This window comes from Phoxinus phoxinus, assembly GCF_949152265.1.
Source record: "Phoxinus phoxinus genome assembly, chromosome: 10".
NCBI classification, from domain to species: domain Eukaryota; kingdom Metazoa; phylum Chordata; class Actinopteri; order Cypriniformes; family Leuciscidae; genus Phoxinus; species Phoxinus phoxinus.
The window spans coordinates 22,834,082-23,118,450 of NC_136885.1; the positions used below are offsets into that span (position 1 = coordinate 22,834,082).

At 38.4% G+C, this 284,369-nt stretch overlaps 6 protein-coding genes and 1 long non-coding RNA gene across 12 annotated transcripts; 5 read left to right on the forward strand and 2 right to left on the reverse strand.

The window, feature by feature from the left end:
* The first annotated feature begins 98,756 nt into the window (after positions 1-98,756).
* Positions 98,757-101,891, forward strand: LOC307005537. The gene is made up of 3 exons (XR_013799294.1): positions 98,757-99,003; positions 100,001-100,112; positions 101,853-101,891. It is a non-coding gene; the product is annotated as an uncharacterized lncRNA (long non-coding RNA).
* A 486-nt stretch (positions 101,892-102,377) lies between these two features.
* Positions 102,378-239,564, forward strand: sema6cb (semaphorin 6Cb). 4 transcript variants are annotated; one of them, XM_079625123.1, is made up of 21 exons: positions 102,378-102,619; positions 122,965-123,057; positions 166,829-166,938; positions 191,121-191,317; positions 195,667-195,781; positions 196,255-196,312; positions 199,455-199,511; positions 200,788-200,889; positions 205,326-205,416; positions 205,691-205,813; positions 205,887-205,975; positions 206,601-206,818; positions 206,990-207,121; positions 208,129-208,284; positions 208,501-208,674; positions 211,139-211,276; positions 213,671-213,748; positions 222,318-222,376; positions 223,428-223,478; positions 228,176-228,328; positions 237,822-239,564. In XM_079625123.1, the coding sequence occupies exons 4-21, from the start codon at positions 191,179-191,181 to the stop codon at positions 239,096-239,098; spliced, it is 3,210 nt and encodes a 1,069-aa protein (XP_079481249.1). In that variant the 5' UTR covers positions 102,378-102,619; positions 122,965-123,057; positions 166,829-166,938; positions 191,121-191,178; the 3' UTR covers positions 239,099-239,564. The 4 variants fall into 4 exon arrangements, with proteins under 4 accessions (XP_079481249.1, XP_079481251.1, XP_079481252.1 ...); XM_079625125.1 differs by having other exon boundaries at positions 228,176-228,253; positions 237,822-239,555; XM_079625126.1 differs by lacking the exon at positions 228,176-228,328 and having other exon boundaries at positions 237,822-239,555.
* A 12,522-nt stretch (positions 239,565-252,086) lies between these two features.
* LOC307005224 (cortexin-2) lies at positions 252,087-257,947 on the forward strand. Of its 2 annotated transcripts, XR_013799236.1 has the most exons (3): positions 252,087-252,275; positions 255,399-255,698; positions 256,449-257,947. XR_013799236.1 is itself a non-coding variant. In XM_079625141.1 (2 exons), the coding sequence occupies exon 2, from the start codon at positions 256,533-256,535 to the stop codon at positions 256,764-256,766; it is 234 nt and encodes a 77-aa protein (XP_079481267.1). In that variant the 5' UTR covers positions 255,563-255,698; positions 256,449-256,532; the 3' UTR covers positions 256,767-256,916. The 2 variants fall into 2 exon arrangements, 1 of the variants encoding a protein (XP_079481267.1); XM_079625141.1 differs by lacking the exon at positions 252,087-252,275 and having other exon boundaries at positions 255,563-255,698; positions 256,449-256,916.
* A 2,244-nt stretch (positions 257,948-260,191) lies between these two features.
* On the forward strand, positions 260,192-264,661 carry tmem79b (transmembrane protein 79b). 2 transcript variants are annotated; one of them, XM_079625136.1, is made up of 5 exons: positions 260,192-260,390; positions 261,675-262,271; positions 262,835-263,029; positions 263,152-263,374; positions 263,627-264,661. In XM_079625136.1, the coding sequence occupies exons 2-5, from the start codon at positions 261,686-261,688 to the stop codon at positions 263,820-263,822; spliced, it is 1,200 nt and encodes a 399-aa protein (XP_079481262.1). In that variant the 5' UTR covers positions 260,192-260,390; positions 261,675-261,685; the 3' UTR covers positions 263,823-264,661. The 2 variants fall into 2 exon arrangements, with proteins under 2 accessions (XP_079481262.1, XP_079481263.1); XM_079625137.1 differs by having other exon boundaries at positions 260,246-260,390; positions 261,660-262,271.
* A 96-nt stretch (positions 264,662-264,757) lies between these two features.
* On the forward strand, positions 264,758-267,083 carry LOC307005223 (uncharacterized protein). Its single transcript, XM_079625140.1, has 4 exons — positions 264,758-265,006; positions 265,322-265,486; positions 265,760-265,882; positions 265,994-267,083. Exons 1-4 carry the CDS (start codon positions 264,913-264,915, stop codon positions 266,041-266,043), a joined length of 432 nt encoding a protein of 143 aa, XP_079481266.1. The 5' UTR covers positions 264,758-264,912; the 3' UTR covers positions 266,044-267,083.
* A 1,688-nt stretch (positions 267,084-268,771) lies between these two features.
* cct3 (chaperonin containing TCP1, subunit 3 (gamma)) lies at positions 268,772-276,429 on the reverse strand. The gene is made up of 14 exons (XM_079625134.1): positions 276,177-276,429; positions 275,517-275,578; positions 275,382-275,432; positions 275,211-275,273; positions 275,024-275,120; positions 274,647-274,764; positions 274,308-274,494; positions 271,366-271,515; positions 271,080-271,212; positions 270,903-270,984; positions 270,158-270,338; positions 269,623-269,868; positions 269,369-269,500; positions 268,772-269,188 (listed from the first exon to the last, which is right to left on the reverse strand). Exons 1-14 carry the CDS (start codon positions 276,202-276,204, stop codon positions 269,090-269,092), a joined length of 1,629 nt encoding a protein of 542 aa, XP_079481260.1. The 5' UTR covers positions 276,205-276,429; the 3' UTR covers positions 268,772-269,089.
* A 563-nt stretch (positions 276,430-276,992) lies between these two features.
* On the reverse strand, positions 276,993-283,020 carry pdia7 (protein disulfide isomerase family A, member 7). Its single transcript, XM_079625135.1, has 13 exons — positions 282,707-283,020; positions 282,297-282,375; positions 282,036-282,153; positions 281,564-281,671; positions 281,271-281,400; positions 279,958-280,071; positions 279,685-279,810; positions 279,431-279,613; positions 279,200-279,308; positions 278,985-279,113; positions 278,546-278,625; positions 278,363-278,420; positions 276,993-278,285 (listed from the first exon to the last, which is right to left on the reverse strand). Exons 1-13 carry the CDS (start codon positions 282,847-282,849, stop codon positions 278,196-278,198), a joined length of 1,467 nt encoding a protein of 488 aa, XP_079481261.1. The 5' UTR covers positions 282,850-283,020; the 3' UTR covers positions 276,993-278,195.
* Between the last annotated feature and the right edge of the window lie 1,349 nt (positions 283,021-284,369).

The window sequence follows — 284,369 nt, forward strand, 5'->3', positions numbered from 1 at the left end:
AGACGAATTTACAGCGTAACTTTCGGTAATTATAGTGTACCAATAAAGTAGGCTACCAACATGTAAGTTTAAGGTAACAATATGTATACATTTTGGGGAATAAAGGGGTAACAACCTGGAGAATTATTTAAAACATTATTTATACTGTAAGTATTATAGAACTAAGGGGTACTTATTCTACTATTAGGATACAACAATCTTACATTTGGGATAAATTTAGCGAGAACATACACTGTGTACCTTTTTGTAATAATGGTGTACCAATACATACAGACTTATATATATTTATATATTCATTTCATGTTTTTTTCCCATTGTTTTTTTATGGACAAAAACATTTTTAAATTTTCATTTAGAGCAACATGAGTGAGTAAATGATGACATGATTTCTATTTTTGGTGAACTATCCCTTTACAATTGTTCATCATCATGATGCATCTTAGTTTAATTTTCATTATCATTGACATATAAAACCCTTTATCTACAAACATTTCCATCTGAAATTTCACGGACAAGATTACTCAATTACCACTGTTTTGAACTACTAATTTTTATGTACAGCTTGACGGGGTTAGAGATGGAGTTGGGGTGGACCTTCATGCTTGTTTTTTTTTAATAATATGTTTTTTTGTATGATTCACTTGAACTTCACTTCACTTATATTGTTCACTTAAACTTCACTTATGTAGTTATGTTTCTCTCTGCATACTACAGAGAATTAAGCATCTTCGGATGCAGGGATTGTTAGAAATCTGTTTGGTGATGCTAGTGGCACACAAATGACACAGTAATCCTTGTTCTCTATCATGTAAACAACACAAATCTGGTTTGTGCAGCAACGGAATGAATATATTTAGAGAATGTGGCAAATGGAGCAAAGGTATGTTATTAAGCCGACTGACATTACAGTGAGCAATTCTGTGATTCTCTCAGTGAGAGCCCAGATTCTGCCTCCTTTTTCTTCCTTAGCATTTGGTTGTAACCTTTCCAAGAGTCCTGTGTGAGTCATTGAGACGATATAGGTGCCTCTGCTCGTGCTGAATGGTAAGGGCACCAAGCCTGGGCCTTTATGACTCTGACCTTTAGCAGACAGCTGTGAGGATGAAACCACAACAGTGAAATGAACAGCAAGTGTGCTACCTTTGCAAAATGAAAAATCATACTCTCTATTGCACAGATTTTCTTTTCTTTTTTTTTTTTGGCTGGAGGAGGTCAGTGGCTCAGGCTACGCGATGTGTTACGTGTCAAACAAATTGTGTGGTCCCAAATGGCAACAAATGGAAAAACATTTCAGCTGAAGCTCGGACACATGTAGTCTTTCAGGGGAAGATCGCTTGAGTGCTAAGCACATTACTTACCTGTGGTTTTGCTTCATTGTTTGTGTACATGTAAGTCATAATGTTGCTTATATAGTAGATTAATCTCATATTTGTTGTACATATAGTTCCAACATATCATTAGATCAGGGGCTGTTATTCAGGACCCTTTGCTGGATATACAAATGGATGCCCCATTACTTATCAGCCAATTACACAGCTTTGAAATTCTAAACTATGTTGCTGTTAGAAAAAGTGACTCTTCAAACCCCAGTTGACCATCAAATCGAAAGCCACTTAATTCCATTTTGGAGTCCTCTTTTCCCCCCATTGTGATTGGATTCATAATCGAAAGATGCTCTATTTGTTTGTTGGGGTTGAATCCGTTGGGAAAGCAGTACTGAGATTAATATTTGATGGAGCATAGCTGCACCAACCTTTCCAGCTTCCCTCAGGTAGGAGACTCCTCACTGACCTTTCAATACACACCTGTCACCATGCTTCTGTTAGCCAAGCTGCTCCTCTGAATCTTAAAGATGAACTGAGATCAATATGGAGCACTAACTGTAACCACCTGAGGACAGAAATTTTGACTTTCCATCAATACCAAGCAAGGTTCCATCAGTCAGAATCCATTGGCACTATGATTTCACATGTTGCATAACCCAGAGTGTGCCTGGTTAGTAAAAAAATTTACATTTTTGGCAAAATATTTTTGCATGCATTGTATTGCAGATATTTTGGTGTATAGTATAACTATAGGCTATATGTTTTATCAGCAGTGTCTCATTTTGAAAGCTGTGCCCTTCTGGATGTTGCATTTGTCAGTTGCATACATCATTGAGGCTGCCTCATTTCAGAAAAGTAACCATGTCAGAGCCATGATCACGTGGAGAGCGCTCCAACATATAGCATAACAGTGCTTTGGGCGGCCTGAGTTCTGGTAATCTTGGTCCTTTCCTGGTCCCACTGCCCTCTATCCTCCCCTCTAGACCTTGAGAGCAGCGCCATGACAGGTATGAAAGCGAGGATGTGAGGTTTTCAGCGTGTTTTCAGTGGCATCTGCTGTAAAAAGCTGTTTAAGGGGCCGTTCACATATCACGTCCAAAAATGCGTGGAAAGCGCGGCCGTGTCGGCCACATCAATATTGCACTCACAACAAGACCGATTCCCATACCCACAGGCAGTGATATGGACGCAGTAAGGTATTGTAGTAATAAGAGTGATTAAAATCATTTAAACAACCAAAGCGGTCCAAAAACAATAAAAACAATTCATACTTACAAGTCACACAGGACGCAGCCATCTTGGATTCCGTATCGGAATTCTTGCTCGGTGTCCTTACGGTTGTCCGACTTCTGAGCTGGGAAATCCGAAGAAAGGGGGCACGTTGGTGCGTGTTGCTATGCAACGTCTGTCTTCCTAGTCGGAACTCCGACACAGATAAATAATAGAGCGTACCATAATACCACACCGACCAACCGCCACATTCTGCTTGTGCACAATAACGGAACAAAATAATTTAAAACAAGAGCCAGAGAAAATACGTTACATTGTATCGACATTTTAATATAGAACCAACACAGAAACGAAATATGTGTGAAATGAGATACTAACACTTTCACGGATATTCCGTATCATAACAAGCAAAGTGTCTCAACTGCCAAAACGCTCTCAAGCACATAGGCGTTTTTAGCAGAGCGCCTAGCGTTTTCAGCTGGCTAAAAATGCTTTGGTGGACACATGGCCTAACCTTCTTTCAACAAGCGCTTGCTTGCTGTATCATGATTCATGACGAGAAAGTATCAGCAAAGGATTAATTGATTTCTAGCCCTTGCTAAGTAATTAGCTTTACTACTAGATGTATCTATGGAGAAATAAAATCCCGCCCTTTGCACCCTGTACAGCTATGATCAGCTGTTGTTCGGCCGAGCTTTCGATGTTGTTACGGAAAGGTCAATTGTTTTTGTCACATGACCTGTGGTGCGCTTGCGGCATTCTGAAAAGTTGAGATGATTTTATCTCGCCGAGGCATAGGCGAGCCTGGACAAACGAGTGCGCCGCACTGCATGAGCGCCGGCTCCTACGTTTCAAATAACGAATTTGAACACACAAAACACGATATGTGAACGGCCCCAAAAGCTAGATCACTAATTTTGAGTTCTCTCTACTGTTTTCTCAAAATTAAGCCAAAAAAGCCTTAAAGTATTAGCCTACTTAAAAACGAAAAAGAAAATAAATTTAACCATTACATTCTAAGGGGCTGTTTACACGACAACGTTTTCAGCTAAAAACCTAAAACGTTTTATGTGCTTTGGCCGTTCATTTATACGACCATGGTGTTTTGGGGTCCTGAAAACGCAAACTTTTAAACGGGTTTTAAAGCGCAAGTTTTTGAAAACAGTCTCTGTGTAAACAACAAAAACGGGAATCTCTGAAAACTATGGTCATGCACATGATTATTTTGTGTTCAATCTATAGTGTTTCATCACCATCTAATGGCCTAGTAGCAGAATACAGCGTTTTTAGTGGTTTTGAGTGTAGTGGCTAGTTCACGTTTGTGACAAAGAGGTTTTTGGGGACCCAGGATTAAGCCAGGCTTATGTCTTGCAATTTTCTAGAACGTAATTAAAATGTATTATGGTAGCAATAATATTGTTTTCTACCTCATTTCTGCTTGAATTATTTTATTAAAGACCCTGCTAGATGAATTAATAAAGATGTTACAATCCCATTATCGCTTTACTTAAATAAAAATACAATAACAAATTGTATCCTAAAAATGTTCATAATAATAATGGATTAAGAGTTAGTAATTTTGTAAGTTAGTGAATTCATTAGTGAATGAATTGCTAATGTGTTCACGATTTATTCTGTCATTGATCAGGCCCATACGATAAGGGACAGGCATGTCAGACTGTTAACCTCAAACCTCAACCGAATCAATTCTTGCCATCTCGGTGCTACTTTGTACACTACAAGGACAACATAATAATTGGCTTTGCCCTTTTCCACTGCCTATCTGACACCTGCATTTTATCTCTCTGTGGGGAAAGTTTAAATTAGGGTGCGAGTTTGCTAGTCCTGAATGAGGGCTGTATGTTATGTCACTGCCATATGATGGAATATACTAAAATTACCAGAGATACAAGCTTGCTGTTTCTTGTTGTCCCATCCTGTTCATCTGCTTTTTCTATATTCTTCCTCTCTATCTCCTTGCCGCATAGGGAAAGACCCTTCTGTAAGGTGGCAAAAGAGAAAGATGCTGCAGACTTGGGATTTGGGAATGATTTCTTCTGACAGCTTGGATGTGCAGCACTGTGAAAGTTATAAAAACATTTTTTAACATTTCATTTTGTGTTTGAAATTAATAAAGTCCCCTGGTGAACCCTCAAAAATAACTTTTGGTTTCACTAACAAATAGATCACTTGTCTCTTTGAGTGGAGCTCAGGCTTGTGTAGAAAGTAACTAAAGTGTCCAGACGGAAACATTCTCGAAATCTCAACCTATTGTGTATCCTTTTATTTTATTTTTATACTCGTGTGATCATTGATAATGCATTACAAAGATGCACACACATAGAAAATTAAATTAGCACTGAACTGAGGTGCCAATGGTGAAATATCAGAAATTGACAATGCTCACTAAATTTGGAGCCAATGTTGACGGGTTGGATTTCCATCCATCCATCCATCTTTCCATCCATCCATCCATCTTTCCATCCATCCATCCATCCATCCATCCATCCATCCATCCATCCATCCATCCATCCATCCATCCATCCATCCATCCATCCATCCATCCATCCATCGAGTAATGTTGTGGGATTTTGCCTTGAAATATTTGATAATGCTGTAAACTTTAGGTTTATATTCTCATTATTCTGCATTTGGTTTTACTGTGCACCATTTTTGGGAAATACATTTGTGCTTTGTTGTTACTTTTAGTTTTTTTTTGGTGTGTGTGAGGGATTCTTTCTTTGATTTTAGTCTGTATTTTGCTTCAGTCATACCTGAGTCTTTGAACTTCAGTGGTATTTGACCCACAGGCTAGAGTTGTGAGGACTCCCCAACTACCCCGTGCACCTGTGTTTACTCGCATTTCATTAGAGGAGGCAAACAGCTCTCTTGCAAACAGCACTCATGGATATTTAGGCATGTTTAGCGCACAGTTCAAACAATCACCATATTTGCTCTAAACCACCGTTAGCAAGCAAAGCGTCTAGTGGGGTCTGTGTTGCAGAAGGTATTAGACATGATTTGCACTGCACTTTTGTCTTAAAACATTCACTTAGCGGCTAGTGCCGCTGATGAAGTGAAAAGCACGTACTGTACAATAATAAGGAGGTTATAGAGAGCTCCACGCAGTCTTTAATCGCTTCTGCTGCAGCTCATGTAGCTAATGACAATCCCTCTTTATTCTCTCTGATGCCTAATTGCTTGGAATGGACAGTAAATCATAGATTGTTCCCCTCAATGCACCTTTTGAATCCTTTGCTCTGAGAGAACAGATGTTCACCACCCGTAGAAAATACTCTGATGGTTTATAAGTTAAAAATCAACTGTGCGGACAGAGTGTGTAACGCTGAGCAGTATTCTGCTGTGTTTTATTAGAAATGTTTGCCTCTCTTGACACAATGTTTAAATGTGTACTCTGATGGCAGAGTTATATTTAGTTTTATCACGTTGACTCTCTAATCATTGACATCCAGTTTAGTGTGCCAGATATTTATATTACTGGACAATATGTAGCCTACATTTTAATAGCTTACTGTAAATCCATGTGACACTAAAAAATTGGCGGAAAAGCAGCTTTTCCATCACAGGAATAAATACAATTTTAAAATATATTAGAAAACAGCTATTTTAAAATTAAAAAAATGTACTGTATTTGATCAAATAAATGCAGCCTTAATTAGCATAGAGACTTCTTTCTAAAACATAAAAAAAAAAAAAACTTTTGAACATTGTATTAATACCTCAATGGCTCATATTAGACTTTAAGGTAATAATATGCACATTTTAAAGGAAGATAAGAGACAAATATGTACTTTTGAGGGTGGTGTTACTTTTGAGGGTGGTGAGACAATCTGACTTTTTATGGTTTAAAACTACAAGAAAATAAGAGATGAGTTCAAATAAAGCCTTCATTTAAAGCTTTAAAGCAAAGTGATGTAAAATACAGGTTAAAGATTCTGAAAAGAGTGAAAGATAAGAAAGTTTGCTGTGAGAGAAATGGTAGATGTGAGTCAGAGAGACGGCTCTATTTGTTCTAGGGTGCATGATCAAGCATGTGCTATTTCAGAACTCTTCATCTCCACCTAAGCTCGTAGCTCCTCTTCCACAGCGAGAAGCTTCATTTTTTGTTTCGTTATCGGCCGGGGCAGGCCTCATTCTCATCACACAGGAGGAAGGAATCTGATTTGAGAAGAACATTTTTTTTCTCCAAGCCTCATTAAAGGGAGGGTGAAGCTACTTCACACTCCCTCTGCTGTTCACCCCTTCTGTCGCCAAAAACCCTCTCATCGGAAAAAATTCTAGGTTGGAAAGAGAGGAGAAGATACGACAGCGATCGTGCCAGGCAGGATGGATCCGTCTTCCAAAAGAGGTCCAGCATCAAAGAGACCCATGAGGGGAACACTAACTCCTGCCAACAAAAGATGGAGAGAGAGAGAGAGAGAGAGAGAGAGAGAGAGAGAGAGAGAGAGAGAGAGAGAGAGAGAGAGAGAGAGAGAGAGAGAGAGAGATCTCTTTGAAAGGAAACCATACAATAGCATTATTAAGACTGCAGAGAGGGAGACCACTGGCTACTTTTAACCTTTGAGTGTAAGCACCATGGGAGGTCGTGTCAGGATGTGGATGTGGATGTGGGTGCTTTCATACTACAGCTGTCCTTCAGAGTTCAACACCTTCGCCTGTGAAACACTGAAAGGGGCGTGGCATTCAATTACTGTATGCTAATTCAGCCTCGTTTTCAATCACTGCCACAGAGTTTATTTAGTGAATTAGACAGTCTGGACAAATTATCATAAAATTATCACTCATATTTAATAATGTCCATAGTGAAAAAGATATTAACAGCATCAAAATAAATGAGGGTAGTCAAGCAAGGCATATAATTAAAAAGATATGAATGACGAACTTGGAAAATAAATATGTATAATACTTTTTTGCCAGGTACTTGTTTTCGACTTACTTGTGATCTCAACATACCAAAAGTCTTTTTGTAGATCAGAACATGATTTTTCTTGACACATCTATTTTACTTTCTTTCTTCATTCACTTATTTACTAATCCAGTGAAGGGATAGTTCAACAATGAAAACTAAAATGGAAATTCTCTCATCATTTACTCACCCTTAAGTTGTACTAAACCTGTTGGTAACTGAACAGTTGCTGGTCTCCATTGACTGAAATGGAAGGTTTAAAACAACAGGAGGGTGATTAAGTGAACTTTCCTATCAATGTCTAATTTTAAGTATATTTTTATATGATTTTATATGAGTGATTTTATTCAATGGATATTGAATGGATATTGATATTTTCCTAACCAATCAGGAACTATTCCTGAGTACACAACAGTACAACCGATTGAACAGACTGTACATCTCATTTTCTTTCTAATAGAAATTAAATATGACATCTACCCTGACCACACTGCTAGTGCTGAGTTTTTATTAATTTGTACTCTGTTTTGTGTGTTTTTTAGGTCCAGATCCAATTTCTGAGATGCTTTTCCATATTTTTGAAACGTGAAATTCATCGGGCTTCAGAAAATCATAATTCAAAGACTTGTTCTTCCCCTGGAAGCATAAAATCCTGAGCTGATCCCAGACGTCTCATGGATCTGAGGCAGAACTGACGGAGGAGCAAAGTTGAGGTGTGAGCGATGCAGACAGAGTGAGAGAGAGGGAGGAATAATGCCAATCAGATTGTAAAATTGTGTAACCTCCTGCTGCTTCTTCCTTGCAGCTGTCAATTTCACTTACCACCAAGAAAGAGACAGCGTATGCGTGTGCCAGGAAGCTGTTTGTACTGCCTGATAATTGGCCAGTAACCCCCGGGACCATAATGATCAAAGAGGGACTTCTGCGGTGGTCACAAAGTTAAGGTTGTTTTCTGTTATGAGTCGAAACCCTTTCTCTGATTCATTCACTTGTGCCAACATCAACTGCAGACCTGTGATGGACAATAACTAAATTCTCTCTGTTCAGGTTTGTCACAAATGACTCTATATATTCATATTCACAACCCACATGTAACAGTTAAAGCTTCTCAAGATTACTTCACATCCATTTGATGGAAGCTCTTCAGCTTTGAAACATTCACTCTTGAATCACTAAGTAATGAAACCTTAAAATAGGCGATATTTTAATGGCATTTTGAGCAATTTCTACTCTTTTTTCTCTCTCTCCATCAAATGCAGCTTTTAAGGTGTTGTTGAAGGAGTCTGCAGTTATCCAATAATTCGACGTTCAAAATTGCGAGTTTAAAAAAGCGGACAGTCTGGTTTTTATGTTAAGGTAATTGTCGAAAGCAATTGTTTTAATGGCTTCTTCAACCTTTCTTCTAATGGCTGACTACATTTTTCTGGTTGAAGTCACATAACTGCACAACAAAGGAAGTCTTTGCCTGCAGTGTGAATCCCTATTGTTAAAATATCCCATTAAGCATCTAAAGGTGACTTTTCTTTTCAGAGAAAAGACACGTAGAAGCGCACAGAGAGGCCGGAGAGAGAGTATAAGGGGTATTGATTGACTGTATTCGCCTCCATCTCGCTTCTGTTGTCCACTTCCTTTTTGTTCGGTTGTAGTGATCATCCATCCCCTCTTTCTTTCTCTGCGGGAATGTTTTGCTCATTTAACTTCATTACAGTGGCTGACAGCCAGAAAGTCAACAAAACAGCGTACAGCCTGGTGTGATCACCTGCAGACCCCCGTCCCTCCTCCCACGGGCCCATCTCGGCCCCTCCTGGGTTATTCAGGCCCGTTTCCCTGCAGTCCATTGCTCAATTGCATTGATAACAGTCTGACAGGCCGCAGCAGAAGCCAGGAAACATCGTCCCTCCTTCTCGCCGGCAAACCCGTTCAGCAAGGTCACCGATCCCCAACTGACAGCCAAACTGCCAGCTACAAAACTGCCTCCAAATGAAAGAATTTCTCTGAAGTGTCGAGCATGCCTGTCTGCCAGCCTCTTTCTGAAAGGAGGAGAGGAAGCAGGCCACCGCGGAGAAAAAGTCCAGGCATCCTTCCAGCAGAATTCAGTATCAACAAAGCAACATTTCTACCCCCATAAAGAACCTCCCTGAGTCAACATTTGCACAAAACTGAACGTCCGATCCATACATACCCGCGGGACTAGGGTGAATGTCAACGTTATGGTTATGAGTTATTTATAAGATCACATAATACCTTATTCATTAAACATGAAGTCGTCAATCTGGAATGAGGAATTGAGAAACTGCAGTTCCATAATAAGGCCCTGACATAAACCATGTGCCGAGTGATTTACACCTCAGCAGGTTTACAAATAGATGGACTAGGGCATGCTGGGATTGTGGACTGCATTTTTCGAATGTATTTTCAGATGTTTTTGTTTAGCTTTATTAAAAATGCATGAAAAACTTAGAGCGGCTTTAAGACTTGTTTCGTGACTGAGAAGTTGCTGTTTTTAAATTTAGAGATGCTGTTACTGCAGATCTCACTTTTAGACTTTGGGATGAATCAAGCATGTGTAGCCATCTGTTCTGTCATCAAATATTTATTTAATATTTGCTCTAATGGTCACAGGAGAAGCCAAATGTCATGTTTAATAACATTGTTTTGTAACGTTGTCTAATTCAGTTAATCCTATGCAACACATAACTGTGAATTTGGAAGTTAGTATTAAAGCAGTGGGTTTTGCCTCAAACTGACTAGTACTATTTGCAGGACTGTTTCCTTAAAGTGATTTGAGTTTTGTCATGAAATATGTGGGTAGGACATTAAATACTTTTGGCTATTTGTTTTAACGCTGATAAATCTGATTCATTCTAGTGAATCAGTTCATCCTAAATTACTCTCATATAGCATTGGAAAGTTTAATTCATTCTAGTGAATTGGTTAATTCTAAATGACTCTCTCTCTCTCATATATGTAGGATTGGAAAATGGGATTCATTGTATTTAATGGGTTCATCCTAAATGACTCTCTCACATATATGTAACATTGGAAAGTTTGATTCATTCTAGTGAATTAGTTTATCCTAAACAACCCTCTCTCATTTATGTAGCACTGGAAAGTCTGATTCAATCAAGTGAATCAGTTCATCCTAAACGGCTCTTTCTGATGTGTACTATTGGAAAGTCTGATTCTTTATAATGAATCGTTTTATTCTAAATGTCTCTTTCTCTGACAGCAATGAAAATTGTGATTCATTGTAATGAATCAATTTGTTCTAAATAGTTCTCTCACTCACAGCATTGAATTTACTCCCATTTGGACAGACTTACAGAATTATAGTTATTAAACATTGTGAGTATTCTAATTCTAGTTGCATTTTGTGTAAGTTCATCAGTTCAAGTTTGATGTTTTCACCCTTGAAAGTGTAAACGGCAGCATCAAAACAGCCTTCCCAACTAAAATTCTTTCAGCATTTGTGTCACAATACCTTGATGCCGATAAAAAAATAAAAATAAAATATGGACATGTTATGCATCAAGTATTATTATTCATGATAAAGGTCATTTGAATCGGTCATTAATACAGTAACAATATGTGACGTATGTGACACTTTCCTGTGATGGAGGGGGTGATTGGTCGTTCATGACGGGACAGTGACACATTGCTGCACGCTGACTCTCTCTCTCTCTTTCATTAATCACTCTTTATCAGCATGAAGAGAGAACAGATCATGCCTCTTCACAGAATGCAGGGGCTGCCTGGCAACATGGTGATACTCTGTCATAAATAACAACCCACTGTGTCTCTGTTTCATAAGCCATTTCAGCCTTGTGGCTCTATTTTTGTTTGCCTCTCAGGACGACTGCTGTCGGATAAACATTGAAAATTTGGGAGAATGCGAGATGCAGGGGCTATTCTAAGCTCCAGGCTTCTTCGTGTTGAAGTTACAACATTCAGGCTTTACACTAGAGAGGTCTCTGCAGGGGGTCGATGGCAGGCTCGCACAGTATTCATAACAGTGCATTTATAGTTAACATGCCCAAAGAAAAGAAAGCAGATCAAGTAATTGTGAGTCAGAGTGGTGTTTGTGGCACATCTTAACAACAATATATTCCTTCAACCAGCATGGATGGCCAATATAATTAAAGAGATTAAATAGATATATCAGAGAACTGCGAAAATCTTTTCATGGAAACAGAACTGACTAAACAGCAGCTTCACCCATAAAGAAGGGCTCGCCTCACTCACACAGTGAAACCTCATACAACACAGTTCCCCCCTAAGGCTGAGAGAAACATTATTCCATCTTCCCTACATGATTTAAAAAAAATAGTAAAAACTTTATGGAATGCAGGGCAGAGCCGAGGGCCGTGATAATGAGCGTCACCTGCACGCCACACCGGCCTCATATCTCTCACGGAACGGTAGCATAAAAGTAGGAGCGACAACAGTGAAGGACAAGAGAGGACCAGGCCTGGACATTTTAAGTTATGTTTTGTTAAATGTGTGCGGCAGTCGTCCGTGAGGGGCTGCCACTTTTATTTTTGTTTTGTGAATATTATAGTGTTTAAACGTTCACCAGTTCCCGCCTCCTCAATTAAATTAAATTCACATTCGCTTCACATTTACTTCACATTTGTTTCAATTCACATTCGATTCACATTCGATTAAAATTCGATTAAAATTCAATTCAAATCACATTCAAATCACATTCAAATCACATTCAAATCACATTCAAATCACATTCAAATCACATTCAAATCACATTCGATTCACATTTGATTCACATTTGATTCAATTAACATTCAATTCACATTTGATTCAATTAACATTCAATTCACATTTGATTCAATTAACATTTGATTTACATTCGATTTACATTCAATTCACATTCAATTCACATTCAATTAAATTCACATTCAACTCAGTTCAATTCACATTCAATTTAATTCACATTCAACTCAGTTCAATTCACATTCAATTTAATTCAATGCACATTCAATTTAATTCACATTCAATTGGATTAAATTCAATTCCCATTCAATTAAAATCACATTCGATTCACTTTAATTCTGTGAGGAAATAACAGGAGGATGCAAGATGCAAGTAAAACTCAGTTTAATATAATGTGGTCAGATGTAAAGACACAGGTCGGGGACAAACACTCAGGTGGCAAACGAAGCAGGGACGAGATGGCGATCCGGTGGTGGTGCGGTGATCAGCGTGCTCGAGTGAAACCCAGGAACCGTGGAACATCCAGACGACACGAAGAACTGACGAAATCCAGATGAAGAACTTTACAGACAAGGCACGAGAACAGGACACACACCGAGGAACAACCACAACGATCTGACAACATGAGAGGGAAATTACTGGGCATATAAAGGGAACTGGAATTAATGACAGCTGGTGACACTAATCAACACAACGAGTAACCACACCCACACAATTACACTCACTCAGACACATCAGCATGAGACAGCCGATTCATGAACCGTGACAGTACCCCTCCCCCTAGGAACGCCTCCTGGCGTTCCCAGACAACCTTACCTGTCGATTGTAATCATCGATAAGGGAGTGATCCAGAATGTCTCTAGCAGGTACCCAACTTCTCTCCTCCGGACCGTAACCCTCCCAGTCCACCAAGTACTGAAATCCGCGTCCCCTCCGTCTCGAGTCCAGAATGCGGTTTACCAAATACGTGGGTTCCCCATCTACGAGTCGCGGCGGGGGGGGAACCGGGGCAGGCGGATTAATGTGAGAATAAAACACGGGCTTGACTTTAGACACATGGAAGGCGGGGTGAATTCTCCTGTACGCAGGAGGGAGTTTGAGTCGGACTGTCACCGGACTAATAATTTTGGTGACAGGAATTGGGCCAATGAATTTGGGAGCTAACTTGTTAGACACGGAGCGGAGTGGAATATTCTTGGTAGAAAGCCACACTTTTTGACCCACGACGTAAACGGGAGGCTTTGACCGGTGGCGATCGGCCTTGGCCTTCATGCGCCCCCCCGCTTGGAGTAGAGTCTCACGGGCTCTAGTCCAAGTACGGCGGCACCTCTGGACGAATGCGTGAGCGGAGGGGACCGCGACCTCGGATTCCAGACTCGGAAAAATTGGTGGCTGGTAACCTAAACTACACTTAAATGGCGAGAGGCCCGTGGATGACACTGGTAACGAATTGTGGGCGTACTCCACCATAGAAAGCTGTTGGCTCCAGGACGACGGATTCTTGGCAACCAAACATCGCAACATTCTCTCGAGGTCCTGATTGGCTCGTTCAGACTGGCCATTACTCTGGGGATGATAGCCCGAGGACAGACTGACCGTGGCCCCCAGTAACTTACAAAATTCTTGCCAAAATTTGGATACGAATTGGGAACCCCTGTCAGAGACCACGTCCATCGGGAGGCCATGTAACCGAAAGACGTGATCTATGACTGTGACCGCTGTCTCCTTGGCTGAAGGTAATTTGGGCAAGGGGATGAAATGTGCCGCCTTCGAGAACCGGTCCACTACGGTTAAAACAACCGTCATGCCATTGGAGGGCGGGAGGGCGGTGACAAAATCTAGAGCGATATGGGACCAGGGTCTCGAAGGGACAGGCAGCGGTCGAAGTAACCCGTCTGGGGGTTGGTTAGATGTCTTACCAGTGGCACAGACTGAGCAAGCCAAAACAAAATCGTGAATGTCGCGAGCCATCAATGGCCACCAGAATCGTTGCTTAACTAGAAAACTGGTGCGAGTCACTCCTGGATGACAAGCCACGTTGGAGCAATGACCCCATCGAATAACGTCGGACCGTAACCCCTCCGGAACAAACAAACGACTCGGTGGGCAACCAGGCGGAGGCGTTACCCCTTCTAAGGCTGTCTTGACCTTCGATTCGACCTCCCATACCAGAGTGGAGATGACAACTTTCTCAGGTAAAATACACTCGGGAGTCACCGGGCGTTCGGATGGATCAAAAATACGAGATAAAGAGTCGGGTTTGATGTTTTTGGACCCCGGGCGGTACGAGAGAACAAAATCAAAACGTCCGAAAAAAAGAGCCCACCGAGCCTGCCTGGAGTTGAGTCTTTTAGCAGATCTGATGTATTCAAGATTCTTATGATCGGTCCAAACGATAAAGGGTACCCCCGAACCCTCTAACCAATGACGCCACTCCTCCAACGCTAACTTAACTGCCAACAACTCTCTGTTACCAATGTCATAATTACGTTCGGCAGGCGATAGTCGATGAGAAAAAAACGCGCAGGGATGCATCTTGTCGTCTGAGGAAGCGCGTTGTGAAAGCACTGCTCCTACTCCCACCTCTGATGCGTCGACCTCCACCACAAACTGACGTTTGGGATCAGGGGTGACAAGAATGGGAGCCGAAACAAAGCGACTTTTGAGGTTGGTGAACACTGCCTCGGTAGTGTTCGACCACCTGAACGTCGTTCGGGGGGAGGTCAAGGCAGTCAGAGGTGCGACTAGTTGGCTGAAATTGCGAATGAAACGCCGATAAAAATTGGCGAACCCCAGAAACCGCTGTAGGGCCTTACGGGAATCTGGACTTGGCCAATCTACCACAGCCTTAACCTTGTCAGGATCCATGCGCACTCCCTCAGAGGAGATGATGTACCCTAGGAAGGGAACAGACTGTGCATGAAACGCGCATTTCTCCGCCTTGACGAAAAGCCCATTCTCTAACAGTCTCTGGAGCACTCGTCTGACGTGTTGAACGTGTTCCTGGAGAGACGAAGAAAAAATCAATATATCATCCAGGTAAACATATATGAATTGATCTACCATGTCTCTCAACACGTCATTCACGAGTGCCTGGAAAACCGCTGGGCTGTTGGAAAGCCCGAAAGGCATAACCAAATATTCAAAGTGCCCCCTAGGGGTATTAAAAGCGGTTTTCCATTCATCCCCCTTCCTGATGCGAACCAAATGATATGCATTACGTAAGTCCAGTTTCGTGAAAATGGATGCTCCCTGCAACCTCTCGAAAGCTGAAGACATCAACGGCAAAGGATAAGAATTCTTTACCGTGATGTTGTTCAGCTCTCGGTAATCAATGCAAGGTCGCAGAGAACCATCCTTCTTCCCAACGAAAAAGAACCCCGCCCCCGCAGGAGAAGAGGAAGGCTGGATGAACCCAGAGGCCAGAGAATCAGAAATATATTTCTCCATGGCCTCCCTCTCAGGAACAGAAAGAGAGTAAAGTTTGCCCTTAGGCGGAGATTTACCTGGCAGTAGATCTATTGCACAGTCATAGGAACGATGTGGAGGGAGAGAAGCAGCCCGAGACTTACTGAACACCTCCTTCAGGTCGAGATACTCCGCGGGCACGTTAGACAAATCCGCTGCCTCACTCTGAAACACAGAACCAGACACAGAGGGACAGGCAGACACTAAACAGGACTCATGACAGTGGTTACTCCATGTGGAAACAGTGTTGGTGCACCAGTCGACACGGGGGTTGTGTCTGGAAAGCCACGGGTGTCCCAAAACCACTGGTGCAAGTGGTGAGTCCATGAGTAAGAATGAGATGAGTTCTGTGTGATTGCCAGAAGTGATGAGGGTGATGTCTTCAGTGGAATGTGTAATCCGGGGAAGTTCTTGACCATTGAGTGCGTTGACGGTAATCTGGTGCGAGAGAGGAGTGACGGGGATCTGAAGCTTAAGTGCAAGTTTGAAGTCCATGAAATTACCCTCCGCTCCCGAATCCAGTAGTGCGCTGGTGCAGTGCGTCGACATTCGCCATCTCAGTCTTACCGGGAGGAGGGTCGATGATGGTGATGAGGTCTTCTCGGCGGAGATCCCACCCGATAGTAGCCTCATACTTACTACCGGGCTTGCTCTTTTACTGGGCAGGAGTGGATGAAGTGGCCCGCCCGGCCACAGTATAGACAGAGTCCTTGGGATCTCCGCCTTTCCCTCTCCTCCCGGGAAAGCCGAGCTCTCCCCACCTGCATGGGCTCGTGGTCGAATGCGGGGCTGACCGCGCTCGCACCACCGGGCTGGTGGGCCTCCGTGCTGGACTGTGGACGGCTGGGGCGCGTCAATCTTGTCACACGGTTCAGTCGAGTGTCTACTCTCAGAGCAAGTTCCACCAGTCCGTTCAGCGTCTCCGGTAAGTCCATCACATAAATCTCCTTTTGAACGCGGTCAGCCAGCCCATGCAGGAACATATCCCACTGCGCCTCCTCGTTCCAACGGCACTCTGCGGCCAGGGTGCGGAACCGAATGGAAAAGTCCGCCACCGAGCCTTCTCCCTGTCGCAGTTCGGCGAGTAATCTGGCCGCCTCCTTACCCGCCACTGCACGATCGAAAACTCTCTTCATTTCTTCGGAGAGTGCCTGGAACGAGGTGCAGCAGTTGTCTCCGTTCTCCCACACCGCCGTTCCCCAAAGCGCTGCTCTCCCTGACAGCAGGGTTAATACAAATGCCACCTTAGCCTGTTCGCTCTGGAAAGTGCGTGGCTGTAAGGCAAAATGCATGGAACACCTCGTGAGGAACGCTCTGCAAAATTCAGGATCACCGGAATATCCCTCTGGTGTGGGTAAGCGTGGCTCTGGTCTCTCTGCTGCTGCAGGCGCTGGTGGTGGGGGAACGGGCGGCGTGGGGGGCGCAGTGGGAGTCCGTAGAAGTTGTACCTGTTGGGTGAGCTCGGACACCTGCTTCATGAGTGCTTGCACCGCTCGACCTGTGCCCGAGATGCTCTCCTCTTGTTGGTCCATACGTGAGATGCTGTGAGCAATGAAGTCGTTGAGCTGGGACGTGCTTGCTGCATCCATGGTCTGGTCAGATCGTTCTGTGAGGAAATAACAGGAGGATGCAAGATGCAAGTAAAACTCAGTTTAATATAATGTGGTCAGATGTAAAGACACAGGTCGGGGACAAACACTCAGGTGGCAAACGAAGCAGGGACGAGATGGCGATCCGGTGGTGGTGCGGTGATCAGCGTGCTCGAGTGAAACCCAGGAACCGTGGAACATCCAGACGACACGAAGAACTGACGAAATCCAGATGAAGAACTTTACAGACAAGGCACGAGAACAGGACACACACCGAGGAACAACCACAACGATCTGACAACATGAGAGGGAAATTACTGGGCATATAAAGGGAACTGGAATTAATGACAGCTGGTGACACTAATCAACACAACGAGTAACCACACCCACACAATTACACTCACTCAGACACATCAGCATGAGACAGCCGATTCATGAACCGTGACAAATTCACATTCATATTTGATTCGATTCATATTCAATTCAAATTCAATTTATTTCACATTTGATTCGATTCACATTCAAATAATATTAAATTCCATTAAATTCATATTTGATTCTATTCACATTCAATTCACTTTCAAACCGTTTCACAATTAATTTAATTCAATACAAATACAAATTCAATTCACATTGATTTAACATTTTAATTCAATTCACATTTTAATTCAATTCACATTTTAATATAATTTCAAAGCAGCTTTACAGAAAATGTATCTGTCTACATTACAAACTGATCTGTTATTAGAGTTGACTGTGTCCAACCAATGTATTTCAGAAATGATTTCAGAATTTCAATATATTCAAATCACGCAATTATATATATATATTTACCTGTCATGCTTACCTCTTACCTGTAACAGTAACCTGTTGTCGCTTGCATCCCTTTTTTCTTGCTCATTACATGTGTGCACTCTTTTGTTAAAGGAGAACTCCAGCGCAAAATGAACCTTTGGTCTAATTACACATTGTTACCTAGTCAACCGTTATCTGAGATTTGTTTTCATGATTGTCGAATGTAAATAGTTTTATCTCTAAAAACAGTTTAGCCTATAACGCTAGTATAACGCTAGTAAATGGGGCATGGAGTAATGACAAATAAAAATCGCTTGTTAATACCACTAACAAGGCTCAAAATAGCCCCACACTAACACGGTAGCATAATGAGGGTCCCTACCTTCAAACCGAAGCATTGAGAACTTTGACAGTGTCCAGACAGTTTAATAAGAAGATATTTTATACATACAGTCAACTTCACATATACAAGCAGAAGCCATCTTAGAAAAACAGACTCGATCAGTCGATCAACGAAACGCCGATCCAAATGCGCTGAACTGTGTAGAATCTCATATGGTCCAGCGCATTTAGATCGGCGTTTCGTTGATCGACTGATCGAGTCTGTTTTTCTAAGATGGCTTCTGCTTGTATACGTGAAGTTGACTGTATGTATAAAATATCTTCTTATTAAACTGTCTGGACACTGTCAAAGTTCTCAATGCTTCGGTTTGTAGGGACCCTCATTATGCTACCGTGTTAGTGTGGGGCTATTTTGAGCCTTGTTAGTGGTATTAACAAGCGATTTTTATTTGTCATTACTCCATGCCCCATATACTAGCGTTATACTAGCGTTATAGGCTAAACTGTTTTTAGAGATAAAACTATTTACATTCGATAATCATGAAAACAAATCTCAGATAACGGTTGACTAGGTAACAATGTGTAATTAGACCAAAGGTTCATTTTGCGCCGGAGTTCTCCTTTAAGCTAACATGAAGTAAAGAAAATCATGCAAAATGTAAATCTGCCTTTAACTGGCCCCTCTACTTCTAAAATTATACAGAACAGACAGGTTTAATGTGTGCACTCACCATCTTTAAAATTCCATTATGAAGAGCCTAACTGAACAAATATATTTTTGAAATTTAGGAACTATTACATCAGGATATACATTTTACATATTTTATTAGCTTCACTATAACCAGGGTTAGGAAAAAATCTTTTGGTTTTGGTAAGCCACTTTGATACCAGCCCAGAATAGACAATTGCAGTAAAAGATTTCATCTCGGTCTGAGAAAGTATGAGTATGATTTTATATGTCACAGGCGCGGAATGCAATTTCCCCCACCCCCGGAGGTCTGTGCATGCTAGGTATTTTGTTTGGTAATTAGAGTTTCAAATAATTAGCGTAGCTTGTGCCATGTGTAACTGAAACTTTTACCAAAAAAGAGCACTTTAGACATTAACACTATGAGATTCCATGTTTTTACGTATTGAGACATGCCAAGCCTCCATCTTACATAAAGAATTTGTCTCTTGTGTCTGTGTGCGTGTTTGAACACTGGATTGATTTGTGTCTGTGGCTACAAGTAAACAGCTTAGGAAAGAAGTGCTTCGCATCTGATTGACAGTTCCCATGACGCCAGGTGCATTCCAATAAATGTCATCTAATATCCAATGGAGATGTGTTTCCCCAACAGAGCTAGATCCACCTCCGCCCAGACAGACTAACCCCAGTGCAGCTCTGTCTCCTACCTAAACATTTATGACATTTACAGTGCATTATCCAGTTCGGAAGTACTGAGGGCAGCGTGAGGGAGAGAGAAAGGAAAAAAAAGAGTGTGTGGAATTTTATAGGACTGGAGGCACCACTCTTCTACTGGTGGAGGACAGTAAGGTGTAGTCAGGGATGAACAAAAACAGCCCAGGCGCTATGGCCTATCAATCCATCACAACTCACGGCTGACTATACTCCACTATGTGTTTTACATATGCATACATATATGAACTACTGCATTAACTAGCTTAGAGTTTTTCAAAGTGGAGGCTGTAAAGGGGGTGTCAGGGGGTTTGTGGAAAATTCGCAATTGAATTGTTTTTCAACTGAGAAATTTTACTCAGTTAATTTATCCACTATGAGAAAAACATACCAAATCATAATAGTTATTGAACTGGATTGAATTTATTTTTCTCTAATATTTTGGGTATGGGTATACTATTGGAAACATAATAATAACAGGAAAAAGATATGTGTAACGATCATGTTCTGTTTTTGTACTTTTAGTTTGTATTTCATTGTTGCCCTGTGTTCTTTTCCTGCTTCCTTTGTTTTTTCTTTGTGGAAGCATTGTCCTTCCGCTTCTTTTCCTTTTTCTATGTTTTATTATTATTATTAATCCTTTATTTATGTTACTGATTATGTCCTTGTTTGTTGCTATGGTTACCGATTGCTTTGTGCACCTGTTCCTTGTTCAGTTTGTTTTCCCATGTATTTAAGCCCTCAGTTTATTTATTTTACTGTATAAATGTGTATTTGGATATTTTCCTATCCAGTTTTCAAATATTTTCCAGATTTTAATGTTTATGTTTTAGCTTCAATACAATGACAATTTTGGAAATTGGAAAATGTTTGTCTTTATAAACACTTGTTATATTTCGCACATAGTATGAATGGGTTTACAAGAATATATTGCCACCTATTTCAGAAAGGGCATCCTTTGCAAGGCCTTATCATATTTGGTGGTCCTTAAAGCATTTAAAGGACTTAGTTTATATTTATATTGAGATAGTTGACATAACAGACCAGAGAAGTCCAGAAGTCCACTCTATCAAAACTTGACACTCTTTACCATTCTGCTATTAGGTTTGCTATAAATGCTCCTTTCAATACACACCACTGCGCACTATATTCTTCTGTTAACTGGCCCTCCCTTCACAATCGCCGAAAAATTCATTGGTTCACCTTCATTTACAAGACCCTACTCGGCCGTTCACCTCCTTACTTAGGTCACCTGCTGCAGCCAAAGACTGTCACTTATAATACTCGATCCTCAATTAATTTTGAATTAAGCGTTCCCAAAACCAACTTTGCCTTTGGTCTAGCATCTTTTCAATCTGCTGCCGCTCGCGATTGGAACACGCTGCAAAATATTATCAAACTGGAGACATTCATTTCAATTGCATCATTCAAAACTATTATATCATCCTTGTTCACGGATATATGCAGCTGCTTCTCTACATAGTTATTATTATTTTATTTAATTTTTTTTATCATCCATTATCACTTCTATGTACCTATACACTTAGCTGGTTATAAGTCTCTGTTGTCTACTGTGTTGTGTTTTAAACTGTATCTTGTATGTATTTAATGTATTTATTTTAGCCCTCCTTCCCTTTCCCTAAGTGGTCATTCCACTTGTCAGGCCGCCATTGTAAATAAGAACTTGTTCTTAATGACTTGCCTGTAAAAATAAAGGTTTAATAAAAAAGAAAAGTCTCACGTTAGATTTAATTTGTTTTGCAATTTAAATTTTTTCATGGGCAGATAGCAATAGTTTGATGGGACGACCTGCAGAGGGAAGGGAAATATAGTACAGCCCCAGAAAAGCTGAAAAAAGCATTTTTTTAATGTGAACATTAAAGGTAGGGTTGGTAATCCTGTTCAGAAACATTTTTTATTATACTGGGTGAAATGGTCCTTCCATTCTGATAGTAGTCAATACATTATGTGTTCAGAAAAAGGAATGAAACAAATCTGACCTCTGTAGCAGCTGTAGGACAGTAAAAACTCTGACCAATCACTGCCATTCGGTGCGAATGTAAAGAACCAATCAGATGCCTTCATGTCTCGTGCCCGAGCACCACTGCGTGCACAGCAGTGATGCGCGGGTCAATGTATAAACAACCCGCAACCCGACGTTTTCAACTAACCCGCCCGCAACTCGGACCGCAAAAAAAAGAAAGAAAATATTGTACCCGACCTGCGTTTTTTAAAGTAGCGAGTAAATGCTCATCGCGTCATGGGCCATAGACGGAGGAACTAGGGGTGCGCATTTTTCAGAATGCTGTATGATATAGCCTAGTGTTTTGTAATAAAGGCTTGATTTATTCATTTATTTCGTTTCATTTTCTTAACAATTAAGATGCTGCATGTGTTTATCCAGCCTAATCGACTTGTGCGTCTCTCCCCGGACTTTCCCAACAAAAATCCCGCCCCCTCTCAGCAAATAGGCTACATAAAACTGACATTACTGAGCTATGTGCGTTTAAAAGTAGCCTATTAAAATGGCACAATGGCATTGCTCAGTTCAACGCGTTGGGAAATCGGGCATTTTGTCCCGCGTCAGCTTTTATTCAAAAGTTAATAACGCGCTCAACATTCAAAGGGTAAATAAGGATTTCCCACTTTCATCTGCAGACTGAGCTCGTGCGTCATCCTCGCGCATTCAGACAATAAAGTGTAGACCTATGTATTTCATAGAACATTGTGTCTAGTAGCCTACTATATAAATTACAAAGGTAAACGACCCGACCGACCGCGACCCGAATATCATTAAAAATATTTTTGGATGACTCGTAACCGCGGGCGCAGGCACCCGCTCATTTTGGATCAACCCGCGCATCACTGGTAGGTATATGCAGCTGACTCCAAATGTGGATGCGCGTTCATGTTTGTGGGGGGGCGTAGCTTTGGACGGAGCACTGACAGGAGGGGGCGGAGCTTAGAAGAGGTGCCACTTTCAAATCTGGCTAGCTCTCCAACATTACCTACTCTAGCTTTAAGTGAGTGTTATCCCAAAAAACTGTTGTGAATGTGCAATAGAGTAGCAGAGACTTCAGAAATAACACAACTTTTGAGAAATGATAATGGAAATCATAGTTAAGACCGGAAGTTATTGATCTTGGAAATGCTGACATGAATCAAGTTGGCAGATAACATTTCTGCATCTGTGCATCATTACTGTTTGTGCTGTAAATCATTAGCACAGTTCTTTCCAGTTGATTTCTGTTTTGGTTTGATTTACAGTGGGATAATTGCCTCTCGTTCAATATATAGAGTCAGGGAGACGTACTCCCTCTTTTCAAATTATTTTGATACTTCAGTGTTCAATACGCTAAGATCGAGAGTAGCAATTATCACATGCACATCTGCATTATTCAAGAGTTTGGAATGGAACCGTGCAACTTACAGTTTTGGTGAAACTGTGGCGTTCTGTCAGGACACAAACAAACATGATGGAGTGCTTTCTCAAAGTCAGGGGAGAGGACACGGTAGCGAAGGAGGGTGGTGATAGATGGCCGTTCTGTCATCGAGAGGTAGGCTCTTGGATTAATATGAGGAAAATGGTGCTCTTTCTCACAGGAACAATAAATGAATAAATAAAAACAAGGATTTGTGAGCACTCGCAGCACTAGCAAATAGACAAGTGTTTGTATCTAACTCATGACACTTTAGTACTCCTGCCCAAATTGCTGCCAAATGCATTGTTTTGCATTAAGGTTAATGCTTTTAAACAAACATGCTTACCAGTCATATTTCATCACAATAAAGCAGAAAGCCATTTTGGTATTGGAGACAAAGAGGCTGTCACGACTCATATTAATTGATCACTCCATTCCTTACAAGAGATCATTGCGGGCAGGGATGAAAAACTTGGGGTGAGTTTTTGGCTGTCTAGCAGATTCTGATCCCGAGGTCTATCGTGTTCGTTGCAAATCAATTAAAAACTCTCACCCCCTGAATGCGCACGGTCACTCTCCTGGATATTGATTCTTATATTAAACTTGGTGGTGTAACTGTCTGTAGTGAGTTAGGAGACATTTGTGAATTTGGAATTGAATGTTTGACATTTGAGAATTGGACAGACACTGTATTAAGCTGCACTGAACAGATAATCGCCTCAAAGGCCAGGATGTTGCGTAAAAACATTACCTATAGCAAAGGACTGAAGACAAAGGGCCTCCTCATTCACTAATGATGTTGCATAATTTGCATTTTATGTGCTCAGAAAGTGTTCTCAATAAAATTTGCATTATTGTTTTGTTAAATTTTTTTTGTTATTGTTTTGGTGTGTTTACAGCACTTGTTACTCGTAATGAATACTTTTGAGTCACTTAGCTTTTCCAGTTATAATATATATTTTTTAAATGTTGGTTTAACAAATGACTTGTTTCTAAGGCCATTGGGAGTATGTGATATTTGCATATACAAGTGCAGTTGGTTCTAAATTTGATCATGCATTTAGAATGATTTTGCAGATTTAGTGAATGAGAAAAAGATTAGATCTAAATATGTTATAATAAATAATATATAATATGATATTTTTCCAATTTCAGTTGTCAAAAGAATCAAATCTAATCTCATTGTGGCCTCAATAATAGTGGAATCTGATTGGCTGATATAAATTCAAGTCATTAACCATCTGGATTACTCATCATAATGGGAACCTGCCATTAAAATCATAAAGCTCCTGTGAATAATGAGGCTTCTAAGAAAAATACTAAATATTGTCCGGAAATGAGGCATGTTATGGAGTAAATTGTTACTGGAAAGGTATTTGGGTCCATCTCTTAAGTTAAGTATGTTTTATTAGTTTGCCTTGGTGAATCATTGATGTGATTTAGCAGAACGAAACAAATCTTATTTGAAACATCCTCTTTCATCCCTTCAAAGCAACAGCTAATCCTCTCTTGTCCCTTAAAAGGGAAGACAGACTTTCTCTCCTTTCAAACAGGGAGGTTCCATCTACCTAAGTGCTGGGTGATTTTACAGTCACTTTGAAATCAAGGTTACATACATACTGAACTCTCCATTGTGACTCCTCCAGATCCACTCAGAATTTTCTCACACTCGTGAATTAACTGAGCCATTCATTTACATCAGCAAGGCAAATTAGGCAATCCATTACGGTGCTCTGTTTAAACAAATTACTCACTGCACATCAGCCTTGGTGTGTTTACAGCACTGTATGGGGGAAAGGGGGGCTGCGGGGCAGAAGGTCATGTGTGCATTAATGAGATAAGGTTGTATTTAAAGTGTGCGAGTGTGTCTGTGTTTTCAGAGGAGGATAGATGGATGTCCATCGGAGTGCTGATGCAGCAGTGTCCGTCCTCTGCTCATCCTTTTCCAGTTTCTCTCATCCTTCTTCATCCTCCTCCACACAATCTATCGCCATGTTTGCTCATTGATCTGTGAGCCTGACATAGATGCAAGGCGAAAGAAAGCTTTCCCTCTCCAATAGAGAGAGGAGTCAATGCCTTTTAAAACATTCCCTGTCTCACTTGCATGAGTGAATGTTGCTTTGCTGCAATAAATAGACTATTAAAAAGGCAGGGAGACCAAATGTAATTACAGAACACTTGAATGACCTTCCTGATAAAACTCACAACTTGAATCCACTGAACTTGTTGTTTTAGCTTTACATTTGAAATTCAGGCTCTCAATTACATTTTCCACACTCCTATCTTTAAGAGACGAGATTCAGACAGAAGACAGACAGACAGACAGACAGATGATACATAGACAGACAGACAGACACATTTCTTTAGTGTACTAAACTGAAGACATTTTGAAGGCTCTCAAGAAAAGCTGATTTGTCAGATGTAATTATATGGCATATGTGTACTGTGACGGCCCCATTTGGACAGGTCAGTCATGCTGTCCTAACATGTGCTTCAGCGATTAGATGAGCCTTTTGACGAGAGTATTCTGGGCTTAAGTGTGGACCATAGTAAAAAAAAAAAAAAAAAACTTTTCCGCAAGCAATAAAGAATGTTGTTTCCAACTTAATGTCAGCATTGTTGATTACCACAGATTCATAGGTGTGTAAACGAGTGGGAAATGTGTTTACAGATGCTAACATAATGGAAGCAAAACATAAAAAATATGCATCCATCGCGCCGTTTCGAAAGTATTAGTATCCACATTTTTTAATGTAGTTTATGAAGATAGCTTGCTAAAAAAGTGAACCTTCTTTTACATGATCCATAAAACACAGTTTATATGGAGTTTTACAGACTCAGATTACATTGCTTATACATAACCAGAAGTTATTGAAAAGAAGTTCCTCTTGAAAATTAAGATTTATTTAGACAACTTTACAGCTCAGGTAGCATTATTTCTCCGGAAGATTTTTATCTAAGCTTAACATTTCTGCTTTTAAACCCTTCCCCGCTGCTAGGTTCTTGTTGAAGTTGTAAACACATTACCGGCTCATTTTTGAGCTCATTATTGTCTGTGGTAATCGACAGCACACCACAGATGCTCCCCGTAGACGCAAAGTTGCAAATAACCCGGAATATTCCTTAAATGTCAGCTGTAGTCTGAAATCATGATTTAAACCGCAATATAAAGTGTTTTCGAAATAATTATATCATGCAGCACAATGAAAAGGCAAGCGTTTGGCACTGCATTAAAGAACTGTAGCCTCTTAACATCAGGCTATTCACTGTGGCCTTGAACGTGTTTGGATCTGATGTCGAAGCAGAAGCAGTGAATGGATAAGCAAACAGCCCTTGTAAATAATACTCAGTTTATTGGCCTTGAATTCATTGAGCACTGATGATTTAGCCCACTGCCTATTTAATGACCACCATGTTTAAAAGCCCCTGATACTGTAAATCTTCAGCTTAAATTCGCCTGCAGTATGCAGAAGTCTGGCAATGTGTGAGTGTGAGGAACAGAGAGAGACACAGTCCACACTTGCTGTCACCTCGTTCCCCACCTTGTCATTCCCGCCAAGGCCTGAGTAACTCAGAAGATGAAACACCTGTGGGAAGCTTTGTCCTCATATTAAAGCACAGCGTCAAATTGAAAGACTGTTCTTTAGCACACACTCTGCTGACTTGGGCAAAACGGACCACTCGGAGCGGGAATGGAAAAGGGGTTTCTGGAAGGCAGGCTGTGAGCCTCTTTAATACATTATACAACATTAATGAGAAATAGATGGAAAACAGGAAAAAGGATTACGCCAGGAAAGACTTACGGTTTTACTTAATACCTAAACAAAACAAAAAAATCGGATATATATTCCCCAAGGATTTTCAATGAATGAGCTAGAATCATCAAATTGCCTCTCCACATTCCTGCATTTTGAATAGCGGCAGTGATGGAATGGCGTGGGGGGTGAATATGAATCTCTTTGATTATTGTGTAAAGAATTTCATTTTTAATTAAGCTAAGTATAATCACTGAATACAAGCTCATTCACATCGAACGGTTAATTATTGATTTCTGGTGAGAAGTGACAATGTAATTATTGCGGGCTGGGAAAACTGATCTAAGATGTCCGTCAGGCATGTTTAATCAAGAAGGTTAGTCTTCTCTGCAACCTCTCATGTTTAATTAGGTCTATTTTCACTATTCTGTTTATGAGTTAATGAAAGAATTTCATTCAGATTTTGCTGGACAAAAGGTTTGATTCCTATTCTAGCATCTTTAAATACACATTCAGATCTGTGGGGCAGTTCACTCATAATGCAAATGTTCTCATTTATTCACCCTCAAATCAGTTTGCTGCTTGATAGAGAGAACCAAAACTTCCTATGTTCCATTTAACACAGTGCATATATAGTATAAAGCCAGTCAAGATCCAAAAAGGTAAAAAAATAGCAACTTCCTTCGATCTGTAACAATGTCCACTGAAGGCAAGTACCAAGTGCAGGATTTATTAGACAAGACAAGATCAAACATAAAACAAAGGTATGGCGTGGCATGAAGACATGAAAAAAAAAAAAAAAAAAAAAACTCTTACAACTTTATAAAAGGGCAAAGCTTGCAAAAAATATCTAGGTCACATTCACCCTAAAATCAAAACAACAACATAAAATATTATTACTTATTAAAATTATTGTTATACAACTGTATGTATAACTGTAATATAATATAATACATCAATGAAGCCTAATTAGTACGTATGTATAAGTATAATATAATAATACATCAATGAAGCCTAATAAAGGCCATTCATATGTTTTGTATTATGGCATTATTTTGATAATTTTTGGACACGGACACGGACACGGACACGGACACGGACACGGGACACGGGACACGGACACGGACACGGACACGGACACGGGACACGGGACACGGGACACGGGACACGGGACACGGGACACGGGACACGGGACACGGGACACGGGACACGGGACACGGACACGGACACGGACACGGCACTTACCAAAGAGATCACAGTGAACCAATACTTTACAAAGAAACATGGCAAACATGAGGGTTTAAATACACAAGACTAATGACTAGACTAGGGACAGCTGTGAACAATGAACCAATGACAACATGACAACACAGAACACATGGCAGGATCACATGACTAGAACAGGGGATCACATGACAGACATGAAACAAAACCAAAACGTGAGAGAGCAATGTGGTTTTGTCACATACTAGAAGTAGAACCAATTATGTTTGATGTTACTATCATCTATATTGCGTCATATTTATTATGAGAATAAAACTGCTTTGGAACTATAACAATATTTGTTATTTAAATTTTTTTTATTTTATGCATCTAACATTACCCGTATTCTGAAAATATCAGGGATTTACTTTTCATGATCTTGCTCTCAGTGACTGCATCCATCCAGGTGAGACACGTGTGCTCATAAAGATGTCACTGCAGTTTTTCTTTTTAAATTGGCACTCTGCTGACTGCATCCCTCAGTGCACGAGAGAAATTGAATATGGATATTCGGCTCTCAGTCTCATTTATCCCTCTGGCTTATAGATGGATGTGTATTCAGTGGAAATGAACTTTTGGTGAGTAAATGGAATGGAAAGTGCATGAAGAGGATCCACAGGAAGAGAGGGTGCCTGCAGTTGGAGGTATGAGAATTGACTGGGCTTTGGTCTCTGGATGTATTATAGACATTAGGATTATTTGACTCGAATAAATGCAGCAGGAATTCCAAAATGATTCCAGGAGTGACGAACTGTTTATCCCATGTGAAAGTGCCAGTGAGTGTTTACTTTATCGCACTCTCTTATTACAATTTGAACATGATTGCTCCCACCAGACTCGAGTTAAACTGAATATCAGAGCCATAGAAATCTGTCTGTATTCATTGTGTTCATGTAAAGGTTTCTGTATCACAAATCAGACGCTAAAATACCAGGGAAAATTTTACAGCACGGCCCATTTCCAAAAGGACACGCTCTGCCCGGCTGTCTGTTCTCTTTCTGTTTGGCTCATCAGTGACCAGGCTGTGAGGTCAGATGGCCGTTGGACACTGGACAGCCTTGTCCCTCAGGGTTCGTAGCTCTGTGGACCAAAGATGATTAAATGTCTAATGAGTCCAGTGTGAAAATCCAACACCATCTGGAGGGTACGATCATCCTCTGTTCATCCAACAGTTCTGGAGGATCACCATGAAAAACAGGCCTGTGAACTTTGCGCGCATGTCCATGTGCGATAATGGGTTATGTATTAAAAAAGAAACTATATTTTTTCCTGTTAGGCAAAAATACATCTTGGACCAAAAAAAATCCCAAGGAGAAAATAATGAAGAGAGTATTGAGGGCACACAAGTTTAGCTGTGTAGTTTTAATCCATTTCTCTGATTGTTTTGGACAGTTGTAAAACGAGCATAGGAGCTGTTTTCCGGGCGTTTTACGAAATTCAGGATCCACTTACTTTCTTAGGAATAGTAATCAGGACCTATGAGATTCATTCCGACTCTGTATAGGTCAAATGCTGAACTGAACAACAAAGAAATCATAAAACTGTGGAGAAGAGAAAAAGGAATTGAGTTCTTGTTGAGAACATTTGATAGCGGTAATGAAAGGCTTGGGGGGAAAACGGTGAGAAAAATGGGACGCTGTATAGCCAACATGGAGAAATTAATGGATGATAAAACATGATTAATGAATTGGGTAGAAATGAAAGACTTCTCTAAAATGAACATTTACAGGTTTTCAAGAGTATCTAATATTGCGGAACTACAAATTGTGGGTCAAATACATAACAACTGAGTTGTAAATTAAATATTGATCCTTAATTCTGTTAAAAAAGCTGTGCTTTATGCACATTTATCGTTCATGTTTTTGTTTTTTTGTCAGTGAATTTTTATATTTGTTGCAAAATAGATAATTTGGCACACATTTTATTAGTGGTAAACACTGCATTCGTTATATTGCATTCAAACTAAATAATTTATGAAACAGCAACAATGTAAATATGTCCAACCATTGTTTTGGCCAAAAGTATTGTAATTAATAAACTGTACTATTTACAAAACATTGTGACACCTTTTAGTTTGATTTTACTATAATTTAAAGGGATAGTTCACCCAAAAAAGAAAATTCTATTATCATTTACTCACCCTGATGTCATTCCAAACCTGTCACTTCCTTTCTTCCGTGGAACATAAAAGAAGATATTTTGAAGAATGTTGGTAACCAAACATTTGGTTTTGGTTGTTCACTGTATGGAGAAAAAAAATAAATAAAAAAAAACGAGACATTTTTTAAAACATCTTTTTAGAATTGCCATTGTTTGGGGGGAAACGTAAGAGGGTTTTGGACTATGTTTGAAACTAACAAACAGTATAAATTCACTGCTAGGGAAAACATATATTTTTCAATCAAAACCGTAGTTACTGAACAATGAACAAACTCTTTGTCACACATTTCAACCTTAAAGCTACAATGTGTAATTTTTTAAGTTGATTTATAGCAAAAAACACTTTGTATATGTAGATGTGACCAGTCACTAGAAAATTTTAAGTTGGGGAGGTTAGAATTTTTTACAGTGAAGAGGGACATACCTGGAATTGCAAGCTTTGCCTTTCACATTTTTACACTCAGTGGCACCGTGACGAATGCGAGGGGGAGATTCCTCGCGACTGCCGGCAGATTTGAAATAATACCGTAGGAGTTAAAACGCCCTCGGAATGGGAGGGGCTAGAATGTAATATTCAGTTGGTAGTCATATACAATTTCACCGCTAGATGGGAGTAATTCCTACACAGTGTAGCTTTAACATTTAGCTATAGACTGAGCTTATTTTCAGCACATTCAAGTTTAGATTTTAGAGTACAAGTGTGTGTGTTGTGTACTCGGTTTTGTAACGTCTTTAATACAGGTGGCTGTTTGCTCGCTCTATGTCTTATTCAGACAAGCCTTTTAAGTTATGAAGACACAGCAGCTAAAAGCTCACTGTACTCATCACATTTTAGACCAGAGTGTCAGCAGACAAACCCATTTTGTCACCCACAGCGATGATTACTCCCTCAACTGCTGATGTCATTCTGTTGCATCCTTACCTCATGTTTTCTTCCTCTCATTTATTCTCTCGCTCTCTTTGTCTCTGGGAGATAGTCTTCTTTGCCAATTGTTCTCTTCTATCTGCAGGCTGTCAGCCGTTGGTGCCCTTGACTCGCGACCTTGATGGAAATGATGGACCTTAATACAGGAATGTATTTTTTTGTTTAATCAGCAGGCATGTGCACTAGTGAAGGGTCTTGCTGGAGCAAAGGCCGCCCCCCCCCCCCCCCCCCCCAGTTGAACAGAACTGTATTATTGCCCTGTGGGCAGCCGCATGCTTCTCCAGTTTTCTGTTTATTTCATCTCAGCTGGTTCGCACATTAAAGCAGTAACGTCCTTTCAGACCACTTGCATGAAAAAATGTCATATTTAATAGATTTCACAGGTTGAATTAAATAAACAATTGCAAATTCACAATGATTCGTCAAACAATGAAAATAACAAACAGCCATTAATCCTGTCTGGGCATGACTCTTTCCACGCCAAAAAAGTCTCTCAACTCCATAGTCTTGGGAAAGGGGTGCAGAGCTGCTGAACATGTGGTGGTGTCTAATCACGCAGCGCTGTTATCCCATTAAAAACCGATGCTGTAATTTCATTTATGAGACAGAACAGCAGTTGTCCTCCTTAGCAGGAAACAAATGAGATAAATATCTATTTATCGCTACACTCTGACATGAAGTATATTAACCAATGAATTAAATCCATTTAATCTGTTAATATGAGCTTGTGCATGGGTGTGAATGTCACTTTGACATCTCTTCAATCAGATACGAAAAGATGAGTGTAGATGCCACAGCAACAATAAACTAAATAAGGCTATTTATTTAAAATATTATCATATGCCATGTGTCAGAGCGGGTATTTTTTCATCATAAATTATATAGAAATTCAGTTTTCGCTTGCACATAAAAATAAAAAAAGACAGTATTTACAGTAAAATTATTTTTTACCGTTTTAGGTTTTAACTGTAGCATTTTTTTTTTACAGTGCATGTGGTGAAGAGAAAAATTGGGGTGTGGCGGAAATCTTACCTCGGGGGGCATTTCATCCCATCTTACCCTATTTGTGTGAAAAAGAGAGAATTATGAGCCATATCTTGGGAGGTAGCCGTCAGCAGTCTACCACAGACAGGTGATCCTTTTGTTTTATCTCATGGAGAATGAGGGGTGAACGCTTGCTTTAAACTGACAAAACACTGCAGTCAAATATCACATCATACACACACACTCCATTTCTCTCTATCGCTACTGTCAGAGCTGAATGTCTCTTCCTATTTCATCAATCCTTCATTTCTCTCCTCTCCAGTTCCATCCCTCCCGCCTCTCCTCCTTCGTTTGTCCTCACGTCAGTCTATACAGAGCAAACAGACATATTGCTGTTACATACGCTGCATTCGAAAAAGCCTCTTCTCGCTCCCACAACACTATCTTTTAATTAGCACCCACTTCTTTACAATTCATTTCTCTCAATTTGCCCTATTAGCGTAAGCATATAACTAGCAAATCTTTGCTAGTGCTAATTTTATATTCACTTATTAAGGGGCTTATTAGAGCTCATATTAAATTATGGATTGAAAAGCTACTTGAGAAAGGAAAAGAGGAGGGTGAGAGAGCAATTTTGTGTATCAAGTGCATCATTTTCGATGTTTTAGTCCGTTTTAACCAATAGGGACTGAGGGTATCTATACAGTATGTTAAAAATAACGTGTTAAACTCAAATTTATTTTTAGACATTTAGCGTCTTTGTGCTGTTTAGCAAGGTATGTTTTGATGTATGGGAGTATTAAAGGCGCACTCTGCAACTTTTTGCTAATTAAAAAATTGTAGGCTAGGCCTACACATAAAAATAAATAAATAAATAGCACTTTGAGAATATCATTCAAATGATGTACACTTGTGTAACAACCCTAGATGTAGGCTATCAGTCTAATAGAAAAGGCTAAATCCAAGAATCTCCATTTCATAATTTGGTGTATGAAGATGGAGATGGAGATTTAACAGACATAAAGGCACAAAACGAAAGCTGTTTAATTTCATGCATCCAGGCCACTAGGTGTCAGTCCAAAACCATTCATACCACTGGGATGAATAAGATCCAGCGAAACTTATATAGTAGGAATGGCCATTTGTACTGGTGTTCAAAACGAGGCTGCATTTTAGACATACATTCGTGAACTTCCCTTAGCACTTCCCCTCAGGAGAATCCCCAACACCATTTTGAAGTGCGTTCAATTTCGTCAAGTGGACGAGGGAAGTTTATTGGGACAGACCCTTGATTTTGACAGAGGAAACGCCTATTCAAAATGTTTACTTGACCACAATGATTGTGACGTCACAGCAGGTCTCGCTTAATTTATCCCCACACCACACAACTCTGTATGATATTGGAGTTATTTGGACATTTAACCGCATGTAATACTTTTTGTAGCTACTTTAAGCTGACTGACGGTGGGGGGCGGTGATATATTTAAATCTGCATATTATCTGCACCTTTAAAGGGCACCCCCAGTCTCATTAAATGTATGCGTCATATTTCATTTTTTATTACTAAATTCTATCAATAAATTCAATTATTTAGAATAATAAGACATCTGTTACCCTATAGGGCTGATCAAATTAGATCTTTTACACTGAAAAATAACAATTGCATTAAATAATGTTATGAGATTGTTTTAAATATAAGTTAATTAATAATCATTGAAAAACATAACACTAAACTGCCAGTAGGTGGCGGGATGCGACTGTCTTAATGAGTGAGCCATTGATTGATTCGTTCAAACGACAGATTAATTAATGAATAAGACAGATGTTTATGAATTGATCATTGAATCTTTGACTTAACCGATTCGTTCAAAATGCCGAATCATTCAGTAATGAGAAAACACAAGTTGTTGTGAGATGCCCAATAGTGAATATTATCGAGAGCACTCAATCACATAATGTACTGTTGCTGGTGGACTGCATGTCCAAATTCGCTTACTCGTTTTTGTTCATTTATTTTGTGGACATTTTATTAGTCAAGTAATGTCATATGAGGGTATGGGGGGGCGACCTTTCTGAGTTAATTTTTAATGTTTCAACAATCTCCTCCATCAAAACCCAAAGCTTTATGCTTTGTTTTTATTCACTGATTGCATAAAAAACAGTTGTGGGTATTCATATTTGTGTTTAACAAAACACTATAATGAAAACAAATCTTTATATGTTGTGTATAAAATGTGTCCATCTTGAATGTTGTTTCCTATTTGAATTATATCTATTGCTTGGACTTGGAAATCTTTTCTGATCCTTGCAGAAAAACAATATCATGTGACCAATCATTGCATGCAGACCCATGACCCAACCAATAATTTCAGAGATAGTGAAAGGGATTAGTTCAGGCTATATATACCAACAGTGGGATTTGACTTGAGCCACAATTTTCAATCTTTTCTGTCTCAGTGTCTAATAACCAATGTATATTCACAGTCATGGGCAGCAATCTTGTTATTTTAGTCAGTGAGTTTGTATAGTGTTGAACATTTTTGTTCCATTGCTCAGAGTTTGTAGACAGTGATGCCTGTTTGTGAAGCTTAGTGAAGTGGTGTTAATTATTATTTAATTTTTTTTTTTTTTTTTTTTACACCTATAAGGTTTGACCTCTATGTAAAAAGGACATAAAGTACATAGTGAAAAAGCTAGTTGGTTAATAGTAAGCCTGACAACACACATTTTTGAGTGCCCCCCCCCAAACACGTTATGATACAGAATAAAAATAATGTTCGCAAGTGATATTTACAGAATTATATTATCTCAATCTCTTCAATGACACTTTGGTTTCCTTTTGTTGCCTTGACTTAGTTAGTAAAGTTCACTAACTTTGGATAACTTTATAAGTAGCAAAACTCCTGTTTGTAGTTTAAATGACACATAATTTAAAGGTGTAATTAATGTAAATATTAAGATGAATATTTTTTACTTTTTTACAGTAAACATTACAATGGTTTTGACTCTTTCACTGTTTGAGATTATAAATTATTATATCATTAAATGATCATTAATTGATGAGAGCAGCAAATGCATATTTTCCTATAGATGTGAAATACGCATATGCTGCTCTCATGCTCTCATACTCTCAATAATAATTTTTATATTAATATACTAATATTTTAATTAATAATTTTCATATTTTAAAACTGAAATGTAAAAAAAATCTATTCATAAAAGGCATTGAGGTGCTGAGAGAGAAATATATATATGTATATGCCTGAAAAGTGTATATATGCTCCGGAAAGTTTTGAATGTAAAAATGTTGTGGTGTGTTGTAAAATAAACAATGATATTATAAAATGACACAGCCATCAGTAAACTCACCATGTCCATTGTTTGCTAAAAGCACTAAGAACTTGCGTGGGACTCTCTTGAAACGCTATAATATTCTGCTGTCAGTGACACAATGAAACCGCCTGTATGAGTAATCTAGCCCAAAGCTGCTCTCATCTCGGGACAAGCGCCTCTGCTGCTGAGGGCACAATTTATGAAATGTGCTGAACACAGCTTTCGGTCTCTCATTTGCATGAGTTGTTATTGTTTGAAATGATAAATAAATTGAAAGCACAGATGAAAAATGGCCAGTCCTCAATAAGACAGAGTATGTTTCTAGTGGAGCATGAAGCTAATCTGAAGCTTTTCTCCTTTCACCATTACCCATAATGCAGAGGAGACAGAACGCACTCGCATAAAAACATGCACTGATGGCTTTCTGACGCCTTCTCCTCATTTTCTTCCTTCGCAGAGATGTGAGGAGACTGCATAAACTTCTGTGTGGTAATTCACTCACTTCAAAAAGTCTGTGGTATTAAACCGGTCATCCGATTCTGAAGCGATCCGCAAATAAACAGATTGGTTTATTGAATTAGTGGAAGTTTGCTTTTCTGACTGACATTTTATGCTCTTTATGTCATGCAGCTCTTTGGCCAGATGCACATATTGATGCAAATGAGAATGTCAAGTGGCGAAGAATCTTTTCACATTACTGAAAGCAAAAAGAGTAATGGTGACAGAAGTGATCATTATAATCGCCCTGTGTTGACCCGAAGAACTATGAACAGGTTATCAGCGCCAAAGTGCTTTATTTTATTTCTTATTTTTTACTTTGCAATTTGACTGAAACCTGTTAGTAGACGGAGAGGAATGAGAGAGTTAATCAAATCCCTCCATAATTTCAAGAGCGTCCAATCAGTCCAGACCAACCACCTCTGATTTCACCAACAGGTCTTGATTAACGTTAATCTGAATCCCAAACGAAATCACAAGCCTAATCAAATTCAACATTCACCAAGAGCCATTGTACAGATCATTAGCAAATCCTCTTGACTTTGTCTCAGGTCATTTGAGCCTCAAATTAGACTTCTTAGATTCCTGCGAATTAAGAAGCAGCCATGAGATCAGTGCATTCGGCTAATGACATTAGTCAATCTAAAAAAGTTGCCAGATCATTGGACCTGTATTAATTTTTTTAATGGATACTTGAGTAAAGTCTGCCATGTATAACAGGAGTTTTCCACCCCTCCCTGCGGGCTCTCGCCAGCTGCGGCGGGAGAGGAAACATTGGCAGAAAGTCTTCGCCTAAAGAAGCGACATCCATCACACTTGTTTGTCTTTCAACTCGGCCATCTTGGCAGACATAAAGAAAACCCTTCACCAATTGTGAAACAACAGCAGCACTTCTTGAGTTCCTCTCCACCGCGTCATTGACAAATCACTGGCTCACAAAAACTGCCACCCCACTTGTACCGAAAAACACATTTCTCGCTCTCTCCCACCCTCCCCGGGGGTCATGAGGTTGTCTGGTTGACAAAGATGGCTGGGATGAGATTTCTCTCAATGGGACCGGGACACATGATAGACAGCACATGACTAAAGACTTCACTGATTGACGGAATGAGCGAGAGAGAGGAAGATAGCGAAAGGAGAGGGACTCACGCACACCCACGCAGATAGACAAAGGAAATAGATGAGTATGGAAAGAGACAGGCCGAGGGAAACGGAGAGAACAGGGACGGCTGTGTGTGTTGCGGTGAGAAGGACGTGTCATCAGCAGACATGTGTCTGCAGCACACAATGGCTGTCTGCAGCTGGAGCCTGATGTTGCTATCAGAGCGATTGTGTTGCTCCAGGGGGAGCCTGTGAGCTCTGGGACGCAGGGAATCACGGAGAGGGAGAATGAGCCTTTAGAGATGGGTTCTGTGGAAATGCACAGGAGACATGTGTCAAACGTTCCGAGCAGAAATTCTTCTGAAAGGCTTGCAGCAAATACACACGATTTGGTTGGATTTGACTTGTGTGTGTGTTGTTCGTGCATGAGATTCTGTAATGCTTTGCATTTTATTAATTAAATATTAGATATATGATAATGTTATTTATACACTACGTTCAAAAGTTTGGGTCGGTAAATTTATTTAATGTTTTTGAATGAAATCTTACCAAGGGTGCATTTATTTGATGAATAATACAGCAAAACAGTAATATTATGAAACATTGTTGCAATTTTAAAGAACACTTTTCTAATTGTAATGTATTCCTGTGATGGCAAAGTTGAATTTTCAGCATCATTACTCCAGTCTTCGGTGTCACATGATCCTTCAGAAATCATTCTAATATGCTGATTTTTGCTCAAGAAATATTTCGTACTATTATTAATGTTTAACAGTTGTACTGCTTGATATTTTTGTGGAAACTGAGCTTACTTTGATTGATACGTTCAAAAGAACAGAATTTATATGAATCAGGATGTTTTGGAACATTACAAATGTGTTTAATGTCATTGGTAATCAATTTATTACCGTACATCATGGCAGAATATAAGTTCATTTTAAACATTTTTGTACATGCATAAACATCAGTAGAAATGTGATCTACTGTCCATCTTGGCATCTGGCTAAGCGACAGTTGGGTTTGTGCCAAAATACTCTAGAGTTTACTGGTAATTAGACAAAGCCTTTTTTTATTCTCCATTTATTTTACGATCCATACAATTATGCCTAATTTTATGGCTAGTTGCATTGCTCAGTTTGGACTTATCATGGTTTCCCTTCAGAACAGCCTTGCGATACATTTTTAAGGTCGTGACCCACCAGTTGAGAACCCCTGCTTGAGGAAGAACCATTGCACTTGAGACTTGTGGACTCTGTAAGAAGCTTTAATGGAAAGTAGTGTTTTAAGATATTTAGCCATGCGGACCGATTAGCGGGAGTTGAAGGATTATCTAAAAACGCTCCGAACGAACTTTCATTTTAAACTCCACTTAATATGTCCCCACCCGCCTCTGTTCCTCCCTCCATCTCTTTCTGCCCCCCTACGCTTCTCATTTTCACTCGCTTAATGACATGTAATAGGGATTTGTTTCAGGCTTTCACACTTCATTCACAAAAGCTGAAATCCTCCGGGTTCAAGGCACTGTGACAACCAATGCGGCGTAATTTTCCTCCCTGTCATTATTAGATTAGCACTTGTAACATCGGAAGAATAAATTGGAGCATCTCCCAACGAACGCTAGCTGTAGGGGTCTAATGTGCATCTCTGCTGTTTGTTTTCTGGTGCAGCAGATGGAAAAGCCAGAAAAGCCAGAGGTGCTACATACTCTGCAGAAAAGTGATCATCATTAGCAACTCCATGAGTGAGTTTCGCCTTCAGCAAAGCATTTGAGAATTCAGTGTGACCTCAAGTTAGAATCTGAAAGGTTATTTTTTTTAATTTTTAATTTGGACACAAAAATGATGAGTAAACATGTTAATCAATAATATTCCTATCCCATTTGCAGATTGTTTGTCCTTGTCTTAAACGTAAACCTCATTAAATGTTGTTAGATTTATGCTTAATTAGAGAATAATGCAAAAGAAAAAAACCTTTAAAAGATCAAGATGCGTTATTAAATATGATCAATATCATATCTGAATGTATTAATATATCAAATGTTATGATTGCACAGTTTTTGGACCACAGTTTGGACCTCCATGCAGTCACACATGGCATTGATCTTAAATGCAACTGCTTTCACCTTCAGCACAGGTCTGGCCAAGAATAGCCGACAGGGTTGGTTGATTGACTTTCTCTGTGAAGGGTAATTGATTGGCGGGGGATTACGTGGAAAGCTTGGCCCTTGATAAAGCGGGAGGGGAACCGTGGATGAGCAGCCAAGTGATTTGTCCTGTCCATACATGTCCCTGTCTCACTTCATTACCGTACGGCTCTTACCTCCTCCTCTATCCAGCACAGCACGGGGGTATTTGTTACATCCTGCTGCACTCATTGCTTTCTCTCTTGATTAAAAAGTACCTACTTCACTTTTCTCATTCCTTTTCCAACCCAGACTGAGATGTACGGCCGGAGGGGGAAAAGCCGCAGAGGAGCCTGTGGATAAATATTTATTTAATAGCTGCCAAACGCTCTCCTTTATTGTTGGTCACTGCTGAGATGGGCAGAGGGAAAAAGACTATGAGGCGATCAGACAAAACGGGCTCATAAATCACATGCCGACCAGCAAGCTGCCGTGTATCAATGAGGGGGTCATTGAGGTAATGACATAGACTGAGAAAATGTTCCCAGCATGGGAAAAATCACATACAATTGCAGTTAATACTACACTTTGTTATTTTACGAAAATTACAAGAGCTCTTAAATGTGATACAGAGAAGGCGATTATTTATATTAAAGTGGTCCTTTTTTTAACATACTTTGAAATGAATTCATTTCTTTTTCTTTAGGCACTTTATTTGATGGAAGGAGGCATTAACTTGTTGCTTCCAAGTTCTCCATCTTGATGGAGAGTATTTGAAGGACATCAGCACCTTTTTTGTTTCGTTATTGTTAAAATTTTTATTATTGACACATGTAGGCTACAATATAGACGCATGCCCATTTTTCAACAAAATGGGGTTTGGGGTCTGTCAATTGTTTCTCTTTAACTTTTTTCTCAAGTTTCTTATTTGATCAAAAAATACAGTAAAAATAGTAATATTGTAAAATATTATTACAATTTAAAATAAAGGCATTCCAGTGTCACATGATCTTTCAGAAATAATTCAAATATGATTTGATGATCAATAAACATTTCTTATTATTACCAATGTTGAAAACAGTTTTCATTTTCATAACAATACATTTATATCAGGATTCTTTGCTGAATTGAAAGTAAAAAAAAAAAAAAAAAAAACATTTATTTGAAATAGAAATCTTTTGTAACTTTATCTTTACTGTCACTTCTGATCAATTTGAAGCATTCTCGCTGAATAAAAGGATTAATTTCTTTAGTACTCACTGTGCAGCTCTACACCTCAGTGTTTGCCATGAGAACAATCTGTAGATGACAATAACTCGAAGCTTTTTACTGGGAGAAAGCAGAAACATCCTCGAAACATGGCCCAGATTTGTGCTATATTTACTCAAGCGAGATGGAATTCCGCATTTACTGAAAATCTCACAACCTGTTTTTCACTCTCTTGAGACACCAGAACTTTTGCCGGTAGATTTGCAGTAGGTTTGTCCTTTTGTGTGCGAGTGTGTGTTCATGTACGTGTGAAGTTTGTTGTTGGGGTTTGCGGTGATGGCTGGGATTTAAGTATCTTGAGAGAATACATCTGCAATTACAGCTTTCCCCAAAACCTGTTGGAAAAGAAAAATCTGTGTGCTGAAAACAGAACATTATAAGATTTCCCCAGGTGACGTCGGAAACATCTGATTCATCTGCATATTAGTGTTAAAGAAATACGGCACTGTTCAGATTAAAGCTATTCCATTTGGAGAGAAATCTGTTGGTAGAAAATGCTGAAAAACATGGTCAGTATTCCAGTTGTATCTGTGAGTGAAATATTGCTTTCTGTTTGTGCGCATGTAGCATTAAATATGTTTATTCTTAGCTTCTAATGGCCCAGTCGCTGCTTTAACTTTAGCTTGACATGGAAAAATATAGGCCTATTTTTCACAATAATTGCTAAAGCTTTTAAAATAAAGAAAATGGATGGATGTCAGATCACTGAATTGCAGCTAGCACAAATGCTACGCAAAAGAATCTAGTGATATATCAAAAGTTGATTGAAGACCAAGAGTAGACACTTTTTAATAAATTATAAAGGGCAGAAGCAATTCCCTAAGGGTCCATAATAACCCATATTTAAAATTCCGTTTGCTCGAATGGGTTATTTTTGCGAGGGTCAAAGGTCATTTAAATGAACTATGCATGAATGTGAATGACTGTGTGTACTGGCTGTCTTAATCTTTCAAACAAACAATAATTCTTGCCTTGTAAATTTCTTGTCATCCTTAGTGTCTCTGCCTTGCGACTCACAGCCATTGCTGATTATATCAGTTAGCTTGTAAAAAAAAATTATTGATTGGCTTTACACCATATTAAAAATCCTGTAACACATTGATTTCATGCTGTCTGTGCTACCATTGCACTCCACTGCAGGCTAGCCATAATGCTAACAGTACAGACCATACAGTTAATGGCAACCCATTAGTGATTATTTTACTGCTTTGGTTGAAGTTATATAAAGGTCGTTGGCCTCATGTACTGTATGCACAAAATGAGCATCGCAAAAGACCCCTGACCTTTAGATAGCTTTAACCAAACCAGTCAAAATATGAATCACTAATGTGCTGCCATTAACTGTGTGGTCTGTAATGTTAGCATTACAGGTTGTATTCAATGGGTTAGAGGATTTTTCCCTTTCATTTAATTCACCACATTTAATAAAAGTTAAGAGTTAAGCATGAAATCAGAAGTAATCATCCAGGTGATGTAAATTTATATTCATTTGATGTAACTAATTGAAAAGGTAATAAAATATATTGTATATCTAACTATAAAAAATATGACTGTAAAGATTTTGATGTCTGAAGTGCTTCGAATTGTGCTTTAAATTGCAGAAACCACTTTCTCAGTTAACCCTTAAATGCATAAACGTTTCACCAATCATTATTGCATATTCAGGTCTGTAGCGACCCTAATCTATCTAACATGGATGGTTATCTACCTGTCGCAATATTATAAAACTCTTCTGATATTAGAGTTACAAACACAGAAGAATAAACTAAAGCATATTTTGTTACCTTTTGGAGCTTGGAGGGTTCAGTTTGAACAGATGTTTTATACCATCATCCCTGTCCTCGTCAGAGCCCATTTCCCAGTACATGTAGCATCTGGCTCATATACGTGATCTCAAACATATTCTCGGAACGGCGTGAGGCCAGTGGAGGGATTGATGATGAGCGACACCTGTGCGCTGCACTGGTCTCGAATCTCTGATGGAGGAGCGGAAACATAAAAGGAGGAGCGACGACAGTGAAGGACGAGAGAGGACCAGGCCTGGACATATGTCATGTCATGTCATGTCATGCTATGCTATGCTATGTTATTATTTTATAACATAACATAACATAGGTGGTGTTATGTTATGTTATGTTATGTTATGTTATGTTATGTTATGTTATGTTATGTTATGTTATGTTATGCTATGCTATGTTGTGCTATCTTATGTTATATGCTATGCTATGCTATGCTATGCTATGTTATGTTCAACCTGATCTCAGGCCACAAATTTTACAAGGTGGCTAATTCGTAGCAATTCATACAACCTCACTCATGCGAATTTGTAAGATTTGTGCTAAATCGTACATATTTTACGAGTTGCCCAATTCGTATGAATTCATACGAATGACCTACCCCTGACCCCGCCCCTAAACCTAACCGTAACTGGGGTTTAGACAAATCGTACGATTTTGTACAAGTGAGGTCGTACGAATTCATACGAATCAGCCACATTTTACTCACTCGTACGAATTTGTCGTGAGCTAGCGTTGGTTATGTCATGTCATGTCATGTCATGTCATGTCATGTCATGTCTTGCTTTGTTTTGTTAATGTGTGTGTGTGGCAGTTGTCCATGAGGGGCTGCCGCTTTTACCTTTGTTTTGTATTTATTTTTTAAATAAAATAAAAAAGTTTTTAAATAAAAAAATAATAGTTACATTTATATAGTGGTTATAGTCACCACCAATGTGCAGCATCCACCTGGATGATGCGACAGCAGCCATATTGCGCCAGAACGCACACCAATGTTTGTAAATGTAAATGTTTGCCAGTTCTCACCTCCTTCTTCCCACAACAACTTTTGTAATGGTATTTTTTTTTTCTTGTTATGGGCTATTGTTTATAATTAATTGATTGAGGACTGCTAAGAAGATTGATGTCTAACTTCAATGACGCCCCTGTTCACTAAAGACCCATAGTTTGTTTTTAAGGGTTAAAAAAGCTTTCAAATATAGACACAATCTGTGTTTTGACTCTGGCTAATAGTAGACAGTAACGTGAAATCTTGCAAAGTTTTATACATGGCATCCCTGCAGTAAACAGGTAAAATATTAGAGATGCTAATAACCATCAATGTCATCAGGAGCCCAAACTAAACTTTTTGAATGTACAGTACACATTAGTGGTACTAAACTAAATTTATCCTACTGGTGGTAATGTATCTACTAGTTTGGAAGGCTCAAATACTTTTCACCTAGGTATAAATAAATAAATAAATAAAATCTGTATAAAAAATCTTTATAATATTTTGCTGGAAGCAATGTCTGAACTATTATGAACTGCCTTTATGAACTATTTAGACTTAGCAGGAAAAGTTTGGTAAAATTAATTTGCAGTAACATTACCAAGTCAGGTGATGACAATAGAAGGGAATCAATCATTGACCAGCTTTGTTCTCATTGTCTGCAGCCATTGACTGCATGTTAATCGAGATTCATCTCATGACTAAATCACACAAAGAATCCGAAACACCTGTCAAGTGAAAAATGAAAACTCTTCAGGTAGGAGTTGCACAAGTGTCAGGTTATTATTATTTTCCTCATTTTTAGCATTTTTAGAAGGAAAGATTACAGCTTTAAACCCACATTGGTGCCGATTTAGACTCGATTTTCATGGAAGTTTGATGTCATTCAGACCCGCAGCGTGTGTGATGTCAGACGGCTTCAGACAGGCTTTAAAACTCCTGCTCCTGAATCATTCTCTCCTGGGAGCTGGAGGCGGCCTATCGAAGGTATAACAGATGTATGCTGTTACACACACACACACACACACACACACACACACACACACACACACACACGCACACACACGCACACACACACACACACACACACACGAGAGAGAATCAGAGTGAGTGATAGCACAGCATTAGGCAGAGTAAAGAGACATAACACAAACTGGATTTGCATACTGAGATGTTTGTGAAGGCCTTTGGGATCTCTTCTCCATCTAAAGTTGGCTGTTGCCAGGCAGCTGCTATATGGCGGACTAATGGAGAGTGTTGACTGGGGGATGAAGAACCACTCTGTGTGCTCTAAAAAGTCATCAGATCATTCCTGGATCATTTGTGTTCAATTCATTATCTGCTATGATCAGCTCTTCTTTCTTTTTTTTCTATTTCAGGGTCTTTGCTTTAATCATCACATTCTTTTTGGGCTCTCTAAATTCTAGCTAGACTTAAATTACTTTTTCATAATCTTATTAGAAATTATTATAAACTTGAAATTTTGACTTGATAACAGGCTTAAACTGTCCTTTATGAATAATAACTTACGTTTTGGGCTTTAGAGAGCCTAGATATGAAATATGAATAAATGCAATGAATTTTCACATGATAAGAATGTCTTACTGGTATTTGTGTTGAGATTTTTTTTTTGATTGTATTTCTTTGCTGATGGGGTCAAGCTGACCTCAGACAGACACAACAGTACTTATACAGATATAAAACAGAGAGATAAAGCTTCAGTAATTACTGTCTGCTTTGATTAGGTCATAGGAACATATTCTGAAGTGGAAAATAAAATGTTTAAAGGATAGTTCCCTCAAGAATTACTCTTCTTCTGCAGAACCAAACGGTGACCGCTGACTTCCATTGGGGACTAAAACACATTAATACATTTCTCAAAATATCTTCTTTTGTGTTAACACAGAGGATAGAAACTCATACAGGTTTGGGACAACATGACGGTGAGTGAAGAATTACAGAATTTTCATTTTTGGCAAAACTATCCCTTTAAATCTTTAATCAAATTACTATTATTTTCTTTTTCACGTGTACAAACACAAAAATTGTAAGTCAGTCTCAACAGAGCATGAGGGTTAAAACTTGAATGACACCTTTATAGCTCATATCGCATCACAATATGTGAAGCCACAGATCACAGGATATTCACTGCATTTATCAGATCAATGTTTATTTTCAGCCGGAGAAAATTCTCAACCAGATTTGCTATTATATACACCGTGAGACTGAGTTGGATGTCTTTTAATCTTTAGAACTTTGATGATAATTCTTTTGAATGTTGAAAGACCATACCAGAAGACAGGATGCGTTTAAAAATAACGCAGTCGTGAATCATACAGACTAGTGGGTAAACATCATACAAACAATATCAAATGATTCAGGCTGGGTACCAGGCAAAGATTTTAGTTTTTCCTTTTTTAATATATTGGGGAAAGCACAGAAATAAGGTAGTATTTTATTTAGTGTCTTGATGATAATCAAACTTATCATTGTACAGTAACATCATAAAACATATATAAATATAGGAATTGTGTACATTTATAATATAAAATTAACCCACCTATATTATGAAATATTAACATTTTCAAATTCTTTCTTTGTCCTAATCAAAACAGATATTATTGAAGCGTTATCCATCTATTTTACCACGAATTAAACATGCCATAGATTACCATTCTAGATTACATTATTTATGTTTGAGGTCAATCTGACTCCAGGAAAACACATTGTTAAAAGATACAATGAAAGAAATCATACAAACAACTGGCGGGAATGTACAGTATGTCTATCCAGTCAGAGAATCCCTGTGAAAATTCGATGTAACACTTAGTTGATTGGTTAGTTGATACACTAAAAAATGCTGGGTTGTTTCAACCGATGTTTGGGTCAAAAATGGACAAACCCAACCATTGGTTTAAATATATTGTGTGTGTGCGTGTGTGTGTGTGCGTGCGTGCGTGTGTGTGTGTGTGTGTGTGTGTTTGTGTGTGTGTGTGAAGGTCATGTTATAGTCCTGTTGTATCTGGTCTAGATAAAGTAGACTCTTTTTGTAATCAAATGATAAATGTTAAATCTTTCTTTATATGTGAGGATTTTAATCTCAGCAGATGCTTCATCCGGTATTATGCCATTTCTGTTCACTTTGTCAGTGCTGCCAATACTTTCTTATGTTCATTATGTATATTTTGTGTGAAATCTGGTTAAAAAATCATTTTATTACATTTCTATCCAGACCCAAAGGAGGCCTGCAAAGCTGCTTATGGTTAATTTTTTTTGTTGTTGCAATTTTACCCAGATAACCCGGCAAACAGCCAGTGAGCCATCAAAGATTATTCCCAAAGCAATAAGCTTTATCTGTTCAGTGAAAAACAGATTACAAAAGCCTGTAAATGCTTCATCACAGCTTATCACACAAACATTGTACAGATCACAGCCATCGATTCTAATGGAAAGACACTTGGAGAGGCTGAACCGGAGAGCAGAAGACGTCAATACGAGCAGGAGGAAGTAATTAAAACAGGTAATCCCTGATGGCACGAGGTGTTGATTCTTGCTTGTGCATGAATCTGCGGTTTTCACTTGGCTATATTTAGCATCGTCTGATTGTTTTTGAGGCTCTGGGACACTGCTGGCATCCGTTGTTTTGTCTCTGCCCGGACATTACATTTCTAATTTATGTTTTGCCCTCTAGAGACAGACTGAAGGTTTTTATTAATTTGTGAGCTTTGCAAATGAAATTTACCATAACACTGTTTCTAAATCATCTGTGACCTTTTGGCATGTACGAAAACTCACTTTAGCATCTGTCACGTTTTATGCTTATCTTGTGACTGTGTACCTTATAGTGATAATTCACCCAAAAATGAAAATTCTGTCATTATTTACTCACCTTTATGTATGTTCCGAATCTGTATGACTGTATTTCTTCTGTGGAACACGAAAGAAGATACTTTGTTTTTGTCCATATAATGAAAGTCAGTGGTGTCCAAAACAAAATGGTACCCATTGACTTTACAGTTTTTTACAGTCGCTAGGACACATTTCTCAATAATTAGGTCACTTTTTCAAAACTCTTCACACAGTGAGCACAACAGAAGTATATGTGAGCTAAACTGTGGATAATTTATCATTGCTTTGGCTCAAAATGTATTCAATGACTACATCTTTCAAATTACATTAATTCTTTTCTCACTTCAACACAACAACCGCCACAACTCTGTGTGCCTACAGGCCAATTTGCACATGCTTACATACTGATTTCAAAACTGTTAAACTTAAGTTCAAAACAATAACATAATACAAAACTGTATACGACAGCATTTTGCCACATTTCTACAGTAATATTGTAATGAAATATATTTTGAATCTAAAAATTAAATGGTATAAAAACAATTGGACCGACCACAGCTGATTCCTATTGTATCTGTATCGGTGGATGGTGTGTAGTAGACAAATGTTCGTACTTTGGAATTACTCAGTGCAAAAAAAAAGACATATAATAAAATCATATTGGAGCATACTGCATCATGTCTGATTCCTTCCAGTAACATATATTGCAGTGAATTCTAAACAGTAGAAAGGTATAAGAAAGAAAGCATTTACAGAGGAAAACATTGTATAGAGTTACCTGTTGTTAGTGTTTTTTACAGTAGGTCATTGTTTTGTGGGTGATAAAGTGTGTTTGTTGGCTGTCAACCTTTGCTAGTGTTATGGAAGAATGTGTTGATTTGAGACATGTATGAAGCGATTTGGTAGTTTTAGTGCATTTTGAATGTGAAATGAACTGCTGTGCCAAGCTGAAAGTTGGTTAGAACTGTGTGAAGAGTTTTGAAAAAGTAACCTAAGTATTGAGAAATGTGTCCTAGCAACTGTAAAAAAAAAAACTGTAAAAAAAAAAACTGTAATTGTATGGACAAAAAAAGCTATTATCATATTTTAAGCCATTTATTTTTAGTTTGGCTGCTTTTCAGAATGTAGTGTAGGCTATGACCTTGCTGTATTTTAGACTATTGAAGACTGCTTCATTTTCATCTGAGCATATCCTTTTATTATTACAAGCTATACGTGCTTGTTGGATGTCTTAGCAGTTTCTTTAGTATTGAGAATGTGTTTGTTTGAGTAATTAATGAACGCAGACGTGATGGCTGCCTCTTTTCTCTGTTTTATTCACATTTTAAGATGGCATCAAAAGACTCAGGATTCTCCATTTCACTGTATCATCCTCCAGTCATTGACCTCCTCAAAATGGCAATTTGCTTTGACATTTGCACACTCACAGATTATGTTTTGTATCAATAGACCACTTCTGTAAGAAAAGAAAAATCAAGCCAGTAGATCATCATGCCCAAGGTTATAGCACCACAAACAAAATGTCCTGTGCAAGGTTGCATATGCTCTATAGAAGCTCAGTTTTAATATAAACCATGATGGCATTGGGCCATTTACCCATTTTTGTTGAGATGGAAAAGCTCTACTGCTATGTTCATAGCTGCATTTGAGATATAAGTTCAGTGTTAATTCCAAATGAGAAATGATAAGTAAAAGAGAGAGGGAAGAAAAGGTTGGGTGTCTGGAACTGAAAGAGCTCATTATAACTTCAGTTATTGCTCCTCAGCCCTCCGCTTGAGCTTTAAAACCCTCAGACTTTCCTTTTGTGCTCCGTCAGCGACTTCTTTATATGAGAGCTGTGTGTGTTGGCTTCACGGAAGACTTATCGTGAAGAAATTTGTGAACAGACAGTAAAATATCTTTGATGTTGGATATGCACGCTTCCCTAAAACCATAAAAGTGTGTTAAGATGAGAGAGTAGAGTCCCGAGAGATAGAGACAGAGAGAAATTAGAGCACGGAGAGATAGGCCTTGGGTAAGAGCTGGACTTTAATGGTGAGAAAATCGCTGTACTAACAGCAGCCGAAGAGCGGGAGAAGGTCGCCCCTCGGATCCTCCACTCCTTACGGTTAATCCGCATGGACTCATACCGATGTTCAAAACATGCTGCATCCAAGGTCATTTCTGACAGAATTAGCATTTAATATTGCATCTCCTCCTGTTCTCGGAACTCATACATATGAAGTAATACTGTTGGATGAAGTAAAAATCTTCAGGTGTCAAAAGAAATGAAAATAAAGTAAAGTGGGAATGGAAAAAAGGGAAAGGAAACAGGAAAAGAAATGGGATAAGGACATGAAGGGGGAAAGGGGAATAGAAGAGGTAAAATAAAATGAAAGATTAAATGAAAATGCATTGAGGACAATTGAATTGGGAGAAATAAAGAACAAAAAAGAAGGAAAGGGAAAAGGAAGAGGAAATTGAAATGAAAAGAGATGAAGAAATGAAACTTAGCAGTAAGTTCATGGATCTGGTGCTTGGGCTGATGATGTGCGTTTAAATCTCGCTTTAGCCGATTCCCTTCCCATTCTTCTCCTCACAATTTCCTGTTCTCTATCTGTTATCACTTCCATAAAAGTTGCAAACCAATAAACATCAGCCGTGATATACTCTGGAGCAGTCAGGGCTCACAGTATTATTTAAGAGAAAATGATTGATGAGATTTTAATTGTGTGTGCACACATGCATGAGAGCAAATGAGCATGCTTGTATCTCATTATTAAAGACATCATTTTTCAAAGTTCTCATATTGATTACTGTCGTGCGATTTAATTGTGGCTGTAAAATATGATGCATAATGTTGGAAAACCGAAGGCTGAAATCACCAGACTCTCATAATTCATCCGTATGTGTCATTTTAATGAAGCAGTAATTCTTCACCAGCTTGGCATTGTTAAAGAGACTTATTTGTACCTATAATTTGGTGTGGTAAGATGACTCTTTCCAGAGGAGAACGGGCCCTGCTACCTGCTGCACAGATGGCTGATCACTTCTCTTTCATTATCTCTCCTGCCTTTAAAAAAGCCATAACACAATTACAGAGAGAGCAATTAGAGCCACGCTGTCAACATTAAGAAGCTGAAGGTCGTAATTACTGCCGTGTAATTTGTGACGGCTTGGATGGCACCAGCCTCACCCACTTCTGTATTTTCTGTTCTTTAACATCGAAATGTGTGAGTTTGATAAGCTGTCGAACCACATGAATGGATGCTTTCTGCCATAGCATTTTAGACAGACAGTGTTACTATACACCTTAAAAAGTGTTTAACATTTTTTATCTGGTTAAATAAAAATGTTAAATCACTGAATTTACTAAATAAATAAGAGTTGACTAAATCAACCTGACAAATTACATTATGTCAACAAAAGTAATTTGTATTGGATAGATTAAGTAGCAATAGATTGTTAAGGGTAGCTTCTCTAGGTTACTCATATACAGTATTATATCACATGATATATGTCACGAGTGATAGGAAGCCAACACGAAGAATACCAGAATACATTCTTAGTCGTCTTTTAATCCAACAACAGGAATACGTAGGAGGATCTCAGGAGAAACATAAACACTTTCCATCCACAATGTTAATTAAACTGACCAAGAACAGAGCAAAACAGGAGGTACTTTTACACAGAGAAAACAAGGGAACTTAGACAACAGGTGAATGTAATGAAAAAAACTAATAAGGATAATGAGAACGCTGCACTGAAAGGATGCGGGAAGCCAAAACATATGAACAAAAAGCACAATGAAACTAAACATAACTCTGACAATATTGTTTATCTTTTTTTAAATGTGCATTCAAATTAAAATGGCAGTTCTATTTCTCCCTATATGTAAAAGAGAAATACAATTGTGGATTTTTTCCACTGCGTTGTGTGTTCCTGCATTAGTTTATTATGATGGTGTTTTTTTTATGATCTTTCATGAATATATGTGTATGTGACAAAACAAGCGAGTGTGTTAACCAGAACACTGAAGGGTCCTAAATCTCTAAAATCAGTGGTGCGTGTTTGAAATGGCCCAAGGTGCCCCTATCACCTCATTAGAGTAGTATGTTTATCAAAACGGCAGTCTTTCTCCTTCTATTCAGCGAGGCGGAGGGGCCTCATGTTAAATTTATGGTGCCATTGCTCTCAGTTATAGACCTAAATGTCTTCTCTGAATGAGAGGGAAGTCACTCCATCAGTATAGGCCATCAGCGCTAACGTTGATTGATTCAAGGAAATTTGCTTTGCCTGCTCAGTCACCCACAACCAGAGCGCAAAATGGCACCATGTGTTTCCGCAGCCCTCTGCAGGTTCTGTCTCGCCGGACTGGGTCTCTGAACGCCACAATAACGTGCATTTAAACTGACTTCTGATGGGTTCATGATTATTTATTTTTCTTTGATAGTGACAATGTGTATCACAGACTGAGCTAATTGAAGTGTAAGGCAGTCATCTGTGCCCACATCTCCCTCTGACTGAATGCTTAAGTGCGTTTGGCAGGGCGATCCGTCCTCTGCGTTACTGTGAGAGCCACCAGCTGAAGCTCCCGCAGATGGTACGGAGTCGGACTCTCCCTGTTTTTTCAGCCGCACCATTCATGGACAATTGCAGCCGCTATTTTCTTCCCTCGCTATTGACACGCTCAATTACTGGCCAATTAGTTGGTTTCTGGGAGTCGACTCCAAAACTTACTATTTACCAGAAACTGCTATTTACGGCTCTGCACACTAGCGTCTTCAGTGTCAGAGCTTCAGTCTCTGACAAATACTGGTGTCAAAGTATATTGGAGTGTCTGAAATAGATGCTAGTTAGATGAACACAGAGCTTTTTGAAGAGACCTGGATCAATACAGACATGATGATATAAAACATCCCAACTTTGTTCAAGTTTTTGTTTGTCTTTGCCCAGATCTGTTTTGACAAGCAGAACAGTATAGTTTGCGATGCACAGAATATTGTTTCCTGAATACAACAGCTGCATGAACAGTCTTATGGCTCAAACAGACTTAGAGAGCGTCATAAATAAGGAAGGATATCTTTAATCTCCACCATAATCTCCTTAGAGCAAAGATGATTACTACACATGAGATTGAGGTCTCTGATTTTTGCTCTTTTTTCCCCCTCTTTCTGTGGCATCTGTTAAACATGTAAAAATCGATTATTGTCTCTATGCTTTAAATCCCCTGGTTAGTATTCAGGAAGGCGGCTTTAGCTCAGTGTGAAATATTGAATTTCTGTGCCCCGGCAGTTCTGCATGTGATAAAAGTGCTGCTAAACTCTGAGGTAATGCCTCCCTCCTCTCAAAATACCCACAATGCACCCTCAAAGCCTATTGTAGAGAAACTCTGCTGTGGCGACAGGGGGCGAGCCTGAGAAACAATCGAATGCATTACACACCACACAAGACAAGGATGTTTTTACTGTGCAGTGGGGAAATGAAATTAGGTAAGGCTCAAGCGAATACACACCTCCACAGATTTACAGGCGGAGAGCTCAGTAATCAATTTACACAACGCCTTTGCTTTATAAGCTCCCCACCTCAGCCAGATGGTCAGTTCTAATTAGGGATGCCAATTTACATAAATACCCATAATCGATGGTTGTTTTTAATTAACGTTCAATTAATCGATTAATAGTTCATTTTAACCTCTGAAATCTGAAGCGGGGGGGCGCTACCAAAGGTACTTAAAGTCACCATGAAATCAAAACTGAAGTTTATGGCTTTTAGTATGAATGCTAGCTTTAAGGTTATCTATAAGCTATGCTCCAAAACAATATAATTCGCATCAGCTTCAGCACTTCAGCTTCTCATCCGATTTTCTCTCCAATCAAATGCTAGACACCAGACATTAAAGCTGCGGCTGAAAATCGGTCACTTGTTCACACAATTACTATTTTCTTTGGTAAATGGCACTTAATTCTCTATATTGGGGGTAGGAAACAATTCAGACAGTGTAGATATGCTTTCCATCAAGTGAATGAAGTCCGGTTTCACGTTAGTGCTACGCGCACTACACACACACAGCATGTGCACAGTCTTCTCCGGTCCAGAGACAAGATAGCACAGAGCGGATCATTGAGTTGGCACATATTGGACCCATTTTAAATCTACACAGAATGCTATATTTTAAGGTGATATGGATGAGATTAGTATGAGAAACAGTTAGACAGACTAGTAGGCATTAGAAACAAAACTAACGTGTAGAAGTGATAACACCTGTGCCATGCACCAACATAAATTACACTCTTTTCAAACTACACAGCCTCACAATGACTATCACTGTTTTGCTTTAGTAACAGTTTCATATTAAATCTAAAGGGGAATCTATTAGACTGTTGCTGTCATATGCTGTCAAATGCAGCTTTACCCAAGCTCAACGGCTATGGCTAAGTTGGGATATAAACAAAACGGGTAACGCTTTAGATTACAGCCCGGAAAGTACTGCGTAATTACAATGAAATTACAGTGTAATTTTCGGTAATTACAGTGTACCTATAAAGTACTTATGTGTAAGTATAGGGGAACAATATGTAAAGTCTTGGGAATAAAGGGGTAACAACCAGGAAAATACTGCGTAATTAAAACTAAATTACAGTGTAACTTTCGGTAATTACAGTGTACCTATAAAGTATGTACGTGTAAGTATAGGGGGACATAATGTAAAGTTTTGGAATAAAGGGGTAACAACCAGGAAAAAAAAAAATTTTATTTAGGCAAATTATTAAGTATTTTAGAACTACGGGGTACTTTTGGGAGCAATTTAGCGAGTAGGCTACATACACTGCACCTTTTTGTAATAATAGTGTATACAAATACATAAAGGCTTTTTTCAAATTACGGGGTAGCCTATATATCAGTGCATTTACAAAGTAGGCTAATTTGTTATTATTGCAAAGGTACACTGATTAAGTTGTTTCAAGGCAAGTAAAACTATTGCAACTTTTTTTTTTTTTTAAATGCTGGGGAAATATACTCTTGTTTCATGTAGTTACAGGGTAAGTATGACATTGCGGGCCGTAAATTAAAGTGGTGCTTCTTACCCTCTTGTTTCTTGTAGTTACAGGGTAAGTATGACATTGCGGGCCGTAAATTAAAGTGGTGCTTCTTACCCTCTTGTTTCTTGTAGTTACAGGGTAAGTATGACATTGCGGGCCGTAAATTAAAGTGGTGCTTCTTACCCTCTTGTTTCTTGTAGTTACAGGGTAAGTATGACATTGCGGGCCGTAAATTAAAGTGGTGCTTCTTACCCTCTTGTTTCATGTAGTTACAGGGTAAGTATGACATTGCGGGCCGTAAATTAAAGTGGTGCTTCTTACCCTCTTGTTTCATGTAGTTACAGGGTAAGTACAATAAAAACACATGTAAACACACAATCTGATATCACTTGGAAAACTTTATTTGAAAAACAACTTATTTTAAAACGGATTTACAACACTTTCTCTTGCTTGGTTTCCTAGCTTGTTCCTCTTCTTCTTTCTTTCCACTGATAAATCTTAAGAAGGAATCCCATGTCTCTTGCTATTCTGTATTATGTGTTAAAAGAAAATACAGTACAGAAATGTCCTCACCATTTACTCATCTTTTACCCTCATGTCATCCGAGATGTATATGAATTTCCTTCTTCAGATTAACACAAAATGTTTTTTTAGAAAAATATATAATCTCTGTGAATGCATAATGCAAGCCCATGTGTTCCTAAAAGTTGACATCAAACAGCACATACAGCAATAACTAAAGTAATCCATACGACCCCAATGGATGAATCAATGTCTTCTGAAGTGAGACGATAAGTGTTTGTAAGAAAAATACCAAATATTTAAACATTTTAAAGACTATCGCTTCCGTTCCGACCAACTGTCACTTGCGCGTGCATGAGAGGGTTGAGTTCAGGCTTGACACGCGTGACGTAAGCGCGCCGAGAAACCGAATGTCAATTTTTTTTTTATTTTTTTTTATTTATTAATGCTCACAACAAAATACAAACAATAACACATAATAATAATGAAAAAACAAACAATACAGAAGAACAGAGATGGCAGTTCTCGCGCGAGTTTCACATCTAACTCCCGCGAGAACGTAATGAACGCGTGAAGCTTCACCAAACACGAAGCCAAGCCGACTCTCATGCACTCGCTGGACGCTGGTGACAGTTGGTCGGTAGCGAAAAGATGAGTAAATTACGAGAACATTTCTGGGTGTACTGTATTTTCTTTTAATACATAATACAGAATAGCAAAAGACTCCTTCTTAAGATTAGGCTAATCAGTGGAATGATAGAAAAAGAAGAAGAGGAACAAGAGGAGGAGGAGGAAGTAGGAAGCCATGCAAAAATGTATACTTTCTGTCAGGACTTTAGTATTTGAAATGAAAAGTTGATTTTAAAAAAGGAATAAAGAATAATAAGTGTAATATGTTGTAAATCTTTTTTGAAATAAGTTGTTTTTCAAATAAAGTTGTCCAAGTGATATCAGATTGTGTGTTTACATGTGTTTTTATTGTACTTACCCTGTAACTACATGAAACAAGAGGGTAAGAAGCACCACTTTAATTTACGGCCCGCAATGTCATACTTACCCTGTAACTACAAGAAACAAGAGGGTAAGAAGCACCACTTTAATTTACGGCCCGCAATGTCATACTTACCCTGTAACTACATGAAACAAGAGGGTAAGAAGCACCACTTTAATTTACGGCCCGCAATGTCATACTTACCCTGTAACTACAAGAAACAAGAGTATATTTCCCCAGCATTTTAAAAAAAAAAAGTTGTAGTTTTACTTGCCTTGAAACAACTTAATCAGTGCACCTTTGCAATAACAACAAATTAGCCTACTTTGTAAATGCACTGATATATAGGCTACCCCGTAATTTGAAAAAAGCCTTTATGTATTTGTATACACTATTATTACAAAAAGGTGTATGTAGCCTACTCGCTAAATTGCTCCCAAAAGTAAGATTGTATTATAGTATAAGTACCCCGTAGTTCTAAAATACTTACAGTATAAATAATTTGCCTAAATAACATTTTTTTTTTCCTGGTTGTTACCCCTTTATTCCAAAACTTTACATTGTTCCCCTATACTTACACGTACGTACTTTATAGGTACACTGTAATTACCGAAAGTTACACTGTAATTTAGTTTTAATTACGCAGTATTTTCCTGGTTGTTACCCCTTTATTCCCAAGACTTTACATATTGTTCCCCTATACTTACACATAAGTACTTTATAGGTACACTGTAATTACCGAAAGTTACACTGTAATTTCATTGTAATTACGCAGTACTTTCCGGGCTGTAATCTAAAGCGTTACCACAAAACGCTATTGGCTTTCGCATGTTCGTTTAAAATATTCTAGCTGAGCCCCCAGCGTGAGTTTTTTAAGATGATTTATTTTAGAATGTATCACCTTATTATTTCCATTGCAACGCATCATCCTTGTCATGTGACACACAGCAGTCACAATAGTGCAGACATATTGGAAATGCTCTATTTTTATAGCGTGAAAAACAACAACTTCTTTACATGAAAATGTGATCTGTAAAATCATAGTACAGAACAGATAGACTTGTGTCATTTATTATTACAAAGTTTTCAACTAGCAGAATACAACAAGCATATTTGTATATCAGAGACCAAACTATACTAAGGCCCTGTCCCAAATGGCACCCTAAACGCTCAGTCTTTCTACGAGTCCGCACTTTCATGACGTAACGTAATATATCAAAACACATAATTTGCTCCAAATATCATGCATTTTATCATGTTACAATACATCATGCCCTTTAAATGTGTAACTATAAATAGACGCAATACTATGTGTTTAGACTACAGACTTCATAAAGATTGCTGCCTAAAAGAATTGTAAAATGTTCCACAGGAGTTGACCTGTAATGCCTTATCTAATCAAATGTAATCATTTGCTAATGAGCATTTCTGTCTGGTATAAAAATGGCCATATTCTGCTGCAGATATCAAAATATGTTATATTTATGAAGCTTTTGAGTGAATGATATGTTCCTGGTGCCTGGGTGTCTGATGTTAAATGCATCAGGCTAATTACATATTTTATAATGAGGCAATCAGGCAAAATTTGCAGTTCAGTTAATGATGTGTATAGCTCTGCCAAGCCTCAAAATTGCAGGACTGACAGAGTTTTAAGGATAAAAAGTTCAAAGCTCAGACCAGTCAATCTTTTTTCCCCTTTTTTTTTGCAGATGGAGAGAGTGTAAGAGATGAGCATGGAGATTTTACCCCTCCTCCATCCCTCATTTTCACATATTCTTCCATCATTTTCCCCCAGTCAAAATCCAAATCAGTCTGTATTGTCCTTCTGCTGAGTGGAGACTTCTAACGTATGTTTATTCCAGTCGTTCTATTCAGCGCTCTCCATCTCTCTTGTGTCTTCACAGTTCAACAGATTTCTTTTGATAAATCCCAGGCAGTGAATGAATGTTCAGTTAAAGTCATTCAGTCGCCACTGGAGTGATCACGTCCTAAATGCTATTTGCCCGGCTAGGTAAAAATAGAAGAACGATGCACCTTAGAAAGAGTTTTCTTTTTCATTTCTGCTAGTTCAGGGATCAGTGCACCTGCAGCTTCATCATGACCTCTTGTTTACCTCCCAACCCAGCAGGAATGTTTCTTTTGGAGTGTACAGGGTTGTTTTATTATGAGAATGAAGAGTGAAAATGAAGAGCACAAAGTCAAAGTCAAATGATCTGATATCTTATTTTAAAGGGGTCCTAATATACCCTTTTACAAAGGCTTGATTTAGTTTTTGGGGTGTACTAGAATATGTTTTAATACTTGATTGTTCAAAAAACGCATTATTTCTAAAATATTTTACATTATTACAGCTCCTCTCTCTCTAGTCTTAGTCTTCATCGTTTTCGATGAAGCCCCTCCTTACGAAATACGAAATGTGCTGTGATTGGTTAGCTGGTCCAGTGTGTTGTGATTGACACCATAGAGCATCACAGTCCCGCCCACAGCCCGAGAGAGCTCTGGTGCCGGAAGTAAATTTCCCATTCATTTCTCCCATTGACTTTTGGAAAAATCTGTATCTAAAGAGTTTTAGAGCATGTCTGAGGATATCCAGCTACGGCTGAACTCATAAGCATACAACATATCATTTCGAGTGAAAAAACGAAGAGAAAATCCAAAAAAAGGCAAAGGTACAAGACTGTGTACATATTTTCATTTCCGAGCGAAGGAACTACTCATCCCATAAACCACCGCGCCTCACTGAAGTCGACTGAAGCAAACCGCGAAAGAGCCTTTTGAGTGAATTTTATATAGTGAATGTGTAATTAATAGCAGTTATTTCAATAGTAATCGTGTAAATAAAAATAATAGTGTTTTATATAGGTATTGTGTATTGAATTTTATATTTATCATCGTGTGCGTGTGTGAAAGCGGTTAACGATAACGTTAGCAACATGGTGCAGTGCTTTGTACCTGACTGCAAATCACCGCTCAGTCTCAGTCGTCAACACATGGGTGTTCAGTCAGTGTGTAGTTTGTGTGTTTATTTCAAAGCCCTTTATGACACAGGACACTCTGCTGACAGGACAGGTTGAGGTCCATGCTCATTTTCATGAAGTTATAACGTTAGTTCATTCTTAATTGTAATAACATTTAATGTATTTTCTTAATATCCACAACGAGTGTAAATTAAAAAGTGATGGTCAGCAAACCAGAAAGTGCACAACGCCACCGGTCTGATGCATGGTCTGCTCTTGGACCATCATATTCAGTTTATTAACTTGCCATGAATTATTATACAAATGTTCAGTAAATGCATGAAGAGGTAACGTTAACGTTATGCCTAGGTTAAATATTGTTTTGACAGCGGCATCATAAAATGCTTGATATGACTCATACCATATGAAGGCTACAGTAGCCTATCTAAAGTGAACGATAAGTAAGGGATAATGTAAAGCGAGGCGGTTGTTATAGCGAATACAACTCCCGAAAGGCTAACGTTAATTAACGTTAACGTTATGAGCCCGACGCAAAGCGGAGGGGTCTTGAATCAGCCTGTATTCGCTATAACAACCAACTCGCTATACATTATCCCGCTTATTACATGGCTACCTACCAAATAAATCTATAATTTGACACAAAATATTAATTAAAAAAGGAATGTATTGATTTAAAAACTATTTATATGGCTTCCGCTAAAGAAAACAGTCCGTTCCGTCTCTTCTGTTAGAATCCTGCTTCCATGGCAACGCTCTGTTTTTTCCACGGACCTTCGCGGGGTTTACACGATTTCCACCAATCAGATGCATCACTGTGGGATTGTGGGATTGTTTAGGATTGTGGGTAATGAAGTACTTATCCAAGACATCGCGAATAAAAGGCATTTATCTCAAAATAAGGTTAGTGCCCCATGAACTTTTGGCGTTTATATGAGCATATACAATCGCTTAGTACAGCCGTTGCTGGTTTTAAGTCTACCATGTATGGTTACGTTTTTATGGCTTATACCCCAAATGTCTATGGAGAAATTGTATTGAATTTTTACTTCCGGCACCGGCTGTGGGCGGGACTGTGATGCTCTATAGCGAATACAACTCGCGAAAGGCTGATTATGAGCCCGAAGCGGAGCCTGAAGGGAGTTGTATTCGCTATAACAACCAACTCGCTATACATTATCACGCTTATTACATGGCTACCTACCAAATAAATAAATAATTTGACACAAAATATTAATTTAAAAAGGAATGTATTGATTTAAAAACTATTTATATGGCTTCCGCTAAAGAAAACTGTTCGCTCAGTCTCTACTGTTAGAATCCTGCTTCCATGGCAACGCTCTGTTTTTTCACGGACTTTCGCGGGGTTTACACGACATCCACCAATCAGATGCATCACTGTGGGATTGTGGGATTGTTTAGGATTGTGGGTAATGAAGTACTTATCCAAGACATCGCGAATAAAAGGCATTTATCTCAAATCAAGGTTAGTGCCCCATGAACTTTTGGCGTTTATATGAGCATATACAATCGCTTAGTACAGCCGTTGCTGGTTTTAAGTCTACCATGTATGGTTACGTTTTTATGGCTTATACCCCAAATGTCTATGGAGAAATTGTATTGAATTTTTACTTCCGGCACCGGCTGTGGGCGGGACTGTGATGCTCTATAGAGCTGGTAAGTCCCGCCCCTCCGTAAAACCCCGCTGGACCTCAAAGTTGAAAAAGCGTCAATGCAAATGAATGGGAGAAAATAATTATTTTCTGGTCCCGTTTGAATTGTGCCATGAATTTGAACATATGTTGTCTGTGAATTTTTTATATAATCTTTCGTGTGAAGAATGCTACAATTTAGCGGGTAGAAGTTTGATACGGGTAGACTTTGTGTGAGAGCACTTTGTGGACTACAACTCTTCGCTGCTTTCGACGCGTTTGAAACGTCAACACCACTACCTCACGGCTCTAGCTCACGGATCCCGCTAGACATGGCTGTCTTTGGTGCACTTCACCGCCTTCTTTCAGGGAGAGGACAAAATCGTTGAGGTTGGCGAAAATCACGGGTAAGTCAACTTTATGGGGTGACGTCACATAGGCGACATGTAGTCTTTCTCGTTATGTCTTTTCCACAACTGCTAGCCGACGAATCATACCATATACTGTCAAACTTGTAACATGAAAGATTATATAAAAAATTCACAGACAACATATGTTCACATTCATGGCACAATTCAAACGGGACCAGAAAATAATTATTTTCTCCCATTCACTTGCATTGACGCTTTTTCAACTTTGAGGTCCAGCGGGGTTTTACGGAGGGGGCGGGACTTACCAGCTCTATAGATATTATATAGAGACTAGATGCCCTATTGGCCGCTGGGCACCGAGAAATACGGCCGCCATCTTAAACCGGTCGCACTCCTAGTTTCGTTGCTTAGCAGCAGTCAGATTCCAGAGCACTGTGGAGCATTTTCCTGTTCTAATCGGCGGACCAGTGCAAACAGGGCCCGGGATTACTTTTAACAAGTAAATTTTAACATTACCGTACGTTTGGTTGTATTTTGTGAATAGAATATTACCAGATAATTGAGGAGGAGCAAGGATCTTTGATATTACTGTACTGAAATCGTAGCCAGCTAACGTTAGCTAGGCTGTGTTTACTGCACCAGCTGTGTTCACCCGGCATGGAGAGGTGGGGTAAAGTAATAATTACAAGAGCTTCTCGGTTATCAGATACAAGCATTCAATTTGTGTTTGCGCATGTGATATCAGGAAGCAATGTAACGTTAATAACGTTAAGTTACCTGTGTAATACACACATGACGGCGTCGGCGATGCGCAAATCGAGTGTGTGTGTGTGTGTGTGAGAGAGAGAGAGAGAGAGAGAGAGAGAGAGTGTGTGTGTGTGTGTGTGTGTGTGTGTGTGTGTGTGTGTCACAAATTATTATTGTTTCTTCAACTTATTAAAATATCTTACTTTACTGCAACTCTGTTTCTGCTTCTTTATCATATTTATAGTGTGTGATTCATAAAATACCGGTACCTTATATCCTACATCACATATTATGATTTTGGACGTCTGGTCACTTTATATCTTATATCAGAATATTATATTACTGTTAAGCCTACTATGAATATTAAAATATGCCGAACCATGTGTCCTGTATCATAGCTACATGAATGACATTTGCAGAAAAAAACCCGCATGAAAATCAGTTAGGTATTCAGTGAGTTATGATTAATTAAATGCGCTGACAGCTCATTGCACCGGCCATACAGAATACACTGAGTGGAGCGGGTGACCGGTTTAAGATGGCGGCCCCACGGCTCGACCGCGCTAATAGGCAGTAGCGGTCGATAGGGCGTCTATCTATATGATGTCTATGATTGACACTGCTTTGCGCGTGTTTGGGAAATGTCCCGCCCCGTCATAACCGCAAGCTCTACTCAGATGTAAATATTAATTATGGTGTCAATTTCAAATTCGAGCCCAAATCAGACCCTGACAATAATGAAGATCATTGTGCAGAATGGATTTTGACTTTGCAAGCACGGATTTCACAAGACGTTTCAGAGTGGTATCTTTTTTCTTTTTCTTTTTCTTTCTTATAGATATGATGTTATCCGCCATTTAATAATATTTGTCGGAAAATATAACTATGGTAATACAAGTAATTGATCACAAAATTATGAATAATTTTCCTAAGAGGCGGTGCAGTCTTACAAAAGCATACAAAAGCTACAGTAAACACTACATCAATACTGTAATGTTACTTAGCAGGCTATTGTGTAGCTGTTATATGATACACAATAAGAAATAATAATAAAAGAAGTCAAAGTTTTTCTTTTTTAAGAATTTCAGTCTTTCAGTGAGGCTTTTCTCTTAATTATGATATCAAGACATCTGCATGCAATGAATTAATAGAAGGAAAAACTAGTCAAAATATTCATGACCCATTTTAGCATTTCTACCATTAACTAGCGTAAATCATTTTAATTTAAATCAACCCACCTTCCGTAATGTAGTTTAACAGTCACTCTGCTCCTGAGCTCTCTATTTGACTTCATCAAGAACACTTGGCCTCCCTTGTCTTCTATGAATTGAGAAATAATGACATAATGTACCATAATAACGGAATAATCTGAAGCATATTGTCATGATGTTGGATGGGGGCCTCTTTAGAGCAAACATTTGCGTGGAGACAATGTGAGTGTTTTTGCTGTAATTAGCCATAATCAATTTCGTGTTGTTGTTTCCTTTCTCTTCTTCGGTTCCCCCTGTGGGCTGTGGTAGAGGCTCGCTCATGGGACCCATGTTGTGAAATTAGTTTTTTAACACTTTATTGTATCAGATGAAACATAAATGATTGAATGGTAATGAGTGCCTGCTATAGGTGAACATACGGAATCCATTTAGCTTTATTGTGACTCGAATTGTCTGTAGAGGGTTGATTGCATGTGCTCAGTGGAGTTCTGCATTAACCTCTTCTATAAAGGGCCTATTAAATCTCTTTATTTCCAAACAAACTGCTGTAAATCAATAATAGTATTCAGCACAGTTAGCACAGAACAGACTTTTATAATCACCACTGCAGGACTGAACTCGGGTGAACTTGATTTATGAAAATGAGAGGCAATTAGTCAAGCTTATCAGCATGGTCAAATCAATGAGAACCAGGAGCAATACACCCCCCAAGACCAACTCATCATTTTGAAGTCTTCCAAGTTATCCAACAGTATTTTGCACAGACACCTGAGGTTTTCCAGAAACTGAAATGTACTGAAAAGCACATTTATATTGTAATGGCAGCATCAAACAAAAGCTTTTTACATATAAACAACTACACGTGACAGTCAAATGTTTCTGAATCCTTTTTGGTTCATAGAATATTGAATTCATGGAGTTAGTTTGATTTTATTGTATTTAATCCAAGAGGTATTATTCAGTGACATTGTGTTTATTTAACCCATTTAACCAGTTTGGCATTATAATGGTTTCATTCTGTTCAGTGTGATTTCCGGTGCTGCATTCAACTCATTAAGAAGTTTTCCATCACATTACCCAAGCCTTTTTAACTTTAAAATGTTAAAACGAATGAAAATTTTGTCATTATTTTATCATTACTTAATCATTTAAGTTGTATTTTGTTTGCTGTGGGACAGCTACGGGTAAAATGCACCATTAAACATTCATAAACATCATATTTCAAGTCTTCAGAAGCCATTTAATAACTCAGTTTGAAGAAAAGCTGAAGTTGGGGACCCAAAAATGTCAATTTAATTGTAAAATGAACTATAAATATATTTAGAATATACATTTTAGTCATTTGGCAGAATGCTATTCTGATTTTATCTGTTAATGCATTCCCTGGTAATCAAACCCATGAACTTGGCATTGGCTGTAAACATAAGCAGATACTTTGTATTTTAGGTGCTGTCAATATGACTGTATTATACGTTTCACCATATAAATGTATGAATACCTGTTTTAAAATAAAGGTTACAAAAAAGGGTATTTAAAGCAATGCGATAGAAGAACCATTTAGGGTTCCATAAAGAACCTTGCAGTGAACAGTTCTTAAAATAACCATTTTATTAAAGGGGCTATATGTAAGATTTTCATTATTAATCGCTTTTTTATTGCCTGTGTGAACAGCTTATAATAATAATAAAAAAATAGCTAAACCTTCCTCGACTTCATAGGTTGTCTATGAAAGTCTATAGACTGATTTTTATGTGAAGGACTCATTTTTGCTAAAATCAAAAGGATATGATGTTTACACTCCCGAAAACCTTGTCTGTTATGAATTAAACGAATGCTTAAACAAAGTTAAGGATAATGGCAAAAGAGCCATTCTGTACTTTAATGTCAATGTGTCATGCAAAGGAAAGGGATTAATTTAATCTCACAGCTATGTATATTTTATAGTCTCAAATATACTTAATCAAACTATCTTAACAGTTTAAATAGCCTTGTCTGTGGACATGATGGCAGTGAATCGCAGAGCTGGTGCAATCACACATCGCATATCTCACCACTGTCATTTTTATTGAGTGTTTATTTTGTTATTAAGAGGAAAGAGCACAGCACATGTTTACGTTCATCTAAATATCTCTCTTATCAGCGTGGATGATGTTGGGATGTTCGCTAAAAGTATGTTGCTGCAAAGGTATTTCCTTCTTTTTACTTCTAAACAAATAATTAAAGAGAAATTTGCTGTGAGTTATCGGGGCCTTGTTGAATTACTATCAGTTTCTTGTACATCATATGCACAAGTGTGAGCAGTGTCGCTAATAAGGGTTTCTGAATTCTACATATAGATATAGCACATTTAATGTGAGGAATATTTTAATAATCTTAAAGAACCTTTTTGTGCAATGAAAAGGTTCAATGAATGTAAAGGTTCTTCATGGAAGCATAGATGCCAATAAAGAACCTTTCTTTTTTTAAGAGTTCTAATAAGCTCAGTCAGGGGTAGATATTTTTTGCATCTTGTAAAGCCATTAAATGTCTCACATTTATAAATATGTGATCATTTAATTTTTAAATGAAAGCTGTCAATCTAATCACATCATTTGAGATTGAAGATAATGTCATCCCAGCAGGATGGATAATGACATTATTATCCCAAAAAAATGTCTAACACTTCTTGCATTCAGTCTTTGCAAAGGGAGATGGTTACCAATCACACTGCCCCCATAATCCCACTGTGATTACAATAAGTAATACAAAATGCACAAACATAAACCATTTAACCTGGACGTTTTATCTGTCATAAAGTCAATATGCCTGTCCCCCGTACTGTACAAATAAATGGAAGAGACAAATGATGAAACATACTGGTCGAGGATGAGCGAGGGATTTTAAATCTGTTGCAGCTGATCAAATGAAACGGCAGAACAATCGCATTACCAGGACAAACAATTGGATTAGAGATGCTGAATGACATTTCCTCCTAAACTGATTTATGTTGGTGTCTGCGAGGCCTGTACACACACACACACACACACACACACACACACACACACACACACACACACACACACACACACACACACACACACACACACACACACACGCACAGCTGTGAGAACAGGCCTGAATGTAACATGACACTGACGCTACAGTGTGTCTCTCAGAAACTTGCAGTCATGTTCTGTAGCACAGTCAATTTGTTTAGTGATATATCGCCCATTGAGGCTAGTCATTTTTACTGTCCTGTCTGATTACAGTAAATATAGAATAAGTGATTAAAGCTACTGTAGGTTCATTCAAATAGGTCTAATACATCACTGTATACTACTGTCTGTTTAATATTTCACTATTCGTTTACATCCACTGTAACTCACCTAAGAGAAAATATTACTGTTTTTAGGCAGTCCAGCTCCATATTTCACACTTACACCTCATCTGTGTGCTGCCATCTATATGTATCAGACAGCCAGTGACTTCACTGACCATGACCTGCATCCCTTTAAAGACTCCAGAATACAATTGAATCTTAAAGCAGTGGTTCTCAAACCTTTCAGCCCATGTACCACCTTTAATCAAATCAGAACATCCAAGTACTATCATATTGTTCTTAAAAATAAAATAAAATAAAAAATTAGAACGGAGAAAATGAATTTCTCTTTCACTTTTTTTTTTACTTTTCTTTTCTTTTCTTTTTTTTTGGTCTAGAAGTGCTTGGAACTTCTCAGACTGGTTTAAATATTAATACCGTGCTCAAAGCTGAGTGTGGTGATGCCAGTCAAAAGAAAGCCTTCATGGTGTCAAGCATCTTGTTACTTTCAGGGCAAACAGAATAATATCTCGCCTGCTCTGTTGATCACAAACTCTTCTTAGCACCACATAAAACAAAATTGTGGTGAGTGAACTCTATCAGGAATTAGAAGTGAGTATTAGACATATTATATGTGTCAAAAGTTTGGGGTAGGTAAGATTCTTTAATGTTTTCGAAAGAAGCCTCATATGCTCACAAAGTTTGCATTTATTTTATTTATTTAATCAAAAATACAGTAAAAACAGTAATATTATATACAATGCTGGGGAAAGTTACTTTTAAAAGCAATGCATTACAATATTGTGTTACTCCCTAAAAAAGTAACTAATTGCATTACTACGTTTTATGGTGATGCAGTTACTAAGTTACTTTCACGTTACTTTTCCACATTTATGCTGGGCTTGCTTGTTTTGTTTTTTAACAAAAAAAGTTATATTTTTGCCAAATGTAAAGGCCCTTTCCCACCAAAAGTGGAATGAATAAGCCTCCGCCTGAAGTAAATGCAAATTCCCACCTGTACAGTAGAGGGTGAACCTCTCAAACAAACCTTTCAGTTTTGCTGCTGAAGAAAGTTCAACACTCTTACATCATCAATGTAAATGTGATGTTTATTTAAAGTCATTTTTGTATATTAGTATAGTATAGTATATAGCCATTACTCCAGTCTTCAGTGTCACGTGATCCTTTGGAAATTCATTCATTCATATGCTTATTTATTAAAATTTATTGTTGAAAATGGTTGTGCTTCTTAATATTTTTGTGGAAAATGATAATTTTTTTTCTGAATTCTTTGATGAATAACAACGTTAAAGTCTTTAATGTCACTTTTGATTATGGTCATTTGTTCATTTATAAAAGTATATTTTCCACAAAGAAAAAATAAATTGAACGGTTTCATTCCCATATTTTTGTCAAATATATATTTTAGTCCTGTAATTGAATCAACATGAGCAGTGAAGTTAATGTTCGGAAAATTTCTTTGAATTGCTCTCTTAGTGTGCTATAAGGCACCATTTTCTGTTTCCATAACAATATGTTGGGAAAAGCAAGTAGGCTACAAGACAGCAGACTAGACGCATCCTCATTAAACAGCCTCTCTTCAGCGAGGTGACTGCTTTTGACTCCGCATTCATCCTCTAAGGTCTGATTTATTCTGTCTCTACCTCATCACAGCCCTCTAACAATCCCTCACTGGTTGTGGGCACCGTAACCTGTCTGTCCTCTGCTCTGCTCATGCATAGCTAACTGATCGTAGGCAACCACACATTTGAAAAATAAGTTTGACCAGCAGGGGAACAGGCAAAGATAAAGCCTTTGCTCAGACTGCAGGCTGAGCGTAGCCATCACTCTCCTCTCCTCCCTCCTCTTCCTCTCTCCGTGTGGCTCTGATTGGGCGGGCGCTTTGCCGCGCACGTGTTGTGATGGCTTTTGTCTCCAGAGGTAACAGAATAAAGGCAGACAGCTGGATGCTCAGCCCAATATTCACCTGTCACACCGGGCTGCCTGTGACAGGCTCCCCTGCTGCCGCAAAGCCACCGCAGAGAAATGATGCTAAATTAGGATGCTGCTTCGCTCTGTTGTCTCTGTCAGAGATCTCTCAGAAAGCTCAGATATTCTCAGCTAGCTCGGCTCGGATAACAACTTACTGTATCACAGCTCTTAATATTGTGGTAGTATGGCCTCCGCAGGTCCTCGCTCGCGCTGTTAGCGCTTGGCCCGGTAATAATAGGGATTCCGCCTGAATGACAGTATCTGTAATTGTATTTGTGGGACAGGCGTAATTGGCCCAGGGTCACGTTTAACTTGGCACTGTTAGTGCCCGTGGCGTTTTCATAATGAATATGCAGAATCACTTGAAAGGACAAGAGAGATAGCATTCTCTCTTAATGGATCCATTTTTAAAGCAAAGATCAGGCCATCAGTGAAGAATACAGAGGCATTATGTCTTATTGACGGTGGCGGGCGTGTTTAGAAAACCGAGAGCGAGCAAGTGAAGGTGAGGGAGAAAGGAAATGAGAAAAAGAGAGTGAGAGAAAGGAGCAGAGAGGGTTGCGGGATGTTTGTAAGAGAATTGATTTTGTATACATTTTCGCCGATAACAAGGAAACAGACCAGGAACCCAACTAATAAGCTATTAGAGTGGATGCTCCTCCAAGGGCAGTGCTCGGGTTTGAGGGGTTTTTAAAACAAGGATGTGTTAATTAGAGGGTTACACAGAGGGGAAAAAACAGAAGCTTCCATCCTTCATTTACGCATGGTGAATAATTCCTTTTTCCTTTAATTTGACTTCCTAATAGAACAAGGTTTAAGTGGTTGAAGATTTATCATGCAGGTTTTATAATTTTGCACTCCACAATTAAATATGCAGTGTAGTTAAAAAGGGATTTTGACCAATAGCACAGTTGCAAATGTAATATTGCTCTTATTTGCAACTGTTAAATAAACACAAAGAGTGCTGCAGGGATGACGTCAAAACTCGGAAGACTAATTCGCCACTGGTTCCCTGTGGATTTCCTATGGGGTTTTATAATGGGCTTTTTCAATTTATTAGTAAAATAAGGTCTGTGGTAAACAACTCAGCAGGCACAGGATATAGACTCCAACGTCGGTCAGATGTTGGATTTTGGTTGAAAATGAAAGTTGGGTTGACGTCTAAATCCAATGTTTGTTTGACGTCAAGCTCCAACGTTGGACAGTTGTTGAATTTTGGTTGGAATAAACCAAACCAAAAGGTGAAATGCATGGCCGTACACTTATTACCAGCTTTACTTAAGGTTTCTCGAGTCCCTAGTATAGTTGCTATATAGGAAGAAACTGTGAAAACAATGGCAGCATCCTACTATCGTTTCTAATAATATAGTATGAATGCTATAGGATGCATCCATTGATTTTAAATGAAATGGTTGACTGAATAAAGAATAAAGGCTTGTTTCGTTCCCGAATCAATCATTATTGAAGAAACCCATTAAGTGAATGATTCACAAATCAGATATGTAGACAGTCACTTGTTTTGTTCTTGAATGAATTATTGTTTTGAACGAATCAGTTGAGTGAATGAATCAATGACCCGCTCAAGACTCATAAGGTCACACAAGGGCACCTACTGGAGTAATAGTGCAACCAAAGAATCAATGAAATATAGATTATATAGAATATAGTTATTATATGGAATATATTGGAATGTAGTTCATAAGTATGGGTACTTTTATGGTATTTTTGGAGCTTGCCAGCCTGTGGTCATTATGGACTGTCATTTTTTTTTTTTTTTGCTATTCTGGGGTGCGTTTCCCGAAAGCATCGTTAGCCAACTATGGTCGCAAGTTCCGTCGTTATCAGCATAGTTCAACGATTTGGTGTTTCCCGAAACCATCTTTCCAACGAACGTTCGCAAACAGCATCGCAAACTTGTGTGGTTGGAACGACTGCTCTCGAGCTGTGGTTAGAAGCATAGTTTCTAGTTTACATGAGATGTAGACTGAATAAATCCTTATCTTTAGCAAAATAAGCAAGCTGACATTCAGTACAACCCGTGTTATTTATTTAGAATACATACAAATGTAATTTACTTCTTTTAGTTTGTCAAGAGATTTAAAACACCGTTTTTGAAGACTGCGCATGTGCGAACGCGCTCTACTATGTAAGAACGAGCCAAATATTGAGTCTGGTAATAAAGCAAAATAACTGAAGAAATGGTCTTCAGATGCCATGTCTGTAACTTATATGACAAAATCTAGCGTTAATTCGATCTCAAACAGATTAATTAAAATAATTTATTAGTCCACCACGTGCGAGACGTCATAAACCAGCGTGGTTGAACGATACTTTGCGACATATGGTTTCGGGAAACAGTCGTGACGAGCTAGTTGATTTCTCCAACGATGCATCATACTATGGTAGTTAAGCAGTGAGCTATATAGTTGTACGGGAAACGCACCCCAGGTCTGCGATTCCCAAAAGTTTATAGTTTATATAGGCAAGTTATAGCAAAACATCTAGCATTAATTCGATCTCAAACAGTTTCATTAAAAGAAGTTATTACTCCACCACCTGCGTGACGTCATAAACCAACGTGGTTGAACGACCAATTTGCAACAATATGGTTTCGGGAAACAGTCGTGATAGCTAGTAGATTTCTTCAACGATGCTTCGTACTATGGTAGTTAAGCAGCGAGTTATGTCGTTTTTTGGGAAACGCACCCCAGCATAGGTTCGGCAGGTTTGGAATGACATGAGTAAATATTATCAGAATTTAAAATTTTGGTTGAACTTTCCATTTAATCTGTCACAGTTCTGTCTTCTCTCAGTCCTTTTTTCTCTCCTCACTCAATCTTCATCTCTCTACAGGCCTGCTTCAATTTCACCTCGTTTTCGGTTGCTCCATCACTCTCTTTGCCACTCTTCCCTTCCTCATCCTGTCACATTTGTTCCATTCTCAGGTTCCCTCTTTATTTTCTCGTCTCCATGGCACACGCACGCATCCTCTCCATCTCTGTCTCTCTTTTGTCCTCCTTTTTTCACCTCTGTCACCTTCACTGCTCCCTTTAACAATCTTTTTGTGATTCACTGATGTATTTTTCCTGCTTATTCAGATTTAACATTCCACTCTTCCCTCACCCCGTCATTTTTTTTTTTTTTTTTTACTCCTGGCAATGTTCTGTTGCAGAGGCAGTGTGTGCTGCGTTTAAAGACGAAGACACACGGCACATTCACTCTCACCCTGAAGCAGTTCTGAACATCAACTTGTACCTCACAGCTCACCCTGTTCCCAGATGAGAAGCAACGAATCAATAGGAAAACCAATCAGCTGCTTGCTTAGAGACAGGGCTGGACATTTTTCATTAATGAATATAATGCATGGCCAATAGAGAGAGTAATCAAAAGAGATGTTTTTGTGAGTATCATCCTTTCTGAATCAGTGAAACCCATTCAGTTTTTAATAAAATAACTGCTTCTAATTTTACTTGTCACTGATCTAAAAAAGCTGGCTCATTACTGTTCTGCTAAACTAGGTTTGCAATTATATTTGTTAAGCTTGCTATTTGAGCCAAGTTATTTCTATAAATCCTCTTGACTTTCCCCTGATTTCTCTGAGACTTTAAGTCAAACCTCTTTGCATGACACTCAATTGACACTCAATTGATTTCCCTGCTGAAAAAAAAGAAGTGGTTTAAACCAGCATATCAGGGTCAGATGGTTTTCCAAGCTGGCTCTCTAGTCCTTTTATGTATACCATGATGTTGTCGAGTTTATGTGTACCAGTCCATTACAAAATGAAATGTTCTCAAAAAGCTTTCCAGCTCACATTGTTATTGCAATGATTTAACGCATTAGCTGATAAATAAATAAATAAAAGAGTAGGCCTGACTATTTTTACACTGAGATGAATCCAGCCCTTTTAAGGCCAATATTTGTACAGAGAAAGTACAGGACATAATGATCCAACACGAGGTGTTGCAGTAAAAAAAGAAGAAGAAAAAAAAACCATCAGTCTGGTTGTAATCAGAAACCCAATTTGGAGATGATTAAATAAGAAACGTTCACAGAGTCAGGGATGTTCTCAACTCAGAATTGAACTGAGGATTGATGCTTTTTAAATTCAAGTTCAGTTTTTAAATTGCACAAAATTGATATACAATAGAATTGGAATTGGAATTTAAGGAAGTACATTAAAATGGTTTATAAAAAAGTCCTAATTTATGATTTGGGATGTCGTTGTTGCGACGTCAGGTAGCAAGATGGCAATGTACCTTTTCTTTTTACTTCTATAACTTCTATAAAAATGAATAAACAGATTAGGTGTAGTTTTGCTTTTTATGTTTTTATTCAATTTATGAAGATTGTAATTGTACAGTATTTTCATATTTTGTGCATGCTAGTTAGCTAGTTTCACACACATTACACACATTCATACTGAATGTAATGACTTATTCAAAATAATTACCAACTCGAGTTTATGTGATTTCAGACAAAGAAGGCATCCATTGTGTCCGCCATGTTTTCTCACTGACACAACCCCAATTTGGAAAGTAACCCAGGGGTCAACTAGTAACTATGACTTTGGTGCCGTTCATGTGCGTTCAACTCATGAATACGATCTTTCTGACATGACTTGAACGCACAATTGATCTGATGTTTGAAGGTTTTATAGTCACTTTAGACATGGATGGATGGATGGATGGATGGATGGATGGATGGATGGATGGAAATTCTAATAAAATTGATAAAACTATCAGATCTATATTTATACTAGACAGCAGCTGAAAGAAAAAAAAACTGTTAACTTTATATTAAATGTATACTCAATTAGCAGTTTTGTCACAAACTGCTAATGATTTAGCGGAACTGATGTTCAGCTTGCAAACAGTCGATCTGTCGTAATTTGAATGCTCATAATAACAATATAAACACGTAAATTCCTCTGGGCTCAATAATCAAACTTAATTATCCTATTCCACCATTGTGCAAGAAAGCCGACACCTCCCACCCAGCACACGTTTCTTGAGGAACGCTCTTTCCGTCAGCTGTCAGGTGTGAGAAAAGAAATGTATCAAACCCAAACAGTGTTTGAAAGAACATAAATCAAACAGGCTGTGCAATAAGGTGGAACCGTCTCGGCTCAGGAGCTGTTGCTGGGTGTCAGTTTATGTCCAATAGAAGCCAGGCCGCCTGGTGACATGTCGGTTTTATGCGGAGGTGGCTGAGGTGAGTTTTCTCTGAAAGGTTTTGGCTGTTTCAGTCGTGATTGACCAGGATTCATTGTTCTGTCAGCGTTCACGCACTTCTGCTGGAAGTACCTGTGGATGCTCTGTTGCGTTGCTTTTACCGGCTGTCTCTCGTTCGACGTGGTCACAGCCTCAAATGACTTAGTATCCAAAAGACTCACACTGGAGTGTCTGATTATGTATGCATTAAAACAGCTTGCGGACAGCTGAAAGATACTGGACAGCCAGCATGGGAAATCCAGACAGGAGAGTCTGATTAAGTTGTCTGGGCATCTGGAGATACCACACACGCACCTCTTCACAAACATTTGCATGCCTTTGCTGACCGCTAAATGACCTGTATTCATGCGAATGTCAAGATTTTACTTGAAAGTCTGTCCTGGATATTTTCATATGTTTTCTGCTTATACACTGGAAACCAAAGCAGAGAGACAGAATTCAAGGTCACAGTGAAATCCAAACTGACAATTCTTGTTCCTGTCCAAAGCTATCGCACGACCAATTCGTACGAATTCGTACGAGTGATTAAAAGGTGGCTAATTTAGACAAATCGTACGAATTCGTACGAGTGAGGTTGTCTAATTAGTCTAAACCCACGTGATGGGTAGGTTTAGGGGCGGGGTCAGGGGTAGGTCATTCTAACAAATTCGTACGAAATTGGCTACTCGTTAAATATATACGATTTAGCAAAAAAAGTAAAAGCCACCTTGGGTTGGTCGGGTTGGTCCAACGCTATCTTACGACCAATTCGTAAGAGTGAGTCAAAGGTGGCTAATTCACTCACTCGTACGAATTCGTACGATTTGTCTAAACCCCATGTAATTATGGGCGGTGTCAGGATTAGGTCATTCATTCGAATTCATACGAATTGGGCAACTTGTAAAATATTTACGATTGAACAAAATCGTATGATTTCATACGAGTGAGGTCGACTGAATTCGTATGAATTAGCCACCTCATAAAATTCGGACGAATTGCCGTATCGGGTTGTCCTGTCTGATGTATCAAGTCTTCATTTTTCGAATAAGTTTGGTTTTAGTTTGTTATTTGATGCTATAAAAAGGGATAACGTCATGATTGACAGAGTGCTTGCGATTGAGTCTGTGAGATTATGAGCGGGACCTTGATACCAGGGCTCTACCGCACAATCACTATTGCGCAGACCCGGGCTCGCAAGATGTCACTGGCCCGCAAGATGTCAGACCCACAAGATGTCAATGGCCATTTCTGGGACATTTTAGCTTGATTGTTCTACAGTGAAAGGAAACAGAGACACGTTGTTTATCTTTTTCTACAGCCTATAGTTTCTTGACAACTTTAAGCTGGTTCAATATTGTTGCATAATATGTCATTTAAAATGGGGAGACCACTGTAAAAAAAGGGGAGAGGGGTTGGAAGTGGGGTGCGTTGTGGTGCGACCCTACAATTTCTCGTTGAGTATGAGTTTAGTGGTTGAGTGTTAAAGTCTAGTACCCTGGACACGTGCCCGGTAGGCCTATGCGTTAATCCGTCCCTGTATCAGCATTATTCTGCTATATTTCTTGATCAGGATATCCTAGGCAACATTCAGGATCAGTACAGAAATCTCTTAAAACTGTCAGTTAAATATTCATTCATTACTGAACAGTATGAAATAGTCCATAAATACAAGCATCAAAAGATGGAGGGCTGTGGATGCAAAACAACAACAACAACAAAATCCCACGGTCTGCCACTGACAACCTCTTTCTCGCATTTCCCTGTTCAAAGCTTTAAAAAGTTGAAAACAGGCTGTGTTAGTGGAAGATGGCTGGGTTGTTCATTCACATGGATCTCCTGGGCCGTTTATGACAGTTCTTTGTTGGGCCCAGATGGCGGTTCTCTGGCGTCTTCTGTTGCTCTTTCTTGTGTTAGCATGCTGCATGACATGAGTACATCAGTACAACTCAACTTCATTTATTTTTTTGCAGCTGTGATACAAACTGCTTTGCTTGCCCTGAATCAAACTAATAAATGTGTGTTTTCATTATGCAGCGATGGGATTTGCTGAATGAGAAAATATGAGATGAACTCAACTGAGCATGTAGCATTCATGCTGACTACACACTACTGCTAAAATGATTTCAGATCTTGCTGATGAGTTTCACACGTCCTATTTTTTTCTTATTAGATTTTATGTTTATTTATTTTTATGAGGGTTTCAAGTAATAAACAGAACAGCAGATAGAGATACAGATAAGGTGAGGTGAAGTGGAGAATTTGCTACACATGATTGGTGCTCCTACAAAATAAATAATAACTAAAATAACTAATAAATAAGCAGAATAAGCAGGGGTAAGAACGTGGGGGTGAAAAGCAAGACAAATGTAATGTTTAAGTGTAATATTTATACATACAAATGTCCAAAAGTAATTTTGCAACAAATGAAAAAAAGAAAATGAAAAAAACTTACAAGTATCTTTTATCCATAACAATTTCTTACCTGACAAGAATATGATTGTTTTTTGTTTTATGAATAAATATATGTTAGTTTTTGTGGTTTAACGTTAAGAACGTGACGCCACAGGAGTTATGAAAATAAATGGGAAAAAAATTGTTTAGGGCAATGACCAAAGAACTTTTCAGCTTGCCATTTTATTAATTGATAAGGTCAATTTTTTCCTCACATCTGAAACTTGATGAATGTTAATTTTGGACTTGTGAATGTAAGATTAGAAATTTATGAAGCACCATGTTAATTAATTTTATTTAAGTTAATAGAGAGCAAAAGTGAGTTACAGTATGTTAAAATAGAGTCATTTTTTTAATATTTGAGAAAAATAGTGATCTGTGTTGATATGGTTCAAGAATGAATGTGTTGTATTGAGCACAATACTGATAAAACCAATAACTAATAATGATTTTTTGTAACCACATAGGAATATGTGAAGATGGGGAACTATGAGGAACCGAAGGATGAACTAGAAAGAGACTATGAGGATAGATGAGTGGTTATTTTCACTTGTCCGCCATTAGCATTCCACCGCTAGCTGGTATAGCATGCCGTTTAGTTCTACATGATCCTACTTATGAAATGACCAACTTGTAACAATCCTTTCCCATGACTTTCCTCAAGCCAAACAAGTCAGATCCTGTTCAGCACACTAGGGACCAGCTTTCACCTGCATAACTTTGTGATAAATGACTACTCAATTTTCGTATTTTACTGAATTCTGACTGCAGGCTATTTTAAGTTTTCATCATTGCAATACCTCTCCAATGCCTTGCATAAGAAATCTTTACTCTTGAATATGAATGTGAAGAAACATTTCTATCATTCTGACAGACATTAGGTACACAAGTGCTATGCTGGAAATTCATGTTTTGGTTGTAAAAACAAATGTGGGAAGATTTGGACGTGCATCAACACAGCGGCCTGACAGCAGCTGGCTTTGTTGACAGATTCTGGTTAGCACATATTCTCTGCTTTACATGAGGGGGGGAAAATATTTTATAACTAAGCATATTTATATAAATCTTTTGTGCGCTTTTAATTATTGCATAAGACAACTGTGCATAGTCAGGGACTTTGTGTCTGCACCTTTACCTCTTCCTCAAGCCATCTAACACAGCCTTGGCTCAAGAACATTTGTTCCTTATTATTTTAAGTCATTTATTGGCTGGCCTGAGGCTATGCCAATACACGAACAGCTCTCTAATGGGACCCAACTGTGACAAAAACAGAGAGACTGAGAAAGAGAGGGCAAGACAGACACAGAGAGAGACCAAAAAAGAGGAGCGGACGAATGGGCTATATAAATCTGAGGCCAACTCTAGAAGAGAGTTCTGTTTTTTTACTATTATTATTAACATCGATTGCTCCAGGCTTAGCAAGTTTGTGTTTATGTGCTTCCACATTTACAGCTCTATATAAAGTGTAGACTTCTTTCCAAACAGAGCTGAGAAATTCACATTCATTCTGTTTGTCATGTGTGTTTTATTGCGGGGAGAGATGTGACCACTGCAGGCACAGCTTGAAAGATCCTAAAAATGTTAATTATTGCCTCATCATCATGTTGTGAGGCAAACAGTGACTCATATTTGTTTAGATAAGTTTACATTCATATTTTTTTACTCTTACAGCTTGCATAATATTCAAGATGTTTAGCATTTAAAAAAAAAAATTATATTAAATATGATTCATATTTAGTTCTGCCCTAAAAAAGAGTTGCATATTTTATTAGCATATAGAGCAGACATAAATATAAGCCAAAATTATTTCTTAATTTACACACACACACACACACACAAAAACTTTCTTTATATATAGATTGCATATCTATTGTTCTTAACATCCGCTTCCTTGAAATTTTAACAGGACAATTTGTATATATATTAATATACAAATGATATAAAATTTTGTGAACTTATGCGAGGGCTTAGCTAAATGTTCTTTATAAAATAACTAATTCACAGAACTACAGGACATCATGAACACAGAGCTTGAAATGAAAACCCAATTATCAGCAAGAGCACCGAAGGAATGGTTTCTAGTCATATAGTAATTCTATCCTTATTCTAAATGACACAGTCAGCCTATAATTTGCACTGAGGATCCTTTTAGTCCAGAAATAGGCCTAATCTGCATCTAAGCCACTTTCTTAACACACAGAGAAAGTGTATGCTGTTTTTTCAGCCTGTCTTCCTCTCAACTGAGCTCCTTAATCTTGGACTCCCTCTTTCCCTTCTCTAGCAAAGTCTTCGTCCGATATCTATAGTGAGTAATGAAGTAATTTGAGCCCTAAAGCACTGCCAACTTCCTTTAATTCAGGCTGTTTCAAGAGACGCAATTTACCACATCTCAGCCGATTGTCCTTAGCGAGGCAGCAAGGGCCTTTTACAGAGCTCCTGCTGAATGTTGCTGTCACCCTGATTTGTGGTTCTGCTTTCCGCTCCGAATTACACTGGTAGAATTAGTGCAGGTTTGGCAGTTCCCCATCTGCAGTGTGACTATAAACAGAAGCTAACAATGAACAACAAGAGCTTGGCTACAGAATTTTTATATATTTCTTTGTGCATAAAGACTATGCAGTCAGGATAGGAGCTCTGCTCTCATAAATACAACTGATTTCTCAGGAGGCAGATGGAGTCTGGTATTGATTGATTGATTATTCTTTATTTGATAGGGACAAAGCATGTTGATGTACATTTGTACAAAATACAAAATGTAAACAAGCCGGATTATAGCAGTATTGCTAATTTACGTCCGTAGTCCCTAGGCAGGTATACACAATAACAAATACTACTCAATATACACAAAACTCTACTAAAACACAATACCTAAAATACATCACAAAAAAAAAAAATTACTATGAAAAATGTTTACACACTTGATTTTTCAAAAGCCACTTCTTAAGATGTTCTTTAAAAGTGTGATAAGTAGAACATTGTCTTATGGACTGTGGCAAACTATTTAAATATTTACTTCCTATCACCGATAAAACTTTCTGGCCAAAAGATGTTCGCCTATTTGGTACTTCCCAATCCCCTCTACTGACAGATCTGGTTCCAATACCACAATCTGCCCTCTGTTTAATGAACTCCTTCAACGGAGGTGGAGCAAGCCCATGCCAGACCTTATAAACAAAGCACGCGTAATTAAAATTTTTAAAATTTTCAAAACTCAATAGATTATGTTTTTTTAGGATTTTACAGTGGTGGAATGAAAGTTTTTTTTTATCAAACACTTTTATCGCCTTATTATACAGTGTTTCTACTGACTTAAGAATTGAGTCACTCGTGAATGACCAACTACTGAAACAGTACTGCATATGTGAAAGAATCATTGAATATAAATACAACCTCGCAGCACCAACTGTCAAGAACGACCTAATGTACCTAAAATTTTTTAAATTAAATTTCACAATATTAGACAACTTTTTTACATGGCTTTTAAAAGTAAGGGTAGCATCTAAAGTAACTCCAAGGTACGTAAACTCTTTCACAACTTCTAATTCCTCTCCTCCTAAAAAAACATTTGAACGCGTCATCTCTACTAACCGTTTTGAGAACATCATACACACAGATTTTTTTGTGTTCAATATTAAGCCAGTCCTGTTAAGCCAATCCTGTACATTAGTCATAGCAGAGGTCAAAGTACTCGAAGCTTTTTCAAAGTTCTTTGCATGGGTATAAATAACTACATCATCTGCATATAACTGAATATTTACATCTTTACATACTTCAGGTAAGTCATTAATGTAAAGAGAGAATAAAATTGGTCCTAAAACAGAACCTTGTGGAACCCCCTTTGGGCAAGCAATATAAGAAGATTTCACACCATCAATACATACACATTGTTTCCTATTTGAAAGATAAGATTTTACCCAAAGTATTGCTTCCTCTGAGAAATTAAAATTTGTTAGTTTGGATAAAAGCACCTGATGGTCAACAGTGTCGAATGCATTCTTTAAATCTAAAAAGACAGCACCAACACACGCATTTTTATCTAATAGGCATTTCACTCTCTCAACAAACAAACAGTTTGCTGAATCTGTTGAGTAATTTCTACGGAAACCAAATTGCATTGGATGTAAAGAATTAAAACCCTTGTTTAGATGATTAGACAAAAGTTTTGATACCCATTTTTCTGCTACCTTAGATATAATAGGAAGAATACTAATTGGTCTATAATTTTTAAAATTTAGTTTGTCTCCAGATTTATAAATTGGGACAACTGTAGCCATCTTCCAAGCAGATGGAACAACAGCTTGTTTGAATGATAGGTTTACCATGTGTGTTATCGGACATACTAAAGAATCTTTATTTGTTTTTAAAAATGTTGTGTCAAGCCCATACGCATCCTTTGCTTTGGAGCTTTTTAATGCATCAATAATATTTACTACGTCTAACTCAGTTATTTCATCTATTTGAAAAATCGGTTGATCAATTTGTATAGGTCTATATGTAGTATTTTTTACAGTAAAACACTGGGTTAATTCATCAACTGAATTTCTAAAATGTGAATTAAAATTAGTGGCTATAGATAGAGAGTCTTGTACTAAAATATTATTAATTTTAAGTTCAAATTTTTTTACATTGTTCTTTTGTTTACCAACTAATTTATTAATGGTTTGCCAAATTTTTTTCCCATCCCCTTTTGACCCCTCAATAATGTTCATAAAAAAACTTGCTTTAGCCTTTCGTAAAGTCTGTATTACTTTATTCCTCATAGAGGTGTATTTGTAACGATCAGTTAAAAGACCAGAATTCAGCGATTTTTTAAGGAGCTGATCTCTCTCCTTCATCAATTTCCTGCAGTCATTGTTAACCCAGGGTAATGTATTCTCTTTTGTTTTTGTTGACCGTCCCCTTCTAATAAACAATTCAATCACCTCTTTAACCTTTCCCAAAAAATAATCAGAGCCTCTCTCCAAATTTTCACTTTGCAGGACTTCATCCCAATCAATCTCTTTTAACGCTATTTCAAGATTGTGTTGCTGATTTTTAGGGACTATATCACGATGTGCAGTGGTTTTAAATAAATTTAAAAAACGTTGCTTTGTTAGTTTTCTTGAAAAAAAAATTACATTATGGTCAGACAGCCCTGTTAACAAGTTGTAATGCTTTATAATTCTTTCGGGTTTATTTGTAAACAGTAGATCTATTCTAGTTTTTGAATGCGAGGTTATTCTAGTAGGCTGTTCTATCAGTTGTGTAAAGTTAAAGTAGTCAAAAATCTGTTTTAAATTTTTTCTGTCCTTCCTTTCATTCCAATTAATATTAAAATCTCCCATTATAATTATTTCTTTTTTCAAATCACAGTGATTAAGAAGTTGTTTCAATTGATCATAAAAATCCAACTTTGCAGAAGGTTTACGATACATACATATTAAAATAAAAGACATTTCTGCAGAAAGTGAGATATCCACACCAACACACTCAAGACTAACTTCACTTGGCCATTCAATTTGAGTACATTTTAAAGTGCTTTTTATATAAAGTAAGACCCCTCCACCCCTCCCCTGCTCCCGATCTTTTCTAAAGACATTATATCCAGACATATTTACTACTGAATCTGCAGATGAACAATTTAACCAAGTTTCTGATAATCCTAAAAAGTCAATATTTGAATCACAGAGTAAATGCTCAAGTTGTTCGCGTTTGGGAGTCATACTACGGATGTTTAAATGTCCGCCAAACAATCCTTTCTTTTTGCATCGTGTATCCCAGACGATTTTAGCCTGATTCAGGGTTTGGAAAGAACGTGTTAATCGATGCCTTTTCATTACCGGATTCCTCGGTTTTGAATGTAGACCTACGTTCAAACAGCTAGATGTTGTAGGTAACCGAGTCAAGCACTCACCACCAACAGGTTCGGCACTTTGCAAACTAGCGTGCACATCAGACAAATGCGCTGGATCCAGTCCACTACGCAGATTCCGCGCATGAACGCCTCCACGGTTAGACACACCAGCAGCAGAAATGTTCGGGAACCCCATGAGAGCCGGCACCGACAGTCCAGCAGAATCAGGCCGCAACGCCGCCCGCGCCTGCACCCCCGGCAAGGAATCCACACTCAAGCCAACGGCACCAAAGAGATTACACCACGACACGGGAGGTTGAAGCCCATGGGAAACCAGGAGTGGAACAGACGCAGCCGGACCAACGAAACAGCTGTCCTCATGATTTGCACAGCCGAGGACCATTTCTCCAAAGGGTTGTGGACCAGGATTGAGTTCTACATCTCCAGCCAGAAGTAATATTGATGCTAATTGAAGACATCCCAGTCGCGAGTCTTTGTTGGATGACAAAACCTTCTCGCGAGGCACTGAGGTACAGACTGACTTTACATTCCCATTTTTTAGAATCTTAGAGTACAATACATGTTGACTCCTCAGAACCAGAGGGAAAACGCCGTCGTTTCTTTCTTCAACATATCGATGTCGCAATGATAGTACCAATATTGTTAGGATATACAATATTATAATCCAATTAAAAAGAAAGGGTTTTACTGATAACTTAAAATTTGTTGACGATTCTGATAAGAAAATTTGTGGCTTGTTTAAACCACACGCAGCACCTGCCAGACGCGTGTGATCTTTAGCCGCCATAGTGAAAAAAAAAAAAAAAAAAAAAAAAAAAAAAAAAAAAAAAAATGGTATATTCTTGTTATTTGTATAGAGTGTTCTCATTAGTATGGAGCTTTACAGATCACCACAACTAAAGACAGAGAGCAGGTAGGATTCTAAGAGTCTGCTTGAAAAATGAGTGACAAACATCAACACAACTAGCTTAAAACGGTATTGTAATTTTGTTAAACTCAGAATACACAGATATTATAAATAATCTTAGAAATAAAGATTATTTTGATTGAATGATTTGTCCCATGCATGACCCCTTCAGAAATGATTCTAATCTGCTGATTTGGTGCTTTAGAAACATTTCTTATTATTATCATATATTTGTGCTGCTTAATATTTTTGTAGAAACTGTCATTTTTTTTCAGGATTCTTTGATGATTTGAAAATTGAAAAGCATTTATTTGAAATTTTTATCTTTATTTATAAAAATAAAAAATAGAAAAAATCTTGACTGTCACTTTTGATCAATTTAATACGTCCCTGGTACCCACACTGTCTGCCTGCCAAATGAAGAACGAATAAATGACGAGGAGAATGAGTTCATTAGCATCATGGTGAGAAACAGGCTGGGGCATCATGGGTTTCAGTTTAAAACAGTGGTATCTAATCAGCGTAAAGTGCAACTCTTATTACCACCAACATTAAGTGTCCTGGCTGTTTAGTATCACGCTACACTGCCTCAGTACTCCTCCTTTTTGTCTAATAAAATGGCAAAAGTCTCTCAAAAGGTCCTGGTAGCATAATGTTTTTGTTAGCTTCCGCTTGAATAAATAGGCTATCTCTTCTTCTGCATGCTTCTAGTCATTCACAATCAACCACCGTCAGTCTCCACGGATTACAGACCTCCTGCTTGTAGAACCATATTGGACCACCAGCCCACCTGGCATCTGCTGCAGAGGCAGACAGAGAAGGTGAACCTGGTACCCTGGCTCTCTCCAACCTCAGCGCACCTCAAACAAACTCCATCTAAAGCTTGAGGTTTATAGAGTCCAGCTCACCAGCATTTCATCCTAGGGTTGCAGAGTCCATTTGTCAAGTTGCAGTTTTGATCAAATCTGTAGGCGAGAAAAATCACAAATGAGGTCTGTTTAATACCTCAATTGTGGTAAGAGAGCAAATTGAACTCCAGTAATCTCATATGAATTCCAGATGAGATCTCTGCAGTGTCTTAAACTTTGCCCTGATATCAAAAGTTTGAGATTTCTTTGTGAACATTTTTCAAAACATTCTTTCAAAAACCGAAGTACTTTTATAGTAAAACTGCATGATAAATCGATTAAAGGTTGCAATCTTGATTCAAACACCCATGCGATCTGATTCCTAAATGACAACGATTCAGCTATGCCTATTAAACCTTTAACAAGTAAGATCACAGCAGAACATTCAAATCGGTGTTTGCTAGCAATCAAAATAGAGTAAAGCACCTTTTGAAAGTAACTTGATACTTTAAATAAATATTGTATCAATTACATCGTTACACCAGTAGTTGGCGACAAGTGACTATTAAAATTTGTATTTGTCATTGAATCTTTCATTCAAGAGATTTGCTAAAAAAAAATGCTGATTCATGCAGTAATGAAACGAGTAGAGTCCTTATGATTGAGTAATTGAATCATTCATTCAAACCTCTTTTTCCCCCAAAAAATAATTAATTCAAAATGAATAATTTTTTTATATAGACTGCAGAAAGTAACATTTTGTCAGAACCTCTAAATTACATATTTTGTTTAGTTGTTGTTCAGAATCGTGTTAGACTCGTGATCACTGATCTCTCTTTTTTTTTTTAAATTGTGAATCTCAAATTTATCCAGAAATGTGCAGCTATATTTATTATATGGAAACAACTGTAGCTAATCTTTTTTTTTTTTTTTTTTTTTTTCTCCAAAGGAGATTTAGGAGAAACATCTGAAAAGGAGTTTTAGGAGAAACAATCAAAGTTAACAAATTGATTAAAAGAGCCCTAAATTATAAAAATAATCTGAGCAAGAAATTATCATTAAACATGCTCTCATCTTTGATAAGGAAAAGAGAAGTTGCCATTGTTTGCCATATATTAACTTTTTACCGGTTAGGCAGTAGTTGACGAGTTTGCATTTTGACTCTGAAACAAGTGCATTAACGTGTATGAGTTTTGTTATAGGTTTATACTTGATTATTCAGTCTGATTTATAAAAAAAGGGGGTGATGATACATTAATCTTTCGCCCACCATGGTGCTGATATAAAGAGATGCGCTTAGTTGTGAAAATGAGTGCAGTATAGTGTTTGTGCTCGGATAGCGGGGTTGGATGGGTCACAGTCTGCTGAAAGCATTAGCAAAATGAGAACAACTAAAGAGAGGGATGGACAAGTTAATGACAGAACAACAGCACAAATTTCATCGGGCAACACTGAGGATTCCTTAAATGGATCCAGCAGAGGCCATTGTATGTACTATGCATTTCTCCGCCTCCAAAATGCATTAGCTCTCTGCTTTGTAAACCAGAGATCGTGGTGAAGGCCCATTAAAAGTTCAATGCTTTTATTAGGTTAAAATATTAACATTGAAATGTTCAAATTGTCTTGCATGTAGGCTATTAATAGATCCACAGCTAGCAGCTTTAATGGGTATAATATGAAAATGTTTCTGTCACGTGTGCATTTGATGTATATGGTGGTCACACTTGACTTTTATTTTAATTTTTATTTATTTTTATTATATTTGACTTTTTTTCTGATATGTGATTAATGTAAAAATGTTGTTTGTTATGTGCAAGAAAAAAGTCCACTCTACAAGTGTGTTTCCATCATATTCACATTTTTATGCTATATTTTCATGCACTTTAAGACACTTCTGTTATATTGTGCAGAAATGCTATTTGTGCTTTGTAGTTGCCTTGCAGTGATGGAGGAGTGTGACGGAGGAGTGTTTTATGTAGCCCCAGAGATGTCTCTGTAATGCAAGTTCAATGGCATCGACAATGATATAGAGCGGTGAAGTCAAAGGCCTTATTACCGCACCCCTAAAGTCTAATCACCTAATTGGTAATTAACCACACACCAAGCTTTAAAAGATTTTGAGAGAAGTGAGATTGATCGTGGCTATCACTAGTGTTTTGACACATAAACTAATGGAGGACTCAGAACACCAACAGAGAGCAAAGAGAATTGAGGACGCTGACATTTTGCTTTTGAAGATTCGGGTTCATCCAGGGACTTGCCATACTGAGCAGATGTGCTGTTTTATTGAAACACTACACTTTAATGGCAAAATGAGATGAAAAGATGGTACAATGCCATTTATACGGCAAAAATAGTTTTTGCGTGCATATGATAGGCCCTACGCAGTTTTCGCGTGCATTTGATACGCAGTTTTCGCGTGCATATGATTCGCACTTTATGGCGTGTAATACGCACGCACTCCTCACCCCTAATCCAAGGGTTTTCAACTTTTCAGAGCGTAGCATATGCACGCAAACATTTTTGCCGTATAAATGGTACGAGAAATAACATTCGTGGTATAGATACGTATTTTCATGAGATCGTGTTGTCAAACCTTGTAGGCTACTAATAAATGTAGGCTACTAAGTTAATTTATTAAGACAAAGTAATCAGAAATATATAATTTGGCTCATTAAATTAATAATTTAGCTCAATAATCTGATCAGATTAGTTTCATTTGAAGTTGTGGTAAAAAACTTGATATGCACTGACTGTACATCAAATCAATTAATCTGAAAATGTATTACATTTGCTTTATTACATTGGCAACCACAAATATCCTATAGGTTATTTTTGATGTGTAATTATTATATATACAATCTGTGAAATTAATAATTAAATATTAAATATACATTCACAATTTTAGGGTCGGTACGATGTTTTAAAAGGAATTTTGTATTATTACCGAGGCTGTATTTATTTGAATAAAAATACAGTGAAATTGTAATAATCAAATAAAAAGTTGTTTTTTATTTGAATATACAGTATTTAGTAAATTAAAATATATTATTTTTTAGAATTTTCAGAAGATATTACTGTCTTCATTGTCTCATGATCCTTTAGAAATCATTTTAATATGCTGATTTTTCAGTTGTGCTGCTTACTTTTGTGGAAAACGTGATAATTTTATCAGAAATCTCTGCAAAAAGAATAGTGTTTATTTGAAAATAGATTTTTTTTTATCATTGTAAAGGTCTTTACTGTCACGTTTGATCAATTTGATGCATAATTGCTGAATTATTGATTTCTTTTATAAAAAAAAAATTATACTTACCCCATGATCCGTATAGTGTTTATATATAATAATTATGGAATATTTGTAAATGTTACGTGTATTTATTTTCTATTTTCTATATGTATTTATCAAACTATTGAACACTATCACATTACATCATATTGCCAGTTTATAAAAATAATAAGCTACAAGAGGCCAAGCATTCATGCCTAACAACAACCATTTACCAGAGTAAAATCCCCACAGTGTCTCATGGCTTATTGCTTTAATAACTTTATGCCAATGAATATGCCCACTTCAACATGATCTTTGGGGACCACCATTATTAGCTTTGTCCCATGCAGTTATAACTTTGAAGTCTGCACATGTTATTGAAGTCTGCTGATTACAGTTATTACTCACCCACATATAAACGGACCAATATTTTCTTCTGATCTTGGTTGTTATTGGCACAAAGACCCGTGGTCTGGAACATTCTGAACCTTTCCAGTGCATTTCCTGAGGCCCAAAAGCTTCATCCATCTTCATATCTTTAAAATTCCTGCAAACATAAAAACATATTAATAAACTACTAATGGCAGATGAATAAACCAAATCATTTGATTGTGAAATGTGCAATGCATTCAGTTTGTTTATGTTGTGAAGATGATTGCCCACTGTTACAGTGTCTTTTAATCATTTATTTTAATCCTGATCAATGCAAACTGTAAAGGTCAACCAAGCCTGTAATCCTCTAGCAGGAAACACTTTCCCACCAGTTACAGCCTCACCATTGTGGATATACAGGGGGACATTTATGCAGTTGTTGTTTTGGTTTATGATGCAGGTGAACCATAATTGAGGTCAGAAAGTGAGGTCGTCACAAACATTTTCTTCTCTATCCACTAACAGGAATCATTCAAAATGAATCATATGTTCCTTCACACACACACACACACACACACACACACACACACACACACACACACACACACACACACACACACACACACACACACACGTTATTGCTTGCTCTGTGTATAAGAGACACGTGTGTGTGTGTGTGTGTGTGTGTGTGTGTGTGTGTGTGTGTGTGTGTGTGTGTGTGTGTGTGTGTGTGTGTGTGTGTGTGTGTGTGTGTGTGTGTGTGTGTGTGTGTGTGTGTGTGTGATTCTTTCTCAAGAATCTTGAAAGAGATTCTTTCTCTTCAGTTTTATTTTTAAAGTACTTTACTGGCATGATCATTCTGCATACAATAGCAATAAAACACATACAAAAAAAAATAATAAATTAAATTATAGATACAAATACCGATACATTAAAAAATAATAATAATTTTAAAAAAAATTACAACTTTACTGTAATGTAATATAATATAAAATAAATGTCAACTAGTTAATTCATTGTTTAAACAAAGCATTTGAATACTTAAGTCACTGTTAAAGATATTATTTTCATATCTTCATTTTGCATTTCATTTTATTCATTGTTTTATTTGACATTTATTTTATATTATATTACAGTAAAGTTGTAAAAAAAAATACAATTTTTTTTATTTTTTTTATGTATTGGTATTTGTATCTATAATTTAATTAATTAATGAATTTATTTTTGTATGTGTTTTATTGCTATTGTATGCAGAATGATCATGCCAGTAAAGTACTTTAAAAATAAAACTGAGCTGAAGAGAAAGAGGAAAAGGGAGAGTGGGAGTTAGCGAATAGATGCCATTACTTATTTCTTCACAGGTAGTATAGATCAGTTTTTTTAGCACAGTTTGAGGTTCTCTGCGGGTCCATTCTTTCCCACACCCTCTCTGGGCTATTAAATGACCTGCCTCTTGCTGCCCACAGCGGGACGTGGGATGGCAGCGCCGGTATGGAGACATTAAAGCCAGCATGGGTTCTCATAAAATATATAGATTTTTGTGATACCCACATCGACAGCATTACGCTGTTGGCTCTGCATTTTATTCAGAAAAGTGTTTTCTGTGCAGCCATTTCATTTTGAACACTGCAAAGTGGACAATGATAGAGAAGAACAAAGAAACCGCAGGTCGTCATAGCTCTTATCGGTGGAAGCCGTGTAAATAGCAAAGGGTGTGTGGTAGGATTGCTTTGTCACAGGGAATGAATATGCAGGGTTGAAGGGAGCATGTCTACTTCAAGATCCCGCATGCATTCTCAAATGTTCTCTCCTCCTCTTCCCAGCATTTTACCAAGGACGAAGGGGAATATGTACACACACGCCGCTTCAGGTCAGGGATCCCATGTAAATTGCATCAATCAGACAGCGCCCTATTGTCATGCAGATGTACCTTGTGCGGAATAAAGGCTCTGGTGAAGTATCGCTACAAGATAAGTATAGTTAGATAGAAGCGTACATGAAGTGCCTGCCAACCGAGAGCATTGACAACAAGCCGGGAATGTTTGGCACATCGGAATGTGATTAGGTTGAGCAGTTCGGGCAGATTGAAAGAGATTGTCCAGATTGTCTCATCAGATTGCACCTCTGTTTTCCCGCACCCGCGCTTGCGTGGGGTTGAGCGTCTCAGTTATTACTGGGAGCTGGGAGCCATATTGCGAGGCTGTTTCTACAAATAGCCGCCTCTACAAAAAGCCTAACAGATGTCACTCTGCGTTTGCACCCTTCCGTCCTGCTGTGTCTGGTTTATCTGTCAGTGGAAGAACGCACCTGAGGAACAGTGAGGTGTCATCGTAGCTGTCACCTGTGGGAGCAGGGAAGCTTCCCCCGCCGTCCTGTTCTGCCTTTAATTGCTGTCACAAGAGTGAAGAAGGGAGGGCTGGCGTCCCCTGACAGCCTAATTAGTCTTCTGTAGTGCGGCTCTGGGCAGTAAACAGAGACAGACTCTGATGCGCAGGTCCATAGGCACACCGGTTCGGCGGTAGTGGAGGAGTGGGAGAGGCTCCTGGTGTGTTACGGATCATCAGACCTCTAACACTCTTATTAATAGCTCTATCCATCCTACTGCTTTGATTTCATTAACACCATGTCACCTCAAGGCCCCAGCCAGGCCCACAGGCACTGTCCTCACACACACACACATCCTTCCTCACACACGCTGTCTCCATCCGCTGACCTCCCCCTGCTGTACAAATGCTCATTATGCAAGGGACTCATTACGCCATTATTAAATACATGGCCTCACATATGAGAATGCCGCTGAATATTGATTAGATTCAAGTACGATTTGTGTATAATTTGTAGGTAAACCGTGTGATAGGATTTCAATTTGCAAGGAAGACAGAAGGCTGCTGTTTTTTATAGGCACGCGCTGAGCGCAGGAGGTAGCATATGGAAGATTGTTTGATTAATCACTGAAATAACTTCAGACATCCTCTTGAACTGCATTGCTTGACTTGGCAGCATGTCCAGAAGGCATTTATGAGAATTCAGTTAAATCCGCAGATTTATGTTGTGTGTATAATTAAAGGTAAAGCAACAAATTATTTTGATGTTAAAATACTTTCTGTTCTAGTTTAATGGGTAGAGACAATGAAGTAAGCCATTCCCTGACAAGTGAAAACACTGTCACGAAAGGTAGTTGATCATACACGACAAAGATGAGGAAAGTCAAAAGTCTTTAATGAATAATCCACACAGAGTAACACAGGAGATAGCAGGCACTGCAAAAACTATCACACATAGACGAGACCGGACAAGTGGGAACAGAAACAATAGAACGTATATAGAGCGGATAAACAAAGGTAATCAAACATGCACAGCTCAACAGAATGGCTAGTCAAATGAGAAACCATGGTAACTAATAACGAAACTGACAGGCAGGAAGAAAACAAAGACAGAAAACAAACTCAAACTAAACATAACTGTAACAGTACGCCCCCTCCCAGAAAGGAGGGACCTCGCACCGACAGTTCCAAAGAGGGAGAAGGCTGAGGTGGAGGACGTGAAGTAGTTGGACAGGAACCCAGGAGAGGTGATGACAGGGTAAACCAGGGTGTTACAAATGGTGGGAACTCCACCATTAAACAGGGTGTTACTCCAGGGAGAAGCCTGGAGCAGGAGGAGTCCAGCCAGGATGGAAACCCATGGCAGGGATCTCCTTGACGCAGCCATGGCGATGACCGAGGGTAACAGAGCCGATTATGGTGGAGCCCTAGGTGCAGATGGAGAGCAGGTGGACCCAAGCAACCCCGAAGGCTTCGGTGGCTGCGACGGAGCTGCAGCGACGACTCCCTGACGTGGAACCGGGGGGCTGAGGCAAAATTGGAGCGACTGAGAGCCAAGACATAGTCGGAGGGAGGGCGGAGCCAGACAGAGCTGTAGGGGTGGAGAGCAGGAGCGCAGCAGATGGCTTGTAGGTCCATGGCGCAGGATGGGTGACATCTGACTGAGGTGGAGCCGGTGGTCCGAGGGAGCCAGGTGGAGCCTTAAGCTTGATGGTCCCTTTTGGAGCCGAGGGATGGAGAAGCGAAGGTGAGCAAAGTCAGGGCAGCGAGTTGAGGCGGAGCGACGGGATCAGCAGCTGGAGGCGGAGCCCGGGGATCCACTTTCCCTGTCTCAGGCAAGGCCCAAGGTGGATCCATGTCACCAAGGGGAGGCAGAGGAGGAGCACAGGGGGTGACAGGAGGATGCGAAGTAAATTCAAATTCAAATGTAGCTCCTACTCAGACAGTATATGCTAGTGTCGGACGCAACGCAATTCTCGAATGAATGAGTCTGATGAGATGATTCTATTTTATTAATCTAAAGCTGCGTGTCATTTCAAAGGCTGTGTCCTCCGGAGGTTGTACTTGTCGGCTGCATAAATCATTTACGGTATCTCATTTCAGAAAAGTAGCTATTATAAAATGGTGTGTTATTGCTTGTGAAGCGTAAATTGTTGTAATTTCTTTATAACTTTGAATCTAATGGTTACTTTACTCAAACGAGGCAGCCTCGATTACGTATGTGGTCGACAAATGTGACCTCCAGAGGATGCAGCCTCCGAAATCAGACACAGCATAAAGCATACAGTGTGACAAGTAAAGTTTGAGTCTCAAGCAAATGATTCTTATTAGCCGGTTCTTTTTTGTGAATCGAAAGCATTCGGCACAAATATTAAAGTCAGGTTCTTGAGCCAATGACTCTTATGAGCTGGGGTTTTTTTTGTGAAGTAGCGCAATCAGTGAAGTCTGATTCTCGAGTGAATGACTTTGAGCTTGTTCTTTTTCGTGAATCGAAAGGATATAACGCGACTAGTGAAGTTATATTCCTGAGTGAAAGACTCAAATGAGCCATTTTTTGTAACTATTTACAAACATGAATATGAATCGGTTGGAGCCATTTCTCAATTAATCTAACTCACTTACTGAACCGCAAGTCATTCATTTAATGAAACAAGAACTTAAGTCAGGGTAATTAAACAACTGGTTGTTCATATCACTAAAGATGCATATTAGGAGTTTTGACAGTGATGTTTTATAAAAAATAATAAATAAAGGAATTTATGAAATATGAATGAAAAATATTTATTGAAATTAGTATTTGGCAAAGGAAATTTATTTTTTCAGTATATTTATTAATGGATGCGTTAAGGAACAGGAAGCGTTAAATTCTTTATTGGGACATGAAAATCTGTGACTATATGGTCTGAAAACATCACTACTTCTTTGTTTTTTCAATTCTTTTGGAGAAATGAGAGCATCATTTTGCCGTCCTTATGGCCTGGAAAGACAGCTCAGCCCATAGCAGCTCAGGAATAGGGCAGCTGATGTCAGCGGGAACCAGACCGCAAAAAAAAAAAAAACCCAGACGGCTCAGAGAACCAGAGACAGAGTAGCACTGACCCCTTCTGCCCTCATGCCTTCCAAAAATGCTTCTTTATTACCATTCATGTGCCCCTGGGTTCCCCAGCCCTGTCAGACCGAGAGTGGGAGCTGGAGACACAGATTCAAAATACCATAATTGTTTTTAACGCACTTAAACAATAATGTGTAGTTCTTCCTAGAAACAAACAATGTCCATGTTACCGAAAACTCCATTTGGATGACAAATGATTGTAGATGCAGGAAAAATGCCAATGCTGTTTAGTCAAATGAAGAAGATCAGCTTTGAGGAGCTCATAGAGGCTGAAATTTAATTTTGACATTGAGAGATGAGGGGAATTTAGATTTGGTCCACCAAACTGCTCTTCAGGGTCAACTAATTTTCTTCAGCTATAGGCCTAGCAGGATGTGAACACAATACATGTGCAGAGCACGTAATTTAATTCCATACATCTTAACAGAGAGCTGAAGGTGACAAAACACACACTTGTTGATAAGTTACGTTGTTTAGAAACAGTTTTAACTTAGGACAATAACACACACATCTAACACATGTTTCTCTGTGCTCTGACATCATGAACAAAAAGGTAACAGAGACGTGATTTGTATTAAGATAATTGTTTATGATCGCCAAAATAGTTTATAGCATACTAGCTATTTGCCATACTTGACAGAATCATTGGTTCAGCAAAGTCAAAAAGGCACATCTTTTCAAGTTTTAGATCCTGCTAGGAGAGTGATTTTCCATGTGGAGCTGGCTGCAGAATTGATGTTTTATGAATTGTGGAGGGGTTGGAAGTAACAGTTCGGGAGCAGATTTGACTTGCAGATGGCACTGAGACTGTTGCACCCCATTGGATGATTGACAACTTCATACAAGGCCGTTTCTCTTCAGTGATGCTCTGCAGAGCTTTTGGAACCAATCAAGGAGATAGGCTACTGTATACAATTGTCAACCTAAAAAACACATTAAAAAGTAAACAGTTTTTTTTCTTTCATTTCTTTATTTTGTAAAGTAATGTTGTTAAAAAGCTAACATTTTAAAGGAGCTCTATGTAATAATATTCATATATGAGTTGCTTTTTATATTGCCAATGTCTGAACAGCTTGTAATGAAACTTTAAAAAACGAGACCTTCCTTAGATTATGAATTTTTATGTGATGGGCTTCATCCGCCGTGAAATCCAAAGGATGTGACAGTTACACGCATCATGTTACATGCAAATAAAAGGGATTAATTCTCTATATAGTCTCACATAGCCATATATCTAGAGTAGTCTCAAATTTAATTTTAATTACCTTATCTGTCGACATGCTGCCAGTGTATCGCAGAGCGGATGTAAACATCCACATCGCTATGATCAGATGTTTTCTCACCACTGTCATTTTTGTTGTGTGCTTATTTTGTTATTGAGAGGAAAGTACGCAGCACATTTTTAAAATTGAATTATTCATCTAAACATCACTCTCAGCAGCATGGATGGCGTCTGGATTTTTGCTGAAAAGCTATTTTCAACTTTTTACTTCCAAGCGAAGAACAAAAAAAGAACTTAGCCATGAGTATATCAAGGCCTTGAATCATGTTCAGGGTGCGTCTCAATCAGGACATTTGAAGGGCTGTGTCAATCGTAAAATCCTTCCAGTGCACTGAAATATTCACTCCCTAAAAAGTCCCACAATGCACCGTGAAATCCAGGGATCATATATGTTACCTTAACGGAAGTATGAATCACGCAAGCCAACTCGCACACACACTCAATAGATTTTTTAAAAACTATTATTTAATATTATTTCAGCATAAACATACATTGCAAGACAGGTACTAAACATAATGGCAAACATTTATAATTAATTTACGGCTGAAATGTTGCAGGAGGCTGTGTGCAACAATCAACATATTTATCATAAAAAAATGTATAACAAAAAAGTTCTGCTGTTGTTTATAAATAACAGTAGTGACCTTGTACAACGGGACGTTGTCATCATCAGTGTACTAGTGAGCCAGGGTCCGTACTGTCCTGCCAGAATTTATGTACACGATATACTGATTCAAGACCATAGGGAGCTGATTTAGACGCACCCTCAGTCTCTTGTACGTTATGTGTGCACGAGTGTAAGCACGAGCAATAATTTGCTGGCTGCAGATCACTTAATGGCCGCTAAGAACAAGGGTTTCTGAATTCTATATAAAGCCCCTTTAATTGCACGATTGAATGAGTTTTACTTGGACACATTTGATATAAGAATTCAAGTACTAATCAAGGACACTTGTCTAAAATTCTAAAATAACTATTCCTGCAGGGTTTAGATGCTGTATGAACCCTCATGTCAGCTCTTTTTAATTTAATTTGAGCTGAACTGCACCACAGGTAATGTCTCATTTTATACCTTATAGAAGTTAGTGTCAATGTCAGACCAACTGCCTCACACACTGCACTTTCACTGTGCTCACATTTGTAATAGGCTCAAATAAAAAAAGAACCATAATTATTGAGACACAGCAAAACTGAGCTACTGTACTGATGAACCATCTGCCAGCTCAATCTGAATGACACTGAAATAACAAGATGCAAAATAGAAAAACCTAGGTCCTACAGCACTAAAAAGTTTCCTAAAAGAAAAGTGAGGATGCTAACATTTTCAACTCATTGTTTGGAATTGTCTTGTCTCAGTTGCCCTTGTATGTCTTTGCTCCCCTGAGGCCACAATAAATGCACTAGAGATCACCAACTCATTGCACACGTTTTTAGAATTTTAGACTGCTCCTTGTGTGGTTTTATGTGACTATTAGTATAAGTTGGTCTGACTACAGCTTAATCGTGGATCTGGTAAGGAATTAACTTTATTTCTTCCTAGCAGTTGCTTTCTTGGTAAAGCATGCTCATTTAATTCCAATTTTAAAGTAAAATCTAAAGTCTAAAGTGCTGACAGCAATAAAGCACCACCTAAGAATAGAATGTTGTAGCCTTCTGCATTAACTGATTCTGACCAAATGTATTTCTGTAAAGTCGTTTTTAATGTTCTCGCCTGCTAAATAGAACAAGGAATTAAGGGGGATTGAAGAGGGATTAGAATTTAGAGAGTAAGTTGCACTGCATTGAGATGAATGTGTTGAAGTTGACATGATAACGTAGTTAGTAAGATGTCTAGTCTAGTTGGTGGAGATTAAGGTGTGATGTGTGCTAATGTCATTTGTGGATTCCTTCGGCACACTCCTTGCTGTCGGGATGTACTTCAGGTGTCTTGTTATTTAAAATGCTCCAATCATGAGGAATCCTATTCGTCTTGATCTTTTGAGATGAAAGAGTTCACTATGAAAACACACTGTAACTTTCAGAACACATGAAGACTTCCTTGCCAGTGGAAAAAAAGGCATTTATTGAAAAGGGGAAAAATGGCTCATTCTGTATTTTTACAACTATTTGATGTAAGACAGATACATTTGAACACATGGCCACCCACCTCCACACGCCAGCATTACCTCAGTATTCACAAATGCTGCCTGCCCATTGAGGGTTAAAGTAGCAGGAGGTAGTAGGATATAAACTATTATTCCAAACATCAGACAATCTGATAAGAGTTTAATGTGGGGAAGTCTGTCAAACCTTGTGTGCCAAAGACTCTGGCACCTGCCACTCCGCATTCCCTTCTGAATAACCCCAATTCTGAATTTTAGGAAAGAGTGAGTGGTTTAATTTTAATGCTTTTCCACCATTGGGCCGAACGGTTCGAAGAACGTTAAAGAATCCAGTTATATTTACACTTGAGCTTAGTTCCGCACGGCATGATTACAAACCAATCTTATCCTGTAGCCTAATTCTGTACCATGCTGGTAGTGGCGTCGCCACTCAGGATTGGTCACTTGTCTGTTGCCTGGCTGACAGTTTCTCTGTAGCTGACATATTTGAGCGAAGTAAACACAAGTTAATAATAATAATGCAATCTCTTGTATTACCAAGGCAATGACTAATGCATTGTATTACATTCCAAAGAGCTCTGTTATCAGCCCCACAGTGGAAAATTAAACCATATCCGTAATGACACGGAATGGAACAGTTAAGCAATGAGAACAGTTCGGCTAATGTTTCTGGGTGCATCTCAATCAGCTCCTAGTTTAGTAGTCAGGGCAGTAATCAGGGAGTCGGCCATTTTACAACAACAACAACAACAACAACTACTACATTTATTTCTAAAGCACATTTAAACACAATATAGATTGATCCAAAGTGCAGTACAAAGTACAAGCCAGTCACAACAATTACAAGTTTCCAAAAGCTAAAAAATAAAAAGACGATTTAAGAGTAGATTTAAAAATGTTCAATGAAGGAGCAGACCTCACATACGGGAGACCATTCCAAAACTTGGGCCCAAAAGGCCAGATCACCCTTTGATTTAGCGACATCGTGTCACCGTTGATTGGAAGATCGAAGTGCCCTAGCAGGACAGTATGGCACAAGAAGATCACTTATGTACCTTGGTGCACGGCCATATACAAACATAAGGATTTTAAAATCAACTCTGGATGCTAAAATAGGGGAGATATGGTCTCTCTTTTTAGACCCATGCAGACAAAAGTCTTGCGGCCACGTTTTCAACAACTTGCAATCGTGATAATGAAGATTGAGGGAGACCAGAATAAAGAGAGTTGCAATAATCCAATCGTGATGTTAAAAGTGCAAGAATTACAACTTCTAAATCTTTACTTGAAAGACGATTCTTCAACTTTGCAATAGATCTTAAATTGAAAAAGGTAGCCTACCTCTAACTAGGGATGACTCACGCGAAACTGACGTTCCGAAGCTTTTCGAGATCCTGAAGCGCCGATGTTTCGAAACACTGATCCAACGCGTGATTCAAAACACCCATGTCATGTGACAACGGCTAAATGAAGCTTCGGAGTGTTTCAGAAGTGTTTCGACAGCGTTTGATTGACAGGGTCGGGAACAGACCACACAATCGCACATCTGTAAAGTGAAGTCAATGCATCTTGACCTCGTGGGTTTTTGTGAGAGGATTTTTTCAAAGGCTGGAGAAATTCTCTGTAAAAAAAGAAGTAGGCTAAGTCCTTCCACAGCAGAGTTTACAGAAAATTTATATTTTTTTTATAAAAAATCTATAAAAAAAAAGGTGAGACATTGTGGCTTGATTTCTTTTATTAATATTCATTTTTCATGACCAAAATAACATTATGCACAGTGAGGAGCCTACAGGTTACAAGCTTCACATATTAGAAAAATACAATAATAAAAAAAATAATAAAATTAATGGCTCGTTGTCAAGGTTGTTTAAGATCAGATGAGACGGGTGTCGGATTGTTTCGAAGCCTCGACACAATATGGCACATTTGCTTCAACTGTTTCATTGTTTCACGAAGCCTCGATCTGCCCACCACTACCTCTAAAATAGTTGAGTCAAATTACTCCAAGGTTTGTAGGAATTGAAGGGCTGTCTCAATCACATTATCCTTCCAGTGCATTGGAACATTCGCTCCCTAAACAAAACAGGGAGCATTTTTTCCCCCCGCGCGACACGAGGCGACAACTACAGTCGGCTTTCATCAGCGCTAGTTCATCGGAGTCGGCTTGGTGTGTTCCAGGCTTTACAGGAAATTACATCACATTAGTGAAGCACGAAACTAAAACCGCATGAACCTACTGATACGCAACAGATTATTTAAAAAGACAGTTTTTATCTGAATAAACACACTTCGCTAGTTGGGTAGTGAAAATATCTATAGTTAACATTTAGCTTAAATGTTCAGCTTAAATGTATTAAAAATAGAGTGGTGCCGGCATGACGTAACTTTTTGAGGCCAAGTTTGGACAAAACAGCAAAACCCAATAGAATTTTTCCAAATTTATCGCAAAAATAAAATAAAAAAATCAACAAAAGTTTATGATACTTACAAGTTTTGTCCACCAAGATCATTTTTACAGATGAACACAACTTTAATGAATTTTGAAGCCTGCAGTTGCCAGCAGTAGTGGTAGTCAGATCGAGGCTTCAAGCAGTTGAAGCAAATGTGCCATATTGTGTCGAGGCTTCGAAACAAATCGACACCCGTCTCAAGGGTGACACCAGGTGGTCACTTGCAGGTGTTGATCTGAAAACAACCTTGACAACGAGCCACATTACTTTCTTTTTTTTACTGTATTTTTCTAATATGTGAAGCTTGTAACCTGTAGGGTCCTCACTGTGCATAATGTTATTTTGGTCATGAAAAAATAATATTAAAAAAATAAATCAAGCCACAATGTCTCACTTTTTTATAGATTTTTATTTAAAAATATGAATTTCTCTGCTGTAGAAGGACTTTGCTTACTTCATTTTTTACAGATAATTTCTCCAGCCTTTGAAAAAATCCTCTCACAAAAACCCACGAGGTCAAAATGCGTTGACTTCACTTTACAGATGTGCGATTGTGTGGTCTGTTCCCGACCCTGTCAATCAAACTTACATTCAAACAAAATTCGGCGGACCATGCCACCTGTCGAACCCATAGACGATATAGGTCGAAACACTCCGGAGCTTCATTTAGCCGTAGTCACGCTTCGGATCAGTGTTTCGAAACATCTGCGCCTCGGGATCTCGACGAACGTCAGCCATCCCTAGCCTGCAGTAGCTATAAAGCTAAAGGTAGGCCCTAGACTTTAAACCGTTTATATACTGTCTATGCTTTAAACGAACTACACCACGGCCTAGACTTATTCGTCACGGCCTAGACTTATTCGTCACCACCTATACTTCCAACAACTCTTTCAGTTTTTATCTAAAAACTTTTTCCCAGAAAGTTGAGTTTAGTTTTTAAGAGCACGACTTTATAAACATGATAAGGCTGTAACGTTAAAAGTGGACTAAGCTTAGGCTAAGTTACATGTTCATCCCCCGACACCCTCTATAGCTACTCCCATTTAGCGACTCGTTAGCAACTGCCTTTTTCACATAACGTTAACCTAATCATACATTATCACGAGGGAGATAATACTGATGTATTTTATGTCTTTGAATAAAACGTGAAAGTGTCTTGAGCTTGTGTGACTTTGTTTCAGACATTTAACGTTACCAAAACCATTCAACTAATTTCGGCCTAAAAAGTGACATCATGCTTACAGTAGAACAGAACAATGTGTTTACAAAGCATAACAAATACTTCCAGAAAGATATAAGTCCTGCCTGTTGTTGATAATACCTGCGGTGACATTCAATGTTGCACGTTTTGTCATGTTGCAGTAAATCGAGTAGGCTATTCACTGTCCCAATGTGTAGAGAGCCAGGGTCCTTAGTGCCCTGATTCATGTACAAGATATACCGATTCACAAGCTTGAGAGCTAGGGAGCTGATTGAGACACACCCTCTAATCATTTCAGTCTGAAACTAACTGTTTGACCTACGCTTTTGAGAAAAACACTGTATTTTACACAGAAGGTGTCTACAGAGTCTTAAAGGCATTATTTACCCCCAAAAAATTAATTCTGTCTCCGTTTATTCACCCTCATGTTATTCCAAACCTGAATGTCTTTCTTTCTTGTGCTGAACATAAAAGAAGATATTTTGAACCATTTAATGAAAGTCTGTTGTTATGGACCACATTTAAGGCACAATATTCATATTCTCAGTTGTTTTGTGTTTCCAGGAACAGAGTCTTCTGCAAACCACATGATTTGCTACAGAGATGATGACAGCAACAGGATGTGTAGCCAGCTTGTCTGTGTATGTTTGTGTGCTGGAGTATAAACACAGTGTGGGTAGGTCATATGATAGACCACATTGCACTTTGAGGTTTGTGTCCATGTTGTTAATGATAGTGAAGAGTGAATGTTAGAAGGAATGTTAACATGTTAAAGGTTCAGTGACATTTAATGCCTCAGATGCTATAGCTTATTTTCACTGAGAGAAGGAAATCTGGTTGATATTCATATATATAAATTCAATTTGTTTGTATGGAAATTAGAGGATCTATTTTATATATGTTCATGGCATTTTCAATATTTTGAATAAATGTTTAAGCATACAATATTACAGTATGAAAAATCTCTTTGAGCCAGACAGTACAAATCTAAATTCAAATCAGATTCTATCACACATTGGTATTCAAGAGCTTTTGTTTTGATGATCCAAGACACCCCCTCAATCAGATAAAGTCGAGACGTAAGGATCAAAAGAAACAAAAGCAATTAAAAGGGAATCTTTGTAAAAAAAAAGCCCTGCATTGACAGCTCCCTGACCACTATAGCTGGTTGAGAGGAAGAGAAATGGAAAATACGTTAAAGATTTTGTCAACATCCATTTCAGAAGAGTGAGCAGTCAAAGGATATAGTAGAGCTTTATCCGGACTGAATGAATTTGGATCGCTTTCTTTTCCAGAGAGCTCACCACAGTTACTGGGCTTTTAGCAAACATCCAACTGCCAAAGGAAATTACAGATAAATCTGTCTGTAAATATGCCAAACCAACCAAAAACCCACAGAGTCCGTGAAAAGCATGACAAAGCACAACACAACGATAATTTCACAGTTTGCACTTTAACATTTTAAACTCTTTGCCATGTTGGGAATTATTAATGTTCATGGTTCAACTCTTCTCATATATAATTGTATATATATTGTTGATTTTCTGTTGGGCGGCGGGGCGGGGAAGATGTAGTAGACCATATAAGAACAACAGAGTGTAGAAGGCAAAATAAATGTTATATAATAGTGCTAATTTCTTTTAAGTAAAGTAAAGTACTGTAACCGTAACTTGTGCTATTACTTGGAATTTGTTTATTTGTTATTATTTTAGTATTGTCTTTAATATTTGAACTTTATATTAGTTAGGCTAGTATTAGTTTTTGCTGTGATCCGACCAGGCCAGAAGAAAAAATCCTTAGTGTTTTTTTACCTATTGTTAACAGTGATACTTATTAATGATAATAATATGATGGCAATTGTATGTTTGTCAAACAGTAGTCTAAACTTGTACTGATTTGAACTGTACAGCAGAAAAACTGGTATATAATTTATAAAGTTTTTGTATTGACTTGGAACCAATTTATGTACTGGTAGGGTACTTTTGACTTAGTAATATAGTGGTGCCTATTTACAAAGAGGCACCACTTAGGCAATGGTCTCTTGCCACACATTCTCTCTCACTGAGGGCTAAGCCCCCCTGAAGACCAAATCCTAGAACCGCCCCTGATGTGGACTTTAGTGCCTGACCACTGCAGAACACCCAGGTTTTATGGTCCATGGCTAAGCTCTGTTGGAAATCTCCTGTCAAGAGAGAACTGAGCTCTTCAAAAGTGCCCACTGAACCAGGATGATCTCCTCTCAGCTTTAGTCCAGAGAACCTCTGTGACCAAAACCACACTGTTGAATGTTTGTTATTCAAAGTATATGATTGTGAGGGTCAGAAAGTAACCAGGGCACAGGTCAAAATTTCCCCAAATATTTAACATGTGTCGGGTTACCAACATTCTTTAAAATATTGTATTTTCTGTTCAACAGGAGAAAGAAACTCATACAGGTTTGAAACAACATGAGGGTGAGTAAATGATGAATTTTAATTTTTGGGTGAACTATCCCTTTAAAAAAAAAAAAGTGTTTCACGGTGACTTTAAATATTTGACTTACTCAGTGGTCTACACCATGTTTTTGAGGTTAGAAAAAATCCACCATATAGATAAAAAATGGCTCTAAAATCAACGAACAGGCTACATTATCTTAATATTTTTATTTTATTTTTGTGAATGCTAAATGTGCTACACATCCGCATATTGGAACAAACGGCTTCACTTTTAAGAGGTAACTCAAAATGCTATTACCTACTGGCCATTAGACTCTTTCTGGCCAGCTGTTTTGGACATGTTATGGACTATTAGTCATGTACAAGGAAGGATACAGTTCAAACAGTTCACGTTTTGGGCGGGCTTATGAGAAACTTTTAAAGAGAACCATCAAAACATTTCGGCGGATACTGATTGGACAAGCGACCTGTCACTCGAACACCAGGGGTGTGGCCTGCGAGCGATCGTTCACAATGTAATAGAGTTTTAGCGCAGTCTTGCTTTTTCATAGGCGTGTGTCAACTGTGTGCCAAGGGGTGCTCCGCACTTACCAATGCGATTAATGAAGACAATGAACCATTTGAGGGAACACTAAACTAACAACCAGCTTTTCCGTTTCGTCTGTGTTTCATTACACACGAGCTTCGCGTCTGCAAGGAATCAACCCTCTGCACGAGCACAAAGGACAATTAAAAAAAGAAAGCAAAGGTAAATGAGCTGTTTTTCTCCTTTGCTGGAAGTTTTTTCTTCGTGTCTGTTTATATGATTTGAACTCTGACCGTGACAGCCAGCGAAGTTTGTGTAGGTTAGAAACACACTGCGATATTTTGCACAGTTTGGGGGAAAATAAGCAGGTATCGTTTCAGGTCGGTAAATGTTGCAGTCAGTGCCTACATGAAGGCAGCCGTTATTGCTACAGACAGTGCGTTTCTGATCTGATTTACTGCTTATATTTTTGTTTATTTTTGTCTCGTTTTAGGTGTTGTTCAAACGTGTAGGCTACCCTATGCAGTGGTCTTGATTGAACACCTAAATATCAAACGCTGGGTTGTCCACCTACAATATCTCTAATGCTGTGATGTTGACAATGTACACACATTGGTCATGTTAATGAGAAACGCATAATGTGAAGAATCTCCGTTATCCAGTCAAACCTGTAGTGTTTGCACGTGAAACACTCATCGTGTCTGCGGTTACAAGCTGCACGAAAGCATTCGGTTGTTTAGATAAGACGCGCAGCACTCAGTCAGTCAGTCGGAGGGTAGAACATGGAGAGAGTATCCTGGTCCAGAAAGATAGACTTGCTGGTTTTGGACTGCTGGTCGTCGGTTTTTAGAGGAGTTTGGCCTTGGGCACGGAGCTGAAAGTGCAGTAGGGTGTTCATTCAGCGTGTTGCGCACCTTTACCAGCAGTGTGGCGGCGGATTCATTACGCTTACGAACATTTATCGTTTCGATAGTGCAGGAATGAATAATTGTTTCCACTGAACAGTTAATAAATAAATGTCCTATCAATATCCAAACCTAGTTCTGTCATTTTATTTTTATGACAGCGTTAGCAAAACCGAAATACCAGAGTTTTATTTATTGTTGTCACTATTAGTCCGTATACAGTTACATTTCAATATTCTCAATATCACAGGCTCCTGACTGTTTCATTGTTTACCTATTTTTAATGTGCAAATTAATTAAATCTAAATAACAAAATGGCTAGTAGCCTTCGACTATTTTTCAGTTAAGTTTAACCTTACTTAAGTAAGACAAGTAAACAAAATGAAGAGAGAACAAAGAAACGCATTAGGAACAAAGAGTGCGTGACGTTTTCCACTAGCCGGGCTTCATTAAAGTTAATGCTTTAAAGTTATCCAGATGAGAGCAGTGAGGTAGTGATTGTCTGTTTTTTCTTGCCAATATTTTTCAGTGTTATTAATGATATAATGGACTGCATGAGGTTTAGGCTGCATATAAACTACAGGACCTAATGCACGGATCTATTTTGACATGCAGATTTTTTTTCGTCCTGTCTCTGTGTACATTCACTTGAGACAAAGCTGACTGTGTCCAATATCTTGCCAAGAACTGCATTTTGACGGAGAAGTGCATTTGACCGCGCAGTCGAGTGCGCAAGCACTCTAGCTGAGTGCACGCGCATGAGCGTTTAAAAGCAACATTTACTTGTACTTTTAACATCCTTAATAGTTAGTGTAGGTATTTTTGGCGTTATAGTAAGTTTAAAGGTTGACTTGGTTAAAGTGAATAGTGAAACAAAAATCTCTTTATAATATATCAGTTAGCCTGAGATGAGCTATTTAAAAAGGACAATGTTTGACCACTGTAATTGATTTTCAGGGTTATTTTTTAAAAATCTATTATGAGGGTATATTTTTATAACTAGGCTATATAAAACGCACACATTATGTCGTCCATTTATGTCCATAAAGTGAGCAATTATGCCCTATCATCCATCAAATATAGGCTACAAAAGCATAGTAATGCACAAGATATAACCTAAACGCTTTACTTGATGCTTTACATTGCTGGTACCTTTGATCAGTTCACTACAGCCCTGTTTTTGCCCTAAGCATCGCTTAATGTCTGACCGTGCTTTCTTAAAACGCTTTTGTCCCTGCAAAATTCAACCGTAAGCAAGACTAAGAGTAGCTTGGGGGGTTCATCCCTCCGGGTGCAGGAGGTAGCCTATATTTCTGGCGTCTACCCCGAGGTTGCCTTGAATCATCTAAGTGTTATTGAATAATAAATAGCTCACTAAGCTATCATTAGAGATTTTCCTCTGGTATTTTTTTCTTAAAAAAAAAAAACGTTTGATAACTGTTATTTAATAAGTGGGTTTGGTCCATAATTGCAATATAAGTGCTCTTAAAATATTCAACCAGTAATTCTGAAGTGGTCCAAGTAGAATTTTAATGGGTTCCAGTATTATAAATACAGTCAGAGAGTGTGATGTTTTCCACTTAAATAGCCTTTCTCTCTGCTTTACTTCGCTGATTTTTAGACTTTTAGATATGTTTATGTATTACAATTACCCTTGAATGTACGGCTGACTTTCGTATTGTTTGAGGTCAACGTGCTCTTGTTGTTCTGTGGAAGATGTCTCTTCCTCTTCCTTGTATTTAAATGGAGTGGGACAGTTCAATAAAACAAGAAAATTCTGTCATCATTTACTCACCCTCATGTCATTCCAAGCCTGACTTACTTTCTCTTGCTGAGCACAAAAAAAAGATATTTTGAAGAACATTGGGGTCCGAACAACATTGCTCGCAGATTGCTCTGGCTATTTTACAGAGAATATTTCTCAATCATTTAACTGTCATTTTGAAGCAAAACAATCTGACAGCCATTTCTGTTCGGAATAAGCGAAGGTACAGACATAGTCCTTGTTTTGGTTAAAAGCCATGTTTAAACTCTAATGATCCTCTATAATCATTAACCTGTTTGTCTAGAAGGAGATCTTTTATGGTCAGACATATACAGGGCACGGGAGACATTTTCTCTTTGAATTTACCTCTAGTTTTGTCTCAGCCCATCATGGCCTCCTCTAGGCAAGGTAATGATGCATATAGCCTGGGTGTAATTTTATTTCCAATTTCCATTGCTGTAGTTTTGCCCTAAATGATGTTATGCCGGTCGTGCACCGTGGATGGCTGTGCGCTCCTAATGGCTCTTAGGGTAATGAGAGCTAAAATGGCCTTGGTGCCACTATTGGATCAAAGCCATCATCTACCGTTGTTGTTTTTTCCCTATTTCATCAGGTGAGGACAATTTACTTTTGAGACTTGTTACCCTGCTTTAGTTATTCATAGAAATTTTGATGATGGATTGAAACTCTAGAATAGAACAGATGCAATTCATTTCATTCTCTACATTTGAATGTGAACTAAACAACTATCGTCTACCTGTTCTGGACCAGCTGTGAGACACAATGGATCGCTTTCAATTAGTTACTCTAGGGAGTTCACTCCGCACTATAATGGCCCCTCATATTTCATGTTGATTGTTGTAACCCGTAGCAACAGGGTAGGCAATAGCTGGAGATGCACCTGGAGAGGAGGGTTATGAGGCAGTTTGGGTGCAGTGGAATGAGAGCTGTTGTTCCTGCCTGGCTGCCTAAGTCCAGTGAGGGGTCTCATACCCCTGGGGAGTGAATTATTACCTGTCAGACCTAGGGCCTCGGCATCATCCATTACGCAGCCCTCTTGCAGGGGCAGCCAACCCCAGCATGGCAGCGTGATCAGTTTGCCTTGGCCTTCAAACCTGGCCACCTCTCTCTGGGTGGGTACAACTTGGGGCGTTCCAGCCATTATGAACCTCTCTGGAAGTTGGGAGTCCCGGCATTATATACAAATACAGGAATGCTAAATAGCTGTACAGATTTAAGATTCCAGCTGAGAGGTCATGGTATCTCTGTCAGGCCTCCATAATCTGCTGTAATGAATGGCATCGCTGTGTTAAACTCTGTTGTGAAGTGGTTGGCGGTCGATGATGCTAATTCGTCACACGTTCACACTTAAGGTAATTCTGCTGAAATCTTCAACAGAGTCCAAGTCCCAGTCCTATTCATACTCCAGTCTGAGGCAAGCTGACAGGATATTTTTAAAGGGGTGGCCACCAGATGGGGACAGTAAAAATCTTAGGGTGGCACAACAGAAAGTCTGTAGAATGGCTTAATCTTAGGATATGTTGGAAGTTTTGGCTGATAGCTGGCTGCTTTAAAACGCTTCTGTGTTCATGCTGCCTTAATTTTTAATTTTAGTCAACTTGTATTGTGAAAATAAGTGACAAGTTTACTAAACGTAAACTCAAATGGCAGCACAAACACTTACTTTTTTAAGTTGAAACAACAAAAGAGATAAAATGTGTTTTTAAAGCGTTCAGCTTTGTAGCCAGAGATGCTGTATCTGTTGAACATGATCGCAATGGCCAATCAGATGTGTTTAAGTTAGTCAGAATCCCTCAACACCGACCAAAACGGGTTATAGTACAGCACTAGTTCGGCATGCTCTTGAATCCTTTCATTTTAACTAAAAAGTTTGCTCATTGCTCAGCTTAGAATCATCATTGTTATAACGGGTGTTATCGCAAGAGTGCATCTTTGTGTAAAGATTTGTGCAGCTTTGGTTATAATAGCAATGGTTCTCTGCTCGCTTTCTGTATTATATTTTTTAATGCTGCAAACTACACATTGCAAAGTTTCTGGATTGGCATGGCAACCATATTTTAATGCGCAATTGATTTCAATTGACAGTGATAACCATATAGCAATAGACGGAACAAAACAATCTGAATTTTAATAATGTACTCACACAGGTAACATTTAAAATACGCAGGCTCTTCATCAGAAAATTTAAGCGATGAAGATTTAGATATTCGTCTTTTTCTTTAAGTTTTTTGTTTTGTTTATGCATTCTTTGGTTTATGCAGGTATTATTATGATTGTTATTACTATTATTGTATGTTTAAACCTAGACTTTCACATTTAGTATTTTGTATTTCTTTTGTTCCATGGCTTTATGACCCCCCCCCCCCCACACACACACACACACACTTTTTTCTTTCCTCCTCCCCCCACACTTTTTTAGGTCATGTGATCCTTAATTAATCACATGTTAGTATAACGGTTTGTTGGTTCACATCTTTAGTTGTCGGATGAAGAGCCTGCATGCTCGAGTCCATTACTTGAGAGCATTTTTACTGGGGCTGTCCTGTGTGTAATTTTGTCCCGTTTGTCCTGACTTTAGATGCTGATAAAACATGTTTCACGACGTCCAGTTCTCCAACAAATGTCTGAACAATCATAGCGTGCCCTGTTTATGGAGTCAGTATGTTGTATTGATATAAAATTAAATGGACAATTCATTGTAATGTTGTGTTGAAACTAGCAGCCATAATACCTTTGTTTAGGAAACAAATAAAGCCTTAACAACCAGGGGTCTGGTGTATGCACAAATGGGATTTTAAATGTGTATGCTATTTCAATCTGAATTTATAAAAATAAAAAAAAGTTGGTGAAATATGTATGACTCATCTGCACACATAGACTGTGCGTTCTCACCAGTGATCTATATAAATGACTGGATTGCTCACTGAGCTCACTTTAAACTTGCTCACTTTAAGCTACCAACAGGTGTAAAGCCACCGGAAGTGTTTGAGCTGCCATATTGGTATTCCATACTGACAGACGGCATCATTGCTTACAGTCAAAACCTTGACCTAAAATCACTTGATTTGCAGCATATCTGTGGGACAGGATTCGTATATGCGTTAATTAATTGTTACTTTGGATGTTATATGTAATGTTTATGGTCTTTTTGGGCAGGATAAGCGATCTAGAAATCATTAACATGGGTGTGTCTACTGCACACTGACGGCACGGGTAACTGACTTAACACAACATTTATTTCTTTATGTACGTAAATATGGAGAAAATATTAAAGTCCTCCTGTAGTCAATAATTGTATCCCTTAAAACTCAACGTTGATCACTAAAATGACATATTAAAAAGTCTTTTCCTTGGAAAGAAAATTCTTCATGTCTGAAAATTGCTTGGATATAACTCTACACCCTTGCCTCATTTAGTATGCGGTTCCCGCCTCCTCTCACTCACACCAGCTCCGAGATCCACTCGTTGTCGATCACACGTTGACGGGTGAATTTGCACATGGTTTGTCTTAAAGCATATTAAAAAGTTTTTAAAATCTGTTTTACAAATCTGAAGTTTTCTGCATATACAAGGCCTCTGATTTTTCCCGCACATAATCAGTTCAGTTCGATTTGGGAAGAGGACATTCTGTTTATTGTGGTATGAAGTGATTGATTCTTGTCTGAAAATGTGTTTTTATTTAAAACAACTCTTCTTCGCTTCATAACTGGGGGAAAATGGCCAACCTTTCATGGAGGTGTTAGTTGAAGCATGTGCTTTCACTAGTAGCAGAACTAGCACTGGGCTGTGAATCCTGGGTGAGTAAGCATTGAACCCAGTAAAATAAATAAAAAGAGTGGTGTAAAATTGAGAGCGAGTTACAGGCCTCAGCCCTCAGCTGCTTTCTGCCCTTGGACACACTGCCTGGCTTCCAGCAGATTTGTAAGGCATTTTTCTGTAACTTTAACCTCTTGTCAAACATCACGCTCAGAACCACAGCAGCCACAGATGGAGAGAGATGGAGAACTGGCCACTCCTGCAAAGCACGCTGAGATGGAGTGCGTCCAGACACTACACAAAGACAGAGATATGTTTGCAAATTAAGAGAGATTACACGCAGAAAAACGAAAGGCCGATCGCTTGCTGAGTACAACAGCTTTGTTCATCACAAATTATGTTTCATTCATTTCCAGGTGCGTAATGAGTTGCTTGTAGGTGCTGCAAGTTAAGACAAAATAGATTTGAAAATCCTCATCACCAACAGATGTCTGTTGAGGTCCAAAGCGAGGGTTTTTTGTTCCTTAGATGACTATTTTGCCAAAATAGACATGACGGCGAATACATTTTTTTCTATCAAAAGCTGTTGTCACTTAGACTGATTACAAGGTTTACCTGAATAATATTTTTATCTTATATTTTTATTTAATCATTTATTAATAGTATGAATGCACCAATAATACAATTTTATGTAATTTTTTTTTTTTTTTTTTTAAATGGTAGTTTTAAAATAAAGTATATATACTACAAGTTAATTTGGGCATCAAAATATTATATACACTATAAAGAATGGATCATTATGAGATTTGCTTAATATTACATTCAATAGTGTTATTAAATTAGTGTTTTTATTAAGTGAGATGATGTCAAAGGTAATTGAAATATAAAATGAGTACGCACAATAAAATAAATCTACATTTATGACGGATACTGATACCGATATGTATTGCACATTGTAATTAAAAGCAGTTATAAACCTGTCTTTAAATAGGTGAGACATTTGACCTTGTAAATATCATAAAAAAAATTCTGTCAGTTCCATGAAAACAAAAAACATGTGGATCACGTACTCACGCACGCATTGTGATTCATGAGGAAAGAAGTCACTGCCTACACAAACTGTCATCTTTAAGAATGGAAGGCTAGCTGAGTAATGCGAGCTAAATGGAGACTGAGTGATAACCATGTGAAATCGCTGGTGTGTGTCATTGTTTTTATTATTTCTTTTTTCTAGCGAATCCTTTTTCCACCCGATTATGGAGTCATGATTACTCCGTTTTACCTCATCTGAATATTCAACCATATCCTCAGCCTCCAGGCTCCACACAGACACCTTTTTGTACTCGTCACATTGGTATGCTAAAATTCAAAGCTGAGCTCACTTCCACGGGCAAGTGTGTCCAGAACAGCTTTCCTCCTCAAACCGCCGTCCAAAGCCAGCACCACCCCTCCTTCTCCCACCCCAACCTGCATTGCGAACTGCAGCTTTCTGTTTTAATTACTGTTCTCCATACATACAGGTTATTGATTGTCTCACTCCAGGGTGGTGGGCTTGGGGTTGCTCCAGATTGTGCTTTAAATGATCTCTTAATCACTTTATAATGGAACAACTCTTCCTGCTGCATTGATTAGCTGCTTGTGCTGGAATTGTTGTGAGCCTTCAACTTTTCTAATCTGGTTTTGAACTCTCTGGGCTCCTTTATAATATGTTTATTTCCCAGAATGCCTCGGGAAGGACGTAACGTTAACCGTTCTACCCACTTGTGGTGGAAGATTAAGCATTGTTCATACATGGATAATCTGATATAGGATATTATGAAGCCATTTATGTTGCATTCATCACCCTCTAATGAATTTAGACGATGGAATCTGATTTAAAGAGCTTCCTTCCAGGGATTTGCAATACTTCACATTTTTTAAATCAACTAGTCGGTGGGTTGACTGAACTGGAAGCCCTGGATAATTAACCTGCTTTCGTGTTCACCTGATGGAAGATTGGATGGGTTTCTTAGGGGGTGTTTACATAAGACTGGTTATTGTATTGTGTACAACAGAAGGGGCGCAGTGGTCTCGAGATGCACTTGTGGGATGCAATTGTGGGATGAATTTAAAGACTTTTCCTTGAGCGTTTAGTTTGTAAATAAAATATGACCGCTATTAAGACATTTTGGCCTGGTTTCACAGACAGGACTTAAATTAAGCCAGGATTAGGCCTTGGTTGAATTAGGGCATTTAATTAGGTGTGCATCTTAAGACAAAACAGTGGCACTGACATATTTTAAGATATGTTAGTGCAAGTGGTTTTCGGTTAATACATCTCAAACATGCATTTTAGTCGGGGACTAGCTTAAGCATGGTCTGTGAAACTGGGGATTAGTTTATTCACCACGATCTCATGAAAGTGCGTATCTATACCACACATGTTATTTCTCGTGTAATTTATACGGCAATTTTTTTTTTTGCGTGCATATGCTACGCACTGAAAACCCTTGGGTAGGATTAGGGGTGGGGAGTGTGTGCGTATTACATGCCATAAAGTGCGTATCATATGCACGCAAAAACTATTTTTGGCGTGTAAATGGCATGAGAAATAACATTCGTCGTATAGATACACACTTCCATGAGATCGGGCTGATTTATTGTATCGTTTGATATTGGATATTTAATTGTGCATGTTTTACTAAATTTATTTCATATACAATATTATTACTATATTTATTTTTTCAGATTGCTTATTTAATATTTTAAAACACTACAATTTAAAAACACTTTTAAATGTAATCTTTAGCAAATCTCAAAATGGGATATCCATTTTTAATACTGTTTTTCAATGTTTGCATTTATTAAAACAATATATTTTTTTCAGATTTTTTACATTTAAACTATTTAGAACAAATAGTGTAAATGTATTGATATAATTACTAGCATATCAGCTTCTTGGTATCAGCCAGAATTCTAATATTGCTACATCTCTGAGATAAACTAGTCAGCCTCACTAAACGTTGGTTATTGATTCTGCGTTTGCTTTCATGCTGGAACTGCCGATTGTTTTTTAGAAAGTTCACAAAGCCCCCAAAATGGGAGGAAGTAAAGTCTCACAATGGTGATACACAAACAAGCAAGACTCTGAGAAGCAAGACTTTTAGCATTTAGCATTATTGACATTCTCTGAGGGAGAAAAAAAACCTTTTTATATATGTGTTTTATATTACTCGCATGACGGTGACCTTTAAAAGTCTGAGTGTTTTAGGTTTGTTTGTGTTTTGTTTTGCTGTAACTTTTATAGGCGGCTATAAAGAGCATCTGAAATGCGCTCATCAGAGTTAGTGCTGGATAAATGACTTGACTGCCTCACTGCATGTTTTTAAAATGAAAATTTTTATGGCTCTAAAGAGTGAAACGGAGCAGGAAATTATAGCCTGAAGATAAGGAGATTCTTCTTCTTACAGAGGCCGTGAAATCTCAAGGTACCGCAACACCACCCGTCACTCAACCTGGACTAGCATTCATCAACCCCAAAACACAGCAGAAGTTCAATTTATTTTGTGGGTGCATTGGGGCACGCAGGCTAAAACCTTGTATCGTGCAACTGAGTCATTTATATATATATATATATATATATATATATATATATATATATATTTGTGAAAAAATATTTTTACAATATATGAATTTATATACAAATATAAAAAGTTTTTGGGCACATGATACATCCATGAATGTCTTCTTTGCATTAAACCTAGTCACATTTATTTAGAAGAATTTAAAACTGTGTCCAAATAAATTAGGTTGGAATTATAGTACAGATAAATTGTTAAAGACAAAGTGTATGGACACTTTTTGGATTCCAAACGTTAGTGAAGCATATCCACTAAAGGTCACCTTGGGACCAATGGTAATTGGTAATTGTAAATTTGCACAGAAAAATTATGTGAGTTCTGAGAAAACCATGATGCCAACACTGTTTCATAAATATCTAATACAACGAGAATTACATGAATATCTAAATTGAATTTTAAGTGTGACAGTAGATATATGGTTGTTTTTGCTGGAAATTCAGTGAAGAATGGTTATTGTTGAACAAACATGCTGTAATGCCTATTTTTGGATAATCTGTTGAAATTCTTCGGAAATAAAAGGGATCTCCTTTCGTTTGATTTATTTGGGCCTTGATGGATGTAAACCAAAAGATAAGATTATTCATACAAATCAAGTCTGTCATCAATGCAAAAACGGCTTCACATTTTGTAACACTTAAACAATAAATCTATCATACATTTTTTTCAGATTCTAAAATCTGGTTGTATGAGCCATTTTGAAATATTTGTACACTAGCCAATACACTCACACAAACACACATGTGCCTGCATATCAGTTGAATTCCACATTAAAGCGGCTAGTCAAGTCAACCTTAAACATATGTCCATGTCCTTCTATCTTAAACATCATCCAGAATATTAAAATCTATCATTTATTTCCCCTCATGTCATGTCGTTTCTAACCATGAATGTTCTTTATTCTGTGGAACACAAAAGAAGGTATTGTTAAAAAAAAAGTTTTTTTTTTTTTTTTTTTTTTTTTGTGAATCGCAATGGGGTCCAGTGTGGTTGTTTTGAACCCCATTGACATTTATTGTCATTAATCATTCTTAAAAATATATTTTTATGTCTTCTTTAGAAAAAAAAAGTCATACAAGTTTGAAACTACAAGATAGTAAGTAAATGATGACACAATATGTCAGTTTCATTTTTGTGTGAACTGTTCCTTTAATAAAACTCTTGACATATAATAACATAAACGAGTCCTGCTAATAGCCCTGCAAATATATTACTGTAACACAGTCTGTTTGGGTGTGTGTGTGTTATTCATCCTCAGGTGTGTTATACTGTAGTGTGAACTCTAGTGTACACCACTAGTGCGGTTTGCGAATCCCTCCCATTTCCAAGCCCCCTATAAATAGAAAGTTAGTATGACCTTTGTAGATACGACGAAGGCATTCTCGTGCAGTTCTGAGAAAGAGGCCGATCAGAGGTTTAAAGCTCAGTATCTTTGTACGTCTGAGCCAATTTCTGTGAGCGTGTGCAGATAACCTGGGTTTGGTTTGGACCCTGTCGAGTTTCAGATTAGAAACAGACGCCCCTCTCGCACAAAGTTTCTGGAAACGCTCTTTTAGAGACTGGGGTTATTTTTAGGTCTGGCTGTGGATATGGGGGCCAGAATTGGGACTTAGGGAAGGGGTATAAAATAGCCCCCCTGGCCCACAGCCAGAGCGCTCACTGACTCCCCCATACCGCTCATCCAGCCCCCCCCCCCCCCCCCACCCACCCCCAAACGCCTCAGATTCCACAAGTATGTCCCACCGTTACCATATGATGACTCAATTGTGCATGTGGGAAGGGAAATGCATGTATACATCAGTCTTTTTTGGTCTTTTATCCTTTCAAGCTATTTGTGATATAACAGGTACCAGCAAATATCTCTCTCCCACAGACACGCACACACACATTTCTGGTGTAGTGCTTCCAGGCTGCTTCATTTGATCTCGCTTTATTGCTTTCTCACATTATCTGTGTGTTGGCCTGCAGCTCATCCCTGCGGAGCAATCTCTGATGTATGAAAAACAACTCACCATAAACACATTTCAACCACAGAGACTGATATTACCCCTAATGCATCTCTCACTACAGGCATATACCCAGATTCTCTCTCTCTCTCTCTCTCTCTCTCTCTCTCTATCTCTATCTCTATCTCTATCTCTATCTCTATCTCTATCTCTCTATATTCCCTCGTGTCAGCATATATAGTGATCACAGTGGATATTACTTGGGGGCGTTCAAAACTCCATGAAATAATCAAGTCTGCCCCCATCCCATCCACCTCTCCCTCCAGACGGTTCCCCTAAAAATATCTTGAGTGTATCTCATCATCATATACTAACAGTAACTGGACTTCTTCCCTAGGGTGTGTCAAATGGAATATATGAGCTTGAATATAGGGTGAAAATGGGCTTACAAGCCTATTTAGTTGGCTTTTGAGGTCGTTTTTGCAGCCTCTTTTTTCCCCACCATTATAATCTATATGGCTGCATGATTTGGTAATGCAATTGCCATTTGAATTGTGATATAATAAACATTCATCTCATATTTTGCTTGGCTAGAGTTAGAAAAAAATGATTAAAGATAATAATAGTATCAGCATTAATATTAAATTAATATTAGCAATATAATATATATTTTATATATTTATTTGTTTTTAAAACACATTTAATTCAACATATGAGATATAAAAAAATGAACAGTTTGTTAATGGATACAAATGATATGCACTTGCAATTTTTATAGTAATGTATTGTCATAATTTCTTCTGTTACATTGCTGACATCTCCTTTTCTGTGACTCTTTGTTTTTATTTATTTGTATAATGACTTAATGTGTAAATGTCAGAATACACATTATAAGCACATTAACTCACATTAAAAGGCACATTATAAGCAAATTGAAGTTTGTGTGGAGCATTCAGCTCTGAGACTGCTTAAAATACTGTATCTGGAGCTCCTTTTTATTATTTTATTTTAATTAATTGTGCAGCACTAAATGGGTAGCATAATTTAAATAAAAATAAAAATAAAATATCTGTGTTGAGGTTACAACATGGGCAAGACCTTTCAGAAGGATCCTTTACCTTTTATGCCCTGTTAATTAACTGGTGGCTGTAGCACACGTGACCATTGAATGTGTCCCTCAAAAGCTCTCTGAGCAAACCATTCAGCCACAGTTAACCATAGCGCTTGGCGGTACAGCAACGCCGCTTTCAGTTCAGATTTAGATGATTATTTTTTGGGTTATTTCTCAATTAGCATGATAATAGCATGTAGATAGACGGGAAGAGCTAATCTCATTCCTCTGTGACGATCGGCAGCTTATTATCACACAGAATGCTCCATCAGTTAAACTAACATGCTGAACTGCTCTATAAATCTCTCATATCACACACCACCAGCAGATGGGAAAGGGACAATGGCAGATTGTAGTGTTGTCAAAAATATCGATATTTCGATAAATATCGATACTGAAATATCTGAACGGTACCAATACTAATTTCCCGAAGTATCGATACTAGCCGAGCGGTCACTTTCACTTTCACTTCTCTCCAAAGGCGCGTTGACAAACACCACACGTGACGCACTCGTCTCATTCGCTCTGGTTAAATAGCAAAAGTGAAGTGAATGGAAAGATGGCGAGGGCGGCGCCCCCGCGACCGGCTTTGGTTGATTGATAAAGAACACCGCGAGCGGGCATGTCGGAGAATAGCGCGGACACGCGCGTAAAAACACACCGCGAGCGGGCATGTCGGAGTCAGAGAATAGCGTGGACACGCGCTACACACCGCGAGCGGGCATGTCAGAGAATAGCGCAGACACGCGCTTCACACTGCGAGCGGGCTGCGGGCACCCAAAAGATTGTTTGACAATCAATAATCCCTCACATCACTCATTTTTTTAAATTATTGTATAGGTGAAAACAGACTTAAGGAACAGGCTCCAGGGGTACCATTTAGCAAGCATAGGCTACGCTCAGCATCAGGGGTGTTTGTTGTTTGGACAGACCTTTCCCCACTGCTAAAAAAATCCTAAAAGAAACACTGTAACTCTTCTCATTTACCAAGATTACCAACATTAACCAAGATGGCCTAGTATTGTTGTTGATATGAGTTTGTGTTGTCTCGTTTTTTCACCGTAATTCTTAAAGTTAACATAATCTGACTGAGGAATCTTAGACAAGTAAATATTTTAACTGTGGTCAAATGTAAATTAACTTGTGCCTATTTAACTTTATTCAGAAAATTATTATTTAATTCTGCAATTTGCCTTCATTAGCGATTATCATCAATTTGATTACACAGATATTAATTAAACTAAACAGCTAGACAATGGCATCTCTGAATTCAATAATGAAATGCCTTTAACTGAAAATTTAATGTTTAATCTTATTATTATACATTACTGACACTCTATCCTCCAATTTGATACTGTTAAGTGCTTTTTTGTTACAGTAGGCTATATTTTAATCTTTGATAACAGTAGATTATACAAATACAACGGGTCATGTTAGCCCTGGTCCAATTAAAAAATATTAACAGATAGAACTCGGGACATTTTTGTTCATGTAAAAAACCTCATTGTCATGTTCTAGACTTGTTATATTTAGCTTTAAATAAAAAAAATACCCCCTTAATATAGTGGCAGTTTTTTTCTCTGTGGTATCGAAAATGGTATCGAATATCGATATTTTTCAAGGTATCGTATCGAAGTTAGAAATTCTAGTATCGTGACAACACTAGCAGATTGTACTTCACTTTAATAATATTATGTTTCTTTAGCAAAATCGTTTCCACAGCTATTATTCTGTCGTAATAGTCTCCTGGTGGGTCTCATATAAAAAAAAGAAGAGCGAGACTGCGTGTATAGTGTGATTTTCAGGTTAGCAGCTGAAGGAATATGTTAATCTAAAAGTTTGATCTCCTGGAATGACTCATTTCAGTTTGATTTTTTTTTTTTTTTAGTGAAAATGAAGGTGCTATAGTTTCCTCCCAGGCTGCATCAAGACCACCCTGCAGTGTTTTAAGTGAAGATACTTAAAAAAAACAAACAAAAAAACATTTGACCTTATTTAGACAAAGTCTACATATTCTTCATGAGTCCTGACACAGCCTGACTGGGTCGAAAGGTCAACGGTTAAGCAGGAGCAATGTGTTCTGAATACCAAGGCCATTGATTTTTTTTCCAGAGGGAAGTTGAAGGTGGAAAATGACCAGGGTCAGATCGTTTGCACTCTGAGCGGGGGGGAAAAGATGGAGAGAGAGGGGGAAATGGTGGCCTGACATCCTCAACTGGGCTGAAATAGTATCCTGACCTACATCTCTGCTTTTTTTGGGGGACGGAAACAACTACTGCCAAGTTGTTCCTGGCAAGTGGTAAAGGTTTTAAAAGTGGCCAGAAACATTAGTGGATGGGATGGAGATAACTAATTTTGAGATTTTGATGACATTTTGCATCTTTGTTTGTGTTGATTGGTGTTTTTGATGCCTGGTTTGGTATTCAGCAAAGACCATTCAGTGATCATCTCACTAAAGTTTCATAAAGCCTGGGACACACCAAGCCGACGATCGGCCGTTGGGCAACGTCGGACCGTTTTTGAGCGTCGGCCGACGTAGTATTCCCGGCCAACGTAGTATTCCCGGTGTGTTCCGCACCCCTGGTTCTAGTCTGACGCCGTCTTGTTTTTTGGGGGCGAATCGCGTCGGGCCGCCTGTGAAAGAGGGAACTCTGATTGGCTGTTCAGCCTAGTGCACGAGAATAATAGCAAAACAGCGAGCAAAGAAGTAAAAACGGTACAGATAGAAGGCTGTTCTAATGTTACGACATCTTACCTGAGTGTTTGCTTGGCGAATATTTCAATATTAACATGAACGGAGTGGAATAAAGAGTGTTAAGCAGGATTGATATTTAAAACGGTAAGCACGCACTGCTTTGTTTATTGTTCTTGTATCTGCAGCTTGCAGCTTGCAGCGTCGGTTTCCTTTTTTGAATGAGGAATCTAGATGAATATATCTGCAGAAATATACAGTTGTCTCATTTACACAGTGACGCAGGCGCAGAACGCGCATTCTAGCTGACAGTCGCCTGTAGTTTTCTCGGTGTGTTCAAGTGCAGCTTTCCCCCCGGCGCAGGCGACGCGAGGCGACAACACAGTCGGCTTTCATCAGCGCTAGTTCTTTGGCGTCGATTTGGTGTGTCCCGGGCTTAAGACAACTAAGGATGCATGATGTAAAAGCTTAAATTCAAACTGGTCATCATGTTTAAAGTGATTGTGTCTCCATAAAATTGACTACAATTCATATGGATTAGTTTTACGATTTCTTTATGAAAGTTTTGATGCGTCAAAGTGGTAGTTGCATAGACTGTCAATGGAGGAACAGAAATCTCTCTGATTTCATTTCAAATCTGCATTTGTGTTCTGAAGATGAATGGAAATCTTACGGGTTTGGAACGACATGAGGATGAGTAAATGATAACAGAATTTTTATTTTTGATTGAACTAACCCTTTAACCCTGATTTTTAAAAGTGTGTGTGTGTGTGTGTTTTATTTATTTATCCTGAGCTGTGTGTTTTGGTGAGATGATGTCCATGCGTTATTTATCATTAGTAAGACTCCCTGGTGATGTCCTCTCTCCAGAGATTGATCTGGGATAAGACCTCCCGCCTCAGGCTCTTTGACTAAATCAAACTTTAGCGGCTCAGCGAATCAGACGTTCCTTTCAGGAACTTCTCTCGACTTGGACGAAACTCAGCTTGTGCACATTTTCTTTGCGGTTTGGATGGATTTGATTTGTGTCTTTACTCTTTAAATAGATTCTAAGGAGAAGCCAAAAAATAGCGTTTTCAGTGAAAGCTAAAGCTAAACGTGTGCTGTATTGGAGTGTGATTTAAATAAGCAGCAGTACTTGAGTACAGACTTGAAAAAAAATGAAGTAAGACCAAGCCAAGCTGGAGTAATAAAATCATTCTCTACAGTTAATCTAAGCACATAGATTCTGGAATGCTGCCTATGGCTCACTCAGATTTGTTTAGTCATAAACGTTTCCAGCATGTTCTTTTTCCCACTTTTTTTCTCCTTCGGATATAAATTTAGACATGAGTGAGATTCTTTCTGAATGACCACATGCCCACTTTTAAAAGCAGATAGATACACGTTTCAAAGCAACTTTGGTTGTGATAACTAGCAGGAAAAAATAAATATTCCTATGATCTGAGTCTATGATATTCCTATGGTAGTGATACTTGGTAATTCGTTAATTCCGGACCATGCGGTGACCAGAGGAAGATCTCAAACCTGTTTTCCTATTTTTCTAAGCAATACGCATAAATCCAGGTTATTGCACGAGAACTGGCTGTCCTGTCCTTTTAGTTTTTGAACAGTGAGGCTCTCTTTGTAGAAAAAGCATCTGCTAAATTTCAAGCGTTTACATAATGTGAAAGACATTTGGATAATGTATAATAGTGCTGTTTTTTTTAAATGGAACTCCTAATGTATACTGAAGTCCGCAGTGGCACACAACTCCTGTTTGTTTATACTGCATTTTACCATGTAAAAAAAAAAAAAACATTGGACTTGACTCAATATGGACGAACTGGCAGTAAGTCTCTGGCTGAACTCCTAAAAAGCATCACGTAACCTCTAAATATTCAGTTATTGATGCACTTAAGTTGTTTTTCTCTGGTTCTTTACAGTATGCTCCTGGCTGAAGTAATGTAAAACGTATCAGCATCATGTACACTCTGACTTTTAAGCATGAGCTTTTTAGATGAAGGTTTTGGAAAAAATACAGGATGGATGGTTTAGCTGTTAGCCCTTTCCTCTCCGACAGCTTCGCGGTGAACTGTAAGGAGCGAAGGTTGACCAGCTGGCCAGGGTTCTTATCAGGGTTTGTGCTTTAAAAGCCTTTGAGGAATGTTGGCGGAGCGCCACTCGTATTCTGCACGCTGCAGACTGTGGGTTTACAAGGACTGTGCTTGGAGAAACATTTTTGTGTGGAAATGCTTGCTGATCTAAGATCAGGTTTCCTATTCCTCAGCACTAGTTGAACTGTACTGATTTCTTTTTTCTTTTGCATTGATCCAGACATGGTGTACTTTGAGGTGTTGGCTCTGAAGGTGTAAAGTCCATTGCGCTTGGATTTATGATGCTTTCAAAAAAAAAAATTGCTAATGAGGGCTAAATGTTAACAGGATGTTAATGAATAGTTCGCTCAAAAATGAAGGTTTTATCTTTTTTAATCACCCGTCATATGGTTCCAAAACCATAACTGAAGCTATGCATGTTTCCATATAACAACAGTTATAGTGACCACCAAGCGCCAAAAAGGACAAAAAAGCACAATAAATGTATTTTGACAGTCTGTATAACCTGTGAATTATATTCCAGATTTTTTTTTTAAAAACATACAAAGATGGACCAAAATGTACTTTATTTATTAATAATCTTGAATCTGTGAGTTGATCTAGAGAGTGAAACCAGTCATGCTCGTATTCGTGAAAAAATAGTTTTGTTCGATTTGTGGAAAGGATCAACAGGCTCAGTGGAAAGAACTGGTGCAAAAGAACAAGTCGTGAATTCATTTGATTGATCCGTTTCTTGAATCCAACTCAATAATTGGGTTGCAGACAGTGGATTGAGTTATTTAGCTCGCTGGAGATGAAGATAGTTTGTGAATAATGTCCTTTGTTGATGAACAGTGTTGGTCTGTTCCTCACAATATGACTTGGAAAATACCACACACGTTGTATTGACTAATTTAAAACTTTTTTATTTAAGCTTAAATTTAGCATAAAAATGTGAATTCATGTTATAGATCTTTTGGACAATTTATCTGTGCAAATGTTTCAATTTAAATGTTTTATATTTTTTAATTTGATAATACCTCTTATTGTTTAATCAAAACTTCTGGTAAAGATAACTTCACATATGTGACTTCTAATATGTGACGCATACGCTCTGATATGTCACAATACGGAAGAAAAGATCTGTCACTATCTGTTTAACCGTGACTTTAACAGACATGGGCACTGTGTGAAGATTCTCCAAAAATATCTCCTTTTTTTATGTTCCACTGAAAAAGTAAACAACATATGGGTTTGGAACAACATGAGAGGGAGAAAATAATGGCAGAATTTGCATTTTCTTTGGTGTGTGTGTGTGTGTGTGTGTGAACTGTCTTGCATTTTCCACACTGAGCTTTGGATTTCACCCAAATCCATTCTTTTACCTTGAGTACATGCAGAGAAGATTTGTGTCCAGCACTGACCAGGTGATTGTCTTCACTCTTCAGACTGTAAATTTAAATTGAAAAACAAATGATAAAAATGCTTGCATGTAATGTTTGTATAATAGCCACTTTCACACTCTCATGCTGTTCATTATTACTTCAGCCATTTGAAAGCCGTTTAACAAATGCAGGTAGTGCTGCAGAATTTGCTGAATTAGGAGACCGCTCTACATGAGCATAACTAATTCACATTGCCCTGGAGGGGATTTGCAAGTTGAGAATCATTTTGCAATATTAAACATGGCTGTTATTAGATCAATTTTTCTTTTTTGTAATTCATATTACTCTCTGGTGATACAAGATGTTGCAGTACTGCATTTCCTCTGTGTCTGCAGCCTGTCTTTATGTAAAGCAAATTGGGGTGAGAGGCCGAGAATAAGGTGCGTTGAGCGAAAGAGAGAGTGACATAGAGAGAGCTAAAGAGAGGCAGACAGACTGACCAAGAGAATAAGGAGATGCCGCGGAGACAGGAGATTTGTTGAGACACGGGTGCTGTCAGTAAGGAGCTGGCTTGCGCTAGTGTCTCATTCTCACACAGCAGATTGGAAGAGCAGATTGCGCTCTGAGATGCCCCGAGATTTGGGCAGCTTCCGATTGGGGATTTGTAGAGATTTGGTTAGAAATCTGCCCATAATGAGTGTTAAGTGAAAAGCGCCTTCATCATCTTCTCAGCAAAGACATTGTTTTCTCTAAGCGCTCGTTCTGTTAGTTTTGGCTCTGTGTCTTCGTGTCACAGTCCTGGGATGACAGTCTATAGCTTCATTAACTGGTGCTGATCACACAAACAGACATTTTATGAATGAAAAGGCCCAATTTGTGTGTCTGTGGAGACAATAGATAAGAACACATACTTCAGATGTAGCCAAAACTATGGTGTGATGGTATCCACAAAAATATTTAAAATTAATAATAATAATAAGAAATCCGCATATTAGATTTCTGAAGGATCATGTAAAACTTATAGCTGTAGTAAAAATTTGGTAATAGCTTGTTGTAGCTGTGGTAATAGCTGTAGAAAATTTAGCTTTGCCATCACAGGAATAAATTGCATTTCAAAATATACTAAAATAAGAAATTATTTTAATTAAGAATATTTCAGAAGATTACTTAAAGAAAAAATAAAATCCCTTACAGACCCCAAACTTTTAAGCCCTAGTATTTTTTTTATTTTTATTTATGGTCATCTCAAAACTGGTGTTCATCACTGATCAATTATTGTTGTCTTTGTTCTTAGGTCGGTTGCGGAATGTCACCGCTTTCTTAAGCGATCCAGATCTTTATCCTCAAATGACTGCAGTCCTGCTGTCTGATTGGATCATCTTTTGAGGTAAGAACCTGTGGGAAGAAGATTATTGAATTGGTGAAAGTCACTCAAACTATTTATTTTGTTTCCTCCTCGCGTCCTGCTCTTTTGTTGAAATTTGCTTGAAGTGGAGTTGAGCCCCTCCGAAGGACAATGACTTGATTTGACAGAAAATTGAAATATCATCCAACTTCATTATTTTGGCTGGACTATTCACCCGAGGCCATCAGCGTCTGTTGATTTTTTTTAGAAGAATACAAATATAATTTAAAGGAAACATCTGACAATCTGTCAGACAATCTGTTTAAATCAAGTCTCATGGCGAGCAGGCGACAAACGATAGAAAAGTATCACAGTTGGAAAGGGTAACGGGGAGGTGGGCAGATTTTCAAACGCATTGAAAAAAAAAAACAAGCAGACGACAAAATCGGAGAGAGATCACTTAAGAGAAGACAAAACGGATGAGACGGGAGACTTGACATGAAGAGTGGGGGAAAATCTGCTGGAAACACGCATGCATCACAGAGCACCTGTGCAAGGCCCTTTTACTCATGCCCCCTGTCTACCCAGATATCCCTTAGAGATCAAGACGCATCCCACAAGGCTGGAGAGCAGAGCTGGTGGTGACAGGCTCTGTCGTCCGGCTGCGGGGAGCAGATGGCTGGCCAGATGTAGGGTTGCGTTTGACCTTGGGCCCCGTGGAAGGCTAAACATCATAGGCGTCCTCCGGCGCTTCCACCTTTCTGCCGCTCCATGGAGCCGCTGCTCTGCTCTGACAGCTTATGGTTGTTTTATTTAGATGAGCCATATGGAGCTTTTATGTGCTCCATCGTTTAACTGCTATCACTATCCCCAATGTAGTTTATCACCCGATGTGTATTTGAACAAAGACGAGTTCAAGTCCTCCAGACTGTCCATGACCAACCATGACAGTAGAGAAGGCATGAGATATGACTAATCACATTCAGCTTTGTGCACAGATAGAAAGAGGTAGCAGAATTATAATTGTGGTCAGCTGATGCAGACTCTATGGAAGGGATCTTTAGTAAAGCCGGGGACACACTTTTACGACTGTAAGGCCGATTATGAATGTTATTTGATACTTACGACTGATCATGCCTAAACGCGGCGAGTCAGAGACAGTTGCGTTCAGACGGTGCTCACAGTTGGTGTTTCAAATTTGCTGCAGTTGTTGGAAAAAGTCTGTAAGTGTGTTCAGTTCAGTCTTAGAACGTTTCAGCTAGTCATTAAGTGTGTCCCCAGCTTAAGTCAGTGACGCAAAGGATTATAAGCACACATGCCGGCTTCTGGATCATTTTTTCCCTTTCTCTCTAGTAAATCCCAAATAATCATGATTACTATTATGGGTGCTGCGATTTAACTGTGTAAAGTATTGTTTACACCATTTATTTTCTGTAAATTGAATTCTCACCTTGTTTTGATTGTATCTTACATTAAGAATATGATGTGCATTTGTTATAGCGATACGCCAATATAAAAATGTATTTTAAATTTCCCAGTTCCAATAAGCCGCTAATAATTTTTTTTTAACTGATAAATGATTATTAAAACTCTATACTTTTCTTTAGTTTTAATTTATTTAAACTAAAATCAATAATTTTAAACACTACAAGTGAATTCAAGCATCACAACATTATAATGTACAGTATGAGAAATGGAGATTTATTTGGAGATTTTCTAAACATTACATTTAAGGGTGTTATTTTATTAGTGCTTTTAAAGATTCATTTTAAGTTAGTGTTAGATGACAGTAAAGGAAATCTATATTATTAATATATATCCAATATCAGCATTTATATTTCCAATATCACCCGATAACCTGATAACCAATGTTGTCGTCTCTAGTATCTTGCATCTCTAGTAACTGGGTTCACTATAGTATTTTGGCAGAACCTATGGTAAATTATTTTGAGGCAGCACAAAATAATTATTAACTACAAATCAAATCAGCATTAATAATCATAATTACAGTGCCAAGAGAAATAATCGTCAGTAATTATGCAATTCTAATCTTGTTTTAGTCATCATATAGCTAATCTGATTTATTTAATTATACCACTTTATTTTCTCACTAAGGTCATTGCAGTGTATCCTTCAGGAGAGCGCCTGTTTCCTAATAGCTTAATGGCTTTTAGTACACTGTTACCAAGTGCAATGTCTAGCGGTTTACTCATTTCTCCATTTAAATGCTTGTGCAGTGGTGGTCACAGATATGTGCCCTGCTAATGGTTCCTAGTCTCACAGTTTTCTTCAGAAATTCATAGCACCATTCATTTATTCGCTAACATAAAAAGTGATGCCGATAGACATTTTTGGATCTCCGTACCTACCACAGAGGTCATATTCTGCTCCTCCACTTTTGAATCTTCATTCATATTCATCAACGTACAGTTTACTCTCCAATCTCAGAAGATAGCTGATCAAACACTTGGTGACACAAAAGACAGAAGTGAGCTTATTTTCATTTTTTGAATCAAGTTTGAGAATGTTTGATGGCTTTCCAGCAGCCTCAAAAACAACAATTCAGCTCAAACTCAAGCCTACCTGACAATTGAAATAACCTCAAATGGCGAATCTGGCTCCACGTCATTTTTGTCAACAAATACTCTTCCCCTCATAATAGGTTTATTTAACCACCGGTCAGCAGAATGGGCAGATGCCAGCAGAGGGTTTGGTCCACCATAGCTTTTTACTGATTTATAAATTCTCTCTCATGGTTTATCACTCTCATTAATGTCAGCACCTGCTGTAGTGGGGCTCTATCTGTCTGCCCGCAGGCCCTGCAGCTGTGCACTGAGCTCAGGCAAACTGCCCATCAGTCCTGCCCCCTCCACCCATCCACTCCACCAATAAGCATTTGGCTGAGGTAGTTGTAAAAACCTTGCTAGAATCAGGTGCACTTGCTCTGTTGATTTGTAAATGTGTATTTATCATGGTCTTTGTTTGCACATTCAAGTACATTTGGCGTGAAAAAATTATTGGCCCGATTTCACTTATTTCTCTACCTGAACATTTTCATGTACCGGTAATCACAATACAAATGTAGGCATAGGAAACCTTGGAAACACAATTGTCATTATGTGAAAAGTCAAAAATATAATTCATAAATCAGTCATATTATAAAAAAAGTCAACAATTACAAATATTGTCTCTGTGAAAAAGTAAGTGACCCCATAGTATTCGAAACTTAAAAATGTCAGTTTGAGTGAGTCAGAGACTCTCAGTGGTGAATATTCCCAAAAGCGGTCAACATTTCTAAAAGGGCACAGTGGCACCTCATCTGGAAAGCTATAAATTATCACAGACAAACTTTCAAAGAACTACGGGCTTCTCTCGCATCAGCGAAGGTCACGGTCCTTCACTCCGCAATAAGAAAGGGAATGTGCAAAAATTAACTTTATGGAATAGTAGTAAGGCAAAAACTTCTGTTCACTAAAAAGAACATCAAAGCTTGTATAATTTTTGTTATAAAGCATGTGATGATCCCAAACCTTGGTTTATTCTATTGACAGATGAGTCAAAATGTTACTTTTTGTAAGGTGGTTGTCTGCTGTATTTGCTTGACAACTGAAACAGGTAGTGTATATTGTAATCATGTGATCATGATGCCTACAGCGTTTTGCTGCCTGTGGTGGACTTATCATTGAAAAGTAGCTTGTATTGTCCCATATACTAGATAATTCTTTAATAGATTGTCCGAGCATCTGACCGTGAGCTTAAATGTCATGTTGAATGACAAATGAGTCATGTTGACATCTGAAGGACTGCAAAGAAACAAAGACTCCGATCAAATTAAAGGTGATTGCCGTTGGTGCCGTTTAATGTTGTCTAGCCAGACATTAGATTTAAGGGTGGCATTTACTTTTTCTCAGGGGTGATGGGAGTCTGTGTTAGCCAATTTCACCCAATGAAATTTTCTCTTGGCTTCCCTTTGTGCAATATTGTTTTGTTCTCCAAATTAGCAATTGCTCAGGGTGCAAATACTTTTTCACAGCAATTTATTATGAATTATGTCCATAATAAAACAGCAGTAAAATAAATACTGCATACAAAATATTGCTTTATAAGAAGCAAATTTCAATTTTAATTCAAATTTATTTTTTTCGGGGTGCAGAACTAAAATATGGTGTTAAAAGAACAAGGAGAGTTGCAGGAGGAGGAGTAGGAGGAGAAAAGAAGGGTCAAAACCAGCATCCCCCCTCCTTCTGTTATTATTCACAAATTGATTTCTTAGGACCCGGCGCCGCATTACACTTTGTTTGTGCATTGTGTGTGTTTTCTGCTGCCTTTAGTTTGTCTGTTAATCCATCAGCGCTGGCGTTGGGGAGGGAAAAAGCTTGCACATTCGGAGCCAGGAAGCACCTCCTGGCTCATCTGTGCCCCTTAATCCTGAGAACAGCCATGCTGGTGAGATTGCAGGCCCCTCGGTGTCTCTCCTTCTGGAAACTTCAAAGTCAGGCATTGGCGATTTGGAAGACAGGGAGGCAAAGTCTGCAGGGAGCCTTCATGCAGGTCAGCCCAAATCTTTAGCTGAGAGCCCCTGGTTCAGTGCAGGTGGATCTAAGGCCTGCGCCGAGAGAGGGAGAGGTGTTGTTAGGCAGATGGACCGGGATTAACCCCCTCTGCCACCACCACCACCACCACCAGATCACCAGACATCTTTGAATTATCTCCTCTCTCTTTATGTCTGTCAGCTTTTCAGAAGGCAGAACTGTGTATAACAGATCAACCCTATTTCTCTATGCAGCTATGTGTCGTAAAATACATTTAATGTCTCTGTAATAGTCAGAAGTCTTTTCTTTATTCAATACTTTTTATTATATTGGAGGGTGAACCAACTGTAGGCTAAAGCTAGTTAGAAAAAGACTTAAAGCAGACATGTTTTGAGAGAATATATTGAATTATGTGTATTTTTCTTATCTCACTGACAATTTTTGTTTCTTATTTCTTGTTTGACAATAATTTTGTTAGTTTATTATTACTATTATCAAATAATAATATTATTTAATTGTATCTGATTATCATAGTCAGTTATTATAATTCTCTACCGTTCAAAAGTTGGGCCAGTAAGATTTTTAAATGGTTTTGAAATTCTCTTATGCTCACCAAGAGTGCATTTATTTGACAAAAAATACAGTAAAAATAGTAGTATTGTGAAATATTATGATTTGAAAAAAAAATATATATATTTTAATATATTTTCAAATGTAATATATTCCTGTGAATCAGCAGCCATTACTCTAGTCTTCAATGTCTCATATATAATCAGATTTAATTTATCAATTGACGAGCTGACCGACAAGACGATGGAGCAAGATTTGGTTTCAAAGCGATATGTAAAAGCGCCTATTTGGCAATATTTTGGATATAAACCCAATGCTAATAGTAAGCCTGTAAATATTGAGGCAATCTGCAAAGTGAAGTTGGCAGCACCCGGTGGTAACGCTTCTACTTTACACAAGCATCTTTATGGTGTCTGCCGTGCTTATTAGTTTTGTTAATAAAGCCGTCTTAATTCGTTTTGTTAATAAAAGATCTGTTTAATATAAGCGAGTCTGTCATTGTACTGTTTTCTGTTGTATTTTTCATTAACAATAATAATAAACACACCATTCAAGCAAATCCCGCCCCCAAATTGTCACTAATACGCATGGACACACGACATTCATAAGCAATTTAAAAGCAAGGTGGAAAAGAGGGAAAAACTTTATATATATATATATATATATATATATATATATATATATATATATACTGTATATACACACACACATTATATAAACACAAACTTTTGTTAGATGTGATTAATCAATTTGACTGCACTAAATGTAATATAATATAATCGTGACAGATTCAAAACTGTATATCCCACATGAGTGCCACAGTTCAGTATAACTGGATCGGATCATACGTGTTGATTTTTAGGGTTGCCTAACCTTCCTGTTCTGCCTGAGGAAATATAATTGAACAACTTATTTCTTCAAGCTGTAAGACTTGTGTAACCCAGAACTTGTTCACCTTTATTACCTGGCCAAAAAGAAAGTTCGAATTGGACCCGAGGATTCACTGTGATGCCGATGTTTGAACTCGTGTTGTTCTCAGGGAGGCAGGGACTCCACAACGGGTGCTGTGAGGATTCACAAACACAAAGGAGTGGCAAATTCATGAAAATGAAACGAATGAGGTTAATACAGCTTGTTTTATGCAGAGATCCTTGAGGATGACATTTGTTGTGTTGCACTAAATGTAAATGAAGGAAAGGCTTGCTTCAAGATGTCTCAGAGGGAGGCAGGCACTGTGTTCATAGAAAAATAGCAGCAGATCTGGGATCAGATTCCACTCTGTCTTCCCTAATCACAGACAGAAACGACTACAAAGCAAAACAGATCTAGAAATATCTCTCGTATAATGTTTCGCATTGTTAGAAACTTCATTAATATGGCACTCTATCTCATTCTCTCCCTATGTCTTATTGAACTCAAATTGTTTTTGTCCTTGGCTTAGTTTGGCGTCTTAGCTCATGGTCTTGCAGTATGTTCTGTTTTACAGGCTCAGTAATCCCAATGAGATGTGACCCTGGCTGAAAACATTGAAGAATTGTGCATCAGCCCTTTAGATGCCAGATCTGTCTGTCTCTACAAAGACAGAAAGAGAAGACATCTCTTCACCAATGAGGTTCTGTAAAGGCAATTAGCTTAACGGCGACTGTGATGACAAGGCTTTGGCTCGCTTAGGAGATGTGAACCGCCCTACTGTGATTTACCTCAGACAGAGAGGACACCTTGGGAATTTAACTTGCCGTACTTTTAAAAGTTTGTTGAAGTAAACAACTCTTGTGCTCATTAACTCCACTATCGCCCTCATTTACGCAATGGACTCTTAAATCCAGCTGAATACTCTGCGTGGGTCTCATTCTGCTCTCTAATTCCCTATGACGTAAATCAGGATATTGTGAACAAATTCAAGCACTAGCAAGGTCCTTGATACTCTAAAGATTGAGACACTGATTACTCAATTACTAGCAAGCAGGCTGTGTCACAATTACAAGGTTTGTGCATTAATTGTAGCAGGTATTTATCAACACTGCCATTATAAAAAAATAGCTTTTCCTGCATTTTTAATAATGGTAATTCAGACATTAAACATATCACCCACCCACCCACCCACAATATTTTTTTTTTTTTTTTTTTTTACATTTATCAATAACAAGCATTATTGAAAATGTAATTGTGCATGCTCATGTCTCTTATTTTAACATTAAGATTAGTTTTAGCATCATTCAATTCAATTCAATTCAAATTTATTTGTATAGCGCTTTTCACAATACATATTGTTTCAAAGCAGCTTTACAGAAAATGCATTTCAGAAATGTACATACAAAAATACAGTTAGTTAATCATAAATTTAGGGCATAACATATCGCCGGCGTTGGGTCGTCTCGTCACAGGCGTCGAGTCGTCTCTTTGGGGCATCTGAAGTCTCCATGAGGGTCTGGATACGTAACTGGAGCTGACGAACTCTATTTGAGTTATCTCGGGACAGGCTAATGCTAATCATCTAATGCTCACTTAGTTATCTTTACTAATAATTTAAAGTAATCGTTTGCAAACCTAAAAATGTAAATTTTTCAAACTGTACATAATAATGTTGTGATTCCTAAATTCACTTGTACTTTTTAACTGATTAATGTTAGTTTAGATTTATTCTTATATTCTTTTATTCTTGTTTTAGCTTGTTTTAATATCAGCCATTTATTGATTATCAACTCATGAAAATATTCGCAGCTTATCGGTATTGTTTGTAAATGTACTTTGAATTATTACATTTATGCAAGCATTGTAAGCATTAATTTTACTTTTCATTTTTAATTAATTTAATTAATTTAGACTTCATAAATAGTATAATTTTAGTATGAACCCTTTAGTGAGTATCGGCCATGACTTAAAAAAACTATTATCGGCTTAACGTTATCTCCGAGATTTTTTAAAACTTCATTTAAAACACAAATTCCTGTATTACATTTCAAAATTTACATAATTGTTTACCTGTCATTCAATTTAGGAATGAAAGAGCACAAAAAGTAACGACTTTTATGAGTTAAAAGGGAATGGCGACATTTTCTCGCAAGTAAATATCAGCAATGCTGATCGGCATGGACATTTCAGTGAATTAATTAAACAACCAAACAAACTCCCTGGCAAGTGCATTACTGAACTAGCGAGTGGATCAAGACACAATGGATGCATGAATATGATGCATTCATTGTGTCTTGTGGGCATGGGTTATTTGGATCTTTTCCTCCTAATTCCTTCTTCGCTCACTTTCTCCTTCATTTGCTCTCAAGTCATTTGTCTCATTACTCTAATTTAACAGTGCACTTCACCATCTTTGTGGGGGAGGCCTGGCTCCTTTAAAGGCCTGATTGGAATAAGGAGATGATGGTGGTGAAGGAGCCATTTATATAAGATGTGAAGGAAGGTGGTCTTAGCTATTTTGAGTACCAACCCATGCCCACAAAGCATGCCAATTAGCTTAAGTGGCCTCCCAGCGAGCTGGATTAGTCCCGTACCTTTTCGAGAGAGTGAGAAAAGCACTTTATTGCAAAAAAAAGTGGCAAAATTGGTTAAGCTTCCGTTCTCTAATTGCGGGTCTGGTTGCAAAATAGCATGTTACATTACAAACGCCCACATACAGACGTGTTTTATGTTGAGGTAGAATGACTCCTTGGTTAAGCTGTGCAACACGACTGCTGTTTTTCTGTGATTTCTACCTGTTGTGTTTCAATGTACTTTTGTTCTGCCAAGCTGGCTGCCTCTGATAAGTTTTCTATGCTTTTGTTCTGTTCCATTCCATTTGTTCTCACTTTGGCCACATTGTTTCTTTAAGGGTGCTACATCGTAAAAATAGCCGGTGTTCATTTCGATCCCGTGTGTGTGAAATGCGTGGTAAAAGTTTTGATCGGATTCCAAAAAAAGTGGTTCCCACAGACAGTCTTCGCGCCGCAGGCAGGACAGACTGCGTGTATCGATCAGGGTGTAAAGCGGGGTTTCACCAGAGATTAATACTGTGCTCAGCAGAGCTCATGAAGTTGTTAACGTAATGTGGAAAAACCGGTGTGATCAGGCATATTGACAGCGCAGGGCAAGGCCACTGATTAAGTAAGTGAAGTGCATTTTACGAGCTCACTTTGGTTCCCATATCAACAATTTATCATGTCTGTATTCTCCCTCCAAAGAAAATTTTGTTTTGCCCTTGTATGAGCCAATGTTGGGGAGTAAAGAACTAAACGTTCTGGCAGAGCAATGTAATAAAATGCTACATCTTTTGTGCGTGCACATCAGAGTACACAAACATTTATTCTGCTTTATGCACAAACATGATGAAGTCTGATTTGTTTTAGTGAATCGGTTCACTCGGATAGTTTATCATGTTATTTTTAGTTGAATTACATGATTCACTGATTCATTTCAGTCTTTTTGTTTCATGTGCTGCATTTTAAGTCTACCCTTCATTGCCATATACAAAAAATTATAATATTAATTACAATAATCTTACAAAATGGATAAATATTTAGTTAAATGCTGCTGTTGGCCACTTTTTATACTATAAGGCAGGGTAGGTGATTTGCTCCAGAAATTGTTTTTTTGTTAAAGTCTCTTCACATCCTGTTATCAATCACTAAGTTTAGTGGTCTAAATGTATTTGTGTGTGTGTGTGTGTGTGTGTATATCTATATATGTTTATATATCGTCAGTGGAAAGTGTAGGACCACAACATTTTAGTCCATTCGATCCGAATACAATGGTACAATGTCCTACCTACCTGTCAGCGTATGTATTTCCCTACCTCCACACACCCTGCTCGCGTAGACATCACACGTCACCAGCGCGTTTCATGCTATCCAGGGTCAGAGACTGACCTCACCGAGCACCGAAACAGCAGCCACCTTTTACAGTTCCTCCTGAACCAAAACAAAAAGCTTATGCTGCGTTCACGCCATAATTTGGAAGGGATGGAAACCCGTGACTCGAATTTGTGTTTCAATGGCAACACTATCAACGCCGAAATGAATCTGCAGCAGTCAGGTGGTAAAGGTCAGTTCTCTTTGAGTTTTTTTTGTTCATTATTATTGTAATGTTATGCGCTTTGAGTCATGAGGTAATTTAACGCCGTCTCTCGTGGTGCTTTTATTTACTCTCTGCTGTGTGCGTTCATGTGTTTTTGAGAAGGCGTGGCTTTGGAGAGGCTCTGAAGGGAGGGAGGGATCTTATGCATCCAAATCTAATCAAACATAGCTACCAAAACATCCACTCTCATATAAAGCATTGGGAATTCTAATGAATTTATGTAATGGTTAATTTGAATGCACCAGTTTATTAAAAAGATTAACTGATTCCTTTGAGTCCCTTTGCAAGCCTTTCTGCAGTTCTTTTTGTAGTGATACAAATTAATATCATAATATTTGTTAAATCTTAAAAATGTATAATTTTTAGGTAAATGCTGCTGCTTGGCCACTGTGTTTTACTCAAATATGTGTAAATAACGCTGTTGTCTAGTTTTATTGGAGGCATTGAAGGCCTTTGTATACTCAGTCTCACATGAAGTCGTGTCCTCCGCTTTTAAAATACAGTCAACCGTGGATGAGCGTGGATGGACAAGTTTGGCACATGTGCAGTACAATTGCTTTTTTAAATTCTACCAGACATTAGAGGGCAGCACTGAGTCGTGTCAGTTACAGGACATTCGCTGCTCGGAAAGGATAGAAGTAGAAAAATAGAGACAGGCTGTGTTCAAAATTGACCCCTATATCTTCATTCACTACTCCACTAATATAGTCCACTTGAAGGAGTGCGTGAATTCGGAAACTGAGTGTGCCGGAAGGGTTGCCGCTTTTGCATAGTTTGTGCTTGCGGTTTAATAATCATTTGAAACTTAGAAAACTGGCAGCTCCTGTAGTAAGATGAAATTATTTATCTTGCACTATGTCATGGAAACTATATACAAACCTTAATTAAAATATTTAATGACCAATTGTAAGAAATGTATACCTGTATTATATTAAGATGTGGCCACATTGGACCAATGATGTGGAAAATGGATGGATGGATGATTCAGCTGCGGACGCCATCTTCTGGTCAGACACTGGAATTAATTTGACGCGTGACTCTCACAGTACATAATGGGTATTCTCTAGCCGTTAAGCGTACATCAGTAGTACACTCGTTATTGTGGTGCTTTATCAGACACCACTACAAATGGCTGTCCCCTCAAATAGTTCCTTATTTAAGGGTATAGGGAGCGATTTCTGACACAGCCACAGATACACCATTGCATGCAAAGTTTAGAACAAGAACCAAAATAAAAGTGATGAAGATATGCTGCTTTGTTTACTGTTTTGTATCGCTCTTTCCACACTCTTCTTCGACTACTGCAGAGTACATCAGAACTGCGTAATGCCACCTAGTGGACTCTTGTGTCTCAACGTTCACCTTGCTGTTCATGCACCGTCTGTGCGGACACAAATTGGGCTGCACAATGACGGTGTGCGTAAACGTCCGCGGACCCTCCTGATGACGAAATTGTCACGCGGACAGCTTAGGAGCGTGGATGGCCGAAGTATTCTTTGGGCTTGTGTAAATAAAACTTTTCAGATGCTTTTTAATGGCATTTCATGTGTTGGTAGTATATTGTAGTATAGCTAACTACTTTTTTGAAGAGTAGCTTGACTGTTTTTTTAACCACTTATTAGCTTAAGCTACTCTTCAAAGCATCTTCCCCAGTACTGGTAGGGTAGGATGACACATCCAGGAGATCAATGGTTTAATCCAGAAAGTCATGGCAGAAGAGAATTTTTATTAGGAAGAACATTAGTTATGAATCTTTATTTCAAGCTGCGCTCTTCATTGTCAGCACATTTGAAGGCCTAATGAATGCGTATGTGTGGTGTCTAAAGCCTGAAGAAATTGTTATATATCTTTTTATTGGACATGAAAGGTCACCTTGAGAAAGGGAAATTAGACATTCATTTTCCCCCCCTCTGCCCACTGAACATATCTGACCTGCATTGGAGAGACGTGTTAGTGAGTTTTTAATCAGCATGGATATTTATTTATTACCCTCAGCCTGGAGCTAATTTACTTCATCTCACTCACTCTCCTGTTTCAGGTCATTTACATACAGCCCTCCCCCAAGGCCTGCTGGGACAGGATTACTGTACTAATTGCTTTTTGGTATGATGGAGAACAAAGCAGCCTTTCTCTTCCTCTTCCTCATATTCCAAATGACTAATGCTAAGAAGTTTGCAGGAAATCAGATACTTGGGACCGAGACCTTGACCGAAATGTATTTCAGAAACTGCAGCTTGTGTGCGAGAGCTTATGTTCTTCTTGTCCATTTGTAATCATCTGCAAATCTGGTTCCTCAAGGACATGAAGCGGCACAATGGCTTCGATAGTCGACACACGTACACAAATGTACACAGGTGAATTGATTTTTTGTGTGTGATCGCTACACCAAACTGTGATTGAGTGTCTTTTTGCAATCATTGGTCGCGTGCCCGACGACCCGCACACGCGAATGTGATGAATGACCTCACGATGAGGCCTGTCACTGGTAGGTAATGTCACTAAATCTCCCACCACAAAGACCACTGCATGTTCGATAATATCGACTGTGTGTGCGTTTATGTGAACTTATCCTCTGTTTGGGATGTTATGGGATATCTTTTCTTTCATCTTAGTGTTATGGTATAGGTTTATCTTTGTGTTTCTTTGTTGGATGTAGATGTCTACGAAGGCCAATCCAAAGAGCAAAGGTGAATGGGCTGGACTGATACAGATCGAGATGAATAAAAGGATTGAGGATTAATAGATGAACATGAAGCACATGAAGAAAGAAGAAATGTCTTTATCTGGAGGGTTTAACATTTTGCTAAAGGGTTCCTTTTCGGATCGCCTACATGTGCCTTTGGGGCTACATCTAAAGTTGTATGCTCATTCAGATCCTTAAGGGCTAAGGCCAGATGGTCAGCAAGTTACTTCGTTCTTTCATTCATGATTTACACCTCCAGTTTGATTCAGATCTGATTCGTCGGTAGTTTCTGCCTTGGCATGGTTGCTTTTCGAACCGTTTTCCACCCACAAATATAAAATGATCTCTTTTCCGAAACCTGCGTTTAGAGTCAGTGAAGCCTGCGGCCTCTATTATCCACAACCTCAGAGCATTTATTTCCTGTTTAGAGTTATACCAGCTCACGGCTGTTGTAATGACGGCCTTAGGACAGACATTCGAGGCTCAAGAGAGACTTTTTCTCTCTCTGTCTCTTTCAAGTCCAGAGGTGCCTTCTGAAGCTTGATGCTTTTGACAAAAGTGTCTCAAATTGAAATGCTTAAAACTGTGGACCACCATCTGTGTTACCATGGAGACTGTTTTTTTTCTCTCTCTCTGGAGTGGAGAGCACCGGTTTCATGGCACTCTAATTGCCCTGTCAGACAGTGGTGCGAGAGGTTTTAATGTGGAGTTTGGCACTCAATGCCAGGAGTAGAGAACATCAGCTCCTTTGTGAGTTTATTTAGAGTTTAGATGGAGAGAAATATTAAGTGAGTCTGAGAAACCTGAATGCCCCTCTGTAAGCTTTCGGTAAATAAAGTTGTGTTTGTGAAAGTCTCTTTAAAAGTCATAGTAACTAAAAAAAGCCCAAGAAAATACTTTTATTTGACATTTCTGGAAGTCCCATTGATCTTAATGGGGTTTTCACTTGGCAAGCCTTTTTTTGTTAATTACATATAGTTTAAGAGGGTCCACAATTAACATAAAGGAAAGTTTTTTTAAAAATGCACTACTGTTAAAACATTTGTGGTCAATAAGAGTTTTTTTTTTTTCGTGCAAAATATGAATACATTTATTCAGCAAGGACGCATTAAATTGATAAAAAAAGTGACAGTGAAGACATTTATAATGTTATTTTAAATTGTAATAATATTTCACAATATTACAGTTTTTCTGTATTTTCGATCAAATAAATGCTTTGGTGAGTGTAAGAGACTTTCGTCAACAGTGTTGCATAACATGCAGTTGTCAGAAATAACCTAGGTATTTTGATACCACAAACTTTTGAAATATTCAAAAGCCTTAGCAAAAGGTTTTGGTCAGCGTTTCATAGCCGCTAAGTAGTCTGCTTTTGGCCTCATATCTGTTTGAGTAGATGTACAGTGCGGACCCAAGACGCTACAGAGTTGTTGATGTAAAGCATTTTTGCTGTACGGTAATGGGGGAAAAATTGCCTGCGGCGGCGATTGCACAATACTCGAGCCTGTGTGAAAGAGCAGCGGTGATCTCACCTGCCCTGAGGCTCCTGCTCTGGGCATTGAGCACATTGCGTTTCCAGCAAGGCCACGTGTGCAGCCCTGTGTCTACTGTCGATCTGCCCTTGACTCTGAGAAGCAGCCGGCAGACAGACCGAACACTGTAATCAATAACTTTCATTTAGCGGTGAGTGAACGATGTTCACACGTCCATCAGAGAAAAATGGGAGTGAACAATGGGGTGAGACTGACTTGCCATCACAGATTGACAGTGTAGCATTAGGTCCATTTCACAGCATAACTGCAACGTTTGGCCCACGTTATGCTTTTATGCAAACATCGTTTATGCAAAATATTATCATTTTTGTTTTTTTATGATGGCCATATGAGGATGCATGGTATTGATACCATGTTGGTTATCAGCTGACATTAGGTTTTTTAAACCGTATAATAACTACACTCTAATAACACTAATAACTAAATAACACTGTTAAATGTATTCTTTAGCAAATCTCAATTCATTTTTCATATTGCACATCGTAATGTTGTAATGCCTAAATACACGTTTAGCATTTAAAATAGTAAAACAAAAACTTGTACTTGTATCTATAATTGGTGCCAAAATAAGCACATGTTTTGTGTGCTGTGCAAAACAAGACTTTGAAACACTGTGTTATACGATGAACTTTGCATGGCACTATTTCAATGGCGTTTTAATGACAGAGTTTATGGTGTTTTAAAGGTAGTGCTTTAGGGAACTTGGCCGCTGAGTTTATGATTTTGCCAGACTGCAGTTTGACCTGTAGCATTTTATTCTCCTCAAACACACACACTCTCTCAGAGGAGCTGGAAAATGCTAGAGGAGGTCATGGTTGTGTTGCATTTGTTCTGTGTGTACAGAGGAAGATAGTGAGAGAGTGTCTTCTGTTGACATTGAAGCCAATCAGAATGCCAGGTTCGATAAGTCTTCATCGCTTTCACTCCTCACTCTACCTGGCATTAATATGCGTTTCGTATCGGATAGTATCTAAATATTCTCTATCCTGCATTCCAATGTGTCTCCAGTGTGGTCGGGTAGAGATACGATCACTGTTACCCGAGAAAAATGGAAGGCAAAATACTGACAGATAATTCAGAAAGCTTTCCATCTTTCCGATGTTCTCCTACTTTAGAAACATTGCCACAGTGAAGGATGCTAATAGGAATCAAAAGTGAAGAATAGACCAGGAGAGAGACGTGACTTAGGATTTGGGGAGAGAAAAAAAGAGATGCCTGGTGTAGTCCAGTGGAATAATTAATTGGATGTTCTTCAATAAATCAGGTGACCAGATCGAAGCATTTCTTTTTCACGTTATGAGAGCAGAATAAAAAGAAAAAAGGCAAGAACTTACAACACAATGCTTTGACAACCGATAAGAATAGACCATAACTGAAAACTATATGGAATAACTTTGTCATTGAATTAGTCAACTAATGTTGAATTCTCAGCAAAAATGCTTTAGCATTGACTAATTTGTTGATTCTGGTCAGAATCCGTCTTTGACCGAACCTCCTCCAAATGTGGTTTTAGTGATTCAGTGGGATCGGTGACTAGCTTTTAATGATCAAATGCATTCTGACTGGGATTCAATGATCAAAAACAAAAGTGTGTCAAGCTCTCTCTCAGAGGGGGTGAGGAGGATTTTTAGAAGGTGTAAACGTCTGAATCTGCTGTGCTGTCTCTCACAGCTTTCATCACTTTGCTGTGTAAAAGCCAGCTAATGTCATTGTGCTTTAGGCGTCAGTAAACTGTCAGCTGTTTGGGCTACTTAGAGATAGCAGCGCGTGTGTTCCCACAACCCTAGAGCGTCTTAGATCTTGGGAAAAATGCTGAGGGTAAACAAAAGCTAGCGTGTGATTGGGTGTTTTCTTTTTGTCCCTAGGGTTTTCTGAAAAAGCACAGCGATGACGGGACATGCACGCTAGGGCTATTTTTGGGATTAATGTTTTTAGTGGCTGGGGCCAGACATGGAAGTACCCAGGCCTAGTGTAAATATGGCCCTTCAACTGGCCATTGTCACCCCCAAAAGCTCTTAAAACAATTACTTTTAATCTAAGTCCTGGCACAAGGGTTAGCCAATAGATTGAGCCAGAGTGCACTCATGGCGACTCTTTGAGGATGACATGTTCTCATGTCCTGATTTCATCCTCTCTCCAGTGTAATTTCCTCACACTTACCTTATTTAACCAATAAAAAGTCAAAACTCCTAAAAATTAAATAAAAAGATCTGCATTTTTCTGAATTAGATACCAGAGCTTGCAAAAGAGTCGTATTACATTGATATATGTATTTTGTATTATATAAAAAAATTTTTTTATATTAAAACGTATAAACCCAAGTAGACCTTGATGCTGTAAAAAAGGATGAGAGACAAAAAATGATAGCAATAATGACTGTAACAAATCAAAAAACAATCCTTAACAAACATTAACGATGTAAAGGGGCTGTCACATTGACCATTGTCCTGCAATATTTCACTGGGTAAATCTAGTAATTTCAATAGGAATCCATGCAATTTGGAATTTTGTGGAAGATTTTCCGTTATAGATTTCACATCGGGTTTAATTGGTCATTTGAATTTGCACCCTTGACCAATAGACGGCTGTTTGGTTTGAAAATGACTTCTGTGCAAGTTGTGCTTCATACATCACTACACTATTGACACTATTGACTTTTTTGCCTGCAAAATTTTGCTGAAACTTTGCTAATGTGACTAGTATTTTTTTCAACTTCATACTATCATGTATGTAGTTATGTACTAATCATACAGATTATGAATGTTAGGAATAACCTAAATGTTTTAGATGAATATCAGTTCCCAATCATGTTTGAAAACGATGAATATTCATACGAGCCATTGAATATTTAACATGCAAGGTTAAGTACTGTTACAGCCCTTGGGTTGTCCAATTGGATCCGAGACTGAATTTTCTCTTATCTCCCTGTGTTTTTAACAGGCTGGATCTTTCCGCATGTGTTGCGAAACCTGCATTTGCTTTATATTTGTTAAGCTAGTCCAAACCCAAGCGAGGGGCTGTCAGTGCTGTTCTAGCGGCTGTTTTACACCAGCCGTCTCTCTTCTGGAGCTAAATACAAGTGATCAAAAACTCTGGCCTGGCACCACCACCCACACACACTCTCCCCTCATATTCAGCCCTCATTAATGCCACATAAATAACTAATGAAGGATCAATGAGAAGGGACATCACTGGAATGCTGGATGGAGCCCACTTAAATTTCGAGCTTTGTAATTCTCTCTCACTCTGTTACAGACTCCCTCTGTCTCTCCGCACCTCCTTTTTTCTCTCTCTTTAGTCTTAATTGAATGTCTCATAATGCAAATTGCTCATCATTTATGGATGGGCCATGATGGAGTTGACGGCCTCTTTTTCTCCCCATCCCAGATGCGGGCCGCTCAACAAAGTCTTTTCTTGCCGGCTCTTACACTGTAGATGATGTTTAGTTCGTTCTGTAGCTTTCCCAGGTGTGTTCTTACCTGTCAGGTTTGCTAGAGGGCCCGGCACCATCTCCCCTCGCTCCTCACCTTGGCATCTGTGTTCTCCGAGTCTCTGAAGTCTCTAATTGACTTTTCAACCGCGTATGGAGTAATTGGGTTTTAATTACCATTTTACATTCTGTTTTGATATTTAAATCAGTCTTGTCATCTGAGAGAAAAGCAAGTCACTCTCCGTTCTCCCCACCATCGCTGTGCCATATCGCCGATTACGCAGGCGCTCGAGGCATTCACTGACAAGGTCTCATAGACAAAGACCTGCTAATGGCATCCTCACTTATTCACAGTAAATACTAATTATCTCCCATCAACCGCGTACTTCACCGAATCGCTCAAACAGCTGTGAAGATGTTTTGTGGAGGTGTTTCATTTTTGTCCTTTTCATCACCCCGCTTTTACTCTGAAGAAGGCCGATAAGATGAAGATGTGCTAAAGCACACGCGCGAAGGTCTGTGGGATGTTTCAACAGATGTCTGAAGATTTTCCAAAGTACACTGTAGCTCCTCACGTAATGTAATTTCTGGGCCCCAGTTGGAATAAGTAGTCATTTGTATGCTCTCCAGAGAAGATGCAGATGTGAAATTATAATTTGTCATTGGTTTGTGTGGTGCGGCCTCTCAGTGGCTCATTCACACAGTCAGTGTTTATGTATCTATGAACAGTTGTGACTCTGCGATTGTCCTGTTCGTACAACAGCTTATAGAAATGGGTGAGTAATATTTTATATCATGTTCCACTGAAACGGTTCATGAATACAAATTTCATATTTTTTTTTTGTGAAGAAAAAAACTTTAATGAATATTTTATAAACAAAACTTACCAAATATTACATATTAGCAAATATTAAAGTGCATACATAATAATAATACAAAAAAAAAAAAAAAAAAAAAAAAATATATATATGGTATATGAAAATTATTATTTTGTAATTAAACTATGAAAGATAGTTTAAACTATGAAAGACACTTTCAAAATTCATTTGAGTTTTGAACATTTCATGGAATCACTTCGGCTGCCTGTCTTCTTTTTAACTGAACTGCGGATGAATGTAAGAGATTCCCCGATGCTGGCAGATGTCTGAAGATTATCGTTCTTGTTCCTCACCACATAATCTCAGATAATCAGAGTTCTGTGTAGTTTGTGAGATTTATTGCTGTAACTGTGGTCTTGGATGAAGTTTAATCTCATTGTGTCTTCAGATTTTAGATTGTTCTGCATACCTTTGTCTTTGAGATGTCTAAATATGATCATCAGCTTTTAATGTAATATACCCTCGAGTATGCACACATAACTAAAACGCACAGAAGAGTGCCTAAATTTGATTTATTTGAGGCACTTAATGGCAAGTAAGCTAGATATCGACTATTAGAACTGGATATTCCACTGTTTTGTCTGTGAACAGACTGTACTTATTACTTTGGATGGACAAAAAATCTTGTCTGGGGATTGTTTTTACTGTGTTTTCTGTACAGCCGTTCACAAACTGTCATTATTTGAATGAGTTTTTGCGTGCCGGTCTATTATAGTGGTGTCATGGATTTCAGATTTACCTGGACCTTAACAGCATACAAACATAATGAACTGTGAATGGTCTCTATGTGTCATTCAGACAATCTCTTTCTGGCTAAATGGATGATTTCTGTCCAAAATAAGCAGCAAAGTAGACATGTTTTGTGCAGTAGTGAAAAGTTTGACTAGTGCTGGGTTAAGTCAACACTACAAATCCGTCGTTCCAAACCCGTAAGACTTTCGTTCATCTTTGGAGCACAAATGAATATATTTGAATCACATCTGGGATATTTCTGTCCCTCCATACAGCTTCATATTCCATATGAATCGAGCAGTTTAGTCCAAAATAGTCTGAAGCGACTGGATTGCTTTATGGATTGAATTTAGGCTTTTATTCACATAATGATGTTTTATTAACAAAGTTCGGGAGAAGCACGTTCAGATAATTAACACAAGTGGAGAGCACTCAGCAATCAATGATAAGAGGTATAGATTCAGCAGTCTCACCTCAATCCATTGACAGTTTAGCAGCATCCCTCCACCATTCTCCACACTTCTAGTCCTAACCACTTACATACGGGGGGAGTACTTTGGGTTCGGGCCGAACTCCGAGCTCGGAGCCCTCCCCCCCGGACAGCACGCCGGTAAACTTTACCCCCTCTAATTGTATGTAAGTGTGAACTCGTGAATACACATTGATCGGTAAACAAAAACAGAAGATCAACCATACTTGCTTGACGCGTGAGAACAACCCTCATTGGTTCTTGCACATCAAGCATGTTTGAGCTTCTGTTCACCATATCTGATGTGTGCGTTGATGAATGTTTACATGTGAATAGCCAAAATTAAATCTGTTCATCATATAACGCGATCATGTCTCTTCAGCAAACTTGGATTAAATCTCTCAATTCATATGGATCAGTTTTACGATCTTCCTACGATATTGCCCCTTAATGTGCTTTGAGTAACTTTTAGAATAGCTTGACTATTGTTTAAACATTTTAAATGAGTTTGGTAAGCCACAGTTTCAAAAGTAGCTTTCTTAACACTGGCGTACACATGCGCACACACACTTGGGTGCAAGTTTCTCTTAAGTTCTCTGGCTTTTTGTGTGGACTGTGAATGTCTTTTCTCAGGGTTGTGTTGTGCACAGCTGCAGGCCTTTGCTTGAGGGAGGTGAGAAATGTCTGCCGGGATATAATTGGTGTGAGAGAGGCCTGCAGTCATTCTGTACTTCCACCTATGCGCTGGCTGTTAGCTTGCATTAAAGGTCCTGTGGTTCTTGTTGTAGCCTAGCACATCTGTGAGGACAAGCAGACTTCTTTACCAGTTTCTCTCCTGTGTGGCTGTTAAGACGGGTAACTTCACACAGACAGAATGCAAATTCTGGTGGGCTTTAAGTGGTTTAAAGGCTTTGCGGTCAAAAATCGAACATATTGACATTGTCTCCTTTTAATTTAAAACCTTTTAAGCACAGCCTGTTTTCAAATGATTAGAAATTATCCACCGTTTGTGTGAATTTGAGCTTTTGCAATCGGGCCAAGATGCCGACAGAACAGCTGTATCCGTGGTAACCACTAAAGGTAGCGCGTGTTATGTGTGTGTTCTGCGTTAATGATATTGCATTTATCTGTGTCTCTGCCCTTTTGCAAAGAACGATAACGAGCCATTTGAAAGGCCAGAGTGCTCGTACGGCCCCCACTCTCCCGCTCGTACGCCTGCTTCGTATACCAATGCCGCCTCTTTCCATATTCCGCCTGCCTGTCTGCATATTCTGTGCTTTTTTTAAAACCAGTTTTCGTCTATATGCATACCTGTCTTTTACATTGTCATCGTCCTGTGTCGTCTAAAGAAATCTCTTTAGGGCTGGTATGTCAGTATGTAATGTGGTAGAAATGTGTTTTGCTTTGTCGTTTATTACACCACAGTACATGTATATTTTCATTTAGAGGTTACAAACACTTTTATCCACAGTTGATGTGTTTGCGTGGCATAACAAATCAGGATTGATTCATTTATGGTGTACATGAGAAACCAAGAGGAATGTAAAAAAAAAAGTCAAGGATGTGTGTGTGTGCATGCGTGCGTGTGTGCGATGGTGTGTGTGTGTGCACGTACACTCACAGCCTAAAATTAACTCGCCAAGCACCAAATGTGAGTAAAAAATTGTTGTTGGTGAGTATATGAAACTGTGTCAATCACCAGTTGGCCGGTAACATTTGTATGAACATTGCAATTTTGTGAGAACATGAGGGTGAACAAACATGAATGATGCCCGGGACAGGTGACGTGCCAGTGCTGCATCGTCACGAAAGTTTAAGCTTTGCCAATTAGTAGTTTTAGCTGTGGTTTTGAAATTGGAATAGAGAATTGTGAATTTTCACTGGGGTATCAGTTTCACAGTTTCATGGCTGGTAAAAAAAAAAAAAAAAAAAAAAAAATTACATTTGATGGCTGGTGATTTTTCTTTTGTCACCGGCCATTGGCAGGTGTGGCAAAAACTTAGTTTTAGGCCCTGTACACATGGTTATAATTTTTTATTATTTGTTTTTGTTCTGCAAACTGCAAATCTTGCACGGTTTCCAACAGTGAAAATATTAAGAAATGTTTCTTCAGCACCACATCTGAATATTATAATGATTTCTGAATGATCATGTGACACTGAAGACTGGAGTAATGATGCTGAAAATTCAGGTTCGCTATCACAGTTATAAATTACATTTTATAATGTATTAAAATAGAAAAAAATATATTTTAAATTGTAATTTATTGTTTATATATACTGTATAGATGTATATGCATATTCATATATACCTTAACCTCTAAACTTCTAGGTTTGTGTTGATTTTCAGATTTTGAGGGAAAAGGCTTATATTTTCTTGTCCGCTTCTTTCTTTCTTTTTCTTTTTCTTTTTGGATCAAATCCATCGAGTTTCTGCTCAATTGCACAGATTGTAATCTTATTCTGGCAGAAAGACCTGCTGGAAATGAAGCCATAGATCACACGGAGGGGAGCGGACTGGTAGAGGAAGAGAGAGAGCGAGAGAGAGAGAGGGAGAGAGAGAGAGAAAGAAAGGGAGGGGGCTGGCAGAGACGGAGAAGTGGATGGAGAGATTGAAGAGGGCAAGAAGGAATAATTGCATGAAAGCGAGCAGGGGGGAAGAGAGAAATAAATAAAAGGCTGTATCCATCACCTGGCCGAATCCACAGCGCATGTTACCCATGTTACCTTGTTACAGGAGATGACATTTAGACAGAGAGGATGTTCTCTCTTCACTGTCTGCCCGCATTAACATTCTGATTCTGCGGTATATGCAGCATGAAGTCTCTCCTACAACCCCATTCAGTCTCACAGAGACAGCTCTGTCTTTGACTCCCTCTCTCTTTCATTCTCGCTCGTTCTCTCTCCATCTCTGTGCTTTTGGCAGTGTTCAGAGAGGAAGCAGAGAGAAAAAGGGTGCGAGGAGACGGGGCTATCTCTGTTATGGAGAGCTCTTTAGTGTCTTTGTGCTCTGCATGTGTCCGGCCTTACCCTCACATGTACCCGCTTGTGTTTGGACTAGCATAAAACTGGCCGTTCAGCCCTGGCAGCCGTTGCCATGGAGACAGAGTGGTGATGAACCCAGAGAGAGGCTGCAGGTAACCGAGAAAGAAACAGAAGGAGAGACAGACTTGAAACAGAGAGGGGGGTCTCACTGGAGGTAACCGTCTGCTTTGAGCAGGACCAGTTGAGAAGAGAGGTGGCAAAAGCAGAACGTGGCTTTTTCTTTCCATCTGTAGACAATTTGATGACATCACAATGGATATTTTGAAATGAAATAGTGCTGCATCAATCAGTGCACGTTACTGCTTTATTGAATTTAATGAAACTAAAGCTTTAACATTAAATGGGGTAAGACTTTCGTGTGTGTGTGTTCGGTGAAGCGTTATTTGTGCTTTATACTCAGAAACGAGTAGCTTTGCCTAAGACTAGGCTAATAGGCATTGAACCTTAGTCGGTAGAATTTCACTTTAATGATACAGTAAATGCTGTGTTTCATTTATATGTTTGTCAGATACTTTTACCCAAAGTGTATTCAAGTTATACGTCTTTCCAGTTTGTGCGTTCCCTGGTAATCTAGCCTACGGTCTTGGCATTGCCATGCCGTGCTGAGCTAAAGTATTATTTATTTATTTGTTTTTAAAGACCAGATTGTGTGAAATGGGTCTGTTAAGTGTGCAGTATTTCTCTTGTTCGCTTCTATTTTCTCAGGGCAGTTGAGCAGCTGTGTTGTTCTATCTGCAGGTGTCTCTTCTGTGCTGTGAGGTGCTCCGGGTTAATGGACCTTTGTGTGACACACATGCTGGAAAATGATCAACTGCTGCTAATCTGGAAGCTAATGAGTAGAATCACTTGTGATTTGATTATTTAAAGTCGCCATTAGACAGTGACATTGACATTGTTGCGATTTGTCGCGTCTTCCCTATCGTGACTTGGTATATCTGAGTGAGACGGCTTCTCCTTTTAAAGAAATAGTTCACCCAAAAAAATTTAATTGTCCTACTTGCCCTAATTTTATTCCAAGAAAACAAGATTGGACTCCACTGATTTTCATTGTATAGACTAATGTATTCTGTGATAAAGATAACTTTATTCTGTGGAACACAAAATAAGATTTAAAAAAAAAATCTCCACAATGAAAGTCTATAGGGTCCAAAGTCCTTGAACAGTGAGTAAATGACAATTTGTTTATTTTTTGCTAAACGGTCTCTTTACAAACAGGTGGGTATTTAATGTTTTTTTATTATTTGGCTGAACAATAGCCAAGGAAAATTTTGGTGGCAGAAAAAGTGGAGCTTTGACACTGACAGATAACTATCAGAAACTAGGACAGTTCTCAGAGGGACAGTAGGGGACATGACAGCGGGGACAGGGACACATGATTAGGACCCCTCACCTCGGAGTTTGATTTGAGCCCCCCACACACACACACACACACACACACACACACACACACACACACACACACACACACACACACACACACACACACACACACACACACACACACACACACACACACACACACACACACACACACACACACACTAACACACACACTAACAGACCTCCGTTCCTTGAAGTGTCCTTCACTCTGAGCGAGTGCTGTTACATGGTGACCTGTTTGGCGATGGAACAAAGACTCTCCTTCCTTTTCTCTCTGTCGTGTATTCATTGTTCCAAAGATAAAAGACGTTAATTTAATTCTTTGTGCCACAAATTCCTCTTCTCAGACAAGCAGATCTGCACCAGTTGCTTTTCTTAGCAACTGCTTTCAGACCGGACTCATTGATCGTCCTGATTCCACATCAGTCCTTCAGTCTCTGCATCTCCATGGATGTGTCCCCGCCGATCGTCCTCATCAGCCCAGCTCGACAGACCTCCTCAGGGGGGCCCTCGCAGGAAGCATCACCGGACGAGTAGGAGTATTCATTAGATGCATCCATCCATTCCTCTCTTCCTCCACCTGTTCTCCCTGGGAAGCGCTAAGGTTAATTAGCACATTCGATTACATAGACGCCCTCGTTTTCCATTTCCCTCCTTCCCTCTCTCCTCATCTAAACTCCTTCACCTTTACCAACACTCTTGAAACTTGCTCTGTGGGCCAGTTTCCCAGACCTTGACTTGTCCTAATTGCTTTAAATGGTGACCAACCCTTAGCAGTTTAGCATCTTGATAAACGGAGGGTGAGGGTTTGTTGGGTATCATGGAATTATACCTTAAACCAAACCTCATGGCTCTATAAAGAGCTTTGAAAAAGGTAGACAGCATCCAATTCAGAGCTTCTTCTAGAAATAGCCCCGCCGCTGCCATTTAGTCAAGCATTACACCATTAGCATGCCTGACCATGTGCAGCTATTTGTTTACTGTGATTCAGATAAAGATAACTGGTAAAACAAGCTCTCTGTGAGCTGTTTTTGTCTGAGAACCATGCAGTACTTTCTCCAAGCTGCCATAGAAACACGCTTTGACATGTTGCATGCGCTTGTTTTTCTTGAGAAAGCTCATAACACATGCTAAAGATGTGGCACTAGCATTTGTGGGTGTGTGTGCTTGTTTTCTGGAATGTTGACTGTCTAAATGATGAATTTAGATATTCAGATCTGTCAAGATTGTTAGCTCACCTTATGGCTCACATTCAATCACTCATCAAGGTTATTGTAACAGGTCAGCATAAAATGTGCTTGCAAACATCTCTGAGGGTGTGTTCATTTACTGTCTGTTGTTGTACCCATGTATAGTATAGGTGAAATGCTTTTTTTTAATGCTATTCTTAGACCAGTAAGAATGTTCATGCTGGCCTAGTTTGTGTTGGTTATTGCTGCAATCATGCTAGTCTAGCTGGTGGATTTTTATAGTTATGTTACCAAATTAGCTGGTAATGGGAAATCCAAAAATGTTATTATTTTGACAATATGCTAAATTAAAACAATTCTCACAAATTCTTGTTTATGCAGCTTTTTAGTGACTTTGATTCACTAAAAATTTGGCTCATAAGTGTCATTTGTTCCGTGATTGAGCTGCGAGAGTCTGTGATTGAGTCATTTGTTTGGGAAACAAACTGCACTGGTTGCACTGTATGTTTTTGAAGTACCAGCTAAGAAGAGTCATTCCATCTGTAATTGAACTGCTCTACACTGGGTGTACGGAATACTTTTGATTCACTAAAAAGAATAGGTTTTTACAGCAAGTTATTTGTTTGAGAATTTACCTGCACTCTTTATACTCTGCGCTTTTGATTGACTAAAATGAACTAGCTCACTAGAGTCAGTGGTTCTGTAATTAAACTACACTGGTTGCACTTTTATGTTTTTGATTCACAGAACCACTCATGAAAGTATTTCATTCAGTGAATCAGACCAAGGTGCTTTTACTGTATGTTTTGACCTGTTCAACATTATCTGAATGGTGTGATTTTGGAATAAAAGTTTAAGTGTGTTGCTCTGAAAACTTGTTTAAAAATGCTCCACGCTAGTGTTTGATGGCACAGAAACCACACCTGACGTGTCTGTGTTGACGTCTTTAGCCTATTTTCTGCTTAATGTCCCTGCAGCTTTTCAGCAACAAAAGATGCCTTACAGCTGTACACAATGTTCCAACTTCAGTCTTCAAACATCTTTCATACAACTTCCTTCTGTTAGACGCGCACACAGATCCTTTCCATCCACACGACAAAGGCCAACCCGCCCAGGGCAGAACCCATTCATTACAACCTTATATGCAACCCATAATCCTCTGTTTTGTTGCCGCTGCATACAATGCGTGAGCCCCAGCGTGATGTGCGTCCACAGTTAAGCCCCTCTGGATACGATCTGTCCCGTCCCTCCTCCAAGCCAGTCTATGCGGGCCAGTAAATAACAGCAAGGTTAAACACCTCTTGCTCACTTCCTCACTGCAATGAGCGAAAATAGAGAGGGAGAGTTTTCCAAGGAAGGCTGGAGATGAGCCTTAGCGTGAATAAGGATGGATGGTGAAATGAGAGATGGGAATGATAAATCGTGCTTTGGAAGTGCCTCTCCTTTATGTAAAAGAGGTGCTTTCAGACCTGACACAGCCATAAATCAGACATGGACTTCTCGCTCTAATTTCATTACAATGGCAGGCAGAGAAGCGCACAAACACACTCTTCCTCTCACACTCAATATGGGTTAAGCTGTCTTGGGGTCTGTGTTTAGGCCACAGGGGGTTCTGTAATATTCACCTGATGGGTTTGTTTATCTCCTTCATATTCTTTTAACAGCGGCGCTTCATCGGTCACACCTCTTTCCCACACAGTCTGTGAAGTGCAAAATCTAGTAACGCTCTTTCTCATTCGGATTTTAAAGTAGGCATTTTAACCAAATTTTGCATGTCTGAATGAAGCACTACTGATTTAAGTGATAGCTCTCCTCAAACAAACAACTTAATAACAGATGTTGTGCAGACGTTGAAAAACCTGTAACCCTTAGGATAACCACTGGTAATATTGAAGCCTGCCTTTACAAGCACCACTAACCTTCATAGTCCAGTTATTCTGCAGTACATTATGGGTGTGAGACTAGGTGTGGGAAAGTTGGACAAACTATAATTTCAAAACAGGTTTGGGTTGATTTTTAGACTGAAGGGGTGTGTGTTTACTTGCGTGCAAGTTATGTTTGTCTTTCTTTTTCTCTGTCTGTAGCCTGAGTAAATGACTATCCACCTTCAGGTAGGAGATGCTCACGTACAGTTGCGCGTGTCCTCTCTGTGGGAGGCGCCGAGGGCTCCAGCTGTTTTGGCAGATAAGCTGTTGTTGACGAGCTCCTGGCTTCCCACAGTGCATCGGCGGAACAGAGCAACCACTGTCACCACACACTCTTGCAGTTAGCCAATAACACACTCCCAGCGAGCCAACCTACACTATCATGGCAGACTGTCCACCTGCTCTAAAACTGTCCACACAGCACAATGTGCACGATTCGACCCCATAAGCCCCGGTTACTATGGTTACCTAATTACCTCTTGGTCCCAGCACACCGGCCTTTACGGAACGTAAACAACTATTCAGCGGAAACTCGCTCACAGCTTTTCAGCATTAATGAAACGAACACACGCAATCCTGCGACAATAATGATTCATACACAAGTATCCCCACGGCCTTGAACATAATTGCATTAATGAAGCCCGGCGTTCCCTCTGTTGTTTTCCTCGCTGATACAGTGTCTGATGACTCAGACTGCCATGTTTAGCAAACGGTGAAAAGCTCTCCCAACCTGTCCGTCCATCAGGGCGTTCCACAACTGTCAGCCTTTAACTCAGTAATCACTGCCTGAATCAGCAGAGAATGTTTCTGTCAGATAGCACTGACCAAGCATCGCTGTCAGCTCAGGTAAGAGAGCTGCTGAAGCGTATCCACTGCCGAACGGGAGGCTCGGGACATGGCTGGTCTTCTTCCAGCTTATGAAACCTTCAGACTCAGTGAATTACACGTTTGATGTGTCCTTAAACCATATTGCAGATGCCGTGGGGTCAGTGCTTGGACTGCAGATGGAAAAAATTGGAAATGATAAGAGATGGTAAACCATCTGGACAGTAGAAATTGTGTTGGTGAAGGTGAAACCGAGGTAAATGTTGGTGGGTGGGTCTCTAACCACGTTCAATTTATGGCAGTTGGATAAACAATTGTTTAGCAAGCTTGGTGATTTCAGAAGATCTGTGATTAACTTGTGGTGAATAATAGAGGAAGTATTCGAAACTTTGATTTATATTTTATATTCATAGGCAGAATTAGACTAACGAGGGTTACTAATGTTGACTAAAACTATACAAATTAGATTACTTAAAGGTTTTAGGATTGTGTAGGAATTTCTCCCATCTAGCAGTGAAATTGAATTTTGCATTCAAACGAATAGTTCTTTTTCAAATGCATGTTGCAACTACCATAGCCGTTATATACCAAGAAGCTATGACAACAATAGCCCTATACATATTCTACTGTTATGCTGCCTATATAATGAATTACACAACCAAGCTATGAAAAAAAGCTTGTAATTTAGACCGTAACATTGACTTACCTGTCAAGAAGAAAGCAGGCAACTTCAGCGTCCCTTTCCAAGTCTTTCTCCTTCATTAGCTCTTTCTACCTGGGTAAAGCTATCCCGTTATTTACCCTCGGTTTTTGAATTCGCCGGTCACGTTTCCTTTTAAATTCAATTTTGGCATTTCTCCTGTGGCTCGGCATAAGTATGATCCTGAATTATGAAGTACCGGGCAGTGCAGCCTTTCAAATTTACCGGGTCAGTGATACGCATTACGCATCTCTCCTTGTCCTTTTCTGCTGGTTTCAGTCATGTTAAAGGTGAACTATGCAGGTTTTTTACCTTAACCGAACAGCTTCGGAGTCATTGGAATGGTTATATTACTTTTTTCGGTTGAATGGTGGTCGTTTCGCACCTGCCTATCGCATGTGAGTGGAAAAAACACACTTGCAACTTTTGAGCCGCCGGACGCAGCGTCAGGGAGTGTCGCGTGATATCAGGTCTCGCGATGTAAAGAATTGCTTTACGGCAAAAAGAAATCTGCTAAAATTCTATCATTATTGCGCTCCCTCACGCTGTTCGAACCCGAATGAAGAAGATGTTTTAAAGAGTCTCACGTCTGCTTTGATGTGGTTGATCTACTAGCCTCTGGTATCTGAGAGTCGCCAACAAGTTTTTCAACAGTGTTGTCAAATATCTATTCCGAAGCTGTAGGGGGAGCTCTATAGAGAAACCTGCGAGCAAAAAGCGAGAATACAGCAAAGAAATTCCTGAAACTGCATAGCCCTACTTTAAGCTGGCTCTGAACGAAAACGCGTTGTGGAAACACATTGAGGTAGCCTAGTGCTTTTTGTCCCTCTCTGCGATTATAGTTTTTCAAGATGGCGGAACGACATGGAAGCCTCCGTGGACTTACCTGTCACATATAAATAAAGATAAAAAAATAAAATTTGCGTACAAGGATAAGTCGGATCATTGGGAGAGGTAATTGTACACCATTGAGGAAATATTTATGAATAAAGACTTTGATTTTAGCTAATAAAATACTTAAAACTTAAAATATTTTTTTTTCAAAATTATTTTATTTCAGCTAGTTTTCTGTCGCAAGCTTCATTTTAATATTGTCAGAATCAGATTTAGAACCAGAAAACATACTGGACATACAAAGACTGGACTGGACTCTTTGACTTGTATTTAAAGTAATTACTAACAGTTTGTTCTATTTTTACATTAGTTAAGGGTTCGACAAACTGGTTAGAACCAGTTTGAGAAAGTTCTTGTTAGTCTGACACTAACCATTATATCATATAAACAGAAAAGGAAGTTGTTGTGCCTGTCCATATTAGTCTATACGCATAGCAAGCCTAGCTGACTCTCCGTGAAGTCTCAAAAACAGCCAACGATCAGGTTCTCAACATATAGTTAATATATATCTATATATATATATCAAATCTCTCAATTTACTGAATGTTCAGGACGTTCTGTTCCAGCCAGGGCTGGATTTATAAGATTAAACAAGGTTGACTGCGTCTTGTGTGTTTACGCATGCTTTAGCTCCATCGTGCTGCATTCATAGGCGTTTGTGTGTACAAATCTGTTGGCACGAAGATGTGTTTTTCTGCAGATGGAAAGAAGCAAAACTCTCGTTTCAGGCATCACTCGCTCAGACCTAGCCTCCAATGTGTGGCATTCAGTTCATGTTTACACAGCCCACCTTATAATAGAGCCCCTCACATGCCCTACTGCGACGCTTTGGATGTAATCGGACCATTTAAGATTCCTGTTTCTCTGAGTAGCAGTTGTTTTTGAAGAGGCTTATCATAACTGAGCTAATGAAGAGATTACGGCCCGTATAGACCAAGACGATGATCCGAAATGATCTTTTCTTTTGAGGGAAAATTGAAACGCATTAGTGTTGCACGAAAGGAGCCGAATCTCTCACTCTTCTTCTCTCTTTTTCTCTCTGTATTGATCGGTTTTAGTGGATTTTTGGTGGCATTTGCTCATTGCTTTCTTATTTCAGAGTTTATTGGATGACAACCACCACACGTGTTTTGCAATCGAAGAAAACGGCAAAGCCGTGAGAAGCTGATCACATTCTGCCTTTTCTTTCCAGCAATCCACGTTCATACAGCTCTCTGACCCATTTTTCAACAATGTTTCTTTGCTGCCAAGTGTTCAATTTAAAGCTGATTTGATTTAGAAAAAGAATTTGAGAAGCGGCCGAGTCCTTGTGCGCGAACTATTTGTTTTCTGGGTGAAAGGTCATTTTTCTGAGGCCTGTGTGCGGCTGTAGAGATAGCTAATCCTGGAATATCCTTTATGAACCATTTTTTTTCTATAAGCAGCTGTTTTCAGTGAAAGATTTTCACTGTAAATCTACTCAGCTGTCGTCAAAGAGGGTGAAAAATACCTGAGCTAATCTAAAATCCAGCAGCAGGACGGTGAAATCCCCTCAGAGCTCTCTGGTCAATAAGCAACACATTCTGCAGAGCAAAGCAGCTAATTTAACCCACATCTATTCTAGACCCAGTACAACAGGATCTTTTTGTCCTAGAATAGTGGCCCAAAAAAATGGACACTTAAGCCATACTTAATGTATGAATTGTATTTAGTTCAGTGTTTTCAAAACTTCTTTGTTTTATGTATCCTCACCCATCACTAAGAGCCTTCTAAACCAGAAATGTGTATATCGAAGTTACCAATAAATTTTATCTCAAGCAACTCCATGTTTTTACATTTAGATCTTTGCTGTCATCTAACTTTTTTAAAAACACAAATAATTTGTCCAATTTAGCTTATTTTAAAGTGAACCTTTTATTGTTAATTTTAATTTTCTCTCTTGCGAACATCTGTAAAAATAATACCCAATATGTTGTGTTAATATGAAGGACGTTAGGACGTAGGATGAAGGGTTAAATTAAATGTCTGTAAACTTAACAGATAATGTTGTGTTGTGATGCCAAAGTTTACAATTCACAGCATGTAAAATTAATGATTTAGTTGATTATACTACATGTACATATATTTTTCACAAAGAGATTCATACTCTCATATTATAATTTTTTTTTTGTTATCCTGAAAGTGACATGAAATTAATTTAGAAATTACACACAGACAAATCACATTGAAATTATTAGATTTTTTTTAAATCCTCAGAAAAGAAAAGTTTCTGGGAATTGCTCTAATGAGAAGACAATGCCAAAAGAGTCAATCATTTTATATAGGCTATAGTGTAAAGAAATTTGGTATTGGTGTGATTTTAAATATTCAGAAAAGTTTTTTTGCTGCCACTGTACACAATTTTTCTGCTTTTGCTGCTGAAAAGCATAAAAGCCTCAAGACCCTGAGCAAAATAGAGGATTCTGAATCTAAAGCCTTTAGTTCAGATGTTTAGAGTGTGAAAGAGACTGAAACGCGTTGTTCTTTTGTATTCTTGCAAATCCATTGAAGATTAACCTGATTTCCCACAAAAGCAGTAAAGTTTGTAGTCAGATCATTCATATTTGGCAGTCAAGTAGCACGCAGCGTTCTCCTGCGTCCTGCAGTCTTATAAAGAGAGCTCCCACTGCTTTATTTTAATATACGTTGGCTGAATTGCAGAATACTACCACTAGACATGTTCGTGTCATGTTGCAAGAGTCAGTGCAACAATATGTAATCGTTTAAAGTGTGGATGTTCAGAAGTTGTGTTCAAGATGAACTCTTTCTAAGTTCATTGACATGGGAACCAGAGCCAGGTATGGAGGGGGAGTGCTGACGTCCCAGTCCTTGTTGAAAGGTGTCCAACGATGGACTCCTAATCCTGGATTACCTGTGTGGTGGTTGTAGATGGCACAGATAAGATGGGAATGGAACCATTGCTCTTTGTGTGGAATGGCTTAAACATGTTTCTCTCACACTCTAAGATAAGGTTTTATGATTTTAGATTCTCTCTCAGCAGAAAGACTCCTGTTTTTTTTAGAGGCTAATACATGCAAAAACATAGAAAGGCATCTGGTTTCACAACAAATCCATTGGGCTTTAGTTTCTGTTTTGCAAAGCACGGCAATTTAATTTATCATTTTGAAGATGAGTGAAAAATATAAATTTTAATATTTCTGTTTCTCTATTCGTCCCTCTATGAATGCGACTGCTGTGTGTTTTTAGATGTATCATCCTCACTGATCAAAGCCAGATGTGTACAGTCTAGATCAGCTTTTGTCAGTCAGGCTGTGTGTGCAGTATACTACACTATTATACAGTATATTTTTATTTATTATTAGTTAGTCAAGGTGCATTATTTAGATTTACATGACCAGTTTTCATATCTGTTAAACCCTTTTAAGGAAATGATTCAAATGATTATTAATTTATACTACAAATCTTTTTTTTTTCTTAAAACATGTTGTCACATGAAAAACCAGTCAGTAACTGGACTGATGTAAGTCTCACAAACTGAAAGTATACGCCACAGTAATGGATCCTGATTAATTTAGAATAAATCGTGAACTCCATATCGAATCTGAAGGAATTACTGACAGAGTGAGTCTCTCTGTCGTCCCCACACACACACACACACAGTTTACCACAAACTCTCCCCTCAGCTGGTTTCATTGGTCAACAGTCACCAGTCAAAAAAGTTATGCTATATGCAATCAGCACTATGATTGACATGACATATGAAATTTGTTTGGGGAAGTGTTTTGTGTATCATTTTGACTGACTATTTTAAAAGAGCATGTTTATTAGAGTGTCATTTGACTATGAATCAGTCATCACAACTTGTGCTGTGTGTGTTTGGTACATAAAAGTTTGGCGCATACTCAAATAAGATAATATCATACAAAATGGACAAACACAAAAAGCTTTTTCCCTCAATTTTATTATTGTCACTTTTTTTGTTGCATTTGCGACCATTTTAGTTACAGTCAGGGCCCTGGTTTCCATAAGTGGTCTGTGTGGATTGAGGAGGTAACTTTTGTATTGTGGACTTTAGAGTATGTCTACGTTACTGCTTTCCATAAGTTGTCCACTTTCAAACCTGCACCGAACCATTTTTGGGTCAAAAGAATACGCCACGTGGATACTCGAGAGTTTTGAGTAATAGATGTACGTTTTCACTTAAGTTCCAGCTACTGTACTGTGTGAAAGTTTTTCTTCTTTCCTCCTTTTTGTACTTTCCTCCAAAGGAAGTGTTGTTGTCCAGAAGGAAATTACCGGTTGCTTGAATTAATGACTTGGACATGCAGTTTTTCTTGCTGACAGAAAAGCTTCACCTGAATGAGCAAAAGCCTTCTGCCTCTGTTTCCTCTGTGGCGTGTCGTTGTGTTTTTCATTCCCTGCTGCTCTTCGCAGTAGAAACACTCTCTTCCTTACCGACCGTGTGACATCACTAGCATTTCCTTTAAAATATTGTACCGTACTTGAGGTGACGTCACTATCATTTTTTTTTTTTTTACTTAAAATGTCAAGCAAACTTTAAATAGGCACATTTTCCCCAGCCTCTCTTGAATAGTGGTGATGACATGTCATAGTTCGATTTAGTTGTCATGCTGACAGGCGCATACATCACCCCCTACTCTATCCATAAAACATAGTCTAGTTTAAACATTCATCATCTCTCCATCTCTTTTTCCATCATTCACCCCTTCTTTCTTTTTCACCTTGCCTCCTGTATTGTTCTCTTTCCGTTTCTTGGTTTCTGTTCACCTCAGCCCTCATTGCCAGGACAGGGGTGTTTGCAGGCCCTGAGTGATGTGGTATTTAATAAAGACATGCAGTGGGTTGCCAGATTGTCAATTTTCATGCTGCTTGTGGCTTTCAGGGTGATTAATGTCCTGAGATGGCATTATATAGCTCTCACGCCTGGCTGTAGCGCTGGCCACTGGCCCAGGGCTGCTCTGACGGTGCCTTTTATTTCAGACAGAAATTGTTACATTTTGTGGCCTCTGCCTTTGAACTACCAACTACTTTTCTTAGCGGATTGCTATATAATGCTTGTTGGTGCTTTATTGAACATGGTGCAGACTCGGCTTCTAGTAACAAATGTGGGGTCAGTGATTATGTTGGGTCAATGTTAATGTTCATAGCTTTTTCTTGAAAACACAAAATTTGAATTTAAAGAGCATGATGTTCACTCTAGTACCGTAATGTTTTATTTTCATTCCCTGAAATCCAATTATATTTTATTTCAAGATTTCTTGCACATAAACAGTCGTAATTAGTTTTACATGATCATTTCCCACCTTATCTTTGACTTTGATACTTTTAGGTAAATAAGCTGTTTTTGATACTGTTTTTGGAATTTAGTCATATGCAAATTATCAGTGTTGTGATTGGCTAATCTCTTTGCATGTGAAATGACTAGTGATTCATAATACAATGGATCATATCAGTTATTGAACGATATTATACTGTAGATGTTTTTTTTGTAAAATTTTACAGTAACTTTTTACATTTAGATAAACTTTGCATCATCTTAAACTCACTCTTTGCAAACATTAATAATTAAAAACACTGTTAAGTGTAATCTTTAGCAAATTTCTAAATGATTATATTAATTTAAATATCAGGGAAACTTGGACACATTATGCCAGCCTCTCTTGAAAAGTGGTTACGACGTGTCATAGTTCGATTTAGTTGTCATGTTGGCAGGCCATACAACATAGACATTTTCAGACTGTACATTGTATTGTGTGATGCCTAAATTAATTTTTAGCATTTAAAACGGTTGTTTTTAGTATTTTATTTTACAAAATAGTGTAAAACATAATATCAGACCATAATCCGTTATCTGTTTATAAGTATCTGCTAGATTTTTAATATTGGTGCGTGCCTAGTAATTACTATCACCATTGCTGAATTGGTTTGTATATGGGTCCTATTTAAATGTTCTCATGGTTTTGACATCACTACTGTGGTTGGTGGGGTTTATATTATGAATGTTATAATATATCTTCATAGTTGTTTTAAAAGTGATATTTTAACTTTAAAGTAAGTATACACTATTAGACATCCAGTAGCTGAGGAAACAGGGTAAAATAGGTGGTCCGAGTCACAGCTAAAAGGCCACTTGTCACCTGACAGGAGTGAAACAGCAGGACTCCTGTGGACTCTGAGAAAAGGACATGTCAGGGTCACTGTGAGCAAGAGGGGCAAGACAAAGATGAAAAGATGAGAAGAAAGAAGTAAAAGGAAAGGTGGTGAGAGACAGACAGACAGACAGACAGACAAGAAACTGAGGCAGAAACAAAAAACAAGGAAAGGTTTTAAAAACAAGGAAAATTGTACTCACAATTGATTCAAATGGAGTTTGACATTAGCATGTTGCTAAGCTAACTCTAATAATTCTAAACGCATAAATAATAAACAAATTACTCTGTTTTTAATCAGTCACTGAACTTAATTTGTATGCTAAATGTAGGCCTATTATACTTTTATTTAAAGAGTCAACATTTCTCTCGCCTCGTTCGCCGTTTCAAATTAATTTTTTGATTAGGCTCATCATAAAGCTTTCTGGATTACCGGTACCTGTTCTGATACTTGAGATGCTGCTTTATTATATAGCTTAAATAAGGGCTCTTAGGTGGCATATTTAAGATGCCTAGCTTTCAGAACTGCTTCAGGAGCATGTCTATGATGCTTCAAAATGCTCTCTCTTTAGGCAGCTAGGTTTTGGAACAGAGCAAAGGGAGAGATACAGTGATCCGTTTGTGTCTTTAACCCTTCTATCCGTTCCCACGGTATCTGGAGAAGGAAGAACTGACCCTGTATGAGCTCTATACCCCTTCATCCCTCTCTCGTTCTCTCTCTCGCTCTCTCTTTCTCACCCACACATGCACAAGGGATCTGTTCACAACATCAGTTATTTGACTTTATATTGTTTAGATCAGCGGTTCTCAATGGTTTTGCTTCTAGATGCAAATATTAGATATCAAGTGGAAAACCAACACCGAACCAAAATAGTAGACTTACGACAGTCTATCCATGTTGGCACCTGCCTAATTTGAGTATAGCTTCTATCAACTGACATGTGAATTTTCAGCAATATACCCTAGAGCGATTCAACACACAGCCTTTTGACACCAGCAATGCAAAAAAGGGGAAGCATCTCCTTTCTACTTCCTCTTAAAAAGTTGATTAGCCTATTTTTTTTTTTTTTACTGTTTTATTTTAACTATGCACGACTATACTGCCTTTCAAAAGTTTAGAATCAGTAAGATTTTTGTTCTTTAGTTAATGCTTTTTTTTCAGCAAGGTCACATTGAAATTATCAAAAAATGACTGTAAAGACATCATTTATAATGTTACAAAAGATTTCTATTTCAAATAAATGCCATTCTTTTGTACTTTCTATTCATCTGAAACCTCAACAACAACAAAAAAGTGTAAAAAGTGTACATTAGCTTCAAAAATTGTTTTGTTTTCAACATAATAAAATAGGAAATGTTTCTTGAGCACCAAATCAGCATATGATTTCTGAACAATCATGTGACACTGAAGACTGTAGTAATGATGCTGACAATCTGCTTTACCATCACAGGAATAAATTACATTTCAAAATATATTAAAATAGAAAAGTCATTTTATAATATTTCACACTGTTTTTACAAAAGCAATACAAATCTGTTACTATATATATTATAATAGGTAAAATCAGATACTATTTTATCACTCCGCCATACAGTATCTGATGTTTCTTTCTTTTGGCTTTCATTTGTTTTCCTGTCACGATTTGTTAGAAAGCTATCCTTTGATTTCAAGAACAGAGGCTTCTCAGTATCTTTAAACTCCATTTTTAGAGCTCAGTTTCTTTATTTATATTCTGATAAGGACTGAGTGGATAATGAGAGACAGAAATCCTCTGACTGAGACTGGGGCGAGAGTTCATGTTTAATAACGCTCGGGTTGACGGAGCATGGGGTAACAGTTAACGCTTGGTTAACAATACAACAGGTACGGCGGGGCTAATGTTGCCACAAAAGGAAAATTCCAAATGTCGGCTTTTATTAGCTGAACAAACAATTTGAAGTGACGTCTTGTGATTTGTGACACTTTGTGTTTTTAAGCTTGAGCTACAAGGTTATTACCCCTGCTGTGATATTTAGATTGGGTCCTGGATATATTTGTGTTGTACATTTTTTTTGTTTTTGTCCTTTACTCAATCTTGTGGTGTTGAGTTCAGCGTCTTTTAGGATCAACAGCCTGATGCAGCTCACTTTTTTTCGTGTTTACGTGTGTGTGTGGGTGAAAATACAACATTTAAATCTCTTAGAGGTAGGGGACAAACTTTCACTCTCACCCCATTTCTGTTTCTCTGTGATAAATTATATATGAATAATAGTCAGTGAATGTTGCCTTCAGCCAGACCATATCAGACTTTTCTTTGCAGAAAAAAGAACAAAAACATCACAGTAAGTCAAGAGAGAGAACATGACGTTCTGAGAGAGAAATAGACAAAGAGAGAGAAAGAGCGGACAGAATGGGAGCAAAGTTGTAGAGTTGGATGAACTTTATTGTGCCTGAACAGTATTATTGTATATTAAAGTAAATATTAATGGAAAAAAATAATACTACTTTTATGCTTTCAGAAGACTTGGGATACACTTGAGACATATGGACTAATTTGTATGGTGTTTATTTTTGTTGTCGTGTTTGGATATGAAAAGAGGGTGAGTAAATAATTACAGAATTTGCACTTTTTAGTTGAACTATGCCTTTAAGCCTTGCTAGATGTTTGTATAATCTATTATCAGTGCATGTGTTGGAGACTCATAGCAGACTGTGACTAATCAGTATTTCCACTCCATGGTGAACTCTAATTTGTGTAATTCACCTGGCATCAGCTCAGTCGGACACACATATCACCCCACCAAACACATGACTTTGTCATTAGCTGCTACTGCTGGCAACATCTGTACGTGATCCCTGGGAACAATAACATCATTTTGCAGGCAAATCAGTGTTAAGCTCAGGTGAAATTAGATACCGGTACTATGGCCTTGATATAAACGACCCACGTTCTTAAACTCAGCTGGAAAAAATACATACTTGAGCCTAAAAACACTCAAATTACAGCTGTTGGACTGTATGGATGATCATGTGTGGAGTTCCGACTAATTTATCTAAACTGCAGCGATGTACTGTATATATGTTTTTGTCTGGAAAAGGCATTAGTCACATCCATCGTTGTGCTAATTACTCAAGCGCATCTTGTGCAACGTACATCTAGTAGGATAATATTTTCACCGTGTTCGGCTAATGTTAGGCTCGCTGCGTGAATACTCAATCAAGGGCAATGTTCTTTAAAGCTGTAGGTGGTTGCTTGCCATAATTGAAAGCGTTTGCTGCCGAAGTGTTCTAGAAGGTCCAGTATATTACGATGCGCGGCGTGGACCCTCACTCCGTTTCATTTCCCCACTGAAAGACAGCGATTAATCTGATTAGTGATCTATCAGCTGAACGTTCTGCCTCCCGGCTCTAATGGTCAATGCCAGAGCCTGGTCTGAATTATTAACAGATCCATTCCTGGAGACCAGGGACAATTCATCACCAAACAGAGGGGCGAAATGAAAGAAAAAAAAAAAAGAGATGGGCTGGGTTAAGTAAAGAATGAAAAAAATAAAACCCATGTAAACATGGTTTTGTGTAGCAGTAAAGAGAAAACAGGTAGTGTGTGTGCGCGTGCGTCTGTGCGTGGTTTAAAGGAACAGTTCACCCAAAAAAATGAAAAATCTGTCATTTACCTTGGGAAATGTTGAAGAATGTAACGGTGGCTATTTTCCATATAATGAAGGTCAAAGGGAAATTAAAAGTGGTCCACATGACCTGTGCACTATATTTGCCCTATATTTTCAGTCATCTAAAGCCATACCCTTACCACAAATTTTCTCTTAAAGGAACAGTTAATCAAAATGTTTTTTATTATATATGTAATTTGGCACCATTGATATCAATATTATTTTGTAAAACATATGACTTTTGTAGGTCATTACAATGCTTGGAAAGATTATCTGTTTGTAACACAAAACTATCATATGGCGATTTTTTTATGTGTGAATTGTTCCTTTAAGAGAAATAAATGTAAAAAGTGTTTCCAAATGTCACACAAGTTAGAGGTTACATATGTTTTGCCAGCCTTGATTTATTAAAATCAATAGTTTTCGGCTCTAATCCCAAAAGTTCAGTACATTTTAAAACTTAACCTATAGCTCTCTAAGTGATAATGGGGATGTTTTATATGCACACACACACACACACACACACACACACACACACACACACACACACACACACACACACACACACACACACACACACACACACACACACACACACACACAGTATGTTCTCATCCCTAAATATCACCAATAATCATAAACCTAATGAATACAGATCTCCAGTGGTAAGTAATCATAACCTAATCTTAACCCTACACTGTGCATCTAAATCTCATGTTGCCTAAATAGAATATGATCCCAAACCTTTATCTAATCCTAAACCTAATTCTTGTCAGCAGTGTCTCTGTGTGCATTTGCAACAACAGCAACTCTGTGTGTGTGTGTGTGTGTGTGTGTAGACCAGCCCACTTTCAGGACACTAATCACATTGTAGAACATAAACAGCTGACACTCAGCTGAGATGTATTTATTACAAACACACAATTTACTGGATTAGTAGTCTGATCCAGAGGTGTTTTAAAGGTACCAGTTTACCCAAACATTTTGAAATCTCATTATTTAGAAAATTATGGTAGAATTATAATTTTTGAGTGAACTGTCCCTTTAAGACTACCCTGTGCATAAGCTGTAACAGGTGAAAATATGTCACAATAAAGAGATAGCTCTTGAGAAATATATGTACGGTAATAGACTTTGGATGGAACTGGTAGAATTGAATTCTTTCAAGATGCAGTACAACTCAGATACTGTAATGACCATTAGATCACTGACCCAGAGTTAGTCCATGAGAGGGAATGCTGGAACCAGTAAGACTGCCAGTAAATCACAGCGCATGTAGAGTTTCTACATTGTTGTCTTTTTTTTATCCTTGAGTTCATATTTCAAAACTGAAACACTCCAACCACAGTCCGTATTGATTTTATTGCAGTGTAACTTCATGCTTGGAGAGTTACATTAGCTTCATTTCAAATGAACTGTTTGATGGATTGGCTTATTCACAGAGCCAATGACATCCACCGGGCCAAACAAGAATGAACTACGGTTGTACCCTCCATAGTGTGAGGCGTAAACACAGGATACAGTAAGTGTGTGTATAAATCCAGTTCAGCTTTGACAGAAGCTGAAAAATATCCGTAGTAATTATGAATGACTTGTAACTTCCCCATCACTTATAATTCACACCACTGATAGGTCAATACAATGTTCTAGCCGTGTCAAAACATGCAATACTAGCTATGATGCTAAACGCCTGTTCGTTTAGTACTATGTATGCAGTCTGTATCACTGCACCCATAGAGGTTCACTTTTAGCCTTAGCACTGGGTATGATTACATGTCAGGCAATATTTGTTCTAGACCGCACGATCAGCACAGATGCTCAGCAAACACCACGAGAACCAGACCCCAGACGCTATTTTTGACGTAGAAGCAGGAAGTGCTGCACTGTTTACACTACGTCATAGGGGTGTTACGGTTCACAAAATTCACGGTCCGGTTCGATACGATACACTGGTGTCACGGTTCTGTACATTTTCGATACAGCAAAAAGAAAGAAATGCCAGAGAAATTTCCTTGATTTATTTTTTTATTTTTTTATTATTAAAACTAACATCATAAAGTATGATCATTTTTTACTTTGAGCAATGATGGAGCTATAATTGACTCTTCTTAGGAGCATAAAACAGCTCCTTGAAAAAATGAAATGTAATATTGTAGTAGTTCTAAATCAAGGTTTATTTTATTTCAGATTTACATTTGAGGGCAGCAATTTTATTCACAATGTTGAAATAAAACCGACGTAACGTGACTTGGAAGCATTGTAGCCTACTATTCCTGCCAAACTTCCATGGTTACAGTTAGTGTTACTACAGTAATCCATGGTGAATGTTGCTGATCTGTGGACACTGGATAGTTAATTCATGGCACAATGTTTCTTCCTGGTTTCCACGTCAGCGCTGTTTGATCCGTTAATAACGGATGTTATTACTTCAGTGGTGAATTTTTGAAGAAATGCTTTCTTTACTGGATCTCTTAGCGCTGTGTAGTAACAGTGTCGCTTGATCAAGAGAGGCTCGCGCTGCATTGTTCCAAACCGATAAACGGTCCGTGAAGCGCAGTTTCGTTCCGCTTTCATTACGTTTGCCATTTGATGTTGAGCAATGTTTTGGTCGCGAGTCGCGACATCGTCTCTCACATTATGAGCACGCTTGCCACGCGCCTACATTTGAAATAACAAAATTTTGGTCGGCAGTAAAAATGGTCCAACTGTCCATGGTTGGTTCCAAATGGTTCGGTTTGTAATGCATACAGAACCGAAAGCTGAAAACGGTTCAATACGTGTATCGTTACACCCCTACTACGTCAACAATGTATGAGAGTGACGTGGAAGATAAGAGATTGTTGAATAAAGTCGTTATTTTTGGGGGGGTTTGCGCACAAATTATTTTTGTCGCTTCATAACATTAAGGTTGAACCACTGTAGTCACATGGACTGTTTTAACGATGTCTTTACTACCTTTCTGGGCCTTGAAAGTTGCAATGGCGTTGCTGCCTATGGCTGGTTCAGAAACCTCTCGGATTTCATCAAAAATATCTTAATTTGTGTTCCGAAGATGAACGATTGTCTTGCTGGTTTGGAATGACATGAGGGTTCATAATCAATGACAGAATTTTTATTTTTGGGTGAACTAACCCTTTAATGTAAAACAGATGGATCAGAAAAGTCCATCCAAAATGTAACAGATTTCCAGTGCCGCATATGCACAGAAAGCTTGATATCGATGTTTATATTTTCTGGACAAGAGATCTGTGTGTGTTTTGCCATGATTTGTTTTGTTCTCCCTGTGCTCTGTAGCGTAATATAAATGGTTTTTCAGACACAAGTTTCAGGCTTGTGAGCAATGACTGCTCCCCCCTCCCTCACCCCTCAACCCCCCCGGGTGGGACATGGGGAATGAGTGATGGAAAGAGAAGGGTGAGAGGGCTAAATGCCTGAGCCACATGCGATAACTCACTAGCGGTTCACAGGGCTAACTGCGGTCAGAATGTGATAGCCTTGCACGAATGTGTTCCGGGAAATCCAGCCAGTCGCCCCCCAACCTCACCGGGGGTTTTAAAAGATCCAGGAATATGGAATTCCACAGCCGGTTAATTGAATCTGTGATTTGCAATCTCACCAATTACACAATTTTCTATTTTAGTGCTGCACCGCTGTATAAGAACCCTCTATTAAAGTTTAATGTTTCCCTATTGAAGGAACCGCATGCGGTTAATGGATGGATAGATAGATGCATAGAAATGCATAGATTTGCAGTACGTCTTGTGTATTAAACACAAATTGCCACCATGATTTTCCTGCCATTTTTTTTGACAGAAGCGGGTTAATGAATGGAAAGTTGCTTTTGCTTTTCTTTTTTCCGCGCACAGATGGGAGTTCAGCTCCCTAGCAGAAACATCTGGTCCTGTTTAGAGTTATGCCGTGTGTGTGTTTATGAGAGAGTGTTTTTAAAGCACGAGCATAAGAGGGATTTTTTTCTTGAGCAGTGGTGAGTTCTGAATCTTCCTCTGTCACGGGTCACTAGCCGGTTCACATTTCCTGCCAACATGAGTCACCTACAAACCAGCGGTTATTAGTCTACAAATCTCTAACACAGCCAGATCCAAATATATTTATGTCTGCTTCTTTTTTTTCTCCTCTGTCTCTCTCACAGGGTCTAAACAGAAAATATCTTTCTTCTTTGTGGGTGTCGCCATTTACTCTCGTGGACACCAGTGAGAGCTGAAGCGTTTCCACCACTGCTCTTCTCCTGAAAGGATAACAGTGAGTTTTGAATTTGTCTCTCTCTTTTTACAGTGATTCAGGTTTCCTGCCTGTCATCATGGACACGCCAGTTCGTATTTCCTCTCTTCGTTATGGCAGACAAAATCAATTGTAGACACAGCAGTTTACAGAGACGCAGCATCAGTTCGAGATCAGCAGAACTAACAAACGTGAATCGACCTGTCAGATCTGATGTAACCCACGCTAGCTGGATTGCGTCCGCTGTTAAGAAAATGTGATTGACGGGCATCTGAGATTCAGATCTGCATGGATCCAGTTTACTACATTAGCCCATTGTTTTATAGACAGTATATCGGTAGCAGCTGGTAGAGACTCTGCTATGCCTTTTACCACCGTATAAATAGGAACATTTTTATACTCTGATATAAAAGGTGATGTTTGCATTGAAGTTACATTGAAGTCCTTCATTTTTAAAATATTAATGTGACTAGTTTTTAAAATATTAATGTCACTCGATTATCAAATAGACTTTACTGGTTGATTTGGATGCCTGTTTCCACCTCTGAGTACAAAAAGGTTTTGTAATTTCTCAAAATTGTGATTTTTATATCTCATAATTCTGACTTTTTTATCTCAAAATAGCATTCATTAATTTTACAATATGACTATATCTCACAATTTGACTTAATCTTTCGTAACTTTGACTTTATATTCAACATTATGACTTTATTTCACAATTCTGACTTTATCGCAATGACCTTTTGTCTTACAATATTGGCTCTATTTCTCCTTATTTGTTACTATATTACTTCATAATTGCTTTTATAATTGTGTCTTATTGTAATTGTTAATTTACTATATCTCACAATTTGACTTTATTATTATGAGAAATAAGAAAAATAAAAAAGTAAATATAAATAAAAAATCATCTCACTATTGCTAAATATTTCTAGTAATTGCAACATTGTATCTCACAACGGGCTATGTTGTACATGGTTATTTTATGAATTAATTTGGGGGTTGAATTTCTTGCACAAATAGCTAAAACATGAGACTATTGCCGTGATGTAAAACTTGTTTAATATAAGATTTTGGTCATACCATCCACCCTTAAGAGCAATCTATGTTGGATTTTTGGCATAAAATGAAACAACCTTTGCTTTTCTGGTCAAACACTCTGACAGCTCAGACTAAAACTGACATGCCCTCACATTATTTGAGCAGCACCATTATTCATTCACTCTTTCCCTCTTTCTCTTCCCTGCTGCTGCCCTCTGAGCAGAAACAACAGTGTAAGCACTCCCATTCTAGATTTCTCTCTATCCTTCCCTTTTGTCATGGAGTCCGCATTTTCATCCAAAGGTCATTGATGGCCACAGAGAATCACTTGGAGTGGTATTCAGTCAAATTGCATCATACTGTTTATCCCGGAGGTTCTCTCTGTATTGTGGAAGATCTGGTATAGAGCTGAGCCCTGCAGGTCTGGAAACGTGCCACTGGAAAGGCTCATACCAACTTTGTGAAAGGTCAGGTGAGAAAGCTTTTTGGCACTCTGATGGGGTGAACGCCAAACGAAACGGGTTCTGGGTAGTTTAGTTTAGTAAAATGTTTGTGCTTGGGTTTTTTTAAATCCCTTTTCTCTTCTCTTCATCTCTGGCACCACATATTTAAACATACAGTACGTGGGATTTTCTGCAATGTGAGAAGTGTGGCTTCTCAGTCTTTTATTGCTGTGATCAGCGGATAGCCGATTCTCTGACTCTTTGGCCTTGTGACTTTGACTCTGCGACCATCTAATACTCTGACTCATTCTGCCTCATTGTTGCCCACCACAGCAGGGCTACAATGAATAGCAAAATCTCACCCAGTGAATAGGACATTTCAGAGCAGTCATCTGGAACGCCACTTTAGGCTTGAATACAATGATTGGACTGTATGTGTGCTGTTTAAAGTCTACAATAGCATATTCCACATATTCTCTCTTGTTCTGTATGACTGAAAAACCCTGTTATAATGATTTGGCTTGGAATGATAATGCATAACTGAAATAGTTAGAGGTTTAGCATTTACTTAAAGAGATAGTTCACCCAAAAATGAATGTTTTGTCATTATTTAATCACCCTCATGTAGTTTAAAACCTGTATGATTTGCTTTCTTCTACAGAACACAAGAAGATATTTTGAAGACTTTTTTGTCCACACAATGAAAGTCTATGGGGTCCAAAACAATATTGACTTTCTTCAGAATATTTTATTTTTTGTTCCACGGAAGAAATCAAGTCATACAAGCTTTAAACTACATGAGGATGAGTAAATGATGACAGAATTTTATTTCTTAGGTGAACTATCCCTTTAAGTGTGCATTTAAAATGCCTTACATGAAGTAGAATTCATGCAAACTCCAGGTCGGCTACACAAACCTAATCATCAGATTGGTTCCAACAGGGAAGCACTTGGCTGCACAGTAAAAGCTTGGGGTTAAATTCCCATTTTCGCCAGCAGATTGGCACTCAGGAATCACTTCCTGGTTCCTAACCACCAGCATCTAGTTATTTTCGGTGTATTTATGTGTGTGTGTTTGTCCCCCGGGGCCTGTTTGAGTTCTGAGCTTCACTGCCCTGAGACTAACAGGCAGGAGGAAGCAGATGGCTCCAAGGAGGGGTGACCCCATAGCAGAACTCTGACTCTGACAAAATTATATCCTCTTGAGTCACACACGTCTTGCTTCTGTAATCCTAATAGATACCCAAACAACTCTCACTCACATACACACACACTGTACCTCTGTAATCCGCATTGCTGCTCCTCCTCCTGTCTTGTCACGACAACTAGTGATGGGCAACCACTGGATTATAACCAGTCACTTTGACACATTTTATAATATAGACTCAATATAGACCATATTGTGCAAATCCACACTGACTGAGAGCGACGTTATTAACTCTTGAAAAAGATCTCAAGAGATGGCGAATTTGATACAGCTATAGACTTTAGTCAAAGTAAATGCCAAAGTAATTTAATTTGGTGTCTTTGAAACGGAGGCTGCTAGGGACTGAAGTGTAGTATGTTCAATATACCATATTGTTGATCGTTCAGCCGATTGAACAAAAAGAGTTGTGTCTCAATGTCTCATTGGGTGAATGATCAACATCCATTATGCAATATGACAACAACCGTATTGAACTTGCTTCCCAACACAGGCTGATTTTCCTTCATGACAAATTAAATGCTAAAGTCTCTAGTGTATATATGGGATCAACAAACTTTTTGACATGTTTAATTTTGATAAATCACTTAAAAAATTTTAATGACCTTATATTATTAATGTGAGCAGTATTCTACATACAGTATGTGTTGCCATATGGAGTTCTACTGGAAACACTTAAAGAACAGAAGCATCAGATAAACTGAATTTTCCTGGTAAAAGCTGTTAGATGTGCGAGTCATGACATGTTTTTTTTTAGCAGATGATTTATATGTCTTTGATTTGAATTGTGCGTGTTACAACGTAACTAAGTATGAAACTCATTCCTAAATTCTCTGTTCCCAAAGTACCTGTAAATCCAAAGCCAGTTTTCTCTCATTCGTCAGTTGGTGTTGATTTTGGCTCATGACTTCTTCAACATAGAAAGCAAAATGAAATTACAATCACATAATATTCTTCTCACTTCATTTATGTCAGAGTTTCCCCTTCAATGTGTAAATGCTGATATGTGTGCCAGAGGTTACAATGCCCTGATCTATACCCCTGTTTTTGGAGTAGCCCTCGAGAGCAACCTCCTGACTTCTGTTGATGAATATAGACGTTCCTATCTAACTAATATTGAGCTTGTTTCAATTTAATACGATTTTCTTTTTCAACAGACCTTGCAGCATGCTTGCAAAAACCTTCTTAATACCTGACTGAGATATCATCGAAAGCTTTTTGCAACCTTACCGCAACATCATTCCAGACATCTAGCACCCATAACAGTCCGCTAAAGTAATTTTGTGCTGTAGCTGCTATCAGCTGGGAGGTGGTGAGTAAAAAGCTTTCTCACGGCCCATTGTTATTCAGCAACAGTGCAGCATTAAGTGGTATATTGATCTTCTGATGCGACTCATCCGTCGAGATTCACCCACTGCTGATCCAGGATCAGGTCTGTCAGTCCTGGATGTCTCTCACATGCCTCCTTTGGGGCATTCACAACCACCATAGAGACAGAGACGAGCCGTGTTGTGTGTCGATGTGTGAAAACCAAATGTGCGTTAACTCTGCTCAGATGTTTGTCAAGAGATCCTGAATGCAGGATTTTGTCATTACTCAAACTCTTCTGCTTTATTTCCAACATCCACAGACCTCAGTGAGTCATTAGTGTCTCCTCTGGTTCTAAATCGCACCATGAAGGACAAAGAATTCCTCTCTGGGAGAAGAGCACCACATCCTAGAGTTACACTGCCTGAAGTGCATTCAATACCGTCTCACTCTCCAACCCAGACAGAACCTGTCTCACTCTCTTCAGGTGGAAGGATGTCTGAAGACCTGGAGAACTTTTCTGATTGGTTGATCTCTCTTCTTTGATCTGTCAAGTTCCCTCTTATTTTTCAACACTTCACTACTTGATTTGTCTGGCTTCCTCCTCGACTTCGTCTCCATGGCATAAAATCCTGTCTCTCATGTACACGCAACAAACACCAACCGGTCAAAAGTGCGGGGTCGATACGATTTTTTTTCTCTTTCTTATGCTCCTCACAAAGGCTGCATTTCTTTTTCTTTTTTTTCTGTTAAAATACAGAAAAAAACAATATTGTGAAATAATGAAATTTTAAATAAGTCTGTTGTATTTTAATATATTTTAACATTACATTTATTCCTGTGATGGCAATGCTGAATGGTCCCCGCAAAAAAATTGTATAAGAAATTAAAAGCACCAAATCAACATATTAGAATGATTTCTGAACCATGTGACACTGAAGACTGGAATAAGCCATCACAAGAATAAATTTAACATTTTAAATATATTTGAATAGAATATTGATATCACAATATTACTATAACATTTGATCCAACAAATTATTCCTTCAATAAATGCAGCTTTGATGAGCATTTCTTTCAAAAACAGTAAAAAAATCGTTTTGTCCCTAAACTTTTGAATGGTACTGTATCTGATGGGATCATGACAGTGTGCTGCATAACAGGAATGACCCGCATATCAGCCCACAAAGGGATCGCTAACACTCGCTCTTGTCTGATCTCGCCTCAGCTGTGGGCTTGAAAAGCTGCCAACAGCAGATAAATGCATTTAGCTGGATGTCCCTCCCCTCCTCCTCTCCTCCCAGGGATGCGATGATTCTCAACTCCTCCCGGTCTTCGCCGAATGCTGTGGAAGCGAAGCGAGATGCCATTTCAGATGCCTGCAGAGGGTTAGATGGCAGCCGTGATACTGCAAATTGAGCTGTGGCGAGCAGGGGTAGGAGTGCACGTAAGAAAGCCGAAATGCTTCGTGTTCAGCTAGTGAGATGTATTACATAAGGTTTATAAACCACTACAGAGGGATGCATTATTCATCTAACGTCATGCAACTAATCAATCATTTATCATTTAAGTGTTTTTCACATCCACCATCGTGTTAGTCTGCTTAAAACAGAATGATTTTTGAAGCCCCTTTGTTAACACGGTGTAAAGTGTTAACAAAGGGGCTCAGAAGAGCAACAGAAGCTTGTGATTAATGTGCGTATTAGACATGGAGAAGTGCTTTTTATTCGCAAAGGGTTCTGGTCTGAGTGCGAGACATTCACACCCTCTCATCTGATAATTGTACGATAGAGACACAGTGAATCACTCTTACCTCTTGCCCTCCCCTTATCTCTCCTGTCGGCCTTTTTTTCAATCGCACAACACGTGAGAGCAATCGCAATCGCAATCGCATTCATCTGCACACTCGCTGTCAGGCCCCTGGCCCTCGCTGACATGCTTTAGTCAGTGCTTTCCCTGTCAGCACGATTCAGAAATCCAAATAAAAGCATCCATGAAGCGGTGTCCGTGCGGCTGGACCGGACATCGAAACTGGCTGCCAGGCCCTTCACTCCTCTGCTACTCTCACTGCGTTTATGCCCCACGGGTCACATTATAATATTCATGGAGCCGGTGAGTGAGTCGAAGCGTGGACGCACACTGTTTAATGTAATGTTAAGTCTTGCAGCAGGTAACGTGTGATGCTTCCATTGACATTCTACTTCAGTCACAGTGCTGCTTTAATAACGCTCGACTCCCTCGACCTGGACCGCTGATAAAATGTGGCCCGGTGCATTTGCATTATTCACATTTCACACCAAAAGAAGAGGGTTTTTTTCTTAAGGAATGTCAATCAGTCCTCTGTTGTGGGTTGGATCTCTTATTGACCTGAACTGTTTCCACAGATAAGCAGAATAAAACATAGCGCTCTACTTTTAGACTTGGCCCTGGGTCCAAAATAATTGGCAAGAGATGACTTCATTTTATTTAGGGCATAACCAGACCCCTGGATGCCTCATGCACAGCGTTTTATTGAACTTTGGAATTTGGTGTACTATGAAGAGATTCAACTAAGCATCTAATGAAAATCTTATGATATAATGAAAATCTAATTATTAATCAAATATTTGGCGGTTAGGGTTAGGGTTAGGGTTAGGGTTGGTTAGGGTTAATTTAAGAGTTTTAATTGATTTTTTTCAGATTTTGCCTTAAGTTTCTTTTTAGTCTTGAGAGGAGAGTTTTTATTAGGCATGTCAAGAAGATAAAACCATCTTCTGGAAATACAATTTAATAGGCCTTCACTGAATTAAATGAAGATGTTTTGTGTTTTTTATTTATAATTTTTTATAAAAAAAATATTTATTTATACTTAATCTAGAATTGAAAGAATACAATTGTTGTGTATAGAGAGTAATCTCATAGTAGGCATACAAAAAGGAAGTCATCAAATTTTAAAGTTTTTTAATATTTTACTCTAATCTCTTAATGTTATGATGACTTTTTTCTCTTAAACTACATTCTGAAAATCCTACTATGAAATTATGCTTAAAACATTGTAACTTTACACTAAAAAAGTAAAAGATTTCCAGTATAGAGTTAAGTAACAATGTTTTTAGTTTTTTAATGAAAGAAGTCTGTGTAATATATTCCAATTTTTTTTTTTTTTTTTTTTTTTTTTTTACTTACCGGTAATTTCTTTATTTTACCAAAGTATACTCTCACTCTTAAGTAGGCAGCATTTTCCCTTCCTTAAATATAAATATCTATTACATATTTATATTTAGACATTTGAAATTTACTAGATATATAATATTTACCCAGCTGCATTATTGATTAAAGGGGGTGGGGTGTTTCCTTTTAAGATGCTGTAACATCATGCAAGTTGTTCTCTATCTTACATGCAGTGCATTTGACAACATATTAATCTGTAATTTTTTTCCACACTTTACTTTAGATTATATTGAGCATTTCTGGACTATCAGCTACATCAGTCTCTTGGGTTACAGCACTCCTTGTTTTTTTGTTTTTTGTTTTAAAGTATTGTACGTTTGGCGGTCACATGAATACTATTTGACAATTAAAATGCCAACAAATTGCCCTAATTATCACTGAGAGAAAACAGCAAGGAACAATAACAATGTAGAAAGTTTGAAAGTCTTGAAAATACTTCTTTGTGGTCCCTGCACTTCACTCAGTAGTGTTGAGAAAACCCTAAAGTATCACTCTTGCACATCTGACATTTTAATGAGAAAATATAATTGGCTTTAAAGTGTGCCACAGAAGAATACATAATATACACTACCCTCACAGCGGTCTCAACCGGCCTGTTTGGTTTTTCATCCACTGGTCCCTCGTCACCTGAGGGTGTGTTGTGGTAGACTCAGGCTTTTGATCTGTTGATAGGACTGACACTCTGGAGATCTGAGTGTTTCTCAAGGTCTGACTGTGCTCCGATCCCCTTCTCCTTACTATATAATTAGCTCTGGACACAGAGGACGACATCCGTGGGACTCAGCGAGACCTGCTTGAATTGTCCTCTGTGGAAAATATATAACCTCCAGCATGTGCAATATTTACTGGCTGAAATATCCATCCATCACACCTGAGAGTCTGGAAAACGTCTCGGTGTCTCATAACAGTCTGCTCTTGACTCAATTGCGGAGGATTGAGAAATATCAGCCGAGCCCTAAATAGCCCTCCATTTCTAACCACAACACCCCGCTAGTCCATTCTCTGTTTCTTATTCACTCTATTTTTCCCCCCTTCTCATCGATTTGTTGCTCATATTCTTTGGTGTCTCCGTGCCCCCCCTTGCTTCTTTGTGTTTCGTAATATTCCTGCGCTGCGATTTCAAAGCATATTCCGGCCTCTGTTCTCATTGGAAATAAGCTCTGTGTTGCGTGTAGCGTGAGAGCCAATAGATCCGAGCTCCCTCTGGGGAGAGTCGTATCTGAGGGCCGTAAATGATGTTGGTGGTTGTGGGATACGGGCTTGTATCTGTGTCAGACTAATGTACGTGCTGAGTTTCTGTGTGTCTGCGGTAAGTTTCATGTTACAGCGATACGGTGGCAGTCTAAGCCATTATAAATCGAGATGTCTTAAAATTGCTGTGTTTAGATGACCAGTGTGTGTGTGTGTCTGTACGCGTGTGTGTATATGACTTCTGGTGCCACTACTAAAACCCCAGTCGTGACCAGACGCTGCCTCGCTGCCTTTATGTATTGATTCAATTTGGTTGACTCTATACTGAGGGATTCTGCACTCAAGTAGATTGTGCCCTGTCCTTTTCCTCTCCCTCCCTGTCTAACACAACATGTTTGTGCAAAAGATTTAAAGAATTGGCTTCCTTTCAATTTACGAGTATCCATTTGAATTGAATTCTCCACACCCCACAAAATGTTGAAATTGTACAACAGGCAGAGGAATTAAAAAAAAGGGTAATGCATTCTAGTTAACTGTTCTTCCAGTCTGGTCCACAAAAGTGAATTTGTTAAATATGATCATCTCTATCTATCTGTCAATCTATCGTTCTATTTGTCGTTCTACCGATCTGTCGTTCTATCTACCATTCTGTCTGTCGTTCTATTGTTTTATCCATCTTTTGTTCGTTCGTTCATCCTATTGATCAATCATTCGTTCTATCGTTTCTTTTGTTTGTTCATTTTATGTACCGGTCTGCCATTCTATCTATTGTTCTATCGTTCTTTAACGTTCTATCTATTGTACTGTCATTCTATCTGTCGTTCTGGACTATAAACCATCAACATTTTTGAAAACTTTTGTCTGCTAAAATTTTTATATTATTGTTTATTAATTTTATATTAATGTTTAAATTTCAGTTAATTTTAAATCCATTACATTCAGGAATTGAATAAAATAAAATAAATAAAATATTTATAAAATAAATTCGTATAATTACATAAACTCATAATCCAAATGTATTTTCACCCAAACTATTTTTTTTAAAAAATGTTTTACTAAAAGAATGTCATTACCTGTTAAATTACTTTGATTTGCTATCCAGTAAATCCCTCCTGTTGTCATTGCAATTCAGCTTCCTTTGGAGTGTGGCCAATTCAATTCAATGCAATCCACTTGTTACTCATTTATTGTACTTCGTGTTAAATGCATACATTTCTATGTGACTTTGTAATAATAAATATGTGAACACTGTAAAAAAAAAAGACAAATGGTTTTCCAAATCAGTTTACATTTTAAAATTTACAACCAAAATTAGACTGCAGATTTTGCCTCTTGGTTTCAGGAGACCACCACACGTCGCTGAAAGCACACACACACACACACACACACACACACACACACACACACACACACACACACACACACACACACACACACACACACACACACACACAGTGAAGCAGAGGAGTAATGGCCTCTCACTGCCTCTTGCTCAGACTAATGAGAATCTCAAATCTGACAAGCGGAGTGCATTTATCACACACACATGCTTACTGACGCCAAAGCAAGGGCATTAAACACACACACTCTATCTGTTCCATTCAGACACACACACATTAACATGTTCTGTTCATCTGTTTGTAGCTCAGGAACCTTTAGTAGAACATCAAACCTCAATGCTTAAAGGAACAGTTCACCCAAAAAAATTAAATTCTTTCATCATTTACTTTCTTGTCAAGTTGTCAAAAAAGTGAAAAGAGCACTATAACCTAGTGCATGACTCATACTTCATTTTTCACTGCTTACAATAGCTTTGTGCATGAGAAACAGACCAAAATCTGTCGTTTTTATTATGATTCTTTTTTTTACTAAATCATCTTTTAGAATCTCATTCGCGCTTGTGTATAATCATCCTTCAATGATGCTAACATAATGGTGAGGGTGAGTAACTAGTTGTTGTTTTTTTGTGAAAGGTCGATCTGGTTGAAGGTTATTTCTCTCTAGCTCTGCTAAAGTGTATTATGAGTCTAGATAATTAACTGATTGTAGAAGAGATGCAAAATATTATTAATCAATGTAAATTGATATGGGATGCCACTGTGAGGGATCCTTAATTAGAGTGTTTCTGAGCCACGTTTGATCTTTTAATCAGGTCTGGGATTGAGATTAATGGTTGGAGATTGAGATTAGGATTACATGTGGGATTATCCCATTGGAAGACTACAAGAATCTGTGTCATCATTCAGCTTGGGATAGGAATGCCATGTTAGCACATCAATAGGCATCACTTGACCAGGGGCCACCATATATAGTTTCCAATTAATCAGATTAAAGGCAGGGACACCAGCTGGCATCTTGTCATGAGAGAGATCAGACAGAAACAATCTGAAAGCCATTAAGATTTGAGTTGAAATTAGGTTTACATTTGATCTATAATCAAATATTCAGATCACAGAACTGATAAATTGGCAAAAGGAAAAGGCTTGAAATGCCTGCTTGCTATATTGGTGTCTGACTGATTATTTAAGGTACTTAACTGATTTATTAGATTAAGTCTAATATATGATACCTGACTTTCAAATGTACTGTAAATCTGCCCTGCAACCTCTTGCAATTTCTTTTAAAACCCAGTTATCACAAATGACTGGAAGGTCATGGAAAACTTGTGGAAAGTCGTTGGAACAGTGTTAAAACTAGCTGGTTGTTTGTCATATAGCTTATACTGGAGCTTTCAGATGGTATGTTTTAGATGTTGAGTTGCTGACTGGATGTTTATTGAGGGGAAATTGACCTTGTGACCATATGGCCTGATGACCGGTTCTGCAGGGGTCCCTTACACAGCTGTGTGGTCTAAGCCTTTGAGAGGTCTCTGTAAATGCTGCTCTTGTAATATACTCTTTGGGCTAGAACTGGAATTGAGAAAATGGCAGATCGGTCTCAGTTCAGAGTGCACAGGCTTGGATTAGTGAACGCAGCATGAGGTAGAGAACATATATTTTGAAGAAAAGATATACTCGCTTACACACATACACAACAGCACATGTTTGAGCATGAACCGCTACATTCTCGCCAGGACGTGTAACACTGGGTCCGAACCAGGCATCAAGTACTACTTGCGTTCACAGTGAATGTGAAAAGCAGTGTTTTTTATTAATGGAAACAAACGCTGCAAACAGTGGCTTCGGAAGTTGATATACTGTATGAGCGATTCGTTCATTTAGCAAAATAAAATTTTATTAAAACATAGAAAAAACTATGACCCTACTACTGCAATATGAACCACCAAACTATGAGCAAGTTAAACTGATACACCCCTGATAGATGGCTGGTTAGTATCAAACTCACTAACTTGAAAGAGATGCGATTTATCGCCCGTCTTTGTGACGGAGTGTCAGTGTCTGAGTGAACCACAACATCCTTAACTCGGCGCTCTCTGAGAGACTGTAAATTAAGGGCTTTGTGTGTGTTGTGTCTGTTTCCTGAGCAGAGGACAGTTTGATGAAGAGTTTAATCTTCTAAAGAAGAGAATGGAACACTGATTCTCTCTCTCTCTCTCTCTCTCTCTCTCTCTCTCTCTCTCTCTCTCTCTCTCTCTCTCTCTTTTTTTTCTTTTTTTTTTCTTTTCTTTCCCTTCCCATTCCCTAACCTTTTCTTGAAACAGCTAAACATCTTTTGTTGTAATGTGTAAATAACATATTAGAATAGTGAAGTAAATATGATGATGGCACCCAGAGCTATTTGTGTGGGAGCCCAGGTGAGCTGGGTTGCTCAGCACTGAAACATAGCAACTGGGTACAGACCTGTCACAGGAATCTAACCATCCTGAAATGACATGAGTCTTCTGCAGTGTGTGTGTGTGTGTGTCAGTCCTGCACAGCATGGAGTTTGATCACGTGTGTGTGTGGATGAGCATCAGTGCCCTGTAAAGAAACTCAACCTCCCAAATCCTCTTCACCAGGCACAGAGGCGCTGAGCTCGGCATGTCTTGGCTGAGCACCCGGGGGTCTTTCTGTCTCTCTCTTTCTTTCTCCCTCATACACACATTCTTTGTGCATCCTGCTGGTGCAGACTATGAACTATTCATACAGAGACACATGGGAATTTTACACACTTAAGTAATATCTCACGACCAAGAGCGTACTAAATGTAATAAACGGAGGCCGTGATTCAGCCGTAGGTCACCGGCAAGATTGTGAGTGTGATATTGCTTTTTTACAACACAATACAATACAAAATTTGACCAGTTACTTAGTTCCTATATTGTTTACCTCCACCTAAGAAAGTAGTTTCAAAAGAAGAAAATAAAGTTATGCATGTTCTTTTTCATATTATTTTTCTTTGTGATTTTACAGTTTCTTTCTTGCATTTTCTTTCTTTCATATGCACTTTCGTGTACATTAAATTTTTATAAAAAAAATTCATTCTTTCTCTTTTTACATTTTCTTGAAATTTGAGAAATAAGTGGTCAAAATTCCATGCAAATCTCACTGCTATAATAGGAATGAAAACGAGGCTGAGGGATAGAACACAGAATGTGTTCAATGGATTGTGCTTTTGTTTAACAATAATCCGATTGTTCAGCTTTCGGGGAAAAAAAAAAGGAAAATTAAGTGGTGAAAATTACTTGATCTAGGACCTTTTGTCAGGCCATTGTAAAGACTGTATATCCCTCACAGCCCTCATTTTCATCTGCGTTAAAGGTATGGTTCACTTCAAAATGAAAATGATGTAATTTACTCACCCTCAAGTTGTTTCAAACCGTTATGAATTTATTTCTTCTGCTGAACACTAAAGAAGATATTTTGAAGAATGTCGGTAAACAAACAGTTGATGTACCCCATTGACTTCCGTAGGGGAAAAAAAATACTATGGAAGTCAATAAGGTCAACTGTTCAAAATCAAGTCAAAATCAACTGTTTGGTTACCGACATTATTCAAAATATCTTATTTTGTGTTCAGCAGAAGAAATAAATTCATACATGTTTGAAACAACTTGAGGGTGAGTAAATGACAGAATTTTCATTTTGAAGTGAACTATTCATTTAACATTCAATATGGCGTCTAAACTTACTAAGGTCTATACAGTACTATGAGTAATTGCCAGAGCGTTGTTATGGTTGATAATGTGTTCAGATTGGTTATTAGATAGTTGTTCTGGACGGCTGCTAGGTAGTTTGTAAGTGGTTGGCCAAGTGAAAATGACACATCCTCAATGGCTTTATGACAATCTGGTTCTTAGCCTTTTTTTTTTTTTGCCTGATGGAAATCTTATTGCATATTGCTTAGAAGAATATCACACCTTTCTTCAGCAAGCCGCATGAGTTCTAGATGATGTCTGTAGCACAAACACCACCAATGACAGATGAGTGAGCTTGCTGTCATGCATCTCATTCTGTTCTTTACATCATTACTTTACATTAGTACTGAAGTCATAATTTGATGCAGGACCAGATTATAACAAAGCAAACTCCTCAGCATCACAGATCTCACTGTGTTTATTGGAAATCAAGTATGTTGCGTGACTGTCATGTATGCCTTGTTAGTGTCCTGATGTCTCCTTTTGAGATCAGAGCTGATCTTTTGTTCTCTCTCTTGCTGGATCTCTCACTAATTGGAATGGTTTCTGCTGTGCTTGGTTAGTGAGCGAATGAGAGCGAGAGGGAGAGTGTCGGGCAGCTTTTGACAGAGCCAACACTGCATTTCTTTGATAAAGACTCTTCCAGTTCCTCCTCCCAAAATCTTCACTTACCCCTGCACACAACCACCCACTTCATTCATTCCTCTGGGAATCGACGTGTGTATGTGTGATGACTTTAGCAGGTGGTCCCTGGGCTGTTCTTTTTTTTCTTATCTAGAACAGAAGAAACAGAATTGATATTAAAAATAGAGCTGAAAATAAAAATGTTGAGGGTAAAAACGTGTTTTGCTCCCTCCTCCACCACCAGCGCATACACTTCACCCTCCAATTATAATACCCGCCGGGGGACGCCGGCTCCAATTTCTGTCAATACAGACAGGTAATGCCTCTAAATAACAACCTTAAATATTAATGAGAGCGGGGGAGAGAGGAGAGGGATCAAGAAAAGAGCGTATTTTACATTCATAACTTTAAAAGTCAAAGAAGAAAGCGAGACAATTTGAAGGTAAAACTGCATAATTTTGGGCTTTTGTTTGAAGAGGTTGCCGCCGGGTCATCTTCGGGAAAGAAAACACGAATTGATTTTCCCTCTCTGTCTAAATGACTGATTTGCAAAATTAATGTGTGCTGCAGCGAGTCCGAGGGCTGACGAAAACAGACGCAAGGCAAGCAGGGGACGGATCGGTGGCGCTCCGCTAATGCCACTGCCGTCTGCCTGGCTTGGCGACAGCGGAGGACAGTCTCGGCGGTTCTCGTATCGATCCGCTCGGCCGCTGTCTGCCGGCTGGCACGGATCCCTCTCTGATGTCTGGTGGACATCTGGCTGGGGATGTCGTTTCAAGAGAGAGAAACGTCAGTTCGGCTGCAAGTTTGTTTGATGCTTATCAGGATGTGTTGCCACAACATGTCCATTGGAGAGTAATCGCCGCGATGTGTGTCATATGCATCACTGAGCGGTACGCGGCAAGATGTGACAAATCACGTGCCAACTTTCATGCTAATCGAGATACACGTTGACGTTTGCTGACAGCCAGCCCTCTTGGAATTTCAGCGGGGAATGGGATGAGCAGGAATTGTCATTGGTGCCTGAATGAAGACTGATGGGGCTTCTTTCCACCATCATTCCCAGCAGAGGCAGCAGCACATCTCGCCGTGGCCCGCCAGGGTTGTTCCTCGCATGGACTGACCTTGTCAGGAAGGCAGGACCCTTGTGACTGCAGCGGATCCCATTCTTCCTTAGGGATTGGCTGACTGGCATTGATAGGGAGAAGGTTGTGACCTCTCGCTGACAGACTAGACACCCACGTGACACCAGATGCCTCTGATACTTTTAACAGTTATTCACGCTGCCATTCCAGTGAGCAACAGACAGCTTTTTATTCTTTTTTATTTATATATATATATATATATATATATATATATTTCAGTGTATATCTCACTTAATGGTGCATAAGTTTCATGTTTGTAGATTTACATTTTAATACCAATATAATAATATACAAATATTTGTAATTTTTTAATTGATAATTTTTACGTTTTATTCCTTTTAATTAAGTTTTTTTTAGTTGCACTATTTTAATGTGTGCTTGTTACAGTGTAATTATAACAATAGGTGCTGATTAAAGGTGGGGTAAGTCTTTTTTGAAATATGCTGTTGGCCAAACAAACACCCCTTCTTCATTGCTCCGCCGCCAAACTCACACCCCATTCTAACAGCCCTGCTCCGAGTTGATCTCGAACCCTGATCAATGACGCTAAACATCGCATTTACTAGCAGTCGTCAGCGCCACTCTCACTAACTGGCCTCAGTTACGCACGCAATCCGAGAGATGATGTTTGTTTATCTTAGCAGAAGCGCAACAGAATAATGCTTCACTAAAAATAAAGCACAGATGATGAACAAATAGCAAGGAAGAACAAAAAATTAACGTACAGTACACAATAGTAATTACAAACGAGTTGGTTGTTAGTTGCCAACAGCACAGCAGCTCTAGACACGCAATGACACTCAAACCCAGTGTTTTTTTTTTTTTCGTTTTTTTTTTTTCTCTCTTAACAAACCCAGTGTTACTCACGTGTGAACCCGAATCAACCAACATCCGCGTCTGTTTTCAGACCTTCCCACTTAGCTCTCTCCAGCGCTGGACAGCTTTTCTAATATTAACACGGGTCCTAAATCTCTTGCCCAGACATAACCCTTTATTTTCCAGTGATATCTTCTGAGCTTTTCTCTTTTGTATTGTGTCTCATCTCTATTTCTGCAGTCTTTCTTCAGTTCAAATCTCCCTCTTGCTCGTTCTCTCTCCTCCACCGTCAAACGCCTGCTGATTGGCTACACGTTTGTTGTTGTGTCAGTCTGACTAACTTGTACTTACTTGTAATGTACTTACTACCGTTACTGGTTATGGTTTGGTTTAGGGTTCGTTGCTTGTAATTATGCATCATTTACTGTACATGCACGATGTGTAACAGGGACACTGTAAAATAAAGCGTTACTGTTTTTTGGGGGGCGGTTGTACAGCCTGTATATACAGCGCCTGTAGCCTATTTCTTTAGAGATGTACAACACAACGGTACAGGCGCATTTTTTGTTTTAATTACTATTGTTGGTTATTATGTAGATCCAGTATTGTTTTCATACTGATATGGATGTACTAAATAACACTTAAGTTTAAGATTTATTTGTCATGTTTTCAACAACACAGCATACTGCAGTACTTGCTGTCAATGAAATGAGCTATAAAATGTGCCATTACTGCTACTTCTAGCATCTGGCATCTCTAGAACATTTACGATTCAGCAATATGTCCTGGATCCACTCAGATCTTGTGTCAGATGGCCCGCACCAGAGAACAATTAGTACAAAGTTCATTGCAGAGAACATCCGAAATATGTAAGGTTTTTTCTTTTTTCTTCTTTTTTCTTTTTTTCAGGCTTAGGATATTAATTTAATCATATCACAAGCATTTATCTCTCTATTAGTAAGTATACATTTTTTGTTCATATTTTGTTGCATTTTTTATCATTTCAGATCAGTTTTATTGCCAACCTTTTTATTTTTTTTACAGGTTTTTCAGCTTTTGTCTCCGTAATAGTTTCACTTGACTACAGTAACCTTGGCAGGCACTCAGAGAGAGAAAAGACTAGTGAGGATTCTTCCATTCCATTTTTCATCTAATCCCAATTGAGGGTCAAAGTGTTTCCTGTCTGTCAGCTGTTTGTCATTCTCTCTATCTCTCTGTGCTCTTGAGAAGACTTTGCCCGCTGCCACTCTGGTATTGTCTGCATATTAATATCTTTCTGGGTTACTACGGTTACCAAAGTTCCCGCTCTGATCCCATCCTACACTGATTTTGTTCTGAGTAGATTACAACTTAAATATGTGGCTTAGGATGAGGGCGAGTGTGTCTATTTTATGAAAGATGAAAATGGCCTCTGTATTGTCAGATGCGCCTCTCTCTCTCTCTCTGTCTCTCTCTCTCTCTCTCTCTCTCTCTCTCTCTCTCTCTCTCTCTCTCTCTCTCTCTCTCTCTCTCTCTCTCTCTCTCTCTCTCTCTCTCTCTCTCTCTCTTTCTTTCTCCGTCATCTGTTCTGTAGGGGCAGACCCTCAATAATTGCCCAACACTCCTTAAGTCCAATTCTAATTTAGCCCAGCAACAGCAGGGTGGTCACTCACTGGAAATCTAATTAGAGGCTCCTGTGTGTGCGTCCGTATGTGTGTGTGTGTGTGTGTGTCTCCTGTGAGATGGCGAGTGAAATGACTGATAGCATGGAGGAAGCCATTTGGATCAGTGTTTAAAACACAGGCAGAATGTGTGCCAGGAATATCTGGCTTTTTAAAGCCTGCTCGAGCTATATTCCTACCTGAATACTGACCTAATTGATTTCGATTCAAAAACAAAACTGGGTAGAGGTTTGTAATCTGTTTATGTGCATGTCTGCCTGCTAGGTGACCCTTGGATCATGTGACGATATCATGGGACAGGTCAGTGATAATGATTGGTTGTTTTGGCATAAACAGGCCAACGGCTGCGGTCTCAAACCAACAATGTCGTCTTTGTGGTCGAAAGTCAGACACACACACCGTGATATGGTTTCCTGCTTGTTTTTCCCTCCTCGAACCAAGAGCCCATGAGCCGTTTTGTCAATTTATTTGTTTTTGTTTTTCTCGAGAGCTGTTGATCAGTTCCTGACACGAACATTTTCCAGACTTTGTGTCTTTTTATATGTGATTCGCTTTCTCTTTCAGCCTTTTTTAGCTCATCATTTTACAAAAACTCATGTGCTTTTCATTCTTGTAACTCAAGGCCATGGTCATGGATGTGATTCACATCAGGGAGTGTGTGAAATGGTTATACCTCAAATACAATGCAAGTTAAATAAATGTTTCAGCAAATATAAATGTGAGTATATTTGTTCCAGTTCTTGTGAGGAACATTAGGATGGACTTTCGGTTTCAATCAAGCGTGGATTCTGCTCCTATTCTCCTGCCCAGAGACCTGGATATGCTGTATGTGCGATTCAGCAGCAATTAGCCTCAATCTCTGTGTGACAAACAGGCATTCAGTGAAGGTTTCTCATCATTGCAGGGTTGAAGGGTATAATTTAAAGTGCAAGTGCAATAATGTAGACTAATCAGCTGTGTTTATCTACTGACAGGGCCTTCAAGAGCCCATCCACACCCCTTTTCCTCTGAAATGATGCTGTGCCAGGTGCCTGGATGCCACATTTCCACTGGCTCGACAAGGGCAATGTAACTTTGTTACTACATATTTAACCTGCCCACAAACAAATGGGCTGCAGAAAGCAAATCATATCTTTTTACAAGACTTATTCCTAATTTTGAGAGACTTTTTAGGCTATTTTAACATTCAAGTAATTATATATTATCAAGAGCTGGTGTTAATGGAGGATACAGACATTATTTAAAAATTACTTAATTTTAGTTAATTGTTTAAACTAACAATATTTAATCAAATAATTTATAAATTAAATCAAAATAAATATTAGTTTATAGTTAAAATTCTTTTATTTAAATTCTGGCAGATCCCAATAAGCAAATAATCATTTTGTTATGGCTGATATTAAAATTCAAAAAATGTATTAATTTAAGCATTACAACAATGTATATTGTACAGTAAAATGGACTAAGCAACTACAATGAATAGTTATTTAAAAAGGAAAAAGAAAATAAATAAATAATGAAAATGCAATTAAAAAGAATAAAAAAGAAAAAGCAGTTGCCGGTAAATATACAATATTTGTTGTTAAATTAAAAAGCCACTAATATCGGACGATTACCAATATGATACAGCTATACTGTATTGTGCATTCTTACTGAATAAATCTCGAATACAGCTTTCTAACTCTAACCCAGATTTGCTTTTTCTTTAGTGGAAACGCTCTGAACAGGTTTATACTGTTCTTATATTGGTGGAAAAGGCTACCTAGGGGTTCCAATCGGCTCATTGAACTCAAGCAGGTTTTTTGAATCTTATCAACTTGGAATGAAGTTGTAGAATCTCTGACTCAGTTGGATCCTAGGAACTCTATAAGTGAGGGAGTTGTGAGGGAGAGTCTGGCCTCTGCCCCTGTTCACAGCTACTTGTGGGTCCCTGACAGCGGGGTTGCTGGGTAATGGGCCGTGGAGAGCCAGAGCACTAATGTGCTTAATCGTGTTTGAAATGACAGAGGAGCCCAGGGACACCAGACTTTATTATGTTGGACCATGTATACAGAGAGGAGACTCATTCAATTTCTGCTTCTGAGGGTGTGAAAGGGTCCCAGAGTGGAAGAGAATGGGAGGAGTGAGAGGGAGCGAGCGAAGTGTGTCCTTTTCATGTGACACTTGGGACAAAAGGAGGTGAATCACATTAAAAAGCGCCTAACTCTTATTTGAATTAAAAATCATGTTTCTCGCTCCCTTCTTGGCTGACATGATGTTTCCTTAAGCAGGTATTAAACCGCTGATGGAATTTAAATTCATCCGTGCAAGATTTTAATCGTAATTTTTTTTTATCGTGAGCCAGCAGTGATAAAAGCCAGGCTTGTTAAACAGAGTCAACCTGTAAATGAATATAGATCTTTTAAAAGTGATACGGTCGCACGCCATAAAAAGCCGTCTTTCTCTTGCCATCAGGGTTTCCGCGCTGGCCTCGGCAAGTGTCTTTTAAAGTGCTGCAAGAGAGGTAGGGATGCGCGGATCCCATGGCAAGCCAAGGAGCTGTTGGTAAATCCAAATGAATGTCGGATAATCAATCCTGGGCTCAAGAGATTTCTCCTCCTCAAACTTCAGTGCGGCCTTATTCCTCCCCGCCACCGCAACCGCTCTGCCTCATTTACCAAGGACCCGCAATGGGGCCCGGCTACCTTCCCACATCGAGCCAACAGAGAGTCAGCGCTGACCCCGTGGAGGAAGCAAAGGATAAGCAGGGGTTTAGTCAGATATCGACAGCTGTCTGCTCATCAGTGCCTTGCGTCTCTTCGAACGCCACATGAATGCACACTGATTAGAAGAGCAAGAGAGATGCGAACAGTTTGCAAACACGCACACCCATTTGTGTGTGCCACCTGCCTAGAAAAGGGGGGTAAACTTCTTGGTGGACTCTGTATGGGTTTGTATGGTCATGTTTTTTTGTTTTTTTTACAAAATAATAAATATATTTTGGTATGTGGTTTAAGTAGGAGAGCTGTGTGATTTGGTCTCATATAAAGGGTGTGATTTAAAGGGATAGTTTACCGAAAAAAAAAAAAAAAAGTCAAATAATGAACCCTCATGTCTTTAGAAAATTGTATGACGGACTTTCTTCTGTGGAACTGATAGGGTTATGTATGCTCTACCATTCAAACATTGGGGGTCGGTATAGAGCTGCACCATTAATCGGTAAAATATTGCGATCACATGGTCTGATTTAAACGGATTTGGCTTTATACTCAACTGTGTGCTACGTACCAATCCATTTCCATTAATAGTATTTTTTTAATTATACTTTAAAGCCTACCAAAGTATCCTTATATTTTAATATAGCTCAATGAGGAACTTGACTTTGTAAACCAAGTATCTGTTCTGATATTGAACTAGAATCTATAGATCAGTGTCTTTGGTTGAGGATTATGGTTAGGGTGCATATTATATATGTTTGCAAAGAGAAAGAGAATATTCCTTTGAGATATTTTCTACCCAACTACTGCTCTCTGTGGCTAAAGATCCTTTAGCAAATGTCAGGTTGGCGTACCATAAATGTCAATGTTATTGATTAGCATTTAGTATACAGTCAACTAAATAGCAGAAGTTTTACATAATGGGGTGATTGCCCCTCTGTGAATGATTCTCGCGATTCTGCCTTGAAACTTGGCTGAAAACATCTCGACCGACTTTGAGAATCATTGTGCCAAGACTTGTAAACCGTTGTTGGAACCTGCATTTGTTTTAGCCTGGCTGTGATTTGCAGAGCTTTACAGAGACAGAGAGAGTGAGCTGAGGGGAAGTAATTAAGTCCAAATCCATTTAGGTCATTTAATTAATTGAGGGACACGTTCACTGGTTTCCCAGCCCTATCAGTGTTCACATCAGCCTTGAGTGCTGATTGAGATGCCATTTGCAGCATATATTAATGGCAGCAGAGAGAGCAACTTGGAGAAATGGGCTGTCTTGTCTTATCTACTCAACGCCGCTGAGGTCTCAAACTTTGGTTCTCTAAAGAGTGCTTCGCCTTGAGTGAAAGGGACATCTTAATATTAAAAAAAATATCAGGATGAGACTTTGATTAATTTGACCTAATTCCTTTGAGGTTTTTTAATATCTTTGATTTTTTTTTTTTAAATCTTAGTCGACATGAAATAAAAATGTTTTCTTTTTTTGTATGCATGTTATTGGTGTTATTGTTAACAGTTCACTCATGCATTTTTTTTGCGTAAACCCCGCCCCTTTCTTACAATCACTGCAAGCTTGCGTTCAGATCTGCCTCTAATCAACAACCGATGGATATAAGCAAGTCAACTCCCTAAATTTATTTTTTCTATCTGTTATACTTAGACATCACATTTCATCGTGACAGTATTAAACTTTGGTGTGTAATTTATTCTCACACCATGCTACGGCATGAATGGTACATCAAATCATGTGGCTTGTTTAGGTGAGGTGTGCTGGTACTTTTCTAAGCAATCTGACTTTCTTTTCATCAGTAGTTAATCCATAATTAGGGTGGTGGGATGGATTTGGACATAATTTGTTAAGCAAAAAGATATACTTTTTTTCCTCTTCTTCTTCTTTTTTCTTTTCCCTCTGCTCTTGTATTCATCAGTTTTCACATGATCTCCCCATCATCGATTCCTTGAAAAGCAACACAGCTTTTTGCTTTGGTTTTGCAGTCATAAGACATCCAGATGGTATAGTTTGTGCTTATCTTATCATGATGTCTTGTTTGTTTGTGTCCATATGAAAAAGACCCCATGATCCTTTCAGCTTCAGTCTGGGGAAGATGATGTCTCACATTTTGTGCTGTATTAGTTCTAGAAGAGTGTGTGTGTGTATATGCTCCATTAGGAGCTTACCGCCCTGTCCCTGTACTCAGTTCTCTAAGTATAGCTAATCCATCAGACATAATGTCCCATTATATAGCCCTGACAGAGTGTATCTGTGTGGGCACATGAGGTGATTAGCACTTATATGAAGCCTGATCAGTATTAAAGTAAGATGTTTGTTTGAGTTGCTGATCCAAAATACAGCAGTGTTTCTAAACTGATGGGTTGCAAACCAGAAATAAGTCACTTGTATTTTCTGATCACAGTCAGGAGGGAAAAACAAATAATAAAAATAATCATTTAATCATGCGTAATTATAATGGAAAAATAAACTGATTTATCTGCTTCTAAAAGGAGGAGAAAATGTTTCATATTTTAATGTTGAAGTCAGAGGCTGTGCATATTGGCACATATTCATGTCACTTGGTATAAGCCAACTTATCAAAAAAATCTAAATATAAGAGATTTAGAATTCAGAATTGTGCATTTTCATGTTAATAATTGTGCATATTTTTAGACCAATGGGGTTTCTGGTTATATTAATTAATACATTTCAATATTTGCTTTTAAGTAAAAAAAAATTACGTTTAAATTTGTAATGGGTCACACTTGATTTCCAATGTAAAATCTGCATCCTAAAGCAATACCAGTTGAGAACCACTGTACGGGAGGACAGTCCATTCTCCTTTTGCCCATTGTATCATGTATAATAACCTGATGCCAAACTCATTAATGTCAGTATCTCAGTCCATAATGAATCTAATACAAACACTCAAAGCAGTCATTAATAATTCAGCCTATTTTCAATAGAACTCTTTGGCAGAAGATTTTCACTTTTTCCATTGTCCTGAAAATAAGTTTTTGATCCATCCCTGTTGGCCTTGTGTAAAAGCTGACAGACTGAGACCGCATCCCAGCAGCCTTTGCGGTTAATTGAGTTAAGTCACCTGTGAAAGACTGTACAGTTGGAGTCAATGAGCCAGGTGTCCCCCAGGCTGGGGCCCTTATAATATAACCTATTGTGCTTTTGCACACTCAATCCATCTCTCTTTCTTTCTCGAGCTCTGTTTCTCCATTATTACGTTAATAAGAGCTATGCTGTCACTATCAAGCTCGGTGTGACTGTATGATGCTTGAATATTAAATTGCATTAAAGAGATAGTTAAAAGTGAAAAATCAGTCATTATTTACTCACCCTGTTGACAACCCATCTGCCCAGAAAGGAAAATTACGCTAGTTGCTATATATTTTCCGGGCAGTTAGTCTGCATGGCGATGCTTTCAAGCTTAAAAAAAAGCAGCAAAATAGCCACGACAGTATCCTAAAAGTGTGCAGTGCATATGACTCATCATGTGCTGCATTAGTCTTCTGAAGTTGTATGAACCATTTAATGCAGTACTTTCTGATGCTTGAAAGCCTCGATCCCCATTCATTGTAAATGGATGTAAAAGCGCAATTATGAAAGTTTCTCATTTTGTGTTCTATAGAAGTCATATAGATTTGGGATGACATGCCAATGACTTTAACAATCATTCAGTCACATGTACATGTTGTTCAGTCAAGTAGAAGTATTCAAAGCGATCTTTGCAGTGACCATTTTTTAAAACGGCAATTGTCGTCATCGTCCTCTTTCTTGTCTTTTCAGGTGGTGTTCGATCTACTCTGGGTCATGCTGTGTGGCTGACTTCTATGCTGTAGCTGAAATGAGGTTGGTGATTTTGGGGTCGCGGCCCCTCTTGGCCTTGACCCTCATGCTCACCCTCACCTGCCTAAAGCATCTGTGCCATGGTGCAACGCCCTTTCCTCAGGACCTGGAGCCTATCAGCACTGTTGGTAGTGAACGTAAGTATGATAATATGAAACACCAGTTAGCACTGCAGTTCCTGAGATAAAAGTGATGTTATTTCACTGATCTGTTTTTAACTTCAGGCATACAAAGTGTACAAATCTCAGGTTTTTTTTCATATCTTTATAATTCAATCATGACATTTGGAATTACAAATGCTTTATCTTGCATGATATATAGCAATAGGCGCATTAAACCGTACCCAGAGTTTAAAAGTAAACAGCCTGCCAAGCAATCAGATCTTGGCAGACGTGAAGCATTTCACACGCCAAATAAATATATCAGCTGCCATTGCTGCCAAGTCCATCCTCACTCCACCTTCCCGTTCCCAGCCCTAATCTACCCCATCCCGGTTTTCCACCCCATGCTACTCCCCAGCTTCCAAACCTATTGGGTCTGAGAGACTGGCTTCACTCAGAGCTGCTGTGAAGTTGTTACTAATTGGCAAATAAAAACTCCTCAGTCTTGGCTGTGTAGCAAACAGTAGGGTGTGGAGAGGCCGGCTCAATTGCAAAATGAGGTGTGATAGAAGTGTTTACTGTTTTATGTTTATATTTTGCGGACAATCCATTTTTATGCAGTCTATACCATCCAGCACTATATTCTTCATAACTCTTAAGGAAACCAAAAAGTATAATTTTTTACATTGAATAAGTTGGAAGCGTGGTTTAGTGGCAGGGTTGTGCTCTCATTTAATTGAATATCAAATTCATACAAATATAATTTTAAACTAGAAAATCAACATTTGTTAATACAAACTTTGAATGTTGGCTTGAAAAACTTGGAGAAATGGGGGGATGGGGGGGGGGGGGGGATCATGTTTGAGCAGATACAAAATCTCTGCGGGGCCTTTTGTTCTCCTGAAATGAGTGGACCACATTTGAGAGAGCTGGATTCAAAAACATATACTGAGCCTTAGGGCCATTGGTGTACAGATAGCTGGGCTAATAGAGCTCTCCAAAAAGAACATCACACAAGTAATGAGACCCATTTATCAACCATTTCCACCTGTGTGTGTGGTTTTACATCCTGAGACTTTGCTTTGTGCTAGAGCTTCTACACATTGTAACCTTTAAACCCATTAGATGAGTGTGACTACGTTCACACTGTAGCTAAATACGGTTGTCACTCCTCTTCTGAGTGAAAAATCCTGTTCACATAAAATTAATTTATGGGAGTGAAAACTACTATATGCAACCAACTCGAACAACCAGTGTTTTGTTTATTCTTGTTAAGATGTTTGGACTGTAATATATGGGTTTCTTGTGGAGCAGAGGGCTGGTGGGAGCAACTGCGGTGCAGAGAGACCATATCAAAATATGCAAATGAGTCAAGACAGGTACCTCAATTTCTGTGATTTTCTAGCACAGCAGCTCTGAGGAGCTGTCAGCAAGTGGCCTCACTGCATTAACTAGTTGCTCAGTTTGCTTCTTTACACATGACACATTTAAGGTATAATTTAATAGCAATTGTCATTTTAATTTTCAGGAGTAAATGTAATTGTTGAATGTAATTGTCATTGCTCAGAAGCGAATTGTAAACTAGTTGTTATTGCAGTTGGTGCATATGATACCTTTGATGGTGCGTCTATCTCCCCCATAGCCCTGCAGTCTTGGTGCAGTCCACACATTACGGGTAAAAGAAGTTGCATCTTAACAAGCTTTAACAGAAAATGGCATCTTTGTTGATTATCAAAATCCATGTTATATGATTAGAACCACAGTGGACTAGTTGTTTCGCATGTCATCCAGTGTGATCATCTTTGATATGTACTTAAAGGGATAGTTCACCCAAAAATGAACATTTGCTGTTCATTTACTCACCCACAGCCAGACCAGTAACGGAATATTTGTTCTGATATTTGTTCTTGTTATTTGTTCATCCAGACAGTTTGTGAGACTCAAGCCGGGGACACACCTAACAACTAGCTGAAACATTCTAAGACTGAACTGAACACACTTACAGACTGTTTCCTATAACTGGAGCAGATTTTAAACACTGACTGAACGCAACTGTCTCTGACTCGGCACGTTTGGGCATGATCAGTCATCAAATTACATTCATAATCGGCCTTACGGTCATTAAGTGTGTCCCCGGCTTTAGCAGATTGAAAATATATATTAGACCTGTTAGCCTTCAATCCCATTCACTGGATGCGTGATATTGCCATAAGGCTACACTCTCCAGATATTTGTTCCAGTTTGTAGTTGGGTGGAGTTGATGCTAGTTGTTGAAAGTCAGCACCAGTCTGCAGAGTTTGGGCAGTTAGTTGTTAGTTGACAGATTTCTCCCCAATAAAGTGTAGTGTATGACATACTGTATCAAACTTATTTGATATTTTGATGTAGAACACATTCTTTTCATTTGTCATGCATCTCCTAGCATGGAGGCGTATGTTTCTGCGGGTGTTTGTTGTGTTCAGAACAACTTGAAAGTATTGCAGTGTTTGATCCTCGGTTGATTAGTGTAAGTCACTCAGTTTTTCTTTGTAACCGTTACGGTTATATGATATGCTCAGCATTTTAAAGTCTAAGTTTAGACCCTATCCTTTAAAATTTAGAACTTCAGTTTGGTTGAATAGTCTTAAATTACTTTGAAGATTGAAGCTGAGAATTTTAGAATATTTATTCTCATGCAGTGATTTTCAGTTGCAGTTTCTTTCTCGCATCACTGGTTCATTGGCTCTGGCTCTATGTTGAGATGCAGACACTCTAGGTGATCTTTCTTGAGGGATGATCCTGCCGAGATCAAATGATGGTGTTTACCCAGTCAGTGTCTTTGAGAAAAGAGTGAAGTTTCTGCTCCAATTTAACCCTTGCCTGTTTGTTTACTGTAGCTCCTGAACATCAGAGCGAGCTTTGGTTCCTGTGGCGGCCACCTGTGGTCTGCCAAGCTCAGGAGAAACTCTTAACAATAACCAGTTTTATAATCGCTGAGTAACTTAACAGGAATCATTAAAACGTCCAGATTTTCTTTCCACCCCAAGGTCATGTTTGCAACCCTGTGTCTGCTACTTTGGTGCAGTGCACAGTTCCCAAGCAGACCTGCAAATTAAAGGTCCCTGCAGGTCATTGCGGACGCCTCTGCGGGTCTGAAAATGTTGCGCAACCCACTCGGCCTCTGAAAGTAGAGCATGCCAAAAGTGACTTGTGACTCATCTTTGACATTGTGCAGAAACAATCTTTTTAAGTGTTAATGAGATTAATTAGCTAATTATATTTCTGAGTGTAAAGACACTTACACATCATAATTGCTCACATCAAAATGAGATCTGTGATATGAGTCACTATAACATTGAAGTTTTTGGTGTGGGAAGGCCAAAAAAAAGGTCGCTGTTTGAATTTAAATAAGCAAATGCTTAAGACATTATTGCAATGATTATTTTGTTTCTAGCATGTTAAATGTTTGGCAACAGTTCGTCTAACCCTAATTGATGGAGTGTGTAGATTTTCATTTCTTAAACAACCATGTAGGAAGAGACATCATGGTCATATTCAAGGATTACAATGCCAAGATTCATCAGGCTCAAATTGGGAAAGAATGGTTGGGAAGGGAGCATGAAGAATCATTTTCACACATGAATTGGCAGACCTTTATTTCATTGAAAGACTTTGGTGTTGTCTATACTGCCCCTTGAATGTACCCGTTGAACTATTTAAATGTACATTTAAATAGTTTATTAATCATTTACTTACACTTTCTAAGTGATCTTATGAATCACTGACAACTCCTAAATAACTGGTTTGTAAATAATGCAATACTTCATTTAGAAATGTTAAATTGATAATTAATAAAGTATAAAAATACAATTATTAAACATATTATAGATATATTATAAATTAAGAATACATCATTTATAGCTGTATTTGTAAACTGCTTGTTAATGTCTATTAATGCTTTATAAATTATGAATTAACTGTTTACTGATCCTTGACTAATGATGAGTAGCGTGCAGTTATTGTAAAGTGTTACCGATCTTGACCAAAAATTGATGCACCTTTTGATGGATATAAATTAATCTGATATATTACACATTTATTGATGAATTTAAAAAGTCTTCTGATGTAAATTTCTATTATTTCAATGATGTTTTTCCTCAACTTTTTGAGGAGGGGGAGGAATGTGAATATTGATATTGTTGCTTCTGACATTTTTGTGAAAAGGCTTACTTAAGGACTATACAAGAGGAGTTCATATTGCATACTGTAAACAAGTTACACTTAATTTGAAAAAGTTGGTGTGAAAATAAGAATAATCCTTCAGGTGCTGCTGTGACACCAAGATGGTAGACCGTGACAATTTCTAGTTGATTTTAACTCCGTCTTTTCTCTTCCCTATCTTGAAGACACCTACCTGTACCCCAGTTTCCAGGGGAACGTGTCAGATAACGACACCGCCAGACTGGGGCTGGATTTTCAGAGGATGCTGCGGATTAACCACATGGTCTACATTGCTGCAAGGTATGTCGTGTCAGTTCAATCACACGCTCACACTGCACAGAACACCACCGCTGCACACACATTTCAAAAGATGCAACATCGACTGGGAATTCCAGACCTCTGGATCCGTACACTCCAGTGCTGTTTCTCCAGACGCCTGCAGCGATAAGACCCACACACTAATGATAAGGGTCGTGTGATTGGGCCAATCAGTCTCATTCAGACCTAGATTGCAGACAGATGGATGTTCGCTCGCTCTCTGACACCTCTTTCACCCCTTCCATTTCATCCCTGTCTGTCTCTTCATCACTCATGCTCTCTCACTCTCGTTTTTGCTGTCCTCTGCCCTCTTCAATTCAGCTCAAGGTGTTATTGGCACTGTATTGTTACTTATTGAAAGAAATGGCAAAAATAATCTCAGTTGCTTAAACACTTGATGAGAATATTGGCATTTCTTTATCTCTCTCTCTCTCTCTCTCTGTGTGTCTCTGTAGAGATCACGTTTTTGCCATTAATCTCAGCGCTTCAACGGAGCGTATCGTCCCCCAACAGGTAAGCTCACCTTTTTCTCAACTTTCTGTTTCAGTCATCTCTAATGTTTTTCTTTCTCTAAGATCAGTGATGTGAGTGCGTAAAGTAGAATATTCACTTTTATTCGTCTTTGGGGAAGGGCCATTTAGAAATCCCATTTTTCAAATGAGCAATTCTCTTTATGGGGGCTTTAAAGAACGCATATTCTACACTCTTATGTCTATTTTTCCCTGAGGTCCACTTGAAATGTTAGTCAAGGTCTCTAACACAAAAAACAGCCGTAATTTAGTTTTGCACGACCATTTTCCACCCTCAGTGTGACACTTGGAATTAAAAAGGCTGTTTATGCTTCTGTACATTCTGTAGGGATCTTTATGCTAATGACCTTTATTATGATTGGCTTAGCTCATTGCATGGGAAATGAGTTACAACATTTACTGAAACAACTATTTTCAGGCCTATATAATGAGTGGTTCACAAAACAACCTGTACTGAAATGTGTAGCACACTGCTGTAGACTATTGCTGTAGAGTCTAGACTTTCAACAAATATGCTTCTTTTTGTGCTTCATGATTTTTTTTATTTTTTCGATGCAATTTCATATAACAAATACAATAATTACAACAATATTATATAACAATAATTAATAGTTTATAACAATAATTAGATGCATAACTAGCTATTTTTAAACACATCAAATGTCTGCATCCTCCAGTTAAAATTGGTATTTTGGTTGGGGCCAATACACTCATTGGCAGCACTCCGACATGTTGCGCTTTAGGCGAGTCCTGGCTCACGGACCTTTGCCCATCCCGTCCCCCTCTCTCTCCCACTTGACTTTCTGTCTACTCTACTATCCTATCTTAAAAAAGGCAAAAACAAATATTTTTTTAAGTTGTTATTTTGGCCTGCTCCAAATTATAGCTCCTGACCTTCTCGACTGTATCATGCCATTAAAGATTATACAGCAATATCATAATTTGGATCATAAAATTACTAACTGTAAAAATTTGCTAATTAATGGCAAAATAACCAAAACAATATATATATTTTTATATATTTACCTTTATTTAACCTGGTAGATCAGTTGAGAACAAGTTCTCATTTACAACTACGATCTGGCCAAGACAAAGTAGTGCGACAAAAACAACAACACAGTTACACATGGGAAATAAACAAACGTACAGTCAATAACACAATAGAAAATCTATATTCAGTGCAAATGTATTGCAAAATGCAGTAAGGTTAGGAAGATAGACAGTAAATAGGCCATAGTGGCGAAATAAATGACAGATTAGCATAAACACTGGAATGATGGAATGTGCAAGTAGAAATACTGGAGTGCAACATGAGCGGAAGTAAAAATAATAATAATATGGGGATGAGGTAGTAGGGTGGGCTATTTACAGAAGGGCTATATACAGGTGGAGTTATCGATAAGCAGATTTGATAGCTGATGCTTAAAGTTAGTGAGGGAGATGGGAAACTCTAGCTAAAAGGGTTTTTGCAATTTGTTCCAGTCATTGGAGAACTGGAAGGAATGGCGGCCAAAGGAGGTGTTGGCTTTGGGGGTGGCCAGTGAAATATACCTGCTGGTGCTCATGCTACGGGTGGATGTTGCTATGGAGACCAGCGAGCTGAGATAAGGCGGGGATTTACCTAATAGAGACTTATAGATGACCTGGAGCCAATGGGTTTGGCGACAAATATGTAGTAAGGGCCAGCCAACGAGAGGATACAGGTCACAGTGGTGGGTAGTATATGGGGCTTTGGTAACAAAACGGATGGCATTTTGATAGACTACATCCAATTTGCTCAGTAGAGTGTTGGAGGCTATTTTGTAAATGACATCGCCGAAGTCAAGGATCGGTAGGATGGTAAGTTTTACAAGGGCATGTTTGGCTGCATGAGTGAAGTGAGGCTTTGTTGTGAAATAGGAAGCCGAGTCTAGATTTAATTTTGGATTGGAGATTAATTTGAGTCTGGAAGTTGAGTTTACAGTCTAACCAGACACCTATGTAAGTCAGACCCGTCGAGAGTAGTGATGATAGTCTGGTGGGCGGGTGCGGGCAACGTTCGAATGAAAAGCATGCATTTAGTCTTACTAGCATTCAAGAGCAGTTGGAGGCCACGGTAGGAGTGTTGTATGGCATTGAAACTTGTTTGAAGTGGGATTTAAATGTCCCACAACTCTGTCGTCAGTTTGTTTTATTTAGTATTTATTTCTAAAAACGAAAATATAAAATCTGGTTTTAAACTGTATTTAGATGTCCCATTTACACATTTTTCATAATAGTGAATCACAGGCCTCATATAAAATGAATAGAAAATAAAATCATTCATATACTATTTAGCATGACCTCCTGAGTTTCGTGATCTACATTTCTCAAAGTTAAGCATCTTCTTTAACTTTTTTTTAAGTAAAGAACAAAATCCTATTTTTATTGAAAGTTTGCATCTTAAGGTGTTTAAGAATCAATTTTTATACTTTATTGAAGGGAAGTGGCTGTTTTTTTCCCCCTAGAAAGACCCATTTTTGTAGTTACATAGGCTGAGGAGGCAGTTTTGAGTTCTGAACGTTAGTTATTTAGTTAGACTTATTATTTTTGCTATTTTAAATCGCAAAGGAAATCCTGTTTTTCCATTATGCGTTGTTATTGCTAACAGCAGTCATATCAAATGTAATAATGTTGATGAAGCAATCTGCTTATGGATAGATCACTCACTCTTTCTATTTTTCTTTTGTCCTTTGGGTCTCGCTGACATTATTATCTTAACTGTTGAGAGTAAGATGTCACTGCAGCAAATAGTTGTGTTAGTGAGAGTGTTGTTTTTAGCTTGTCATGCTATGTGTGTGTGGGTGTTGATTGCCTGCTGTTCCTGATGGGTGGGCAGACATGTGGCGGCCCAGTAAATCTCTGAAATACAGCCTGACCTAATGACACGAGCAAGCACCCACACACACATACACACTCAAATTGTTAACAACCTGAGGGATCTCTCTTTTCCTTCTGTTGCTCAAGTCCTGCTTGTCTCTCTCTCTCTCTCTTTGCTCCTTTTTTTGTTTATTATGTGTGATGCTTATTCAAGTAAATGAGATTTTCCCATTGCAGCTGTTGTGAATGGCGATGAGCCTGTGATTCTTTGTTTGTTTGTGTGGCAGAAACTGACATGGAAGACAAAGGATGTGGAGAAATGCACAGTCAGGGGGAAAAACAGCGTGAGTACACAACTCTTTTATTTCTCCTTCTCTTTCTCCATGTAATTGTGTGATAGAAGTCAGCAACTGTTGCATTTAGTGTTTATTAGTCGGGCATAGACAGACCTTCATCTAAACGGCAGGTCTGGTACACAATGCAGCTTATTCTGAAAAAGAACAGGAAGAACATAGACAGGAAGACAACATCTGACTGACACATCCACATTTTATTTTGTAGTTTTATGCCGATTTGAGGCGGATTTAAAAAAAAAATAGATCTTACAGGAATAGACTAGTGAGAAAAAAAAGAGCCCAGTCTATTTGAATGGTTCTGCAGTAAATATTGGAAAAATATGTATAGATTGTTTCTAGTCAGAATTTCTCCCTATACAAAATTAAGTATTATTTTGATGACATAACAAAAAAACAAATCAAAATATACAGACTTATACAAAAAACAATTACCGGTACATAAAAAACTTTGGATGTTTATCAATACTGATAATATATCAGTATTAATGGACAATATATTGTTTTATTTAAATATTTAATCTAATTCTTTTTAATGCAATTTTTTAATAATTAAAAATTTTATCTTAAGAGATTTTTTTTAAATGGATCTGTATTGGATGATTTAGATATTTAATAAATATTTAATATGGCATTCTAATTTACTCTATTTTTACTTCTAGACCATCTTAGTTGTAATCTAATCTAACCTAAAATTAATCTTTAATCTTTAATTAATCTTTTGATTAGATTTTGTTGTTTTATTTTCAATTTATTTGGAGAAAATGGTATAGAATTTTACTATCCATTTATCAATTATCGTGCACACCATGAAAATAATTATCCTCCAGATTTTTAATTGAATGCTTCCCTAAAAAAATTCTGTGCCCTTATCCCTAAAAGTTGTCAAGCCAGCCAAACAGATTAGAGTTTGCCAGATCGAGAAGACACTTGCCAGATTTGTGATCAGTATGCATCAGATGGTCAGTAAATGGTCTGAAGCTAAGAGGTTCTCCACAAGTGGCTGTATATATGTGAAGATATGTAAACTCACACAGGTTTTATAATATCATTGTTGGTTGAAGACCGAGTTGCAGTGAGCGAGTCAGATTCTGGAGCTCAGCATAGGGATTATGGTAATTTGTGTGTGGAAGTGAAGGGAAAAAGGGAGTCAGTAATGATGCTCGCTGTAAGCTTCGGGATGAGTCAGTGTGTGTGTGTGTGTGTGTTTGTGTAATTCAGGAGTTATATATAGTGTGAGTAAAAGCCAGTGTCTTGTCTTTCATAGGATGAGTGTTACAACTACATCAAAGTGCTGGTGCCACGTAACGATGAAACTCTCTTTGCATGTGGAACCAATGCGTTCAACCCCACCTGTCGCAACTACAAGGTATGATGAGTCTATTTCTGTCACACACACACAGTTATTTCCTCCTACAGATGCGTATTCTGAAGCTTCTCTTTAAAGAATCAAAATTGACAGTCTACATACACACATCTACTTAAATTTGTCAGCATTAATATTAATTTGAATATTAGGCCTGTTCAAAAAGGTATATATCCTGCTCTTTCTCAGAAATAAATTCATAACCTGTCACACCTGTTTACAACCTGATTATTTTTTTTCTTTGTGTGAGAGAGGTCTGCGTTCTCCCATCAACACTGTCTGTTGGCTAAACTAAACAATTTCTGCAGTTGCAATGAGCAATTTTAACACATTTTAGTCATGTTAACTGGGTTTCCATCCACTTATTTTGGGGAAATGGATGGAAGCATCAATAAATAAAATCAGGCAAATAAAATTATTAAAATGCACATAAAAAATTGAGGTGGATAAATGTTTTTTTTTTTTGGTGTGTATTTACTGATGGGCGTCAAAAATGTCATGTGACTGCTTCAATTAAGGTGACTGAATAATACGCTCAGATGATTGGCTGCTATTGCATTTAATAAAATAGCCATATAGTGAATACAACATTTTAATTTCTAGTTTACGTAGTAGGCAATCATAATCGTAGTAGGGGGGTTTGCTACTTAAGAAAAAATGTATTCAGTGCCTGCAAAAAACTGCAACAAATCACTAGTTTAGTGATGTGGAATCAGGCCTGTCCTGCGATTGATGGTTTTCCATCAACATTAGCAGATCTGTTCCTGAGCGGTGTGTGTGCGTGTGTGTTTTTGTTTGCCAGAGAGCATGTAAATCTGACTAAACGCTGGAGGAGGCCAGCAGGGAGTCAGCAAAACTCACGGATAAGGCTCTGCTCTCAACTTTTCCATTTGAGGCTCTTTGGAGATCTTGATTTATGCACCTTGCCCTGAAGGCATCTCCCTTCCATATTCCTCTCTTTCCTCTTCCTCTCCGCTTCTCTCTCAGTCTGTCTCCATTTTCTCATGCTCACAGTCTCGTTTTTCTGCATCTCACCGAGGAGAGGGATGTTCTGTTAGAGCCCTGGAGAGGGACAATATGTCATGTCTTGCAAATCATGTCACTCAGTTCCTCTGCCTCGTCTCCTCACGCATTCCTTCTCTCTCAACTCACAGCTCGAGCTGTGGAGAACTTTCTGGAAAACTGTGCAAGGAGAGGTTAAGGAGAGATTGTTATAATATATAGTTATGAGACTTTTGGAAAAGTTCAATTTGCCATTTTCTCACTATTACACTTCCCCATATTGTTACATGCAGATTACTTTTGCTGTCATCTGTTGCTCGTTTGATGTTTTTAAAACACTAATAATTGTATTATTATTATTAAAGAGGTCTTATTATGCTTATTATGAGGTCTTATTATTACATTTTCAACATTCTTTAGTGTGTAATATTGTTTGAGCATGAAAAAGGTCTGAAAAGTCCACTCCATAAGGAGGTATTCACTATATCAGTAAACACTGTTTCTGAACCCCCTGAAACGCCTCGATTGTAGTCTTGAGTTTTCTTCCGGGAACGTACATGTCACAATATTTCTCATTTAAATAATTTGTGCCCAAGGCATGCACAAAAAAGGGGTAAGCAGGTTGCCAATTGCTGATGGCAAGGTATGGCTGCTGCCATATCAATTGTGGCTGTCTGGCTGATTTTGTGAACCTTCCTCAAACAACATCACGCAAGCGCAGAAACAACGCTATTATCCTGCCATTTCATGCCAGATTTGAAGTTAGCTGAACATGTAGTAGCTATAGATAAGGACTGAATAAATAAAATGAAAAGGAAACGAGTATCGCTAGATGCCACGACATGAAAAAGACAACAAGCGACACCTGTACAACATAATCGATTTAAAGGGGACTTTCAGTTCATTCTTATAACAACTGGCTATAACTGTCTAATTTGCTGCATTATGAACAAAGTTAAATGTAATTCCTCCACACACACACACACACAGACACGATGCCAACCGCGTTTTGGTAGTTTTTCTCTCTGCTGTCATTCTACCTTTGTATGAATTTCAATGTCATGCAATTCAGTTTGTCAAATGGCTTCAAAATATATTTGAACAAGTCATGATCTGCTCTTAAATAGATTATTTAAGGTGTGAATAGATGTGCTTTGTTGTGATATTTGAAGATGGCTGCTGCAGCAGCGTGTATGATACTGTCAGGAATTAATGAAAATATGTGGGACTGTAGTAAAATTGAATGTCATCATCAGAGTTTGCTATACCCTGTCTTTTGGTGAATTGAAGCCACTAGGGGTGAGGCCTGGTTGAGTTGTGTTAGTATTGTGTTGAAACTCGCGGTTATGGTAAGGGGTGTGACATTTACCAAACATGCTCGAAGCGGGTTGACCAAACACAACACATTGGTCCAGCCGACCAATCAGAGCGCATTGCGCTTTTCGGAAGGAGGGATTTCATTGTGACTATCTAAACGGAGCGTTACTAACAGACTGGGAAGAGAGGTGCTGCAACAATGTCAAATATGTGAAAAAAGCATGAAAACCTATTCTAGTAGACCCCAAAAACAAAATCAAGACTTTGAAAAAGGTCAATAGGTCCCTTTTAAATTGCCTCTATATGGTTTTTCAAATATTTCCTTTAATGCAGTGTGTAATATAGCTGTTTGTGATTGTAAACGTTCTGCAAAGTTATAAAGTCGAGAGTGCACGATAAATAAAGTTATCGTCTCCCAAAGAAAGACTCTGAACCGCCTAAACGAGTCGTTATTTTTATTTATTCGTATCCTACTACTTTAAGGTTCTTCTACGTCACTAGAGGATACATTTGCAATGCTCGCCTATGTTGTACGTTGTCCGCCCACGAACATCTTGACCAGCCCTCAAATGTCATTTTACTGACGACTGCTTCTCAAATCTCGGAGTTTGCTTTACGCTTGCTTTAGAAAGATGGGTCAGTACCCAGTTTATTTGGACCAACTTGCTCCAAAGTATGACTAATTATTTATGTATATATTTTCTACCGGGTGTTTAAAATACGTAGTTTTGTGTTCTACATTGTGTAGGTCTCCGGCTAACCGGCCAACTCACGTTATTACTGTCTTACTTGAAATACTTCTGATTAGCAGCTGTGGGACACTATTACCTAAAACTGTGTCTATTAATGCAGATTGTCTGTCTTTCTTACTACTTTAAGTAAAAATAAACGATGGAGCGAGATTTGTTTTACAAACGTTTGTTACATGTCATTCACTTTAGTGCTCGTCTAATGTATGCGCTGTGTTATTGACACAGTTCCCACATGTGCGCTGCAAAAAATTGGAAATGTACACATCAGTTTGTTGATGGACACACACTTGTTAATGGAATGCTAATGGTGAGGAATTATAGTTGCAACATCTCATTATGTACCTCAAAATGAGTGATGTATCACTAAGAAATCGATTTGAATCGATCCAAAATCTTTTGAGAAAGATTAGTGATGCATTGCTGAATCATTTACAATTTAGTGCATGTTTCAAGTCGTCCTTGCTAATGGAGGTTCGGGTTGAATTACTAGTTCTTCCAATGTTCCAAAACAAACAGACACGCTTTCCCTGGACAGAAGTGTACAGATGGTCAACCTTTGACAGAACCAATCCAATGTTACTCCTGCTTTAATTCCCCTCTATTCTTCTCTATCCCTATGAGCTACATGGCAGTTTAAGTAGTGGTGAGCTTCAGCAGGTTCAGTAGGTGTTAATCCGGTAGGGATGACACACAATGTGACCCTGAATACCAGAATGCCCACAGGACCCTTTCAGCCGCATTGCTAAATGTGTTTGTGCATGTGTGTAATCCAGCCGTCTTTCTGAGGACATCTCTAGGCCTGCAGGTTGAATATCTTTGTGGATTTGTACACATGTATGTATGCATCACCCAACACAGGCAGTTGGCACGCTGTTTTTTTCTTCTTCTGTGAACACCACAGGTCGGAAGCTTCTGCTCTGCCTCTGACTAACAAGAGAAGCTGGCACACTGTTCACACCTACAGTTCCCAAAGAGGAACAAAACAAAACAACCATTGAACACGCACCACCCACTGGTCCACAAACATTTATACAACACCGAATTCAAGCTCCCAAAAGTCTTTGCAAATACCACCAAACAGCTTTCAAAACATGCACTAAATTGTAACCGATTTAGCAATGCATCACTAATCTTTCTCAAAAGATTTTGAATCGATTCAAATGATCAGAATTTACTCTCCCTCGTATCATGCCAAACCTGTACAACTTTCTCTCTGCATAACAAAAAATATGTTTAAAAAAGTTATTGAAATACATTGAAAGCCAATATGGTCCAAAACAACTATTTGAATTTTTGTGCTGTGTTTGAAGTGTTCTTTATTTGCTCAGTGTGTGTAAGAGGTCTTTTTTTCTCTCTCTCTCTGGTCAGATGTCATCTCTGGAGCAGGATGGAGAGGAGGTGGTCGGTCAAGCCCGTTGCCCTTTCGAATCCCGCCAGTCTAACGTTGGCCTGTTTGCCGGTGAGCTGGCAGAGCACCATCCGTCTGGGGAGGAAGACACGAAATCTCCTATAATCTCACTAGTGTTCCACTGACATTTTACAAAGTGCAGGAAGTCTCAGTGAGACAGCAGTGATCACAGACGCAGAGAGATTTAAAAGGGACATGGGGGAGATGAGACGCGTCTCTTATTTTCTCTTTGTGCCATATACACACTGAACTGAACTGAGCTCTGCTTTGTGGGGTTTTGTGTTGTTTTGATTTATCAATACTTATTTCTCACCTCACTTCCCAGGCGGTGACTTCTATTCAGCCACAATGACGGATTTTCTAGCAAGTGATGCAGTGATTTACCGAAGTTTAGGAGAAAGCAGTCCTGTGATGCGTACCGTAAAATACGACTCAAAATGGCTAAGAGGTGGGTCACCTGTTATGTAGGTATTTTCTCTATAATTTCTGTTCTTTTTCTAATTGTGTCTTTGTTTATGTAGAGCCTCATTTCCTTCATGCCATTGAGTATGGGAACTACGTCTACTTCTTTCTCAGTGAGATCGCAGTAGAGTACACCACCCTTGGCAAGGTCAGACACTTCAAGTACACTGCAAAAATCATTTTTTCTAAATCACTTTTTCTTGTTTTCCAGGAAAAAATGTAAACGTCCTTTAAACAACATAAATTGGCTTGAAGCAAAGTTGCATAAGTTATTAAGATTAATGTCAGAGTATATGTCATTAATCAAGTTTATTAAATTCTTTTCAGACTGTTTTTTATCCATGTTTTAAGCAATTTATATATGTATATATATATACATTAGAGATGCACCGATTCATCGGCCAGGGACCGGAATCGGGTGATTTTCCGCCTGATCGACCCGGACCGGTGACCCGCTGGTCAGTCTCACGTCTTTCCAATTCCGAGCCGGTCTGTTTTGTTGCCAGTGGTACAGGGAATGACGTCAGCTGCCCGTTCTTGCTCTCATCACTCTGATGGGAAGTGAACGGTCAAATACACACAAAGTGATGTCAAAATGCCTGTCTTGGCAGGTCACAGAAATAAATCTGAATCGGCCAAAAAAAATTCAATCGGTGCATCAAAAAAAAAAAAATATATATATATATATTATTATTTTTTTCAATCCTAGTGAAGAGGTTTGAAAGAGGTCACACACTTCCTTACATTCTTTATGTCTCATTTACTTAAACCAGGTGGTGTTCTCTCGAGTCGCTCGTGTGTGTAAGAATGATAACGGCGGTTCTCCGCGGGTTCTAGAGCGGTACTGGACTTCTTTCCTGAAAGCGCGATTGAACTGTTCAGTTCCAGGTGATTCGTTCTTCTACTTTGACGTTCTTCAGTCATTAACCAACGTCATGCAGATCAACCACAGGCCTGCGGTGCTAGGTGTCTTTACCACTCAAGCCAACAGGTACCACAGTCCCACCACAATACACATTTAGTATTTCCATACACACTTCAACGACTCCCTAAATATTTTTCACTCCAATCCATTTGGTCTGTTTGTGAATGATTTGTTTGTTGCATTAAGAGTTTGTTTAGATAAAATAGGTGGAACCAAACAGAGTTTTTCTCTCCTCAGCATCACCGGTTCTGCTGTATGTGCATTCTACATGGATGACATGGAGAAAGTGTTTAATGGGAAGTTTAAGGAGCAGCGAAACAGTGAGTCAGCCTGGACGCCAGTTCCTGATGAAGTGGTGCCCAAACCCCGGTGAGTCACAATACTAACAATCCATTTGACACCAATATCAGTCGATTTCACCTTTCTCAAAACCATTTTTAACTCTGCAAAAAGTATGCTGTTGATCATTCTTTTTTCTTAAAATTTCAATACTAATATAGATATTGTAAATACCTTTATATCGATTATAAATATATTACATTAAAAAATTGAGTAGTCTTAAAGTAGTGTTCCATTAGGTAAATACTGCTTTACGTTCTCGATTAACTATTAATGTAAACATTCAATGATGAAAGAACATAGACCGCAATTATAAGCAGCAGAGATTAAAAACATAACGAATGAATGAATGAATTAGCATTTATTTGAATTTATTATCGAGAGAGAGATGAGAGATGTGTGTGTGAATTACCTGAATCTGATCAGCATCTCTCTCTTAACAATGAAGCTGTGAGATGAATTACTTTAAAATAAACAATGTTACCCACTTGTTGCTGATAATATATAATGATTCAGTAGCAAAGCTTTGTTTTTTTGAAGGATTCTGTGAAATTAAAGTCTGGAGTAATGATGCTGAAAATTCAGCTTTGCCATCACAGGAATAAATTACATTTTAAAAGATATTAAAAAAGAAAAAAAATCAAATATTTCGCAGTATTGCTGTTTTAACTGCATTTTTGATCAAATAAATGTGATATCCCTAGAGGAACATGAGATACAGCACAAAAGAATATATTAGCTAAACAAATCCAACCTAAAACTCCACATACACACAAGTGCCAAAGACCTCCTTTTCATCTTGCTCTGCGTGATATGCCTGGACCTGTTCTCTGGAGCTCAGAGAGCAGCTTGTTCGGCCTGATGGACTCTTAAAACAGCTTTTATTTAACAGTGGCAGATGGTTGGAATGGCTCTTGTTAATTGTATGTCTGTGAGCTGTTTTTGTAGATCATTTCCATGAGCCTTCATGGGAAAGTCTGTGCAGGTAGAAGTCAATTGTTTTCTTTCTCTCTCTCTCTCTCTCTCCGTCTCTCTAGGCCGGGATCCTGTGCCGGTGATGGCCCTGCTGCTGGCTATAAGTCCTCCACAAATTTCCCTGATGAGACTCTTACATTCATTAAGTCTTATCCACTAATGGACGAGGCCGTACCGTCTGTCAACAACCGACCCTGCTTCACACGAACCACCAGCCGGTACGCACACACAAACACGCATGCTCCAATAAAAATTAGACTCATTATTTTAATACTCTGCCTCCGTCTCCAGTTGTTTTCTTAACATCTGCGTGTCTTTCTCCAGAGAGAAGGAAACTGTTGTTAGTGCTGGAGAATAAATAACTATTTAGTGTTGTTAAAGTCATGTTTGTGATTTTGTTTTATTGACTAATTAGCTTATGTTTCCTGATGTAGGTTCAAGCTGACCCAGATCGCGGTGGACACGGCAGCTGGCCCGTATAAGAACTACACCGTTTTGTTTCTGGGTTCAGAGAACGGACGAGTCCTGAAAATTCTCGCCAGCACACACCCAAACTCCACCTACAGCACGCAGGTTTTGGAGGACATAGATGTTTACAACCCCAACAAGTGAGTTAGAACGCACACACTCTCAAACACATACTCTTTTGTTACAACGTGGTATTATTTTGTCTGCCCACACTGAAAGCAACAATACTATTTGTTGTTTAATATGCAACTATGTAGAGGTTTGGACCAATAGACTTCGAGTGCAACAGTAAGGTTCGAGAAGTTAAAGTCCCATTCATTTTCTCCATAGGAATAATCGATTTCTAATGATGATTACTTATAAACCGTTAAAGACAGACCTATGAGGTTGTTAATCAACTGTATGCATTTACTGAAGCCATCAACACATTTTTTATAGATATATATGATCAACATCTTGAAATCAATGGTTTTCTTTTCCTCATTAAAGTCGTTAAATTCACAGTGTTGTACCTGATTTTTCAGATAAAAAAAAAAAATGTTTGTGATGTATGGATTCACCTTGTAGCCGGTTGGTTTGGTCTATGGATTATAACTGTTTAACAAATATATTTTTTAAAGTTCCTATGGGATAAATGAATAGGAATGCTTATTGAACTAAGGATGCTGAAAAACTTGCTGCTGTACCATGTGTCAGTCAGATCACTGCCCGTGAGGTTATGGCTCTGATGCTGATCTGCATTTCGATAGAGTTTGCTTATTAGAACACAAATGAACTGGACAAAAAAAAAAATAGTTCAGTTTGTCAATAGTACGTTTTAGTGTGAATTGAGTTGAACATTTTAAATCTTGTCAGATTTTATTGATCATTTGAAATATTTTATTGAAACGGTTTCAGAGATTTATTTTTATTCAAGTAGATAAGAGCTGTACCAAGATGGCTGCCAAGTAGACTGACTTAAGAGATACCCAGCGAAGGAAACCATGCAACAGATCAAATAAAATGCCACTTGAGGTCCTCCCCTCAGGCAGGAGATTCAGAGTCCCTGGTTTTAAGTCCAATAGGACAAAGAACTCTTTTATACCAAGTGCAATTCGGTTGCTAAATTTGCACAATTCGTTGACCTAAATGAGTAGTGGTGTAACAGTGTTTTAATTAGTAGTTTTTGTGTTGTTTATTTGTCTGTATATTTGGTGTTTACTTGTTGTGCTACCTTTATGTTTACCTGGCTGCAAGACAAGTTTCCCTTAGGGGACAATAAACTAAACTGAACTGAACTGAACTGAACTGAACACTTGTCTGAGCAAACATCTTAACCCAGAAGGTTTTTTCACTGTTCCGCTCTTCTCATGCACTTCACACTCATTGACAGGTCTAAGGCAAATATAAACGTGCACACACATAACCCCAAACCCAATGTCGACAGAGGCGTTTGATTAAGAGAGAATCTCTCCTCCATGGGGCGCATGGTACGTGTGGAGCTGTAATTGTACTCCTGGGATCTCGACCATGTTTGTGTTCCTCTTGTGTATCTGACAACAAGCCTCAACTCCAGCTGAGACTCACAAGTTCCACAACAAAATGTGATCACATCTTCAGGCAGCATTGCTCATTTTCCCCCTGAAAACCCCACCTCGCGTCAAAGTTAGCCTTTGGGAAAGACACTTGACATGATGTAAAGGATTTATTTAGATTATTACAGATACTGAGGAAGATGAATTACAGTCAGTTCTTTATGGCATGACCTTCTTCAATCAACTCAATGGGAGTGACTCATCTGTGTGATACACATATTGGATTTCTTTCTATATTGGGTTTTTCTTTTTTCTTTTTTTTTTTCTTTTATTGGGGATTGCTTTTTCCTTCTATTAGAGAAAAAGGTTTATCCTAACCTACTTTAAAACCACTTTCATTCTCCTTTTGAACACAAAATAAGATGTATTAAAGAATCACTGAGCTGTTCTTTTCCATAAAATCAAAGCGCATTGTGACCAGGAGAACATTTCAAGCACAAAAAAATTATACGACTATCATTTTTCCAAAGTAGTCCACATGGCCACTATAGTCATATAAAGTAGTCCATGTGACTACTCAATAAAAACCAAAACTAATACAAATGACAAAACAACTACAAAATTACTAAACCTTTTAATATAATGTTCATATATGTTTTTATTTATTTTTCCTTTCAGTTTTAGTCATTTTATTACATCAAATTAAACTAAATGAGAATGAGAAATGTTGGGTTGGCAACTAGCTGAAATATAAAATAACATAAAACAACTTATTTTATCTCAATTAACATTTATTTAATTGCAAGTAATACCTTTTTTAATGGTTTATTTTTAGTTAACTATAACAACCCTGCCTCTTACATTCCTTAATGGATTCCTTAATGGACTCCTATGTATTGGATAATCCAGGTATTCTATGCATTCAGAAAATGTCCCCATTTCATTCTTGTAGGAATAGTAAGTATGCTAGTATGCAATTCCAAACATAGCCTTTATTAGCATTAATGTTGTATGTACATATATGGTACTTTTGGATCCTCTTTAATAATTAAAATGGCATTCCAACACAAACCACCATTTCTCTCCTCAGATGTAATGTGCGCGGTGAGGACCGTAGGATTCTGGGATTGGAGTTGGACAAGGACCATCATGCCCTGTTTGTGGCATTCTCAAGTTGCGTGATCCGTGTTCCTCTCAGCCGCTGTTCTGACTACAGCAACTGCAAAAAGTGAGTGGTAATGCACAAGGAAACCAGACCCACAATCATTCGCATTAAAAATGTATTACATGTGAAAACACTTAATACAGTCTTGCACTACACCTTTAAGCAAATTGTACTGTTTTAAACAAGTACATTTATAAGGGTTATTATGGTAGAGTATTTTAAGACATTTATTGAAGATGGAGCCAGCATTACAAACTCTATTGACGATGCAGTGCAGCAGCTCAGTCCTCCAGAGAAAAATCTAGACAGTCGTCTTCTAAAGAATCTTCTAAAAAGTCCTGTGCCAGTTCTCTTTTGATCTATTATGGATAACGTTCTCCATAAGTGCAGTGAAAGCTGTGTGTTTCCAAAGACATGCATTCATAAATGCATTGAAATTTTAACACGGATGCATTTTAGAGGGCAAAAGGTTTTAGCTTGCATCCCGGTCTTCGTTGATGTAGACGTGTTTCCTCCTCCACATGCTGCAGTCATCCAGCCAGCATCACCACATGCTTTGACTACTCTCACGTAAATTAGAGCCATCTGATTGGCTGCAGGCCAAGACACAGCAAACAATTCCCTTTTTTTTCACACAGCTGTAGTATAAGCAAGCTGATAGACTGTTTCCCCTTTTAAAAAGATCTCCAAATCCTTTCAGGGAATTTCAGTCCCAATTTCTTTCCAAAAACAATCCTGATGTCTGATCCAGCCGTGTCTTAACTTTTTACCAATCTGTTAGCTCATGCCTGCTCAGCCTCAGGAGAAACACTCACACGGGATTCTCTGTGGACTTGTGAGAAAACATCTCTCTTTTTTCCTCTGTTTTTTATCTTGCTGAATTGTTTTCATACACACCCAGTGCTGGTTGCAAAAACAGCTGTTTGTTTAAATTCAAACAGTTTTAAAGCAAAAAAAAATCGGGTTGGTATCAACCAGGTTTCCCTGAACTATCTTCCATTGGTTGGTCAAGCAAATAACTCCACCCCAAAATCACACCATTGGTTGAGCCACTGTTAGGCCATGTCAGGCAGGTCCCAATGTTTTTATAGCTATGTTTCCATCCAAAATTGTGACTTTAGCTTATACATAAAATTGGATTATCACATCAAACATTTGTGATTGCGAATAAAGCACCGATTACATTCCATGTGTTCAAGAGAACAAAAATCGTCACTTCCCAGGAAACTGGCGCAAAATATCTGTAATAAAAAGGGAAGTTGCTGCCTCAGAGCGCGTGGACGAAACGCAATAAACGCTGTCATGTTATCTTGCGTCCGGACGCCTGATGTTTGTGAACACAATCATGTGAGAGTTCTGTGAGGTCAATACACCAAATCCTTTTTTTTGACAGACTTTGGCTTAGGCATTCCAAAATAACTAAAACAAGATTTGACATGTTGGACAATGAAATTAATTTTTTTTAAAGCCAATAGGCATTAGTTAGCTAACTAATGCTACTTGCTAGTTGGTTGCAGGTGGTATTAGGGGGTGGGACATAGTCATTCTAGTAAACATTTGATTAGACAAAAATCTGTGTAGTGCAGTCATCTATATTTTTCTCAGTTCTACCTGAAGAGAAAGTCTGTGAATTTTCAACATGTATATAAATTAAATTATTTATTATCCACCTTTTTTTTAATGCGGAAGTACGCATATGTCTTTAACCCTTATAGACAGACTCAAGCCACCAACTCCATTTTTGCTTTAATTTTTTTACAATTTAAACTGGAATAAGAGAAAGTAATTTACCATTGTCAGACATCTAACATTTAACAATAGTTAATTTGTTAAAGAAAAGTGACCAACAGGCATAGCATGGAGAAATTAACAACCTGTGAAGAGGAAAGAAATAGCAGAAAAGTGGAAGTGACCTCTCCCTTTCACTCTGACTCACATCTAGTCACCCCTCACACATGCTTTTTGTCCTTTCTTCCCTGTCTTTCGCTCTGTTTCCATCTCTCTTTCCATCTGTCTCTCTCACTGCTTATTGGTGCAACTCCCTAGCTTTGCCATGTATCTGAATCTCAGTTGGCCTCTGGCAAACACAACACACCTGTCAATCATGCAACACAAATACACAAACACACACACACACACACACCTGACTCTACAGCAGTCAGTCACTTTTTTCCCTCCCTTTCTCTCTCTCTCTCTCTCTCTCTCTCTCTCTTTCCCTCTCTTTTTTTTCGTTTTTTTTTTCTGAGTCTGACTGACTGTCTGACCAGCGAGAGGCATTAATGCTTTGTTATGGAGATGCCGTGTCTGGCTGTCCCTTCCAGCTTGTCACATACACTTGGAGAGAGAGGGGAAAGGGAAATTGGAGGGAGTCAGGAGACAGTGAGCGAGGAAAACACACAACCTTTCCAGGACATGTGGTACGAGTTAACTCTGTATGTGTGTGTGTGTGTGTTTTAGGAGCTGTCTGTCCTCGCGAGACCCCTACTGCATCTGGCTGAGTGCGGGGAACTGTGCCACAGTGGCGCCGGGATTCAAGTGAGTTAAAGCTACATCACGCGACCCTTCTATTAGTCTTGCCACAGTAAACACTTTTACGGTTCATTCGAATAAAAGAGCCTACACAGCTACTGGATTCTGTACACAAGCTGTCTGTGCAATCGACAAATCTGTGTGTCTATAGCGTGCATCATTGTTAAAGGTCTCTTAGGCCTTACGTTACTCTAAACATACTTAAAGCATCTGGTAAAAATCAGATGGCCGTAAAATGTCTTCAAAATTTATTACCAAGTGCGGTTGCAGATTTTTTTCTAGACAGTCTATACAATGACCAGCATGACTTCATAGATAACATTTTAAAAGTACTTTTACAGTAAGTTGATTTAGCGTTCTGGTTAACCTTTACAATAACGTCTTGATTTGATTACATTATTTAAGGCATTTAGGTAATAATCATGTTACAGCATTCATTAATCTCAGTTAATGTTTATTTATTTTTAAGTGTTAACATATACTAATACATTTTTAACGTTTCAAGTTGTATAAATTAACATCTGTCAATGTTCACTAACATTCTAAAATGTGGAGTTAAGTCTATTATGCATTTAACTGCTGTTAACAAATTGAACCTTATGTTAAATGTTACTCTATCATTTTAGTGATGTTTTAGTATGAATTACTTCTACCATCTTGTTAAAATTATAGTTAACTGGTAGTTTAGGAGCCAGTAGCCTTGTGGGTAGCGCTTCGAGATATACTGTAGCACAGTTGTGCTTTTCGGGTGACCTGACTGAGTTTGTGTCCCGGCTTGTGGTCCTTTTCCGATCCCGTCCCCCTCTCTCTCTCTCTCTCCTACTTTGCTTCTTGTCAATTCTCTACACTGTCTTGTCCCAATAAAAGCAAATCTTATTCCCATTAAAATTCTCATAGCCATTTTACAGTAAATCTCTGTTTGCAATGGCATCACCGTTACGCTCATTTACCCTCTCTGTTGTTATTTTAATCTGGTGCTTCAGATCCGATATATGAGCAGATATTTATCTCAGATAAACGCACTTGTTTATGAGACATACAAACGGTTATAATAGCACATTAACATTCACAAATATTTGTGTAAGTAATGTCCACAAGTAAATACCAGCCCATGCAACTTATGCCATATATATATTTTAGAGCTGTCAAACGATTAAAATATTTAATCACGATTAATCACATTAATGTCATAGTTAACTCGCGATTAATCACACATTTTTATCTATTCTAAATGTCTCTTGATTTCTTTTTGTTCCATTTCTTTTTTCTCATTTTAATGCTCTTATCAACATGGAAAAGTGGATCGGCTTGCTTTGTGCAAATGTGTTTTATTAAAAACTGCATTGGCATATACTGTGTTCAATTTCACACAAACATTCTCACTTGGAGCAAATAATCTCTCACACGAGTAACACTGTCCATCAATAAAAGGGTGAAAGAAATACTGACGAGGTAACGTTACTGATATTGACGAGTGGGCGTAGAAACGCATCAGTGTGTGTGTGCTTGACCATCAAGTGGAATTTCAGGCTGGACGTGCTGCGATGATTGCTCAGTTCACAACGACACAACACACAGATCACTTTGGTCTTGTCAACTAAACCATTTGGCATCTTTTTAAAAGTAAACTTTCCATTCAGAATCTTATTGTCATCCATTTCGGCGTCTCGCGCTCATCATTCATCCACTCAAAACGTAACGTTAAAGAGGGTCGCACACCGGACGAGAAGCGCAGCGCCGCGTATTTAAAATTCGAACACATTATTCTCTCTGAGTGTACACACACTGGCGCCGCCATTCGGCGTTTTTATTGCTGGCCATAAACTGAGAAAGCGCGTGTCCGATGTGCGAAACGAGTTGTCCTAGACGCGGCTCGGCGCTGCGCTTCTCGTCCACTCTTTGGCCGGTTCGCACATCTATGGGTTCGCAAGCCCAAGCAAGTGTGTACGGCGTGCCTGTTGTTTTGTTTCTGGTCTAGCTAGATCCGGTGTGGTGTTGTAGTTTTATTAACGTTACTAGTTGTTGCAAAAGCATGTGAAAAAAATTACAAGTTTGCTAGGCGTTAATCTCGCGATAAAAAAATTGACGCCGTTAACATGGGTTTGCGTTAACGCCGTTAATAACGCGTTTAACGGACAGCCCTAATATATTTATTTATTTTTTACTGTTTTATTGAGGAGCGTTAGCATTTTATAGTTTAGGACAGTAGAGAATAGTCAAGAAACAGGACAGAAAGAGAGGCAATAGGACATCACATGTCGGATTTTAACCTGCATCTTTGTGTGTTCACTGCTCTTTAATGGCATAAGCATATGTACTTACCACTGTGCAACAGCTCTGATGAATTCATGCATCTCTCTATAAATATATTACAGACATTAACAACATTAACATTTCACTTTGTTATGCCTTTGCCAGGCACTTTAATTAAAAGTGACTTGCGTTGCATTCGAGATGTCATTTTTTAGCAGAATCAAACCAATGATTCTGGTTTGCTAGCATCATGCTCTACCATTTGAGCTGCAGGAATACAAATTCATGTATGTTTTTTAGCAGTTGCAAAGATCTCTAGCTGAAAGGTCATGTTGACATTCTCACCATTTTATGAAATATCAGCTCTTGTCTGGGATGTATCTACAGTAATACTACTTCTCCAATTGTCAAGCAGAAGTTCATTCGTTGTGTGTGTTATAATGAGTGCAGATCGAGGGATTGAATTTTTTATTATTAATGTTTTGCTGAGTGGTCGGTTCGGTTGTCATCAGTTGTGGAAAGCAGCAGCAGAAGTTATAACCCTGAAGTGGAAATGTTACTGAGAGATCAACATCTTAAGTTATTTTAATTTAGTGTTTATTTATATTTTCTGACTATAAACTTGATTATTGGCTCTTAATGTGTCCTAATGTGAGTATTGATCTCTATAAACCGAGATGGGGAATCATTTCATCTTGAACTCATGAACATTGTTATGTACACAGCAGATTTCCAGACCGCAGCCAACAAAATGGACAGAACTTGTGAGAGTACTTATCTGTGTCCCAGAAGAGCTTTGGTTTACTCCAGCATTCAATTATATGCTTCCATAGCCAAACTTATGTCAGAGTCATAGATCTTCTGCTGTCAGATGCCATAAAGTCTTCTATAATCATAGAGCGCATTAGAATTATAAAGAACTCTAGAATCTTGGCTAGAATCTAGAATTTTGGGTTTTGTTATAGAAACCAAAAGCAGCAGCACTGAAAATATAATACTGATGTAGATGGAATGACAGCGTTTTAAAGCGTGTCAGTGATATCTTAAAAATACAATAAATCAGATGATCAATTACAAACCAAATGGTAGAATTGAATTACACAATATAGAAATAAAATACACTACCATTACCATTTAAAAGTTTGTTTGGTAGTATTTTTTTTTTTCTTGAAAGAAATTAATACTTTTATTCAGCAAGAATAAGTGACAGTAAGAACATTTATAATGTTACAAAATATTTCAATTTTAATGCTGTACTTTTAAACAAAAATCCTGAAAAAAAACATATACTGTTTCAACAAACATATTAAGCAGCAAAACTGTTATCAACATTGATAATAAGAAGAAATGTTTTTTCACTGAAAGTTCATGTGATACTGAAGACTGGAGTAATGATGCTGAAAATTCACAGGAATAAATTACATTTTAAAATATATTAAAATAGACAACAGTTAATTTGAATTGTAATAATTTTTCACAATACAACGGTTTTCACTGTATTTTTGAGCAAAAAGCAAAAATGACTCAAGCAAAAATGTATCACACCTTGGTGAGCATGAGAGACTTATCAAAAACATACAAAAAATCTTACTGACCCCAACCTTTTCATTGATAGTGTACATGGGCATCTCTGTTTAGTTTAGAGCAATTGTTAGCACAAGGAGTCTTGTTTTCACATCCCAAATAATTGATTTGTAGTGAAGACGCATTTAGCTGCATTTTAGTTTCTGATTTCACCATGTTGATGAACTTGACCTGTACTGATTGCCACTATTACCATAAAGTCCATAAATTCTGCACTTTTGGCTATCAGACTTATTGCACATGAAAGTGCAATATATGGCTGAAATCAACAGGTCCAAACTGATTGGCTGTAGTCATCACATTATAATAACTAGTCATGTTAGTCACAGGGTCCCTTTCCAATGGGCTTTTGTCCTGAATAAGCTGCAAAAAAAACTTAATGCTGAGTTTAAGTCAGGCAACGTGAGACTTGAGAGAAGTAGAAAAAGAAATAAGACAAGAGAAAATGTAGCTCCAGAGCGAACTATGCATTTAAATGCTAATCAGTGTAATCTAATGAAATTCTGCTAGACTGAGAGGGTGAAATGTAAGAAAAGAGGGCAATAGATGTACGATGGTAATACTTTGGCTTTCTCGTTTTTAAAATAGCTCTGCGGCTTGGTTTTTTTGGTGTGTACTGCGGGTAGAAGAATATGAAGAAAAATAGGACTTTATTATCTTGTGGGATATTTTCGCTTTGTGTTCTCCTTTTCCCTATTCGCTCTCTCCCAGGGGCAATTTAATCTCCATATGATGAGAGAGCGTGTTTGTGCTAATGTGTGTGTGCAAGTGTGTTGGCCAATTCGGGTATAATGAAAAGCATGCATCTCTGAGGCATATTGATGTTCAGATATTATGCACCTGCAAGATCCCAATTTACCACTTTATGCAGGAGATTTTTTTTTATCTTGTCCTTCCATTTATCCTTCAATATGAGATGAAGTCATCCCCGCTCCCTCTCTTTCCCTTTCCTACCCTCTCGTTCTGTCACTCTCTCCCCTCTCAGGTTAATGGAAATAAGGACTTTAAATCATGTCAGGTAGAGAGGGCTGATTCACAGATAGATTGAATATGCAGGGCAGGGCGAGGCAGGAGAACGGCAGGGGCTGAAATGGGGTGCCAGCATTAGATGATAAGTTGTTTGTATGCTAGTGTGTTTTTTTTTCTCCGAAGCATTTTTAAGGGGTCATGACATTGCTTTTTTGTATTCTTTGGGGTTCACTTATAATGTTAAAAAAAGATTTTTGCACAAAAAAGCAAATATATATGTAGAAGAATGATTATTTCCAACAACCTGACCCTCTGCCTGAAATTGTAAAAAAAATTAAGACTTGTCAGTAAACGGCCACTGTTATGATTGGATCACATAATTTCATAGAAAACAGTATCAATGCCCACTTTCAATGCATTGCTATTTTGAGGCAACTGAAATGGACTTTGCCATTGACCAACAAAAACCTGGTTTAAAGTCAATGGCGCAGTAATTATTTTGTGTGTTATTTAAAGGGTGCATTAGTAATATGAGCCTATTGGCGGGTGCACAACACGCGTACACTCACAGGAACACGCAGCAGTACACAAACTACCCAAATATTAAAAATAAAAGGATTCCAGTGTAAAAGATTATGTGCATAAAGATATGGTGGAATCCGTAAATGGTCAGCTTGCGCACTTTAACCTCACGCACAAGCAGATCCGTTTCCTTTCTGGAGAAGTGTTCAGTCCTTTCCGCTTGCAAATTCAGCCATGTAAATAGCGACAACTAATAGCGCAGCCGACGAGAGGCGACAACACAGTCAGTTCTTTAACGTCTGCTTGGTGTGTCCCGGGCTTTAAGCTATGCAACTTGCAGGATGTTCTTAAAGGTACAAAACTCTCTTATACAGTATGTCAAAAGTTTTATTTCTCGTGTCATGAAGCATTTAAAGGGCTGGTTGATTATGATTTCACTTTACTAACTCTAGTTAGTGTGTAATGTTGCTGTTTGAGCATTAAAAACATCTGCAAAGTTACAATGCTTAAAGTTCAATGCAAAGGGAGATATTTTCTTTTACAGAAATCGCTTTTTAAGGACTACAATAAATGTCTGGTAGGGACTACACAAGCTTCCTCCCATCACAAACCCTAACATTTACATAAACCCCTTGTTGTAGTAGAGCACATTTGTGAGTCTGCTCAAGCTGTCGCATCCGTCTTTTCACATTTATTGCAATACAGTACGCAACACAAATGCAATAGCATATCACTCTGAAGGCATCTTACAACAGTTCCCACACTAGTGATTTATAGATTATTATAATGAAAGAGTATGCTAGGCCTAATCAATGACTTGAAGATAGTTAACTCCACATCAGCAACATAAATTCACCAACTAACCATTCAGAAACGTGTCTCTCCATCATTGCCCGACTTCGGTTTGAACATAAAAGGAAGAACAGTTTCTGACATTTTAGGGTGTGTGTGTCTGCAGGCTGCTAACACACAAGCTGTTGAATCTCCGCCCTCTGTGCCGGGAGCAGCAGCTCATTTGCATTTAAAGAGACGCACTAAACGGCGCGTTTTTGCTCACCCTCAAAAAGGGACAATTTTAACATGCTATAAAAACTTATCTGTGGGGTATTTTGAGCTAAAACTTCACATACACACTCTGGGGACATCAGAGAATTGTTTTACATCTTGTAAAAAAGGGGCATTAGACCACCCCATTAAACAGTCCTCATTGTACCCTGTGCTCCAAGGTTAGGTAGATTCCACTCAGATCGATCAAATTTACTCAAATTAAATCAAGTGAGACAAAATATTTGAGTGAATTAGTTATTTGCACGAGCTGTCTGTTAAACATTTTGATGACAATGACCCCCAAATATGATGATTAAATTCAGTGGTCAAATATATACAATTTAAAGATTTAATCATTTGTACTTATTTTATAATTTTACAGTACTAAAGTAAAAATAAGATCTACATCATTTCTGCAGACCCCCAATACTCCTTTGGGCCTGTCTTGTTTTCACAATAGCGCAAAATTAATTGCACCAGGCAAATAGCACTTTTCGTGTACCTGTAAATCTAATTTAAATTCAAATCAAGGCATCTTTGCCCTGAAATTAATGATTATAATTATGCACTAATAATCAGGTCAGTGCATTAGCACCTGAACTTGATTGCAAGGTGCATAATGAGTAAGATGCACATTCTTGCGCTGAAATACCACACGCCAAAAGTGCTCCTGAAAACAAGTGAATTTTGAGAATCCTGATTTTGGACTTTTGGATACAAAATCGCATACTTCATTAGACCACGGCCCCACCGATCTGATCACATCTCCATGGTAACACTGAGAGGAAGCAAAAAGCGTCAGAACACGTTATGCGTCTGTGTGCGAGATGTCACTCAGGTGCTCGCCTCGGCAATGACACGCTCGGCTCTGTGATGCCAGGAGCAGCGGAACATTGCAGTCGCTCAGAGCAACGTGTCACCCTGGTTACGCTGTTAGGCTGTATGAGTCAGCAACGTCCCTCTCTGTAAAAATATTCTATTCAAATTTGACTTAATATGCTGTTTTACCCAAACACTAATTTCCTTCACACAAAGGTTCTTTACAGTACATCTAAAATAGTCAAAGCTGAAGGCGCTCTTATTTTTTTGGCACTCGTGTGCTTGAATCAATAAAACTTCCCGTAGCTTGTTCTGCTAATTTGACATGTAAACACATTAATTACATATGTGCACTTTAAATTAATTCAGCGTTTGTTAATAACATTGGGGCTTGATACTTGCGTAATGATTTGAAATGACGTGTGAAAAGGTTCTAAATATATTTTTCCTTTTTTTACCAGTATTGAAGCCTTATTTTTTTTATTAAAATATATTTTGCCATTACAAACAATATAATTATTGCACTATTATTACTTGTGGAAAACTGTTCACTTCATTGTTATTTTTGCAGCATCATGTTGAAGATGAGTCCGTCACAAAAATATGGTCATATTGTGATGATGTCCCTTTGTAATTTTAATGGCTTAATGTCAGAAATATTTCATGTGAATGGGGGTTCTGTAGGGGTCAAAACTTATGATAAAACTTTTTAATTGTGCATGTGACTTTATCTGCAACTTTCAGACTCAAGGTCATTGCACAAGGAGTGCGAAATTTTCGTATGCGTTTTTTTTCTTCTTCCGTATTCGTGATTCGGTGGCTCCACACCATTCAAAATGCTTGCTACAGATGCGAAAAACGCAGAAAATCAAACCCGATCCGAATTTTTTTATGACGGACGAAAGTTTCGGAGGCAATGTGCAAGCGTGATTGACATAACGTAAGGTCATATTTATTTTTTTAACGTGCGAAAATTTCGGACTCGAATTTCAGACTCATTTTGCAAGGACATTTACAGTGCGATTTAAACTGAGTAATATGTTGCAGTTCCTATAAAATTGCCAAATTTTGGTGCTTAATTTAGAATTCTTGTGTACATACTACACACTAATACATTTGCATTTATTTCTTGTCTTATGAAAACATGGCTGTCAGTCATGGAATAGAGGAAGTGTACTTGCATGGCAGACACTCGATCCTCAATCATATTGTAACATGTTATTTCCCTTTACAGTTGCTCGGAGAGGCAACAACAGACTGCTGACAGCACAACTAATTAGAAGGATCATTCAGGGAGAGGCTCACAAAAGAATGATTGTCACTCCCTTGTCCTCTTCTTCTCTCTCTGCTCTGTCGTTCTTCCTCTCTGTCTCTGTCACAGGTCTGGATTTGAACAGTATGTGGAGAGTGGATATCCTCAGTACCCAGACAGCTGTCATGGTGAGTTTCAGACAGTCCGAGCTGACTTGCTCCCAGAGATCATAACTCATTCACACTATTATTACATCCCTACACATTCCTGCTTCAACTGAAGACTCACAGAACTCTAGAACCCTTCTGAGAGAATCTTATTCTTATGGAATTATGTCAAGAATATGTCTAGGTCATGTTTCACTCCAAAAAGGAAAGGGACAATAAGAAGTCAGTTTTAATTTTTATTATTATTTTAAATTATGTTTGACAACTAAGCACCTTTCCCCATTCTCAAAAAATATATATTATTTATATGCTGAAATATAGAATAATTTACTTGATTTTAATTAATAATATAATTTCAAAAGTGATCTAAAGACATTTATAATGTTACAAAATATTTATATTTAAAAAAAAATCTTATAAGCTTTAAAAAAAAATATTTAAAAAAAACATTTTTAAAAACCTTACAGACACCAAACATTTGAATAGTATAATATAATATGTAATATAATATAATATAATATAATATAATATAATATAAATGTAGAAACAGGGTGGTCGTTGTTGTGTTCGCATTACAATAATGAGAACTTGGGGATGAAATGTGCCTCATTGTCATAAATTTGATGTCACACTGCACAAATTTTCTTTTTCCACTTTGAGGTTGACATTTATTTGTGAGATTTTATTTATTTGTTTTATTTATAAGGGATGATGTACAATATTAAACTAAAATGTCACAATAGTACAAGAGTTAGCCTTTGGCTAAGTTTAATCTGCAGTCCTGTATTACTGTATCTATCATGTAACTTCTTGTGCTGTAATTACAAAAAAATGTACATTGTTGTGCTGTAATTGCAAAAACCATAACTGTAGTAAGAGTATTGTAGTGTCTGGCTTTGAATGGCTTATTGTTTTTATGGATATAAATGGATGCAATACAGTACTTTAAGACAACACTGTTCAATAAATAATTAGATTTATTAATAGTAAAAAACAATTCTTCTGCCAAGTGTTATAGTTCATTAGGCTGACTGTTGGCCAACTTGATCATGTTCTTTTATCCTTTCTGTAGATGTGTTGGCCACAACTCGCAAGCAGAACCCTGCAGTGGACTCTGCGTACGGTCAGTGCCTTAACTCGATCTCAATTCAGACATTCAAATTGCTTTAGTAAATGATTACCCATTGTCCAGCCATATTCACAGTCATGTTCATATCCATTTACCATTTTAAATCAGAATTTTTTATGGCCAGCCATTATATTCAGTAAAGTTGGGCCTTGCATTCAACAATAGGCTCACAGATTCCTGTTATTTTTTCTACATTGTGTCCCTGGTATCTTGGTGTGAATATTACATCATGTCTTTTATCCGACAGTTTGCCTTTCACGCACACATGCATAAATCTTCAATCTGTCCCGTTCTGACCTCTGAGTAGCTCTTACAACAGCTCCCAGAGAGGCGTTAGTTTCCCAGATCAATAGAGTCCGTTAGACAAATGACCCGCAGTGAGGCTGCAGGCTGCAGATCTGGACGGCAGACAGAAATGTCCTGCAGCGCTGTGGGCAATATCACAGAGCTCTGAGCAAGAGCTTTGGAGGAACCACTGAAAATCACCATCTGACAAATTAATTTTCTCACTGTGTGTGTGTGTGTGTGTGTGTGTGTGTGTGTGTGTGTGTGTGTGTGTGTGTGTGTGTGTGTGTGTGTGTGTGTGTGTGTGTGTGTGTGTGTGTGTGTGTGTGTGTGTGTGTGTGTGTGTGTGTGTGTGTGTGTGTGTGTGTGTGTGTGTGTGTGTGTGTGTGTGTGTGTGTGTGTGTGTGTGTGTGTGTGTGTGTGTGTGTGTGTGTGTGTGTGTGTGTGTGTGTGTGTGTGTGTGTGTGTGTGTGTGTGTGTGTGTGAGAGAGAGAGAGAGAGACGTGTGCACGTTTGTGTGTGGTGTTGAAGAGAGAAATAGAAATGTGCAGTATTATATTTCAGACAGTCATGAGCTAATACTAGCTGACAGCTGGCCTGTGTGTGTGTGAAAGTGTGTTAACATCCCTGGGTGGTGTTGTCTGATTTTGCTTCCAAAGCGTGCCAGAGGATGCAGTGTGATCCGGGTCAGAGCATTCAGCTATTGTACCACATACAATACGCTCTGCGGCTCTCACACACACACATATCACAGCTCCCCATCCTCTGTGGATCATGGAGAAATGTATCCAGTATATTTCTCAAAATCCTTGTATTACCATCTGGTTTAGTCACATGAGGTTATTAGCACAGATGAGTTTCAATAAACAACATTTCAAAGTCACCTGATTTGTTCTGTTCTAATCTCCAGCTTATGAATAAGAGCTGATTATAGTAGAATATATTTATAAGATGGCCTACTGTCTGTCCATCAGCCAATGGACTACTTGCACAACTACTTCCGCGTTCTACTTGTAACAGCGTTCAGCACACCTAAACATAAGAACCCATTGCTGTAAATTGATTCAAACAATGAATCATGTTCTCTTCACTTAAACGAATTCTCTTGAACCTGCTGAAATGTTACCGTTTAGATGAGAACTGACGCTCTATGGTGAAATAATCACATACGTTTAACAGCCGCTGCTTTATCAGGTCACTTTGGGTTGGATTTAAACTTCATGTTCCGTTGAGTTTGGAAAATTTATTTTCACAGTAGTCATCAGAATGTCTCTTCTCCCGTCTCTGAAAAATGTCCAGATTTTTTAATGTTCTTGCAAACAATAATTTTAGGTGGCGTTTAGTCAACTAGGTGACCACAAGCACATTGAAAATATATATATATAATCGGAAATACATTTCTTGTACTATTTCAAAACAGAAGAGTGTCACGAAGCTCAGTGCAAGTAGTCCAGTAGAGAGAGGTGAATAACTCCCTGGTGACTATCTACATTTTGTTTCTGTTTGTCAATAATAATAATTCTAAGTTTTATTTATATAGCACCCTCCATAGCTCAAGGATGCTTTACATGTAGATACAATAAGAAAAAGATAACAGCAGGGTAGACAGTAATCACAGACAAAACTACAAGCAAGTTACAAAACAGTAGATTAGAGTAAGGCTAATACAAGCAGAGGAGAATATTACAAAAAACAGTAGATTAGAGTAAGGATAATACAAAGACAGTAAAGGGGGGAATACATAGACTGCAACATAGATTCAAGCACACAAAAAAATGATGACTCTACTTTAACATGATAACATCCAGAAAACTAATGGGTTTTGAGTTTCAATTTCAATTCAGAAATATTATTAATGCAACATAGTGACCGGGGGAGAATTCCAGTTTGGGTTCGACAGCACTAAATAATCTACCCCCCATAGAAGAGAGGTGATGGGGTTCTTGGGAATACCTAGGGACCTTGATTCGACAATAGTAGAATATTGGATAAGGAAGGAAGGACTTCATTTTGATGGTCCCTTTTGAACATTCTGTTGACTATAAGTAATGTTGCACCTATGCGTCAACTAAATTGACACTTTAATTGAATTAATCGTTTCCCCCCCCCCCCCAACAAACATTCTACTGACTATAAGTAACTTTGCAACTACATGTCAACTTATTCTAACCCTAACCCTACCAGTCTACTAACACTCTAATGAGAGTTAGTAGACATGTAAGTGCAACATTAATTATAGTCAACTGAATGTTAAAGGGAGCATCAAAAGAAAGTGAAACCAAATAGATTAAGGAAGACAGGATGAATTAATGAAGGAAGAGGAGATTAAGAGAAGAAATGAAGGGGAAATAGGGAAGGAAGGAGATTAGGAATAAGATGAGAAGAAAGGAAGTGCAAGAATGTAAGTATGAAAGATTAAGAAAAAGAATGGAAAGAAATTTTTAAAGAATGGAGACATTAGGAGAAGGAAGAAAGGACAGAGAAAGTTTAAAGAAGGGATAAATGAAGGACGTGAGATTAGATCAAAGAGGAAATAAGGAAGGTAGAACACAAGGGGAAAGAAAGATCTAGGAAAAGAGAAAGAGAGAGATGGAGGTTGGCATCGGGCTGTAATGTCATGGATGTGTGGGATGCTGTCCCTGTGCTCCTCTCTGTCTGTGGTGTGAAAGAGCACACAGTGGGTGCACACATTCAATGAGCGTCCCCACTGCTTCATTCAGCCACCAGAGCTCCTCTTCCAGCCACTGGAAATGACATGGCAGTGCAGCTTCTCACCTCACGCTGAGACAAAGCCTCCCACGGCACCTTGGCATGGTAATTAGAGCTCTACCTGCATTCAAGAGGAGTTATTACATCCTCAGAACTCTCGCCGTCTTCCCAGTGTGTGATAAAGCCATCCCATTGTGAAAGCTGGACGAAAATTCCAACAATGCACCACTGTTTTCCGACAGCTCCTTTCTTCCGACACCCTTTAAATAGAATGGAAACGGAATGATAATAAAAGCGTCCCGTGTGCCAGCCCCGAGCTCCCCTGATGAGCGGCCACTGTGTGGCACAGATGGCAAGATGACAGGCTTTATTTAGAGGTGGGCAGGCGGAGGATGGGCTCCGCGTTTGGCCCCGGTCAACCGGCTGCTGCTGATGAGTATTGTGTGCCGCAACATTAAGCATTTGTCCGGTGATGGAGCTCCTCACAGCAGCCTGAGCCCAAGGACAGCGAGTCTTTCAGAAAGAGAACTCCGCAAGGTCGCCGGTACTTAAACTCACCCGGGAATAAATCTCTGAATCAGACTTATAAGGATATCCACAAAGTATGTGGTCCGCAAGTGTGTTTAGGATCAGCGCATTGTGGGGGATGGATGGAGAAGGAGAAAAGGAGGGGAAACTGTTCAAAAAGAGGCTTCTGTAAGATTAACTCAGTTTGGATCAAATGCCTCCAAGTTTCGATTCTGCCAGCTCTGGGGTTTGAAATTCATGTGGTATCACAACAAAGCAAAGAAAATGTAATATTGATTTTGGTGCAAGATGTGTTTTGTTTTTTTCATGTTTTACGTGATTTGTACTGTGATTTCTATAGCACCCTTCATATAAACTTTATAATTTCTGAAATCTTTTACTAGGCTATTTAAAGGGATGGTTCACGCAAAAATGTAAATTGGATCATCATTTACTCACCCTTACGATGTTACAAATCTGTATAGTGTTCTTTTTTCAGTGGAAGGCAAATTAAGATTTTTTTTTACTTTTTTTGTCCACTCAGTGGAAGTCTATGTTAAATGTTGTTTTCAGTGTTAATGTAGTTACACTATGAATATACCATTATAGTTTTTAGTAATAATTTTAATTGGCTTTTGTTTTTTTATTTTAGTTTTTCTTTTTAGTTTTAGTAATTTTGTATTATGCTTTTGTCATTTTTATCAGTTTGTTTTTAATATTAATTTTTATCTAAAAACAGTTCAGATATTTCTTTAAACTAAACCCTAAAATAAAAATGATGTCAGAATTCTGTCATTGCTCTCATGTTGTTCCAATCCCGCACAATGTTAATTCTTTTGTAGAACATAAAAGAAAATATTTTGAAGAATGTTTCAGCTGTTGTTGTCGATAACAATGAAAGTCAATGGGGTCCAAAACAATCACATTGGACCACATTGACTTTCATTGCATGGACAAAAAAAAACACTAAGACATTTTTCAGAATATTTTTGTAAACAAAATTGTACAGGTTGTGAATAATGACAGGGTGAGTAACTGATGACTGATTTTTGGGTAAACAATCCCATAATTGATATGAAAATGAAAATATGCTGGACTAATATATTTAAATGATGTTTTCCTGATTTAAAATGCATATTATGGATACTTCTGATTAGTAACTTTGTTACCCCCTTCCAATACAACCACAGGGAAGACCTCACCCACAAGCGCCAGCACAACCAATCAGGGGCCAGCTCTGCCTAAAGTCAATGGTGTCTCTGAGACAGGTACCCACCCCGAGGAGGGGAGGCAGGGAGGGCAGGGTTCTCCTGACTTGGAGCCAGGCAGTGTGGAGATGGAGGGTAAGGGGGTGGGGAGAGGCCCTTGGCCCATTGTCTGTCTTCTAGCTTCCCTTTATCCCAAGTTTCAACTTTTCTAGCGCTGTATTGGATTCCGCTGCATGACCCCACAGATCCGCACAACATAAAATATACTCACAAAGAAGCAAAAGTAAAAGAATCACACTGACTTGGAGATACAAACAAATTCTCTTTCCTTTAAAAAAAACCCTTTGAGTCAAGCAATCTGCTAGTCCATGCTCATCGCATTCGACCTTCCCTGTTGTTCCTCCAGACAAACAAAAGGAACGAATTGTCTGCAGTCGTCTTTGTTGTTTTAATACATTTAAGTCTCCCCTACATCTCCAAAGATACTTTGCCTGGATTCCACTCATATGTCCCTGGCTGAAGTTTGCGAGAATGCAGCAAAATGATCGTAAATCCTGCGCCTGCCGTTATGATCATCCACTCAGCCTGTAATGAGAAGCACCAGCAGTCGATAAATAAACAGCTACTACAGACCCGCGGGCAGACTCCGCCTGATAGAAATTTTCAGCGTGCAATCTATTCAGCCGTTCGGTCAAGAGCAGTCGCACACTTGTGCAATCAAACGGCCCGCAGACAGAAGAGGTGCGGTGCTTTAGTCACAACTCACCTTATATCTCCCTCTCTTCACCTCCCAACTCGACCCTCTACTTCTGTATTACCTGTTGATGAGAGGTAATTTGTTACACATAGAATACACACAGAACCTCAGAGGGCTGATGGTTTTTCACACCCTGCCTCAGTGTGGCATTTAGTCATGCTGATTAATTAAAAATGATACAACCGTTACTTCCAGTCTAAGCAAGAGTTTCTTGTCTGTTTTTGGCATTCCAGACCAGAGGGGAGAGGTGCAGAGTGGAACATTATCCTTTAAATTGAGTAATTTCTTCAAATGGCATCTCATTTTAATCTACACAAATATTAGTTTGATGAAGAAAAAAACAATATTTAAACATTCTAAGAGCATATTCACAATGTGATTTATCTTAGTTTTTCATTTTGTGCAGATGCAAGCTGTGTTATTACATTTATGTCATGTTTATACAGATTAATCTCATTAATAGGATGTATTTGGGTGACTTAATTAATTCCTCTAGAAAAGTGCTTCAGTTTACCAGTGTTCATTCACTGTGCAAATTTGGCTCAAGCGGTTCCTTCCCTGGCATTATTGAAAGGAATGAATTATTGACGGTTATTCGAGCTCTTAGTTAAAATGCCATTTGCTAATGATTCGATCTTTGCCTTTATTCAATTGGCATCATTACGGTTTATTTTAGCATGCAGGGTCAGAGTCAAGCTATCCATTCCATTCCTACGGACTTAGGTAGTGTTGACTTAAGCATGCGTGGTTGAATCTCTCTCTCCCTCTATATATATATATATATATAAAACGATAATGATGTCTGCCGAAACTAAATCTCTATTTGTTCTGAGGTGGCTGCTGCCGAGTCCACGCCGCTCGTTAATGTTATTTTAAACACACCTTCTCACAGGTCATTCACACACTCGAATAAGTGCTATGATGGCAGGAACTCTGGCCCCTAGATAATTTGCGTGAGTGTTAGAGGACGGACTGCCATGAGGGGGTGGGCGGATTCTGAAACTCATTAAAACACAGTCGAAGATGAACTGACAATGAACTCCGGCTGAACTCCGGGCTGAAGACGCATTCGGTCCTGCAGAGAGGCTATTAATACCACAGCAGGAAGAGAAACCGAGAGAGAGAGACTGACGTTTAGGGAGTCAGCGAGGGATGGAAACATGTTGAAATTGGGTGGAAGACATTGAGGCGTTCACATCGAGGAAGTGGAAAGATAGTGGAAAAAGACGAGGTGCAAAATCTGCTGATTTTCAATCCAATCACACACCCAAACAAGACTCCAATAAAAAAAGAAAAGAAAAAGAAATCCACTCAGTAAAGGCAGGTGTGGTAACGGCTTTAATCGACTTTATAGGAGCTCTGCTCCCGAAAAGAGCAAAGTGACGTCCTTCTCATTAAAGCGTTTCACTTGTAAATGTCACAGTCAGCCTGCCGCCCATGTAGCCAGTGCCAGGTAATAATGTCCATCACCAAAGGTCACAAAAATAAATCCAGTTTTCCCCGAAAATTCTCTTTATGTCAACCAAGCACATGCCCTCACACATGCAGACTCGACACACAGGCTATTAAGTAGTGCACACACTAGTTATTTTCTAAAGAACTGTGGGCTCATGCGGTGCTAAGATCCATATAATGCGCTTCCTAAAACCCTCTGCCCCCCTCTCCTTTTCCTTGCCTCCTTCCTCTCGTCCTCCGGCCCTTCTGACTGGAGAGATGTAGTGTTCTGTTAACCTGCCTGTTTTTTTTTTTTCTTGTTGGGTTTTTTTTTTCTTTCAAACTAATGCTTCACCTTATGTTCTAAAGCTTCCCTTATTTTCCCCCTCTGGGTTTAGTTTAGAGTCTCATAAAGCCTGAGCTCTGACTTTAAGATTATTCCCTTGCTTCAGCTATTTTAGTTCTTCTAGAAATCTATTGCCCTTTTTTGTTTCAAATAGTTCATCATTTTCTTCAAAGGATTAGAGATGCTTGAACTAGACATGCAACTCAGGCTTCAGAGTGAGACTGTTTAGAGTTCGATTGCTTCCCGCATGCTTGTTGTTTGCTTCTCTAAGGTTGTAAGATCCTGAGCTGGACCAGCCACTGGCTTCCCTTGAGTTTTTATATTTATTTCTCTATCTGCTTGTGTGGTGTGTCAACAAGTATGTTTGAAACCCGTTGCATGAATCTAACGTCATCTACGTTTGGACGTGCGTCTTTGGATTGCTTAAGAGGAGTCGCTCTCTAATCAGAAACCTGCTTTTTTTGGCTTTGAATGCATGATGCATCGAATTATGCATGATGTTTTTAAATGTGATATTCTGTTAAATGTGTTGACTCCTGTGAATTCTAAAGGTCTTTTCACATGATTCGCATCAACCTTATCTAATGCATTAAAGTCTACACTACAGCATTATCCCCAACACCGTCTTCCAATGCAATGCTCAAACTTGTTCGCCGCTGACCTTTTAAAGCACAGCCAATGATTACAAGACAATTTGCATGAGGTATCATTACATAGACAGTATTGTCATAGAAATTTGTTATACAGCAACCTCAAAAGCCATAGATTTAGATTTTTTTACATTATTTTATAATATAATGTATTTATTTAAAATATGTAAAATGTATATGATATGAAATGCCTTTTTTATTTATAAATTTTTTATAATAAAATAATTGCTTGGAATTTTTTTCTAAGATCAAATGCATGTTAACTCGTTCATTTGCTATCAATACTGTATATGTTTTATTAATAATAAAATAGATTATTTATAATAAACCATATAATATTTTTTTCCCCCTTAAACCCCTCCATGACTATATTCACATAATTTTCACTTGGAGGTGAAAGCAGCGCATGCTTTTATGTTGAGATCAAGCACTGATGCGAGTTTTGTGAAAAGGACTTAACAGATTTTTAATTGTATTGATAAATGAGGTTAATATATTTTAAGTAGGATACTAAACATTTTAAATACTATTTCCATGTCAATTCCTGTCAAATCACATACCAAATGACTTCATTAAATCTTCAGCAGACTCTATAAAATACTGCATTTAGGGAACAAGAGCGCTGAGCTGAAAATGCAAATCCATTTAGGCAGAATATTTTTCCCATTTTCTCATTTCCTGCGTTCACGGGGTTCAGACGCGCTCAATTATTTACTTTTGTTTGCTGTTCTCTGTGTACCTGCTCATATTGTCAATTATATTCCATCATGAGATGAAGTACTACTCATCCGTGTTTAATTTTCCAGCAGATTTTGCACTTCTGTGTGGAGATCGGAAGATGTCCTTTTGACTGAATTAATTTGCTCTCATTTCCTTTTATTTGCTTGGGTCGAATTAGATACAAAAAGGCTTGATTTCAACTTCTTATGGCCATAAAGTGGTCTGAAAAGTTCTACAGACTGAGACAATGCAACGGGGTGAATTTGCAAAAGCCTCTCACCTGAGACCCAACAGACATTAATTTCTGTTCATTTTACAGCCACTTGATGATATACAAATTCAATTTGAAGCTTTTTAAAATGTTTAATCCCCTGAGCTGCACATTAGTACTACTACTAAAGAATCTCTTGATTCAACAAAAGCATTACCAGTTGCTTGAGCAATACACAGTGATGGCAAATATACTTAACATCTACACTACACATATAAAGGTTTCAAAAGTGAGTTTTTAAAGCAATGTAATATAAAAAATATTTTGATTCCCAGAAGAACCTTTTAGTGAACCGTTCTTTAAAGAACCAGTCTTAGTGTTAAATACATTTTAATAATTTGAAGAACTTTCTTTTTACTATTAAGAGTCTTTTGTCCAGTGGAAAGGTTCCATAGATGCCAAGAAAGAACCTTTATTTTTATGAGTGTAGTCTTCTAACACATGAGATTCAACCCTCTCCTTTTAGTGAAAGCAGACACAAAACAAAGCAAAAACAGAGAAGCTTAAAACCAAGATATAGTCCCCAAGGATGAGGCTGTTTTCTTCTCGCCTTTGTTCTGAGATGCAGTGCATAAACTGAACTACAATAACCCTTGAATCTCTTTGACTCCTTGTGTCCCACTATCGCCAAATGAGCCTGATCTATTCTGTGATATCAAATTTATGGTGCATAAAAAGTTCCATTCCCGAGCCTTTCACAGGCAATCAGCCACACACAGAGCGCAAAAGAAAGAGACCAAGAAGACAAGTGTTTGTGTGTGAAAGAATTATAGGCCTCTTTTAAAGGGGATATTCACCCAAAGATAAAAATTATTTCACTGTTTACTCCAAACCTGTATGACTTTGTATATGGACAAAAACAGATAAAACATTCATCAAAATGTCGTCTTTGTGTTCCACAGAGGAAAAAAGATCATACAGGTTTGGAACAACATGACGGTGAGGAAATTACAGATTTTTTTTTAATTATATATCAGAGTAGCCGATGGCTTTATATTGGCCATCCTGCTCTCTAAGATGTCGGCATCGGCCATCAAAAAAACTATATTGGTCGACCACTATAAATTTGTCATTTAAAAGGTCTTTATGCGGCAAGTTTCTCCATATTGCACTGATAAACAAGCACCTGGCTGAGATTATATTTGTGTTGAACATGGAGACTTATGCAGCTGCTCTAGCAAAGGTTCTAACGATTTCAACTAATCTTTAGAATGAGCTCAAAACAGAAGCCGTTTTAATGTCATTCTATAAATGGTGATAACCGAATCTTTACAGTATTTCTTTCATCTTAAATGGACATGTTAACTTTGGCAGCCCCTTGTATATACACACTTATATTATAGCAGAGCTTTGAGATATTGCTCAAAAGTCTGCTTTCAATTAAACACACTTTTTTGCCCTTCAGCTTTCATGGATGTCTCCAGTACTTCTTTCTCCCACTCTCCAACTCTTTGAGAAGGAGTTACTGGGGTTTTGACAGAGGCCTACACAATCCCTCACACAGCCAAAAGGAAGATTGAAAGACTTCAAGTTTTCACCACTGAAAAGCTGTCACTCATTTCTCTTCACCACTTCACTCTATCAACCTCTTTTCTTCTCACCCACTCTCCTACTCCCATTCATTTTTCCTCTCCTATCCTTTCTCAATAAATCTGTCATCCTCTTTTCTTACAGTAGTCATCTTCCTCAGTTCCCTCTTTCCCTTCTCTCTCATATTTATGCTCGTTCGTTCTTTCTTTGAGTCAATGAGGAGTTATTGGATTTTTGACAGAGGCCTACACAATCCCTCACACAGCCGGGAGAGAGTGAAAGCACCTTCCCTCTCTTCTCTTCTCTATACCTCTCTTTTACACACTCCCATACTTTCAGTTCTACCATGACATTTTCCGCCTTGTTTTCATTATATGCTTTATACAATTTATTTGTGTATGTATCTTTTTTACTAAGTTCTCTCTTTTCTCCTTCTCTCCTATCCTTTCTTAATTCTGCCATTTTTTTCCTACAATAGTTTCTCTCCATCTTCTATCCCTCTGCTTTTTTTAATTGTCTGGCTGATTGTCTTTTGGCAAAGTAAGCTCTGTCCGTATTATGCCTGTCCCTGTTCTTCACATATTTATGCTATATTTAGCCTCTGTTTTGCCGACTTTAAAAGGGACATGGAGGATAAGCCAGAAGCCAAAAACTCTCATATATCGTTTTTTTTTTCTTTTTTACACACTGATGATCATCTTGTTTGCATACCCCTCAAAATAACTGACCCAATTACAAAGTCAACTAGATATATTTAAAGTCACTTTATCAATCTATTTGTTCATTTAAAAACTCTACTATTCCATTGTTAGCTTAAATAAACTGCAGTGCTATAATGTATTTGCATGTATGCAGCCTGGTATTTTATTTTGATATTGAGATATTCATATTAAGATTTGATATCTAATTTGTGCTTTATATACTGTATGTATGTGTGTGTGTGTGTGTGTGTATATATATATATATATATATATATATATATATATATATATATATAGCCTTTTGAAGTATTTATCATTGTGTGTATACCAGTATATTGTATGAAAAGCTATTCAGTCATGAAAAGGGACTACGAACCTGTTGTGACACTAAAAGTGTGTGCATGTGAGTCACCCATCATCACATAGCATATGCCGGCCCTCAGTGCTTCGCAGGGGCCAAAGACCTCAGTTTATAGACCAGCAGAGAGCAGAAGAATGAGTCAGAGAAAGATAAAGGTCCCTTCTATTATACATAACATCTTTTAGTATATTTGCACATAAGTCTGTTATAGCTGTTTTTACAAGAGAGTGAAGCAAACTCAGCTTCAAACCTCAGTCTTTTTTTTCTTTTTTTTCTGGGTTGTATGCAAACATTAAATGTTTTCACACCTGTAGATAATTTTCTTTGTTCTGAAACAGAGACTTAATTTGTTACAATTTTCTTCTTGTTTCGGTTGGCTTTCACAAGGCAACATTTCAAAGCATACCAAAATGTGTTTATGAAAATCACATGCGAGTAAAACTGTCCCCTTATTGGTCAAAATTAACCTGTTTACGTTCCTCTGTGTCATCCATCAAGATGGATTGCCAACTCTTGTGTGCCTTTATCTGAAGCTGTCGTGAGAGCGGGAATCAAGGCTTTGTTGGGACAGCATTTCTGCAATGCATGTAGAAGAGCAGTTACTCAGATGAAGAGGCACTCTTTGGTTTTCAATCACAAAAAGTCACATAATCAGACACCGCTGCTTCTTATATAACACATTTCCCATTATGAATTATGATACTGCTTAGTTCGTTGGTTGTGTTGGGTCAGATTGCTTTCTCACTTCAACCAAACCGCCTCAGAGTTGGCCACCTCATTGAGATGATCTCGGAGAAATTGTTTTGGTGCATATCCGAGCGCAATTGCTGTTCATTTATGCCTTAACAAAACACACCAGGTTCCGAAGCAAATGCTCCAAACGAGCCAGGTGTGAAATCGTGCCTTAGAAACTCCATCTTATTAAAAAAAATAACTGTGAGATGTGGAGATGCGTGTGCACTGGGCTACTCTTTTAGAAGTTTACTTGGCTATTACTCATTCTGGTTTGCATCTATAAACAGTTAGGAAGGAAAAAAATTACAGTAAAGAATTGAGTTGGCGGGAAGCTTTCCTACTCCTATAGCTAGCAAAGCACAGTTGCTGCTCGGCTAATGTGTTTGTATTGATGCCTGGAGGAAGATTATCCTTGTTTTTCTCACATAGAGTTATTATGCATTCATAGTTGTATTTTTGCTTGCAGCAGCTAGAAAAAGCACAATAGCGTCTCTCCCGCTCTCTCCCTAACTCGATAGCTTGCTAACGGTGATCCACCCACTCTGTTCTGACACTGTGTTGTGTTTGCCATTGCTGTTCGCTGACGTGAGCTTCAGTGAGACTTCGTTGGCCTTGCCAAAAGTCTTAAGCCGCTATTGCTACGATCTTCTTTTAAGATATCTTTAGTTTAGTCTCTCAGCAGTCTGCAACAAATGTTTCCCTTAAGACATTTTCATTTGATAAGATAAAGGTGTATTCAATTTGCTTGCCATGTTGCAAAGTGTTCACACACACTTATGAATATATTTTTAAGACTCGGAATAAGATTTTTGTGGCTTTTAGGTCCTGTATGTTATCTTTGATTTAGCAATTCACAACTAGCAAATCTTTAGCAAATTACACACTGCATCCGAAATCGAATACTTCCGTACTATATAGTATGCGAAAAACAGTATGCCAACACAGTAGTATGTCTGAATGCATAGTATTCGAAAAACAGTAGGTGAAAAGTCCCTGGATGACATAGTACTTTCAGCGAGATTCTGAAGTGCGCATTCACTGGACACTTTACTATCCCATGAGGCCACAGGAGAGGATTTATAAATGGCAGTGAAGCGACTGATGCTGGTAGGTCATGTGACAGTAACAACATGGCGGATGTAGCATGTACGAATTTTGCATGTACGATTCATACTACACACATTCATACTAAATAGAACATGGTTGTTTACGAGTGCGAAGTACTGTGAGTTCAAATTCAAATGTAGTACCTATTCAGACAGTATCCGATTTCGGATGCAGCAATAGTTCACTTTATTTATTTATTTATTTATCTATCTATCTTGCTTTCACCTCTCTTCACTTTCATGGCTGTGTGTCCCGCCCGAACTTTCCGTTTTGATAGCTAATACATCAACACTTTGATTTTGAATTTGTGATCTTTAAGTGATATCTTTGATGTTGTGTTAAAACTAAGACGTAACATTTTGTTTCCTAACAGACACTTTTTTTTTACTAATGTGGCTTTCAGCTCAGTGTAAAATATCTCTCTATGTAAAATATCTCTAAAAGAAGATTTTTCCATTTACTGGCTCTTTTATAAATAAGGAAGAAAAAGGAGAAAAATAAGGAAAGGCTGACTGTGCAGATGGCAGTGGGAGTTACTAATTATCTGAACATGCACATTTTAGCAAAATCACCTCTACCCTCAGCTCATTAAGACCGTAAGGTGGTCTGTGCAGTCATTTTAATTTGTAGTCACTGAAAACATCTCCATGTCATTTTTGCACCACCTTAACGCCATATGCAGCTCAGTGTAGAACAGCACAATCAGCTGTGAGTCGAGCACATAGCGCTGCTACTCTCGAGACTGGCTAATGAGAGAACCACTTAGCTCCATCCAAGACCATTAGCAATTGTTCTTGAGGCTCTGGCATTATTTGATGTTGAACCAATGCGCATTTGCAGATTGATTTTAGAACGGCCTGCTCAGCCAGCGCTCTGCTTTGTTTGTCAGCAGTTTCTAACATGAATAGAAGTCTACTAAGAACTCTACACTCTCGCACACTGTTAAAAGCTAACCCAACTGGCACCTCGCTGTGTCTTTACAGTGCACTCATCTTGCTCTCTTCCCCTCTCTGCAGGAGTGCGCCGGCCCCCTGAGGTAGATAAGTCCAACCACAGTGTTCACTACACTCTGCTCATTGCGTGTGTCCTGGTGGCGTTTGTCCTGGGAGCTTTCCTCTCCGGATTCCTCGTTTCCTGTTACTGCAACCACAATGTTAACAAGACCAAGAGGCTGTCGAAAGATCCAGAAGCACCGATCCCACATGCTCTATCCCTGCGCAGCCTAGCCAAGCTAAACGGCCTGCTAGAGAGCCAAAGCAAGGATGAGAAGCTGGAGGTATCCTCACCCAAACTCTACAACTCTTTCTTTGCTAATGGAAAAGAGCAGGCGCATCGCAGGAACGCCCACCATGCTGCCATGACGGAGCTCATTCACCCACATCATCACCACTCTGCTGAGCTCTCCGGCCTTCCCACCCCTGATTCGACACCAGAGCTCCCAATCAAGAGTATGAAGGCCTTCAAGAACCAATGGGAGAAGAATCAAAACTGCAATAATGCTAAAGAACCCAAGTCCCATAACATGGGAGCATCTCGGCCAACCCCTGGGATGCAGCATCAGATTTTCCCCTTCTCCCAAGGACTGAGCAACGGACAGGTACTAGGTGGCTCGGCACACATGGAGGAACGCAAAGTCCACAACGCAGAGCGTGTGGTAAGCCAGCCCTATCACTGCTACCCACACAAGATTGTGGACGTTACCTCACTTGACGAGCTTCTGAAACACATTCACGAAATCAATGTGGCCACGGGCAAGAGTCCCACTGTACTCACCTCTTCCATGTCAGCTCATGCCGGTCAGATGGCGTTCGCGAATCGCGTACAGCCACATATCCCAGAAACGGAGACTGCGCCATACTACAGTTCCTCCACGCTTCCTCGGGACAGTCTCACTCGCCGCATGGACGTTCCTCCGGAGATTCCTCCCCATCATCAGTCCACCCTGGAGAGAGTGTCCCGTCATCCGTCACAACGCCACTCTTTGATAACCACCCCCAAGATGCCCAGCGGGGGAGTGGTGCCTCGGCAGCACAGCTTCAACCAGCGCAGCTCCCATCAGCCCCTCTTGCTGTCCCGAATGAACTCTAACGGCAGCAGTTCAGGTTGCGATGTACGGCACCCGCTCATCCCTAACGGATACCTAACTCGCCAGCATAGCTACAGCGATCAGCAGGAAGTCCACCGTGGAGCTATTGTCCGTCGGACAGCTTCGCTCAAGCCTGACGTCCCACCCAAACCACTGTTCATCCCTGCTAGCTCGCCTGTCAACCAGGCAGGGCAGTTCAACTACTGAACAATGGAGAAGAAAAGCCTGTGGTTTTTCGTAAAAGGCTATTCGACCTCTCAGAACTGATTGTGGCCAAGAAAAATTTAAAGACTGAACAAAAAACTTGCCTTCATGGGAAAAAGATTGGCTGCCAGTGTTGTTGACTTTACATTTGAACTATGACCTGTTTTTCTCTGTTTCATAAATATATTTGTACCATATTGGTATTGCTCAGCTATTGGCCATTACGAAGGGAGGAGTTACAAGAGTCCACTTAGATTTAGGCTGCCACAGTGATAAGTGTGTGGTTTTACGGTGTTACTTTGGACTGTTTAGGCAGGTGTCACTCATCCTAAACTCCGGACCTGAACTTTTATCCGAACAAGTGTACACATCTTGTTTGATATTCTGATATTTCTTGCTTTGGCTTAACTATTCTGTTGATGTAGAGTTGATGAACTGTACTGATCCCAATTAGAAATGTGTATATATGCATGTGTGTATGTGTGTGTGTGTATATATATATATATATAAAAATATATATGTATGTGTGTGCGTGTATGTACAAATACATACCCAGTGTATGTATCTAGATTACCGAAATGGTTTAGCCCCCTCAACAAGTTCCTTTGCCTTATTTTGAAAGCAGATGTGCTGTAAAACTCCCACACAACCTGAAGAGAGCTCTTTAAAAACCATAAGCAATAATATCCACCCCATCCTGACCACTCCTGTGTAATGCAGCTAGACATCTCAAACTCAATAAATAAAGTTAAAATTCAGATGATTAAATGTGGCTAGCGAAACAGTTGCATCAAAATACTCTGCCCCCAGTGAGATGAATTGGCCTTAGTGTTATGAAGGAGATGTATGTATATACCTAAGAGGAATGTATTCTTTGTCTATACGCTGCAGATGTGTTCCAGTATTTACCCTCCGTCTCCTCTGGTAAAATCGGTTAATCGGTAAAAGTGAATCAAAAATGTTTAATCTTCTACAGTTAATTGAACACTGTGTCCTAACCAGGCGGGATAAAGTGATTAAAGCTATCTCTACTATGTAAATCTCGAGTCCAATCCTGACCACTTTCTGTTTTCTATTATATATAGCCCCACCCACAGTGAAATCTGATTGGTCCATACTTCTGCTCCAGTGTTTTAATCTTCAAATACTTGCTGATTGGTTCTGAATGTGTCACACAAACGTAAAGAAGCAGTTTGACACACTGAAACTGTTGTCGCACCTCGCTAGGACACCGCGCAAGAGTCCAGAACAAAATTATTTCTTACTATTGTCCTGAGTTATTCCTGTATTATGTTAAAACAAACAATGTATCAATATTAACACTAAAACTGTTTTGTGTAAATAGATGAACAATAACTAGCCAAATTTTAATTGTGTAAATTTGTGCCTTATTTAATATGATGTGTTATGGGGGGTGGCGGCAGAGTGGGAGAGGGGACATAAGAAAAGGGCAGAGAGGCCGTCATTTATCTTTTTATTTTTAATATTTGTATTTTTTTAAGCTTGGTTGTCTGTATGTGTCATAACTATTGTAGATATATATTTCTAGATACTTTTGATATCCCCAAGCTGCGTGAGGCTTTTGCATTTGGATCAGCATCTACATAGTTTTCCCTCCAAAGAGGTTTCTATCTATCTATCGTTCTATCGATCTTTCATCTACCTATCGTTCTATTGTTCTGTCGTTCCATTGTTCCATTGATCTATCTGTCTGTCTATGTGTCTCTCTCTGTCTGTCTATCTCTTTTTTTTAGTTTTCTTTCTTTTCTTCTCGTTTAACTCAACACTATGGTTTAAGAAATCCCTGGCCTCACAGATCTGATGGGTTTGTTCTGAGATGTATGTAGTAAGATACATGAACTTTTACACTGCAGCATATTTTCGGATCTTATGTTTAATGGCGAGAGTAAGACTTCTTAGGCTTTGCACTCTGTTTGGAGAGACGTGAGTGTGTGTGTGTGTGTGTGTGTGTGTGTGTGTGCGCGCTTCATGAGGAGACCATATCAGTTGGCTGTAGTTCAAACACATACCTCCCTTTGCTTTTCACAGTACTTCAGGCTGGCAGGGTAACTCAGAACCGTTTCTCTGCTCAAAGTCATCTTCATCATCTTATTCTGTGATGTGTCTGCTTTTGCATAAATTCTTGGTGCTGGTCTGAAATACAGTTTTTATCATGTACACTTGAATGAACTTTTCAAATTGGCTGCCTGTAACTATGTGCTCTGTTGCCCCTCACAAAACCAAATGCAATGTCACATTTTAATAGATGGCTACTACCGCATCATATGCATCCCAGGTGGAAAACGGACTGAGGATTGAATCTCTGCATCGTACTCGATGGAAAACCGAAACGAGTGGAAAGAGACTGGAGTAGTTTCTTTGAATTTCTATAGATATTATGATGGAAAGGGAACTGCGTGTGTCTGTTTTATCTGCTTCAACCATTGAGGTTTCTGTTATTGCACAGTGTAAATACAGTCCTGGAGTTTCCCAGGATTCAGTGCTCTGTTATGATTACTACTGGGCAAAGCCCCATGGATTCTCCACCTCTGCTTTTATGGAATACTGTTGTATTTTCCTTATAACAGAAATAAATGAGAGATCATAACATGCATATTGTTTGACTGGTTGTGTGATTTGATCTTTTTACACCGTTAACAAGCTTTTATTGGACACACTGGCATTTTCATATGGCTTGTTAAAATTTTCTTCAATATCAGTTTTTAAGTTGACATTTTTTAAATGAATAAAATTACATAAATAAAAAACATGTTTGGGTGTAGTCAAGGAGAGCTGGGAGCCTCATGATGTAATACACAGCTGATTCTGGCTTTGTTTGCCAACCACAGCTGCACTGCAACGATGCAATGGATGATGTTTGCCGTTCAGCTCAAGGGCCAAAAATGACTTAATGGCCAATTAGTTCCACTGGGCCCTTGAATTGAAGGTGAATATATGTTAAAAGTGGGGTCTATGGCTCTCAGCCAAGTTTACAAGCTTTAGTGGAAAATAGTTAAAGATACACAGGCTCTGCTTCTATACAGGAATATACACCAAAGTTATGCATGCACATGTGAAAATCATCCACTGGTAAACGAGAAAAGCTTTCACTGCTTGTGTTTGTCGGTGCGCCTCACTTTTAAATGTACAGTTTTTACTCTACTGCTTCCTCAGCACTATCTTCCATGAACACATTCAAGCTCCACTCCAGTGTGCATTTTGATAGCAAATTAGTTTTTCATAGTCTTTTGAAGAAAAATATAATTTAGTTTTAGTCATATTTTAGTGATCTGAATTTAATTCAGTTTTAGTCGATTAAATATAAGATTTTAGTCTAATATATATTGAATGGGTTTAATTCAACTGTGATGCATCAATTAAGCATTTCTCTAAAATTTCCAAAGTCATTATATAGGGTACAACGGGGCTAAAGGTGCACCGGGGTAAAAGACGCATTTCACTTTAATCTCTTTTAAACCACTAGATGGCATACAAATTCAGCTCAGCACTTTTCTTAACAACCACGTTTAATGATGCACGTGGAAATTTGGCTGATCCTCGACTTGATCGCGCTAATTTGATCTAATATGTAATGTGTGTTTTTTTATGTAGATGTATGCAAATGAGAATCGATAACATTATTGTCTATATTTTTAGTCAAAGGTCTTGTAAATGTTTTTTCAGTTTTGTTCAAGGTAATTAAAGCAACAGTATTTCAATAACGGAAGAATATTTAAAAGTATATGGTATTTGTGGTAAAAGGTGCCTCTGCTGTTGGGCCTAAAGGCACAATAATTTACATGATAATAAATTGCTGGCTGACTTTTTCCATTTGTTAACATGACATGGTTAGCCCGATCTCATCCCAAGGCGTCATATACTGACGCTTTTGACATATCGTCTACATTCAACGCACATGGCACCCTTTAGCGTCAATATGAGACGCAGATAGATATGGGCCAGAAGGCGCCTCCTAGCGGTCTAACCCTAACCCAACCATAACCGAACAAAGCTCTGTGCGTGTCATATTGACGCTAAAGGGTGCCATGTGCGTTGGATGTAGACGAAATGTCAAAAGTGTCAGTATATGACGCCCTAGGATGAGAATGCGTTGTAAATATCATATATTAAGTTGGGTGTCCAGTCTGTCCACCTTAGAGATAATCACCATAATGAAACCATCAATTTGAAAATGTGATATTAATCATATCATAATATAACATATGTATTTGTTACTACAGCTTTAATCAATTATTGTAGGATATATTCGATGCTTTCAGAATCTTTACTTTTTTAAAGGTGCAGTTTGTAAGAATGACAGCTAATGGTGGAAATAGGTACTGCAGTCAAAATTCAAGATCGTTGTTCCCCTGCCTCCTCCTCCTGCTCAGACTCGACGCTCACGCGGGTTGTCAGTTTGAGAACACGCAACAGGAATGAGCGCAATTGACAAAAAAAGCAGAGGAGACTTAAATGAGTAAGTGTATGAGTTGATTTATCCGCGTTTTAATATGCTCTCGGTCATAGAGATTTTTAGATGGATACCGAGTCTTTTTAGGTTGGGTAGAATCTGCAATCTCTGACCCAGTTTGTTTGCTGGCTGCAATACTCTGTGTTTCCTGCCAACTGGCATCCCGCGGTGTCGAAATACTATTGGGTTGAACTAGCAGTGGGCGAGATCACACAGACCAAAACAAAAACAGACATTCCAACACGGAACGCACATTTCAAAGTAACATAACTGGCTGTAGAAGTGTTTTTCAGAGAAACGAGTATGTGAACTCAGCATGTTTCCTAAATATCTGCAGACATATTATGGTATTTTTTTGCTTTAGTAGAGTGAAAAAGTTATATACAGCACCTTCAAGTTTTGTTTCTGTATTTTTAAAAAGAACAAAAATGTATTATTTTGCTTTATTGGCCTAATACTTATTCTACTGTCACTTTAAGGCTAAATGCATTGATCCAATACACATCTTTGCTTTATATCATTTTTGTCTCTGAAAAAGACTGATGAAAGCTCGCCAGAAATGCTATTTTGACTAAATTTCTTCAAGTCCAAAAGCAACTGCTCATGCCCATCCAGCCAATGAAAGCAAGTCAGAACCTGTTCGGTTTCCCACAATAACTTGGCAATGGAGTTCCCAAAAACACTCAACATCTCACACCAGACTTTATTTATCCATGGATTTATATGTCGTGTTAGTCGTTTTTGCAATAAGTTATGGTTTTCTATCATACTCATTCTATGTGGTGTTCACTTCCCCTCTTTCCATCCATAAAGACTCCGATAAGTGGCTCTGGATTCAGTGGACACTAACTGCAGGTTGTCTGACAGGTGGAGCTGAACAGTCTCAGTTATTACCCACAGTTCTTAGTTCAGTACTCATCAGGTGTCATCAAGAGCGCTACTACCTGATATCACCTCCATGAGAGTCATCAAATTCACACCAGAATACACTTCCTCGTCTCCTGGTTCTTCCTCCGTCATTTTCTTTAGCCCTCTCTCGCTTTCACTCGCTCTGTTTCTCTGGCTGGTTGTCAGCACTCTGAGAGTGAGAGGGCATTAGAGAAATGTATTCTGGGAGATGGAATGAATGGATTTCCTCTGTCAGGAGCTGCCAAATGTTTCTGTAGATGAAATCGCATGCATTTTGTTGTTAAATGTATAGAATTTCATCATCACAGGAGGAGAACCGCTATTTAGTCCGCTCATTGGATCCGAAGGAGAAGGGGACCACCCAAAAAAATGTCAGGCCCTTGTAAATTTTAGCGAGGACCCTAAACCGGCTCAGCATCTGCTGTTCACTTGACCCAGAAAGGTTTTTGTTAAAATGCTGTGGTGGTTTGTATGATATATTTGGATGCTTGAGTTTGTTTGTCAGCGCATGGTCTTTCTTTCTTTCTTTCTTTTTTTTTTTTTTTTTTTTGTCTATTTCACAATAACACAGCTGAAAGGATGTATACAGAACCGTGTATGACAATAGACTCTGCTGACATTGCGACATGCAGCTCTGCTGACTACATATGTTTATGTGCGTCTCTGTATGCATGTGTGTGTACTCATAGGTTGATTGTGTAGTATGGGGCGCTATATTTAGCTGTTGATGATAACTTTATTTTGCCCCTTTATGAAGTGTGGAGGTTTTTCTGAAATTTATTAGCCTATTGTTAGTATCAGTGCCAGAAATGTAATTTTCCAATATGTGCCAGGTGTATTTTATTGTCACGAGGGCTATTTTTCAAATCTGCTCCATATGGCTAATCTAATGTGTCATATTTTTGTAAAATACATAAATTAATAAATCCATTAACTTAATTTCTCAATCTGAATAATTGGACTGAGAATTTATTACCTCTTACCCATAAAATTAACTCAACGTCAACATATTTGATGTGATATGTGCCTAGAACAAAATACAAAACAAATAAGTAGAATATAATAAAAACCAAATCAGATATTCAATATAAAAAATAACAACAGGAATTGACTACAGTTTACATTTTTTTTTTAACTTTTCTTTTTCACATATTTGTCACTTTTCTGTGGCACTTTTTACCCTGGTTGGTATCTAAATTCAAGGGAAAAAAGTAAATGAGTAAATCCCTGTTGTGCTCAGAACCCTTCATGTCTCTTTTGTAAAGAGTTTTTATCTTCCCTTCTCTTTCTCTGTATGCTTTCTTTTACTTTTTGGGCTGTTTCTTGTATCTGTGAGATCATCTTGAAAGATTTAGCTGATAGTAATGGTTATGGTATTGCTGCCATGTTTGGCATAAATATACAGTGCTGCACTCCTTCATTTGCATTACTTTTATTACAAAGAGATGGATGGTTCTGATATTACAATTCCTCCAATTTATTGTTTTCTGTTTTCTGCTGAGAATATGAGCTGTATCATTTGTTGATAAATAGAACATGTAAAACAGATACAGTTCCTCTAATGTGTTTCACAAAACAACAGATTTACATACTAACAGTTTATTGGACCGTTTATTGGACATACTAACAGTTATCCAATCAACTGTTAGTATGTAAATCTGTTGTTGGCATCACAGTTCCTGATGTGCTCTCAGACATCGCATGAATAATAAATTGTGTTTGCTTTTAAGTTTTCTTGTGCCTAAACGGACAAATTCACAAAAAAGTCCACATGCCCGTCTTGGCCCGAGTATACTAAACATAGTCGTAAATGTCTTAAATGAACGTAAACAGTCGAGAAAGACAACACGTGTGTGTACATTATCAGTGTATTGGATCCGTACATTATCTTAAAGTGACAGCAGCTTAATTTTCCTGATGATGTCCTTGTTTTTAATGTTAATCAAACAACAAATCGCAAAGAAATCACTCACTGCTTTTGGCTGAATAACTTTTGTAACTTTAATAAGAATGCATCTTTATTTCATTTATACAGTGTAGATTATATGATTATATTATTTTACATTTTATTTCTTTATTCAATTTCTGTACCTGAAAACTACTTAAGGACCCGATAAGTGAAATCAAAGAACGATTTGATGTGATTTCGAACAAAATCAGGCCGAAACTAAGTTCGTTTGGAGTTGGTTTTTGTTGAATTGCACTGCTCTAGAAATGTAAAATACACAGTCTGTGTTCAAACTTTAATGCAACGTTGTAAGCATCTGTATCATTCCTGAATGTTTTAGCAGATTCTCGGTCTGGCTTCCCTCTCAGAGAGACTTTTACATGCTACAGCACCACAAACCACACAGCATTTGGATACATTTATACGAACCATAAACTAAAAAGAACCACATGGCTCCATAAGTGTACTAGGAGACAGACAGCCAGTGGACTGTGTCCTTGGTGTGTAAATGGCTCTTCAGATTTACAGTTACAATATGGTGTTCACTACTGGCTGTTTGCCTCATTTATATTTAATAACTCGAGTCAAAAGAGTCATCACCTCTTCAGGTTCATTCCCGATGAACATAAATTACATATGCATGTGACAGAGTAAATAACCTCATGACTGATGTCCCCCAAAGATGGAGCACTACAGCATATTCTCTTCCTGTTGTCATGGTAATATTGTCCCACTGTGTCCTCTGTCCATAGACTTACAGACCAAACATGGCTGAGGAAATCCTTCTTAAAATCATCAAATGCTTTCCTTTGCCCTCTATAACATAACCCACAGTCATGCTCAGGGATTCAGAGTCTGTCTCTGAAAGCCAGTTGGTTCTCAACCAGAACTAAGGGATTCCAGGATTGAACGACTAGAAGAGTTGCACATAATGTAGCCAAGTAGAGCATTTTCCTGAATTCTTTACTGATCCTTGAACATTTCTATTAACAATCATAAGCCAATAGAGTGATCCATCGCCTGCCCATTTAAACGCAGAGGGGAATGTGGTGTTGATGTTCAAGTTTTTAAAGCTCCTAACTGTAAATCTATTTGACAGAACCAACAATACCAGAAACATTTCTGAAAAGGTATGGATGAACTGTAAACATCACAGTCGTAAATCTGGCTATATCACTGTTCCATGTCCTGCTCAGAGACGTGACTGTAGGAGATCCGAACACAAGCTTTATTGAATGTAATCCATAATCGTAATCCATATAACATGCATAAGGTCAAAACCGCAAGGTAATCAATCCAGAAAATAATAAAAGGTCCAAGGCAGGGAGACAGGCAAGGAAACCAGAGATAGTTTCCCTAACACTAACATGCAGCAAGACGTTGCAAAGAATGACTGAACACACTTATAGGAGAACATAAGCGAGATAATACACAGAAATCAGTTTGTTCTCGTGTGAAAAGCATGTTTGGTTGAGCTTCTGTTTATGTCCGCTCATCAATGTTTATATGAGAATAAAACTAACCCTTTAATTACAGTATAAAATGTATTCTCTAGTGAATCATAAAATGAGCATCATTTTTTATACCGTCCATTGTTTTGATGCCTGAATTCACAAGTGATTTTAGCGTTTTATTTTTCATTTATTTATAGTTCAAAATAGCAATTGTAATATTAGTTATCAGTTATGAACCATAACATGAAAATACTTATCAGCTTAATTATTTTAAGGGTTAGAATTCAGCGAATACCATCCCCATATAAAAACCTTCATGTACTGTATATGAGATGTCCTAACAACTGTAATATTGTGATCCAACACGTGTGTTGAATGGGGAAGTCCCGAGCAGTAGTACAGTAACTGGTCATGCGCTATGTCCGGCATGTCCAGTATGCCAGACAGCCATGGCACACCCCCCATTACAGTCCGGACTGGTTTCAACCAGTTTTCTCTGGTGCTCTGGTGCTTTTACTCAGCACTTTTAAACAGAGACACAGTAGCACACCTGCCACTGCCTGTCACACTGACACATATAAATATACTCTCCCTGACCATCTCACACTAAATTGGCAGCTTTCCCTGCCTACTTGCCCCAACCTGCTCACCATATACACCCTACATCTGTCCCCCAGAAGCTTGAATGATTCCCAGCCTAATTAGCCACATAAACTCAGCCCACACACGCATATATACACATTCTTCATCACTCGACCCACTCCTAATTAACCTACAAACCACGACCCCCATCCCCACTAACACACACACTCCTAGCTTGCCGTAGACTGGCATCCCGTCAAAGCACCAGACCATCTAAATAACTTCTGCAGGACACACGTACATCGCCAGCTGTCACGGGACATCTGTTCTGTCACAAGATGCCGGTGATTTTCTGAGTTTAATAATACAGAATTTTAATTATTTGGGAGAGTTGCGCCACTTTTTAAAATAATATTCCTAATTAGCTTTCAGTATGTTTATCAACTGAAAGCATAACATAAGGTTATAGAAATAAGACTTTTTTAAAAAGTGGTCCAGTGACACAATTTCCCCCACATTATTGGGGGTAAGATGTGTCATGTCAAGGAAATACATAAAGGATTTACATTGTAAATAAAAATATGACCATAAACAAGAAAAAAAACGATTTATGAATGCACAATATATATATATATATACACAGTTGCTAGCGGGTTGGATTCTTTGTGGCATAGATACAAAAAAGCTCTGGTAACATTCATCAGAGATTATGGTCCATATTGACATGACACATCACGCAGTTGCCTAAGATTTGTCGGCTGCACATCCATGATGCGAATCTCCCGTTCCACCACATCCCAAAGCTGCTCTATTGGGTTGAGATTTGGTGACTGGAGGCCATTTGAGTATAGTGAACTCATTGGCATGTTCAAGAAACCAGTTTGAGATGATTTGAGCACATCTTAACCCCACTCTTCCCTACTGTATTGATTGATTGTGAGATGTATTTAAAAAGTGCTCGGAAAGATAAATTGAATTGAAAAAAAGAACAGTATTAGTTCAGATTCCAAACAAGCAGTGATTAATGGCCTCTGTGCCAAGTTGTTGTTGGTTCTCGCAGGGTCCTATCTCATACCCCAGATCCGGCGTGAACTCCTGATACCTGTAATCACTGTGTGCCTCTCTCCTCGTTCCCATTAAAGCTCAGACTGGAGGAGGGGGGTGGAAATAAAAAAGAGTGATCTGATGAAACCAGAGCCGACAGATTGAATGTTCCTACCACAGGCTTTTAGAGGAGGTCTGCAGTGCGGGGGTCCCAGAGGCGGGCCCTGTTGAGGAGGCTTTGAAAAACAACCAGGTGCCTGGACTCCACAGACTGAAGTAATCCAGAAGCAGCATGAGACTTTCTAGGGTGCTTTTGCTTTTGCGCCCAATTAGCTTGAAATTCGAACAGGCTAAAAATGGAACAATCTGGTTGCGTATTCTTGAATATGAATTGCGACTATCAGTGAGAGATGGGGAGCATCTGGAGAAGAGTTCTCTTCCTGCTGTGCATGTGTAATGGTGGAAGAGCGCCAAAAAACATAGCGCAGGGAAGACATAAAGCAGAGAAGATACTGCTCTGAGACTCCCTTTCCGTATCTGTGGACAACGCAGGCTGGATTTCCAGTGAATGAGGAAGAAGGTCCAGACAGAGTGAGATAATGTGGTGTGTGAGGGAGCAATAGTTCACACCTCTTGTAAACATTGTTCTTGCAGTTGAAGCTGCACTTGATCCAACATAAAGAGAGTTTGGTGAACTGGCAGCCACAAACATGCAAACATGTAGAAGAACTGAGACACTTAAAGGGATAGTTCACCCCATTGACTTTGATTGCATGCATAAAAAAGATTTCGTTCTTCAAAGCACATTCTTTTGTGTAACACGTAAGAAATAAAGTTAGGAATGCCATGAGGGTGAGCAAATGATTTTTGGGCAAACTATTCCTGTAATAAGATTAAACCCTCTTTATTTGCCCTCACACGCCCATCTGGTTTTGCTGACACTGCACCTGAGCTCTTTCTCAATGGCTCATGCTGACATTCAATTAGTCGCCTTAACCAGTGCACCTCCCCGCAGTTAATGACTCAGAACCACAATCTTCCACAAGTATCATTTCTTTCCTCTTTTTTTTTTTTCCAATTAAATCACTTGTCTCAAAACGGAGGGCAGAAAAAATGGCCCGAGGGTCAGCGCGAGAGCGTGGAGATGATTTCCCCGTCTCTCCGACTGCCGCTTTCTTTCTCGCTTTCCTCTTTCAAAAGATTTTACTCTGATGAAATGAAGCTAAAATATTTCAAAGTGGCTTGCACACTTTTGTTCAGCTCGAGCCGCATTTGAGTTCTCCTCTATAAACACATCATTTATCCAACGCTTTGATGGTGAGGGGGACGTGTTTAGGACAGTTGATTGCAATGTACACGAGTATCAAGCATCAGAGAGATTTGAGCTTGAAACATTTGGAAAAGAAGCAATTATTTTTGTCTTTCATCACCCTTTTGAGAGGAAATCCGTCAAAGGTCACTGCTGGCGTGTCACACATGGACGTTTGGCTGTGGCTAAAAAGACAAAGAGATATGGAGAACAAGAAGCAACCACAAAAAAATATTGTGTGCATTACAGCAATAAAAACGATAAATGTAGGTCATTAAATGCAACACATTATGGTGTTAAATGTTCCTTTCTTCTGTTTTCATTTTAGCATTCCACATTGAATGCCTCACACCTCATTAATTCAGCACTCTCAGCTGAATAATAACGATCGATAAGATCATTAATCTTTGGAATATATGATCAAATATCTGTGAGCTACCCACGCTTTTCTGCCATTTGCATTCATATTAGTATAAATGGGAATGAATCAGTCGAATGTTTCATTACTACAATATTTCTGCTGAGGATGTACAGCAGTAGCCTAGTGTCTCGCTGTGCTCATAGTTTACAAAGGAGCTTGAGAGAGAGAAAGCAAAGATTGAAAGCTTACTGGTTTTATTTTGTTTTTAACTGGGTGGATGAGAGGATGTTGATTGGTGCTTACTTGTTTAAGTCTTAGTAGTAGTAGTAGTAGTAGTAGTAGACCCCTTTCTCACCCTTAACTGAATGGTTATTTTGTGTTTGTTGTTACCATAAAGTCAAAAACCTATAGTTAAGTGCAACCTTGGTTAATTAAATAAACACAGCCTATACCTAGCATTGTTTTTGTGATATAAACTATGCTTCACATAAAATCTGAGTCTGTTTTGAAGGTTTGTGTTTTCACGTTGTTTTCCTTTTGTCTGGCACAAAAGTAATCCAGAGATAGAGAGCGCCATCTACAGAGCTACTTTTTATAAAACAGTGAGGAGAAAAGAACCCAAAGGTGGTTCCCTGCTGCCACCCAGCGGTCAGAAATGGGAAAGTCATGTAATGTCCTCCATACTTCATTATAAAGCTTCTTTTTTTCGGATTTGACACATTAATCTGGTTGTATCCGACCTCTGGTGAGTTTAATACCAGTTTCTACACCATATGTTACCAAGCATGTATGAATCTTACAGATTGATTAATTTTAAAAAAGATGGTTAAAATTAACTTACTTACATTACGTTGACGTCCACAGACAAACATATAGGCTATGTTGTTTAGATGTCCTCTGTGTCCCTCCCTAGGAGGAAATCAGATGTTCCGAGTCCAGGTGCAGTGGACTACAACGAACATCTGGCGGGTGGCGCTATTTCATCATATTTAGACGAGAATATACCGAGCCTTGAGATGGCCATTCTTTGACTGGAAACTATCTGACTGAAGTTTGTCTAAAACATGTAAAATAAGATATTATTTGAAGACGCAAATCTCAGGTAAGCTATTAAAGTTATTTTAAAGTAATATTAGTATTACACAAAGTTGATTTGTGTTATTAGAGTCGCCAGGACAAATTTCTCAATATTCTCAACTTAGGTCATTTAAAAAAAATATTCATACAGTTTTCCTTATGCACTACATTCATAATGCACTACAGTTTTTGCTTTAAATTGCTTATAAACTAAAAGTGGTACCCGGTGAAACCATGTAGGCCTACAGGCGAATCTTGAGACCAAATCTCCAAAACTGCAAGCACATTTTCTACTTTACACTCAGTTTGCGATTGTAAAACAAACTTTTTGCAAAACGCTAAAGTAACGACACATCGTTAAAAAAAACTAACAGCTCTTGTGTTTCATTTTGAAAACACTACCATTTACTTTAAACGCCACAATCATTTCCTGATTACCTACACCCCATTAGCATATCCTACATAAATCGATCACTTAGAAATCAAAAATCAATGTTTTCAGAAATAAATAAATAATTTTTACCCTCTTGGATTTCTGTTTATAGTGTAAATATACCTAATTTGATCACAACAAATAAATTTTTCACCCTTGCATTTGTTTATTTTGTAATAGGCCTACAGAAAATGCATGTCAAGTCAAGTCATCTTTATTTCTATAGCGCTTTATACAATAGAGACTGTTTCAAAGCATCTTCACAATAGTAACATATTCATATTCTGCTGTAAAGCAGCTTTAGCAAGCTAATATTGTCATACATCTCAAGTCAGTTCGGTGTTGATTCAGTTCAGTTCAATAACTGTGAAGTTCATCAATTGCGCATGCAGGCTATGGTGTATTTGTATGTGTGAGCACTATGACAAACTTATACACTCCACTGCATTCTTAATATGCAAGACACAATATAGTAGTGTTTTTACATTTTTCATATACGTGTGTATTGTGGCGTGTATATGGCTAATCATTTGATGTATGTGTGCAGTTACTACACAAAAACTATTTTTAGAGTTAAAATAGTTAGTGTTTGCTTTTGCAAGAGATGTGTGATGGTTTGCATGTTGTGAGCGTGTTTAGTGATTTTGTCTGTAGAATTTAGAAAAAAATAATCATTGTTTCATAACTTCTAAAACTACCAAATACACGTCATACATGTCTCAAATCAACTTATTCTTCCATAACACTAGCAAAGGTGTTCACCCAACAAACACACTTTGTCACTCATAAAACAACAACCTAAAAAAAAACACTAACAACAGGCTGCATTATGCAATATTTTCTTTTGTAAAAAAAATATATATATATATATATATATATATATATATAAATCTTTACAAATCAAGAATGACACTCACTACTGCTTTTTTTACCGCATTATGTAAATTGAAAGACTGCAGTGACACTTGTGTAGGTGTTCCGTTACATCTAAAGGTTTGATAGTATTTATTTTTTTAGATTCAGAATACATTTCAATATGGTTTAGCTCACATAGACTGCTGTTGTGATCACTGTGTGAAGAGTTTTGAAAAAGTGACCTTTGAGAAATGTGTCCTAGCCATGTAAAAAAAAAAAAAAAACTGTAAATTGCCCATCTGAGAATAAAACAATTATATCTATAACCTATAAACTAAATATAGCATATGCTGTGTGTTTTAGATAGGTAATAGGACAGATTTTGTATGTCAAAAAAAGAAGGTATGTGTACACTGTAAAAATTTTACGGTAAAAAAAACCCGGCAGCTGTGGTTGAATTTGTCGTAAAAAAAAATACAGTAGCAACATTTTAGTTTTAAAGATTTTATTTACATTTACAGTTAAAAAAAGAGCATTTCATTTACTGATATAATGTTATCCAACCTTTTGAAGTACTAATAGCCCTAACAACCACCAAAAACGGGGAGTGATGAGAAAGTCACATGATGAATTCATCACAAGCAGCTTTTTCACAATGAGGAGGTAAATGCTAATATATAGAAGGTGCCCAGTGTCATTCACACAAATACTAAACACCATCAGGAAACAAAAATTACACTAAAGTAATGTAATAAACATAAATTTAACAATTAGATGTAACATAAAACCCTAATAAGAATAAACAGTTATTTAGACGAAAACACATTCTAATGTAAGTGTCACGCAGGGAATTCTGGGAATTTCAGTTTACGTTTATTTCACTGTAAATTATAATGATTTTTTTTTTTTTGGGGGGGGGGGGGGGGTTCACTTCCAAAAACTCAGTATTTTACTGTAAAATGACATTAAATGTTAGATCTATTACAGTTAAATATAGTTATTCATAATAAATACACTTTTCAATTTGCTTAACTAATATTGGCAAATTACAATTCACATATTGATCCCACTCCCCCATAATACTCACAGTGATCAAACTGTGTGTGTATTTATGATGTTCATCATCAGAATCATCTGTATCATTTTCATTTATAGCATTCAGATTATGATCCTCTGATGCCTTTACAGATTGTAAATAATACATACATATATATTTGGCAGAATCATAGTCAAAGAAATGCGTATTAATTATTATCTTCATAATAATAACACCAATAATAGTCCTACCCAATCTTCCTCTGGTGGTTTACACACTATGTATTCCTTCACAAACACTGCCTATTATTTAAGATTATTTGTCCATCTCACATGCATCCAAAACATTGTGTGTTTTTAAAAATCCTATGATGGAGAAGCCTCCCTGCACCATTCAGGGCTGGATATTATCCAGACTTCACAGTTATTTCTCCACGGCCATCAATCACACAATAAATAAATCAGTCCGTCAACTGATCTATCAGTAATGTTTAAATATATCCAGTTAATAGAACTCGTACAGGCTGTGCTTCTACTGACAGTGCTGAAGATATGGAGACAGAGTGTATATACACACAGACATATCAAATGACAGCAGGATGTCTGAAAGCACGACATTCCCCATTTAAGCTGATTGGCTGACATTCGCGAGCAGCTTGTAGTAAAGACCGTATTAAAATTGGTTAATCCTGCAAAGTTAAAAGTGGCCACTATTTTTAGCCGCTGTTTTTATCACACATCAGTCGGTCTGTATTAAATCCACCGCCTTCACAGAAACACACGTTTACACTGCGCTTTGGCTGGATCACACTTGTCTCTCACCAGCTCAGCTTTACTGAACACACTTGGAGGGATTGCTATGGCAACTGGTTGCTATGGGTGATGTGACACCACTACATGCTCATCTTGGCGAGGGAAAGAGGGAGTTGGACCACAGAGGAGAGGAATGGAAGCGGAGAGCCGCGGATTTTATTTTGATTGCTGAACAAATCGACGAGCTTGGTTGAAAAAGTTGTGACAACCTTCTGTCTCTGGGCGGACAGCCGTGATGGAAGACGTCTCTCTCCCTGCTTATTTCGGGTCTCCATCCCCCTCCCACTGATGAATCCCCTTCAGTAACAACAGGTGAGAAACTAAGGCTTCCATTACATCCACAGCCCTGTGTGTGTGTGTGTACAGACGTCACCGGTTCAACTGTCAGAGCGGTGAGAATGCAATTTAGCCCATTTTAAGGAGGGATCGATTGGATGTTTACACGGAAATCTGATAAATAAAATCATAATTGGAGACGTGTTAGTGTCGGGCACTTTGTTTCTGGAATCCAAACCACAGGTACCCAATGCTCATGCGGTTGGATTTTGAACAACACATTGCCATATGATGCGTGCGACTGTTCAAGAGAAGCCTTCACGTTTGGGGAAATTGAGCCAGGCTTTACAGGGAGTGCCAGGGCTGATCGTGAGCGCTGGCATCAAAGAAGTGAACCATTAAAGGGTCAGCGACCACCACAGAAACCGAGAATGATTCAGGGGCATGACAAAAACACAGTCAGAAACAGATTCGACCACCTTAAGATGAGAGAGATAATTCACTCAAGGCTGAATCATTTCACTGATGTGCATTAGTAATGTGAGCTGGAGGATTTAATGCTTTTAAAACATGTACACAGTAATCTTATATAACGCAGTGGTTGTATATGCCTTTAAACGGGAGGCCTGCGCTGGCTGTGAAATTGTCGGGAATTCTCAAAAAACGTTAGGTCTTCAAACTGAACGGATGTGAAACTAATGCAATATTGCTGACATTTCATGTTTAACACTGTATTTTCTTGTTGTTAACGGAGCGATTTTTCCTAATCATCTTGTGTGTTTCCAGAATGGCTCTAAACAGGAACCTGTTGATCACGAATGTGGCGAAAATGGCCGCGTGCCCCTGACCCGTGCCGAGGAACTGGAGAGGATGGCCGAGCATCTCCACAGCAGCACGCTGTCTGCGTCTGGGGCCACCCAGCCCATCCCTTTCCTCACGCTGGAACAGAAGGCTGCCTTCGTCTTCGTCCTCCTCCTCTTCATCTTTCTGGGGCTGCTGATCGTGCGCTGCTTCCGAATCCTTCTGGATCCGTACAGTAGCATGCCGAGTTCCACATGGACAGACTATATGGAAAAGGACACGTTCGACTACCGCATTGCCTGAGCTGCTAGCCAGATTTGGGGCTAGGAGACATGCGATGATTACCTCACACGCACACACACTCACACACACAACCACCACCACACCTCCTCCACCTCAGAGCCGACTGTATCCCCTCAAGTGTTGTTGTTCCGTGATGGTGGTTTTGTGTAGGCTACTTGTGGGTCTGGATTTTCCATTTGAAAACTGCACTTAAACCCACTTTCATGTCTCATGCGTTCTGACAGGGTTTTTTCAACTCATAGCGTCCACCACTGATGTCACGTTCAGCATGGCTGAAAAGTCTTAGCGATGAATCTTTTATGTTTGAAACCAGCCGAATAGCTTTATTACAGACAAACAATATACGGTTAATTATTTTCTACGTCCAAAGAAAGACTAATTAACAATTCCGGAATTGGAAAATGAAAAAGTAGGTTAATCCATTTCTCAATGACTCATTCCACACTTCTCATAAAAAGCACAGTGCATTGGTTCCAGGATGATTACATTCTCTGAGCTCTTCGGTTTGGGACTCTTGAGCTTTGCGCCTTATAAATCCGTGTGTTTACAGAACAGCCAGAGAAACTGGCCCTGCTGTTATTCAGCTAAATGTCAATCAATGTACTGACCTACCAGCCTCTGTGGGCAAATTGAATGTTTGATTTGCCAGGTCCTTTCCCCGCCTCTCTCTCCACAGTGTTCTTAATGGGAGGAGTCGGATTTTCCTATCTGTCGTTCTTCAGTATTTGCTGATGTTGAAATGGACTGTTCTATCAAACGTTTGTTTGCCGTTCTGCCCGGGCTATCAGCGCAGTGTTATTTTTCCTTCTCAAAGTCTGGTTCACCTGTGATTTGCTTGACTTACGTGTTAAATAGAAATGAAGCTGAAATAAACAGGTGCGATATGTGTCTTGCGTGCAGAGGAGGTCAATATTGCCATTTAGGTGCAACTTAGCTATTGCTTTCGAGTCAGAATTGCAGCGGTGTTATTTCTCCATGACACCGACCTGCTGTTCTCACGATGCACATTGTGTCTTAGCTGAGTGGCGTGTACAATATATTTGAGCCTTTAAAATGCAGAGAGATGCTGGTGACTTTACTCAAACTGAAAATGTGCCATGTAGTTTACAAGTGGCTTTTGCATTTTAATGTGCTTTTATATTTATTTCCAAATAAATAAATAAAAGATATGTTTACATCTCACCTAGTGAGTGTCTTAATACATAAAACAACATTAAAATGGAAATGAAACGTGTGTATGACAGGGATGTTTATTCATACTTTTAAATTCCAATTCAGCTGCTGAATTTGAATTGAGGTGTCGCAAATTTTAAATGTCACCTTTAGAAATTGGTTTTTAGTTTATACACTGCCTGGCCAAAGAAAGTCGCTGTTTGGACTTTTTCAAAGTGCTTGACCCTTGCATTGTCAATGCAAGATCTTGACCAAAAATTACATCTCAACATTAATATTGCAACATTTATTTTCATCAAGAGGTGCATCAGTTTTTGGTAAAGGTCTTGTATTGACAATGCACATTTGCAGACTTTCAGTGAAGTTAATGTCTGGAGTCTGGACTCAGATGTGTGAAAAATTATTCTTCATGCTCCATCCCAACCATTTTTATTTGAGCCTGATGAATCTTTACACTGTAATCCTGGAATATGGCCATGATGTTTCTTCCTACATGGTTGTTTAAGAAAGGAAAAGCTACACACTCCATTAATTAGGGTTGGAAGAGCTGTTGCCAAACATATAACATGCTAGAAACAATAATCACTGCAATATTATCCAATCATAGACTCTTAAGCAACTTTTTATTTGGCCGGGCAGTGTACATTTCATCATATTTAAAAATGTTACTTTTGTGGGTGAGGTGGAAGAACACTTCGTTTTCCAGAATGTATTTCCGTTGAATTTTATAAAATTTAAATTCAGTAAATTCTGCTATTCCAATTCAAATTCTGATTAAACTCTCGTAGGGTGTTGCCAATTCAAATCAAATTGTCAGTCAGTAATTGAAAGGGAGCCATTCTTCATTCTTCAGTTCTGAATTTTGCACAACCCTGGTGCATGAGAAGGTTTTTTGCAATTATCAACTAATTAATGTATCTTCTAGGCATTATTCATAAAATCCCATTCAAAGGCCTGGTCAGATGGCAGGGGACACTCATCCCTTCACTCCGACTCTTTTTGGTCCAAACAACATTTTCTCCTGTTGAGAAAGACATCAGATGAACTCCAGAACAGCATGCAAACAGCCTTAACCCCTTCATTAGCATTATGCTAACAGCTGGCACACATGCTGACAGCAGCTTTGAGCTTTCACAGGAGGGAGTGTGTAGCAAGAAAACATCTCAAAGTCATCTGTCTTCATCTTCTCATGCCACCATGTACAGATGTGCTTTCACTCAACCTCAGGAAAGCAGTGACGGCTCCATTTTACAGCGTCACATCCCACAGGGGCTCTTTGAGCTCAGAACAGCGTACTGTGGTGCAAAATGAATCCGGCCTATTGTAGAGGGAAAGGTAATGAGACATGTAATGTAGCAAGAGGAGTGCTACTTCATCAAGCATGTTGTGCTATTTACAGTCATGGCTTTCACTGACATTATGTTCTCATTGCAACGTTGTAACGGTGCAGAACTGAATCAATCTTGTGCTATATTGTTCAGCCTCATTTGTTTTTGAAGTATCATAATTTATATTTACATTTATGTTCTTGAAACTTGCCAAAAATTACCAATGTCTTTGGTATTGTATAGCATTGTTGTGACATGTTCTTTAGCATGAAGATGGAAACAAACACACTGACTACTGCGACAAAGCTGTGATGTACCAATATTATGATAGTAGCCTACCTAAAGAGTGACCTGTTACATTTATTTTTAAATAAATTATCAGCCTAAAAGTCTCCATCACCTTCCATATTTGATTCTCTAAATGGACTTTAAAGGAAATACTCTTATGAATTAATGTAGTCTTACAAAACCCCTAAATATATATTTTTGATAAAAGAAAACAAACTAGCTTAAACCAGTTTAAGGTGCTTATAGCCTCCCAACCTGACAGAGCTGATTAAGGCAGTCTGTTTTTAAGGTTTTAGAGAGGTTTGGGGGCACCTTTCAGCCAGGAGTCCAGCTTAAATCTGCAAGACAAATAAGCAACCTTAAACTGGTTTTAGTAGGAAATGAATGTAGGTATATATATATATATATATATATATATATATATATATATATATAATTATTATTATTTATTTTGTTTTATTAAAGGGACAGACTTTTAAAGGGGAAGTTTGTCAGACAGGTTCTTAAAGTGCCATCGGTGTTGTTGCACTAAACCTCTTTTCTTTACACATACTCATTATGTGAAGCCCTGCTGATAAATATATATACATACATATATATATATATATATATATGTGTGTGTGTGTGTGTGTGTGTGTGTGTGTGTGTGTGTGTACACATTTATCAGTGCAACAACACCAATTACACTTTAAGGACATGACTGACAAACTTCCCCTTTAAGAGTCTGCCCCTTTAACAAACTTCACCTGGACACACCTGAACTTCCACTACGGAAATTTCATTTCAATAGAGGAAAAACAATCCAGAAAGCAAAATATCCTGCGCTGAAATTTGGGTGAGGACATTAGAAAGTTTTGTTTCACGTGATAAAATGTTCCACAAGCCTTGTCGCTCGCGCTTTTTAATGTTTCGACTGTTTTGACATGCCGTACGCATGAAATGAAAACTCATTTCGGCCTGATCATGGAATCTTCTTCTTATCGTTTTTAAAATAAGACTTTTTTTTATCACAATGAAGATCATATGTGTCCTGTAGACAATACCAGCCTGAGAATAAGTGCTGTCGTTTAGAGTTATTATGTGGTTCTTCTGAACTCGCTCTGTTTATGCGATCATGTGTCCATGTTGTTTTGAGGCCTCGTTTGCGTTCTCTGTTTTTCGTCTTCGAACTAGTCGAGCTAAATACAAGCAGTGACGCTAATTATTATGGCTAAAACGACGCAGGGCCCAATTTCCTGCTAAATAAATATTCCACTGTCTTAATAACTTCATTTTACGACTTTGATAGCCTATTTATAGTCTTAGAAAAAAACTTTACTGGTGTGCATCTTGAGACAAAACAATGGCACTGACATATTTTATGATTTATTTCCGTTAAGACAGCCCAAAAATGCATTTTATTCTGGGAAATAGCTTTAAGGGATCCACCCAAATCATTTACTCACTCTGAAGCTATTCCAAACTTGTATGAATTTATTTCTTCTGCTGAACACAAAAGAAGATATTTAGAATATTGTATAGCCTATGGGGAAAAAACATAGGCGTACTATGGATGCCAATGGGGTCCATCACCTGTTTGGTTACCAATATTCTTCAAAATATCTTCTTTTGGGTTAAGCAGAATAAAGAAATTCATACAGGTCCAGGTTAAACTATTTATCTGGACCACGTTTCTGAAAAGCATCATGAGCTAAGTATACCGGGGACACACTTAACAACTAGCTGATTGGTTAAGTTATTGCTCTTCTTTACTGTAGTATAAATGCATTTCATAATTTATTCTTCCAATAATTCATTACATATTGGTTCCTGTAGACCAGGGATAGGCAACTCCGGTCCTGGAGGGCCACTGTCCTGCAGAGTTTAGCTTCAGCCCTGATAACAACTCACCTGCCTGTATCTATTCTAGTAATTCTGAAAACATTGATTGCCTAGTTCAGGTGTGTTTAATTAGGGTTGGAGCTAAACTCTGCAGGACAGTGGCCCTCCAGGACCGGAGTTGCCTATCCCTGCTGTAGACGATGACCTTTCAGAGAATTTAAACATCTTACAAAATTACTCAGACAGGCTGTTTCCAGCTTCTCCATTTTTTTTTCACTGTCAGAATTTCTGTATTCAGTGCCAGGGACAATGGACACGGGCCCTCCTGGACCAGCAGCGAAGCCCCAAACCCCTGACTGGGTAGCAGATGTGGACAAGCTAACAAAGAATGTGAATAACAATGAGGAGGAGGAAGAGGAAATGATCAAGTCTGCAAATATGGAACCCAGTACCCTACAGTGGCCTGAGAATAAACCCGGACCACAGATTCTGTCAGTCCAGGATGGAGAGAGCGTAAGCGCGAGATCAGATTGCAACTCGCTCCGGGGTGGAGTGAGCCGGACTGAGAGCGAAAGGGAGGAGTTTGGGATGGGAGAGAAGAGGAAGACAGGTGAGGAATGGACAGGGAAAGAAAGTATTTCTGACTTTGAGCTGAGAAACGGAGTGAAAAGCACCTGTTCAGAGATAGAGGAGATGAACATGATGCCAGAGAACGCAGCCCGAGTCTTCAGCCCCAGCATCACCATCCTGCGCTCCACCAGCCAGCAGGAGGCTGCAGACAGCTGGAGAGATGCTGAAGATGAGAGAAGCGTCTTCCTCGGGACGCATGAGACATATGGAACACCAATAGATGGCTATTACCACGACCGGCCAGTCACAACCAAATCAGGCTGCTGTAAGTTAAATCATTAAATCATAAATCACCAATATGGCGCTAGCAACGGCAAGGTCATAGGTTCAATTCCCAGGTATGCATGAACTGGTCAAATATATGTCTTGAATATAATTCATTCTTAAAAATAAAGGTTATTTATTAGCATTGATTGTTCCGTGTGGACCGTAAACATCCATGGAACATTTCTGTTGCACTAAAGGTTCTTTATAGATTATTAAAATGTTCTTCACACTAAGAAGAAAATGGTTATTTTAAGAACCGTTCAGTGAAAGGCTCTTTATGGAACCAGAAATGCTTCCTGCAAAAACCCCTTAGAACTTTTTAATTTGTTATGTTAAGTGTTGAATGAAATATATTTTAAAAAAAGGGGCATAACCAATATAATATTTACATTTATTATTATTTTTGTCTGTGAAATTCTGCCAAAATGTGTTACCGTGACGGTATCTTCATACAAAGCAGTAGAAAGAACCAATATTGTGATCCACACAGCTCTGACTCAACTGCAACTATACTTTTGTAAGGTTTAATCTATTTTTTCTTTTTTTTCTTCTTCCTCCCAGGTAAATTTGGTGGATCTAATCGTGATGCTCTTAAACTGGGTTCGTCCATGTTCACTTCAGCTTTGATCTTCCCCTTGTTGGTGTGGGGCGGGTACGTCTTCCTGCCCTTTGATGCCCCTCTGCTTGACAGTGCCCCCCTAAGGCTGGTCTACACACTGCGCTGCTCTGTTTTTGCAGTCATACCTATTGTCTTTGGTAAGCAGGAAGCACCCAGACTGTTGTGACTATTGAAATGAGGCGACATTGATAGATAGTGTATCTTTGTGTTCATTCATTCGTTTGTTTATTCAGAGCTGTTTTGAAACTGTTGTTCTTAGGTATGTTGGTACTAGGTGTGTCTCGTCTGTGGTATCGCTCCTTGACGCCACGGTTTGAGGGGGAGAGAGAAGTTAAGCAGGTGCAAGTTCACCAGCGCTATGTGGAGGATTCCATCTCCCTCTTCCTCCTTTACTTCCTCCAACTGGCTGTCATGGCTGCTTACCTGAAACAGGATCTGCTGAAACTAATTCCTCTTCTCACAATCGTCTTTGCCTTTGGCAGGTACAGAATCCGAATCTCCGAATATCTTTAAACGTACAGGACCCAATCTCTGATTTAGAAAAGGCCGCAAACACTTGCTCAGACATTTCTCATATCTAGTGATTGGCTATGACAAATTCACTTTTTGTAATGTTTATGTTAAAGATTTTTTTCCCTAATCTTAGTTTATTTATAGGTTTCAGTTAGATTTTTAATAAAATCATTAAACATTATTTTTAAGTGTGATTGTGTGTGTCTTTGTGCCTATCACAGGTTGCTGTACTGGGTCGCTGCGGCATGTGGCAGCAGTGTCAGAGGTGTCGGCTTTGGGTTCTCGTTTCTGCCCATGTTGGTTATGCTGGTGGCCAACCTCTACTTCATCTTCCTCTCCGAATCCGCAGGCTCCATCTTCGCCCCAGACATCCCAGAGACACCCGTTTCTCAAACCAAACAGAGGTTCTGGGGCTAAACAAGCCACACCTCTGCTACTGCCAAATGAAAGACTAGATCTCTTTAGGCTTAGAGCCAACTTCAATTGGACATTTGTGTCTGAGAATGTTTAATCCAACTGTGATTTCATTTTCCACTCCTGTTCTTTGCTTTCCTGAGTACTTCTATATCATGACCAGGTGGGTCAAAATAGCCAGAAGGAGCTATCCAGTCAAAGGAGAGAGAGAGAGGAGGGGTGGAACGAAGGAGGGAATGTTTTTTTATCTTCCTAGAACTAACTTATAAATAGAAGTTGTGTAGTGAAACTTTAAACCCTAAACTGCAAATTAAAATGAATTACCTTTAGTACAGCCAAACATGAACAAAGCAAATGTAGCCTAGAATAAGCTTCTTCACCAATCGAAAGCTCCGTGGTTGAAATCTTTTTTAAAGATGTGAATGTCAACAAGAAGTCAAGAACAAAACAAAATTCTAAATATTTATTCCACAAGCATGTTTTTCTTTCAATTTGGTTAGGCATTGTTTGCTTATTCAAGTCTAAAATATTGTGTGTGAAGTTAGTGGCCTGCCCAAACTTGTATTTTTCCACAGCCACTCCTTAATCTCTCTTTACTAATTTAAGGGCAATGTGATGTTTACTATGTGCAAAGTGTAGTATACATTTTAAAAAAGATTTGTAAAAGAAAAAAAATGTATAGGAAGGTATAATTTTAGTATCACAGAAAAGAGCTTGTAATTAAATACTTGTAATTAAATCAAAGCTGCAAGGATATAAGAAGCCCGTTTAGAGCAAATTAATGTATTATGCTGGATTTAATTCCTGTTTGTTATTTTTTCATAAAAAAATTGTAAAGAATCGATCTTGACTATCATTTCTGTGAATGACGCAGTTCTGTGCTTGCGACGGTGGTCGTAACTTGTTCAACAAGTCCTTGTTCAATTTTTGTCGGAGGGCAGAAAGTAGCCTATTTCCTACTACCTGTTGTCGTTTGACAGCTCGAGTACATGGAAAGTTGACGGCAGACCACCAGCACTTTAATAATAATATATTCATATTAGATATCATACTGTGTGTATATATATATAGGAATATACCATATAGAGTCAGAATGTCATCTCAAGGCCGAAGGAAACACAGCGCTTGTCTGTTTCGGATGAGGGAGAACTGCCCGTTTAGAAAGCTGAAGAGAAACGTGTGCAGTGGTAAGAAGAGCGATGACAGAACTTGATTTATCAGCTATTCATTAATTCATAAGCAATTAAAACCCATAACATGTAGAAATAATAACCTGGCGAAAAAAAATATTATTTAAAATGTGCTTTTGAAAAGAAAGGTTTGTTATGCGAGACATTTATCGTAACATCTGTTTTTACTATTTAACTATCCTTTTAACTGCTTATTAAATGATCGACGATAGTTTTGAATTACTTACGAGTAATATTATCTGTTCGCCAGCTGTCGGAAGTTGCTAATTAAGTTATGTAATAGCGCTTGTTTTTATCAACCACAATGCACAGACTGCAGGAGCACGCTCGTGCCCACTGGAGGCCACTGGAGAACATGTGAACCCCCGCTTCAGGCAGGACCCTCCGTTTCAAACTGCGGGATCAACCGAGCCGTCGAAGTTAAGAGCTTCTCTAGACCCCCACAGTCTGCTTCCCATCTGCACGAAGAGTTCTCAGGTCAGCGTGAATGTAACAATTAGAGCAGTTTCTAATCTTTGAAAACATTCAGTGTGGATACCTTTAAATATTGTCCAATTTTATTGCATTTGTTGATAAAAATGTCCCTTTTACTAACAGCCTTTCTGTGCAATTATTTTCAAGACTTTTAACTTGTCCAAACGTAATTTTTAGTGGATCTTTATTCTACAGCCGCCAAAAAGCAGTTATTGTTATACATGCATGGTATTAAATTATGATTAAAGCTATATTGTTCCCCCTCTATCTGAACAGCCATGGACACAGATATGGATCCACCAACTGGTTCGAATTACACAATATCAGACGATATGGGACCTTCTAACATTTGCCTTATTAACCAGCGACGGCACCTATCCTCCAACAATACGATCATGGGTAAGAGAAGCAGACCGTGGCTTTGGCAGTGATATAAAGTGATCACCATATGCCGGCTGATACATATTTTGTAAAGGATCAATTTTGATGCTTTTCCTTTTTCTCTGTCAGATCTAAACAGTAAAGTGGACCCAGAGACAGGAGAGCAAGCCCAGGGGTGACGTCCTCATCCCTCTCATGATCATAAATCTGTGGCATGCTGTCGTTTGGTGTGAATGCTGAATTGCAACCCATGACTGATTGTAAATTTGAATGGATTTTGTCTCTAGGCAAGCACTGCAGACAGATTCAATACTTGTGGTGATAATGACAGATTAGGTCTGAGTTCCATACAGTGACAAATACTTAACATGCAACAAAGACTTGCAGAATAACTGATCTTCATGGCATTTATGGGTGCTTTCCCTTCTGGATGATTTAAAGTTAAGTAAATCTGAACACTTTCATTGGACTCATTTGTTGTCGGTTTCTTTATCAGTGTATCATAACGACAGAAAAAACGAGTACAATATATTTTAAGGGTTATGATTTAGAATGAACTATAATTTATTTTAAGGGTTATGATTTAGAATGAACTATAATTTATTCACCGGTTACACTTGATTTTGATGGTCCACTTTAGACATTCTACTAACTATAAATAACTTTTCAACTATGACAACTAACTCAAGAGTATTAGTACTGTTAGGTTAGGGTTCATAAAATAAGTTGGTTACTTATTGTTAGTAGAATGTCTTGGGGACCATCAAAATTAAGTGTAAACCATTCAACTCTACTATTTCAATGTTGTTTTTTTATTGTACATTGTTTTACATCCACAGCCACTAACATGTTGTAAATGCTGTGTGTTTGATAGCAGAAAAGATTCTTAAATATTGTCAAAACAGCATGTGTTTCTATTAATGTCTGGTGCCCTAATAGAATTTGTTGACAATATCTGCATTAAATATTTAATGCAGAAACAACTGGTAACACTTTACAATAAAGATCTATACACTAACTAAGATTTACAGCATCTATTGGAAGTATCGGTCAATGTTCTTTCATGTTCGGTTTTGACGTTAATTTCCTACATATACTAAAAGAAATTAGCATTTTTATTAACATATCATGAATGAACAGTATATTTAAATGAACCAACATTTATGTAGTAAACTTTGTTCATTGATAGTACATGATACCTTGATAAACTAATGCATGTAAAAAAAATAAAAAAATAAAAATCCTAAAATACTGTTATTTTGTTTGCAAAGGTTGCAGCTTTCTTAATTTTTTTTATTATCCTACAAATCATGGAATCATAGATAACTACCAAGGTGTTATAAATACCTTAATCTATATCAGGGTATCTGCACATTTTTTAAAGTCAAATTTAAGGCTTTTTAAGACCTTTTTAAGACCTGAAGAAATAAAAATTAATACCGTACATTAGGGGTTTGCAATATTAACAAAAATATATCTAGATATTTTCAAAGTTTTGTTGATAATAATTCAATGATATTTTACTGATTTTGTACTGGTACCATGGCTGGTTTAGGCCTGTTGTTGACAGCAGACTCAAAAAGATATTCATATTTAACATATTCTATCTATGCAGTGGTCAGTTCACAGTAGTGACTGAAATAAAAAAAATTATTAAGGGGCAATATTTGCCACCTTAAATTGATTTCCAGGGCCATTTTCACCTAAATATGGAAATTATTTCAAAACGTATTTAGAGATATGCATCACCTTTTATGTCAAATTCTAACATTCAAATTCAATTCTATTAGAATAAGACCGTACCAAAATCATCCTTGCAGTGCAGAGGTGACACAGAAAAGCGGCATCCGAACTGGCATTACTATATTTACACTTAATTTGCAATTGCATAAATAAAGCTATTCAATATTTAAATATGAAATTATTTATAATTTTAACATTTTAATTAAAGGGTACTTTAAATATGAAACTAAACCCGCCAGTAGGTGGCAGTAAGTCACTGTCTTAATAAGCGAGTTGTTGGAGATTTATTCAACCGATTTGTTCAAACGGCCGATTCATTCATTGAATCAAATGATTCGTTCAAAACACGGATTTCAGTTTTTAAAATAGAATCGCTGTCTGTTGGACTACAGTTTCATTATGAAATTCTCGTCGGCGAAATAAAGGGGGAAACAAACAATATTGACAATATAAAAAGTAACACACATTGTTAATTTAACTGTTGTATAAAATAAATAGCACATTTGCAATTGTGCACAGGAAAACGGCACTCTTGCTCGTGATATTCTAATATAACAACATAATATGATATAAATATAATAAGACAAAAACTAATTTGGTGACATACCTATAACTGCACTGACACAGCACGCAGTGAAAGCAAGCATGAGAGACAAACGCGATGTCAGCTCGAACTCGCGGTGCCTCGTACGTAGTTAAAACAATGATTACAATATCATCATAGTTCATAGACAATCCTAAGCACAAAGAATGAACTTACTATTGAACTGACATTTACTCTTTCTCTTATCCTCTCCTCTCTCCTCTCGCGTGCAGGAGACAGACGCAGGCTAATACGCTGCCGTAAATGACGCGAATTGTCACGTGAACAAGCAAATCCACAAAGATAGAATAATAAAAATAATACGTAGCCTACGCTAATTAGATAGTTTTCATTTGGAAAGCATTTAGATACGTCGTCAAAGTGTCATCTAAAATTTAAGACCTTTCATAGGTAAAAATAAGACTTTTCATAAGTAAAAATAAGAATTTAAGACTTTTTAAGGCCTTAAATTTTAAATATCGAATTTAAGACTTTTTAATACTTTTTAAGGATCCGCGGGGACCCTGTATATACAATTTGTAGGGGTTTCAGCACAAAGCAAAAAAATTCAAAACAACATGTTTAGATTTTGAAATTTATCACCGGTAGGAAATACAAAGTAACAATACAGGCAAAGTGAAGCACAGAGATACTAGCACAAACATCCTAAACCAATCCAGAGTTGTTTCTTTTGCCAAAGGAAAACAAAAAAACCCAAACGAGGTGAGAAGAGCTTCTGGCCTAATGACGCGACAGTGCAAATGGCTTTCTGATGAGAACATTGTGTTGGAGAATGGTGCTTTGCACAGATAAATGCTTGTGTATATATGCTCTTCATTTGCTGCGTTACTGTCCTTTCTGTACTCTGGTTCCTTCATCCTCTGTATCACCTGTTCCCTCTACTCCTGGCCCTCCATCGGTGCTCCACCCATCTGGTTATCTCCCCTCTTCTTGTGACCAGAAACGATGTCATCAATGCGCAGTAACAGGATGGCAGTCTAAATCAAAAAAGAGAACATTTGTTAAAAGTCCTAAAACAAAATCTTCCTCCGTGAGTTAAATTCAATGTATATGTAGAGTTTTAAAATCAAAGTTAAGACTTTTTAAGACCTGCACATTTAAAAATAAAATATTAATTAAACAAAAAGATAATTAAATGTAATTAATTGCATCTTTACCTCCACTGCAGTTTTGTAGGTCTGGGCTTTAACTGCCAGTGGTTCGCAGATGCCCAGCTGCTCCATATCAGCAAGAGTTCCTGTCTCTCCATTGACACCCCATGAGGTGTTGCCCTCCTGAGTGTGCTTGGCCTGGAAAAGAGTCCGAAACAGAGACCACTTAAACAGCAATTGAGTGTCAGTGACTCAGGAGAGGTAGTAACGTGCTGAGAGAAACATACAGTAATCTAAATGCGCATTTTGAATCAACGTACCCTAAGGGAAGTGAGCACACGTATTGCTGATGCTCCACAGTTCTGTATGAGTGTGCGTGGGATGACCTCCAGGGCATGAGCCACAGCACGGTACGGCCACTGCTCCACACCAGTCAGCGCTCGCGAACGCTCCATCAGCCGACGGGACACATCCATCTCCACTGCTCCACCGCCTGGCAACAGATTCGGGTCCAACAGGACGTTACGACAGACCTGCATGGCATCCTGTAGGTTTCGCTCCACTTCCTGAGAAAGCAGAGAAAGATCATCAGTCAAACTGTGACAAGTCAATTAACCTGTGCAAAATCCCCTGGTACCAGAGAACTCTGGCTGAGCTGATCAAATATTCAACAAATGGCCTGTTGAAATATCTAAGCACCTCTTCCTGAGGGCTGCTCTGACTATAGAGACCTTTGTTAGACTCTTTATAACGATTAAAATGCACTCTCATTAATCTTGCTCGGAGCGTTGCACTGTCATGAATCTTTAACAATGGCCCCAGACTCTTTAGAAACCTCCTCCTGTCATCTCTCACCGCTAAGATCTCCTTGCTGGCTCCTCTGAGCAGAATGGTGCAGGCTTTGGGGTCTTTACACTCTGTCACAAAGGTGAAATACTCATCGCCGATCTTCTTCACTTCAAACAGGCCAGCTCCCGTACCCACATCCTCTTCACGGAGCTCGTCCGTTCTGCTGGCAATACGCGCACCACATGCTCTGAGAGAGACAAGCAGAGGTAGTCACTTTTTGACCAATACATTTATAACTTCTCCAGTAGTTTCGGATTACTGGTTCAGGGTTTTCAGTCATTTTGATTCCAAACCATCAGTTGTAACTATAAAAATTGTTTTAGGTACTTGAGGTAAAGCTAAATAAGTAAAATAAAACAAACGGATGAAAAACTTGAAAATCAGAAATGTTGCCTGGCAACTAATTTAAATAAGTTGAAGAACTAAAACTAAAATAAAAGCTACATAGAAAATAAACTAACAAAATGACTAAGGCACACTAGAACAAACAAATTTAACAACTTTTAGTTTAACAAATTAAAATGAAACCTGAATATATATATATATATATATATATATATATATATATATATATATATATATATATATATATATTCTTTTAAATTTAAATGTAGTGAATTAGTGTTCTCAATGAAAGACTTTTACATTTTAAATTTCCAGGTTTTCCCATGACCATGGAAACCTTAGAACAAACCATGTAATAAACTACAGAAGAAAATGAAAACATTGACAAAAGCAAATATTTCTGCACCTTGCAATGCGGTTGTTGTCCGTCTTTCTGACACGACGGATCGCAGTGATGTTTGCTTTCACCAGATAGTGCTGAGCCAGATCTACAGAAATTACAAAGAAATTAATTTAACCCACGTGATCTGAACGGACCACCATCCCTTCTCATAAACATGACTGCATGGGTGCTCGTATGTACCAGAGATGCCCTTCTCAGTGAAGATCAGGTCAGGTTTGAGACGAATGATGTCTTCACAGATCTGCTGGATGTACTCTTCCTCCATCTGCAGGATGCGGGAAAAGTCTTCCTCACGAGTAATCTCAATATCAGTCTGAGGGGGGGAAGAAAGGGTCAAAGGTTAAGCTTTTATATATAAATATGAAATAATTTTTATATATAAATAAATAAAAAATATAAATATTTTTTATAACTAAATATGTAAATGTATTCAATAGGGGATTTATGGATTTAGACAAAACCTCACCTGACTCTCACCCTTCTTGTACTCCAGAGAGCAGTCCAGCAGAACAATTCTGGGGTTCTTAATCAGTCTTCGCATACGGGGATGAGTTATATCCTTGTTTACCATTACCCCCTTCAGCACACATGAGTCCTCAATGAAGCCACCAGGCACCTATACACACAAGTGCATTTAGGTAAACAGACGCCAGATAACACTTAAACGATCAGTTTAAAGTCAAGGTAAATTGCCATTTGTAAACCATAAAAAAAATAGGCTTCATTGTATCCATTGGGAATTGGATCATCTATTGGTCTTTTTTTTTCTCATTTTGCTACATCTGAGAATTGGTTAACATCAATAATTGGAACTTCTGCAGCTTAAGTGTCATCAGAAAAGAGAAAACTCAGAAAAGAGTTGATCATGTGAAGTGCAAGTGATTATATTTTGATTAAAGATGACAAAGAATTTTCTGGTGGTATTGGTTTTTAACGACCCTACAAGTACAATTAAACCATCAAAATATGAGTAAAATATTTTATATTAATAATAATAAATTGAGAGGTCTAATCCAAATTAGGGGTGTAAATCGGACAATTCATCACGATATGATATCGATTCTCTCAGCCAGCGATGCGATATTTGCAGATACCTCAAAAAATTATGCGATACGATTACAACTCGGTTCAGGGCTATATCGATATTTAAATATGTGCCAAGTTTACACAACCAGTTACGTTTTTATTAACTCACAAATGCAACCAAAATATGTAATATGAACATTTAATTTAACTCTTTGAAAATTGCACACTCTCTCCCATTTGGGACATTTACAACAGAAGAATTCATTTGCAAAAACAGAACTATAAATCAAACTGCAGCTGGGTTGTTTTAAGTAATAATAAATAATAAAAAACAGGTTACTTAAATTAAAGTTCATTCAAAAGTATATATTAAATATACTTAATATATCATATATAAATATTGTTTTTTAATATATATATATATATATATATATATATAAGAATTTTTTAGCAAAAGCAAATAACTCCACATTTCATGTTTCAGAGTTAAACAAAACCAAGTTATTGCTACATAATAAAACCCTTGGTTATTCTTTGTAACGTTAATCTCCTCCGCTGACATAGACGCCCGACATACTTTAGTGTTGTGATTACATGCAATACAGGGAGCTTTTCCTTCGCCACTGTAACGTGCTGCTTTAGCAAGGTTCCATGAAAAAGTTTCAGTTTTAATTTTTCTTTTACGCCCGAAGAAGACTTTGCAGGTTCAAGTTCATTGAAATGATCCATCCTCGATCACTTTTAGTCAGCTTTTAGTCAGGCGTCTCATAGGTGTGATTGGCAAAGGACAAAAAAGCAGGAAAATATGTGCCACCTACCATGACGTGGTGACATTACACACTAACTAAAGTTAGAAAAGTGAAATCATATTCAACCACCCCTTTAAGAGATTTGTTTTCCTTGAGAAAATTTGCCATGTATTGTACCTGATATCCAAAATAATCAATATTAAATCGCAAGCTTCGAATCGAATTGTGAAATTTGTGTCAATATCCAGACCTAATATTAGAGATGCACCGATTACAATTTTCTAGGCCGATTCCGATGTTTCTAGGCCGATGTTTCATTGAGTTTAACCTGCCGATACCGATTTTAGCAGATTTCATTTTTTCTAACCACTTTACAGCACACAAAAATATTTATTTTCTGTATATTTTTTATTTATTTATAAAACACCATATACTTTTACCCAAACTGAATAATAAAAACAAGATTAAATGGGTACATTTTCTATAAATATTTTTGAGTCTTCAATTTTTTTTTTCTGACAGTTTTTTTTTTTCCTACTCCAGTTCTTGTTAAAACACACTGGACATGCAAATTCTGTGTATTTTATGCACTTTTTGTGTGAAATCATATTTATTTTGTCCATCAAACGTGTGCTTTCACTTTGAGCGTGAGCAGCGCAACAAAAATAGACTCGGCTGGCTTATTTGGGGACATTTAATATTCAACAATATTATCGACCTGCCTTACTTCAGGTGAACGATGACGCAATTTTCTTCTAGAAACAAACTTGTATTATTTTCATGTTATCACTGTGAAGTTGCTTTGATACAATCTATATTGTAAAAAGCGCTTTATAAATAAAGGTGACTTGGCGCCGAAACCCACGCTTCATTGCTGCTCACGCGACGCTCCTGCTCGCGGTGTGAATGCACTCATTGATTAACATACACGCCGAAAAAAATACGCGCTGCTTGCGGTGTGAAACGGCCTTATTTCACGAGGTACATGTGCGTTCCGCATGCACGTGTGATGCTGATGTTGCGCGATGTTAATCATGCGGCGTCCGAGTGCATTTGACCGGCATAAAATCGGCATATGTCAAACTGACCGGCCGGTCGCCGATCATGGATGATCACGTGAAAATGGGCCAATTCCGGTCACCAGCCAATCAATCAGTGCATCTCTACCTAATATGTATAGTGCATTAATTGTAGGAGAGGCTGTGTGTGTGCAGCTTGTCTGTGTGGGAGATCCAACAAATGCCTGCATTGAAAGCACGAGTACTGCGTGCAAAAAATGAAAGTTTACGGAGTTTTAGTGACATTACTATATAATGTTGAATATAAAGTATAATAATGCAATGGGAGAATATTTGTGGGACCTGATAATAAAGTAATAATATAATTTTAACAATAAAAAATACTTAAATAAATAAGTTAAATAACTTAACAATAGCTTAAAAAACTGTGATAGTATCTTGAGTTTAACATCTCGATTTGTATGGAATCGTATCTTTACAGTGAAGATGTCAATTTTCCTAGGCCCCACATATGATCTCTTTTGGCCACTACTGTATAAAGCTGCGTTTTCACCGCAGGAACTTTAAAGGAACTTTATTATTAAACATGGAAAATCCTCTCAGCCATGTCCTACCTTCTCGACTTTGGCATAATTCTTAATGTCGATCTCCTTGCGTCCGTTTTCCTCCAGCTCAACAGTACGGACAGCATCCAGAGCAATGTTACAGGCCAAGGTGGACCAGTGACTGAGCGCTTTGGTATTGACGGCGGAGTTTATTATCTTCAACATCATGTCACGATTATTCACATCTACAGGGGTGCTGTGAGAGAGAGGAGGTTGTAGAGAAACTATCAGACTCCAGAACATCTCATCCTACCACAGCCAATCATCCACCTTACCAATCCACGGATAAACTCGGCCGCTTAATGATTGAGAGCTCATACAGACAATAAAACTTGTGTGTGTGATTACCTGATGTCTTTGAGTATGTTCAACATGTCATCCAGAGCCTGTCTGTATGCACTGATCACCACGGTAGGATGCATCTGCTGTTCCAGAAACTGCTCAGCCACAGACAGCATCTCACCCGCTGTACACAGAATGTTACGTTAGAATTTGAGCATGTCAAATGATTCAAAAAGTTTTACAATTTATGTTAGCTATTTTCTACATTATTAATTTATATCATAATTATGTGATCATCAATAATAAATTGTTTTAATATTACTAAATTAGAAAAGTAATTCTTCAAGTAAATATTAAAACCAAAACCTAATTATTTCTATATTTTTACATGGTTACACAGACTCTGTCTGTTCTGACACAGTGAGAACATAGTTGACCCTCACCCAGAATAATTACAGAGGTGGTCCCATCTCCAACCTCCTCATCTTGTGTGCGGCTAATCTCGATCATGGATTTGGCAGCAGGGTGCTGGACCTGGATCTAAATGCCACAGAGAGAACATTAGGTTAATATTTATTAAACACAAAACATACATCTTAGTTGACAAATCAGAGTTCATGGAGTAATCACCTCTCTTAAAATGGCATTGCCATCATTGGTCATGACAATACCACCCATGGGATCCAGCAGCATCTGCACACAGAGAGCAAAACGTTTCCTCAAAAATAGAGCAATTAGAACAATATCAGGTCTCACATCTCACAAGCACATATAAATGTGGACTGAACATCAGAAACACACCTTCATCATAGCCCTTGGTCCCAGACATGTCCTAATGACATCAGCTATGGTCTGAAAAGGGAAGATGAAGCAGCAGGTTAGCGGTTTTGTTCAATTTGACGTCATCAAGTTGCTGCGAAAAAATAAAAAACCTACTTTAGCTGCAGTGATGTTTCCTATCTGGACCTTCCGTCCAGATTCCCTCTTGGTGTTCTGACCTGTTATGAACAGAAACAGAGACAGTCTGCATTAACTCAGCTTCTTAATCTTTTATTCAATGAGAAAAAATAAAAAGCACACACTCCTTATCTAAGATCTAAAATATCTTTTCGAACACAAAAACAATACCTGGCCCATGCTAAATTAGAAAATATAAATAATGCTATCAGTCAAAACAAGAAGTGGGTGCAGCTCTGGTCAGCACACACTCTGCGCAGTTAGCCTGCTGCTAGCTTATTCATTAACGTTACTTTGATACGTCCGTTAGACAGAAGCTACTGCCTGGTAGATTTAGCAAATAACTGCGAATTGAGCAGCGATCGTTTTAATATTGACTGTGAAACTTGTTGTGCAATGTCTTAAAAAACATTACTATTAATAAGCAATGTTAGCCACGAGGCTAACACAATGACTAATCTGAACACTGACATGAGCTTGTCAGACACGCGAGGCCCCCGTGCCACACTAGTTAGCTTAGCATCCTAGCACTGCCGCGTGAATAAAACTCTTATTCGAACTGTTGCCGAGTCCAGCGACGGGTCATACTAAAGCTACAGTTGCACATTTACAGAGGGAATAATGGGTGGAAGCACTTACTAAGCACGAGAACCGGTCTGCCCATCATGTTTGCGGCGTGGTTTAGATCACCGGTACCGGACAACGCACACAACGGTAAGAGGAGAGGATGCACGAGGCGTGGCTGGGGATTCAGCCACACAGTGGACCAATAAGCAAAGGAGACGCGTTTGGCATACACCTATCTCCACCAATCAAAGAGAGCTCCCCAATGATTGTAGGCGGGTCTAGACTGGAAGCAGAACTGAAAAGTTCTCGAAAGAATCCTATGAGAACAGTCGCGATGAATAATTCCCAGCTAAAAAATTAAACTTGCGAATGAAAAAAAAACATTTAAGTTTTAAATCAAAATCTACATTTAGTTAAATAATTATACTATTTTCTGATATCTAAAATATTTTTAATTAAAAAAAAAAAATCGAAGGAGTATATTTAAAAAAGTATGCTATGACGTCTACTCTACAGTCATTTTAATGGGAGAAATGCAAAAAATATTACAGTAAACACTATTATATGGTTAACTTAGCTGAATGTGATTTAACCTCCAACTATTATAAGGTAACATTAAAAATAAATGAATTGTGATTTTATTTTTAATATAGTGATAAATTGTTTAAGGAAAAGTATTACCTTTAATTGATTTACAAAAGAAAATATATTTAACAAGACAATATTTATGCTAAAACTATTTGACATTTTTAAGTAGTTAAAATGACATTTTATATAAAACTGTTTTTGGATCATAAAATTAAACAAAAAGCTCATCTTGCCGTGTAACCTTAAGAATAGTAGGCCTACTATAAAATACATAACACAAATATGCTACAATACACAGAGTAAAGTGTCTGTCCATTTCTTTATTGTGTCTGCTAACACAAAACACTCCCCTTTGTGATTACATAAACAGTTCAAGAAATAAATAAATGTCAAACTTCTAAAAGATTACTAGCCTGGGAACAGTTGTTAACATCTCATGTCCTCACATGTGTGGATAGAGGATGTGATCCAAAATGAGCCCTTACAGAAGTTTCATTTGATAAGACAGACATGATGAGGAGGTAGTACAGGCACCCCAACTCTTTTCAGACTTATTTCACAGTCGTCAACTGCTTACAGAATTTCTAACATCCAATAGACTTGAAACAAAGTTTTATAGTAATATCTGAATGGACTATGAAGAGAGTGTGTAACTAAAGTACCAACACAGTAACATTTCAACATTTTGTAAACTAAAGCCAGCAGTGAATGCTCTTAACTTAAAAGCATTCAGTCAATGGAACACTTTAGGATGCTACAGTAACACGTATATGTGATAAGTGACCTATAAACAGTCTCTCTTTAAATAAAGAGACAGGAAATTAGCATATTGTTATAAAAGACAGAATAAAAGAAAACTAGGGAAACTTGGCAGCAGATTGTTAAATAACAAGATGTAAATACAGCATTTTAAAGGGTTAGTTTACCCAAAAATGAAAATTATGTCATCCTTTACTCTCCCTCATGTTGTTTCAAACCCGTATGACTTTCGTTCAGCTTCGGAACACAAATGAATATTTTTTTTTTCAATAACATCTGAGAGATGTTTCTCCCTCCATTGACAGTCCACACAACTAAACCTTTGACGCTTCAAAAAGTTCATAAAGAGATAGTAAAACTAATCCGTATAAATTGAGCAATTTAGTTCAAGTTTTCTGAAGAGACATGGTCATTTTATATGATCAACAGATTGAATTTAGACTTTTATTCACATATAACATTGATCAGTGAACATAAACAGAAGCTCAATCAAATCCTCTTGACATGCAATAACCAACCTCATTTTGGGGGAAATAACCCTTTAACTATAATTATTGTAAATTACATTCCTTGTGTCCAGTAGTGTATTGGCTAACATTTTACAAGTGATGAATTTTATCATGTGCTTTGATGATCCCAATGGATCCCAATGGATGTGATGAATAGCTGCGTGTGACATATCTGGCTGAAGTTCAGTGTAAGTCTGTGTATTTCTCCTGATAAATTCAGCATCTTTCTGTCTGTTTATAGTTCATCCCTTGATTCATCTAAGATGAGCGGGTGTGTGGCCTCTTTCTTCAGGTAGGTGATGAAGTCACTAACCTCACGACCACCCTGCAGGACAAAACTGCGTAAGCAACATTGTAGTCAAATTGTCTTGTAATAATCTGTGTGTGCATGATTATATTCACCTCATATCGTCGTGGCTGGTCTTTTTGTCCAGAGGGCACAAAGTAAATGGTTGGAAATCTGCAGTTTAGACAAAATAGGTGATGAATCAAGAAAAGAAAAGAAAAAAAAAAGGCTGAATTTCACTGAATGTCTGTTGTAATGGACTATAAATAGATCAGAGACATAAAGAGACAGAATGTTACCCTTGGACATCATAATTTGGGGGCACATCATTAGCTGTGGCGTCCATTTTAGCAATGGCAATGTTGGGGTCCTCAGAGAGCTAAGACACACACACAAAATCCAAATAATGAGCATGAGGTCCACGGTGGCTTTATTTCTTGAAGTACTACAGTTCAAAGGATTGTGGTCAGTACGATTTTTTATGCAAAGAAATGAATACTTTCATTCAGCAAGGCTGAACGCATTAAATTGAGTAGTGTTAAGACATATTTAAAGTTACAAGATTTCTATTCGATTAGAATAAACAGAATGATATCGTCCGCTGGTGTGGACCCAGCGGCCTTTATTAGACATCTTTCAAAAACATAAAACAATCTTACCAAGCCAAACTTTTGAATAGTAGTGTATGCCTGATAAAAAATATTTATAATGTATATAAATTGTGTTTAAAAAAAAAACCTTTTCTCCAAGCTCCTTGTACTTGGGCTCCAGGCTCTTGCAATGGCCACACCAGGGAGCGTAAAATTCAACCAACACATCCTTTTCTGGATCATTCACAATCTCATCAAATGTGTCAGCAACCACGACCTGTGGAACAACATATGTGATGTATACCAGAAAACATTATCATCTTAAAATACTAAAGACAAAAACACCTTTGTGGGTCCATGTACCTTGACAAGGTCATCGTTGGACTCTGGAACAGGTTCAGACTTCACATATCGTTTCAATCTTTTAGCAAAGTAATCCTCCAGGAACCTCTCCAAGGACTTGCCATCTCGCCTACAGAACCAAACAAAGTTCGAAAACCCTTTTAAACCTTTCTAAAACCAATAGATTTTTGAAAAAATCTATTGATTGTGACAACAGAAAAGCACTATGTGGAGACAAGTTGCAAGACTCACGTGAATTCTTCCTGCATGGAGTACTTGTGTCCCGCTCTGGTCCGGATGGTGACGAGGGGAATGTCTTCTCCCTCAACCGAACCCACACCAAACTCCTCCTCAAGCTCATCCTGGAACTCCTGTCGATCAGCCACCGCAAAACTCAACCCTTGATCCTGGAACTGTGTTGCCACCTTCATTATTCTGAGAGAAAAATAAAAATATATAAAAGACAAGGAAAGATCCAATAAGGAATCCAATAATTGGGCGCTCACCTGTTCCTCCAGTAGTTTGTGCCTTTGATATTTCGTACATAATCTACATTGTAATACGCGGTAAGCAGGTCACTTCCTTTCAGACTGTCCTTATTTTCTGTGGTCAGATGTGGACATAGACCAAATCTAAAGCAGAGCAAGAGGAAAATAACAGAAAATAGCAGAAATAGGAACATATGGGCAAACCAATCACAATAAATCAAATTGCATATATGTATGTATGGTTACAACTGTTTGACCAATTTCCCTTATTCAAGCATTAAAGAAACATACACATTGTCTCTGATGAATGTACGGAGAGAGGAAATCGAAACGGATTCTGTGTATTTCACCACATTGTCCTCAAACTTGCTATTTAAGCGAGGGGGACGAAACAGCAGAACACACCTGCAATGCAAGAGACGTACAGAAGCCAATATTAGAACAATAAATAAACAGTAGCCGCAATGCAAGTAATGGGTTGTACATTTTCTGTCATACTCGATTTTTGATAAATTGTTGTTTTAATTTTCTCTTAATTGTATAGATGTGTGCCATTCCGAATGAATTTTTAGATGCCACACTGAGGATGGAGAAATCCATTTTATTGTGCAAATGTCAAGCAATCTGGCTGATGGCTGTTCTTAGTTAGCCTGGGTTTCCCCATACTGCCTTTGCACAGCGCGATTTTATTCACGCTGAAAGGCAGTCTGGATACCATGGACCAGATTTTCGCCTCATCTAGGGAACCAATCACAGAACGGGGAGGGAGCAGCAAGACGATGACGACATCTATGCAACACAACTAAGCAGTTTGTTTATATCTATGGATTCAACATGGCAGCAGACGCAAAGCTACCTTTTGATGCAGCCTTAGATATTGTTCTAAGTAGTTTAGAACGCAAGTTTATTTTGAAAAAAAGAGCAGCTTTACATACGTCATCTGGTATAATGGAAACGATTGGCTATGAGCTACATACAGGCGCATTTGATAGACATTCTTAGCACCCAATAAACGGCGCCGGGCATTCGTAAACCACGCCTCAAATACGAGAAAATGTACATGTGGTTCCCAGACCCAAGTCTCAACGAGAATTGGGTCTGGCATTAGCCAGGCTAGTTCTTTGTGGTTTAAGCTAGAAATCTGAGACCTTGATGAAAATTTACATTTCATCTTGATACTGTATATCATTATCAAATGTACCTAAATGTACTCAAATACCAAAATGTACATTTTAACTTGATATACCAAATGTACCTAAATGTATTCTGTAAATCTTTTAATGTTTAAATCTTGATATACCAAATATTACCATTTCCAATAATTAAAAGTAAAGGACATTATATGGCCTACTTGTATACAACCATTTAACCTTGGGGTATCTTAATTTATTTTATCTTATCTGTGCTGTCATATACGGTATGGTATTTGAGCAATTTTTCAGACTAAATATTTTTAAGTTTTGGTAGAGACATTTTTGGTCAGCTCAGTCTCTGACAGCAAGTGGAAAAAGGGACGTTGAGGACATACTTTAACATGAAATATTGATCATATTTTGCTCAGTTTCACAAATGGATGTTTTTCCTTCATGCTCTGTCATACATACTCTCCATCTACCCCATATTTCAAGCCTGTTCCCACATCAGTGGAATGAGCAAATCGATAGCTGTCCCTCAGGGCACCGGAGACCTTCAGAAACTCTGCAAGCTGTGCACTATCTTCCCCAGAGAAAAAGCCTGAGATGAACAGAGACAAGAGGGCAAGATACGAAAGGAGAGAACTTCAGCCTTTTTCAGTTCCAAAAGATGAATGCAGAAGTAAAATCGGATTTTTTTTTTACCTTCTGCTGCAGGAGTGATTCAACATGTTTTGGCAGGTATTACAAACTCAGCTACTCACCCACCACACTGGCCTCAAAGTTGTCGACAAAATATTCCAAATCTGCCTCTCTGTGCAGAGCCACAGAACTTGGGCCTGCTTGCTTCTTCATGTAGCTCACAATGCCATCTATTTCAGATCAAGATTTAGGTATGCAAGTAACTAAAATAGTTACAGCCAAAAAAGGGAACCACAAAATAAAACATACAATATCATTCAAAAGATTGGGGTCAGTAAGATTTTCTTCAAAGAAATTAATACTTTTATTCAGCCAGGATGAATTGTTCAAAAATGACAGTAAAGGAAATTATGACTTACAGCATATTTCAAATAAATGCTGTCCTTTTGAACATTCTTTTCATTTTTACGATCATTTTGACCAAATAAATGCAGCCTTGGTGAGCATTAGAGACTCTTTTAAAACATCTTTTTTTTTAAATTACCAACCCCAAATTTTTGAACAGTACTGTATGCATGGACACAAATAATCAACCTGCTGTTCTGGGTCCATCATAAGATCCAGCATCCTCTCCGTTGCGGAAGATTTTAAGGGTGGGGTATCCATTCACTCCAAAACGTTCACAGACCTCAGAGTTCCCAGTGCAGTCAACCTGATCAAAGAACAGGAAAGAGACATTAACTATATAAATTTATATAAAAGCATAATCTTGCAGAATGAGTCCAATGTGTAGCATAAAAGAAGACTGAAGATTGAGCTAGGTAACAGAAACTACCTGGGTCCATCACTTCTCACCTTTGCCAGAGACAGTGTCCCTTTCAGCTTTGTGGCAGCAGCCTCATATTCTGGAGCGAGCCGCTGACAATGACCACACCTGTGTGAGGTTAATGATACATTGTTAATTCATTGCACTATTTTAACTGTCAGTTTCAGGTTAAAATGGATCTAAAGGGATTCATAGTTGTTTAAATCAGATAATTGTGAATGTGCATCATAGTTTCATGCACCTCTATAAGTCATAATTTAGATTCATGCACTATGCATTAACACGACCATTTTCAGCCTCTAAACAGATCCATACATTAACCAATAAAACCCAGCTTAAGCTCTTGTCGCTGTTAATTACAACCAACACTACAACCTGGCAGCAGCTAAATAAAGTTAGATACTTTTGTAGAATTATCACATCGGGGACTGGGACATACCAAGGTGCGAAGAACTCCACTAGCAAAGTCTCGTGCAAGGCTGCGCTCCGGTCAAAGTCAGAGTCTCCGAGCTCGAGCACATCGCTGCCCTCCGCACACCACACAATGAAAACTAGACAGAGGATAAACCATGGTAAACGCATTTTACTGGTGTCAGTGGCCGGCAACTATGAGACGCGTGAATCAATGATAAAGTTAGCCCCGCAGCGTAAGATGCTGCTTAGAATAGCAGCAGATGTAGGTATGGGTCGCCTGGAAGCCCATAAAAGCTCTGTTCTCTTGGCAGAACGCGTTTGATAAATTCAGCACATTACGAAAATTAACCTGCAAACACACTAATAACAAAATAATAGCAATACTAATAATAAACGTGTATCGGAAAGTTTATTCATTATATGTAGAAAAATATATAGCAACATTAATAGAAATAATAGCCTATTTATTTATAATAGATACGTAGAGATTCACAGTTTAACATTTGGTGCATTTTTAACATAGCAAGCAAATCCATATAACAACCGTTTTAGCTTAAATTGTTCCCAGCATTACTCGTAATTGCATTTTTTAAAACTAGTAATTAAATTAGAGCTAGCTCTACAATTCAATTAACAATTATGATTAGAGCAAGTCGTCATACTTGCGAAACATGCACCAAAGAATAAAAGTAGCCTACCGGTTTTTTTAGTAATATGAATTATGTGTTGTTACAATGACTTATGGTTATGGCTTACATTTCATCAGACCAGCGACAGCAGGTGAAAAGTAGCCTATATTTTGGCTAAAAGTGGCACAACATCATTGTTCATAATGTGTGTTGTCCTTGATATACACGTGTATACATACACAATATGTACAAACACAGCAAATATTAAATATTTACAAATATACAAAAATAAGTAGGCCTAGGCTATGTAAGCTACATAAATAGCAAGCTATTGGTTCTAAGCAAAGCCTGTTTTTTGTTCTTTTTTCTTTTCTTTTTTTACAGTGTATGCCCATGGCGGTCCGTCAGAAGCAGCAAGGGAGGACGAGAGCCAAAATAGCCATGAACAATGAAGCTGAACAATTAAGTTTTGTTTTTTATCAATTTACCTACTTACGTGGATAACTCAGATGCATATAATGTAGGTTAAAAGTTGGCCTATCTCTCTTTTTATTTCATGCTCAGTTAGTCCAGGCGAATTTTATTGACTGCACGAATAGAAGAGGATATGACAGGCTGACAGCAATAGGCCTAGTATACAGTACAGTACAGTACCGTATCGTAACCTACAGAACGAATTCCCAGTTCCCTCCAACTTTAGCTAAAAAAAAAAAAAAAACTTACACCAAAGGAAAAGGTATGCAGTGATTTATTTTAGCACTAGGGGTCACCAATAGATTCATCATCAGAAGAGGCTTATTTGACAAAGGATGCTCTTTTGGGAGTTATTAAATCAGATATTAAATCAGAATAATATAATATAATAATATTTAAGATATATCACAAGCAAGAGTGCTGTTATTATGAATAAGATATAATCTGATATTCAACGAGTTCTGACTGTGACATTGCTTTAATGTAACAAACGTCAGTATTGGGTAATTTAGACACAGCCAATGATAAACAGTAATTTGTCCCCATCTACTGGCGTAATGATGCAACCTGCAGAAATGGTCACTA

Excerpts from the sequence above, each read along its gene's own strand:
- sema6cb (XM_079625123.1), top strand. The coding sequence starts at position 191,179 with ATGAGGTTGGTGATTTTGGGGTCGCGGCCCCTCTTGGCCTTGACCCTC. Across the intron at positions 205,976-206,600 it reads AGTACACCACCCTTGGCAAG|GTGGTGTTCTCTCGAGTCGC; the intron begins GTCAGACACTTC and ends TACTTAAACCAG. Across the intron at positions 207,122-208,128 it reads GAAGTGGTGCCCAAACCCCG|GCCGGGATCCTGTGCCGGTG; the intron begins GTGAGTCACAAT and ends CCGTCTCTCTAG.
- cct3 (XM_079625134.1), bottom strand. The coding sequence starts at position 276,204 with ATGATGGGCAGACCGGTTCTCGTGCTTA. Across the intron at positions 275,433-275,516 it reads GAAACATCACTGCAGCTAAA|ACCATAGCTGATGTCATTAG; the intron begins GTAGGTTTTTTA and ends TTCCCTTTTCAG. Across the intron at positions 275,121-275,210 it reads GCAATGCCATTTTAAGAGAG|ATCCAGGTCCAGCACCCTGC; the intron begins GTGATTACTCCA and ends TGTGGCATTTAG.
- pdia7 (XM_079625135.1), bottom strand. The coding sequence starts at position 282,849 with ATGCGTTTACCATGGTTTATCCTCTGTCTAGTTTTCATTGTGTGGTGT. Across the intron at positions 281,672-282,035 it reads TGATGGACCCAGAACAGCAG|ATGGCATTGTGAGCTACATG; the intron begins GTTGATTATTTG and ends GATCTGAAATAG. Across the intron at positions 278,626-278,984 it reads ACAAGGAGCTTGGAGAAAAG|CTCTCTGAGGACCCCAACAT; the intron begins GTTTTTTTTTTA and ends TGTGTGTCTTAG.
- tmem79b (XM_079625136.1), top strand. The coding sequence starts at position 261,686 with ATGGACACGGGCCCTCCTGGACCAGCAGCGAAGCCCCAAACCCCTGAC. Across the intron at positions 263,030-263,151 it reads AGTCATACCTATTGTCTTTG|GTATGTTGGTACTAGGTGTG; the intron begins GTAAGCAGGAAG and ends TGTTGTTCTTAG. Across the intron at positions 263,375-263,626 it reads ATCGTCTTTGCCTTTGGCAG|GTTGCTGTACTGGGTCGCTG; the intron begins GTACAGAATCCG and ends TGCCTATCACAG.
- LOC307005224 (XM_079625141.1), top strand. The coding sequence starts at position 256,533 with ATGGCCGAGCATCTCCACAGCAGCACGCTGTCTGCGTCTGGGGCCACC.
- LOC307005223 (XM_079625140.1), top strand. The coding sequence starts at position 264,913 with ATGTCATCTCAAGGCCGAAGGAAACACAGCGCTTGTCTGTTTCGGATG. Across the intron at positions 265,487-265,759 it reads TCTGCACGAAGAGTTCTCAG|CCATGGACACAGATATGGAT; the intron begins GTCAGCGTGAAT and ends CTATCTGAACAG. Across the intron at positions 265,883-265,993 it reads CTCCAACAATACGATCATGG|ATCTAAACAGTAAAGTGGAC; the intron begins GTAAGAGAAGCA and ends TTTCTCTGTCAG.